The sequence below is a fragment of the Cnephaeus nilssonii genome, assembly GCF_951640355.1.
Source record: "Cnephaeus nilssonii genome assembly, chromosome: Y".
Classification (NCBI taxonomy): Eukaryota; Metazoa; Chordata; class Mammalia; order Chiroptera; family Vespertilionidae; genus Cnephaeus; species Cnephaeus nilssonii.
In genome coordinates this window covers 1784466-2068686 of record NC_137096.1, presented here as the reverse complement: position 1 = coordinate 2068686, position 284221 = coordinate 1784466, and the positions used below count along the sequence as shown (strand labels likewise).

At 53.1% G+C, this 284221-nt stretch overlaps 4 protein-coding genes across 20 annotated transcripts; 2 read left to right on the top strand and 2 right to left on the bottom strand.

The window, feature by feature from the left end:
• Positions 1-3252: 3252 nt before the first annotated feature.
• On the bottom strand, positions 3253-24056 carry LOC307096439 (uncharacterized protein). Of its 12 annotated transcripts, XR_013813265.1 has the most exons (10): positions 23870-24056; positions 13239-13337; positions 12698-12734; positions 12525-12559; positions 10314-10431; positions 8202-8301; positions 5953-6051; positions 4939-5152; positions 3534-3638; positions 3253-3425 (listed from the first exon to the last, which is right to left on the bottom strand). XR_013813265.1 is itself a non-coding variant. In XM_079766051.1 (9 exons), exons 2-8 carry the CDS (start codon positions 13297-13299, stop codon positions 3561-3563), a joined length of 528 nt encoding a protein of 175 aa, XP_079622177.1. In that variant the 5' UTR covers positions 13300-13337; positions 23870-24056; the 3' UTR covers positions 3253-3425; positions 3534-3560. The 12 variants fall into 12 exon arrangements, 4 of the variants coding, with proteins under 4 accessions (XP_079622177.1, XP_079622175.1, XP_079622176.1 ...); XR_013813264.1 differs by having other exon boundaries at positions 3534-5152; XR_013813266.1 differs by having other exon boundaries at positions 3534-5122.
• A 39427-nt stretch (positions 24057-63483) lies between these two features.
• On the top strand, positions 63484-84294 carry LOC307096442 (uncharacterized protein). Of its 5 annotated transcripts, XR_013813271.1 has the most exons (10): positions 63484-63670; positions 74203-74301; positions 74806-74842; positions 74981-75015; positions 77106-77223; positions 79246-79345; positions 81496-81594; positions 82425-82608; positions 83909-84013; positions 84122-84294. XR_013813271.1 is itself a non-coding variant. In XM_079766054.1 (9 exons), the coding sequence occupies exons 2-8, from the start codon at positions 74241-74243 to the stop codon at positions 83984-83986; spliced, it is 528 nt and encodes a 175-aa protein (XP_079622180.1). In that variant the 5' UTR covers positions 63484-63670; positions 74203-74240; the 3' UTR covers positions 83987-84013; positions 84122-84294. The 5 variants fall into 5 exon arrangements, 1 of the variants encoding a protein (XP_079622180.1); XR_013813272.1 differs by having other exon boundaries at positions 82425-84013; XM_079766054.1 differs by lacking the exon at positions 82425-82608.
• Positions 84295-126188: 41894 nt separating this feature from the next.
• On the top strand, positions 126189-142038 carry GPR143 (G protein-coupled receptor 143). Its single transcript, XM_079766152.1, is given in 10 exon segments — positions 126189-126356; positions 126360-126474; positions 128155-128261; positions 130594-130688; positions 135139-135231; positions 136325-136434; positions 137558-137666; positions 139422-139539; positions 140903-141146; positions 141803-142038. Coding segments are annotated over 10 exon segments (1236 nt in total). The 5' UTR covers positions 126189-126206; the 3' UTR covers positions 141898-142038.
• Positions 142039-145101: 3063 nt separating this feature from the next.
• TBL1X (transducin beta like 1 X-linked) lies at positions 145102-263798 on the bottom strand. 2 transcript variants are annotated; one of them, XM_079766084.1, is made up of 17 exons: positions 263677-263798; positions 231447-231526; positions 180436-180512; positions 176285-176391; positions 171519-171664; positions 168627-168903; positions 168117-168249; positions 167650-167791; positions 167115-167178; positions 166897-166994; positions 163200-163260; positions 161998-162119; positions 158872-158946; positions 158435-158562; positions 156559-156724; positions 154859-154960; positions 145102-154254 (listed from the first exon to the last, which is right to left on the bottom strand). In XM_079766084.1, the coding sequence occupies exons 4-17, from the start codon at positions 176340-176342 to the stop codon at positions 154228-154230; spliced, it is 1599 nt and encodes a 532-aa protein (XP_079622210.1). In that variant the 5' UTR covers positions 176343-176391; positions 180436-180512; positions 231447-231526; positions 263677-263798; the 3' UTR covers positions 145102-154227. The 2 variants fall into 2 exon arrangements, with proteins under 2 accessions (XP_079622210.1, XP_079622211.1); XM_079766085.1 differs by having other exon boundaries at positions 180436-180508.
• Positions 263799-284221: the final 20423 nt, after the last annotated feature.

The following is a 284221-nucleotide window of genomic DNA, read 5'->3' as shown; positions in this document are numbered from 1 at the left end:
GTTGGCTCGTTTTCGTGCCGCGTATGGTCTCCGTCCGGCTCCATTGAAATGAATGGAGTGCGGCCTGGTGCTCGCCGCATAAGGCGGGGATTCGGCCGCGGCCGTTTTTTGAGCTCCCCGCCACCATATGCAGCGACCTTATGAAAGCAGCAAGGGCTGCGCTGTACAAGCACGGTAGAAGAAAATCCACTCACCAGGATTCGTGAAAAGAAGTGACTTAACGCGGTCCTGATGACAAGGTGAGGGGGCGCCTCACCGGGAAGGTGTAAGTGAAGGGCGGAGCAAGCTGCAGGCGTCCGGGACACCCAGGGTATGGACAAAAAGAGATAGAGCTGTGCCCAGAAAAACACGCCTCTTTCACCCGTCTGGCCCGCCCTTGTATCCTATTACCATACCTCCTTCTCTGCCTCTCACATCTCGCTCCTGAGGACTGCAGTGAAGCGGCGTTGCTAAGTCCCAGGGACCTGCCCGGCACTTGCTCTCTCTCTATTGTTTGTTATCTTCCTCCTATCATCATCGGTTCCAGTTTGGTTGACAGCTTAGAAAACAAACAGCTTGGCAGCTCCCACGGGTTTATTGTCTTATCCTTCCTTTCAGCTTTAGAGTGAATTAGGAAAAGTTTAATCCACTTGCACTGTTTTATGTTTACATGTTTGATGACAAACAGCCTTATGTTTATAAGTGACAGTTTTCCTGCTAAGTACCTGCATGTCATAAGCATTTGAGTTAAAATTACCGTATTGAAATCAAAGCTGATGTGTCTTTAATTTTTATTTGGTGTGCGTTGGAAGAGGGGTAGTCTCATACGGCGAGTATATCCCAAACTCTATATTTGAACTGGAAAATTTGGGGTCGTCTTATCCGCCCAGTCGTCTTATACGCCGGAAAATATGGTAAGCTTTTAGATGCGTGGACAATGAAATGGCCACATGCACACTGAAAATCAAACTTAAAAAACAAAATTTTCCAGTTAATTTTCCTATAAAGGTAGGTGTGAAATATCTGAACGAAAATAAAGTAAATGTGGCAGAACAGGTTTGGCTCAGTGGATAGATTGTCCGTGTGCGGACTGAGGGGTCCCAGGTTAGATTCCGGTCAAGGGCATGTACATTGGTTGCTGACACATCCCCGGTAGGGGGTGTGCAGGAGGCAGCTGGTCGATGTTTCTCTCTCATCGGTGATTCTAGCTTTCTATCCTTCTCCCTTCCTCTCTATAAAAAATCAATAAAATATATTTTTAAAAAAGAAAGTAAATGTATGTACATGGTAATGAAACATTTTTAATACAATGCTAAGGAGAGGTGTCAGAGAAACCAAGTTGGCAGCATAAGGTAAACACCTATACTGCTGCTTCGCACAACGATTTTAAAACTGCCACTGGAAGACAGAGCAGACATCGTCCGGAACCACCGGAAAGCTGGCTGAGTGGAAATTCTACAACAAGTAGGAAAGAGGAAAGGACTCTGGGACTCAGGAGCTGTGGAGGTGCGGAGACCCGTGTGCGTGGAAAGGGTGGGCGGCTGAACACGCGGCTGGCTTATTCGCAGCATGCGGAGAGGGCGGGCAGCAAACGCGCGGCTAGCTTTCTCGTTCGGGAGGAAAACAAAAGCTCCCGACTGCACTGAACTCCAGGTCCGGGTGAGACTTTGAGTACCAAACTCATTCGGGGAGAAAGTGGACTGCCTGGCAGCGGGCGAAACTCGAGAGCAGCCTTTTCACAGAGGTGCGCGCAGCCATTGCCAAGGGACACTGAGAACAGGGCCCTCTTAGGGCGGGGCGGGGCTGGCGGGAAACCAAGGCTGTCTGCTCCACCCGGAGCCTCCGCCCCATCCACGCTGAGCACAGCAGCCCTCCCAGCGGAGACACTGCTGATCCTCACAGCCAATTGGCCTGGAGGTCAACTCCCCCCAGTGATACCAACAACAATCAAGGCTTAACTACAACAAGACTGCACACACAGCCCACAAAGGGCTGCACCAAGAGTGTCCACCTCAGGTAACTGGGGAGGCTGAGCCACTGGGCCCTGCTAGGACACCTAGCACACAAAGCCACTCCATCAGCTCAGGGAAGCAGCTACAATGGGGAGACAAAGAGGCAGGCCACAAAAGAAGGAAATGGAGGAGAGCAAAAGACTGGATATCGAGTTCAAAACCACGGTTATAAGGTTTTTCAAGAATTTCCTAGAAAAGGCCGATAAATTTAACGAGATCCTCGAGGATATGAAAAAGGATCAACTAGAAATTAAGCATACACTGACTGAAATAAAAAAAAACCACATTATAGTAGACCTAAAAGCAGACTAGAGCATTATAAGAATCAAGTCAAAGATTTGGAATACCAAGAAGCAAAAAACACTCCTCTGGAAAAGCAAAAGAAAAAAAGAATCCAAAAAGTTAAAAGACAGTATAAGAAGCCTCTGGCACAACTTCAAGCGTACCAACATCAGAATTATGGGGGTTCCAGAAGAAGAGAGAGAGAGCAAGATACTAAAAACCTTTTTGAAGGATTTGTGACAGAAAACTTGCCCCACCTGGTGAAAGAAATAGACTTACAAGTCCAGGAAGCACACAGAACCCCAAACAAAAGGAATTCAAAGAGGACCACACCGAGACACATCATCATTAAAATGCCAATAGCAAAAGACAAAGAGAGAATATTAAAAGCAGCAAGAGAAAAACAGTTACCTACAAGGGAGCACCCATATGACTGTCAGCTGATTCCTCAACACAAACTATGCAGGCCAGACGGGAATGGCAAGAAATATTCAAAGTGATCAACAGCAAGAAACTACAACCAAGATTAATCTACCCAGCAAAGCTATCATTCAGAACTGAAGGGCAGATAAAGAACTTCACAGATAAGAAAAAGCTAAAGGAGTTCATCACCGCCAAACCAGAATTATATGAAATGCTTAAAGGTATTCTTTAAGAAGAGGAAGAAGAAGAAAAAGAGAAAGATAAAAAATTATGAACAACAAATACATATCTATCAACAAGTGAATCTAAAAACAAAGGGAATAAAAAATCTGATGAACAGTATTAACTGGTGAATATAATAGAATCAGGGGCATAGAAAGGGAGTGGACTGACAGTTCTCGGGGAAAATGGGGAGTAGGGGGTGCGGGAAGAGACTGAACAAAAAGCGTACACCTATGGATGAGGACAGTGGGGTGGGGGGTAAGGGCAGAGGGTGGGGTAGGAACCTGGTGGAGGGGAGCTATGCGGGGGGGAAAAAGAGGAACAATTGTAAAAATCTCAACAATAAATATTTATTAAATTTAAAAAACAAACAAAGCTAAGGAGAGGTGTCACTTAATTGTGAAACAACGGTCTTTAAATGACATTTGGAACTTCAGTGCCAGTTTGTTCTTTGGAGTCCTCAACTAGTCAGTTAACAAAGGCCAGATTTGTTCGCTCTTGCTGTTTCTGGAAAGGAAATACGATTTGGGCGATTATTATATACATTTTGACAAGCAAAATACCCCAATGCTGACTTCCCTCCTTAGTTCTTAATATTAAGTGTACACTACTTACCAACTCTTTCACAAGCGTTTTGTGTAATTAGGTCAATTCCTCTTTAAATTCTTTTATTTCTGTGGCAACATGCTCTTCCTCTAGTGTCGTTAAGGATGCCACATTCTGAAACAAGGCGCAGAGCTGAGGTATAAACCACTAAGTTTCATCCCACGTTCTCAACATGTGCAATTACATTTCAAAAGTAGCAACTGTTAATATTCACAGGCTGCTCATTATTTATCCCAAATAAAAAGATGATAATGAATGCATGAAAGTCACCTAAGAATTCTTATTTTTAATGTTATAGTTGAGTCAAATGTTATTATTGTAGAAGTGTAACAGGAAAACGATTTACTGGACACAATGGGTTACTGAACAGTTACAGTCAGGCTGGAGCAAAAAAGGAAAAGCAAAGAAAGAAGAAAAAGCTGGACTGGCCCATATCACGAAATACCACAATTTAAAAACTATAGTGAGCTTTCCAGACACCAGCTAACAATGTTCTTAAGTGACTGACCGCCAGTGTAACAGGGAATAACATGATCTGTCACAGGACCTCTGAAAGCTATGGAAAACAAACGTATGCTCTAAACCAGGGGTCCTCAACCTTTTTAAACAGGGGGCCAGTTCACTGTCCCCCACACCGTTGGAGGGCCGGACTATAACAAATTCCTATGCACACTGCACACATCTTATTTTGAAGTAAAAAAACAAAATGGCAAAAACACCTGATGTGGCCCGCGGGCCGTAGTTTGAGGACGCCTGCTCTAAACCTTTCCGCTTCATTCAACAGTCGCCTAGTGCATCCTGTCAGAAGCACTCTGTTAAGTGCTGTGGAGGGACCTAGGAAGGAATACACTCTCCCCCCCACCCCGTCCCCTATAGGAGTGAGCAAAAGAGACCTGTCAATAAAAATACCAGCACAACTCAAAATGGTCTTATAGAACAATTAAGGAAACACATATGGCCATTACTGTGTAGTGATAAAGAAGATTATTATTTAGTTGAGAAAAGGAGTAAGATTTCACCTGGTAAAGAAGGAATGGAAAGTATTCGAGAGGAGAAATATAAGCACAGGAAGTAATGGTGCATTCCTTCAGAGAAAGCCACTCATCTGGAGAGCGGGAGGGAAGAAAGAAAGGAAGCATGAGACACAAAGGGAGGCTAGCCATGGGGCAGATGCTGAATACCCCGCAATGTAAAATGCAAAGCTAAGGACAGGCTCTCAGGAGGAAGGAATAGGATCGGACCATGATACTGCAGAGCTGCCGAGGATGGACTGGAGAAGAGAGAAATCAGGTAAGCGCTCACTACTAGCACAGCTAGGAATGATGGGTCCTGCACGCGGGCAGCAGCAGTGGGAATGCAAAGAAAGAAATTAAAGTCCAAGTGCAGAGGTAGCAATGGCAGGGCCTGGTGATACCTGGATGGGAAGGATGAGGGACTCTGCAGGAGTCGCAGATAACACTCCAGTTCCTACCACAGAGCTGACACTTAGTAATAAACTTCAGATGAAATCTTCCTTAGCACTTTATCAAATCTTCACACCAATTAGTGACGGGTTCCCAGAGAGCATTAGGGTAAACACGTTGTCGACAGGGAAACAACTGTAAAACAGCTACTGCATACGTATGCTTCTGAAGTTTTTAAAGAATGATTATTTTACAAACTCTTACTATTTTACTTAACCTATTTCGGTTAGTTCTGAACAGCGCCAGAGCAACGTGTATTTGAACAAGATTAATAAGAAGAACATCCCATCCACAGAAGAGGAGGCATATCCAGGATTCGATCACCTCCTACATAAGTATGGGTCTGTGTGGAGCAGAGGCCAATGTCACGAGGACCATCTGCTGGTGTGAGAGTGGAACAGCACATAAGCTTTTGGCCTTGCTGTGGCTTTTCCTAACTGTCATGCATCCGGGGCCACTTTGAGTCGCTGTAATAATTCTAACAGCAAATGGGCCATCAGACACTCATAGAATGTATTGGAAAATAACACAGCTATTCAATAATTACAATCGCTATTTCCTATTTTGCATAAACCAGTGAAACAGAAGTGAAAGACAACTGGAACCTCAACATAGGCTTTTTATGATCCATAAGATAGTCGTTGCTCATCTCCTGAAAACTGATTGTTGAAAATGAAATTAGGATTAATGAATCAATTTCAATCACAATGTGTCTATTCCTAGGTAATAGTCCCCCTTTACCATTTCTTGTTTTAATATTGTAACACTCTTAAGAAATCCTAAAAATAAAAATAAATTTAGCATTTATGATAAACCAAGGTCATTAAACCCAAATGGAAAATAGCTAAGAACTTAAAATGTACAACCAAAATGTTGTTCCCATATATCGTGAAACAATTTAGCTTCTACTTCAAAACATACATGATGCTTTATAAGAACGCACTGGGTTACCAAATACAACACACCTGTTTGTGCTCCTTATGTGCAGCTTTCACTTCCTGATGGATCTGATGCAGCCTTTTTATCACTTTTTGAAAACACCTTTGGTGCTCTAAAAAAGCCTTCTACAGGTATAAAAGAAAATAAAACATGGTTAACTTAATATTTAGCAAAACGTAATTCTGCATTAAGTTAAAAGGATTCCTTTCAGTCAGTACGTTTAACAGTTTCTGTGTTCCCTTATATAACACACTAGAGGCCCGGTGCAGAACATTCGTGTACTGGAGGGGGGAGGGGGGAGATTCCCTCAGCCTGGCCTGGGCCATTTTGCATTCCAGGAGTCCTTGGGGGATGTCTGACTGACAGCCTAAGCTGCAGTTGGACACCCATAGTACTGCCACCCATAGTGCTGCCGCTACGCTCACCAGCCATCAGCCCAGCTTGGGGGTGAGTGGCCCTACCTCTGGGAGCGCACTGACCACGAGGGGGCAGCTCCTGCATTGAGCGTCTGCCCCCTGGTGGTCAGTGTACAGCATAGTGACTGGTCGTTCTGTCGTTCAGTCGATTTGCACGGTACGCTTTTATTATACAGGATTCCAGACATTTGTACTCACCAGTAAAATACAAAAACCACAATATTGGTATACATCAGTCTTTGAGGACAACAGTTCCTTTCTTACCCATATTCAAAACATAGGTGAGTAAGTAGGAAACATCCTTTCCGAACAATATTTAGACACGTCGTAACGATTGGCCATTCAGCTTCCACGCAGACGCACTTCCCAATAATGGAGGCCTTTGTGTTCTTTCACCTAACCTCCAGAAACAATGTTGCCCTCTCCCCTACTTTAGCCATTTCCTGTCAGGGTTGTACCCTGCATTCTCTCGCTCCCAACAATTGTAACATCTATACAACACGAAGGAGAGCAGCCTTGTACTAGTATAGGAACGATATGCCAGGTTTTGTCCAGAAAGGTTTCCAATGACCTTATTTTACATAGGGCACCCTGTATCCTCAAAACTAACCTATGACCAAGGTGCTCTTCTTATGTCCCCTTCGTAGGTGCGGACCCTGACACTCAGCGATACACAATCTGCCCACGGCCCCATGGCTACTCATTAGTCCATCAGAACCGGATCCCAAACATTATGGTTCCAGAGCCCAGGGTCGTGAACACGCTGTACTGTGGGCTGTTTCTCCATGTTCCCCAACATTCCCCCCTCTACCTCTCTCTGTCTGTAGCTCACTCCTGTCACATGATGGCTAATACTCCGTCAAGACTTAACACCCATTGCATCACACACATCCCAGTGGCCCTATTGCCAACCCGGGTCTTCACTTTCCTCCCTCCGGCGTGAATTCACGGTCCCTCATAAATCCTACACCCTTGCATTGTGTTACCTTGTCCCCTACTCACTCTGTCCGTGTACGTGCCCAAAGCCCACCCTGAAACACCCAGCCCTCCGGCTGCTCTGCCTTACTTAGCATTGCATCCTAGTCTCCGGATGGATTCATAAGTCACTGAGACACTAGCCTAAGTCAGGCCCGTAGTGAGGCTTGGCAATGAGCCTTCCCAAGTCCCTTCACGGGCCCCCCTCTCAGGAGACGTTTCCACACACTGCCCTCTGCCCTGAGACAGCAGCACCTCCTCCACTGTCCTCCCTCCCCAGGGTGATCAGGTCAGTCCATCAAGCGCGGACCACGCCCTGACCACAGTGACTGGCCCAGCAATGAACCAAGCATCCAGGCTGGATGAGTCCTCCTCCTTCAGAGGCTTTTCTGCTTCAGGTGCCCGACAAAGATGGCTTCCCGGGAAGGTTTGTCTCCGTCCACTGGGGTCCCAACCCGGTGGGGAATCTAGGATGGGAAGCCTAGATTCTGACCCCATGGAGAGAGCCTGAAAGGAGAGGGAGGCAGAGCCCAGAAGACACCAGCTGAGCAACCGGAGCCCAGGCACAGGCAGCTGCACCTGGAGCTAACCGCCCGCCCCTCTGGTCTTCCTCGGATAAACCAAGACACCCCTCTTTTGCAAGTTGGCAAATTTCTGTTCTTGGAAACTGCAAGAATCACAAGCACGAGAGCAAATAGAGACGAAGGGCTTTCCCGAGTCTGGTGGATGCCTGTACTTCTCTGCTTTTCTGTGATCGGGGCCCATCCACATAGCCAGCCATGGGAACGGGACCCCGGCTCTCCTTATGGGTCCAAGACATGAACAGGCTCGCCATCCTGCTCGAGACTTGCCTACAATAAACTAATCGAGAACCTGATACCAACCTTAAAGTTTTGCTCGGCTAACGTGAGGTTCTTCTGAGCTCTCTCCACGTCTTCAAACAAAGTCTCTAATTGATTATTATATTCCTTGGCAAGCTCCTCCCTGGAAAACATAGAGACGGGCACTGTCACACTGCATGTCGATAAGGTGAAAGTCAGCACATTCAAAACAAACTTCACTTGACACAATTATACCATAAAGGGAAGAAGAGGAGAAGGGAGAAGAGGAACTGAAGTCTCTGGGTGGGAAACAGGAAAATGAAGTGCCTTCCTGTCATTCAAGATTGTGTGTCCCTAACTGGCTAAGTGGGAGGCTCTCTCACATGGCTTGGCTGTTGAAAACGAAGGGAAATTTACTGGTAATATAATTTTTTCTGAAAACGGCATTGCATCTACAAAGTGTTTTGATCATTTTTTCTTGCAAAATAACCTACAGTTTGAGCTATAGACAAACAGAATCATTGGACATAGCATACCCATTTATCATATAACATTTCCAAACGGGAACAGTTTACCTTTTACTCGCTTTGGCACAACAGATATTCTTCATTGTGCACATGAAGAATAAACCCAGTTCAGGAAATTTAGAAGATATTTACAATACTAGAGGCCCGTTGCAGGAAGATTCCTGCAATAATGGGGCTTCCTGGGGCATGAGCTCCCGCTGCCGCCACCACCCCGCACTTTCCATCCCACAGCTGCCACCGCCGCCCTGTGCTTTCCCTCCTGCCACCGCCCCACTTTCCCTCCCTCCTCCTGTGCGCTGTCTTCGGTCTTCACTCCACGCCTGCGTATTCAAATTAACCGCCATCTTTTTTTGGGGGTTAATTTGCATGCTCGCTCTGATTGGCTGGTGGGCGTAGAGGAATGATGGCCAATTTGCATGCTTCTCTTTTATTAGTGTAGGGAAGTGAATATAGCTAAACAGTACACTACACTTATCTTTACATAAGCGGATATAGCTAAATAGTACACTACACTTATCTTTCGTTCAGTTAGCATGTTATCTATACCTATAAAAGCCTAAAAGACCGATTGACCGGTCGCTATGACATGCAGTGACCATCAGGGGGCAGATGCTCAACACAGGAGCTGCCCCCTGGTGGTCAGTGTGCTCCCACAGCCAACCTCTCGCGGTCCCCCTTATCCCCTTCGCCGGCCAACCTCCCGTGGTCCCTCCCCCCAGCCAGCTGGCCCCAATCGGGCCTGGGAGAGATGGCCCCGATCGCTGGCCAGGCCAAGTACCACCAGTGCACAAATTTTTGCACTGGGCCTCTAGTGATTCTATAATAATAAAAGCATAGCATGCTAATTAGACCGGGCATCCTTCCAGGCGACCTTCTGGATGAAGCCTGGGCTGCGAGGGAAGCCCAGGTCCAGGGTTCCAGAGGGAGGAAGGTGCCAGCAGCCTGGGGAAGGAAGACCTAATCCTGCACGAATTCCGTGCATTGCGACTCAAGTATCTACACTAATAAAAGAGAAACATGCAAATTGACCATCACTCTGCTACGCCCACCAGCCAATCAGAGTGAGCATTCAAATTAACACAAAAACGATGGTGGTTAATTTGCATACTCTAGCGTGGAGCAAAGACCGAAGACAGTATACAAGGAAGAGGGAGGGAAAGCGGATAGCGAGGCGGGGCGGCGGCGGCGGCAGGAGGCAGGAGGCAGGAGGCGGGAGGCAGGAGGCGGGATGCGGAGGTAGCGGAGGGAGGGAAGCCCTCTGCCCGCCTCAGAGGGCTTCCCTCCCTTCTCTGTTTCGCTCAGGCCACAGCAAGCCCTACTCTTGCAGGAATCTTCCTGCAACGGGCCTCTAGTATATACATATATGTCATATACATATGTTTTCCTTTAGGAGCCCTAAAACTCCATTGTCATTTGAAAGGCAGAAAGGGTCATCTTTATTGACCTCTAGACAATGCCTCTCCATTCAGTTAAGGTGTGTGACTTTATAGAAATAATGGAGTTTTTTGCTTTGAAAAAAATCGAGCCAAATACAGTTTTCAATAGGGATGTCACCGCATAGGAAATGACAGTGATGCTCTTCAGTGACTTTTCCCCACGGACACTAAGAAGTGATGCACAGTCCTGCCCCTGACGCCCGGCAGCCAACCTTTGCTCCTGCCTCTTCCTGTAGTTGTCTCGCAGCTTGTCGGAAATTGTATCCACATAAGAGTTTGCTTTCATGAATAGTTCTTTTTCCTTCCTCAGAAAAGTCCTTTTCAGAGAATCTACATAAAACATACATATTAACATGTAATGGTGAAATTCGTTTTTCCTGCTTGTTGAAGACAGTATGAGCAATGTTCATTCAGCAGTTCTAGAAAGACAGTATTATTTTTTAATAGGCATCAGTTGAACGACCAAGATTCATGGTTCCTTTCTTGTGCTGTGTAAATGTCTAGTTACCCACACCACCACCATTAATTGTATAACTGTGTGTAGAGAGCACCTGGGAAGGCACATGAGCATTTCTTACATTACTGTCAGCTGAGTCCAGTGGCATTGGCAGCACCATGTCCTAGAAACATGCCATGCCAGAGGCAGGTATGTTGTCAGCCTGGTCCTTTAGCTCGAGTGACAGGGGATGGATTTCATTATTTAAGTTCAGCCGGGCTCAAAGAACGGACGCCATTATCCGGGCTTAGCCAGGAGTGACGATTACAAAGAAGCCACAAGAATGAAACATTTACAGCTTGATCTTTAACCAGGATTCCACATAATTTCCTTTGTTTTAAATTCTTGTAAAACTTCCTGGAATCATACTTTATAAAATAAACACGCTGCTTCACCGGCTCTGTGTCACTGTGTTTCCATCAGAGGGCCAGGTGTCCCAAGCGGCCACAGCCTTTCCCCTCTGTCTCTGTGTCTGTCTGTCTGTCTGTCTGTCTCTTTTTCCATTTTCTCAATCCCCAGTCACCCCTACTCAGGATTTGTGTTCCGCTCTCTAGCCGGGCTGGACGCTGTATAAGAGACAAATACTTATATTCTACAGCAGTGGTTCTCAACCTTCCTAATGCCACGACCTTTTAATACAGTTCCTCATGTTATGATGACCCCAAACCAAAAAATTAATTTCGTTGCTACTTCATAACTGTAATTTTGCTATTGTTATGAATCATAATGTAAATATCTGATATGCAGGATGTCTTAGGCGACCCCTGTGAAAGGGTCGTTCCACCCCCAAAGGGGTCGCGACCCACAGGTTGAGAACCGATGTTCTACAGGCTTCAATGTAAGCTGCTGCACCAAAGAAAAGAACCAGGAAAGTCAAAGACAATAGCTACAATGAGAAAACTTAACACTGATATAAAAACCGGATATGTCATTCACTCGGCCACACCAAGTGGAATAGAGGTTATTTCATGCAAACTCTTGTAATATCGCACAGCCGTCCAGTGTACCCGTGTATAAGATAAAAGCATCACTCTTATATCAGCATTGGTAGCACCGTTCTCTCCACACACACAAGAACAAGAGAAACTAAGGAATCTATGAAACCAAATCACACAAATACTTACTGTATCTGAGAACAAGGCTTTATTGTTTTTAATTACCCGCATACATTGCATGTAGTAAAGGATAAGCACCGTTTTACCAAGACGTTGTTTGTTACATACATGGTATGCATACATACACCTGTTATTATGTAAAAGTATTCCGTACAGTGGTTTGCTTCTAAAACGTGGGAACCGCTGAATTAACACAAACCAGAGCTCCCAACAGTGCCTGGCACAGAGTAAGCGTAAGCACTGAGTGCTATTATGGTCCTTGTCGCTGTTATGCACCTGCCTATGTAAAGGACATAATTCTGTAGGATTACGCAAGGGGTCATGTGACAGCACTGTGCGAAGTCTGCTCATGTGATGGTAATGTGAGTTAGTGAGAGGAGGCAAAAGGCCCTTCTCTCCATGTCTAACACCCACACAAGTAGAATCCTGCTTAGGCACATAGGTGCTGCTCGGCCCACAAGTTGTTTATGACACACAACTGAGGGCCCACAGACTATAATTTATTGAACACTCTGTCACATTCTGTCAATATTTGCAGAGAAATGGAGGCTCGGCGCTAGGGTAGAATTCCTTCTTTTTACCTGGTTGGGGTGGGGAAGGGCGAAGTCAGACCCCTCGGGAGCTAAAGGAAGCAAACGAGTCCCATAGAGGAACTGCTTGCTCCGGAGAGCGAGGGAGATTCAAAGTTGCCACAGAAAAGCGTCCCAAGGCTTTAAAAGGCAGTCATGCACGCCCCTGGTGAGCATTCCCCATTGTCAATGGGACACGGTCTGAAACAGTTTATTTTCATGACACTACCTCCTAAATCATACCTGCGTTTTGGTCAAGGATTTCCTCCAATTCCTCACTGTAAAGGAAGTGCATTCAGTGTTAGTGAAGGGCACCTGAAGAAATGCCACGCCAAGTGTTTTACATGCGATACATGTTACCTGAGGAGACCTCTACTTTCCTATCCAGCAAGCAAAAATGACGGTGAACACATTACCTCGATTTCCTCTCCTGAAGGTCAGAAGAACTGTCTTCTGCATCGGAATAAAAATGGAAAAGGTATTAAATGAGTTTAGTAACTTATTTGGGGAATCGTCCAGGGCGAGAGCTCCTCACTGGGGAGGGTTAAGCTTTCCGCCGCCACAAGTGTTGCAGGCAGACCTATGAGAGGAGCCGTGGAGGTGCAGGGCAGATGGAAACAGGTAAGGGACCAGGGCCGCGCTGTGAAGACGCTGCTGCAGGCCTTCCAGGGGCAGGGTGAGAGCCGAGCCTGGGACACACGGCAGAGGGTGTGGCCAGGCTGCCAGCGTCCAAGGAGCTGCTGGGCCAGCACCTGTCATTCCTCTGGGGGTCTGAGGCTCAAGTGGGCCGCCTCCAGGACATAGCCTGCGTCCCAGCTCCTGGAGTTTACTGTTTTAACATCAAGGACGCAGCCCAGCCCCATGCACTGGATCTGCTAAGGGTCACGCAGAAGGTACCGGAGGGAAGTTCCTCGGCCTCAGGTGTTTCTTTGCCCCCAAAGTCATCGTTTCTCTTACCCTGCTCCTCCAACAGGGGCTCCAAGTCTCTGCTCATGTCCTTCTTACGACGCAGTGGCATCCTGTCGTTGTCCCGGGGTGGTCACGGGTCTCCTGAGCCTGTGCGCGCCAATGCAAGGTTACAGGGCAGGCTCAAGATCAGTGGTGGATGCGGGGCCGGCGACCTCCGGGCTGACCCCCAGACAGTGTCTGTGACGCCGGCCTCCTGCCCCCTCCCCCAATCCCCGGAAACAGAGCAGTTTGGAACAGCTGAGCCTCCCACCCAGGGCGGCAATGGAGGGCGGCACCTGCGCAGCGACATCTGCGTGTCAGCCCCTCTGCTGGGACGGAGGCCGTGCCTGCCCCTCAGTCCCAAAGGGGTCTAGCCCCCTCCCCCCACCCTCGCTCCCGGGCCTGATAAAGTAAGGGCCCGCCCGGGAAAGTGGGAAGAAGCCTTTCTGTGCAGGTCCGGGCAGTCAGGTCTCAGGGAGTCCCAACGCCCTGCCTGAACCCCATGACCCCTCACAGGGCTGAGCTGCCCTGCCAGGCCGCTGGGTCAGAGGGACAGACTGGGACCCCACCCTCCCCTCGCTCCCCTCCCACACATGTTGGATCCCTCCCAGGACTGGCAGGTCCTTCACACCCGCTTCCCTGTGGGTTGCTGCCCACCCACAACTCCCCGTCCCCGCCGCAGCGGCCGTGGGAAGGATGGAGATGGGAGGGAGAACCTCGGGCACTCAGAGCTGACAGAGCTGAGGGCACCATCTGCTTCCCTTAGCCTTTCTTTCGCGCCTCCTCTCTCAAACCCCAAGGGTCTGGGGGGGGGATGGTTGGGCCCCTAGGTAGCGATGCAGGGGTGAGTGGCGGTGGATAGGGGGCCTGCTTCTGTGCTTGGAGCCTCTGAGGTGAGCCTCTGCCCAGGCGATGGCCACCCCTGCCCCTCCCCCCGCCCTTCACACAGGGTTCCGCTCCTGTCTGAGGAGGAGCCCAGGCCTAGACCGCGATGGCCACCCCTGCCTCCCCACACGCCCCCCCTCCCTGAGAGCCGACCAAGATGCCCCCCAACCCATCCAACCCATCCCCGGGTCTCATGAGGAGGCTATGGCGGGAGCTGACCAAGGTCAGCCATATCTGGGCCCGGCTCTCCGGTCAGACAAGGCCACCTTGGTGGTGACAGTGGCTGCAGTTCAACCAGCAGACCAGCTCGGCGTCCAGCCTAGGTTGGCCGCGCTGCAGAGCAGGGGTGGCGTAGTTGGCAGGATTCCAAAACACATTTCTCCGCAGCGCAGGCGGATAAGGATTTAAAATTGGCAAAACCACTCAGGTTCCGGTGGGAGTATGAAGGAAACGACCACCGAGTGTAAAGGGCATTAATCTGGCACCGACCGAAAGCGAACTAGTCTCTGAGGACACAGGTCAGTGGTCGTCCACCGTGAGGGCATACCCAGGAGAGGCTGACTCCCGAAGGCCAATGCCGGGGGTCCTAGCAGTCTCTCTGTGCAAGAGGAGCCCAGATGGCGGATTACACCAACCGACCTATTCCCGATCCGGAGACTCGACCCCGGAGCACCACTGGGTCGTCTAGGTTCGGTGCAAAATCGAAACTCCCCTTCAAATTCAAGGAATTCAACTAAGGGAAACGGAAAGTAAAGGAAAATGAAACCTTTTGAAGAATAAATTTACAGCAGAGCCGAATTTATGAACAAAATTTTGAAGAAACTAGCTAAAACTCTCTCTAATTTTCGAAAAAAAGTAACAACTCTCCATCTAGAAACCACATACTGCAATAGGAACACCCCGCATACACAAGGATTCTGTCCGTTGGGTAGGTACGGACCAAGGCTCCGTCTCATTCAACACCATGCAGAAAGTTAAAACTTCTTTAACAAGCTTTTCAAAAGAAATGACCCTACCGAGCCTAACGTACTACCAGAAAGCAAATGGAGGCCGGTAGAGGACGCCCTGAGGGCCAAATATAAAATGCACACAGCCCCAGGCCTCAACCAAAACATGGTAGATCCTAACATTCTGATTCCAACAATAGAAAGGGCGCCACCACAGCAGGAAGTAGGAATAGTACTGCAGACCATCCATCACCTGCAGGAGGACACCGACCAGGGAAGATCACCGGCACAGAAGGCAGTTGCAAAATGCTCCAGCAAGCCAGGAGTAGTAAAGAAGAAGGTAATAAAATCTGAAAATGAAGGGACTGAGGAATCGGTAGAATTCACCTCATTTTCAAGGCAGGAACTAGCAGAACTCAGAAAATTATTAATTAAAGGGGAATTAACGAACGTAGAGTGGCTTGTAAAAATATACGAACTTGGAGGCCACACGTCTATGTTAAGTGCAGATGAACTCACAGCAGTGATAGATGCAACAGAAGTAGCCAAGTTAAAAACAGCAGTAAAGGAAACTGCAGAACAACTCTCAAATACAGGAAGATCATTCTGGAGCTGGATAGGAGATGCATGGAGAAGAGCGTTTCCATCAGTGGACCTGTCTTCGGGACAGTTTTCAGCACACTGGGAGTCTCCTACACAATTACAGGCCCAATTACGGAAACTGGTGATCCTAACTGGCCTCTATAAGCCAGATGTGAGCTCACCATGGGAAAACTGAGATGTAGAAGGGATAGTCAAGGTACTAATAAGAAACGCTCCAGATGGCTACAAAATGCAGCTTCAAAACCTTATCGCAAGGTCCGACACCGCAGAGCATATTAAAAGGAAAATCCAACTGCACCAAGACCTATCACCAGAAAAGAAATTCGCCTTCGCGGTAGAGGAATCAAAGAAATACTCCTTTCCCATGCAAAGGTATAGAGGACCTCTACAGCCCTTAAAAACACCCCAAACCAATCAAAACAGGCAGAATGACCAATACAGACAAGGACATGCTTATTATTGGAGAAGGAACAATCCGTTCTTCAAGGACAATAATAAATTCAGAAATAATAATAATAATAACAACCCATTTAAAATAACCCATGTAGAGGTAATAACCACCCATTCAACAGAAACCCAGCAATCCAACCACAAAATCAAAACAAAAACAAAAAACAACCCTTCAGGACAGAGACTCAAGACAACAGTCCATTTCAAAATAGTCAAAACCCCTTCAGACAGAATCAGGGAAACTGGAGAGGCCCCCGGCGAGCAGCAAGTTCGGCAAGAGGGGGGCCATACCGGACACCAATGCCAGAACATGACTTCTACACTCCAGACCCTGAGGAAACCCCACCCAAGGTGCCTATATTCAGTAACCCCCCATTGGTTACAGACTCACCATTCCACACCATCCATGACCACAGACCATACATATCCCTCCAAATCTCCCTGGGGAGCGGGCCATTACAATGTAAAATCTTGTAATAGACACCGGCTGGCAGGTCTCCCTGCTGAAAGAAACCACCGCTTACAGAAACATTTCAATGCAGAACCAAAGAAAGTGAAAGGATGCACTCTCAGGGCTGGCGTTCCGGAGGCTGTTCTGGGAGGCAGAGATAGTTAAGATTAAGTGGGCATAGTTCAGTTCCCAGAAAAGAGCGTGCTGAACTCCCCTTTAGTGCTTATCAGTAAATGTCCTGGTCTTTGTTGAAACAAATTAAAGACATCCTGGCTTCTAGTTTCTGTTAAAGCAAACTCCTGTTTTTACGAGCTTTCTGTTAAAGATAAAGCATTCCGTTCCCACGAGAACGGGCCATCTCCCCCACCTTTCCACCCCCACCTGCGTGTGGTTTTTGCCCATAAAAGCTTGTAATCAACCCTGGCTCAGGGCTCCGGTCAGCAGTCTCTTGTCAGAGTTGCTGCCTGTGAGTCCCTGCGCTGCGCTTGAATAAAAGAAACCTCTTGCTTTTGCATCAAGACTCGAGTTCGGCGTTTGATTTGGGGTCGTCGCTCTGCCACAGGGTCGTCACGGCCTTACATTTGGAGGTTCCACCGAGATTGATCGACCACCCCTCAAACGTCAGAACCGACCTTGGAGGTAAAGGGGCCCCCTTGTTTTGTTGTCTGTTGTCCGGTTCGTCTGATAATTGTTTCAGTATTTCTGGTTATTTCTGGTTCTGGTGACAGGTTGTTCTCTCCGTAAGGAGAGGGCTCCTCTGACCGGTTAGAGTCCGGTCAGAAAAACTGTCAAACTGGGGGACGCCCCAGATTCAGGAGACGACCGAGTAAAATTGGTCATCGTCGGGTGTCCGGCGACGGGCGGATTGAAGTCCGGCCGGACAATCTGGAGGACGGGAGTCCGTCCGTCTGGTTATATTAGGTCATTGTTTCAGTCTCGTTGGGCCCGTTGTCTGAGTGTTTTGTTCATTGTTGTCTGTCTTTGTCCTGTGTTTCAGTTGGTCTGGTTCTGTGTGCACACTTCTGGTTTTGCAGCCGTTCGGCGACTCGTAAGAGTGACCGAGCAGTAGTCGGTAGACGTGCCTGGAGGACCACAGGTTGCAGCCCTGGGGGACGCCCCAAGGGTGGAGGAGAGCCAGGGACGCCTGGTAGTCTCCGTCTGGGGGGGTGTAAAAACCCCCGTCTGGGGAGGTGTAAAAACCCCAGTCTGGAGGGGAGTGGCTTTCCCTCAAAACTCTGGGACGAAGCGGGTCGCTCCCGCTGGTTGGCACATCGTCCAGCTGTTCCCAGGTGTCTTTGTCTGTTTGGTTTCTGTGTCTTTCTGTGGACTTCTGTGGACTTACTGGACGGACGTTATGAGATAGACTCAGTCCACTCCAAGTGAGTGGAAAGGGGAGCTTAACCCCCCCCACCCGGAGGCCATAGAGCTTCCTCAGGCAAATTAATCAGGTGACTGTTTAAACTCTGGTAAATATCTAATAGGAGTCAAAACCTCAGATTGTTTGGTATATAAATATATAAATATAAAAGTATTTGTTGTCTCTTTCTGCTTTTAATTTATTTAAAGATGGGGCGGACCTGCTGTGGCGGAATACAAAGGTCTTTAGCAGCTGCTGAGACACCTTTTTCTCAGAGTCCTTTGTTCTCCGTCAGAGAGGGAATCAGCCCACTTAGATAATAAAAATTCCTCTGTTTGTATAAATGAAGGTTTCAGTTTGCTCTGATTTGTGAATTTACTGTATTAAATTGAATTTTAAAGTCCTAAGGTTGATTTAAAAATATCCATTTATAACATTTCAAAGAACAAAAGAACTTTTATTTACAGCTTCCTTATCTCTTTTGGTGCTGGGAGACTCCCAGCTAACAGCTTCGCTGGGAGGAGAGATTTTCAAGGCCCTGTCCCTGCCTGTGACATCATAGTCCAACGTGAAACTAAGGCTGAAGTTACTATTAACTCTTTATAGACCCCGTTAACCGTTTGTTTAACTTACTGTTTTCAGTTATTAGGATCCTCATAGAGGACATAACCTGATCTTTCCCTTCCTCTCTCATTCTGATTCTAATAGCATCTGTAACTGGATTAAAAATCTTTTCTTTCAGGAAGCCATCCAGGCTTTCAGCTCACAAGAAATCTCCTCCTGCGAGAGGAGAAAGGGACCCCCCAGAAGGGGCTGGAGGCTCTCCCTCTCAACAGGTGTTTGTTTTGTGTTTTGTCATATCGGTATCAGGACTGTTTGTTTTGTCTTTTTGTCTTATATTTTCTGTCATAATTGGGCCCTATATGTATATATTATTTATTGAATTTTCATTTGTCAAGGTTTTGTCAGTTTATTATCAGTTTGTTAAAATCCTCTCAGAGGAGAGGACATTGAGTGGTTCTTCCCTTCCTGTGTAACCTTTGACTGTGTAATTGGATTACTGAGCTTTTATCAAGGTTCTGCCTCTCCTGATATAACGCTCTATGTGTAACCTGTCCCTCCCCGAGCCGGACTGCAGGATGACTTTTCCTTCAACACACTGGTCCCGCCAACTGGCCTATGGCAGAAGCCAGAAAAAGCGACGGTAGGAAAAGGAGGCCCCCATCAGGGGACTTAGAGGCAGTATTCCTGTTATCTGCTTAGATCCCAAGAATGTAAGAATACTTGTTTACTGAAATGATATAAGGACAGATGTTTATTTGATATTTTGTTATCTGCCTGGTTATAATTATTTGTTCATATATAGAAATCTATAAAAAGAAATAAGAAACATTTAATTTGTTTAAGGCTGGGTGCTCTGACACATAGCAAATCGCCCTGAGTGGCCACTGGGATTTCTTTTTTCCCAGGGGTGTTTGCTCTCTGTCAGAGGGGGAATCGGCCCGCCTAGCAAAAGTTCTGTCTAAGTTTATTAATTTGAAGGTATAACGTTGTAACAATTGTGGTCCAAGAGGTTAAAATCAGGGACCAAGTTTTAAAGTTAACTATTTATAAGAAGGAAGCTTGAGCTGGCAAAGTCACCAAGTCTGCCCAGCAAGCTCAAAAACTGAATGAATCTTATTTCTGACACCTGCTGCCACCCAGTCTGAATCAGTGGTGGAGAAACGGTCTCAGAAGTGTTTGTCTCAATTGGCCATTTAACTTTGATGTGATTAATGATTACAGCACATTGTAAAATCTTTAGGAAGGAAAGAAAAATATTTTGTGGGCCACTTGGTCCTTGTGTGTATGTGTCAACTCTTAAATTATAGTTTTAAAATCAGTAATTTTAATAGAAACACACTCAAGCAGAGGGGCTTTTCAGAAAGGTCAGGGAGTCTGATTGCAGTGTAAGGGTCACTGGTTCCCCCCCACCCCCCATGCCACCTTCATTGGCAGGAGACAAGCGCTTTTCCCAGTGGGAACAGAGAGTGGACTGCCAGATGAAAACGCCTCGGTGGGAGCCTTCCTTCGCCACCTGGGACCCGCGCCGCGCTCCCTGCCTCTGCCCACCCAGCGTCCATCCCCTCCAGGGGTTGTTTTGAGTAGCTGCTGGAGGCAGCGATGAAAAGGGAAATTCCCTTGTGACCCCCTGCGCCCCAATGAGACCCAAGAACCCCTGACGTCTCCTTGGACACTTTTCACCGTGTTCTGTTAGGGGACTTAAAGCCATGTTCTGTTAGGGGGCTTAAAGAAGGCACAGCTAGTAATTCCCCTTTTCAGGCTTATCAGAATCTGAGATCATTATCTGTAGGAAGAATGTGGCCATTTGGGACTCAAGCGGCTAGAGGCCTGGCTAGCCTGGGAACTGGCTGCAGAGCCTGCTCCCTCCCCCGCTGCCTTTTCTAGCATACAATACTGAAACATTGATTGCTAGACATGTTTAGAAATACTTAATAGAAGGTCTGAGGCATGGTTATGCATTTTTGAAGGACATAGAAGAAAGGTTTGAAGGCTAATTTGAAATTGTGAAGATTTTTGTAAAGGTTTGTGCATGTGATAAGATAGAACAGAGAAAAGTAAAAAGAAAGAAAAGGCCAGCAGCAAATAGGAAGCGGGGGCACTGCAAGAGAAAATATCCTGGCAGGTTACCTAGAGAAGCAAAAGGGGAGACTCAGACTCCAAAGGTCTTTAACTTAGAGGAAGAGAACTGACAGGACTGGGGCTCCTTTCCATTGAGCCCCCAGAAGCGCAGGGTAACCTTACAAGTGGGGGGCAAACCTGTTAGTTTCCTGGTGGACACTGGGGCAGCCTATTCAGTCTTGACAGAGCCGATGGGACCCGTAACCTCTAAGAAGACATCAGTCCAGGGAGCCACCGGACAAATTGCCTGTTTTCCTTAGACATCAAAAAGGACTGTAGACCTCGAAAGGACACGGTGACGCATTCATTTCTGATCATGCGAGAATGTCCGTACCCCCTATGTAGACATGACCTCCTGCAGAAACTATTTGGATGTGCCACCATATCCTTTGAGGGGGACGGAGCGGGAATTCCTACGGGCAGTTGGATACTGCCACCTGTGGATATCGGGGCTCGCGGAGATTGCTAAACCTCTGTACTCAAGTACTAGGGGAATGCATCCACTGAACTGGACCGAAGTGGAACAACAGGCCTTTGAGAAGCTAAAGAGGGCTCTCGTCTCAGCACCTGCCCTAGCCTTGCCAGACGTCACGAAGCCCTTCCACCTCTACGTGAGTGAGGTAAGGGGCATTGCCAAAGGGGTTCTCATTCAGACTCTAGGTCCCTGGAAGAGACCTGTTGCTAAGAGGCTAGACCCCGTGGCAGCAGGGTGGCCAGCGTGCCTCTGGGCAGTGGCCACCACAGCATTGCTGGTAAAGGAGGCAGATAAGTAGACTCTGGGCTAGGAACTAGCCCTGACAACACCCCATGGTGTGGAGGCCCTCCTTTGAGGTACTCTGAAGAGATGAATATCAAACACCAGGATCACCCAGTGCCAAGCTCTTCTCCTAGACCAGCCCTGTGTCCGGTTCCATAAGACACTGGCCACCAACCCTGCCAGCCTGCTTCCAGATGATAGTCCAGAGGAACCTATGCAGGGCTGCACAGAGGTAACAGACGCAGTATGAACAGCTCGCCCAGACCTGACAGCACGGTTGGGAGCAGTTATGTTCAGTTTTAGTAACCCTGCCGTACCTGGACCTACGCAGACCCCCTCTTACACCAAACAAGAGGAGAAACTGGCAGAACAGAAGCAAGCCATCAAAGGACCAGATGGTTGGTGGATCCTACCAGATGACAGACTGTTGGTCCCAGAGGCTCTAGGTCGGACGTGAGTTGCCCAGTTACACCAGGCTACCCACTTAGCATCACCAAGACTTCTGAACTTCTGCAAGGCAGGTACTCTTAGATAAAATAATTAAAAGCATAGTCACTAGAAATACAGTTTGTGCACAGGTAAATACTAAGCAAGGTAAGAGGGTCGCCCTGAGAATTCGGGCCCCACAGAAATTACTCCAGGAGATTATATCTAGCTTCGGGCTGCCAGTAGTCATAGGATCAGATAACAGCCCCGCCTTTATAGCCAAGGTATTTCTGGGTATAGCTCAAGCCTTAGGCCCAGAATCTGGACAGGCATGAGCAGGACTCTAAAAGTACTTTAACTAAATTTGTCCTAGAAAACGGTGAAAACTGGACCAACCTCCTGCCCTTCACCCTCTTATGGGCCAGGTGTACCCCCTACCGGTAGGGGTTTCCCCCTTTTAGAGATCATATATGATAGACATCCCCCCACCGCTTCCTTTCCAGGGACAGGAAGAAACTGAAAGCTGGAATTCATAACCATTCCCTTCCTTAAGTCCTTACAGGCTCTATACCCAGAGAGCCACCCATAAGCTTGTTCGAGATGCACTGCCAGTGCCCACCGCGGACCCTGTACATCCCTTCCAGCCCGGGGACTCGGTATGGGTAAAGAAATTCACTGCCCAAGGACTCACCCCAACCTGAAAGGGATACTACACTGTTATCCTGGGCATGCCCACGGTTATTAAAATGAACAGCACCCAGATCTGGCTACACCACTCCCAGCTCCTGCACCAGGAAACGGCCTAGATCCTGGCAACCAGCAGCCTCACCCGTGAGATCCCTAGCCTGGGCTCCACGCAGGCCAAGAGGAGACTCGACACCTGCAGGAGGGGAACTGGACTTCAGTGAGGACAGTACTGATGGGGACCATGGTACTGAAGTATAATAGCAACCATACTTAGATAAAAACTGCTGTTTGAATTTTAACCCTGCTATTCTGGCTTTTGTACACACTTGCTTGCTTGGACAATAGAATAGTTTGAAAAATTGATACAGCCGATCCCCTTGGTTCACCACCCTCATATCCACCCTGATGGGTCCCCTTATTATACTACAAAAGTTCCATGATTGGAACTCCCCAAAAAGAAAAGGGGGGAATGAAAGGATGCACTCTCAGGGCTGGCGCTCCGGAGGCTGTTCTGGGAGGCAGAGATAGTTAAGATTAAGTGGGCATAGTTCAGTTCCCAGAAAAGAGCGTGCTGAACTCCCCTTTAGTGCTTATCAGTAAATGTCCTGGTCTTTGTTGAAACAAATTAAAGACATCCTGGCTTCTAGTTTCTGTTAAAGCAAACTCCTGTTTTTACGAGCTTTCTGTTAAAGATAAAGCATTCCGTTCCCACGAGAATGGGCCATCTCCCCCACCTTTCCACCCCCACCTGCGTGTGGTTTTTGCCCATAAAAGCTTGTAATCAACCCTGGCTCAGGGCTCCGGTCAGCAGTCTCTTGTCAGAGTTGCTGCCTGTGAGTCCCTGCGCTGCGCTTGAATAAAAGAAACCTCTTGCTTTTGCATCAAGACTCGAGTTCGGCGTTTGATTTGGGGTCGTCGCTCTGCCACAGGGTCGTCACGGCCTTACAAAAGGACCTACAGGACATATTGCAGGAGTCACAGGAAATGTGACCCCAGCCTACCCCACACGAGGAAAAATACTACACAAAGGCAAACAAGCCCTAGTCTCACCTCAGGCTCAAAGCATATTGGATACAGACATCCCACCAACAGTATTTTGTCACATTTCCCACACACCCAGGCTCCATGAAATCAAAACTTTCCTCACTGCACTACACACACCTCCATTACCATTACCAGAAGCAAACACAAATTCATTCGCACCCCAAGACCCTCTACAAGGACACAAGAATGTAACCGAAACACTTAAAACACTTTTAGAAATTACAAAATACAACAAACATTTCCCACAATGATTATTTCCCACGTTAAAGGGTCACGTTATTACAACCAGGGGACACGGAGCGACTCCCATCCCAGCGCAGCAGAAAGAAACGCCGCCGAGAGGACACTTACCTCCTGAGCGTTCCTCGGGCGGGGGCTCCGCCCGGAGAGTAGATGGGCTTTGGGGGTGTCTTCTTCGTGTCACGGCCTCCGAGTGTCCGTCAGCCAAGGGCTCACGGAGCCGCTAAAGGACAGAGTGCGGGCAAGGCTGGGGCTCAGGCAGCAGGGCGGCTCCTCTTCAAATATGAGGGACCTGGCACGCCCCCTGACGCCACGTCAACGGCCAGGCCGCTGCGTGGACTCCCACAAGGCATTGCGCGACCCAGTGACTGGAGGGCCCCACCCCCTGCAGGTCCCGCCCCGCCCCTGCTTCCACCCAGTCCTTGCTTCCGCCCCGCCCCTGCTTCCGCCCCGCCCCTGCTTCCGCCCCGCCCCTGCTTCCGCCCCTCCTTTCGCCCCGCCCCTGCTTCCGCCCCGCCCCTGCTTCCGCCCTCCTGCTCCCTCCCGACTCAGCAGGTACATTGCTCTCAAGTTGCAGTGCAAGTTCTCTGGTGGCCAGCGGCTGGGCGGGCATCCGCAGCCTCCCAGCCTCGGCCAGCCGGCACTCCAGGGGTGCATGGGCGCGGGCCCTGGGTCTCAGGGGCCTGGCTGCCTGCGCGCCCTGTGCCATGGAGGGCGCCGAGCCCCGCGCGTGGCCCGATCGCCCGGCTGAGGCCGAGGCCGAGGCCGAGGGGAGCACGGTGGAAGGTGGACGCCTGGTGGAGGTGCAGCTGAACGGCGGCGCCCCGTGTGGCTTCACCCTGAAGGGCGGCCGCGAGCACGGCGAGCCGCTGGTCATCACCAAGGTAGGGCGACCTCGGGCCCCTCGCGGTGACAGCCCGCGGGCCCCGCGCGGTGACAGCCCGCGGGCTCCGCGCGGTGACAGCCCGCGGGTGGGCGGGGGGCTCGGAGGGGTTTGGGCACCTGAGGGAGCCGAGCGTTCGCGCCCAGGGCTCCAGGACGCGCCCAGTCCTGCCTGATCACCTTGGGGAGGTGGCCTGCGGGCCACGGATAGGTGTGTGGGTCCGGGCGCCCCCCACCCCCACCCCGCCGCTCCTCGGGGCTCCCAGCCCTGCTGGCTCCGGGCGCCGCCAGAGTGTACATGGCTTCTGTTCCGGGTCCCCTCCCCTCCCCCTCTGGGAAGGAGCCTGACGGGGTCCCTGGCCACTCGCGGTCTGGCGGGCAGCAGCCTGCACCTGTGGGGGCTGCCCGGAGGCCGGGGAGAGACGCTCCCACGTGCCCAGGGGTGGACGGAGCCGCCCCAGCCGCGTGCGCCTCTGTGGACCCTGGGTTCTGCACTCCTCGGACCCGCGCCCTGATCACTGGGCAACACAGCCCAGCAGCTGCTGCCAGCCCAGCTTCTGGATTGCCATCAGCCCATCAATATTTACCGCCTTTCGGCTTCCAGTTGCCCGGCGCTCTGGAGACCCGCAGAAGCTAAGGGAACTTCTCAGCGCCTTTCTGGACGTGGAGTTCCAGCACCAGCAATGCTTCCTAGTGTGTCTCAGGGGGAGTGGGTTTCCCCTGTATGAGATGGGGAGAGGGGCTGCTTTAGAACTGAATTCTCTTGTCTCAAAAACAAAGCCCACCTCGAAGTGGACCCGCGGAACCTATGAAAACACGCAAACAACAACCCAGTCTTCCTGTTTTCTTCTGGCTCCAGGGGTGGGATGGCGCGTGGAGTTGGGAAGGGTTGGGCAGGTCGTTCCCAGGGATAAAGTGCCATTTACAGTGTGAAAGTGCGTGGCTGCTGGGAGCGAGTGAAGGTGACCTGTCGGTCCTCTGGGCCCTCCTGCTTGCCCGGTGCAGGGAGAAGCCTGGTGATGGCTAACCCGCCCTCGGCCATGAATTTGGGAAGTGGCTTTGTTGTTCAGATAGCCAGGGAGCCATCCAGCTTCTCCGTTCCTTGCTTTCGCTCAGGTTTATCTTTGCAGAACTGCAGACTTGAGGGCGGCCTGGTGAGAGGGCGCTGACTTGGTGTTGAACTGTGTGCTCCTGGGAAAGATGGGGGGCAGGCATTGTGACCTGGCCCAGCAAGGGCTCGCTCCCCGCATGTTTGAGTATGAAAGTGCATTTTGTCTGTATCTATTTAAAAATATATATCCTTGTGTATCAACTTTTTTTTCAATTAATTTCTTTTAGAGAGAGAGGAAGGGGGAGAGAGAAACATTGATCGGTTGTCTCCCATATGCGCCCAGACTTGGGATCGAACCTGCAGCCTAGCTAGGTGCCCTGACCAGGAATCGAGCCCACAACCTTTTGGTGTATGGGAGGATGCCCCAACCCACTGAGCCACCCAGTCAGGGCTTGCCTGTCCCTTTTGAAGGTTTTACAAGGCATTTCTGATGGTAAAATTAAAGATATTGGGTAAATGACTCAGACCGTTCGTATCTCATGTAACCTTTTTTTTTTATTGAGGTATTATATGTGTACATATCTTACCATTCCCCCCCCACCCCACACCCATATATGCCCTCACCCCCCAGAGTTTTGCGTCCATTGTTTATGCTTATATGCATGCATACAAGTCCTTCGTTTGATTTCTTATCTCCCCCACCTCTCCCTAACCTTCCCCATGTAATTTGAAAGTCTGTTGCTTTACTGTCTCTGTATCTATCTTTTTGTTCATCAGTTTATAATGTTCTTTATTATCCATAAATGAGTGAGATCATGTGGTATTTTTCTTTCATTGACTGGCTTATTTCACTTAACATAATGTTCTCCAATTCCATCCAGGTTGCTGCAAATGATGAGAATTCCTTCTTTTTTATGGCAGCATAGTATTCCATTGTGTAGATGTACCACAGTTTTCTGATCCAGTCATCTGCTGACGGGCACCTAGGCTGTTTCCAAATCTTAGCTATGGTGAATTGTGCTGCTATGAACATAGGGGTGCATATATCCTTTCTGATTGGTGTTTCTAGTTTCTTCAGATATATTCCCAGGAGTGGGATTACTGGGTCAAATGGGAGTTCAATTTCAAATTTTTGAGGAAACTCCATACTGTCCTCCACAGTGGCTGCACCAGTCTGCATTCCCACCAGCAGTGCACGAGGGTTCCTTTTCCTCCGCATCCTCGCCAATACTTGTCGTTTGTTGATTTGTTGATGATAGCCATTCTGACAGGTGTGAGATGGTACCGCATTGTTGTTTTGATGTGCATCTCTCGGATAATTAGTGACGTTGAGCATGTTTTCATGTGTCTCTTGGCCTTCCTTCTGTCTTCTTTTGAAAAGATTCTATTTAGGTCTGTTGCCCATTTTTTTTTATTGGATCATTTATCTTCCTTTTATTAAGTTGTATAAGCTGCCTGTAGATGTTGGAGATTAAACTTTATCAGTGATGCCATTTGCAAATATGTTCTCCCACGCAGTGGGCCTTCTTGTTGTTTTGTTGATGGTTTCTTTTGCTGTGAAAAAGCTTTTTATTTTTATGTAGTCCCATTTGTTAATTTTCTCTTTAGCTTCCATTGCCCTAGGGGCAGTGTCAGTGAAGAGTTTCTTTTGGCATATGTCTGAGATTTTGCTGCCTGTGGATTGCTCTCGTATTTTTATGGTTTCCCGTATTATGTTTAAGTCCTGTATCCATTTTGAGTTTATTTTTGTGTATGGCGTAAGTTGGTGATCAAGCTTCATTTTTTTTGCATGTATCTGTCCAATTTTCCCAACACCATTTATTGAAGAGACTGTCTTTATTCCATTGTATGTTCATGCCTCCTTTGTCAAATATTAATTGAGCATAGTGGTTTGGGTCGATATCTGGATTCTCTATTCTGTTCCATTGATCTATATGTCTGTTCTGTGCCAGTACCAGGCTGTTTTGAGAACAGTGGCTTTGTAATACTGCTTGAAATCGGGTATTGAGATCCCTCCTACTTTATTCTTCTTTCTCAGGATTGCTGTGGCTATTCGGGGTCTTTTTTAATTCCAGATGAATTTTTGGAGAGTTCTTTCAAGGTCTGTGAAATATGCCGTTGGTATTTTGATGGGGAGTGCATTGAATCTGTAGATTCCTTTGGGTAGTATGGACATTTTAATGATGTTGATTCTACCAATCCATGAACATGGTATGTTCTTCCATCTGTTTACGTCTTCCTCTATCTCTTTTTTCAGTGTCCTGTAGTTTTCCGTGTATAGGTCTTTTACCTCCTTAGTTAAGTTTATTCCTAGGTATCTTAATTTTTTTTGGTGCGATGGTAAATGGGATTGCCTTTTTAGTCTCTCTGTCTGTAAGTTCACTATTGGTGTATAGAAAGGCCATAGATTTCTTGGCGTTAATTTTGTATCCTGCTACATTGCCGAATTCATTTATTAAGTCTATTAGTTTTTTGACGGAGTCTTTCGGATTTTTTATGTACAATATCATGTCGTCTGCAAATAGAGACAGCTTTACTTGTTCTTTTCCAATTTGGATGCCTTTTATTTCTTCTTCTTGTCTAATTGCAATGGCTAATAGTTCCAGTACTATGTCAGACAGGAGTGGTGAGAGTGGGCATCCCTGTCTTGTTCCTGTTCTTAGGGGAAATGTTTTTAGTTTTTGTCCATTGAGTATGATGTTTGCTGTGGGTTTATCATATATAGCTTATATTGTGTTGAGGTATGAGCCTTCTATTCCCACCTTGTTGAGAGTTTTTATCAAGAAGGGGTGTTGGATTTTGTCAAATGCTTTTTCTGCATCAATTGATATGACTATGTGATTTTTATCTTTCAATTTGTTTATGTGATGTATCACGTTTATTGATTTGCGGATATTGTACCATCCTTGCATTCCTGGGATAAATCCTACTTGGTCATGGTGTATGATCTTTCTGATGTACTGCTGGAGTCGATTTGCTAGAATTTTGTTGAGGATTTTGGCATCTATGTTCATGAGGGATATTGGTCTGTAATTCTCTTTCATTGTGTTGTCTTTATCTGGTTTTGGTATTAGGGTGATGCTGGCTTCATAGAAGGAGCTTGGAAGTGTTCCTTCCACTTGAATTTTTTGGAATAGTCTGAGGAGGATAGGTTTTAGTTCTTCCTTGAATGTTTGGTAAAACTCTCCTGTGAAGCCATAAGGTCCCGGGCTTTTGTTTGCCGGAAGCTTTTTGATGACTGCTTCAATTTCGTCCATAGTTATTGGCCTGTTGAGCTGTTTAGATTCTTCTTGATTGATTTTTGGAAGGTTATATTTTTCTAGGAATATGTCCATTTCCTCCAGGTTGTCCAGTTTGTTGGAATAGAGTTGTTCGTAGTATTTTGTAACAATCCTTTGATTCTCAGCAGGGTCTGTTGTTATTTCACCTCTTTCATTTCTGATTTTGTTTATTTGGGTCCTCTCTCTTTGCTTCTTGGTGAGCCTGGCTAGAGGTCCATCAATCTTTTTTTTTTTTTTTTTTTTAGATTAAATGGATTTTTATTTTTTTTTTATTTTTTTCCCCAATTTTTTTTATTAAGGTATTATATGTGTACATATCTTGCCATTGTTTTTTTATGTATTTGGGTGCTCCTATATTGGGAGCGTATATGTTTACCAGAATTATTTCTTCTTGTTGGATTTCTCCCTTTAATATTATGAAGTGGCCTTCCTTATCTCTTGTTATGGCATTTAGTTTGAGGTCTATTTTGTCAGATATAAGTATTGCTACCCCAGCTTTTTTTTCATTTCCATTTGCCTGAAAGATATTTTTCCATCCCTTCACTTTCAATCTGTGTGAGTCTCTTGTTCTGAGGTGGGTCTCTTGTAGACAGCATATATATCGGTCGTGTGTTTTTATCCATTCAGCTACTTGATGTCTTTTCATTGGAGCATTTCGTCCGTTTACATTTAAAGATATTACTGAAAGGTATTTCTTTGTAGTCATATCTATTTTTGTGTCTGTATTCCTTCTTACCTGTTTATTTCTTCTTTTTACAGTATTCCCTTTAGCAATTCTTGCATTGCTGGTTTGGTGGTGATAAACTCCCTGAGGCTTTTTTTGTCTGCAAAGCCCCTGATTTCCCCTTCAATTTTGATTGATAGTCTTGCTGGATATAGTATTCTTGGATTCAGTCCTTTGCTTTGCAACACTTTGTATACCTCCTTCCATTCACTTCTAGCTTGTTGTGTTTCTGTTGAGTAATCATTTGACAATCTTATGGGTGTTCCTTTGTAGGTAACTCTCTGTCTCTCTCTTGCAGCCTTTAGGATTCTCTCTTTATCATTTATATTTGCCATTGAAATTATGACATGTCTTGGTGTGGGTCTTTTGGGGTTGATCCTGCTTGGGACTCTCTGTACTTGCGTAACTTTTATCTTTCCCATATCCGGGAAGTTTTCTGTCATTATTTCTTCGAATAGATTTTCTAATCCCTGCTGCTCTTCTTGTCCTTCTGGCAGCCCTATTATACGCATGTTACTTCGTTTCATGCTGTCCCGAAGCTCCCTTAGGCTTTCCTCCTGCTTTTTAATTTTTTTCTCCAATTGCTGTTCAGATTGAGCTTGTTTCTGTACCTGATCTTCTAACTCACTAATTCGGTCCTCTGCTTCTTGTAGTCTACTGTTGAAACTTTCCATGGTGTTTTTGGTTGTAGCTATATCACTTTTCATTTCTTCCTGATTCTTGCATAAGTTGTTGATTTTCTCATCCATCCGATGTATAAATTCCATGACCATTACTCTGAACTCCTTTTCGGACATGTTGCAAGCTTCAGTTTCACTAATTTCCTTTCTTGGCGACTCCACATTTTCTTTCCTCTGAGTTATTTCGTTTCCCCATTCTGGCTATTACCAGAAAGCTCAAGCTTCCGTTTGCATGGACCTGGGCCGTGTGCTGTGGGGACTTCACTCCACCCGAGTTTCACTGAAGTGCTCTGACACTAGGACGTGTGGCTGCCTTTGGTTGGCGGGAACCAGACTTGCCCAGGGTCAGTGTCCCCAGTGTTCCGTGTGGTCTCGTGTGCACACTTAGAATCAGGGGCCCTGTCTGCACCACACTGTTGGTATGTGCCGAAAATGAGATCCTTAGCATGTGCCAGGAGTCAGAGTTTCCCTGTGTCTGCACCAAGACTCGAGTGTCAAAGTCTCTGTTGCCTTGTGCGGTTTCTCGTTGAGAATCAGGGTCCCTGTGTGTGCATGCACCAACAATTGGGGTCGCTGGCTCTTAGTGTGAATGCGCTGTGAGTCAGGGATCCCAGGCAGCTGTGTCCGGCGTGCCAAATTCCCTGAAGTGGAGCTGCGTCCTGTGTGTGCTCTCTCTACTGAGCCAAACCGGCTAGAGCGCACATTCTTAAAATCCTGAAGGTGAGCTGGCTCCGTGCACTCTCCCAGAGTCCCGGAAGGGGGGCGGAGTCCGTCCTGCGCGCCAAATTCCCCAAAGGGAAGCCCCTCTGTGCACGCTCTAAGATTCCCCGAAGGGGGAGCTGTGACCCGCAAGCCAAATTCCCCCAAATTCCCTGAAGGGGAGCCCTCTGTGCGCACTGACAGATTTCCCCGACGGGGAGCTGCTTCTGTCCCGTGTGTGCCAAATTCCCTACGGGGGAGCGCGTCCCTGCGCAAAGCTCGGCAGCTTGGGCGAGGGGCGGGTCTATCAGTTACTATGGCGCTATCCACGCGCCTGCGGGGAGGGGGATAGGCTCTTTGACTCACGGAAATCTGCGGGGAAGTCTGGATTCTTGTTGTTTGTTGGTCTGAAGCTGTGATAGCAGTTCTCTGTCCCCAGTGGCTGCAGGGTCCTGGTTTGTGTCAGAAGCCAGGATCCGAGTCTCAGGCAGCTCTGTTTCTCAAGATGGCGTGGTCTCCGCGTCCGCACCAGCGGCCGAGAAGTGTCCGCTTTGTGAGCGGGGCTCTGCCGTCTAGGACTGCCCGGTTAGGGAGTCCCTTGGAAGACCTGCAGAATCTAACTGATCCTAGCTCATACACACACACACACCACACACGTCTACACTCTCCTCTATGGGTTCCTCACTCACACTCTCTCTCTCCCTACCTTCCTGCCGGTTGCCATCTTTTCCCCTAGAAACAGTTCTTATTCCAAGCTGTTCACACACACACACAAAGAAAGCTTTAGAATCAAATTATTCTTCTTTGGTCCAAAAACAGATGGCAACTCACACATTAGAGTTTTGGAGTTGAGGATTATCTTTCATATATGTTGTTCAACTCATTAAGTGCAATTAACATCATCTATGTTCTATAAATGCCCAAAATAGTGGGAAATGGGACTTGGGTTAATAATTCTCCTGGTTATGCAACACAGCAAAATTAATTAGTTCATGGCTAGAAACTAAATTAAAATGAGAAAACCGACCTTCCAGTCTGTCATTACTGACCTCCCCATCATTAGTACGCAAATGGAATCACTATGGATAAACAGCGCTGGTCAAAAGTTGACGGACTGCTAAATATTTGGGTGAAATGCAAATCACTTTGACAAACACAATATATTCTTTTGTTTGCTTGTTAATCCTCACCTGAGAATATTTTCCCCTATTGATTAGTTTGTTTGTTTTTTGGTACTTTAACCAAGATTATAGTCTATATTGTCCCATTTACATATTTCTTTTATTTTTTAGTTTTTAAAATCTTTATTGTTGAAAGTATGACATAGGCCCAATGAGAACAGTTGTAGAAACTGGGAACTTGAAATCTGAAGACGACAGAACTTCAATGAAGGGAACGCAAGTGTGCCAACCACATAAAAATAAACGCTCCTTTTAACACCTAGGGAGCACGCGTCAGACACGGGAACGTTAAGGCGAGATCACGCGGACACGGGGAACGTTAAGGCGAGGGCTTGCGGACACGGGAAACGTTAGGGCGAGAGCACTCGGACACGGGGAACGTTAAGGCGAGAGCACGCGGACAGGGGGAACGTTAAGGTGAGAGCACGCGGTCACGGGGAACGTTAAGGTGAGAGCACGCTGGCACGGGAAACGTTAAGGCGAGAGCACGCGGACAGGGGGAACGTTAAGGTGAGAGCACGCGGACACGGGGAACGTTAAGGTGAGGGCACGCGGACACAGGGAACCTAAGGGGAGAGCACGTAGACACGGGGAACCTAAAGCGAGATCACGTAGACACGGGGAAAATTAAGGCAAGAGCACGAGGACACGGGCACGCAGCCATGGGGAACCTAAAGCGAGAGCACACGGATGGGGGAGGGAGGGGAACTTGGCGAAGCCACCCAGCACCAGGCTGTGGGCGACCCCTTGGAGGGAGCACAGGTGACAGGCCTGTCCCTGCAGTATCCCTTCCTACCCGGCGCCCCACAGAGCTGGAAGATGGGTTTCCCCACAAGAAGGTGTGTTTCCCCCAGAGGAAGAAGGGTTACACCACATGAAAGTGCGTGTCCCCCACAGGAAGAATGTATACACCACAGGAAGAAGGGTTGCCGCATAGGAAGGTGTGTTTCCCCCACAGGAACGTGTGTTTCCTCCACAGGAAGATGGGTTTCCCCAATGGAAGGTGCATTTCCCCACAGGAAGATGATTTTCCCCACAGGAAGTTATATTTCCCCCACAGGAAGAAGGGTTCCCACACAGGAATATGGGTTTCCCCCACAGGAAAGTGTGATTCCCCCGAAGAAAGGTATGTTTCCCCCACAGGAAGAAGGGTTCCGCCACAGGAAGGTACATTTCCCCCACAGAAAATTGTATTTCTCCACAGGAAGAAGTGTTCCCCCACAGGAAATTGTATTTCCCCCACAGGAAGAAGAATTCCCCCCATAGGAAGGTGTGTTTCCTCCACAGGAAGATGGGTTTCCCCTCAGAAAGGTGCATTTCCCCCACAGGAAGATGGTTTTCCCCACAGGAAGTTGTATTTCCGCCACAGAAAAAAGCGATCCCCCACAGGAAGTTGTATTTCCCCCACAGGAAATAGTGTTCCCCTACAGGAAGCTGCGTTTCACCCACAGGACGTAGGCTTCCCCCACAGGAAGAAGGATTCCCCACAGAAAGGGGTGTTTACCCTACACAAAGAAAGGTTCCCCCAAGTGAAGTTGCATTTACCCCACAGGAAGAAGGGTTCTCCCACAGGACATTGTGTTTCCCCAACAGGAAGAATGTTTACACCACAGGAACGTGCGTGTCCCCAACAGGAAGGTGCATTTCCCCTGCAGAAAGTTGTATTTCCCCCAAAGGAAGAAGCGTTCCCCCACAGGAAAGTGTGTTTCCCCAACAGGAAGAAGGGTTCCCCCACAGGAAGTTGCATTTCCCCCACAGGAAGGTGAATTTTCCCCAAAGGAAATTGTATTTCCCTCACAGGAAGAAGTGTTCCCCAGCAGGAAGGTGTGTTTCCCCCACAGCAAGAAGGGTTAACCCACAGGAAGGTGCATGTCCCACACAGGAAGTTGTATTTCCCCACACAGGAAGAAGAATTCCCCCACAAGAAGATGTGTGTCCCCCACAGGAAGATGTGTGTCCCCCACAGGAAGGTGTATTTCACCCACAGAGAGGAAGTATTTCAACCACAGGAAGAAGGGTTCCCCCACAGGAAGGTGCATTTCCCCCAAAGGAAGTTGTGTTTCCCCCACAGAAAGAAAGGTTCCCCCACAGGAAGGTGTGTTTCCCCCAAAGGAAGAATGTTTATACCACAGGAAAGTGCGTGTCCCCCAAGGAAGAAGCGTTCACCCACAGGAAAGTGTGTTTCCCCCACAGGAAGGTGTGTTTCCCCAACAGGAAGAAGGGTTCCCCCACAGGAAGTTGTATTTCCCGCACAGGAAGTTGTATTTCCCCCACAGGAAGGTGTCTCCTCCACAGAGTGTGTGACCCCCACGGGAAGGTGCATTTCCCCCACAGAAAGTTTTATTTCCCCCACAGGAAGAAGTGTTCCCCCACAGGAAGCTGTGTGTCCCCCACAGGAAGGTGAATGTCCCCCACAGAAAAGTGCATTTCCCCACAGGAAGAAGCGTTCCCCCACAGGAAGGTGTGTTTCCCCCACAGGACGTAGGGTTCCCCCACAGGAAGAAGGGTTCCCCACAGAAAAAGGTGTTTACCCTACATGAGAAGGGTTCCCTCAAAGGAAGTTGCATTTCCACACAGGAAGAAGAGTTCTCCACAGGAAGAAGGATTCCTCCACATGATGTTGTGTTTCCCCCACAGGAAGAATGTTTACACCACAGGAATGTGCGTGTCCACAACAGGAAGGAGCGTTTCCCCCAAAGAAGTTGTATTTCCCACAAAAGGAAAAAGCGTTCCCCCAGAGGAAGGTGTGTTTCCCCAACGGGAAGAAGCATTCCCCCACAGGAAGGTGTGTGCCCCCCACAGGAAGGTGCACTTCCCCCACAGAAAGTTGTATTACCCCCAAAGGAAGACGTGTTCCCCAAAAGGAAGCAGTGTGTCCCCCACAGGAAGGTGTGTGTCCCCCATAGGAAGAAGTGTTGCTGCACAGGAAGCTGTGTGTCCCCTAAAGGAAGGTGTGTCCCCCCACAGGAAGGTGCATTTCCCCCAAAGGAAGTTGTATTTCCCTGATAGGAAGTGGTATTTCCCATACAGGAAGGTTTGTGTCCCCCAAGGGAAGGTGCATTCCCCCCACAGGAAGTTGTATTTCCCCACAGGAAGAAGCATTCCCCCACAGGAAGGTGTGTGTCCCCCACAGGAAGGTGTGTGTCTCCAACAGGAAGGTGCATTTCCACCACAGGAAGTGGTATTTACCCCACAGGAAGAAGCATTCCCCCACAGGAAGGTGTGTGTCCCCCACAGGAAGGTGCATTTCCACCACAGAAAGTGGTATTTCCCCCACGGGAAGTGGTATTTCCCCACAGGAAGTGGTATTTCCCCCTCAGGAAGAAGCGTTTCCCCACAGGAAGGTGTGTGTCCCCCACAGGAAGGTTCATTTCCCCCATAGGAAGTTGACTTTCCGCCACAGGAAGAAGCGTTCCCCCACAGGAAGGTGAGTTTCCCCCACAGGAACTTCTATTGCCCCCAAAGGAAGAAGTGTTCCCCACAGGAAGGTGTGATTCCCCACAGCAAGAGGGGTTCCCCCACAGGAAGGTGAGTTTCCCCCACAGGAACTTCTATTGCCCCTACAGGAAGAAGTGTTCCCCACAGGAAGGTGTGATTCCCCCACAGCAAGAAGCGTGCCCCCACAGGAAGTTGTATTTTCCCAAAGGAAGAAGCGTTCCACAGAGGAAGGCGTGGTGTTTCCCTAACAGGAAGAAGCGTTCACCCACAGGAAGATGTGTGTCCAACACAGGAAGGTGCATATCCCCACAGGAAATGTATTTCCCCCAGAGGAAGAAGCGTTCCCGCACAGGACAGTGTGTGTCCCCCACATAAATGTGTGTGTCCCCGACAGGAAGGTGCATGTCCGCCACAGGAAGGTGCATTCCCCCACAGGAAGATGTATTTCCCCCACAGGAAAAAGCGTTCCCCCACAAGAAGCTGTGTGTCCCCCCACAGGAAGTTACATGTACTCCACAGGAAGGTGCATTTCCCTGACAGGAAGGTGCATTTCCCCGATAGGAAGTGGTATTTTCCCCACAGGAAGTGGCATTTCCCCCACAGGAACAAGCGTTCCCCCACAGGTAGGTGTGTGTCCCTCACAGGAAGGTTCATTTCCCCCATAGGAAGTTGTATTTCCACAAAAGGATGGTGTATTTCCACACCAGGAAGATGTATTTTCCCCAAGAAAGAAGGTGTTAGTCCCCGACAAGAAGCAGTGTGTCCCCCACAGGAAGTGGTATTTCCCCTACAGGAAGAAGCATTCCCCCACAGGAAGCGGTGTGTCCCCACAGGAAGCTGTGTTTCCCTCACAGGAAGGTGCATTTTTCCCACAGGAAGTTGTATTTCCCCCACACGAAGCAGAGTTCCCACAAAAAAGCTGTGTGTCCCCACGGGAAGGCGTATTTTTACTACAGAAATTGTTTTTCCTCCACAGGAAGGTGCATATACCCCACAGGAACCTGTGTGTCCCCGACAGGATGGTGCATTTCTCCCACAGGAAGTGATATTTCCCCCACAGGACGGTGTGTATCCCACACAGAAAGGTGCATTTCCCCACAGGAAATGGTATTTCCCCTACAGGAAGGTGTGTGTACCCCACAGGAAGTGGTATTTCCCCCACAGGAAGCTGTGTGTGCCCCACAGGAAGGTGTGAGTCCCCCACAGGAAGTAGTGAGCCCCGCACAGGAAGTGGTATTTCCCCCACACTAAGGTGTGTTTCCACCACAGGAAAATGTATTTCCCCTACAGGAAGAGGCGTTTCACCACAGGAATGTGTGTATCCCCCACAGTAAGGTGCATGTCCTCGACAGGAAGGTGCAATTCCCCCACAGGAAGTGGTATTTCCCCTACAGGAAAAAGCATTCCCCCACAGGAAGCGGTGTGTCCCACACAAAAAGCTGTGTGTCCCCCATAGGAAGGTGCATTTCCCCACAGGAAGTGGTATTTGCCACGCAGGAAGGTGTGTGTCCCCCACAGAAAGGTGCATTTCCCCACAGGAAGTGGTATTTCCCTACAGGAAGAAGCATTCCCCACAGGAAGCGGTGTGTCCCCACAGGAAGGTGCATTTCTCCCACAGGATGTTGTGTGTCCCCCACAAGAGGTGCATTTCCCCACAGGAAGTGGTATTTCCCCCACAAAAAAGCATTCCCCCAGAGGAAGCTGTGTGTCCCCCACAGGAAGTAGTATTTCCCCCACAGGAAGAAGCATACACCCACAGGAAGCTATGTGTCCCCCACAGGATGGTGCATTTCCCCCACAGAAAGCTGTATTTCCCCCACAGGATGCTGTGTGTCCCCCACAGAACGGTGTGAGTCCCCCACAGGAAGGTGCATTTCCCCCACAGGAAGTGTATTTCCCCTACAGGAAGAAGCATTCCCCCAAAGGAAGCAGTGTGTCCCCCACATGAAGCTGTGTGTCCCCCGCAGGAAGGTGCATTTCCCCCACAGGAAGTGGTATTTCCCCTACAGGAAGAAGCATTCCCCCACAGGAAGCGTTGTATCCCCAAGAGGAAGCTGTGCGTCGCCCACAGGAAGATGCATTTCCCCCATAGGAAGTGGTATTTCCCCCACAGATAGCTGTGTGTCCCTCACAGGAAAGTGCATTTCTCCCAAAGGAAGAGGTATTTCCCCTATAGGAAGAAGCATTCCCCCACAGGAAGCGGTGTGTCCCCCATAGTAAGTGGTGTGTTCCCCACAGGAAGCTGTGTTTCCCCCACAGGAAGGTGCATTTCCCCCACAGGAAGTGGTATTTCCCCTACAGGAAGAAGCATTCCCCACAGGAAGTGGTGTGTCCCCACAGGAATGTGCATTTCTCCCACAGGATGTTGTGTGTCCCCCACAAGAAGGTGCATTTCCCCACAGGAAGTGGTATTTCCCCACAAAAAAGCATTCCCCCACAGGAAGCTGTGTGTCCCCCACAGGAAGTGGTATTTCCCCACAGGAAGAAGCATACACCCACAGGAAGCTGTGTGTCCCCCACAGGACGGTGCATTTCCCCCACAGAAAGCAGTATTTCCCCCACAGGATGCTGTGTGTCCTCCACAGAAAGTGTGAGTCCCCCACAGGAAGGTGCATTTCCCACACAGGAAGTGGTATTTCCCCTACAGGTAGAAGCATTCCCCCACAGGAAGCGGTGTGTCCCCCACAGGAAGTGGTGTGTTCCCCACAGGAAGCTGTGTTTCTCCCACAGGATGGTGCATTTCCCCCACAGGAATTGGTATTTTCCCCACAGGAAGAAGCATTTCCCCACACAAAGCTGTGTGTCCCCCACAGGAAGTGGTATTTCCCCACAGGAAGAAGCATACACCCACAGGAAGCTGTGTGTCCCCCCAGGATGGTGCATTTCCCCCACAGAAAGCAGTATTTCCCCCACAGGATGCTGTGTGTCCTCCACAGAAAGTGTGAGTCCCCCACAGGAAGGTGCATTTCCGCCACAGGAAGTGGTATTTCCCCTACAGGTAGAAGCATTCCCCCACAGGAAGCGGTGTGTCCCCCATAGTAAGTGGTGTGTTCCCCACAGGAAGCTGTGTTTCCCCCACAGGAAGGTGCATTTCCCCCACAGGAAGTGGTATTTCCCCTACAGGAAGAAGCATTCCCCACAGGAAGTGGTGTGTTCCCACAGGAAGGTGCATTTCTCCCACAGGATGTTGTGTGTCCCCCACAAGAAGGTGCATTTCCCCACAGGAAGTGGTATTTCCCCACAAAAAAGCATTCCCCCACAGGAAGCTGTGTGTCCCCCACAGGAAGTGGTATTTCCCCACAGGAAGAAGCATACACCCACAGGAAGCTGTGTGTCCCCCACAGGACGGTGCATTTCCCCCACAGAAAGCAGTATTTCCCCCACAGGATGCTGTGTGTCCTCCACAGAAAGTGTGAGTCCCCCACAGGAAGGTGCATTTCCCCCACAGGAAGTGGTATTTCCCCTACAGGTAGAAGCATTCCCCCACAGGAAGCGGTGTGTCCCCCACAGGAAGTGGTGTGTTCCCCACAGGAAGCTGTGTTTCTCCCACAGGATGGTGCATTTCCCCCACAGGAATTGGTATTTTCCCCACAGGAAGAAGCATTTCCCCACAGGAAGCTGTGTGTCCCCCACAGGAAGTGGTATTTCCCCACAGGAAGAAGCATACACCCACAGGAAGCTGTGTGTCCCCCCAGGATGGTGCATTTCCCCCACAGAAAGCAGTATTTCCCCCACAGGATGCTGTGTGTCCTCCACAGAAAGTGTGAGTCCCCCACAGGAAGGTGCATTTCCGCCACAGGAAGTGGTATTTCCCCTACAGGTAGAAGCATTCCCCCACAGGAAGCGGTGTGTCCCCCACAGTAAGTGGTGTGTTCCCCACAGGAAGCTGTGTTTCTCCCACAGGATGGTGCATTTCCCCCCAGGAATTGGTATTTTCCCCACAGGAAGAAGCATTTCCCCACAGGAAGCTTTGTGTCCCCCACCGCATGGTGCATTTCCCCCACAAGAAGTTGTATTTCCAAAAAAGGATGGTGTGTGTCCCTCAGAGGAAGTTTTAGTTACCCCACAGGAAGAAGGGTTCCCCAACTGGAAGGTGAATTTCCCCCACAGGAAGTTGTATTTACTCCACAGGAAGAAGTGTTCCCCGCAGGTAGGTGTGATTCCCCCACAGCAAGAAGAGTTCCCCCACAGGAAGGTAAGTTTTCCCCACTGGAACTTCTATTGTCCGCACAGGAAGAAGTGTTCCCCACAGAAAGGTGTGATTCCCCCACTGCTAGAAGGGTTGCCCCACAGGAAGGTGACTTTCCCCCACAGGAACTTCTATTTCCCCCACAGGAAGGTGAGATTCCCCCACAGCAAGAAGCATTCACCCACAGGAAGTTGTATTTCCCCCAAGGAAGAAGTGTTCCCCTACAAGAAGCTGTATTTCCCCCACAGGACGTTGTGTTTCCCCCACAGGAAGAAGCGTTATCCCACAGGAAGGTATGTGTCCCTCACAGGAAAGTGCATTTCCCCAAAAAGATGCGTTCCCCCACAGGAAGTTGTATTTTCCCCAAAGAAAGAAGCGTTCCCGCAGAGGAAGGTGTGTTTTCCTAACTGAAGAAGGGTTCCCCCACACGAAGGTGTGTACTCACACAGGAAGGTGCATATCCCCCACAGGGAGGTGCATTTCCGCCATGGGTAGGTGTGTGATTCCCGCACAGCAAGAAGGGTTCCCCCACAGGAAGGTGATTTTTCCCTACTGGAATTTCTATTGCCCCCACAGGAAGCAGTTTTCCCCACAGGAAGCTGTGGTTACCCCACAGCAAGAAGGGTGACCCCACAGGAAGTTGTGAGTCCCCCACAGGAAGGTGTATTTCCATCCCAGGAAGATGTATTTAGACCACAGGAAGAAGCATTCCCCGACAGGATGCTGTGTGTCCCCCACAAAAAGTGTGAGGCCCCCACAGGAAGGTGCATTTCCCCCACAGGAAGTGGTATTTCCCCTACAGGAAGAAGCAATCCCCCACAGGAAGCGGTGTGTCCTTCACAGGAAGCTGTGTGTCCCCCGCAGGATGGTGCATTTCCCCCACAGGAAGTGATATTTCCCCTACAGGAAGAAGCATTCCCCCACAGGAAGCGGTGTGTCCCCAACAGGAAGCTGTGCGTCCCCAAAGGAAGGTGCATTTCCCCCACAGGAAGTAGTATTTCCCCAACAGATAGGTGTGTGTCCCCCACAGGAAAGTGCATTTCTCCCACAGGAAGTGGTATTTCCCCTATGGGAAGAAGCATTCCCCCACAGGAAGCTGTGTTTCCCCCACAGGAAGGTGCATTTCCTCCACAGGAAGTGGTATATTCCCCACAGGAAGAAGCATTTCCCCACAGGAAGCTTTGTTTCCCCCACAGCATGGTGCATTTCCCCCACAAGAAGTTGTATTTCCAAAAAAGGATGGTGTGTGTCCCTCAGAGGAAGTTTTAGTTACCCCACAGGAAGAAGGGTTCCCCAACTGCAAGGTGAATTTCCCCCACAGGAAGTTGTATTTACCCCACAGGAAGAAGTGTTCCCCCGCAGGAAGGTGTGATTCCCCCTCAGCAAGAAGGGTTCCCCCACAGGAAGGTGAGTTTCCCGCACAGGAACTTCTATTGTCCGCACAGGAAGAAGTGTTCCCCAAAGGAAGGTGTGATTCCCCCATAGGTAGAAGGGTTCCCCCACAGGAAGGTGAGTTTCCCCCACAGGAACTTCTATTGCCCCCACAGGAAGACGTGGTTCCCACAGGAAGGTGTGATCCCCCCACAGCAAAATGAGTTTTTGCCCAGGAAGGTGAGTTTCCCCCACAGGAACTTCTATTTCCCCCACAGGAAGGTGAGATTCCCCCACAGCAAGAAGCATTAACCCACAGGAAGTTGTATTTCCCCCAAGGAAGAAGTGTTCCCCTACAAGAAGCTGTATTTCCCCCACAGGACGTTTTGTTTCCCCCACAGGAAGAAGCGTTATCCCACAGGAAGGTATGTGTCCCTCACAGGAAGGTGCATTTCCCCAAACAGAAGAAGCGTTCCCCCACTGGAAGTTGTATTTTCCCCAAAGAAAGAAGCGTTCCCGCAGAGGAAGGTGTGTTTCCCTAACTGAAGAAGGGTTCCCCCACACGATGGTGTGTACCCACACAGGAAGGTGCATATCCCCCACAGGGAGGTGCATTTCCGCCACAGGTAGGTGTGTGATTCCCGCACAGCAAAAAGGGTTCCCGCACAGGAAGGTGATTTTTCTCTACTGGAATTTCTATTGCCCCCACAGAATGTAGTGTTCCCCACAGGAAGCTGTGATTTCCCCACAGCAAGAAGGGTGACCCCACAGGAAGTTGTGAGTCCCCCACAGGAAGGTGTATTTCCATTCCAGGAAGATGTATTTCGACCACAGGAAGAAGCATTCCCCGACAGGATGCTGTGTGTCCCCCATAGGAAGGTGTGTGTCCCCAGAGGAAGGTGGATGTCCAACACAGGAAGGTGCATTTCCCCCACAGGAAGATGTATTTCCCACACAGGAAGAAGCGTTCCGCAGAGGAAGGTGTGTTTCCCTGCCAGGAAGAAGGGTTCCCTCACAGGAATGTGTGTACACCCATAGGAAGGTGCATATCCCCCACAGGCAGGTGCATTTCCCCCAAAGGAAGTTGTATTTCCACAAAAGGAAGTTGTGTGGCCCCCAGAGGAAGTTGTAGTTACCCCACAGGAAGAGGGGTTCCCCAACTGAAAGGTGAATTTCCCCCAAAAGAAGTTGTATTTCCCCCACAGGAAGAAGTTCCCACACAGAAAGCTGTGTGTCCCGACAGGAAGGCGCATTTTTACCACAGGAAGTTTTTCCTCCACAGGAAGGTGCATATACCCCACAGGAAGCTGTGTGTCCCCCACAGGATGTTGCATTTCCCCCACAAGAAGTGGTATTTCCCCCACAGGAAGGTGTGTGTCCCTCACAGGAAGGTGCATTTCCCCCACAGGAAGTGGTATTTCACCTATAGGAAGAATCATTCCCCCACAGGAAGCGGTGTGTACCCCAAAGGAAGGAGTGTGAACCACAAAGAAAGTGGTATTTCCCACACCGGAAGCTGTGTGTCCCCCACAGGAAGGTGTGAGTCTCCCACAGGAAGGTGTATTTCCACCACAGGAAGATGTATTTCTCCCACAGGAAGAAGCGTTTTCCCACAGGAATGTGTGTGTCCCCCACAGGAAGTTGCATGTCCTCCACAGGAAGGTGCATTTCCCCAACAGAACGTGGTATTTACCCTACAGGAAAAATCATTCCCCCACAGGAAGCGGTGTGTCCCCCACAGTAAGTGGTGTGTCCCCCACAGGAAACTGTGTTTCCCTCACATGAAGGTGCATTTCCCCCACAGGATGTTGAATTTCCCCCACACGAAGAAGAGTTCCCACACAGAAAGCTGTGTGTACCCAACTGGAAGGCGCATTTTTACCACAGGAATTGTTTTTCCTCCACAGGAAGGTGCATATCCCCCACAGGAAGCTGTGTGTCCCCGACAGGATGGTGCATTTCCACCCACAGGAAGTGGTATTTGCCCCACAGGAAGGTGCATTTCCCCCATAGGAAGAGGTATTTCCCCTAGAGGAAGAAGCATTCCCCCACAGGAAGCGGTGTGTCCCCCAAAGGAAGCAGTTTGTCCCCCACATGATGGTGCATTTCCCCCATAGTAAGGTGCTTTTCTCCCACAGGGAGGTGCATTTCACCGGAGGAAGCTTTCCCGCAGTGGAAGGTGTGTTTCCCTGCCAGGAAGTAGGGTTCCCTCACAGGATCGTGTGTACATCCACAGGAAGGTGCATATCCCCCACAGGGAGGTGCATTTCACCCACAGGAAGTTGTAATTCCACAAAAGGATGGTGTGTGTCTTCCAGAGGAAGTTGTAGTTACTCCACAGGAAGAAGGGTTCCCCATCTGGAAGGTGAATTTCCCCCAAAGGAAGTTGTATTTACCCCACAGGAAGAAGTTTTCCCCACAGGAAGGTGTGATTCCCACAAAGCAAGAAGGGTTTCCCCATAGGAAAGTGAGGTTCCCCCACAGGAACTTCTATTGCCCCCACAGGAAGAAGAGTTCCCCACAGGAAGGTGTGATTTCCCCACAGCAAGAAGAGTTCCCCCACAGGAAGGTGAGTTTCCTCCACAGGAACTTTTATTTCCCCCAGATGAAGGTGTGATTCCCCCACAGCAAGAAGAGTTCCCCCACAGGAAGGTGAGTTTCCTCCACAGGAACTTTTATTTCCCCCACAGGAAGGTGATTCCCCCACAGCAAGAAGCGTTCACCCACAGGAAGTTATATTTCCCTCAAGGAAGAAGTGTTCCCCTACAGGAACCTGCATTTCCCCCACAGGACGTTGTGTTTCGCCCACAGGAAGAAGCGTTCTCACACAGGAAGGTGTGTGTCCCCCACAGGAAGGTGCATTTCCGCAAAAAGAAGAAGCATTCCCCCACAGGAAGTTGTATTTTCCCCAAAGGAAGAAGCGTTCCTGCAGAGGAAGGTGTGTTTCCATAACTGGGAGAAGGGTTCCCCCACAGGAAGATGTGTACCTCCATAGTAAGGTGCATATCCTCCACATGGAGGTGCATTTCTGCCACAGGTTGGTGTGTGATTCCCGCAGAGCAAGAAGGGTTCCCCCACAGGAAGGTGAGTTTTCCCTACAGGAACTTCTATTGCCCCCACAGGAAGAAGTGTTCCCCACATGAAGCTGTGAGTCCCCCACAGGAAGGTGTATTTCCATCCAAGGAAGATGTATTTCCCCCAAAGGAAGAAGCGTTCCCACAGAGGAAGGTGTGTTTCCCGAACAGAAAGAAGGGTTCCCCCACAGGAACGTGTATACGCCCACAGAAAGGTGCATATCCCCCACAGGGAGGTGCATTTCCTCCACAGGAAGTTGTAATTCCACAAAAGGAAGGTGTGTTTCCCCCAGAATAAGTTGTAGTTACCCCACAGGAAGAAGGGTTACCCAACTGGAAGGTGAATTTCCCAAAATTAAGTTATATTTCCCCCACAGCAAGAAGCGTTCCCCCACAGGAAGTTGTATTTTCCCCAAGAAAGAAGCGTTCCCGCACAGGAAGGTGTGTTTCCCCACAGGAAGGTGCATTGCTCTCATAGGAAGTTGTATTTCCCCACACGAAGAAGAGTTCCCACACAGAAAGCTGTGTGTCCCCCACAGGAAGGTGCACTTTTACCACAGAAATTGTTTTTCCTCCACAGGAAGGTGCATATACCCCACAGGAAACTGTGTGTCCCCCACAGGATGGTGCATTCCCCTCACAGGAAGTGTTATTTTCCCCACAGGAAGGTGTGTGTCCCCCACAGGAAGATGCATTTCCCCAATGGAAGTGGTATTTCCCCCACAGATAGGTGTGTGTCCCCCATAGGAAGGTGCATTTCCCCCACAGGAAGTGGTATTTCCCCTAAAGGAAGAAGCATTTCCCCACAGGAAGGTGTGTGTCCCCCACAGTAAGTGGTGTGTCCCCCACAGGAAGCCGTGTTTCCCCCACAGGAAGGTGCATTTCCCCCACAGGAAGTGGTATTTGCCCCACAGAAAACTTTGTGTCCCCCACAGGATGGTGCATTTCCCCCACAAGAAGTTGTATTTCCAAAAAAGGATGGAGTGTGTACCTCAGAAAAAGTTGTAGTTACCCAGAAGAAGAAGGTTTCCCCTAATGGAAGGTGAATTTCCCCAAAAGGAAGTTGTATTTCCCCCAGAGGAAGAAGTGTTCCCCCACAGGAAGGTGTGATTCCCCCACAGCAAGAAGCGTTCCCCCACAGGAAGGTGAGTTTCCCCCACAGGAACTTCTATTGCCCCCACAGGAAGAAGTGTTTCCTAAAGGAAGGTGTGATTCCCCCACAGCAAGACGGGTTCCCACACAGGAAGGTGAGTTTCCCCCACAGGAACTTCTATTGCCCCCACAGGAAGAAGTGTTCCCACAGGTAGGTGTGATTCCCCCACAGCAATAAGTGATCCCCCCAGGAAGGTGAGTTTTCCCCACAGAAAATTCTATTGCCCGTACAGGAATAAGTGTTCCCCACAGGAAGTTGTGATTCACCCACATCAAGAAGCGTTCCCCAACAGTAAGTTGTATTTTCCCCAAGGAAGCAGTGTTACCCTACAGGAAGCTGCATTTCCCCACAGGAAGTGGTATTTCCCCTACAGGAAGAAGCATTCCCCCACAGGAAGCGGTGTGTCCCCCACAGGAAGCAGTGTGTCCACCACAGGAAGTGGTATTTCCCCCACCAGAAGCTGTGTGTCCCCCACAGGAAGGTGTGAGTCCCACACAGGAAGGTGTATTTCCACAACAGGAAGATGTATTTCTCCCACAGGAAGAAGTGTTTCCCCACAGGAATGTGTGTGTCCCCACAGGAAGGTGCATATCCGCAACAGGAAGGTGCATTTCCCCCACAGGAAGGTGCATTTCCCCCACAGGAAGTGGTATTTCCCCCACAGGAAGAAGCATTCCCCCACAGGAAGCTGTGTGTCCCCCACAGGAAGTGGTATTTCCCCCACAGGAAGAAGCATACCCCTACAGGAAGCTGCGTGACTCCCACAGGATGGTGCATTTCCCCCACAGGAAGTGGTATTTCCCCCACAGGATGCTGTGCGTCTCCCACAGGAAGGTGTGAGTCCCCCACAGGAAGAAGCGTTCCACAGAGGAAGGTGTGTTTCCCTGCCAGGAAGAAGGGTTCCCTCACAGGAACGTGTGTACGACCACAGGAAGGTGCATATCCTCCACAGGGAAGTGCATTTCCCCTACAGGAAGTTGTATTTCCACAAAAGGATGGCGTGTGCCCCCCAGAGGAAGTTTTAGTTACCCCACAGGAAGAAGTGTTCCCACACAGGAAGGTGTGATTCCCCCACAACTAGAAGTGTTCCCCCACAGGAAGGTGAGTTTCCCCCACAGGAACTTCTATTGCCCCTACAGGAAGAAGTGTTCCCCACAGGAATGTGTGCTTCTCCCACAGCAAGAAGCGTTCCCCCACAGGAAGTTGTATTTTCCCCAAGGAAGAAGTGTTCCCCTACTGGAAGCTGCATTTCCCCCACAGGAAGGTGTGTGTCCCCCACAGGAAGGTGCATTCCTCTCACAGGAAGTTGTATTTCCCCACACGAAGAAGAGTTCCCACACAGAAAGCTGTGTGTCCCCTACAGTATGGTGCAATACCCCCACAGTAAGTGATATTTTCCCCACAGGATGGTGTGTCTCCCCACAGGAAGGTGCATTTCCCCTACATGAAGTGGTATTTACCCTACAGGAAGAAGCATTCCCCCACAGGAAGCACTGTGTCCCCCACAGGAAGCAGTGTGTCCCACACAGGAAGTGGTATTTCCCCCACCAGAAGCTGTGTTTCCCCCACAGGAAGGTGAGAGTCCCCCACAGATAGCTTCTTCCTTTGGGAAAATACAACTTCCTGTGGGGGCACGCTTCTTGCTGTGGGGGACACACACCTTCATGTGGGGGAAATACCTCTTCCTGTGAGGAAAATGCACCATCCTTTTGCAGACACACAGTTTCCTGTGGGGTATATGCAGCTTCCTGTGGAGGAAAAACAATTCCTGTGGTAAAAATGCGCCTTCCTGTGGTGGACACACAGCTTTCTGTGTGGGAACTCTGCTTCGTGTGGGGAAATACAACTTCCTGTGGTGGAAATGCACCTTCCTGTGAGGGAAACATAGCTTCCTGTGGGGGACTCACCACTTACTGTGGGGGACACACTGCTTCCAGTGGGGGAATGCTTCTTCCTGTAGGGGAAATACCACTTGCAGTGGGAGAATGCACCTTCCTGTTTGGGACACACACCTTCCTGTGGTGGAAATACCACTTCCTGTGGTTGAAATGCACCATCCTGTGGGGGACAAACTGCTTCCTGTGGGGAACACACCGTTTCCTGTTGGGGAATGCTTCTTCCTGTGGGGGAATACCACTTCCTATTGGGAAAATGCACCTTCCTGTGGCGGACATGCACCTTCCTGTGAGGGACAAGCACATTCCTGTTGGGAAACACTTCTTCCTGTGGGAGAAATACATCTTCCTGTGGTGGAAATACACCTTCCTGTGGGAGACTCACACCTTCCTGTGGGGGACACACAGCTTCCTGTGGGGGAAATACCACTTCCTGTGGGGGACACACTGCTTCCTCTGGGGGACTCACACCTTCCTGTGGGTGACACACAGCTTGCGGTGGGGGAAATACCACTTCCTGTGTGGGGACACACTGCTTCCTGTTGGGGACACACCGCTTCCTGTGAGGAAATGCTTCTTCCTGTAGGGGAAATAACACTTCCTGTGGGAGAAATGCACTTTTCTGTTGGGGACAAACACCTTCCTATGGGGGCAATACCACTTCCTGTGGGTGAACTGCACCATCCTGTGGGGTATACACAGCTTACTGTGGGAAATATGCACATTCCTGTGGAGGAAAAACTTCCTATGGTAAAAATGCGACTTCCTGTGGCAGACACACAGCTTTCTGTGTGGGAATTCTGCTTCGTGTGGGAAATACAACTTCCTGTGGTGGAAATGCACCTTCCTGTGAGGGAAACATAGCTTCCTGTGGGGGACTCACCACTTACTGTGGGGGACACACCGCTTCCTGTGGGGGAATGCTTCTTCCTGTAGGGGAAATACCACTTCCTGTGGGGGAAATGAACCTTCCTGTGGCGGACATGCACCTTCCTCTGGGGGACACGCACATCCCTGTGGGGAAACGCTTCTTCCTGTGGGAGAAATACATCTTCCTGTGGTGGAAATACACCTTCCTGTGGGAGACTCACACCTTCCTGTGGGGGACACACAGATTCCTGTGGGGGAAATACCACTTCCTGTGGGGGACACACTGCTTCCTCTGGGGGACTCACACCTTCCTGTGGGTGACACACCGCTTCCTGTGGGGAAATGCTTCTTCCCATAGGGGAAATAACACTTCCTGTGGGGGAAATGCACTTTTCTGTGGGGGACAAACACCTTCCTATGGGGTCAATACCACTTCCTGTGGGTGTACTGCACCATCCTGTGGGGACACACAGCTTACTGTGAGAAATATGCACGTTCCTGTGGAGGAAAAACTTCCTGTGGTAAAAATGCGACTTCCTGTGGCAGACACACAGCTTTCTGTGTGGGAACTCTTCTTCGTGTGGGGGAAATGCAACTTCTTGTGGGAGGAATGCACCTTCCTGTGGGGATACACTCCGTCCTGTGGGGAAACGTTTCTTCCTGTGGGAGAAACACAACGTCCTGTGGGGGAAATGCAGCTTCCTGTAGGGGAACACATCTTCCTTGGGGAAAATACAACTTCCTGTGGGGGAACGCTTCTTGCTGTGGGGGAATCACACCTTCCTGTGGGGGACACTTTTTCCTGTAGGGGCAATAGAAGTTCCTGTGGTGGAAACTAAACTTCCTGTGGTGGAACTCTTATTGCTGTGGGGGAATCACACCTTCCTTGGGGAACACTTCCTCCTGTGCGGGTAATAGAAGTTCCTGTGGGGGAAACTCACCTTCCTGTGGGGGAACTCTTCTTTCTGTGTGGGAATCACACACCTACCTGTGGTGTAAATGCACCTCCCTGTGGGGGATATGCACCTTCCTGTGTGGGTACACACCTTTCTGTGGGGAACCCTTCTTCCAGTTAGGGAAATACACCTTCCTCAGCGGAACGCTTCTTTTTTGGGAAAATACAACTTCCTGTGGGGGAACTCTTCTACCTGTGGGGGAATCACACCTTACTGTGGGGAATACTTCTTCCTGTGGGGGCAATAGAAGTTTCAATGGGGGAAACTCACCTTCCTGTGGGGGAATCCTTCTTGCTGTGGGGCAATCACACCTTCCTATGGGGGAACACTTCTCCCTGTGGGGTAACTACAACTTCCTCTTGGGGACACACACCATCCTTTTGTGGAAATACAATTTCTTGTGGGGGAAATGCACCTACCTGTGGGGGATATGAACCTTCCTGTGGGCGTACAACGTGCCTGTGAGGGGACCCTTCTTCCTGGCAGGGAAACACACCTTCCTCGCGGAACACTTCTTCCTATGCCGGAAATACATCTTCCTGTGGGGGACACACACCTTCCTGTGGGGAAACGCTTTTTCCTGTGAGGGCAATACATCTTCCTGGGGTGGAAATACACCATGCTGTGGGGGAAATGCACCTTCCTTTGGGGGACTCACACCTTCCTGTTGGGGACACACAGCATCCTGTGGGCGAAATACAACTTCCTGTGGGGGAAATGCACCATCATGTGGGGGACACACACCTTCCTGTGGGGGAATGCTTCTTCCTGTATCGGAAATACCACTTCCTGTGGGGGAAATGCACCTTCCTGTGGGGGAAACAGAGCTTCCTGTGCGGGACACACCACTTACTGTGTTGGACACACCTCTCCCTTTGGGGGAATGCTTCTTCCTATAGGGGAAATACCACTTCCAGTGGGGAAATGAACCTTCCTGTGGGGGACACACAGCTTCCTTTGGCGGACACACCGCTTCCTGTTGGGGAATGCTTCTTCCTGTAGGGGAAATACCACTTTCTGTGGGGGAAATGCACCTTTTTGTGGGGGACACACCACTTACTGTGGGGGACACACCGCTTCCTGTGGGGGAATGCTTCTTCCTACAGGGGAATTACCTCTTCCTTTGGGAGAAATGCACTTTCCTGTGAGGTACACACAGCTATCTGTGGGGGAAATACCACTTCCTATGGGGGAAATGCACCTTCCTGTGAGGGAAACACAGCTTCCTGTGGGGACACACCGCTTCCTGTGGGGGAATGCTTCTTCCTGTAGGGGAAATACCACTTCCTGTGGGGGACACACTGCTTCTTGTCGGGGACTAACACCTTCTTTCTGTGGGGAAAATACATCTTCCTGGTGTGGAAATACACCATCCTTTTGTGGAAATACAATTTCCTATGGGGGAAATGAACCTTCCTATGAGGGACACACACCTACCTGTGGGGGAACGCTTGTTCCTGTAGGGGAAATGCCACTTCCTGTGGGGAAAATACCACTTCCTATCGGGGAAATGCACCTTCCTGTCAGGGAAATGCACCTTCCTGTGGAGTACACGTAACTTCCTGTGGGTGGACACACAGCTTCTTGTGGGGGAACCCTTTTTCCTGTGGGGGAAATACATCTTCCTGTGGGGGAATGCACCTTCCTGTGGCGGACATGCACCTTCCTGTCGGGGACACACACATTTATGTGGGGGACACACACTGTCCTGTGCGGGAACGCTTCTTCCTCTGGGGGAAATACATTTCCTGTGGAGATATGCACCTTCCTGTGTTGGACACACATCTTGCTGTGGGTGAACGCTTCTTCCTGTTAGGGAAACACCACGCCTTCCTCTGTGGAACGCTTCTTCCTTTGGGAAAATACAACTTCCTGTGGGGGCACGCTTCTTGCTGTGGGGGAATCACACCTTCCTGTGGGGAACACTTCTTCCTGTAGGGGCAATAGAAGTTCCTGTGGGGGAAACTCACCTTCCTGTGGGGGAACCCCTCTTGCTGTGGGGAATCACACCTTCCTGTGGGGAACACTTCTTCCTTTGGGGGCAATAGAAGTTCCTGTGGGGGAAACTCACCTTCCTGTGGGGGAACGCTTCTTCCTGAGAGGGAAATACCACTTCCTGTGGGGAAATACCACTTCCTGTGGGGAAAATACCACTTTCTGTGGTGGAAATGCACCTTCCTGTGGGGGACACACGCCTTCCTGTGGGGGAATGCTTCTTCCTGTGGGGTAAATACCACTTCCTGTGGTGGAAATGCACCTTCCTGTTGGAGACACACACCTTCCTGTGGGGGACACACACCTTCCTGTGGGGGAATGCTTCTTCCTGTGGGGAAATACAACTTCCTGTGGGGGGAATGCACCTTCCCTTGGGGGACACAAACCTTCCTGTATGGGAAATACCACTTCCTATCAGGGAAATACAACTTCCTTTGGGGGAAATGCACCTTCCTGTGTTGGGACACACAGCTTCCTGTGCAGAAACACTTCTTCCTGTGGGGGACACACACCTTCCTGTGGGGGCACACTGCTTCCTTTGGGGGAACACTTCATCCTTTGGGGGTAATACAACTTTCTGTGGGGGAAGTGCACCTTCCTGTGGGGGACACACACCTTCCTGTGGGGGAACGCTTCTTCCTGTTGGGGAAACACACCTTCCTCTGGGGGAACGCTTTTTCCTTTTGTGGGAAATGTAACTTTCTTGGGGGAAACGCTCCTTCCTGTTGTGGACAAAAACATTCCTGTGGTGTAAACATTCTTCCTGTGGGGGAAACACAACATCATGTGGAGGAATCCTTCTTCCTGTGGAGAACTCTTCTTCCTGTGTGGAAATGCAACTTCCTTTGAGGGAACCCTTCTCATGTAGGGTAAACACCTTTTCCTCTGGGGAACCCTTCTTCCTGTGTGAGAACCCTACGTCCTGTGGGGGAAACACACCTTCCTGTGGGGGAACGCTTCTTCCTGTGGGGAAATGCACTTTTCTGTGGGGGACATTCACCTTCCTGTGGGGGACACACAGCTTCCTGTGGGGGAACACTTCTTCCTGTGGGGAAAATAAAACTTCCTGTGGGGGAAATGCACCTTCCCGTGGGGGTCACACACTCTGTGGAGGACAGACACCTTCCTGTGGGGGAAATACAACTTCCTGTGCGGGAAATACAACTTCCTGTGGGGGAACCCTTCTTCCTGTTGGGGAAACACACCTTCCTGTGGGGGAAACACACTTTCCTGTGGGGCAACGCTTCTTCCTTGGGGGACACGCACTTTCCTGTGGTATAAACATTCTTCCTTTGGGGGAAACACACCTTCCTGTGGGGGAACCCTTCTTTCTGTGGGGGAAACACAACTTCCTTTGAGGGAGCACTTCTGCCTGGGGGGGGGAATACAACTTCCTTTGGGGGAAATGCACCTTCCTGTGGGGGAACCCTTCTTCCTGTGGTTGAAATACTTCCTCTCTGTGGGTGAAATACACCTTCCTGTGGGGGACACACATCTTCCTGTGTGGGACACACATCTTCCTGTGGGGGAACACTTCTTCCTGTGTGGGGAAATACAACTTCCTGTGTGGGACATGCACCTTCCTGTGGGTTAACCCTTCTTGCTGTGGGGGAAACACACCTTCCTGCTGGGGAACACTTCTTCCTGTGAGGGAAATACAATTTTCTTTGGGGAAAATTCACCTTCCTGTGGGGGAAATGCAACTTCCTGTGGGGGAACCCATCTTCCTGTTGGGGAAACACACTTTCCTGTGGGGGAACGCTTCTTCCATTGGGGGAAATACAACTTTCTGCAGGGGAAATGCACCTTCCTGTTGGGGACACGCACGTTCCTGTGGTGTAAACATTCTTCCTGTTGGAGAAACACAATGTCCTGTGGGAGAACCCTTCTTCCTGTGGGGTAAATGCAACTTCACTTGGGGGAACCTTTCTTTGTGTAGGGTAAACACCCCTTTCTGTGGGGAATCCTTCTTCCTGTGGGGGAAGCCTACGTCCTGTGGGTGAAACGCAGCTTCCTGTAGGGGAACACTTTTTCCTGTGGGGGAAATACAACTTCCTGTGGGGGATCGCTTCTTTCTGTGGCGGAAATACAACTTCCTGTGGGGAAAACCATCTTCCTGTGGGGGAAATGTACCTTTCTGAGGGGAAACCCATCTTCCTGTGGAGGAAACACGCCTTCCTATGGGGGGAATCCTTCTTCCTGTGGGGGAAATACAATTTCCTGTGGGGGAACACTTCTTCCTGTGGAGAAATACAATTTTCTGTGGGGGAAATGTACCTTCCTGTGGCGGAACCCTTCTTCCTGTGGGGGAAACATACCTTTCTTTGGGGGAAACACACATTCCTGTGGGGGAAACCCATATTCCTGTGTGGAAACCCTTTTTCCTGTGGGGGAAATATAACTTCCTGTGGGGAAAACCATCTTCCTGTGGGGAAATGCACCTTCCATTGGGGAAACCCATCTTCCTGTGGAGGAAACACACGTTCCTGTGGGGGAAACACACCTTCCGATGCGGCAACCCTTCTTCCTGTGGTGTATACATTCTTCCTGTGGGGGACATGCACTTTCATGTGGTGTAACCCTTCTTCCTCTGGGGGAAACACACCTTCCTGTGGGAAAACCCATCTTCCAGCTCTGTGGGGCGCAGGGTAGGAAGGGATACTGCAGGAACAGGCCTGTCACCTGTGCTCCCTCCAAGGGGTCACCCACAGCCTGGTGCTGGGTGGCTTCGGCAAGTTCCCCTCCCTCCCCCATCCGTGTGCTCTCGCTTTAGGTTCCCCATGGCTGCGTGCCCGTGTCCTCGTGCTCTTGCCTTAATTTTCCCCGTGTCTACGTGATCTCGCTTTAGGTTCCCCGTGTCTACGTGCTCTCCCCTTAGGTTCCCTGTGTCCGCGTGCCCTCACCTTAACGTTCCCCGTGTCCGCGTGCTCTCACCTTAACGTTCCCCCTGTCCGCGTGCTCTCGCCTTAACGTTTCCCGTGCCAGCGTGCTCTTACCTTAACGTTTCCCGTGTCCAAGTGCTCTCACCTTAACGTTCCCCGTGTCCAAGTGCTCTCACCTTAACGTTCCCCGTGTCCGAGTGCTCTCGCCCTAACGTTTCCTGTGTCAGCGTGCCCTCGCCTTAATGTTCCCCGTGTCCGCAAGCCCTCGCCTTAACGTTCCCCGTGTCCGCGTGATCTCGATTTAACGTTCCCGTGTCTGACACGTGCTCCCTAGGTGTTAAAAGGAGCGTTTATTTTTATGTGGTTGGCACACTTGCATTCCCTTCATTGAAGTTCTGTCGTCTTCAGATTTCAAGTTCCCAGTTTCGACAACTGTTCTCATTGGGCCTATGTCATACTTTCAACAATAAAGATTTTAAAAACTAAAAAATAAAAGAAATATGTAAATGGGACAATATAGACTATAATCTTGGTTAAAGTACGAAAAGCAAACAAACTAATCAATAGGGGAAAATATTCTCAGGTGAGGATTAACAAGCAAACAAAAGAATATATTGTGTTTGTCAAAGTGATTTGCATTTCACCCAAATATTTAGCAGTCCGTCAACTTTTGACCAGCGCTGTTTATCCATAGTGATTCCATTTGCGTACTAATGATGGGGAGGTCAGTAATGACAGATTGGAAGGTCGGTTTTCTCATTTTAATTTAGTTTCTAGCCATGAACTAATTAATTTTGCTGTGTTGCATAACCAGGAGAATTATTAACCCAAGTCCCATTTCCCACTATTTTGGGCATTTATAGAACATAGATGATGTTAATTGCACTTAATGAGTTGAACAACATATATGAAAGATAATCCTCAACTCCAAAACTCTAATGTGTGAGTTGCCATCTGTTTTTGGACCAAAGAAGAATAATTTGATTCTAAAGCTTTCTTTGTGTGTGTGTGTGAACAGCTTGGAATAAGAACTGTTTCTAGGGAAAAAGATGGCGACCGGCAGGAAGGTAGGGAGAGAGAGAGTGTGAGTGAGGAACCCATAGAGGAGAGTGTAGACGTGTGTGGTGTGTGTGTGTGTGTATGAGCTAGGGTGAGTTAGATTCTGCAGGTCTTCCAAGGGACTCCCTAACCGGGCAGTCCTAGACGGCAGAGCCCCGTGCACAAAGCGGACACTTCTCGGCGGCTGGTGCGGACGCGGAGACCACGCCATTTTGAGAAACAGAGCTGCCTGAGACTCGGATCCTGGCTTCTGACACAAACCAGGACCCTGCAGCCACTGGGGACAGAGAACTGCTATCACAGCTTCAGACCAACAAACAACAAGAATCCAGACTTCCCCGCAGATTTCCGTGAGTCAAAGAGCCTATCCCCCTCCCGGCAGGCACATGAATAGCGCCATAGTAACTGATAGACCCACCCCTCACCCAAGCTGCCGAGCTTTGCGCAGGGACGCGCTCCCCCGTAGGGAATTTGGCACGCACGGGACAGAAGCAGCTCCCCGTCGGGGAAATCTGTCAGTGCGCACAGAGGGCTCCCCTTCAGGGAATTTGGGGGAATTTGGCTTGCGGGTCACAGCTCCCCCTTCAGGGAATCTTAGAGCGTGCACAGAGGGGCTTCCCTTTGGGGAATTTGGCGCACAGGACGGACTCCGCCCTCCTTCCGGGACTCTGGGAGAGTGCACGGAGCCAGCTCACCTTCAGGATTTTAAGAATGTGCGCTCTAGCCGGTTTGGCTCAGTAGAGAGAGCACACACAGGACGCAGCTCCACTTCAGGGATTTGGCACGCCGGACACAGCTGCCTGGGATCCCTGACTCACAGCGCATTCACACTAAGAGCCAGCGACCCCAATTGTTGGTGCATGCACACACAGGGACCCTGATTCTCAACGAGAAACCGCACAAGGCAACAGAGACTTTGACACTCGAGTCTTGGTGCAGACACAGGGAAACTCTGACTCCTGGCACATGCTAAGGATCTCATTTTCGGCACATACCAACAGTGTGGTGCAGACAGGGCCCCTGATTCTAAGTGTGCACACGAGACCACACGGAACACTGGGGACACTGACCCTGGGCAAGTCTGGTTCCCGCCAACCAAAGGCAGCCACACGTCCTAGTGTCAGAGCACTTCAGTGAAACTCAGGTGGAGCGAAGTCCCCACAGCACACGGCCCAGGTCCACGCAAACGGAAGCTTGAGCTTTCTGGTAATAGCCAGAATGGGGAAACAAAATAACTCAGAGGAAAGAAAATGTGGAGTCGCCAAGAAAGGAAATTAGTGAAACTGAAGCTTGCAACATGTCCGAAAAGGAGTTCAGAGTAATGGTCATGGAATTTATACATCGGATGGATGAGAAAATCAACAACTTATGCAAGAATCAGGAAGAAATGAAAAGTGATATAGCTACAACCAAAAACACCATGGAAAGTTTCAACAGTAGACTACAAGAAGCAGAGGACCGAATTAGTGAGTTAGAAGATCAGGTACAAAAACAAGCTCAATCTGAACAACAATTGGAGAAAAAAATTAAAAAGCAGGAGGAAAGCCTAAGGGAGCTTCGGGACAACATGAAACGAAGTAACATGCGTATAATAGGGCTGCCAGAAGGACAAGAAGAGCAGCAGGGATTAGAAAATCTATTTGAAGAAATAATGACAGAAAACGTCCCGGATATGGGAAAGATAAAAGTTACGCAAGTACAGAGAGTCCCAAGCAGGATCAACCCCAAAAGACCCACACCAAGACATGTCATAATTTCAATGGCAAATATAAATGATAAAGAGAGAATTCTAAAGGCGGCAAGAGAGAGACAGAGAGTTACCTACAAAGGAACACCCATCAGATTGTCAAATGATTACTCAACAGAAACACAACAAGCTAGAAGTGAATGGAAGGAGGTATACAAAGTGTTGCAAAGCAAAGGACTGAATCCAAGAATACTATATCCAGCAAGACTATCAATCAAAATTGAAGGGGAAATCAGGGGCTTTGCAGACAAAAAAAGCCTCAGGGAGTTTATCACCACCAAACCAGCAATGCAAGAATTGCTAAAGGGAATACTGTAAAAAGAAGAAATAAACAGGTAAGAAGGAATACAGACACAAAAATAGATATGACTACAAAGAAATACCTTTCAGTAATATCTTTAAATGAAAACGGACGAAATGCTCCAATCAAAAGACATCAAGTAGCTGAATGGATAAAAACACACGACCGATATATATGCTGTCTACAAGAGACCCACCTCAGAACAAGAGACTCACACAGATTGAAAGTGAAGGGATGGAAAAATATCTTTCAGGCAAATGGAAATGAAAAAAAAGCTGGGGTAGCAATACTTATATCTGACAAAATAGACCTCAAACTAAATGCCATAACAAGAGATAAGGAAGGCCACTTCATAATATTAAAGGGAGAAATCCAACAAGAAGAAATAATTCTGGTAAACATATACGCTCCCAATATAGGAGCACCCAAATACATAAAAAAACTCCTGGAGGATATCAAGGGAGAGATTAATAGCAATACAATCATAGTAGGAGACTTTAATACCCCACTATCACCACTGGACAAATCCTCTAAACAAAAAATCAGCAAAGAAACAGCAATCCTAAATGACTCACTAGACCAGATGGAATTAATTGACATCTTCAGAACATTTCACCCCAAAGCCACAGAATATACATTCTTCTCAAGTGCACATGGGTCATTTTCAAAGATAGACCATATGCTGGGTCACAGGCAAAGTCTCTTCAAATTCAAGAAGATAGAAATTATATCAAGCATCTTCTCAGATCACAGTGGCATGAAACTGGAAATCAACTACAATAAATACAATCCAAAGAAATCAAACACATGGAGACTAAACAGCATGCTATTAAACAAGGACTGGGTCACCAGAGAGATCAAGGAAGAAATAAAAAACATCATGGCAACAAATGACAATGAAAACACAACAATCCAAAATCTATGGGACACAGCGAAAGCAGTCTTGAGAGGGAAGTTCATAGCTCTACAAGCCTATTGCAAAAAACAAGAAACAATGGTAATAAATTACTTAACCCTGCAACTCAAAGAGCTAGAAAAAGAGCAGCAAGAAAAGCCCAGTGTAACCAGAAGGAAGGAAATAACAAAGATCAGAGCGGAGATAAATGACATAGAGACCAAAGAAACAATACATAAGATCAACAAAACCAAGAGCTGGTTCTTTGAAAGGATAAACAAGATTGATGGACCTCTAGCCAGGCTCACCAAGAAGCAAAGAGAGAGGACCCAAATAAACAAAATCAGAAATGAAAGAGGTGAAATAACAACAGACCCCGCTGAGAATCAAAGGATTGTTACAAAATACTACGAACAACTCTATTCCAACAAACTGGACAACCTGGAGGAAATGGACATATTCCTAGAAAAATATAACCTTCCAAAAATCAATCAAGAAGAATCTAAACAGCTCAACAGGCCAATAACTATGGACGAAATTGAAGCAGTCATCAAAAAGCTTCCGGCAAACAAAAGCCCGGGACCTGATGGCTTCACAGGAGAGTTTTACCAAACATTCAAGGAAGAACTAAAACCTATCCTCCTCAGACTATTCCAAAAAATTCAAGTGGAAGGAACACTTCCAAGCTCCTTCTATGAAGCCAGCATCACCCTAATACCAAAACCAGATAAAGACAACACAATGAAAGAGAATTACAGTCCAATATCCCTCATGAACATAGATGCCAAAATCCTCAACAAAATTCTAGCAAATCGACTCCAGCAGTACATCAGAAAGATCATACACCATGACCAAGTAGGATTTATCCCAGGAATGCAAGGATGGTACAATATCCGCAAATCAATAAACGTGATACATCACATAAACAAATTGAAAGATAAAAATCACATAGTCATATCAATTGATGCAGAAAAAGCATTTGACAAAATCCAACACCCCTTCTTGATAAAAACTCTCAACAAGGTGGGAATAGAAGGCTCATACCTCAACACAATATAAGCTATATATGATAAACCCACAGCAAACATCATACTCAATGGACAAAAACTAAAAACATTTCCCCTAAGAACAGGAACAAGACAGGGATGCCCACTCTCACCACTCCTGTCTGACATAGTACTGGAACTATTAGCCATTGCAATTAGACAAGAAGAAATAAAAGGCATCCAAATTGGAAAAGAACAAGTAAAGCTGTCTCTATTTGCAGACGACATGATATTGTACATAAAAAATCCGAAAGACTCCGTCAAAAAACTAATAGACTTAATAAATGAATTCGGCAATGTAGCAGGATACAAAATTAACGCCAAGAAATCTATGGCCTTTCTATACACCAATAGTGAACTTACAGACAGAGAGACTAAAAAGGCAATCCCATTTACCATCGCACCAAAAAAATTAAGATACCTAGGAATAAGCTTAACTAAGGAGGTAAAAGACCTATACACGGAAAACTACAGGACACTGAAAAAAGAGATAGAGGAAGACGTAAACAGATGGAAGAACATACCATGTTCATGGATTGGTAGAATCAACATCATTAAAATGTCCATACTACCCAAAGCAATCTACAGATTCAATGCACTCCCCATCAAAATACCAACGGCATATTTCACAGACCTTGAAAGAACTCTCCAAAAATTCATCTGGAATAAAAAAAAGACCCCGAATAGCCACAGCAATCCTGAGAAAGAAGAATAAAGTAGGAGGGATCTCAATACCAGATTTCAAGCAGTATTACAAAGCCACTGTTCTCAAAACAGCCTGGTACTGGCACAAGAACAGACATATAGATCAATGGAACAGAATAGAGAATCCAGATATCGACCCAAACCACTATGCTCAATTAATATTTGACAAAGGAGGCATGAACATACAATGGAATAAAGACAGTCTCTTCAATAAATGGTGTTGGGAAAATTGGACAGATACATGCAAAAAAAATGAAGCTTGATCACCAACTTACGCCATACACAAAAATAAACTCAAAATGGATACAGGACTTAAACATAAGACGGGAAACCATAAAAATACGAGAGCAATCCACAGGCAGCAAAATCTCAGACATATGCCAAAAGAAATTCTTCACTGACACTGCCCCTAGGGCAATGGAAGCTAAAGAGAAAATTAACAAATGGGACTACATAAAAATAAAAAGCTTTTTCACAGCAAAAGAAACCATCAACAAAACAACAAGAAGGCCCACTGCATGGGAGAACATATTTGCAAATGGCATCACTGATAAAGTTTAATCTCCAACATCTACAGGCAGCTTATACAACTTAATAAAAGGAAGATAAATGATCCAATAAAAAAAAAATGGGCAACAGACCTAAATAGAATCTTTTCAAAAGAAGACAGAAGGAAGGCCAAGAGACACATGAAAACATGCTCAACGTCACTAATTATCCGAGAGATGCACATCAAAACAACAATGCGGTACCATCTCACACCTGTCAGAATGGCTATCATCAACAAATCAACAAACGACAAGTATTGGCGAGGATGCGGAGGAAAAGGAACCCTCGTGCACTGCTGGTGGGAATGCAGACTGGTGCAGCCACTGTGGAGGACAGTATGGAGTTTCCTCAAAAAACTGAAAATGGAACTCCCATTTGACCCAGTAATCCCACTCCTGGGAATATATCTGAAGAAACTAGAAACACCAATCAGAAAGGATATATGCACCCCTATGTTCATAGCAGCACAATTCACCATAGCTAAGATTTGGAAACAGCCTAGGTGCCCGTCAGCAGATGACTGGATCAGAAAACTGTGGTACATCTACACAATGGAATACTATGCTGCCATAAAAAAGAAGGAATTCTCATCATTTGCAGCAACCTGGATGGAATTGGAGAACATTATGTTAAGTGAAATAAGCCAGTCAATGAAAGAAAAATACCACATGATCTCACTCATTTATGGATAATAAAGAACATTATAAACTGATGAACAAAAAGATAGATACAGAGACAGTAAAGCAACAGACTTTCAAATTACATGGGGAAGGTTAGGGAGAGGTGGGGGAGATAAGAAATCAAACGAAGGACTTGTATGCATGCATATAAGCATAAACAATGGACGCAAAACTCTGGGGGGTGAGGGCATATATGGGTGTGGGGTGGGGGGGGAATGGTAAGATATGTACACATATAGTACCTCAATAAAAAAAAAAAGGTTACATGAGATACGAACGGTCTGAGTCATTTACCCAATATCTTTAATTTTACCATCAGAAATGCCTTGTAAAACCTTCAAAAGGGACAGGCAAGCCCTGACTGGGTGGCTCAGTGGGTTGGGGCATCCTCCCATACACCAAAAGGTTGTGGGCTCGATTCCTGGTCAGGGCACCTAGCTAGGCTGCAGGTTCGATCCCAAGTCTGGGCGCATATGGGAGACAACCGATCAATGTTTCTCTCTCCCCCTTCCTCTCTCTCTAAAAGAAATTAATTGAAAAAAAAGTTGATACACAAGGATATATATTTTTAAATAGATACAGACAAAATGCACTTTCATACTCAAACATGCGGGGAGCGAGCCCTTGCTGGGCCAGGTCACAATGCCTGCCCCCCATCTTTCCCAGGAGCACACAGTTCAACACCAAGTCAGCGCCCTCTCACCAGGCCGCCCTCAAGTCTGCAGTTCTGCAAAGATAAACCTGAGCGAAAGCAAGGAACGGAGAAGCTGGATGGCTCCCTGGCTATCTGAACAACAAAGCCACTTCCCAAATTCATGGCCGAGGGCGGGTTAGCCATCACCAGGCTTCTCCCTGCACCGGGCAAGCAGGAGGGCCCAGAGGACCGACAGGTCACCTTCCCTCGCTCCCAGCAGCCACGCACTTTCACACTGTAAATGGCACTTTATCCCTGGGAACGACCTGCCCAACCCTTCCCAACTCCACGCGCCATCCCACCCCTGGAGCCAGAAGAAAACAGGAAGACTGGGTTGTTGTTTGCGTGTTTTCATAGGTTCCGCGGGTCCACTTCGAGGTGGGCTTTGTTTTTGAGACAAGAGAATTCAGTTCTAAAGCAGCCCCTCTCCCCATCTCATACAGGGGAAACCCATTCCCCCTGAGACACACTAGGAAGCATTGCTGGTGCTGGAACTCCACGTCCAGAAAGGCGCTGAGAAGTTCCCTTAGCTTCTGCGGGTCTCCAGAGCGCCGGGCAACTGGAAGCCGAAAGGCGGTAAATATTGATGGGCTGATGGCAATCCAGAAGCTGGGCTGGCGGCAGCTGCTGGGCTGTGTTGCCCAGTGATCAGGGCGCGGGTCCGAGGAGTGCAGAACCCAGGGTCCACAGAGGCGCACGCGGCTGGGGCGGCTCCGTCCACCCCTGGGCACGGGGGAGCGTCTCTCCCCGACCTCCGGGCAGCCCCCACAGGTGCAGGCTGCTGCCCGCCAGACCGCGAGTGGCCAGGGACCCCGTCAGGCTCCTTCCCAGAGGGGGAGGGGAGGGGACCCGGAACAGAAGCCAGGTACACTCTGGCGGCGCCCGGAGCCAGCAGGGCTGGGAACCCCGAGGAGCGGCGGGGTGGGGGTGGGGGGCGCCCGGACCCACACACCTATCCGTGGCCCGCAGGCCACCTCCCCAAGGTGATCAGGCAGGACTGGGCGCGTCCTGGAGCCCTGGGCGCGAACGCTCGGCTCCCTCAGGTGCCCAAACCCCTCCGAGCCCCCCGCCCACCCGCGGGCTGTCACCGCGCGGGGCCCGCGGGCTGTCACCGCGCGGGGCCCGAGGTCGCCCTACCTTGGTGATGACCAGCGGCTCGCCGTGCTCGCGGCCGCCCTTCAGGGTGAAGCCACACGGGGCGCCGCCGTTCAGCTGCACCTCCACCAGGCGTCCACCTTCCACCGTGCTCCCCTCGGCCTCGGCCTCGGCCTCAGCCGGGCGATCGGGACGCGCGCGGGGCTCGGCGCCCTCCATGGCACAGGGCGCGCAGGCAGCCAGGCCCCTGAGACCCAGGGCCCGCGCCCATGCACCCCTAGAGTGCCGGCTGGCCGAGGCTGGGAGGCTGCGGATGCCCGCCCAGCAGCTGGCCACCAGAGAACTTGCACTGCAACTTGAGAGCAATGTACCTGCTGAGTCGGGAGGGAGCAGGAGGGCGGAAGCAGGGGCGGGGCGGAAGCAGGGGCGGGGCGGAAGCAGGGGCGGGGCGAAAGCAAGGGCGGGGCGGAAGTAGGGGCGGGGCGGAAGCAGGGGCGGGGCGGAAGCAGGGGCGGGGCGGAAGCAAGGGCGGGGCGGGACCTGCAGGGGGTGGGGCCCTCCAGTCACTGGGTCGCGCAATGCCTTGTGGGAGTCCACGCAGAGGCCTGGCCGTTGACGTGGCGTCAGGGGGCGTGCCAGGTCCCTCATATTTGAAGAGGAGCCGCCCTGCTGCCTGAGCCCCAGCCTTGCCCGCACTCTGTCCTTTAGCGGCTCCGTGAGCCCTTGGCTGACGGACACTCGGAGGCCGTGACACGAAGAAGACACCCCCAAAGCCCATCTACTCTCCGGGCGGAGCCCCCGCCCGAGGAACGCTCAGGAGGTAAGTGTCCCGGCGGCGGCGTTTCTTTCTGCTGCGCTGGGATGGGAGTCGCTCCGTGTCCCCTGGTTGTAATAACGTGACCCTTTAACGTGGGAAATAATCATTGTGGGAAATGTTTGTTGTATTTTGTAATTTCTAAAAGTGTTTTAAGTGTTTCGGTTACATTCTTGTGTCCTTGTAGAGGGTCTTGGGGTGCGAATGAATTTGTGTTTGCTTCTGGTAATGGTAATGGAGGTGTGTGTAGTGCAGTGAGGAAAGTTTTGATTTCATGGAGCCTGGGTGTGTGGGAAATGTGACAAAATACTGTTGGTGGGATGTCTGTATCCAATATGCTTTGAGCCTGAGGTGAGACTAGGGCTTGTTTGCCTTTGTGTAGTATTTTTCCTCGTGTGGGGTAGGCTGGGGTCACATTTCCTGTGACTCCTGCAATATGTCCTGTAGGTCCTTTTGTAAGGCCGTGACGACCCTGTGGCAGAGCGACGACCCCAAATCAAACGCCGAACTCGAGTCTTGATGCAAAAGCAAGAGGTTTCTTTTATTCAAGCGCAGCGCAGGGACTCACAGGCAGCAACTCTGACAAGAGACTGCTGACCGGAGCCCTGAGCCAGGGTTGATTACAAGCTTTTATGGGCAAAAACCACACGCAGGTGGGGGTGGAAAAGTGGGGGAGATGGCCCGTTCTCGTGGGAACGGAATGCTTTATCTTTAACAGAAAGCTCGTAAAAACAGGAGTTTGCTTTAACAGAAACTAGAAGCCAGGATGTCTTTAATTTGTTTCAACAAAGACCAGGACATTTACTGATAAGCACTAAAGGGGAGTTCAGCACGCTCTTTTCTGGGAACTGAACTATGCCCACTTAATCTTAACTATCTCTGCCTCCCAGAACAGCCTCCGGAGCGCCAGCCCTGAGAGTGCATCCTTTCATTCCCCCCTTTTCTTTTTGGGGAGTTCCAATCATGGAACTTTTGTAGTATAATAAGGGGACCCATCAGGGTGGATATGAGGGTGGTGAACCAAGGGGATCGGCTGTATCAATTTTTCAAACTATTCTATTGTCCAAGCAAGCAAGTGTGTACAAAAGCCAGAATAGCAGGGTTAAAATTCAAACAGCAGTTTTTATCTAAGTATGGTTGCTATTATACTTCAGTACCATGGTCCCCATCAGTACTGTCCTCACTGAAGTCCAGTTCCCCTCCTGCAGGTGTCGAGTCTCCTCTTGGCCTGCGTGGAGCCCAGGCTAGGGATCTCACGGGTGAGGCTGCTGGTTGCCAGGATCTAGGCCGTTTCCTGGTGCAGGAGCTGGGAGTGGTGTAGCCAGATCTGGGTGCTGTTCATTTTAATAACCGTGGGCATGCCCAGGATAACAGTGTAGTATCCCTTTCAGGTTGGGGTGAGTCCTTGGGCAGTGAATTTCTTTACCCATACCGAGTCCCCGGGCTGGAAGGGATGTACAGGGTCCGCGGTGGGCACTGGCAGTGCATCTCGAACAAGCTTATGGGTGGCTCTCTGGGTATAGAGCCTGTAAGGACTTAAGGAAGGGAATGGTTATGAATTCCAGCTTTCAGTTTCTTCCTGTCCCTGGAAAGGAAGCGGTGGGGGGATGTCTATCATATATGATCTCTAAAAGGGGGAAACCCCTACCGGTAGGGGGTACACCTGGCCCATAAGAGGGTGAAGGGCAGGAGGTTGGTCCAGTTTTCACCGTTTTCTAGGACAAATTTAGTTAAAGTACTTTTAGAGTCCTGCTCATGCCTGTCCAGATTCTGGGCCTAAGGCTTGAGCTATACCCAGAAATACCTTGGCTATAAAGGCGGGGCTGTTATCTGATCCTATGACTACTGGCAGCCCGAAGCTAGATATAATCTCCTGGAGTAATTTCTGTGGGGCCCGAATTCTCAGGGCGACCCTCTTACCTTGCTTAGTATTTACCTGTGCACAAACTGTATTTCTAGTGACTATGCTTTTAATTATTTTATCTAAGAGTACCTGCCTTGCAGAAGTTCAGAAGTCTTGGTGATGCTAAGTGGGTAGCCTGGTGTAACTGGGCAACTCACGTCCGACCTAGAGCCTCTGGGACCAACAGTCTGTCATCTGGTAGGATCCACCAACCATCTGGTCCTTTGATGGCTTGCTTCTGTTCTGCCAGTTTCTCCTCTTGTTTGGTGTAAGAGGGGGTCTGCGTAGGTCCAGGTACGGCAGGGTTACTAAAACTGAACATAACTGCTCCCAACCGTGCTGTCAGGTCTGGGCGAGCTGTTCATACTGCGTCTGTTACCTCTGTGCAGCCCTGCATAGGTTCCTCTGGACTATCATCTGGAAGCAGGCTGGCAGGGTTGGTGGCCAGTGTCTTATGGAACCGGACACAGGGCTGGTCTAGGAGAAGAGCTTGGCACTGGGTGATCCTGGTGTTTGATATTCATCTCTTCAGAGTACCTCAAAGGAGGGCCTCCACACCATGGGGTGTTGTCAGGGCTAGTTCCTAGCCCAGAGTCTACTTATCTGCCTCCTTTACCAGCAATGCTGTGGTGGCCACTGCCCAGAGGCACGCTGGCCACCCTGCTGCCACGGGGTCTAGCCTCTTAGCAACAGGTCTCTTCCAGGGACCTAGAGTCTGAATGAGAACCCCTTTGGCAATGCCCCTTACCTCACTCACGTAGAGGTGGAAGGGCTTCGTGACGTCTGGCAAGGCTAGGGCAGGTGCTGAGACGAGAGCCCTCTTTAGCTTCTCAAAGGCCTGTTGTTCCACTTCGGTCCAGTTCAGTGGATGCATTCCCCTAGTACTTGAGTACAGAGGTTTAGCAATCTCCGCGAGCCCCGATATCCACAGGTGGCAGTATCCAACTGCCCGTAGGAATTCCCGCTCCGTCCCCCTCAAAGGATATGGTGGCACATCCAAATAGTTTCTGCAGGAGGTCATGTCTACATAGGGGGTACGGACATTCTCGCATGATCAGAAATGAATGCGTCACCGTGTCCTTTCGAGGTCTACAGTCCTTTTTGATGTCTAAGGAAAACAGGCAATTTGTCCGGTGGCTCCCTGGACTGATGTCTTCTTAGAGGTTACGGGTCCCATCGGCTCTGTCAAGACTGAATAGGCTGCCCCAGTGTCCACCAGGAAACTAACAGGTTTGCCCCCCACTTGTAAGGTTACCCTGCGCTTCTGGGGGCTCAATGGAAAGGAGCCCCAGTCCTGTCAGTTCTCTTCCTCTAAGTTAAAGACCTTTGGAGTCTGAGTCTCCCCTTTTGCTTCTCTAGGTAACCTGCCAGGATATTTTCTCTTGCAGTGCCCCCGCTTCCTATTTGCTGCTGGCCTTTTCTTTCTTTTTACTTTTCTCTGTTCTATCTTATCACATGCACAAACCTTTACAAAAATCTTCACAATTTCAAATTAGCCTTCAAACCTTTCTTCTATGTCCTTCAAAAATGCATAACCATGCCTCAGACCTTCTATTAAGTATTTCTAAACATGTCTAGCAATCAATGTTTCAGTATTGTATGCTAGAAAAGGCAGCGGGGGAGGGAGCAGGCTCTGCAGCCGGTTCCCAGGCTAGCCAGGCCTCTAGCCGCTTGAGTCCCAAATGGCCACATTCTTCCTACAGATAATGATCTCAGATTCTGATAAGCCTGAAAAGGGGAATTACTAGCTGTGCCTTCTTTAAGCCCCCTAACAGAACATGGCTTTAAGTCCCCTAACAGAACACGGTGAAAAGTGTCCAAGGAGACGTCAGGGGTTCTTGGGTCTCATTGGGGCGCAGGGGGTCACAAGGGAATTTCCCTTTTCATCGCTGCCTCCAGCAGCTACTCAAAACAACCCCTGGAGGGGATGGACGCTGGGTGGGCAGAGGCAGGGAGCGCGGCGCGGGTCCCAGGTGGCGAAGGAAGGCTCCCACCGAGGCGTTTTCATCTGGCAGTCCACTCTCTGTTCCCACTGGGAAAAGCGCTTGTCTCCTGCCAATGAAGGTGGCATGGGGGGTGGGGGGGAACCAGTGACCCTTACACTGCAATCAGACTCCCTGACCTTTCTGAAAAGCCCCTCTGCTTGAGTGTGTTTCTATTAAAATTACTGATTTTAAAACTATAATTTAAGAGTTGACACATACACACAAGGACCAAGTGGCCCACAAAATATTTTTCTTTCCTTCCTAAAGATTTTACAATGTGCTGTAATCATTAATCACATCAAAGTTAAATGGCCAATTGAGACAAACACTTCTGAGACCGTTTCTCCACCACTGATTCAGACTGGGTGGCAGCAGGTGTCAGAAATAAGATTCATTCAGTTTTTGAGCTTGCTGGGCAGACTTGGTGACTTTGCCAGCTCAAGCTTCCTTCTTATAAATAGTTAACTTTAAAACTTGGTCCCTGATTTTAACCTCTTGGACCACAATTGTTACAACGTTATACCTTCAAATTAATAAACTTAGACAGAACTTTTGCTAGGCGGGCCGATTCCCCCTCTGACAGAGAGCAAACACCCCTGGGAAAAAAGAAATCCCAGTGGCCACTCAGGGCGATTTGCTATGTGTCAGAGCACCCAGCCTTAAACAAATTAAATGTTTCTTATTTCTTTTTATAGATTTCTATATATGAACAAATAATTATAACCAGGCAGATAACAAAATATCAAATAAACATCTGTCCTTATATCATTTCAGTAAACAAGTATTCTTACATTCTTGGGATCTAAGCAGATAACAGGAATACTGCCTCTAAGTCCCCTGATGGGGGCCTCCTTTTCCTACCGTCGCTTTTTCTGGCTTCTGCCATAGGCCAGTTGGCGGGACCAGTGTGTTGAAGGAAAAGTCATCCTGCAGTCCGGCTCGGGGAGGGACAGGTTACACATAGAGCGTTATATCAGGAGAGGCAGAACCTTGATAAAAGCTCAGTAATCCAATTACACAGTCAAAGGTTACACAGGAAGGGAAGAACCACTCAATGTCCTCTCCTCTGAGAGGATTTTAACAAACTGATAATAAACTGACAAAACCTTGACAAATGAAAATTCAATAAATAATATATACATATAGGGCCCAATTATGACAGAAAATATAAGACAAAAAGACAAAACAAACAGTCCTGATACCGATATGACAAAACACAAAACAAACACCTGTTGAGAGGGAGAGCCTCCAGCCCCTTCTGGGGGGTCCCTTTCTCCTCTCGCAGGAGGAGATTTCTTGTGAGCTGAAAGCCTGGATGGCTTCCTGAAAGAAAAGATTTTTAATCCAGTTACAGATGCTATTAGAATCAGAATGAGAGAGGAAGGGAAAGATCAGGTTATGTCCTCTATGAGGATCCTAATAACTGAAAACAGTAAGTTAAACAAACGGTTAACGGGGTCTATAAAGAGTTAATAGTAACTTCAGCCTTAGTTTCACGTTGGACTATGATGTCACAGGCAGGGACAGGGCCTTGAAAATCTCTCCTCCCAGCGAAGCTGTTAGCTGGGAGTCTCCCAGCACCAAAAGAGATAAGGAAGCTGTAAATAAAAGTTCTTTTGTTCTTTGAAATGTTATAAATGGATATTTTTAAATCAACCTTAGGACTTTAAAATTCAATTTAATACAGTAAATTCACAAATCAGAGCAAACTGAAACCTTCATTTATACAAACAGAGGAATTTTTATTATCTAAGTGGGCTGATTCCCTCTCTGACGGAGAACAAAGGACTCTGAGAAAAAGGTGTCTCAGCAGCTGCTAAAGACCTTTGTATTCCGCCACAGCAGGTCCGCCCCATCTTTAAATAAATTAAAAGCAGAAAGAGACAACAAATACTTTTATATTTATATATTTATATACCAAACAATCTGAGGTTTTGACTCCTATTAGATATTTACCAGAGTTTAAACAGTCACCTGATTAATTTGCCTGAGGAAGCTCTATGGCCTCCGGGTGGGGGGGGTTAAGCTCCCCTTTCCACTCACTTGGAGTGGACTGAGTCTATCTCATAACATCCGTCCAGTAAGTCCACAGAAGTCCACAGAAAGACACAGAAACCAAACAGACAAAGACACCTGGGAACAGCTGGACGATGTGCCAACCAGCGGGAGCGACCCGCTTCGTCCCAGAGTTTTGAGGGAAAGCCACTCCCCTCCAGACTGGGGTTTTTACACCTCCCCAGACGGGGGTTTTTACACCCCCCCAGACGGAGACTACCAGGCGTCCCTGGCTCTCCTCCACCCTTGGGGCGTCCCCCAGGGCTGCAACCTGTGGTCCTCCAGGCACGTCTACCGACTACTGCTCGGTCACTCTTACGAGTCGCCGAACGGCTGCAAAACCAGAAGTGTGCACACAGAACCAGACCAACTGAAACACAGGACAAAGACAGACAACAATGAACAAAACACTCAGACAACGGGCCCAACGAGACTGAAACAATGACCTAATATAACCAGACGGACGGACTCCCGTCCTCCAGATTGTCCGGCCGGACTTCAATCCGCCCGTCGCCGGACACCCGACGACGACCAATTTTACTCGGTCGTCTCCTGAATCTGGGGCGTCCCCCAGTTTGACAGTTTTTCTGACCGGACTCTAACCGGTCAGAGGAGCCCTCTCCTTACGGAGAGAACAACCTGTCACCAGAACCAGAAATAACCAGAAATACTGAAACAATTATCAGACGAACCGGACAACAGACAACAAAACAAGGGGGCCCCTTTACCTCCAAGGTCGGTTCTGACGTTTGAGGGGTGGTCGATCAATCTCGGTGGAACCTCCAAATGTAAGGCCGTGACGACCCTGTGGCAGAGCGACGACCCCAAATCAAACGCCGAACTCGAGTCTTGATGCAAAAGCAAGAGGTTTCTTTTATTCAAGCGCAGCGCAGGGACTCACAGGCAGCAACTCTGACAAGAGACTGCTGACCGGAGCCCTGAGCCAGGGTTGATTACAAGCTTTTATGGGCAAAAACCACACGCAGGTGGGGGTGGAAAGGTGGGGGAGATGGCCCGTTCTCGTGGGAACGGAATGCTTTATCTTTAACAGAAAGCTCGTAAAAACAGGAGTTTGCTTTAACAGAAACTAGAAGCCAGGATGTCTTTAATTTGTTTCAACAAAGACCAGGACATTTACTGATAAGCACTAAAGGGGAGTTCAGCACGCTCTTTTCTGGGAACTGAACTATGCCCACTTAATCTTAACTATCTCTGCCTCCCAGAACAGCCTCCGGAACGCCAGCCCTGAGAGTGCATCCTTTCACTTTCTTTGGTTCTGCATTGAAATGTTTCTGTAAGCGGTGGTTTCTTTCAGCAGGGAGACCTGCCAGCCGGTGTCTATTACAAGATTTTACATTGTAATGGCCCGCTCCCCAGGGAGATTTGGAGGGATATGTATGGTCTGTGGTCATGGATGGTGTGGAATGGTGAGTCTGTAACCAATGGGGGGTTACTGAATATAGGCACCTTGGGTGGGGTTTCCTCAGGGTCTGGAGTGTAGAAGTCATGTTCTGGCATTGGTGTCCGGTATGGCCCCCCTCTTGCCGAACTTGCTGCTCGCCGGGGGCCTCTCCAGTTTCCCTGATTCTGTCTGAAGGGGTTTTGACTATTTTGAAATGGACTGTTGTCTTGAGTCTCTGTCCTGAAGGGTTGTTTTTTGTTTTTGTTTTGATTTTGTGGTTGGATTGCTGGGTTTCTGTTGAATGGGTGGTTATTACCTCTACATGGGTTATTTTAAATGGGTTGTTATTATTATTATTATTTCTGAATTTATTATTGTCCTTGAAGAACGGATTGTTCCTTCTCCAATAATAAGCATGTCCTTGTCTGTATTGGTCATTCTGCCTGTTTTGATTGGTTTGGGGTGTTTTTAAGGGCTGTAGAGGTCCTCTATACCTTTGCATGGGAAAGGAGTATTTCTTTGATTCCTCTACCGCGAAGGCGAATTTCTTTTCTGGTGATAGGTCTTGGTGCAGTTGGATTTTCCTTTTAATATGCTCTGCGGTGTCGGACCTTGCGATAAGGTTTTGAAGCTGCATTTTGTAGCCATCTGGAGCGTTTCTTATTAGTACCTTGACTATCCCTTCTACATCTCAGTTTTCCCATGGTGAGCTCACATCTGGCTTATAGAGGCCAGTTAGGATCACCAGTTTCCGTAATTGGGCCTGTAATTGTGTAGGAGACTCCCAGTGTGCTGAAAACTGTCCCGAAGACAGGTCCACTGATGGAAACGCTCTTCTCCATGCATCTCCTATCCAGCTCCAGAATGATCTTCCTGTATTTGAGAGTTGTTCTGCAGTTTCCTTTACTGCTGTTTTTAACTTGGCTACTTCTGTTGCATCTATCACTGCTGTGAGTTCATCTGCACTTAACATAGACGTGTGGCCTCCAAGTTCGTATATTTTTACAAGCCACTCTACGTTCGTTAATTCCCCTTTAATTAATAATTTTCTGAGTTCCGCTAGTTCCTGCCTTGAAAATGAGGTGAATTCTACCGATTCCTCAGTCCCTTCATTTTCAGATTTTATTACCTTCTTCTTTACTACTCCTGGCTTGCTGGAGCATTTTGCAACTGCCTTCTGTGCCGGTGATCTTCCCTGGTCGGTGTCCTCCTGCAGGTGATGGATGGTCTGCAGTACTATTCCTACTTCCTGCTGTGGTGGCGCCCTTTCTATTGTTGGAATCAGAATGTTAGGATCTACCATGTTTTGGTTGAGGCCTGGGGCTGTGTGCATTTTATATTTGGCCCTCAGGGCGTCCTCTACCGGCCTCCATTTGCTTTCTGGTAGTACGTTAGGCTCGGTAGGGTCATTTCTTTTGAAAAGCTTGTTAAAGAAGTTTTAACTTTCTGCATGGTGTTGAATGAGACGGAGCCTTGGTCCGTACCTACCCAACGGACAGAATCCTTGTGTATGCGGGGTGTTCCTATTGCAGTATGTGGTTTCTAGATGGAGAGTTGTTACTTTTTTTCGAAAATTAGAGAGAGTTTTAGCTAGTTTCTTCAAAATTTTGTTCATAAATTCGGCTCTGCTGTAAATTTATTCTTCAAAAGGTTTCATTTTCCTTTACTTTCCGTTTCCCTTAGTTGAATTCCTTGAATTTGAAGGGGAGTTTCGATTTTGCACCGAACCTAGACGACCCGGTGGTGCTCCGGGGTCGAGTCTCCGGATCGGGAATAGGTCGGTTGGTGTAATCCGCCATCTGGGCTCCTCTTGCACAGAGAGACTGCTAGGACCCCCGGCATTGGCCTTCGGGAGTCAGCCTCTCCTGGGTATGCCCTCACGGTGGACGACCACTGACCTGTGTCCTCAGAGACTAGTTCGCTTTCGGTCGGTGCCAGATTAATGCCCTTTACACTCGGTGGTCGTTTCCTTCATACTCCCACCGGAACCTGAGTGGTTTTGCCAATTTTAAATCCTTATCCGCCTGCGCTGCGGAGAAATGTGTTTTGGAATCCTGCCAACTACGCCACCCCTGCTCTGCAGCGCGGCCAACCTAGGCTGGACGCCGAGCTGGTCTGCTGGTTGAACTGCAGCCACTGTCACCACCAAGGTGGCCTTGTCTGACCGGAGAGCCGGGCCCAGATATGGCTGACCTTGGTCAGCTCCCGCCATAGCCTCCTCATGAGACCCGGGGATGGGTTGGATGGGTTGGGGGGCATCTTGGTCGGCTCTCAGGGAGGGGGGGCGTGTGGGGAGGCAGGGGTGGCCATCGCGGTCTAGGCCTGGGCTCCTCCTCAGACAGGAGCGGAACCCTGTGTGAAGGGCGGGGGGAGGGGCAGGGGTGGCCATCGCCTGGGCAGAGGCTCACCTCAGAGGCTCCAAGCACAGAAGCAGGCCCCCTATCCACCGCCACTCACCCCTGCATCGCTACCTAGGGGCCCAACCATCCCCCCCCCAGACCCTTGGGGTTTGAGAGAGGAGGCGCGAAAGAAAGGCTAAGGGAAGCAGATGGTGCCCTCAGCTCTGTCAGCTCTGAGTGCCCGAGGTTCTCCCTCCCATCTCCATCCTTCCCACGGCCGCTGCGGCGGGGACGGGGAGTTGTGGGTGGGCAGCAACCCACAGGGAAGCGGGTGTGAAGGACCTGCCAGTCCTGGGAGGGATCCAACATGTGTGGGAGGGGAGCGAGGGGAGGGTGGGGTCCCAGTCTGTCCCTCTGACCCAGCGGCCTGGCAGGGCAGCTCAGCCCTGTGAGGGGTCATGGGGTTCAGGCAGGGCGTTGGGACTCCCTGAGACCTGACTGCCCGGACCTGCACAGAAAGGCTTCTTCCCACTTTCCCGGGCGGGCCCTTACTTTATCAGGCCCGGGAGCGAGGGTGGGGGGAGGGGGCTAGACCCCTTTGGGACTGAGGGGCAGGCACGGCCTCCGTCCCAGCAGAGGGGCTGACACGCAGATGTCGCTGCGCAGGTGCCGCCCTCCATTGCCGCCCTGGGTGGGAGGCTCCGCTGTTCCAAACTGCTCTGTTTCCGGGGAATGGGGGGGGGGGCAGGAGGCCGGCGACACAGACACTGTCTGGGGGTCAGCCCGGAGGTCGCCGGCCCCGCATCCACCACTGATCTTGAGCCTGCCCTGTAACCTTGCATTGGCGCGCACAGGCTCAGGAGACCCGTGACCACCCCGGGACAACGACAGGATGCCACTGCGTCGTAAGAAGGACATGAACAGAGACTTGGAGCCCCTGTTGGAGGAGCAGGGTAAGAGAAACGATGACTTTGGGGGCAAAGAAACACCTGAGGCCGAGGAACTTCCCTCCGGTACCTTCTGCGTGACCCTTAGCAGATCCAGTGCATGGGGCTGGGCTGTGTCCTTGATGTTAAAACAGTAAACTCCAGGAGCTGGGACACAGGCTATGTCCTGGAGGCGGCTCACTTGAGCCTCAGACCCCCAGAGGGATGACAGGTGCTGGCCCAGCAGCTCCTTGGACGCTGGCAGCCTGGCCACACCCTCTGCCGTGTGTCCCAGGCTCGGCTCTCACCCTGCCCCTGGAAGGCCTGCAGCAGCGTCTTCACAGCGCGGCCCTGGTCCCTTACCTGTTTCCATCTGCCCTGCACCTCCACGGCTCCTCTCATAGGTCTGCCTGCAACACTTGTGGCGGCGGAAAGCTTAACCCTCCCCAGTGAGGAGCTCTCGCCCTGGACGATTCCCCAAATAAGTTACTAAACTCATTTAATACCTTTTCCATTTTTATTCCGATGCAGAAGACAGTTCTTCTGACCTTCAGGAGAGGAAATCGAGGTAATGTGTTCACCGTCATTTTTGCTTGCTGGATAGGAAAGTAGAGGTCTCCTCAGGTAACATGTATCGCATGTAAAACACTTGGCGTGGCATTTCTTCAGGTGCCCTTCACTAACACTGAATGCACTTCCTTTACAGTGAGGAATTGGAGGAAATCCTTGACCAAAACGCAGGTATGATTTAGGAGGTAGTGTCATGAAAATAAACTGTTTCAGACCGTGTCCCATTGACAATGGGGAATGCTCACCAGGGGCGTGCATGACTGCCTTTTAAAGCCTTGGGACGCTTTTCTGTGGCAACTTTGAATCTCCCTCGCTCTCCGGAGCAAGCAGTTCCTCTATGGGACTCGTTTGCTTCCTTTAGCTCCCGAGGGGTCTGACTTCGCCCTTCCCCACCCCAACCAGGTAAAAAGAAGGAATTCTACCCTAGCGCCGAGCCTCCATTTCTCTGCAAATATTGACAGAATGTGACAGAGTGTTCAATAAATTATAGTCTGTGGGCCCTCAGTTGTGTGTCATAAACAACTTGTGGGCCGAGCAGCACCTATGTGCCTACGCAGGATTCGACTTGTGTGGGTGTTAGACATGGAGAGAAGGGCCTTTTGCCTCCTCTCACTAACTCACATTACCATCACATGAGCAGACTTCGCACAGTGCTGTCACATGACCCCTTGCGTAATCCTACAGAATTATGTCCTTTACATAGGCAGGTGCATAACAGCGACAAGGACCATAATAGCACTCAGTGCTTACGCTTACTCTGTGCCAGGCACTGTTGGGAGCTCTGGTTTGTGTTAATTCAGCGGTTCCCACGTTTTAGAAGCAAACCACTGTACGGAATACTTTTACATAATAACAGGTGTATGTATGCATACCATGTATGTAACAAACAACGTCTTGGTAAAACGGTGCTTATCCTTTACTACATGCAATGTATGCGGGTAATTAAAAACAATAAAGCCTTGTTCTCAGATACAGTAAGTATTTGTGTGATTTGGTTTCATAGATTTCCTTAGTTTCTCTTGTTCTTGTGTGTGTGGAGAGAACGGTGCTACCAATGCTGATATAAGAGTGATGCTTTTATCTTATACACGGGTACACTGGACGGCTGTGCGATATTACAAGAGTTTGCATGAAATAACCTCTATTCCACTTGGTGTGGCCGAGTGAATGACATATCCGGTTTTTATATCAGTGTTAAGTTTTCTCATTGTAGCTATTGTCTTTGACTTTCCTGGTTCTTTTCTTTGGTGCAGCAGCTTACATTGAAGCCTGTAGAACATCGGTTCTCAACCTGTGGGTCGCGACCCCTTTGGGGGTGGAACGACCCTTTCACAGGGGTCGCCTAAGACATCCTGCATATCAGATATTTACATTATGATTCATAACAATAGCAAAATTACAGTTATGAAGTAGCAACGAAATTAATTTTTTGGTTCGGGGTCATCATAACATGAGGAACTGTATTAAAAGGTCGTGGCATTAGGAAGGTTGAGAACCACTGCTGTAGAATATAAGTATTTGTCTCTTATACCGCGTCCAGCCCGGCTAGAGAGCGGAACACAAATCCTGAGTAGGGGTGACTGGGGATTGAGAAAATGGAAAAAGAGACAGACAGACAGACAGACACAGAGACAGAGGGGAAAGGCTGTGGCCGCTTGGGACACCTGGCCCTCTGATGGAAACACAGTGACACAGAGCCGGTGAAGCAGCGTGTTTATTTTATAAAGTATGATTCCAGGAAGTTTTACAAGAATTTAAAACAAAGGAAATTATGTGGAATCCTGGTTAAAGATCAAGCTGTAAATGTTTCATTCTTGTGGCTTCTTTGTAATCGTCACTCCTGGCTAAGCCCGGATAATGGCGTCCGTTCTTTGAGCCCGGCTGAACTTAAATAATGAAATCCATCCCCTGTCACTCGAGCTAAAGGACCAGGCTGACAACATACCTGCCTCTGGCATGGCATGTTTCTAGGACATGGTGCTGCCAATGCCACTGGACTCAGCTGACAGTAATGTAAGAAATGCTCATGTGCCTTCCCAGGTGCTCTCTACACACAGTTATACAATTAATGGTGGTGGTGTGGGTAACTAGACATTTACACAGCACAAGAAAGGAACCATGAATCTTGGTCGTTCAACTGATGCCTATTAAAAAATAATACTGTCTTTCTAGAACTGCTGAATGAACATTGCTCATACTGTCTTCAACAAGCAGGAAAAACGAATTTCACCATTACATGTTAATATGTATGTTTTATGTAGATTCTCTGAAAAGGACTTTTCTGAGGAAGGAAAAAGAACTATTCATGAAAGCAAACTCTTATGTGGATACAATTTCCGACAAGCTGCGAGACAACTACAGGAAGAGGCAGGAGCAAAGGTTGGCTGCCGGGCGTCAGGGGCAGGACTGTGCATCACTTCTTAGTGTCCGTGGGGACAAGTCACTGAAGAGCATCACTGTCATTTCCTATGCGGTGACGTCCCTATTGAAAACTGTATTTGGCTCGATTTTTTTCAAAGCAAAAAACTCCATTATTTCTATAAAGTCACACACCTTAACTGAATGGAGAGGCATTGTCTAGAGGTCAATAAAGATGACCCTTTCTGCCTTTCAAATGACAATGGAGTTTTAGGGCTCCTAAAGGAAAACATATGTATATGACATATATGTATATACTAGAGGCCCGTTGCAGGAAGATTCCTGCAAGAGTAGGGCTTGCTGTGGCCTGAGCGAAACAGAGAAGGGAGGGAAGCCCTCTGAGGCGGGCAGAGGGCTTCCCTCCCTCCGCTACCTCCGCATCCCGCCTCCCGCCTCCCGCCTCCCGCCTCCCGCCTCCCGCCTCCTGCCTCCTGCCGCCGCCGCCGCCCCGCCTCGCTATCCGCTTTCCCTCCCTCTTCCTTGTATACTGTCTTCGGTCTTTGCTCCACGCTAGAGTATGCAAATTAACCACCATCGTTTTTGTGTTAATTTGAATGCTCACTCTGATTGGCTGGTGGGCGTAGCAGAGTGATGGTCAATTTGCATGTTTCTCTTTTATTAGTGTAGATACTTGAGTCGCAATGCACGGAATTCGTGCAGGATTAGGTCTTCCTTCCCCAGGCTGCTGGCACCTTCCTCCCTCTGGAACCCTGGACCTGGGCTTCCCTCGCAGCCCAGGCTTCATCCAGAAGGTCGCCTGGAAGGATGCCCGGTCTAATTAGCATGCTATGCTTTTATTATTATAGAATCACTAGAGGCCCAGTGCACAAATTTGTGCACTGGTGGTACTTGGCCTGGCCAGCGATCGGGGCCATCTCTCCCAGGCCCGATTGGGGCCAGCTGGCTGGGGGGAGGGACCACGGGAGGTTGGCCGGCGAAGGGGATAAGGGGGACCGCGAGAGGTTGGCTGTGGGAGCACACTGACCACCAGGGGGCAGCTCCTGTGTTGAGCATCTGCCCCCTGATGGTCACTGCATGTCATAGCGACCGGTCAATCGGTCTTTTAGGCTTTTATAGGTATAGATAACATGCTAACTGAACGAAAGATAAGTGTAGTGTACTATTTAGCTATATCCGCTTATGTAAAGATAAGTGTAGTGTACTGTTTAGCTATATTCACTTCCCTACACTAATAAAAGAGAAGCATGCAAATTGGCCATCATTCCTCTACGCCCACCAGCCAATCAGAGCGAGCATGCAAATTAACCCCCAAAAAAAGATGGCGGTTAATTTGAATACGCAGGCGTGGAGTGAAGACCGAAGACAGCGCACAGGAGGAGGGAGGGAAAGTGGGGCGGTGGCAGGAGGGAAAGCACAGGGCGGCGGTGGCAGCTGTGGGATGGAAAGTGCGGGGTGGTGGCGGCAGCGGGAGCTCATGCCCCAGGAAGCCCCATTATTGCAGGAATCTTCCTGCAACGGGCCTCTAGTATTGTAAATATCTTCTAAATTTCCTGAACTGGGTTTATTCTTCATGTGCACAAGATATCTGTTGTGCCAAAGCGAGTAAAAGGTAAACTGTTCCCGTTTGGAAATGTTATATGATAAATGGGTATGCTATGTCCAATGATTCTGTTTGTCTATAGCTCAAACTGTAGGTTATTTTGCAAGAAAAAAATGATCAAAACACTTTGTAGATGCAATGCCGTTTTCAGAAAAATTTATATTACCAGTAAATTTCCCTTCGTTTTCAACAGCCAAGCCATGTGAGAGAGCCTCCCACTTAGCCAGTTAGGGACACACAATCTTGAATGACAGGAAGGCACTTCATTTTCCTGTTTCCCACCCAGAGACTTCAGTTCCTCTTCTCCCTTCTCCTCTTCTTCCCTTTATGGTATAATTGTGTCAAGTGAAGTTTGTTTTGAATGTGCTGACTTTCACCTTAGCGACATGCAGTGTGACAGTGCCCGTCTCTATGTTTCCCAGGGAGGAGCTTGCCAAGGAATATAATAATCAATTAGAGACTTTGTTTGAAGACTTGGAAAGAGCTGAGAAGAACCTCACGTTAGCCGAGCAAAACTTTAAGGTTGGTATCAGGTTCTCGATTAGTTTATTGTAGGCAAGTCTCGAGCAGGATGGCGAGCCTGTTCATGTCTTGGACCCATAAGGAGAGCCGGGGTCCCGTTCCCATGGCTGGCTATGTGGTTGGGCCCCGATCACAGAAAAGCAGAGAAGTACAGGCATCCACCAGACTCGGGAAAGCCCTTCGTCTCTATTTGCTCTCGTGCTTGTGATTCTTGCAGTTTCCAAGAACAGAAATTTGCCAACTTGCAAAAGAGGGGTGTCTTGGTTTATCCGAGGAAGACCAGAGGGGCGGGCGGTTAGCTCCAGGTGCAGCTGCCTGTGCCTGGGCTCCGGTTGCTCAGCTGGTGTCTTCTGGGCTCTGCCTCCCTCTCCTATCAGGCTCTCTCCATGGGGTCAGAATCTAGGCTTCCCATCCTAGATTCCCCACCGGGTTGGGACCCCAGTGGACGGAGACAAACCTTCCCGGGAAGCCATCTTTGTCGGGCACCTGAAGCAGAAAAGCCTCTGAAGGAGGAGGACTCATCCAGCCTGGATGCTTGGTTCATTGCTGGGCCAGTCACTGTGGTCAGGGCGTGGTCCGCGCTTGATGGACTGACCTGATCACCCTGGGGAGGGAGGACAGTGGAGGAGGTGCTGCTGTCTCAGGGCAGAGGGCAGTGTGTGGAAACGTCTCCTGAGAGGGGGGCCCGTGAAGGGACTTGGGAAGGCTCATTGCCAAGCCTCACTACGGGCCTGACTTAGGCTAGTGTCTCAGTGACTTATGAATCCATCCGGAGACTAGGATGCAATGCTAAGTAAGGCAGAGCAGCCGGAGGGCTGGGTGTTTCAGGGTGGGCTTTGGGCACGTACACGGACAGAGTGAGTAGGGGACAAGGTAACACAATGCAAGGGTGTAGGATTTATGATGGACCGTGAATTCACGCCGGAGGGAGGAAAGTGAAGACCCGGGTTGGCAATAGGGCCACTGGGATGTGTGTGATGCAATGGGTGTTAAGTCTTGACGGAGTATTAGCCATCATGTGACAGGAGTGAGCTACAGACAGAGAGAGGTAGAGGGGGGAATGTTGGGGAACATGGAGAAACAGCCCACAGTACAGCGTGTTCACGACCCTGGGCTCTGGAACCATAATGTTTGGGATCCGGTTCTGATGGACTAATGAGTAGCCATGGGGCCGTGGGCAGATTGTGTATCGCTGAGTGTCAGGGTCCGCACCTACGAAGGGGACATAAGAAGAGCACCTTGGTCATAGGTTTGTTTTGAGGATACAGGGTGCCCTATGTAAAATAAGGCCATTGGAAACCTTTCTGGACAAAACCTGGCATATCGTTCCTATACTAGTACAAGGCTGCTCTCCTTCGTGTTGTATAGATGTTACAATTGTTGGGAGCGAGAGAATGCAGGGTACAACCCTGACAGGAAATGGCTAAAGTAGGGGAGAAGGCAACATTGTTTCTGGAGGTTAGGTGAAAGAACACAAAGGCCTCCATTATTGGGAAGTGCGTCTGCGTGGAAGCTGAATGGCCAATCGTTACGACGTGTCTAAATATTGTTCGGAAAGGATGTTTCCTACTTACTCACCTATGTTTTGAATATGGGTAAGAAAGGAACTGTTGTCCTCAAAGACTGATGTATACCAATATTGTGGTTTTTGTATTTTACTGGTGAGTACAAATGTCTGGAATCCTGTATAATAAAAGCGTACCGTGCAAATCGACTGAACGACAGAACGACCAGTCACTATGCTGTACACTGACCACCAGGGGGCAGACGCTCAATGCAGGAGCTGCCCCCTCGTGGTCAGTGCGCTCCCAGAGGTAGGGCCACTCACCCCCAAGCTGGGCTGATGGCTGGTGAGCGTAGCGGCAGCACTATGGGTGGCAGTACTATGGGTGTCCAACTGCAGCTTAGGCTGTCAGTCAGACATCCCCCAAGGACTCCTGGAATGCAAAATGGCCCAGGCCAGGCTGAGGGAATCTCCCCCCTCCCCCCTCCAGTACACGAATGTTCTGCACCGGGCCTCTAGTGTGTTATATAAGGGAACACAGAAACTGTTAAACGTACTGACTGAAAGGAATCCTTTTAACTTAATGCAGAATTACGTTTTGCTAAATATTAAGTTAACCATGTTTTATTTTCTTTTATACCTGTAGAAGGCTTTTTTAGAGCACCAAAGGTGTTTTCAAAAAGTGATAAAAAGGCTGCATCAGATCCATCAGGAAGTGAAAGCTGCACATAAGGAGCACAAACAGGTGTGTTGTATTTGGTAACCCAGTGCGTTCTTATAAAGCATCATGTATGTTTTGAAGTAGAAGCTAAATTGTTTCACGATATATGGGAACAACATTTTGGTTGTACATTTTAAGTTCTTAGCTATTTTCCATTTGGGTTTAATGACCTTGGTTTATCATAAATGCTAAATTTATTTTTATTTTTAGGATTTCTTAAGAGTGTTACAATATTAAAACAAGAAATGGTAAAGGGGGACTATTACCTAGGAATAGACACATTGTGATTGAAATTGATTCATTAATCCTAATTTCATTTTCAACAATCAGTTTTCAGGAGATGAGCAACGACTATCTTATGGATCATAAAAAGCCTATGTTGAGGTTCCAGTTGTCTTTCACTTCTGTTTCACTGGTTTATGCAAAATAGGAAATAGCGATTGTAATTATTGAATAGCTGTGTTATTTTCCAATACATTCTATGAGTGTCTGATGGCCCATTTGCTGTTAGAATTATTACAGCGACTCAAAGTGGCCCCGGATGCATGACAGTTAGGAAAAGCCACAGCAAGGCCAAAAGCTTATGTGCTGTTCCACTCTCACACCAGCAGATGGTCCTCGTGACATTGGCCTCTGCTCCACACAGACCCATACTTATGTAGGAGGTGATCGAATCCTGGATATGCCTCCTCTTCTGTGGATGGGATGTTCTTCTTATTAATCTTGTTCAAATACACGTTGCTCTGGCGCTGTTCAGAACTAACCGAAATAGGTTAAGTAAAATAGTAAGAGTTTGTAAAATAATCATTCTTTAAAAACTTCAGAAGCATACGTATGCAGTAGCTGTTTTACAGTTGTTTCCCTGTCGACAACGTGTTTACCCTAATGCTCTCTGGGAACCCGTCACTAATTGGTGTGAAGATTTGATAAAGTGCTAAGGAAGATTTCATCTGAAGTTTATTACTAAGTGTCAGCTCTGTGGTAGGAACTGGAGTGTTATCTGCGACTCCTGCAGAGTCCCTCATCCTTCCCATCCAGGTATCACCAGGCCCTGCCATTGCTACCTCTGCACTTGGACTTTAATTTCTTTCTTTGCATTCCCACTGCTGCTGCCCGCGTGCAGGACCCATCATTCCTAGCTGTGCTAGTAGTGAGCGCTTACCTGATTTCTCTCTTCTCCAGTCCATCCTCGGCAGCTCTGCAGTATCATGGTCCGATCCTATTCCTTCCTCCTGAGAGCCTGTCCTTAGCTTTGCATTTTACATTGCGGGGTATTCAGCATCTGCCCCATGGCTAGCCTCCCTTTGTGTCTCATGCTTCCTTTCTTTCTTCCCTCCCGCTCTCCAGATGAGTGGCTTTCTCTGAAGGAATGCACCATTACTTCCTGTGCTTATATTTCTCCTCTCGAATACTTTCCATTCCTTCTTTACCAGGTGAAATCTTACTCCTTTTCTCAACTAAATAATAATCTTCTTTATCACTACACAGTAATGGCCATATGTGTTTCCTTAATTGTTCTATAAGACCATTTTGAGTTGTGCTGGTATTTTTATTGACAGGTCTCTTTTGCTCACTCCTATAGGGGACGGGGTGGGGGGGAGAGTGTATTCCTTCCTAGGTCCCTCCACAGCACTTAACAGAGTGCTTCTGACAGGATGCACTAGGCGACTGTTGAATGAAGCGGAAAGGTTTAGAGCAGGCGTCCTCAAACTACGGCCCGCGGGCCACATCAGGTGTTTTTGCCATTTTGTTTTTTTACTTCAAAATAAGATGTGTGCAGTGTGCATAGGAATTTGTTATAGTCCGGCCCTCCAACGGTGTGGGGGACAGTGAACTGGCCCCCTGTTTAAAAAGGTTGAGGACCCCTGGTTTAGAGCATACGTTTGTTTTCCATAGCTTTCAGAGGTCCTGTGACAGATCATGTTATTCCCTGTTACACTGGCGGTCAGTCACTTAAGAACATTGTTAGCTGGTGTCTGGAAAGCTCACTATAGTTTTTAAATTGTGGTATTTCGTGATATGGGCCAGTCCAGCTTTTTCTTCTTTCTTTGCTTTTCCTTTTTTGCTCCAGCCTGACTGTAACTGTTCAGTAACCCATTGTGTCCAGTAAATCGTTTTCCTGTTACACTTCTACAATAATAACATTTGACTCAACTATAACATTAAAAATAAGAATTCTTAGGTGACTTTCATGCATTCATTATCATCTTTTTATTTGGGATAAATAATGAGCAGCCTGTGAATATTAACAGTTGCTACTTTTGAAATGTAATTGCACATGTTGAGAACGTGGGATGAAACTTAGTGGTTTATACCTCAGCTCTGCGCCTTGTTTCAGAATGTGGCATCCTTAACGACACTAGAGGAAGAGCATGTTGCCACAGAAATAAAAGAATTTAAAGAGGAATTGACCTAATTACACAAAACGCTTGTGAAAGAGTTGGTAAGTAGTGTACACTTAATATTAAGAACTAAGGAGGGAAGTCAGCATTGGGGTATTTTGCTTGTCAAAATGTATATAATAATCGCCCAAATCGTATTTCCTTTCCAGAAACAGCAAGAGCGAACAAATCTGGCCTTTGTTAACTGACTAGTTGAGGACTCCAAAGAACAAACTGGCACTGAAGTTCCAAATGTCATTTAAAGACCGTTGTTTCACAATTAAGTGACACCTCTCCTTAGCTTTGTTTGTTTTTTAAATTTAATAAATATTTATTGTTGAGATTTTTACAATTGTTCCTCTTTTTCCCCCCCGCATAGCTCCCCTCCACCAGGTTCCTACCCCACCCTCTGCCCTTACCCCCCACCCCACTGTCCTCATCCATAGGTGTACGCTTTTTGTTCAGTCTCTTCCCGCACCCCCTACTCCCCATTTTCCCCGAGAACTGTCAGTCCACTCCCTTTCTATGCCCCTGATTCTATTATATTCACCAGTTAATACTGTTCATCAGATTTTTTATTCCCTTTGTTTTTAGATTCACTTGTTGATAGATATGTATTTGTTGTTCATAATTTTTTATCTTTCTCTTTTTCTTCTTCTTCCTCTTCTTAAAGAATACCTTTAAGCATTTCATATAATTCTGGTTTGGCGGTGATGAACTCCTTTAGCTTTTTCTTATCTGTGAAGTTCTTTATCTGCCCTTCAGTTCTGAATGATAGCTTTGCTGGGTAGATTAATCTTGGTTGTAGTTTCTTGCTGTTGATCACTTTGAATATTTCTTGCCATTCCCGTCTGGCCTGCATAGTTTGTGTTGAGGAATCAGCTGACAGTCATATGGGTGCTCCCTTGTAGGTAACTGTTTTTCTCTTGCTGCTTTTAATATTCTCTCTTTGTCTTTTGCTATTGGCATTTTAATGATGATGTGTCTCGGTGTGGTCCTCTTTGAATTCCTTTTGTTTGGGGTTCTGTGTGCTTCCTGGACTTGTAAGTCTATTTCTTTCACCAGGTGGGGCAAGTTTTCTGTCACAAATCCTTCAAAAAGGTTTTTAGTATCTTGCTCTCTCTCTCTTCTTCTGGAACCCCCATAATTCTGATGTTGGTACGCTTGAAGTTGTGCCAGAGGCTTCTTATACTGTCTTTTAACTTTTTGGATTCTTTTTTTCTTTTGCTTTTCCAGAGGAGTGTTTTTTGCTTCTTGGTATTCCAAATCTTTGACTTGATTCTTATAATGCTCTAGTCTGCTTTTAGGTCTACTATAATGTGGTTTTTTTTTTATTTCAGTCAGTGTATGCTTAATTTCTAGTTGATCCTTTTTCATATCCTCGAGGATCTCGTTAAATTTATCGGCCTTTTCTAGGAAATTCTTGAAAAACCTTATAACCGTGGTTTTGAACTCGATATCCAGTCTTTTGCTCTCCTCCATTTCCTTCTTTTGTGGCCTGCCTCTTTGTCTCCCCATTGTAGCTGCTTCCCTGAGCTGATGGAGTGGCTTTGTGTGCTAGGTGTCCTAGCAGGGCCCAGTGGCTCAGCCTCCCCAGTTACCTGAGGTGGACACTCTTGGTGCAGCCCTTTGTGGGCTGTGTGTGCAGTCTTGTTGTAGTTAAGCCTTGATTGTTGTTGGTATCACTGGGGGGAGTTGACCTCCAGGCCAATTGGCTGTGAGGATCAGCAGTGTCTCTGCTGGGAGGGCTGCTGTGCTCAGCGTGGATGGGGCGGAGGCTCCGGGTGGAGCAGACAGCCTTGGTTTCCCGCCAGCCCCGCCCCGCCCTAAGAGGGCCCTGTTCTCAGTGTCCCTTGGCAATGGCTGCGCGCACCTCTGTGAAAAGGCTGCTCTCGAGTTTCGCCCGCTGCCAGGCAGTCCACTTTCTCCCCGAATGAGTTTGGTACTCAAAGTCTCACCCGGACCTGGAGTTCAGTGCAGTCGGGAGCTTTTGTTTTCCTCCCGAACGAGAAAGCTAGCCGCGCGTTTGCTGCCCGCCCTCTCCGCATGCTGCGAATAAGCCAGCCGCGTGTTCAGCCGCCCACCCTTTCCACGCACACGGGTCTCCGCACCTCCACAGCTCCTGAGTCCCAGAGTCCTTTCCTCTTTCCTACTTGTTGTAGAATTTCCACTCAGCCAGCTTTCCGGTGGTTCCGGACGATGTCTGCTCTGTCTTCCAGTGGCAGTTTTAAAATCGTTGTGCGAAGCAGCAGTATAGGTGTTTACCTTATGCCGCCAACTTGGTTTCTCTGACACCTCTCCTTAGCATTGTATTAAAAATGTTTCATTACCATGTACATACATTTACTTTCTTTTTTAAAAATATATTTTATTGATTTTTTATAGAGAGGAAGGGAGAAGGATAGAAAGCTAGAATCACCGATGAGAGAGAAACATCGACCAGCTGCCTCCTGCACACCCCCTACCGGGGATGTGTCAGCAACCAATGTACATGCCCTTGACCGGAATCTAACCTGGGACCCCTCAGTCCGCACACGGACAATCTATCCACTGAGCCAAACCTGTTCTGCCACATTTACTTTATTTTCGTTCAGATATTTCACACCTACCTTTATAGGAAAATTAACTGGAAAATTTTGTTTTTTAAGTTTGATTTTCAGTGTGCATGTGGCCATTTCATTGTCCACGCATCTAAAAGCTTACCATATTTTCCGGCGTATAAGACGACTGGGCGGATAAGACGACCCCAAATTTTCCAGTTCAAATATAGAGTTTGGGATATACTCGCCGTATGAGACTACCCCTCTTCCAACGCACACCAAATAAAAATTAAAGACACATCAGCTTTGATTTCAATACGGTAATTTTAACTCAAATGCTTATGACATGCAGGTACTTAGCAGGAAAACTGTCACTTATAAACATAAGGCTGTTTGTCATCAAACATGTAAACATAAAACAGTGCAAGTGGATTAAACTTTTCCTAATTCACTCTAAAGCTGAAAGGAAGGATAAGACAATAAACCCGTGGGAGCTGCCAAGCTGTTTGTTTTCTAAGCTGTCAACCAAACTGGAACCGATGATGATAGGAGGAAGATAACAAACAATAGAGAGAGAGCAAGTGCCGGGCAGGTCCCTGGGACTTAGCAACGCCGCTTCACTGCAGTCCTCAGGAGCGAGATGTGAGAGGCAGAGAAGGAGGTATGGTAATAGGATACAAGGGCGGGCCAGACGGGTGAAAGAGGCGTGTTTTTCTGGGCACAGCTCTATCTCTTTTTGTCCATACCCTGGGTGTCCCGGACGCCTGCAGCTTGCTCCGCCCTTCACTTACACCTTCCCGGTGAGGCGCCCCCTCACCTTGTCATCAGGACCGCGTTAAGTCACTTCTTTTCACGAATCCTGGTGAGTGGATTTTCTTCTACCGTGCTTGTACAGCGCAGCCCTTGCTGCTTTCATAAGGTCGCTGCATATGGTGGCGGGGAGCTCAAAAAACGGCCGCGGCCGAATCCCCGCCTTATGCGGCGAGCACCAGGCCGCACTCCATTCATTTCAATGGAGCCGGACGGAGACCATACGCGGCACGAAAACGAGCCAACTGGAGACACTTGCGGTCTCCGTCGGGCTCCATTGAAATGAATGGAGTGCGGCCGTGTTTGAGCTCCCCCCACGGTATGCGGCGACCGCAGATTCTCCAGTCCGGCTCAGAAGTTTCAGCACCCGCCCTATAAGACGACACCCGGCGTATAAAACCACCCCTGACTTGAGAAGATTTTCCTGGGTTAAAAAGTCGACTTATACCCGGAAAATACCGTAATTAATCTTATACTTTTGTGTAGTGGGCACTTTATGTAAGGCAACATTCAAAATCACTTGGAAACGTGAGGTAATGAGTATGAAATTGTCTGAGAATATATTTGGAATAATTTAGCGAACTTTGTTCTCATTCTCTTTCGAAATTTCAATGTTTTATTTGAACTACTTAGAGACCAAGCCATACACCAGCATTGTATATGCCTAGTGATGATTCAAATAAAATCACCACGTTTGAAAATGTGTGTGTGTGTGTGTGTGTGTGTGTGTGTGTGTGTGGTTTTTTTAACATGGGATGGGAAGAGGGAGAAATTGGAAGAAGCAGATGTGTGAGCATGGATGGAGGTAGAGGGTCCTGTAAGATTGGGGTTCAGACCAGTAGGTGCACCGTTAGCCCAACATCGGGGAAAAGGATGGTGCCAGGACTGAGGACTAAAGACAAAAGAGTAAAAATGGAAAGTCAGGTGAAACCCATTTAGTGGAGAAAAGTTACTTTTACAACTGAAGAGAGAGAGCGCATTTCAGACTCCCATATATAAGAGACATGGAAGTCAGTCCTTTTTACAATGTATTTACGTCCTGTATTTTTAAATGTCCTTTCACTGTCAGCTTTATTCACATCAGAATTCAAGAAAGACATCCAGGCTGAGTTCCTTCGGTACGTTTTCCATCTTTGAAGAAATCTGTATCGGTTCTCCCTTCCCCTGTTCCTCTCACTTGTGGAAGAGATCAGGTTCATTGTGTCGCGGAGTTTCAGAAATCCCGGGTCTGGCAGATCGCACCCCTGCTGTTTCTTTGCGCATTCTTCTCGCTGATGCTCACTGACCCGGTGGAGCTGGAGGCTTCATCAATTCAGCATTGACTCTGGCAATAACGTGGCCTAGACGGTGCTTTGTGCTTCCCCTCGCGTCCGCAGTCCGTCAGGAGATCCTTCGTGTCCGTGTCGTTCTTCATTGTGCTGTTCAGGTGGAGCCCGTTGTTTCAGGTGTTCATGGCTCCCACGCTCATTACAAGGTTTCCTCTCACGAGGCTGATCATGTATCATTCAAACGAAGGCGGTTCTGAGCAGGGGCTGCAAGGAGGTGCCGTGTTGGTCACGCTGACCACGCAGCCACTGTAAACCAGGCCTTGTCCCAGGAAAAGCACGGTGTGTGTGCTCCGGCCACAGCAACCTCCACCTGATCCAACCTGCATCTTGGGTTGCACATGGGGTGCAAACACTTCGTTCCCCACGGAGGGTGCAGAGGAGACAGCTTTCACCAGGAATCCCGCCTGTGGTCCCAGGTCCGCCTGCATGCTTTTCCTGCACCGAAGGAGGGCGCACAAGATGCAGGTTGGATCAGGAATTAATGGATTGAGCAGCCAGCCAGGGTTGCTGCCAGATTCAGGAATTCGTTTGATGTTGCAAATGATAATTTTTCTACAGTGATTGCTCAGAAGTGGAAATAGAGAATAACTGTGGCCCGGCTGGCGTGGCTCAGTGGTTGAGCGTTGACTGGGTTGTAGATTACCCGGGAGAAAAATCCCCTTATGACGCCATTGCTAAATACCCTAAAGTGTCCACATGTGAGCAGATGTCACCACAGGAAGCCCCGAACTGCTTGAAAAAGAAACCTTTGGAATCCATAATAATTCCATAAGTGATGAATATATAAACAGTTCTTATTCCAAGCGGTTCTGAAAAAGAAAAACACAAAAAACACTTTAGAATCAACTTATGCTTTGGTCCAAAAACAGATGGCAACTCACAAATTACAGTCTCAGAATTGAAGATTATCTTTCACATATGTTGTTCAACTCATTAAGTGTAGTTAACATAATCTATGTGTTCTATAAACACCAAGAAAAAAACAACAGCCCTGACTGGTTTGGCTCAGGGGATAGAGCGTCGGCCTGCGGACTAAAGGGTCCCAGGTTCGATTCCGGTCAATGGCATGTACCTGGGTTTCGGGCACATCCCCAGTAGGGGGTGTGCAGGAGGCAGCTGATGGATGTTTCTCTCTCATCGATGTTTCTAACTCTCTATCCCTCTCCCTTCCTCTCTGTAAAAAATCAATAACATATATTAAAAAAAGAAACAAACAAACAAACAAAAAAAAACCCTGTGGAAAATGGGACTTGGGTAATAACATGCTTCTGGTTATGCGACATGTGAAAAGTAATTAGTGTATGGCTAGAAACAATAAGTTAAAATGACAAGTCTGACCTTCCAATTAGTCATTACTGACTTTCCCGTTATTAGTACTCTCAAATAAACAGCACTGGCCAAAAGTTTATGTGCTGCAAAGTATTTGTGTGAAATGCAAATGCAATGTACTCTTTTGTTTGTTAATCTTCACCTGAGGGTATTTTTACATTGACTTTTAGAGAGAGTGCAGGGGAGGGAAGGGAAGGGGAGAGAGCAACATCAATGCAAGAGATGTACCTTGATTGATTGCCTCCTGCAGTGCCCAATGAAGCAGCAACCCAGGTAAATGCCCTGTTGTGGGCATTCTGAGAACAGCACCCTAGCAAGGATATAGGTGCATCCTTTTGCAAGCAGTTTGGGGCTGACTGTGGTGACATCTGCTCACAGGAGGCCCTGTTGTGGGCATTCTGAGAACAGCAGCCTACTAAGGAATTCTGGGAGTCTGAAAATAAAACCTGTCCCACAGCTTCCTTAAGTTGTCCTCCTGTTTTTATTTTATTTTTTATTATTTTTTAAAGTATATTTGATTGATTTTTTACAGAGAGGAAGGGAGAGAGATAGAGCGTTAGAAAAATCGATGAGAGAGAAACATGGATCAGCTGCCTCCCGCACACCTCCCACTGGGGACATGCCCACAACCAAGGCACATGCCCTTGACTTGGCCGAAATCGAACCTGGGACACATCTGTCAGCAGGCCGATGCTCTATCCACTGATCCACAGCAGTTAGGGCTGTCCTCCTGTTTCTAAATTGTGGGTGTTTTTCGTTTTTTGTTTTTTTTTTTCTTTTTGGTTCTCTGTTCAGTGATGTGTTTCTCTACCTGTCTCCTAATTCATTGATCCGATCATCAGTTCTCCCCAACCTGCTTGTGTGCCTTCCAATGTGTTCTTTATGAGGAAAGGGTTTTTCATGGGGCTGCACGTCCTCTGTGCCGCCCAGAGGGCGCAGAGGAGACGGCACCCATCAGCAATGGAAACTGTGGCCCCCACAAGGGGTGCAAACACTTCGTTCCCCACGGAGGGTGCAGAGGAGACAGCTTTCACCAGGAATCCCGCCTGTGGTCCCAGGTCCGCCTGCATGCTTTTCCTGCACCAAAGGAGGGCGCACAAGATGCAGGTTGGATCAGGAATTAAGCATTTGGTCCCCTTTTGTGCTGCTTGTTCTCCGTGCGCCACAAGAGGGCGCCAGAGAGACAGATCTGTCAGGAATTCAGCCTTTGGTCCAAAGGTGGTGCTGTGTGTCCTCTGTGCGGCACAAGGGGCTGGAGAAGCCGCAGCGCCCATCAGGAATTCAGCCTTTGGTCCACACTTAGGGCTGAATGGCCTTCGTTCCTCACAGGGGGGTGGAGTGCTGCCATTAGGAATTCAGCCTTTGCCCCCACCTGGGGATGCATGTCCTTCGTTCAACACAAGTGGGCGCAGAAGAGGCACCTCCAATCAGCCATCAGGCATTCAGCGTTTTGTGCCATTACTGGGTTGCATGTTCTCTATGCACTGCAGGAGGGCGCAGGACAGGCAGCTTGGGTCGGGAATCAGCCTTTGGTGTCCACGCTGTCCTGAGCAGTTCAGTCTCCGGCACCTGTAGAGCCTGGTTTGTGCTCCCCTGTTTCCTAGATCTCCGTCTCCCAGCCCTGGGAACATAGATTGACCTGGGCAGGAATAGGGTCACATGCATGGCAGTTGTAAGTCAGCCTGGTGTCCCTAGCAAAGGGAGGACATGTTTTGGGGGGGGGGGCACTGAACACACCTCTGCCACGTGACACCTTTTAAACACAGTTAGGACTTCCTCCCTCTGTGGAGAAGCTCTGAAGAGGGCCTGTGGATGTGCTTCCGGAGGGGCACGGCCGCAGACACATGCGGGGCCCTGTGGCCTGGGCAGCCAGGCCATGTCCATTATTCATCTGCCCCAGCCCCTTGAGCCTCTTCTATTGGAAGATCCCTTTACCCGAGGGGGCACAGCCTCACCCCCAAGCTAGAAGCAAACACACTTGCTGCTCGCCTTCCCAGCCTCCCTTGCAACTGGAAGAAGGCACAGGGCTCTGCAGAGCCAATCGGACGTGCCCAAGAGCTAGAGGCTGTGCCTACCCATTGCCACTGCAGACACTGAGCTCTGCCCAGGCCCCGGAGCCACGCACATGGACATTGTGGTCACGGTGCGTCAAGCCACGCAGGTGAATAAGAGACAGTCATTGAGCCAACACACCCATAAAGGAGAAGACTTGGTGCTCAGCCCTTTCCTGGGGAGACCCTCTGCAGGGGATATTTGGTTGTTGCTCAGGTGGCAGGTACTAGAGCCCGCGGGGATGATAAGGCCCTGGGAGCGATGAGGGGAGGAGGGGTGCCCGCAGAGGGAAGCTCTTGAAGAGCTGCAGGAATGGGACTCACACAGGAGTTTGAGTTGACAGGGGTGTAGCCGCGGTGTCGTTTGGGTAGAACAGTGCTCCTAGCGGGCAGCTTCAGGGTCCCTGTAACTTCCTGGTCTGTTTGTCATAACGTAAGAGGCTTAGGAGTTTCTAGAACTTTGGGGTCCTCTTAGACACGGAGAACAGGAGGCCACTGGGATTTTTTGCCCTCGGGGTACCTATTGCCAGATAGGTACTCGATTTATCAGGGTGATCACTTCGCAACTTATATAAATGTCTAATCACTAGGTTGCGTACCGGGAACTAATATAATATTACACGTCAAGTGTAAATGAAAAACAAAAAAAGTTAATCAAAAAGAAGGGGGGAGAACTTGGGGTACCTGTAGAAAGGAGGAGGTGCTTTGGGTCCCCCTTAATCAGCTTCTGGTCAAACAAATAAGTTGTAAAGGGTCTTCCAGCTTCAGGGTCCCTGTAACTTCCTGGTCAGTTTGTCATAACGTCAGAGGCATAGGAGTTTCTAGAACTTTGGGGTCCTTTTAGACATGGAGAACAGGAGGCCACTAAGATTTTTTGCCCTGTGGGGGACACACACCTTCCTGTGGGAGATACACAGCATCCTGTGGGGTAAATACCAACTCCTGTGGGGGAAATGCACCTTCCTGTGGGGGAAACACAGCTTCCTGTGCGGGACACACCACTTACTGTGGGGGACACACCGCTCCCTGTGGGGGAATGCTTCTTCCTATAGGGGAAATACCACTTGCTGTGGGGAAATGCACCTTCCTGTGTGGGACACACAGCTTCCTGTGGAGAACACACAGCATCCTGTGGGGGAAATACCACTTCCTGTGGGAGAAATGCACCTTCCTGTGGGGGACACACCACTTACTATGGGAGACACACCGCTTCCTGTGGGGGCATGCTTCTTCCTGTAGGGGAAATACCATTTCTGTGGAAAAAATGCACCTTCCTGTGACGGACATGCACCTTCCTGAGGGGGACACACACAATCCTGTGGGGAAATGCTTCTTCCTGTGGGAGAAATACATCTTCCTGTGGTGGAAATACACCTTCCCGAGGGAGACTCACACCTTTCTGTGGGGGACACACCGCTTCCTGTGGGGGAAATACCACTTCCGGTGGAGGACACACTGGTTCCTGTGGGGGACTCACACATTCCTGTGGGGGACACACAGCTTCCAGTGGGGGAAATACCACTTTCTATGGGGACACACTGCTTCCTGTGGGGGACACACCACTTCCTGTGGGGGAATGCTTCTTCCTGTAGGGGAAATACCACTTCCTGTGGGTGAAATGCACCTTCCTGTGGGTGACACATACATTCCCGTGACTAAAGACTTCTTCCTGTGGGGGAAATGCAACTTCCTGTGTGGAGACACACCATCCTGTGGGGGGAAATATCACTTCCTGTGGGGGTATTGCACCATAATGTAGGGGACACACAGCTTTCTGTGTGGGAACTCTTCTTCGTGAGGGGAAATACAACTTCCTGAGAGAGGAATACACCTTCCTGTGGGGGACACACACCTTCCTGTGGGAAAACGCTTCTTCCTGTGGGGGAAACACAATGTCCTGTGGGGGAAATGCAGCTTCCAGTAGGGGAACACTTCTTCCTTGGGGAAAATACAACTTCCTGTGGGGGAACGCTTCTTGCTGTGGGAGACTCACACCTTCCTGTGGGGGACACACATCTTCCTGTGGGGGAAATACCACTTCCTGTGGAGGACACACTGCTTCCTGTGGGGGAGTCACACCATCCTGTAGGGACACACAGCTTCTGGTGCGGGAAACACCACCTCCTGTGCGGCAAATGCACCTTCCTGTGGGGTACACACAGCTTCCTGTAGGTGACACACCGCTTCCTGTGGGGAATGCTTCTTCCTGTAAGGGAAATACCACTTCCTGTGGGGGAAATGCACCTTCCTGTGGCGGACATGCATCTTCCTGTGGGGGACACACACATTCCTGTGGCTAAAGGCTTCTTCCTGTGGGGGAAATACATCTTCCTGCGCTGGAAATACACCTTCATGTGGGGGAAATACCACTTCCTATGGGGGACACACTGTTTCTTGTGCGGGACTCACACCTTCTATTGGGGGACACACAGATTCCTGTGCGGGAAACACCACTTACTGTGGGGGACACACCACTTCCTGTGGGGGAATGCTTCTTCCCACGGGGGAAATACCACTTCTTTTGGGGGAAATGCACCTTCCTGTGGGGGAAACACAACTTCCTGTGGGGGATATGCACCTTCCTGTGGGGTCACACCGCTTCCTGTGTCAGAATGCTTCTTCCTGTAGGGGAAATACCACTTCCTGTGGGGGAAATGCACCTTCCTGTGGGGGACACACACATTCCTGTGGGGGAAATACCACTTCCTGTGGGGGAAATGAACCATCCTGTAGGGGACACACAGCTTCCTGTAGGGGACACACCGCTTCCTCTGGGGGAATGCTTCTTCCTGTAGGGGAAATACCACTTCCTGTGGGGTAAATGCACCTTACTGTGGCGGATATGCATCTTACAGTGGGGGACACACACATACCTGTGGCTAAAGGCTTCTTCCTGTGGGGGAAATACATCTTCCTGCGCTGGAAATACACCTTCATGTGGGGGAAATACCACTTCCTATGGGGGAAACACTGCTTCTTGTGTGGGACTCACACCTTCTTGTGGGGGACACACAGCTTCCTGTGGGGGACACAGCACTTATGGTGGGGGGGACACCACTTCCTGTGGGGGAATGCTTCTTCCTGTAGGGGAAATACCACTTCCTGTGGGGGAAATGCACCTTCCTGTGGCGGACATGCACCTTCCTGTGGGGGCACACACATTCCTGTGGGGAAAAGCTTCTTCCTGTGGGAGAAATACATCTTCCAATTGTGGAAATACATCTTCCTGTGGGGCACTCACACCTTCCTGGGGGGGAAACACAGTTTCCTGTGGGGGAAATATCACTTTCGGTGGGGGACACACTGCTTCCTTCGGGGGACTCACACCTTCCTGTGGGAAACACACAGCTTCCGGTGGGAGAAATACCACTTCCTGTGGGGGACACACTGCTTCCTGTGGGGGACACACACTTTCATGTGGGGTAAATACCACTTCCTGTGGGGGAAATGCACCATCCTGTGGGGACACACAGCTTCCTGTGGGGGATATGCACCTTCCTCGGGAGGAAAAACAATTCCTGTGGTAAAAATGCGCTTTCCTGTGGGGGACACACAGCTTTCTGTGTGGGAACTCTTCTTCTTGTGGGGAAATACAACTTCCTGTGAGAGCAATGCACCTTCCTGTGGGGGACACACACCCTCCTGTGGGAGAATGATTCTTCCTATGGGGGAAACACAACGTCCTGTGGGGCAAGTGCAGCTTCCTGTAGGGAAACACTTCTTACTTGGGGAAAATACAACTTCCTGTGGGGGAACACTTCTTGATGTGGGGGAATCACACCTTCCTGTGGGGAACACTTCTTCCTGTAGGGGCAATAGAATTTCCTGTGGGGAAACTCACCTTCCTGGGGGGAACCAGTATTGCTGAGGGGGAATCACACCTTCCTGTGGCGAACACTTCTTCCTGTGGGGGCAATAGTAGTTCCTGTGTGGGAAACTCACCTTCCTGACGGGGAACCCTTCTTGCTGTGGGGGAATCACACCTTCCTGTGGGGAACACTTCTTCCTGTGGGGGCAATAGAAGTCCTCTGGGGGAAACTCACCTTCCTGTGGGGGAACCCTTCTAGCTGTTTGGAAATCACACCTTCCTGTGGGGAACACTTCTTCCTGTGGGAGCAATAGAATTTCCTGTGGTGGAAACTCACCTTCCTGTGGGGGAACTCTTCTTGCTGTTGGGGGAATACTTCTTCCTGTGGGGTAAATACAACTTCCTTTGGGGGAAATTCACCTTCCAGGTGGGGAACCCTTCTTCCTGTGGGGTAACTACAACTTCCTCTGGGAGAAACACACCATCCTTTTGTGGAAATACAACTTCGTGTGGGGAAAATGCACCTTCCTGTTGGGGATATGCACCTTCCTGTGGTCATACACACGTTCCTGTGAGGGAACCCTTCTTCCTGGCAGTGAAACACACTTTCCTTTGCGGAACGCTTCTTCCTGTGGGGACTCACACCTTCCTGTGGGGACTCACACCTTCCTGTGGGGGACACACAGCATCCTGTGGGGGAAATACCACTTTCTTTGAGTGATATGCACCATCCAGTAGGGACTCGCAGCTTCCTGTGGGGGTATGCTTCTTCCTGTGGGTAAAATACGACTTCCTGTGGGGGAAATGCACCATCCTGTGGGGAACACACAGCTTCCTGTGGGAAATGCTTCTTCCTGTGCGGGAAATTCATCTTCCTGGGACGGATATACACCTTCCTGTGGTGGACTCACACCTTCCTGTGGGGTCACCCTTCTTGCTGTGGGGGAATCACAGCTTCCTATGGAGAAAACTACTTCCTGTGGGGGCAATAGAAGTTCCTGTAGGGAAAACTCACCTTCCTGTGGGTGAACCCTTCTTTCTGTGCGGGAATCACACACCTACCTGTGGCGGAAATGCACCTCCCTGTGGCAGATATGCACCTTCCTGTGGGGGACACACACATTCCTGTGGGGAAACCCTTCTTCCTGTGGGAGAAATACATCTTCCTGTGGTGGAAATACACCTTCCTTTGGGAGACTCACACCTTCCTGTGGGCGACACACATCTTCCTGTGGGGGAAATACCACTTCCTGTGGAGGACACACTGCTTCCTGTGGGGGAGTCACACCATCCTGTAGGGGACACATCTTCTGGTGCGGGAAACACCACTTCCTGTGCGGCAAATGCACCTTCCTGTGGGGGACACACAGCTTCCTGTGGGGGAAATACCACTTCCTGTGGGGGAAGTGCACCATCCTGTGGGGTACACACAGCTTCCTGTAGGTGACACACCGCTTCCTGTGGGGAATGCTTCTTCCTGTAAGGGAAATACCACTTCCTGTGGGGCAAATGCACCTTCCTGTGGCAGACATGCATCTTCCTGTGGGGGACACACACATTCCTGTGGCTAAAGGCTTCTTCCTGGGGGGGGGGGGGGAAATACATTTTCCTGCGCTGGAAATACACCTTCATGTGGGGGAAATACCACTTCCTATGGGGGACACACTCTTTCTTATGCGGGACTCACACCTTCTTGTGGGGGACACACAGATTCCTGTGGGGGAAACACAACTTCCTGTGGGGGATATGCACCTTCCTGTGGGGTCACACCGCTTCCTGTGTCAGAATGCTTCTTCCTGTAGGGGAAATACCACTTCCTGTGGGGGAAATGCACCTTCCTGTGGGGGACACACACATTCCTGTGGGGGAAATACCACTTCCTGTGGGGGAAATGAACCATCCTGTAGGGGACACACAGCTTCCTGTAGGGGACACACCGCTTCCTCTGGGGGAATGCTTCTTCCTGTAGGGGAAATACCACTTCCTGTGGGGTAAATGCACCTTACTGTGGCGGATATGCATCTTACAGTGGGGGACACACACATACCTGTGGCTAAAGGCTTCTTCCTGTGGGGGAAATACATCTTCCTGCGCTGGAAATACACCTTCATGTGGGGGAAATACCACTTCCTATGGGGGAAACACTGCTTCTTGTGTGGGACTCACACCTTCTTGTGGGGGACACACAGCTTCCTGTGGGGGACACAGCACTTATGGTGGGGGGGACACCACTTCCTGTGGGGGAATGCTTCTTCCTGTAGGGGAAATACCACTTCCTGTGGGGGAAATGCACCTTCCTGTGGCGGACATGCACCTTCCTGTGGGGGCACACACATTCCTGTGGGGAAAAGCTTCTTCCTGTGGGAGAAATACATCTTCCAATTGTGGAAATACATCTTCCTGTGGGGCACTCACACCTTCCTGGGGGGGAAACACAGTTTCCTGTGGGGGAAATATCACTTTCGGTGGGGGACACACTGCTTCCTTCGGGGGACTCACACCTTCCTGTGGGAAACACACAGCTTCCGGTGGGAGAAATACCACTTCCTGTGGGGGACACACTGCTTCCTGTGGGGGACACACACTTTCATGTGGGGTAAATACCACTTCCTGTGGGGGAAATGCACCATCCTGTGGGGACACACAGCTTCCTGTGGGGGATATGCACCTTCCTCGGGAGGAAAAACAATTCCTGTGGTAAAAATGCGCTTTCCTGTGGGGGACACACAGCTTTCTGTGTGGGAACTCTTCTTCTTGTGGGGAAATACAACTTCCTGTGAGAGCAATGCACCTTCCTGTGGGGGACACACACCCTCCTGTGGGAGAATGATTCTTCCTATGGGGGAAACACAACGTCCTGTGGGGCAAGTGCAGCTTCCTGTAGGGAAACACTTCTTACTTGGGGAAAATACAACTTCCTGTGGGGGAACACTTCTTGATGTGGGGGAATCACACCTTCCTGTGGGGAACACTTCTTCCTGTAGGGGCAATAGAATTTCCTGTGGGGAAACTCACCTTCCTGGGGGGAACCAGTATTGCTGAGGGGGAATCACACCTTCCTGTGGCGAACACTTCTTCCTGTGGGGGCAATAGTAGTTCCTGTGTGGGAAACTCACCTTCCTGACGGGGAACCCTTCTTGCTGTGGGGGAATCACACCTTCCTGTGGGGAACACTTCTTCCTGTGGGGGCAATAGAAGTCCTCTGGGGGAAACTCACCTTCCTGTGGGGGAACCCTTCTAGCTGTTTGGAAATCACACCTTCCTGTGGGGAACACTTCTTCCTGTGGGAGCAATAGAATTTCCTGTGGTGGAAACTCACCTTCCTGTGGGGGAACTCTTCTTGCTGTGGGGGAATACTTCTTCCTGTGGGGTAAATACAATTTCCTTTGGGGGAAATTCACCTTCCAGGTGGGGAACCCTTCTTCCTGTGGGGTAACTACAACTTCCTCTGGGAGAAACACACCATCCTTTTGTGGAAATACAACTTCGTGTGGGGAAAATGCACCTTCCTGTTGGGGATATGCACCTTCCTGTGGTCATACACACGTTCCTGTGAGGGAACCCTTCTTCCTGGCAGTGAAACACACTTTCCTTTGCGGAACGCTTCTTCCTGTGGGGACTCACACCTTCCTGTGGGGACTCACACCTTCCTGTGGGGGACACACAGCATCCTGTGGGGGAAATACCACTTTCTTTGAGTGATATGCACCATCCAGTAGGGACTCGCAGCTTCCTGTGGGGGTATGCTTCTTCCTGTGGGTAAAATACGACTTCCTGTGGGGGAAATGCACCATCCTGTGGGGAACACACAGCTTCCTGTGGGAAATGCTTCTTCCTGTGCGGGAAATTCATCTTCCTGGGACGGATATACACCTTCCTGTGGTGGACTCACACCTTCCTGTGGGGTCACCCTTCTTGCTGTGGGGGAATCACAGCTTCCTATGGAGAAAACTACTTCCTGTGGGGGCAATAGAAGTTCCTGTAGGGAAAACTCACCTTCCTGTGGGTGAACCCTTCTTTCTGTGCGGGAATCACACACCTACCTGTGGCGGAAATGCACCTCCCTGTGGCAGATATGCACCTTCCTGTGGGGGACACACACATTCCTGTGGGGAAACCCTTCTTCCTGTGGGAGAAATACATCTTCCTGTGGTGGAAATACACCTTCCTTTGGGAGACTCACACCTTCCTGTGGGCGACACACATCTTCCTGTGGGGGAAATACCACTTCCTGTGGAGGACACACTGCTTCCTGTGGGGGAGTCACACCATCCTGTAGGGGACACATCTTCTGGTGCGGGAAACACCACTTCCTGTGCGGCAAATGCACCTTCCTGTGGGGGACACACAGCTTCCTGTGGGGGAAATACCACTTCCTGTGGGGGAAGTGCACCATCCTGTGGGGTACACACAGCTTCCTGTAGGTGACACACCGCTTCCTGTGGGGAATGCTTCTTCCTGTAAGGGAAATACCACTTCCTGTGGGGCAAATGCACCTTCCTGTGGCAGACATGCATCTTCCTGTGGGGGACACACACATTCCTGTGGCTAAAGGCTTCTTCCTGGGGGGGGGGGGGAAATACATTTTCCTGCGCTGGAAATACACCTTCATGTGGGGGAAATACCACTTCCTATGGGGGACACACTCTTTCTTATGCGGGACTCACACCTTCTTGTGGGGGACACACAGATTCCTGTGGGGGAAACACAACTTCCTGTGGGGGATATGCACCTTCCTGTGGGGTCACACCGCTTCCTGTGTCAGAATGCTTCTTCCTGTAGGGGAAATACCACTTCCTGTGGGGGAAATGCACCTTCCTGTGGGGGACACACACATTCCTGTGGGGGAAATACCACTTCCTGTGGGGGAAATGAACCATCCTGTAGGGGACACACAGCTTCCTGTAGGGGACACACCGCTTCCTCTGGGGGAATGCTTCTTCCTGTAGGGGAAATACCACTTCCTGTGGGGTAAATGCACCTTACTGTGGCGGATATGCATCTTACAGTGGGGGACACACACATACCTGTGGCTAAAGGCTTCTTCCTGTGGGGGAAATACATCTTCCTGCGCTGGAAATACACCTTCATGTGGGGGAAATACCACTTCCTATGGGGGAAACACTGCTTCTTGTGTGGGACTCACACCTTCTTGTGGGGGACACACAGCTTCCTGTGGGGGACACAGCACTTATGGTGGGGGGGACACCACTTCCTGTGGGGGAATGCTTCTTCCTGTAGGGGAAATACCACTTCCTGTGGGGGAAATGCACCTTCCTGTGGCGGACATGCACCTTCCTGTGGGGGCACACACATTCCTGTGGGGAAAAGCTTCTTCCTGTGGGAGAAATACATCTTCCAATTGTGGAAATACATCTTCCTGTGGGGCACTCACACCTTCCTGGGGGGGAAACACAGTTTCCTGTGGGGGAAATATCACTTTCGGTGGGGGACACACTGCTTCCTTCGGGGGACTCACACCTTCCTGTGGGAAACACACAGCTTCCGGTGGGAGAAATACCACTTCCTGTGGGGGACACACTGCTTCCTGTGGGGGACACACACTTTCATGTGGGGTAAATACCACTTCCTGTGGGGGAAATGCACCATCCTGTGGGGACACACAGCTTCCTGTGGGGGATATGCACCTTCCTCGGGAGGAAAAACAATTCCTGTGGTAAAAATGCGCTTTCCTGTGGGGGACACACAGCTTTCTGTGTGGGAACTCTTCTTCTTGTGGGGAAATACAACTTCCTGTGAGAGCAATGCACCTTCCTGTGGGGGACACACACCCTCCTGTGGGAGAATGATTCTTCCTATGGGGGAAACACAACGTCCTGTGGGGCAAGTGCAGCTTCCTGTAGGGAAACACTTCTTACTTGGGGAAAATACAACTTCCTGTGGGGGAACACTTCTTGATGTGGGGGAATCACACCTTCCTGTGGGGAACACTTCTTCCTGTAGGGGCAATAGAATTTCCTGTGGGGAAACTCACCTTCCTGGGGGGAACCAGTATTGCTGAGGGGGAATCACACCTTCCTGTGGCGAACACTTCTTCCTGTGGGGGCAATAGTAGTTCCTGTGTGGGAAACTCACCTTCCTGACGGGGAACCCTTCTTGCTGTGGGGGAATCACACCTTCCTGTGGGGAACACTTCTTCCTGTGGGGGCAATAGAAGTCCTCTGGGGGAAACTCACCTTCCTGTGGGGGAACCCTTCTAGCTGTTTGGAAATCACACCTTCCTGTGGGGAACACTTCTTCCTGTGGGAGCAATAGAATTTCCTGTGGTGGAAACTCACCTTCCTGTGGGGGAACTCTTCTTGCTGTGGGGGAATACTTCTTCCTGTGGGGTAAATACAATTTCCTTTGGGGGAAATTCACCTTCCAGGTGGGGAACCCTTCTTCCTGTGGGGTAACTACAACTTCCTCTGGGAGAAACACACCATCCTTTTGTGGAAATACAACTTCGTGTGGGGAAAATGCACCTTCCTGTTGGGGATATGCACCTTCCTGTGGTCATACACACGTTCCTGTGAGGGAACCCTTCTTCCTGGCAGTGAAACACACTTTCCTTTGCGGAACGCTTCTTCCTGTGGGGACTCACACCTTCCTGTGGGGACTCACACCTTCCTGTGGGGGACACACAGCATCCTGTGGGGGAAATACCACTTTCTTTGAGTGATATGCACCATCCAGTAGGGACTCGCAGCTTCCTGTGGGGGTATGCTTCTTCCTGTGGGTAAAATACGACTTCCTGTGGGGGAAATGCACCATCCTGTGGGGAACACACAGCTTCCTGTGGGAAATGCTTCTTCCTGTGCGGGAAATTCATCTTCCTGGGACGGATATACACCTTCCTGTGGTGGACTCACACCTTCCTGTGGGGTCACCCTTCTTGCTGTGGGGGAATCACAGCTTCCTATGGAGAAAACTACTTCCTGTGGGGGCAATAGAAGTTCCTGTAGGGAAAACTCACCTTCCTGTGGGTGAACCCTTCTTTCTGTGCGGGAATCACACACCTACCTGTGGCGGAAATGCACCTCCCTGTGGCAGATATGCACCTTCCTGTGGGGGACACACACATTCCTGTGGGGAAACCCTTCTTCCTGTGGGAGAAATACATCTTCCTGTGGTGGAAATACACCTTCCTTTGGGAGACTCACACCTTCCTGTGGGCGACACACATCTTCCTGTGGGGGAAATACCACTTCCTGTGGAGGACACACTGCTTCCTGTGGGGGAGTCACACCATCCTGTAGGGGACACATCTTCTGGTGCGGGAAACACCACTTCCTGTGCGGCAAATGCACCTTCCTGTGGGGGACACACAGCTTCCTGTGGGGGAAATACCACTTCCTGTGGGGGAAGTGCACCATCCTGTGGGGTACACACAGCTTCCTGTAGGTGACACACCGCTTCCTGTGGGGAATGCTTCTTCCTGTAAGGGAAATACCACTTCCTGTGGGGCAAATGCACCTTCCTGTGGCAGACATGCATCTTCCTGTGGGGGACACACACATTCCTGTGGCTAAAGGCTTCTTCCTGGGGGGGGGGGGGAAATACATTTTCCTGCGCTGGAAATACACCTTCATGTGGGGGAAATACCACTTCCTATGGGGGACACACTCTTTCTTATGCGGGACTCACACCTTCTTGTGGGGGACACACAGATTCCTGTGGGGGAAACACAACTTCCTGTGGGGGATATGCACCTTCCTGTGGGGTCACACCGCTTCCTGTGTCAGAATGCTTCTTCCTGTAGGGGAAATACCACTTCCTGTGGGGGAAATGCACCTTCCTGTGGGGGACACACACATTCCTGTGGGGGAAATACCACTTCCTGTGGGGGAAATGAACCATCCTGTAGGGGACACACAGCTTCCTGTAGGGGACACACCGCTTCCTCTGGGGGAATGCTTCTTCCTGTAGGGGAAATACCACTTCCTGTGGGGTAAATGCACCTTACTGTGGCGGATATGCATCTTACAGTGGGGGACACACACATACCTGTGGCTAAAGGCTTCTTCCTGTGGGGGAAATACATCTTCCTGCGCTGGAAATACACCTTCATGTGGGGGAAATACCACTTCCTATGGGGGAAACACTGCTTCTTGTGTGGGACTCACACCTTCTTGTGGGGGACACACAGCTTCCTGTGGGGGACACAGCACTTATGGTGGGGGGGACACCACTTCCTGTGGGGGAATGCTTCTTCCTGTAGGGGAAATACCACTTCCTGTGGGGGAAATGCACCTTCCTGTGGCGGACATGCACCTTCCTGTGGGGGCACACACATTCCTGTGGGGAAAAGCTTCTTCCTGTGGGAGAAATACATCTTCCAATTGTGGAAATACATCTTCCTGTGGGGCACTCACACCTTCCTGGGGGGGAAACACAGTTTCCTGTGGGGGAAATATCACTTTCGGTGGGGGACACACTGCTTCCTTCGGGGGACTCACACCTTCCTGTGGGAAACACACAGCTTCCGGTGGGAGAAATACCACTTCCTGTGGGGGACACACTGCTTCCTGTGGGGGACACACACTTTCATGTGGGGTAAATACCACTTCCTGTGGGGGAAATGCACCATCCTGTGGGGACACACAGCTTCCTGTGGGGGATATGCACCTTCCTCGGGAGGAAAAACAATTCCTGTGGTAAAAATGCGCTTTCCTGTGGGGGACACACAGCTTTCTGTGTGGGAACTCTTCTTCTTGTGGGGAAATACAACTTCCTGTGAGAGCAATGCACCTTCCTGTGGGGGACACACACCCTCCTGTGGGAGAATGATTCTTCCTATGGGGGAAACACAACGTCCTGTGGGGCAAGTGCAGCTTCCTGTAGGGAAACACTTCTTACTTGGGGAAAATACAACTTCCTGTGGGGGAACACTTCTTGATGTGGGGGAATCACACCTTCCTGTGGGGAACACTTCTTCCTGTAGGGGCAATAGAATTTCCTGTGGGGAAACTCACCTTCCTGGGGGGAACCAGTATTGCTGAGGGGGAATCACACCTTCCTGTGGCGAACACTTCTTCCTGTGGGGGCAATAGTAGTTCCTGTGTGGGAAACTCACCTTCCTGACGGGGAACCCTTCTTGCTGTGGGGGAATCACACCTTCCTGTGGGGAACACTTCTTCCTGTGGGGGCAATAGAAGTCCTCTGGGGGAAACTCACCTTCCTGTGGGGGAACCCTTCTAGCTGTTTGGAAATCACACCTTCCTGTGGGGAACACTTCTTCCTGTGGGAGCAATAGAATTTCCTGTGGTGGAAACTCACCTTCCTGTGGGGGAACTCTTCTTGCTGTGGGGGAATACTTCTTCCTGTGGGGTAAATACAATTTCCTTTGGGGGAAATTCACCTTCCAGGTGGGGAACCCTTCTTCCTGTGGGGTAACTACAACTTCCTCTGGGAGAAACACACCATCCTTTTGTGGAAATACAACTTCGTGTGGGGAAAATGCACCTTCCTGTTGGGGATATGCACCTTCCTGTGGTCATACACACGTTCCTGTGAGGGAACCCTTCTTCCTGGCAGTGAAACACACTTTCCTTTGCGGAACGCTTCTTCCTGTGGGGACTCACACCTTCCTGTGGGGACTCACACCTTCCTGTGGGGGACACACAGCATCCTGTGGGGGAAATACCACTTTCTGTGAGGGATATGCACCATCCAGTGGGAACTCGCAGCTTCCTGTGGGGGTATGCTTCTTCCTGTGGGTGAAATACCACTTCCTGTGGGGGAAATGCACCATCCTGTGGGGAACACACAGCTTCCTGTGGGGAAATGCTTCTTCCTGTGCGGGAAATTCATCTTCCTGGGACGGAAATACACCTTCCTGTGGTGGACTCACACCTTCCTGTGGGGTCACCCTTCTTGCTGTGGGGGAATCACAGCTTCCTATGGAGAACACTACTTCCTGTGGGGGCAATAGAAGTTCCTGTAGGGAAAACTCACCTTCCTGTGGGTGAACCCTTCTTTCTGTGCGGGAATCACACACCTACCTGTGGCGGAAATGCACCTCCCTGTGGCAGATATGCACCTTACTGTGGGGGTACACACCTTCCTGTGTGGGAACCCTTCTCCCAGTTAGGGAAAGACACCTTCTTCTGCAGGGACGCTTCTTCCTTTGGGGAAAATACAACATCCTGTGGGGGAACGCTTCTTGCTGTGGGGGAATCCCACCTTCCTGTGGGGGAAATCGAAGTTCCTGTGGAGGAAACTCACCTTCCTGTGGGGGAAGTCTTCTTACTGTGGGGGAATCACACCTTCCTGTGGGGAACTCTTCTTCCTGTGGAAGCAATAGAAGTTTCTGTGGGGAAAACTCACCTTCCTGTGGGGAACCCTTCTTGCTGTGGGGGAATCACACCTTCCTGTGGAGAACACTTCTTCCTGTGGGGGCAATAGAAATTCCCGTGGGGGAAATTCACCTTTCTGTTAGGGAACTCTTTTTCCTATGGGGGAATCACACCTTGTGGTGAACACTTCTTCCTGTGGGGGTAATAGAAGTTCCTGTGGGGGAAGGTCACCTTCCTGTGGGGGAACCCTTCTAGCTGTGGGGGAATCACACCTTCCTGGGGGGAACACTTATTCCTGTAGGGGAAATACAACTTCTTTTGAGGGAAATTCACCTTGCACTTCGGGAACCCTTCTTCCTGTGGGGTAACTACAACTTCCTCTGGGGGACACACACCATCCTTTTGTGGAAATACAACTTCCTCTGAGGGAAATGCACCTCTCTGTGGCGGATATGCACCTTCCTGTGGGCGTACACGTTTCTGTGAGGGAACCCCTCTTCCTGGCAGGGAAACACACCTTCCTCTGTGGAACGCTTCTTCCTGTGGGGGAAATACATCTTCCTGTGGGGGAAATGCACCTTCCTGTGGTGGACATGCACCTTCCTGTGGGGGACACACACCTTCCTGTGGGGGACACACAGCATCCTGTGGGGAAAATACCACTTCCTGTGGGGGAAATGCACCATCCTGTGGGGTACTCACACCTTCCTGTGGGATCACTCTTCTTGCTGTGGGGGAATCTCAGCGTCCTGTGGGAACACTACTTCCTGTGGGGGCAATAGAAGTTCCTGTACGGAAAACTCACTTTCCTTTGGGGGAACCCTTCTTTCTCTGCGGGAATCACACTCCTACTGTGGCGGAAATGCACCTCCCTTTGGGGGATATGCACCTTACTATGCGGGTACACACCTTCCTGTGGGGAACCCTTCTCCCAGTTATGGAAACACACCTTCCTCTGCAGGAACGCACCTTCCTGTGGGGGACACACAGCTTCCTGTGGGAGAACCCTTCTCCCAGTTATGGAAACACACCTTCCTCTGCAGGAACGCTTCTTTGGGGAAAATACAACTTCCTGTGGGGAATGCTTCTTCTTTTTGGGGAAATGCACCTTCCTGTGGGGGACACATACCTTCCTGTGGGATAACGCTTCTTCCTTTGGGGGATCACAACGTCCTGTGGGGGAAATACAGCTTCTTGTAGGGGAACACTTCTTCCTTGGTGGAAATACAACTTGCTGTGGGTGAATGCTTCTTGCTGTGGGGGAATCACACCTTGCTGTGGGGGAAATAGAAGTTCCTGTGGAGGAAACTCAACTTCCTGTTGGGGAACCCTGATTGCTGTGGGGAAAGTCACCTTCCTGTGGGGAACCCTTCTAGCTGTGGGGAAATCACACCTTCCTGTGGGGGAAATACCACTTCCTATGGGAGACACACTGCTTCTTGTGAGGGCCTCACACCTTTTTGTGAGAGACACACAGCTTCCTGTGGGGGACACACCACTTACTGTGGGGGACACATCGCTTCCTGTGAGGGAATGCTTCTTCCTGTAGGGGAAATACCACTTGCTGTGGGGGACACACACATTCCTGTGGGTAAACACTTCTTCCTGTGGGAGAAATACATCTTCCTGTTGTGGAAATACACCTTCCTGTGGGGGACTCACACCTTTCTGTGGGGGACACACAGCTTCCTGTGGGGAAAATACCACTTCCTGTGGGGGACACACTGCTTTCTGTGGGGGACACACCGCTTCCAGTGGGGGAATGCTTCTTCCTGTAGGGGAAATACCACTTCCTGCGGAGGAAATGCAGCTTCCGGTAGGGGAACACTTCTTCCTTGGGGAAAATACAACTTACTGTGGGGGAACGCTTCTTGTTGTGGGGGAATCACACCTTCCTGTGGGGAAACTTCTTCCTATAGGGGCAATAGAATTTCCTGTGGGGGAAACTCACCTTCCTGGGGGGATCACTTATTGCTGTGGGGGAATCATACCTTCCTGTGGGGAACACTTCTTCCTGTGGGGGCAATAGAAGTTCCTGTGGGGGAAACTCACCTTCCTGTGGGGGAACCCTTCTTGCTGTGGGGGAATCACACCTTTCTGTGGGGAACACTTCTTCCTGTGGGAGCAATAGAAGTTCCTGTGGGGGAAACTCACCTTCCTGTGGGGGAACCCTTCTTGCTGTGGGGGAATCACACCTTCCTGTGGGGGAACACTTCTTCCTGTGGGGGAAATACAACTTCCTTTTGGGGAAATTCACCTTCTATTTGGGGAAACCTTCTTCCTTTGGGGTAACTACAACTTCCTCTGAGGGACACACCATCCTTTTTTGTAAATACAACTTCTTATGGGGGAAATGCACCCATCCTGTGGGGGACACAAAGTTTCCTGTGGGGGAAAGCTTCTTCCTGTGGGGAAAATACCACTTCCTGTGGGGGAAATGCACCTTCCTGTGTGGGAAACACAGTTTCCTGTGGGGGACACACCACTTACTGTGGGGGACACACCGCTTCAAGTGAGGGAATGCTTCTTCCTTTAGGGGAAATACCACTTCCTGTGGGGGAAGCACAGCTTCCAGTCTGGGACACACCGCTTCCTGTGGTGGAATCCTTCTCTCTGTAGGGGAAATACCACTTCCTGTGGGGAAATGCACCTTCCTGTGGGGCACACACCTTCCTGTGTGAGAACGCTTCTTCCTGTGGGGGAAACACAATGTCCTCTGGGGAAAATGCAGCTTCCTGTAGGGGAACACTTCTTCCTTGGGGGAAATATAACTTCCTGTGGGTGAACGCTTCTTGCTGTGGGGCAATCACACCTTCCTGTGGGGGAAATCGAAGTTCCTGTGGAGGAAACTCACCTTCCTGTGGGGGACCTCTTCTTACTGTGGGGGAATCACACCTTCCTGTGGGCAACACTTCTTGCTATAGAAGCAATAAAAGTTCCTGTGGAGGAAACTCACCTTCCTGTGGGGGAACCCTTCTTGCTGTGGGGGAATCACACCTTCCTGTGGGGGAACACTTCTTCCTGTGGGGGAAATACAACTTCCTTTTGGGGAAATTCACCTTCTATTTGGGGAAACCTTCTTCCTTTGGGGTAACTACAACTTCCTCTGAGGGACACACCATCCTTTTTTGTAAATACAACTTCTTATGGGGGAAATGCACCCATCCTGTGGGGGACACAAAGTTTCCTGTGGGGGAAAGCTTCTTCCTGTGGGGAAAATACCACTTCCTGTGGGGGAAATGCACCTTCCTGTGTGGGAAACACAGTTTCCTGTGGGGGACACACCACTTACTGTGGGGGACACACCGCTTCATGTGAGGGAATGCTTCTTCCTTTAGGGGAAATACCACTTCCTGTGGGGGAAGCACAGCTTCCAGTCTGGGACACACCGCTTCCTGTGGTGGAATCCTTCTCTCTGTAGGGAAATACCACTTCCTGTGGGGAAATGCACCTTCCTGTGGGGCACACACCTTCCTGTGTGAGAACGCTTCTTCCTGTGGGGGAAACACAACGTCCTCTGGGGAAAATGCAGCTTCCTGTAGGGGAACACTTCTTCCTTGGGGGAAATATAACTTCCTGTGGGTGAACGCTTCTTGCTGTGGGGCAATCACACCTTCCTGTGGGGGAAATCGAAGTTCCTGTGGAGGAAACTCACCTTCCTGTGGGGGACCTCTTCTTACTGTGGGGGAATCACACCTTCCTGTGGGCAACACTTCTTGCTATAGAAGCAATAAAAGTTCCTGTGGAGGAAACTCACCTTCCTGTGGGGGAACCCTTCTAGCTGTGGGGAAATCACACCTTCCTGTGGGGAACACTTCTTCCTGTGGGGGCAATAGAAGTTCCTGTGGGGGAAACTCACTTTCCTGTATGAAACCCTTCTTGCTGTTTAGGAATCACACCTTCCGGTGGGGGAAAACTTCTTCCTGTGGGGTAAATACAACTTCCTTTGGGGGAAATTCACCTTCCTGATGTGGAACCCTTCTTCCTGTGGAGTAACTACAACTTCCTCTGGGGGACACACACCATCCTTTTGTGGAATTACAACTTCCTGTGGGGGAAATGCACCTCCCTGTGGGGGATATGCACCTTCCTGTGGATGTACACACGATTCTGTGATGGAACCCTTCTTCCTGGCAGGGAAACACACCTTCCACTGCGGGAAAGCTTCCTCCTGTGTGGGAAAAGCACCTTCCTATGGGGAAAATGCACTATCATGTGGGGGACAGACTGCTTCCTCTTGAAGACACACTGCTTCCTGTGGGGGAATGCTTCTTCCTGCAGGGGAAATACCACTTCCTGTGGGGGAAATGCACAATCCTCTCGGGGACACACAGCTTCCTGTGGGGTATATGCACCTTCCTGTGGAGGAAAAATAATTCCTGTGGTAAAAATGCACCTTCCTGTGGGGGACACACAGCTTTCTCTGTAGGAACTCTGCTTCATGTGGGTGAAATACAACTTCCTGTGGGGGAAACACAGCTTCCTGTGGGGGAATGTTTCTTCCTGTAGGGGAAATACCACTTTATGTGGAAGAAATGCACCTTCCTGTGGAGGACATGCACATTCCTGTAGGGACACACACATTCCTGTGGGGAAACGCTTCTTCCTGTGGGAGAAATACATCTTCCTATGGTGGAAATACACCTTCCTGTGGGAGACTAACACCTTCCTGTGGAGGACACACAGCTTCCGGTGCGGGAAATACCACTTTCTCTGTGGTTCACACTGCTTCATGGGGGTACACACCGCTTCCTGTGGGGGAATGCTTCTTCCTGTAGGGGAAATACAACTTCCTGTGGGGGAAATGCACCTTCCTGTGGGGAACACTTCTTCGTGTAGGGGCAATAGAGTTCCTGTGGGGGAAACTTACTTTCCTGTGGGGAACACTTTTTGCTGTGGGGAAATCACACCTTCCTGTGGGGAACACTTCTTCCTGTGGGGGCAATAGAAGTTCCTGTGGGGGAAACTCACTTTCCTATGGGGGAACCCTTCTTGCTGTGGGGGAATCACACCTTCCTGTGGGGGAACACTTCTTCCTGTGGGGAAAATACAACTTCGTTTGGGGGAAATTCACCTTCCAGTTGGGGAACCCTTCTTCCTGTGGGGTAACTACAACTTCCTCTGGGGGACACACACCATCCTTTTGTGGAAATACAACTTCCTGTGGGGGAAATGCACCTCCTTGTGGAGGATATGCACCTTTCTGTGGTCATACACACGTTCCTGTGAGGGAACCCTTATTCCTGGCAGGGAAACACACCTTCCTCTGTGGAACGCTTCTTCCTGTGGGGGACTCACACCTTCCTGTGGAGGACACACAGCATCCTGTGGGGTAATACCACTTCCTGTGGGAGAAATGCACCTTCCTGTGGGGAACACTTCTTCCTGTAGGGAAAATAGAGTTCCTGTGGGGGAAACTTATTTTCCTGTGGGGAACCCCTCTTGCTGTGGGGGAATCACACCTTCCTTTAGGGAACACTTCTTCCTGTGGGGGCAATAGAAGTTCCTGTGGGGGAAACTCACCTTCCTGTGGGGGAACCCTTCTTCCTGTGGGGGAATCACACCTTCCTGTGGGGGAACACTTCTTCCTGGGGGGAAATACAACTTCCTTTTGGGGAAATTCACCTTCCATTTGGGGAAACATTCTTCCTCTGGGGTAACTACAACTTTTTCTGAGGGACACACACCATCCTTTTTTGGAAATACAACTTCTTGTGGGGGAAATGCACCATCCTGTGGGTGACACACAGTTTCCTGTGGGGGAATGCTTCTTCCTGTGGGGAAAATACCACTTCCTGTGGGGGAAATGCACCTTCCTGTGGTGGAAACACAGCTTCCTGTGGGGGACACACCACTTACTGTGGGGGACACACCTTCCTGTGGGGAAATGCTTCTTCCAATAGGGGAAATACCACTTCCTGTGGGGGAAATGCACCTTCCTGTGGGGGACACACATCTTTCTGTGGGGGAAATACCACTTCCTGTGGGGGAATGCTTCTTCCTTTAGGGGAAATACCACTTCCTGTGGGGGAAGCACAGCTTCCTGTGGGGGACACACCGCTTCCTGTGGGGTAATGCTTCTTCCTGTAGGGGAAATACCACTTCCTGTGGGGAAATGCATCTTCCTGTGGGGGACACACACCTTCCTGTGGGGAAAATAACACTTCCTGTGAGGGAAATGCACCATCCTGTGGGGGACACACAGTTTCCTGTGGGGTATATGCACCTTCCTGTGGAAGAAAAACAATTCCTGTGGTAAAAGTTCACCCTCCTGTGGGGGACACACAGCTTTCTGTGTGGGAACTCTTCTTCGTGTGGGGAAATACAACTTCCTATGAGAGCAATGCACCTTCCTGTGGGGAAACACACCTTCCTGTGCGGGAACGCTTCTTTCTTGGGGAAAATAGAACTTCCTGTGGGGGAACGCTTCTTGCTGTGGGGGAAATATAACTTACTTTTAGGAAATTCACCTTCCAGTTGGGGAACCCTTCTTCCTGTGGGGTAACTACAAATTCTTCTGGGGGAAACACACCTTCCTTTTGTGGAATTACAACTTCCTGTGGAGGAAATGCACCTCTTTATGGGGGATATGCACCTTCCTGTGGGCGTATACACGTTCCTGTGGGGAAACCCTTCTTCCTGTTCGGGAAACACACCTTCCTCTGCGGGAACGCTTCTTCCTTTGGGGGAAATACATCTTCCTGGGATGGAAATACACCTTCCTGTGGGGGACTCACAGCTTCATGTGGGGAACACTTCTTCCTGTGGGGGCAATAGAAGTTCCTGTAGGGAAAACTCACCTTCCTGTGGGGGAACCCTTCCTGCTGTGCGGGAATCACACACCTACCTGTGGCAGAAATGCACCTCCCTGTGGAGGATATGCACCTTACTATGGAGGTACACACCTTCCTGTGGGGGAACCCTTCTCCCAGTTATGGAAACACAACTTCCTCTGCAGGAACGCTTCTTCCTTTGGGGAAAATACAACTTCGTGTGGGGGAATGCTTCTTCTTTTTGCGAAAATGCACCTTCCTGTGGGGGACACACACCTTCCTGTGTGAGAACGCTTCTTCCTGTGGGCAAAACACAACGTCCTGTGGGGGAAATGCAGCTTCCTGTAGGGGAACACTTCTTCCTTGAGGGAAATATAACTTCCTGTGGGTGAACGCTTCTTGCTGTGGGGGAATCACCTTCCTGTGGGGGAAATAAAAGGTCCTGTGGAGGAAACTCACCTTCCTGTGGGGGAACTCTTCTTGCTGTGGGGAAATCACACCTTCCTGTGGGGAACACTTCTTCCTGTGGGGGCAATAGAAGTTCCTGTGGGGGAACCTCACTTTCCTATGGGGAAACCCTTCTTGCTTTGTGGGAATCACACCTTCCTGTGGGGAAAAACTTCTTCCTGTGTGGTAAATACAACTTCCTTTCGGGGAAATTCACCTTCCAGATGAGGAACCCTTCTTCCTGTGGAGTAACTACAACTTCCTCTGGAAGACACACACCATCGTTTTGTGGAATTACAACTTTCTGTGGGGGAAATACACCTCCCTGTGGGGGATATGCACCTTCCTGTGGACATACACACGATCCTCTGAGAGAACCCTACTTCCTGGCAGGGAAACACACCTTCCACTGCGGGAAAGCTTCCTCCTGTGGGGGAAAAGCACCTTCCTATGGGGGAAATGCACCATTTTGTGGGGGACACACTGCTTCCTCTTGGGGACACACCGCTTCCTGTGGGAGAATGCTTCTTCCTGTGGGGGAAATACCACTTCCTGTGGGGGAAATGCACAATCCTCTCGGGGACACACAGCTTTCTGTGTGGGAACACTTCTTCCTGTGGGGGAAATACAACTTCTTTTGGGGGAAATTCACCTTTCAGTTGGGGAACCCTTCTTCCTGTGGGGTAACTACAACTTCCTCTGGGGGACACACACCATCCTTTTGTGGAAATACAACTTCCTTTGAGGGAAATGCATCTGCCTGTGGGGGATGTGCACCTTCCTATGGGCGTACACACATTCCTGTGAGGGAACCCTTCTTTCTGGCAGGGAAACACACCTTCCTCTGCAGAACGCTTCTTCCTGTATGGGAAATACATCTTCCTGTGGGGGGAAATGCACCTTCTTGTGGGGGACACACACCTTCCTGTGGGGGACACACAGCATCCTGTCGGGGAATGCTTCTTCCTGTGGTAGAAATACATCTTCCTGGAATGGAAATACACCTTCCTGTGGGGGACTCACAACTTCCTGTGGGGTCACCCTTCTTGCTATGGGGAAATCACAGCTTCCTGTGGGGAACACTACTTTCTGTGGGGGCAATAGAAATTCCAGTAGAGAAAAATCACCTTCTTGTGGGGGAACCCTTCTTGCTGTGCGGGAATCACACTCCTACCTGTGGCGGAAATGCACCTCCCTGTGGGGGATATACACCTTCCTGTGTGGGTACACACCATCGTGTGGGGGAACCCTTCTTCAGTTAGGGAAACATACCTTCCTCTGCAGGAACACTTCTTTCTTTGGGGAAAATACAACTTCCAGTGGGGGAACGCTTCTTCTTTTTGGGGAAATGCACTTTCCTTTGAGGGACACATACCTTCCTGTGGGATAACGCTTCTTTCTGTGGGGGAAACACAACGTCCTGTGGGGGAAATACAGCTTCTTGTAGGGGAACACATCTTTTTGGGGGGAAATACAACTTCCTGTGGGTGAATGCTTCTTGCTGTGGGGGAATCTCACCTTCCTGTGGGGAAAATAGAGGTTCCTGTGGGGAAAACTCACCTTCCTGTGCAAAATCTCATTTTGCTGTGGGGGGATCACACCTTCCTGTGGGGAACACTTCTTCCTGTGGGGGCAATAGAAGTTCCTGTGGGGGAAGGTCACCTTCCTGTGGGGGAACCCTTCTAGCTGTGGGGGAATCATACCTTCCTTTGGGGAACATTTCTTCCTGTGCGGACAATAGAAGTTCCAGTGGGGGAAACTCACCTTCCTGTGGGGAACACTTCTAGCTGTGGGGGAATCACACCTTCCTGTGTGGGAACACTTCTTCCTGTGGGGTAAATACAACTTCCTGTGGGGGAAATTCACCTTCCAGTTGAGGAACCCTTCTTCCTGTGGGGTAACTAAAACTTCCTCTGAGGGACACACACCATCCTTTTTTGGAAATACAACTTCTTGTGGGGGAAATGCACCATGCTGTGGGGGACACAAAGCTTCCTGTGGGGAAATGCTTCTTCCTGTGGGGAATATACCACTTCCTGTGAGGGAAATGCACCTTCCTGTGGGGGAAACACAGCTTCCTGTGGGGAATGCTTCTTCCCATAGGGGAAATACCACTTCCTGTGGGAGAAATGCACTTTCCTGTGGGGGACACACACCTATCTGTTGGGGAAATAGCACTTCCTGTGGAGGAAATGCACCTTCCTGTGGGGGACGCATAGCTTCCTGTTGGGGACACACCGCTTCCTGTGGGGGAATGCTTCTTCCTGTAGGGGAAATAGCACTTCCTGTGTGGGAAATGCACCTTCCTGCAGGTGACACACAGCTTCCTGTGAAGGACACACCGCTTCCTGTGGGGGAATGCTTCTTCCTGTAGGGGAAATACCACGTCCTGTGGGGGAAATGCACCTTCCTGTGGGGGCCTCACACCTTTCTGTGAGGGACACACAGCATCCTGTCGGGGAATGCTTCTTCCTGTGGTCGAAATACATCTTCCTGGGATGGAAATACACCTTCCTGTGGAGGACTCACAACTTCCTGTGGGGTCACCCTTCTTCCTGTGGGGAAACCACAGCTTCCTGTGGGGAAAACTACTTCCTGTGGGGGCAATAGAAATTCCAGTAGGGAAAAATCACCTTCCTGTGGGGGAACCCTTCTTGCTGTGCGGGAATCACACACCTACCCATGACGGAAATGCACCTCACTGTGGGGGATATGCACCTTCCTGTGTGAGTACACACCTTCGTGTGGGGGAACCCTTCTTCAGTTAGGAAAACACACCTTTCTCTGCGGGAACGCTTCTTTCTTTGGGGAAAATACAACTTCCTGTGGGGAAACGATTCTTCTTTTTTGGGAAATGAACTTTCCTGTGAGGGACACATACCTTCCTGTGGGATAACGCTTCTTCCTGTGGGGGATACACAACGTCCTGTGGGGGAAATACAGCTTCTTGTAGGGGAACACTTCTCCCTTGGGGGAAATATAACTTCCTGTGGGTGAATGTTTCTTGCTGTGGGGAATCTCACCTTCCTGTGGGGGAAATAGAAGTTCCTGTGGGGGAAACTCACCTTCCTGTGGGGCAACCCTTCTGGCTGTGGGGGAATCACACCTTTCTGTGGGGAACACTTCTTCCTCTGCGGACAATAGAAGTTCCAGTGTGGGAAACTCACCTTCCTGCGGGGGAACCCTTCTTGCTGTGGGGAAATCACACCTACCTGCGGGGGAACACTTCTTCCTGTGGAGTAAATACAACTTCCTTTGGGGGAAATTCACCTTCCAGTTGGGGAACCCTTCTTCCTGTGGGGTAACTAAAACTTCCTCTGAGGGACACACACCATCCTTTTTTAGAAATACAACTTCTTGTGGGGGAAATGCACCATGCTGTGGGGACACAAAGCTTCCTGTGGGGAAATGCTTCTTCCTGTGGGGAAAATACCACTTCCTGTGAGGGAAATGCACCTTCCTGTGAGGGACACACACCTATCTGTGGGGGAAATACCACTTCCTATGGGTGAAATGCACCTTCCTGTGGGGGACGCACAGCTTCCTGTTGGGGACACAACGCTTCCTGTGGGGGAATGCTTCTTCCTGTAGGGGAAATACCACTTCCTGTGGGGGAAATGCACCTTCCTGTGGGGGACTCACACCTTTCTGTGGGGGACACACAGCATCCTGTGGTGGAAATACTGCTTTCTGTGGGGGAAATACACCATCCTGTAAGGGACACACAGCTTCCTGTGGGTGTATGCTTCTTCCTGTGGGGAAATACCACTTCCTGTGGGGGACACACAGCTTCCTGTGGGGGAATGCTTTTTTGTGGGGAAAATACCACTTCCTGTGGGGAAATGCACCTTCTTGTGGGGGACACACAACATCCTGTGGGAGAAATGCACCTTCCTGTGGGGACACACCGCTTCCTGTGGGGAATGCTTCTTCCTGTAGGGGAAATACCACTTCCTGTGGGGGAAATGCACCTTCCTGTGGGGGAAACACAGCTTCCGGTGGGGAACACACCACTTACTGTGGGGGACACACCGCTTCCTGTGGGGGAATGCTTCTTCCAATAGGGGAAATACCACTTCCTTTGGGATAAATGCACTTTCCTGTGAGGGACACACACCTATCTGTGGGGGAAATACCACTTCCTATGGGGGAAATGCACCTTCCTGTGGGGGACGCACAGCTTCCTGTTGGGGACACACCTCTTCCTGTGGGGGAATGCTTCTTCCTGTGGGGGACTCACACCTTTCTTTAGGGGACACACAGCATCCTGTGGGGGAAATACTGCTTTCTGTGGGGGAAATGCACCATCCTGTGGGGGACACACAGCTTCCTTTGGGTGTATGCTTCTTCCTGTGGGGAAATACCACTTCCTGTGGGGGACACACAACTTCCTGTGGGGGAATGCTTTTTTGTGGGGGAAATACCACTTCCTGTGGAAAAATGCACCTTCTTGTGGGGGACACACAACATCCTGTGGGAGAAATGCACCTTCCTGTGGGGACACACCGCTTCCTGTGGGGAATGCTTCTTCCTGTAGGGGAAATACAACTTCCTGTGGGGGAAATGCACCTTCCTGTGGGGGAAACACAGCTTCCTGTGGGGAACACACCACTTACTCTGGAGGACCCACCGCTTCCTGTGGGGGAACGATTCTTCCTATAGGGGAAATACCTCTTCCTTTGGGAGAAATGCACTTTCCTGTGAGGGACACACAACTATCTGTGGGGGAAATACCACTTCCTATGGGGGAAATGCACCTTCCTGTGGGGGACGCACAGCTTCCTGTTGGGGATACACCGCTTCCTGTGGGTGAATGCTTCTTCCTGTAGGGGAAATACCACTTCCTGTGGGGGACACACAGCATCCTGTGGGGGGAATTCCGCTTTCTGTGGGGGAAATGCACCATCCTGTGGGGGACACATAGCTTCCTGTGGGTGTATGCTTCTTCCTGTGGGGAAATGCCCCTCTTGTGGGGGACACACAACATCCTGTGGGAGAAATGCACCTTCCTGTGGGGACACACCGCTTCCTGTGGGTAATGCTTCTTCCTGTAGGGGAAATACCACTTCCTGTGGGGAAATGCTCCTTCCTGTGGGGGACACACACCTTCCGGTGGGGGAAATACCACTTCCTGTGGGGGAAATGCACCTTCCTATGGGGGACACAAAGCTTTTTGTGGGGGACACACCGCTTTCTGTGGGGGAATGCTTCTTCCTGTAGGGGAAATACCACTTCCTGTGGGGGAATTGCATCTTCCTGTCGCGGACATGCACCTTCCTGTGGGGGATACACACATTCCTGTGGTGAAACGCTTCTTCCTGTGGGGGAAATACATCTTCCTGTGGAGGAAACACACCTTCGTGTGGGGGAAATACCACTTCCTGAGCGGGGCTCACTGCTTCCTGTGGGGGACTCACAACTTCCTGTGGGGGACACACAGCTTCCTGTGGGGGAAATACCACTTCCTGTGGGGTACACACACCTTCCTGTGAGGGAAATACTACTTCCTGTGGGCAATGGACCTTTCTGTGTGGGATACACACCGTCCTGTGGGGGAAATATCACTTCCTGTGGGGGAAATGCACCATCCTGTTGGGAACACATAGGTTTCTGTGGGGTATATGCACCTTCCTGTGGAGGAAAAACAATTCCTGTAGTAAAAATACGCCTTCCCGTGGGGACACACAGCTTTTTGTGTGGGAACTCTGCTTCGTGTGGGGGAAATAAAACTTCCTGTGGGAAAAATGCACCTTCCTGTGAGGGAAACACAGCTTCCTGTGGGGACACACCGCTTCCTGTGGGGAAATGCTTCTTCCTGTAGGGGAAATACCACTTCCTGTGAGGGACACACTGCTTCTTGTCGGGGACTAACACCTTTCTGTGGGGAAAATACATCTTCCTGGTGTGGAAATACACCATCCTTTTGTGGAAATACAACTTCCTATGGGGGAAATGAACCTTCCTGTGAGGGACACACACCTACCTGTGGGGGAACGCTTGTTCCTGTGGGGGAAATGCCACTTCCTGTGGGGAAAATACCACTTCCTATTGGGGAAATGCACCTTCCTGTCAGGGAAATGCACCTTCCTGTCGAGTATACGTAACTTCCTGTGGGGGGACACACAACTTCTTGTGGGGGAACGCTTTTTCCTGTGGGGGAAATACATCTTCCTGTGGGGGAATGCACCTTCCTGTGGCGGACATGCACCTTCCTGTCGGGGACACACACATTTATGTGGGGGACACACACTGTCCTGTGCGGGAACGCTTCTTCCTCTGGGGGAAATACATTTCCTGTGGGGATATGCACCTTCCTGTGTTGGACACACATCTTCCTGTGGGTGAACGCTTCTTCCTGTTAGGGAAACACCACGCCTTCCTCTGTGGAACGCTTCTTCCTTTGGGAAAATACAACTTCCTGTGGGGGCACGCTTCTTGCTGTGGGGGAATCACACCTTCCTGTGGGGAACACTTCTTCCTGTAGGGGCAATAGAAGTTCCTGTGGGGGAAACTCACCTTCCTATGGGGGAACCCCTCTTGCTGTGGGGAATCACACCTTCCTGTGGGGAACACTTCTTCCTTTGGGGGCAATAGAAGTTCCTGTGGGGGAAACTCACCTTCCTGTGGGGGAACGCTTCTTCCTGTGGCGGAAAGTCAACTTCCTATGGGGGAAATGAACCTTCCTGTGGGGGACACACACCTTCCTGTGGGGGAACGCTTCTTCCTGAGGGGGAAATACAACTTCCTGTGGAAAAATACTACTTCCTGTGGGGGAAATACCACTTTCTGTGGTGGAAATGCACCTTCCTGTGGGGGACACACACCTTCCTGTGGGGGAATGCTTCTTCCTGTGGGGTAAATACCACTTCCTGTGGTGGAAATGCACCTTCCTGTTGGAGACACACACCTTCCTGTGGGGGACACACACCTTCCTGTGGGGAAATACAACTTCCTGTGGGGGGAATGCACCTTCCCTTGGGGGACACAAACCTTCCTGTATGGGAAATACCACTTCCTATCAGGGAAATACAACTTCCTTTGGGGGAAATGCACCTTCCTGTGGGGGGACACACCTTCCTTTGGGGGACACACAGCTTCCTGTGCAGCAACACTTCTTCCTATGGGGGACACACACCTTCCTGTGGGGGACACACTGCTTCCTTTTGGGGAACACGTCTTCCTTTGGGGGTAATACAAATTTCTGTGGGGGAAGTGCACCTTCCTGTGGGGGACACACACCTTCCTGTGAGGGAATGCTTCTTCCCGTTGGGGAAACACACCTTCCTCTGGGGGAACGCTTTTTCCTTTTGTGGGAAATACAACTTCCTTGGGGGAAACGCTCCTTCCTGTTGTGGACACGCACATTCCTGTGGTGTAAACATTCTTCCTGTGGGGGAAACACAACATCATGTGGAGGAATCCTTCTTCCTGTGGAGAACTCTTCTTCCTGTGTGGAAATGCAACTTCCTTTGAGGGAACCCTTCGCATGTAGGGTAAACACCTTTTTCTGTGGGGAACCCTTCTTCCTGTGGGGGAACCCTATGTCCTGTGGGGGAAACACACCTTCCTGTGGGGGAACGCTTCTTCCTGTGGGGAAATGCACTTTTCTGTGGGGGACATTCACCTTCCTGTGGGGGACACACAGCTTCCTGTGGGGGAACACTTCTTCCTGTAGGGAAAATAAAACTTCCTGTGGGGGAAATGCACCTTCCCGTGGGGGTCACACACTCTGTGGAGGACAGACACCTTCCTGTGGGGGAAATACAACTTCCTGTGCGGGAAATACAACTTTCTGTGGGGTAACCCTTCTTCCTGTTGGGGAAACACACCTTCCTGTGGGGGAAACACACTTTCCTGTGGGGGAACGCTTCTTCCTTGGGGGACACGCACTTTCCTGTGGTATAAACATTCTTCCTTTGAGGGAAACACACCTTCCTTTGGGGGAGCACTTCTGCCTGGGGGGGCGGGAATACAACTTCCTTTGGGGGAAATGCACCTTCCTGTGGGGGAACCCTTCTTCCTGTGGTTGAAATACTTCCTCTCTGTGGGTGAAATACACCTTCCTGTGGGGGACACACATCTTCCTGTGGGGAACACACATCTTCCTGTGGGGGAACACTTCTTCCTGTGTGGGGAAATACAACTTCCTGTGTGGGACATGCACCTTCCTGTGGGTTAACCCTTCTTGCTGTGGGGGAAACACACCTTCCTGCTGGGGAACACTTCTTCCTGTGAGGGAAATACAATTTCCTTTGGGGAAAATTCACCTTCCTGTGGGGGAAATGCAACTTCCTGTGGGGGAACCCTTCTTCCTGTTGGGGAAACACACTTTCCTGTGGGGGAACGCTTCTTCCTTTGGGGGAAATACAACTTTCTGCAGGGGAAATGCACCTTCCTGTTGGGGACACGCACGTTCCTGTGGTGTAAACATTCTTCCTGTTGGAGAAACACAATGTCCTGTGGGAGAACCCTTCTTCCTGTGGGGTAAATGCAACTTCACTTGGGGGAACCTTTCTTTGTGTAGGGTAAACACCCCTTCTGTGGGGAATCCTTCTTCCTGTGGGGGAACCCTACGTCCTGTGGGTGAAACGCAGCTTCCTGTAGGGGAACACTTTTTCCTGTGGGGGAAATACAACTTCCTGTGGGGGATCGCTTCTTTCTGTGGCGGAAATACAACTTCCTGTGGGGAAAACCATCTTCCTGTGGGGGAAATGCACCTTTCTGAGGGGAAACCCATCTTCCTGTGGAGGAAACACGCCTTCCTATGGGGGGAATTCTTCTTCCTGTGGGGGAAATACAATTTCCTGTGGGGGAACACTTCTTCCTGTGGAGAAATACAATTTTCTGTGGGGGAAATGTACCTTCCTGTGGTGGAACCCTTCTTCCTGTGGGGGAAACATACCTTTCTTCGGGGGAATCACACTTTCCTGTGGGGGAAACCCATATTCCTGTGTGGGAACCCTTCTTCCTGTGGGGGAAATATAACTTCCTGTGGGGAAAACCATCTTCCTGTGGGGAAATGCACCTTCCATTGGGGAAACCCATCTTCCTGTGGAGGAAACACACGTTCCTGTGGGGGAAACACACCTTCCTATGCGGCAACCCTTCTTCCTGTGGTGTATACATTCTTCCTGTGGGGGACACGCACTTTCATGTGGTGTAACCCTTCTTCCTCTGGGGGAAACACACCTTCCTGTGGGGAAACCCATCTTCCAGCTCTGTGGGGCGCCGGGTAGGAAGGGATACTGCAGGGACAGGCCTGTCACCTGTGTTCCCTCCAAGGGGTCGCCCACAGCCTGGTGCTGGGTGGCTTTGGCAAGTTCCCCTCCCTCCCCCGTCCGTGTGCTCTCGCTTTAGGTTCCCCATGGCTGCGTGCCCGTGTCCTCGTGCTCTTGCCTTAATTTTCCCCGTGTCTACGTGCTCTCCCCTTAGGTTCCCTGTGTCCGCGTGCCCTCACCTTAACGTTCCCCGTGTCCGCGTGCTCTCACCTTAACGTACCCCCTGTCCGCGTGCTCTCGCCTTAACGTTTCCCGTGCCAGCGTGCTCTTACCTTAACGTTTCCCGTGTCAGCGTGCTCTCACCTTAACGTTCCCCGTGTCCAAGTGCTCTCACCTTAACGTTCCCCCTGTCCGCGTGCTCTCGCCTTAACGTTCCCCGTGTCCGAGTGCTCTCACCCTAACGTTTCCCGTGTCAGCGTGCCCTCACCTTAACGTTCCCCGTGTCCGCGTGATCTCGCCTTAACATTCCCGTGTCTGACGCGTGCTCCCTCGGTGTTAAAAGGAGCGTTTATTTTTATGTGGTTGGCACACTTGCATTCCCTTCATTGAAGTTCTGTCGTCTTCAGATTTCAAGTTCCCAGTTTCTACAACCGTTCTCATTGGGCCTATGTCATACTTTCAACAATAAAGATTTTAAAAACTAAAAAATAAAAGAAATATGTAAATGGGACAATATAGACTATAATCTTGGTTAAAGTACCAAAAAACAAACAAACTAATCAATAGGGGAAAATATTCTCAGGTGAGGATTAACAAGCAAACAAAAGAATATATTGTGTTTGTCAAAGTGATTTGCATTTCACCCAAATATTTAGCAGTCCGTCAACTTTTGACCAGCGCTGTTTATCCATAGTGATTCCATTTGCGTACTAATGATGGGGAGGTCAGTAATGACAGATTGGAAGGTCGGTTTTCTCATTTTAATTTAGTTTCTAGCCATGAACTAATTAATTTTGCTGTGTTGCATAACCAGGAGAATTATTAACCCAAGTCCCATTTCCCACTATTTTGGGCATTTATAGAACATAGATGATGTTAATTGCACTTAATGAGTTGAACAACATATATGAAAGATAATCCTCAACTCCAAGACTCTATTGTGTGAGTTGCCATCTGTTTTTGGACCAAAGAAGAATAATTTGATTCTAAAGCTTTCTTTGTGTGTGTGTGTGAACAGCTTGGAATAAGAACTGTTTCTAGGGAAAAAGATGGCGACCGGCAGGAAGGTAGGGAGAGAGAGAGTGTGAGTGAGGAACCCATAGAGGAGAGTGTAGACGTGTGTGGTGTGTGTGTGTGTGTATGAGCTAGGGTGAGTTAGATTCTGCAGGTCTTCCAAGGGACTCCCTAACCGGGCAGTCCTAGACGGCAGAGCCCCGCGCACAAAGCGGACACTTCTCGGCGGCTGGTGCAGACGCGGAGACCACGCCATCTTGAGAAACAGAGCTGCCTGAGACTCGCATCCTGGCTTCTGACACAAACCAGGACCCTGCAGCCACTGGGGACAGAGAACTGCTATCACAGCTTCAGACCAACAAACAACAAGAATCCAGACTTCCCCGCAGATTTCCGTGAGTCAAAGAGCCTATCCCCCTCCCCGCAGGCGCGTGGATAGTGCCATAGTAACTGATAGACCCGCCCCTCGCCCAAGCTGCCGAGCTTTGCGCAGGGACGCGCTCCCCCGTAGGGAATTTGGCACGCACGGGACAGAAGCAGCTCCCCGTCGGGGAAATCTGTCAGTGCGCACAGAGGGCTCCCCTTCAGGGAATTTGGGGGAATTTGGCTTGCGGGTCACAGCTCCCCCTTCGGGGAATCTTAGAGCGTGCACAGAGGGGCTTCCCTTTGGGGAATTTGGCGCGCAGGACGGACTCCGCCCCCATTCCGGGACTCTTGGAGAGTGCACGGAGCCAGCTCACCTTCAGGATTTTAAGAATGTGCGCTCTAGCCGGTTTGGCTCAGTAGAGAGAGCACACACAGGACGCAGCTCCACTTCAGGGAATTTGGCACGCCAGACACAGCTGCCTGGGATTCCTGACTCACAGCGCATTCACACTAAGAGCCAGCGACCCCAATTGTTGGTGCATGCACACACAGGGACCCTGATTCTCAACGAGAAACCGCACAAGGCAACAGAGACTTTGACACTCGAGTCTTGGTGCAGACACAGGGAAACTCTGACTCCTGGCACATGCTAAGGATCTCCTTTTCGGCACATACCAACAGTGTGGTGCAGACAGGGGCCCTGATTCTAAGTGTGCACACGAGACCACATGGAACACTGGGGACACTGACCCTGGGCAAGTCTGGTTCCCGCCAACCAAAGGCAGCCACACGTCCTAGTGTCAGAGCACTTCAGTGAAACTCGGGTGGAGCGAAGTCCCCACAGCACACGGCCCAGGTCCACGCAAACGGAAGCTTGAGCTTTCTGGTAATAGCCAGAATGGGGAAACGAAATAACTCAGAGGAAAGAAAATGTGGAGTCGCCAAGAAAGGAAATTAGTGAAACTGAAGCTTGCAACATGTCCGAAAAGGAGTTCAGAGTAATGGTCATGGAATTTATACATCGGATGGATGAGAAAATCAACAACTTATGCAAGAATCAGGAAGAAATGAAAAGTGATATAGCTGCAACCAAAAACACCATGGAAAGTTTCAACAGTAGACTACAAGAAGCAGAGGACCGAATTAGTGAGTTAGAAGATCAGGTACAGAAACAAGCTCAATCTGAACAGCAATTGGAGAAAAAAATTAAAAAGCAGGAGGAAAGCCTAAGGGAGCTTCGGGACAACATGAAACGAAGTAACATGAGTATAATAGGGCTGCCAGAAGGACAAGAAGAGCAGCAGGGATTAGAAAATCTATTTGAAGAAATAATGACAGAAAACTTCCCGGATATGGGAAAGATAAAAGTTACGCAAGTACAGAGAGTCCCAAGCAGGATCAACCCCAAAAGACCCACACCAAGACATGTCATAATTTCAATGGCAAATATAAATGATAAAGAGAGAATCCTAAAGGCGGCAAGAGAGAGACAGAGAGTTACCTACAAAGGAACACCCATCAGATTGTCAAATGATTACTCAACAGAAACACAACAAGCTAGAAGTGAATGGAAGGAGGTATACAAAGTGTTGCAAAGCAAAGGACTGAATCCAAGAATACTATATCCAGCAAGACTATCAATCAAAATTGAAGGGGAAATCAGGAGCTTTGCAGACAAAAAAAGCCTCAGGGAGTTTATCACCACCAAACCAGCAATGCAAGAATTGCTAAAGGGAATACTGTAAAAAGAAGAAATAAACAGGTAAGAAGGAATACAGACACAAAAATAGATATGACTACAAAGAAATACCTTTCAGTAATAACTTTAAATGTAAACGGATTAAATGCTCCAATCAAAAGACATCAAGTAGCTGAATGGATAAAAAAACACGACCCATATATATGCTGTCTACAAGAGACCCACCTCAGAACAAGAGACTCACACAGATTGAAAGTGAAGGGATGGAAAAATATCTTTCAGGCAAATGGAAATGAAAAAAAAAGCTGGGGTAGCAATACTTATATCAGACCTGGGCCTCGGCTTCAGCACCGACATGGCCTCCCCGCGCCTCGGGACCTTCTGCTGCCCCACGCGGGACGCCGCCACGCAGCTCGTGCTGGGCTTCCAGCCACGGGCCTTCAACGCGCTGTGCCTGGGCAGCGGCGCGCTCTGCCTGGCGCTCGGCCTCCTGCAGCTGCTGCCCTGATGCCGGCCCGCAGCCCCCGCGGGGTCCCCCCCATCCCCGCCGGCTCCGGCTCGCGCCCCCGCCTCCACCCGGATCCTGCGCGTCTCTGTCGCCTGCGACATGCTTGGCTGCCTGGGTGAGGGCCTGCGGCCCCAGGGTGGCCCTGGTTGGGGCACAGTTAGGGTGCTCAGCCCGCGGGGAGATCTGGTTGGTCACTGGGTGAGGGCGCGGGGGTGGAATCTGGTTGGTAACTGGGTGAGGGCGCGCGGGTGGGATCTGGTTGGTAACTGGGTGAGGGCGCGCGGGTGGAATCTGGTTGGTAACTGGGTGAGGGCGCGCGGGTGGGATCTGGTTGGTAACTGGGTGAGGGCGCGCGGGTGGGATCTGGTTGGTAACTGGGTGAGGGAGCACGGCCCGCGGGTGGGATCTGGGTATCTGGTTGATGCAGGGAGGCGGGGGGCCGGGCATCTGCGTGCACAGAGAAGGGAGAACTCGTTCCCTGGGCATGGACAGGAGGACTAGAGGATCCGCAAAACGAGACAGTCCCTAAGTTACAGCCAACGGCCTTAGCCAGTGTGGCTCAGTGGATAGAGTGTCGCCCGAGGATTGAAGGGTCCCGGGTTTGATTTCCGTCAAGGACACATACCTTGGTTGCGGCGGGAACATACAGGAGGCAACCAATCGATATGTCTCGCTCACATCGATGTTTCTCTCTCTCTCTCTCTCTCTCTCTCTCTCTCTCTCTCTCTCTCTCTCTCTCTCTCTCCCCCTTCCACTCTCTCTAAAAATCAATAGGAAAATATCCTTGGGTCAGGAGTAACAACAACAAAAGTTTGTTGCTAAAAAATACAACCGTGTCTTTGCCGGTTGTGCAGTGTTACCAGCCAGGGTGGCGCTCAGCCAGCGGAGCCCGGCCAGGGCCCAGGGGGGGCGAGGAAAAAGCGCGCTGCCTAACCAAGAACCTCGACCTACGCTTGAAGTTTGTGTAGTGTTTGAGGAGGATTCCATATCCGGGTCTAATGGGAATCAAAACTCACAAGGAATAAGTGTCGGAAGGAAGTGGTCAACAGCGAATTTGTGAAATTCTTCAGTGTGGTTGTAAGAGGATGCAACAAGTTTCTTCCTAAACTTCAATAGTGTGCTCTTCCTAACATTCCTTTCTGTATGAATACGAGTTAACATGGACATTAAAATTATAGCAAGCCCGAGAGGGTGTGGCTCAGTGGATAGAGCAGCTTGCGGACTGAAGGGTCCCGGTTCAATTCCGGTCAAGGGCACATGCCCGGTTGCAGGCTCCATCCCCAGTAGGGATCGTGCAGGAGGCAGCTGATCCATGCTTCTCTCTCATCATGGAAGTTTCTCTCTCCCTTTCCCTTCCTCTCTGAAATCAATGAAAATATATTTTAAAATATACATAGTATATAGCCGAGAAGTTACTGATTTGCTATTTCCATAGTCACTTAACTCCACGTAAACATGAAATACAGGAACGCGCTTATGGCTGGTGGTGGTTTGTTAGTCAGTCGATGGCTTTGCCCCATCGCAGTTACTCTCTGTGTGCAGCCAACATGTGCGTTACTTCCCCCTCTTTCTCCCGCTTCTTTCTCTCTCCCTTTCTGTCCATCTGCAAATCATCTGTCCATCCATCCGTCCGTCCATCCATCCATCCGTCCATCCACCCGTCCGTCCATCCATCTGTCCATCCGTGCATCCGTGCATCCGTCCATCCGTCCCTCACAGAGCAACAACCCAGCCTTAGATCCACATCAGGCCCGGGTAACAGATGGGCTCATTCTCGCCTCCAATTCCCGCCTAGGTGTCGTGGTCCGGGCGGCCGTGTGGCTAGGCTTCCCTGGCTTCGTTCAGAACCTGCCTGCGGGGAACGGGATGGACATCTGGCCTGCCGCCTTCTGCGTGGGGAGTGTGGGGAGTGCACCCCCTCTGTTCGCCCCTCCTCCCTCGCAGAGCTTCTGATGTGCCCTGGTCCTCAAAGAGCCTCTCCCTCCCCTACTCCCTACCTCTCCTCCCCCCCCTCAGACCCAGCTCCCTCCCCGGAACTGATGACCAGGGGCCCTGGGGTTCGGGCCTCCGTGATTTTAGGTGTGGCTTCTCCCTCCCTCACCCTCAGCACATGCGCATACAGTCCTGCAAGCCTTACCTTAGGCTGCAGTCAGAACCAGCTGGCTGAAAGAGGGGGGGAAGGGAGAGGGAGGAAGAGAGAGATAGAGGGGAAAGAAAAGAAAGCTACTGACTTATTGGCTGCATTTTGCCTAATGAAATATATTTAAATACACATGGTCCCCCAAGTTAACGCCCAGTGAGCACTCTCGGCCCAAGGAGGCTGCCTGGACCCGCTATCTGTAGAGAACTGTCAGCCCGCCCCCTCAGGCCGCCCACTGCATCCCTGGAGGATCCCCAGAGCATCCCCACTGCATCCCTGGAGCATCCCCACTGCATCCCGGGAGCATCCCCACTGCATCCCCGGAGCATCCCCAGAACATCCCCAGAGCATCCCCAGAGCATCCCCACTGCATCCCCGGAGCATCCCCACTGCATCCCCGGAGCATCCCCACTGCATCCCCGGAGCATCCCCACTGCATCCCCAGAACATCACCAGAGCATCCCCAGAGCATCCCCACTGCATCCCGGGAGCATCCCCACTGCATCCCCGGAGCATCCCCAGAACATCCCCAGAGCATCCCCAGAGCATCCCCACTGCATCCCCGGAGCATCCCCACTGCATCCCCAGAGCATCCCCACTGCATCCCTGGAGCATCCCCACTGCATCCCCAGAACATCACCAGAGCATCCCCACTGCATCCCCAGACATCCCCACTGCATCCCCAGAACATCCCTAGAGCATCCCCACTGCATCCCCAGAGCATCCCCACTGCATCCCCAGAGCATCCCCAATGCATCCCCAGAACATCCCTAGAGCATCCCCACTGCATCCCCAGAGCATCCCCACTGCATCCCTAGAGCATCCCAACTGCATCCCCAGAGCATCCCCAATGCATCCCCGGAGCATCCCCAGAGCATCCCCACTGCATCCCCGGAGCATCTCCACTGCATCCCCAGAACATCCCCAGAGCATCCCCGGAGCATCCCCACTGCATCCCCAGAACATCACCAGAGCATCCCCACTGCATCCCCAGAGCATCCCCACTGCATCCCAAGAACATCCCCAGAGCAACCCCACTGCATACCCAGAGCATCCCCACTGCATCCCCAAGCATCCCCACTGCATCCCCAGAACATCCCCAGAGCAACCCCACTGCATCCCCAGAGCATCCCCACTGCATCCCTGGAGCATCCCCACTGCATCCCCAGAGCATCCCCAATGCATCCCCGGAGCATCCCCAGAGCATCCCCACTGCATCCCCGGAGCATCTACACTGCATCCCCAGAACATCCCCAGAGCATCCCCAGAGCAACCCCACTGCATCCCCAGAACATCCCCAGAGCATCCCCACTGCATCCCCAGAACATCCCCAGAGCATCCCCACTGCATACCCGGAGCATCCCCAGAGCAATCCCACTGCATCCCCGGAGCATCCCCACTGCATCCCCAGAGCATCCCCACTGCATCCCTGGAGCATCCCCATTGCATCCCTGTAGCATTCCCGGAGCATCCCCACTGCATCCCCAGAGCATCCCCAGAGCATCCCCACTGCATCCCCACTGCATCCTCGGAGCATCACCAGAGCAATCCCACTGCATCCCCGGAGCATCCCCACTGCATACCCGGAGCATCCCCACTGCATCCCCACTGCATCCCCGGAGCATCCCCACTGCATCCCCACTGCATCCTCACCTCATCCCTGGAGCATCCCCACTGCATCCCCGGAGCATCCCCACTGCATCCCCGGAGAATCCCCACTGCATCCCCAGAGCATCGCTTCAGCTTCTCACACAGGAGCCTCCCTTCCCCTCCTATGAGAAGGCCCCTCTCCTTTCCTGCCCACACCCCTTCGTTCTCAGTAAAAGCCCTTCTGGCCCCGAGACCCTGTGAGCCCTCGGGCGGTGCACGCCCCACCGCTGAGCCCTTGCTGGGCTTGCGGGGCAGGCGCTGAGCAGACCCGGACAGAGGCGCACACCTGTCCCCGCGACACCCGCCCTGGTTGCCAGGCCTGCCCTGTGTGTCCCAGGCTGCCCTGGGCGCCTCCTGACGTCAGAGGGCGGCGAGGCTCAGCTCCTGTTTGGGGCAGCCTGGTGCCCGGGCCCTGGGGCCCTGATGGCCGCCTCCCGCCCACAGGTGTGGATCCAGCTGCTCTACAGCACCTGCTTCTGGTGGCTGTTCTGCTACGCGGTGGACGCCTACCTGGTGATCCGGAGGTCATCGGGACTGAGGTAGGCGGAGGAGGGGGCCGCTCTGGTGGCCTGGTCCCGGGAGAGGTGTGCGGCCATCTAGCCAGGTCTCATGGCCAGACAGACACCTGCAGCCTCACAGGGACAGCCCCTCCCCTTTGAGCCTGATCCCCGGTCCAGTGGGGGAGGAGTGGTGCGTGCAACCCGTGGCTGTGCCTCTCTCACATCTGTGTTTCTCTCTCTGTGTCTCTCCCCCTCCCTTCCACTCTCTCTGAAAATCGGTGGGAAAATATCCTCGGGTGAGGATTAACAACAAAGATCCATTGTCTTGTAGCGAATTCCCGGAATTGTGCCTCCATCACCATCTCTAGTTTATGACACTTTAACCCTCCCCCCCCCCGCCCCCAATGTCTGTGCTGGTTAGTAGTCACTGTCCATTCTCCCCTCTCCTCGGCCCCCCACAGCTGCTAATCTACTCTCTGTGTCTAGATCTGCCTGCTCTGGACGTTTCCCACAAACGGAATCATAGCTACACAACCTTTTGTGTCGGCTTCCTAAACTTCGCATAACATTTCCAAGGGGTGTCCACATTGCAGCAGCTATCAGCGCTTCACGCCTGTTCGTTGCTGAGTAATGTCTTGTAGGGTGTTCTCTCTTTTCCGAGTCCAGCACGGAAAAGGAACGGGTCCGGTTCCTGAGTGGAGGAGCTGGGGATTAAGAAATAAAAGAAAGCCGAAACCGGTTTGGCTCAGTGGATAGAGCGTCGGCCTGCGGACTCAAGGATCCCAGGTTCGATTCCGGTCAAGGGCATGTACCTTGGTTGCGGGCACATCCCCAGTAGGGGGTGTGCAAGAGGCAGCTGATCGATGTTTCTCTCTCATCGATGTTTCTAACTCTGTATCCCTCTCTCTTCCTCTCTGTAAAAAAATCAATAAAATATATATTTAAAAAAAAAAAAAGAAATAAAAGAAAGAAAGCAAGACGCAGAAATAGAAACAAAGCTGGGAGCCAGGTGGGACGCTGCCACTCTGATAGAGAGACAGGGACCCCGAGCCCACGCAGCGCATTTATTTATATACCCCCAAATACCAGGAAGTATCACCAAAACTTAGGATCAAAGGAGCTTATTTGCATTCTTGAGTAGGCCCGAGCATTCCTGGTGCTTGACTGGATTTACATATCAAAGTCACGACACCTGGGCAGAAATGAAGGCCAAGCTGATAACGTGTCCAGCCTTTTTGGGGAAGCATGTTCCCAGGGCGTGGCTCTGCCTGTTGCCCTGAGTTCAGCTGACAATAATTAAAGAAATGCCATGTGCCTTCCCAGGCGCTGTCTACAATGTCCCACTGCAGGGCCCTGGGCATCGTATCCGTTTATCACTGATGGGCACGGAGGGGGCTGCCCATGCTCGGCGATCAGGAATAGAGCTGCAATGACATGTGGACGCAAGTGGACACACGCTTTCCGCATATCCCCGGGTGGGAGCTCCGGGCGCAAGTCTCGGGCCCTCACGGCCCTGAGTATAACCGCGTGAGGAGCTGCTGAGCTGCTCTCCACAGGTGCGCCGTGTGCTTTCTCAGCAGCTGGGCGCGATGGCTCTGCTTTCCCCACATCCGTGCCAAGGACACGTGTTACTTTCTGTGTATGTGTTTGGTTTTGAGTGTTAGCCATCCTGGTGTGTGCAGTGGGATCTCACTGTGGGTTGGTTTGTGTGTTTTGTTTTGTGTTTTAATCCTCACCCTGGCTCAGACAACTGGATATCGACATAAAAAGGAACAAAGGTGCGCCTTTTCCTCACCTACACAAAAATCATCTCTTCCACTCTCTCTAAAAAGTGGAAAACAGGAGGCAAAGACAGAAAGAACAACGATGTGAGAGAAACACACCGATTGGTTGCCTCCTGCAGGCACCCTGACCAGGGCGAGGGCTGGGAAGGCGCCTGCAACCAAGGTATGTGCCCTTGACCGGAACCAAACCCGGGACCCTTCTGTCCACAGGCCGATGCTCTATCCACTGAGCCAGACTGGCCAAGGCTCACTGTGGTTTTGATTTCCCCGATGACTAATGAGGGTGAGCATCTTCTCCTGCCCTTACTGGCCATTGGCAAACCTTCTTTGGGGAACTTTCTATTCCATTCCTTTGGCCATTTTTTTAAAAAATATATTTTTTATTGAATTTTTGCAGAGAGGAAGGAAGAGGGATAGAGAGTTAGAAACATCGATGAGAGAGAAACATCGATGAGAAAGAAACATCGATCAGCTGCCTCCTGCACACCCCCTACTGGGGATATGCGCACAACCAAGGTACATGCCCTTGACCGGAATCGAACCTGGGACCCAACGCTCTATCCACTGAGCCAAACCGGTTAGGGCCTTTGGCCATTTTTAATCGGTCTATTGGTCTCTTTATTATTGAGTTGTGGGGGTTCTTTATATATTCCAGATACAAGTACCTTCTTATTCCTATAGTTGACAAATACCTGCTGCTAATCAGTGGCTTGTCTTTCCATGTGATGACATGTTTCGAAGCACAAAGGTTGTTAATTTTGATGAAGTCCAATTATTTGTTTGTTTGTTGTGGTTTCGCTGTCACCTAAGAAACCCTTGCCTCACGCAGGGTCACAAAGATCTATACCTGTGTCTTCTTCTGAGAGTTTTATGGTTTGTGCGCTTTGAATGCGGTCTCTGGTCCATTTTGAATGGATTTTTGTGTGCAGGCGAGGGAAAGGCCCCTTTATTCTTCTTTATGTAGCTATCCAGTTGTCTGGGCACAGGTTGTTGAATGAATTCCCTTTTCAAACCAATACAGTAACCAAAGAAGGGTACAGTCACACTGTAGAACACATTGGGCAATCTTAGATCCCTGCTCTAAAATCGTTGCTATTCTCTATGTACATGACATCATTAAATAATATGACATCATCTATATATATAAAAGCCTCAGCGACCATTGCAACCCAATGGACGACCGAACAGGCTGCGTGGGGTGACCAGGCCGGCAGGGGGGTCAGTGAGGGGTGACTAAACAACCGAATAGCAGGCTGTGTGGGGCAACCAGGCCTGTAGGGGGAGCAGTTGGGGGTGACCAGGCCGGCATGGGGGGGCAGTGAGGGGTGACCAGGCCGGCAGAGGTGGGCAGTGAGGGGTGAACAGGCCAGTATGGGGGGCAGTTGGGGGCGACTAGGCCAGCAGGGGGGGCAGTTGGGGGTGACCAGGCCTGCAAGGGGGGGGGGGCAGTTAGGGGCGATAAGGCAGGCAGGCAGGTGAGCAGTTAGCAGTCAGTGGTCCCAGATTGTGAGAGGGATGTCCGACTGGGGCTCCCAGATTGGAGAGGGCTCAGGCTGGGCTGAGGGGACCCCTCCCCGCCCCATGCACGGGGCCTCTAGTTAAGTCATAAAATAATGATATAAACAATATGGGAATCTCTGTATCATGCTTAAAGAGGCCTGAGGTAGGCAACCCAGGCCTCATGATGGACATCAGGGACCCCAGCTCCTTTCTTCCTGCTCCACAATCCCATTGTGTGACTTGTATCCTCAGTGTCTCATGGCCCAATAGAGCTGCTGAAGCTCCAGCCATCACACCTGCATTCCAGGCGGCAGGAAGGGGGAAGGGAGCAATGCAAAAGGCTCCTCCCTCGAACCAGCCTCCTTGGGAGTGTCACACAACAATCCCACTTCCATAGTATTAGCTTCATGGCCACACTTAGCTGTAAGAAGCAGTCAGAAATATGGCTGGTCAGCCAATCACACTGCTGCAGGAGGAGGTAAGAAATATAGCTGGGTAGCCAAGCACGCGGCTGCTCTGCACGCCATCCAGGCTGTGTTACCAAGAGGAAAAAGCTGTGGGTGGGCAGGTAGCTGCGTGAGAAGGCCTTGTCCCCAAAGCCAGTGCCAGCGCGCGTCCTTGGCTGATGGGTCCCTCAGTTTTGGGGGGATCAGAGCTGTGACACAAGTACAGACCCATCGGCCGCCAGTTATCTGGACAAGAGGAGCCTTTGAACACCGAAAGGAAGTGGAAGGAGTGTGTGCCTCATGCTGGGGGCTGGGGCCTGAGCGCTGTCTGGATCTGGGGGGCAGGTAGAGCCCTGAGGAGCCAAGACCGGAAGTCAGGGAGCCCTCTTCACACCCAGGAGTGTCTAGAACCCACCTGGGAGCTCAGTGCACCGATGAGCAGCGCGCTGGGCCTGTCAGGGAGTGGCTTCCAGGGCTCGCTCCTCACCAGGAGGCAGACCCAGGGATGCAGGGCAAGGGCAGCGTGGGGCAAGCGCAGGCGCAATGAAGAGACCAGCTGGCGGGGAGGGCCCGGGACTCCCCGCGGGGCCAGGCTCAGCGGGCTCGGCTGGAGTGCTCGCCACATGCTCGGTTGGTTTTGTTGTATGAACTCCACCCCAGTGAAAAGAACAGCTGAGAGGCAAACGAAGGCAGCGGGTGGGGATGCGGGCTGGGGGCCGCCGGGCCGCCCTGGCTGCGGCTGAGGCGGCTCTCTCCTAGCATCATCCTGCTCTACCACCTCATGGCCTGGGGCCTGGCCGCGCTGCTCTGCGCCGAGGGGCTGCTCATGCTCTACTACCCGTCCCTGTCCAGGTAAGGCGGCCCACCTCCCCACCCGGCGCTTCATCTCCTGCCGCGGTCCCGTCCCCCCCCTCACCCCCCCCCCCCCCCCCCGCTCCACCAACACAAGGGCCTTTGCCTTTTGACACTTCTCCTGCCATGGCCACCAGCTCTTCCCCTGCCCCCTGCCCTCCCCCTGCCCCTCCCCCTCCTACCTGCCCCTCCCACTTACCCCTCCCTCTCCCACCTGCTCCTCCCCTTCCCCCTGCCCCTCCCCCTCCCCCTGCCCTCCCCTTCCTACCTGCCCCTCCCCCTCCCACTTACCCCTCCCTCTCCCACCTGCTCCTCCCCCTCCCACCTGCCCCCCTCCCACCTGCTCCTCCCCCTCCCACCTGCTCCTCCCCCTCCCACCTGCCCTTCCCCTTCCCACCCTGCTTCTCCCCCTCCCACCTGCTCCTCCCCCTCCCACCTGCTCCTCCCCCTCCCACCTGCTCCTCCCCCTCCCACCTGCCCTTCCCCTTCCCACCCTGCTTCTCCACCTCCCACCTGCTCCTCCCCCTCCCACCTGCCCTTCCCCTTCCCACCCTGCTTCTCCACCTCCCACCTTCTCCTTCCCTTCCCACCTGCTCCTCCCGCTCCTTCTTGGGCCTGAGCAGCCCTCTCCCCTTTGCCTTCCCTTCTCCCTGCCTCTGCCACTCCCCCTCTGCCTTCTGCATCTCTCACCTGGTGAGCGCCTACCGTGGGAACACACCTGGGTGGCACCCGCACGCCACAGGTGCCCCCGAGCCAACAGGAACCCCGTCCGTCCCTCTCCTTGGGAAGGGCCACACAATGACGGCTCCCCTTAACCGTGAGAACCGGGGGCCACTGGCCGGCTCCCCGAGCGGCCTTGTCCCGTGGGCTGCGTGATGTTCGCGTGAGCAGAGACTGGGGGGCGGGGAGGGGTCCAGCACCCCGGGTCCTTTCCCTTCTCCCGTTTCCCGGGGGGCTGCGGAGACTCCCCTCCTCTTCCCACGCGGCGGCCGGATCCACCTCCCTCCCGGCGGCGGCTCTGCGGTCCCCGGGCCTCCCCGCCCCGCCCGCGCCCAGCGGAGCGCGTTTCCCGGCTGAGCGGCCCCTCCGGCAGGTGCGAGCGGGGCCTGGAGCGCGCCGTCCCGCACTACGTGAGCGCCTACCTGCCGCTGCTGCTGGTGCTGCTGGCCAACCCCGTGCTGTTCGGGAAGACGCTCACGGCAGGTAAGGCTCCGATCGGGACACGTGCGTTCCTTCTGGAATGATCCGGGGCCGCTACCCTCACCATCGTCCTCTGGGGCAGAAGCAGGACGCGGGGGGGGGGGGGGGGGCGGGCAGCTGAGCACACCGGGGGCACGTCCCTGGCCGGCGGCCCCCCGCCTCCGGGGCTCCCTGGCCGCCCGCTGGGAAGCTGGACGAGGCGGAGCGGGCGGAGGGGCGGGGAGGGCACAGGGAAGTGGGGGGACCGGGGGCCTGCGGGCTCCTAGAACGCACGCACGTGGCCCGGCTGGTCAGCCGCGCAGGAGGCGGGAGGCAGAGCGCAGGTGAGCCTGCGGCTGAGGGCCCGGTGAGCGGGGCGCACTGCGAAGGGTCTGGACTGGGGCGTCACCCGCCTCCCAGGGAACCCCTCCCTCCCGCAGAGTGAGAACCGGGGCGGCGCTGAGCGTCAGTCGTGATGGAGAACTTGAAACGGGTTTCTTCCATCCTCACCCGAGGATGTTTCCCATTGATCTCCCTCCGGACAGAGGGGAAGGGAGAGAGAGCGGGAGAAACATGGATGTGGAGAGAAACATGGATGTGGAGAGACCTGTTGACTGGCTGCCTCCCAACCGCGCCCTGACCAGGGCCTGGGATGGAACTTGCAAGCCGGGTACGTGCCCTTGGCCAGGAATTGAACCTGTGACCCGCGGGCCAAGGCTCTATCCACGGAGCACGCCGGCCAGCTAGGGCTCATTGTTGCCACAGAGAATGTACATCTTTAAAACGTAGCTCCTGCCCTACTAAAGCCCAAATAAAATCCGGTTTCTTCAGCCCTAACCGGTTTGGCTCAGTGGATGGAGCATCGGCCTGCGGACTGAAGGGTCCCGGGTTCGATTCCCGTCAAGGGCATGTACCTTGGTTGCGGGCACATCCCCAGTGGGAGGTGTGCAGGAGGCAGCTGGTCGATGTTTCTAACTCTCTCTCCCTCTCCCTCCTCTCTGTAAAAAATCAATAAAATATATTTTTTAAAAATCCGGTTTCCTCGGCGCTCACAGAGGTCGCCAGGTCGTGTAAGATGTTAGCATCGGGGCCGCTCCGGGGCTCACCCGCCTCGTCCTGAGCATCGCGCCTGCCCCTCTCTCCACAGTGGCCTCGTTACTCAAAGGGAGACAAGCCGTGTACACGGAGAAGGAGAGGCGGATGGGAGCCATGATCAAGACCCGGTTCTTCAAAATCATGCTGGTTGTCGTCGTCTGGTAACCTGCCTTCTGCTCCTTGTTCTTGTCACTGGGAGGGAGGGCACATGCAAGCCCCTGGCCCATTTGCTTGTCCACGAGGGACCCGAGAGTTCCAGAGGGATGAGTGTGTGAGTGTGTGTGTGTGTGTATTTTTTTTTATTGATTTCAGAGAGGAAGGGAGAGGGAGAGAGAGAGAAACATCAATGATGAGAATCATTGATTAGCTGCCTCCTGCGCGCCCCCTCCTGGGGAGGAGCCCGCAACCCGGGCATGTGCCCTTGACCAGAACAAATCCTGGACCCTTTAGTGCGCAGGCCGCCCCTCTAGCCACTGAGCCACACCGGCCAGGGCCCAAGGGAGGAGTCTCTGGCGAGGACACCTTTGCTCCGGGCTAGGGGCCCTGGGAGGAAATGCAGGCAGGACAGCAGGCGAGCCCGCAGCCCCTCCGCCTCCGGGAAGAGCCAGATCCACGGAGATGCGCCGGGAAGCCCTCAGAACACACCCCGGCTTCACAATCCCAGCCCCAGCATCCGGGTCCCCCTGCCTGGTTACCATGGAAACACAGCATTGGCCCCGCCTTCTCAGTCCACCACTCCTGTCAGTCTTGGCACCAGATGCCTGTGTCTAAGAAGCTCCAAGGACAAGGACACAGCTTTGGGGGGACGCGTCAGAGCTCAGGCCCGAAGGGTAGAGAGCAATTTCTCTCTCCTCGGTTTCCCCACCGCAGGCCTTCTGCCCAACGTGGATGCTTTGAAATTGACCTGTGTTGCCCTGGCCAGTGTGGCTCAATGGATAGAGCGTCAGCCTGTGGACTGAAGAGTCATGGGTTCCATTCCGGTCAAGGGCACAGGCCCGGGTTGCAGGCTCAATCCCTTGTAGCGGGCGTGCAGGAGGCAGCCGGTCCATGATTCTCTCTCATCATGGATATTTTTCTCCCTCTCCCTCTCCCTTCCTCTCTGAAATCAATAAAAATGTATTTTTTGAAAGAGAGAAGGAACTAGACTGTGCCCCATGCACGGCCGCAGGTTACAATCAGAAAACCCTCAGCTGCCGGAAAGCAGTGTGTCCCTTGGCGGCCTGCCTTGTGGGCGTGGCCACTCATGTGATGCCAGGAGGCCCGGGCACTGCGAGGGGAGGCGTCATTATTTCTCTCAAAACCCTGCGAGCTGGCCTTGCCAGTCTCAGTGCCTCCCGACAATCACATCAAAACCTTCGGACATCAGCCCTGGCCGCTGCGGCCCAGTGGACAGAGCGTCGGCCTGCGGCCCAAAGGCTCCCAGGTCCGATTCCGGTCAAGGGCATGTACCTGGGTCGCAGGCTCCTCCCCGGCCCAGGCCCTGGTCGGGGCTCATGCAGGAGGCAACCCATCGATGTGTTTCTCTCACGTCGATGTTTGTCCCCGTCTGTCCCTCTCTCTTCCACTCTCCCTAAAAATCAATGGAAAAGTATCCTCGCGTGAGGATTCAAACAAACAAACAAATAAAACATCCGGACATCAAATGTCAGATGAGGTTTGCTTTGGTCTCGTTCCAAACCATAGGCCATGCTTCAAAGGAAGACCGCCTTCGGGGTTGATGGAGGGTCTGTCTGTGTCTGCCTGGGACGGGGAAGCAGCTGTGGGTCTTCCGTCAAATTCTGATGGCGGGGCAGTGCTTGAGGCCACCCCTGGAGGACCGTGAGCTCTGGGGAGACACGCCCCCTGCCCCCAGCGCAGAACCCCGCCCTCTGCGGCTGGTGTCCTCACCGGTGGGCGGGCCATTGTCTTGCTCACAGTTGGCTGTCGAACATCATCAACGAAAGCCTTCTCTTCTACCTGGAGATGCAACCCGACATCAAAGTCGGCGCTTTGAAATATGTCCGAAATGCGGCCAAGACCACGTGGTTTATTATGGTAGGTCAATCCTGATTTTAAATTTTCCTCTTGCAAAATAAAAACCAGCCCCGGCCGGTGAGACTCAGTGGGTTGAGCGTCATCCCTGCACCGAAAGATGCGGATTCCATTCCCGCTCAGGGCACATGCCCAGGAGGGGGCGTGCAGGAGGCAGCCCGTCCCTGTTTCTCTCTCATTGATGTTTCTTTCTCTGTCTACCTCTCTCTGAATGAATGTGAAAATACGTTTTGAAAGGTTATAAATGTAGCCCTGCCGGTTTGGCTCAGTGTCTCTCTCTCACGTCGATGTTTCTTTCCTTCCGCTCTCTCTGGAAATCAATGGAAAAATTATCCTCTGGTAAGGATTGTTAAAAAAATTATAAACGTCAAATGTTATACTAAATACAGCTACATAATAACACACGTCAAAACGTATTGGCTAGAAATACACGCGACGGTCAGGTGGAAGCACGTGGGTGGACCCCCTCTCCCCAGTGCTTCCATTAGATGACGTTTATAATAAAGATACACACACCAGCTCAGGGGGTGAGCGTCCACCTAGGAACCAGGAGGTCACGGTTCGATTCCCAGTCAGGGCACAGGCCCGGGTTGCGGGCTCGATCTCCAGTAGGAGGCGTGCAGGAGGCAGCTGATCCATGATTCTCTCTCACCATTGATGTTTCTCTCTCTCTCCCTTTTCCTTCCTCTCTGAAATCAATAAAAATACATTTTTAAAAAACCACACAAAACATCAGACCCACGTCCACCACAGTCCTGGGCCGGAAGCAGAACTCCTACACGAGGGCTGTAACGCCGCGGGCACACTGGCTCCGTCCCCAGTAGGGGGCGTGCAGGAGGCAGCCGGTCCATGATGCTCTCATCATAGATGTTTCTGTCTCTCTCTCCCTTCCTCTCTGACATCCATGAAAATAAAAAATGAAATGCAAACGGGAGCTCTCAGCGGAAAAACACACAGTGTCCTCCACAGGATTGATTTTGACGGTGCTTCAGAATTGGAGGCAATCTGATTCGCAAGGACTTGAAAGCAAGACCAGTGCTCCTGCCTCCCCCGGGCTGTGCCTGGCAGTGGCTTGGTGCCGTGGCTCAGCTCTGGTGTGGGTACCGCACAGGAGGACCGGTTCCCTGCCCGCGGTGGCCTCAGGAGCCTGTGACAGCAACCCGCTGGGCCACTCCAGGACAGGCCAGCAGGGGGCGCGCCTGTGACATCAACCCGCTGGGCCACTCCAGGAGAGGCCAGCAGGGGGCGCGCCTGTGACAGCAACCCGCTGGACCACTCCAGGAGAGGCCAGCAGGGGGCGCCTGCAATGCCCAGGGTCTGGCCTCCAGCTGCCCGCGCTCACCGGCGCTCTCCCTGTCCCCTCCAGGGCATCCTGAATCCCGCCCAAGGGTTCCTCTTGTCGCTGGCCTTCTACGGCTGGACCGGATGCCGCCTGGACGTCCAGTCTCCCAGGAAGGAGATCCAGTGGGAGCCCATGACCAGCTCGGCCGCCGAGCGGGCCTGCCCTGCCCACCAGGGCCCCTGCGTGCCCGGTGGCAGCCCCGCTTCCAGGAAGGTGGCGCGTGTGGGCGGGCACACGTCGGACGAGGCCCTGAGCATGCTGTCGGGAGGTGAGGCCCTGGCTTGGGGGCAGGCGAGCTGCGGGGTCCAGGGCTCCCCCAAAGGCCGTCAGCTACCAAGGTGACGTGGGGTGGAGGTGGTGCCTGTGACCTCCCTCACGCCCGTCGGGTGTACATGGAACGTCGCAGCGCCCCACACTGATGCCAGTCCTGTAGTTCATCATCTGCCCCTCCTTTCAGCATTTAAAAATATGTATTTCTGATTTCAGAGAGGGAGGAGAGAGAGAGAAACACCAATGATGACAGAAACATGGATGCGCTGCCTCCTGCACGACCCCTTCTGGGGATCGAGCCCACAACCTGGGCATGTGCCCTTGACCGGAATCCAACCTGGGACCCTTCAGTCCACAGGCCGATGCTCTATCCACTGAGCCACACCAGCTAGGGCAGGACGTTTGCTCTCATTCTACTGATAACCCACTGCTCTCCCCCCAAACCACGCGGCATCACCCATGAAAGGACCCCTCGGAGGGATCTGAGTTTGGCGGAAGGGGGTCTCCCTCTCGTTGGGCATCTCCTGGAGCGGAGCGCAGTGGCCAGGCAGCCACAACACGCACTGTGACCTCGTTCATGGGCACGTTGCTGCAGCTCATGCCACGCCTCCCAGGACACCGCACCATCGCAGCCTTCTCTCTCTTCCCCTCCAGGGTCCGATGCCAGCACAATCGAAATCCACATTGCAAGCGGGTCCCGCCAGGCCAATGAGGTGGAAGCTGTTCCCAAAATCCAGGGAGACCTGTGACAGGGAAGGGGCCCGCCCCCCATCCTCCGGCTCTACAGCCCTCGTTCCTCAGAAGTGTGTTCTCACCTTCCCAGCTCCTCTGTCAAGGTGTCCCGTCCCCCAGGCTCACTCTCCTCACCATGTCAGAGCATCTCCCCGAGGGCCCTCTTTGTGAAAAGAGAAGCGAGTGTGTGTCCTTGGGAGTGGAAGATTGCCTTCTAGGCCCGTGGCTTCCACCCTCTGCGCCACGGGAATATGCACAGCACGCAATTCCCGACTGCTTGGTCAGGGGCACCGGCCTCTTGCCCTTTAGTTTGTCAAATTAAAAAAAAAAAGACAACAGCGAACACAATAGCCTTCGGGTGTCATTGAGTCAAAAGTATGGCTATTTTCTCTGTCAGACGGGCAAAAGATGTGTTTGGGGGTTGCTGCCGAGTTTTATGTGCCACAAGATGAAAAGGTTAGATATCTCTGTTCCAGACCAAATGCTCAGCAGCTTCTGTACACGCTGTAATGCAGGGGTCCTCAAACTTTTTAAACAGGGGGCCAGTTCACTGTCCCTCAGACCGTTGGAGGGCCGGACTGTAGTTAAAAAAAAACTATGAACAAATTCCTATGCACACGGCACATATCTTATTTTGAAGTAAAAAAAACAAAACGGCAAAAACACCCACATGTGGCCCGCGGGCTGTAGTTTGAGGACGCCTGCTGTAATGTAATGCCATGTCCAAATCCCTGGGAAAGTTAATACAGTCATTGAAACTAGGCTCCCAGTCTGGCTTGGGTTCCTCCCGAACAGCACTTCTAGCAAATGCTCTCGGGTCAAGTTATTGATGATGCCAAAAGGGCAGCCAAGTGCAGAAGCAGCTGAGGTACGGGGCGTGCTGTTGGGCTGCGCTGCATGTTCTTCATGCACCACAAGAGGGCGCAGAAGAGACGGCTCCCATCAGGAATTCCGCCTTTGGTCCACACATGGGGCTGCATGTCCTTCGTTCACCACAGGAGGGTGCCAAAGAGACGGCTCCTCTCAGGAATTCAGCCTTCGGTCCCGGTGTTGGGCTGCATGTTCTCTGTGCATTACAAGAGAGCTCAGAAGAGGCAGGTTTGATCAGGAATCCAGTGTTTGGTTCCTGCTGTTGAAGTCCTTTCCCATTATTATTCTGAACTCTATATCAGATAAATTTCTTTTTTAAAAATATAATTTATTGATTTTTTACAGAGAGGAAAGGAAAGGGATAGTTAGAAACATCGATGAGAGAGAAACATGGATCAGCTGCCTCCTGCACACCTCCTACTGGGTATGTGGCCACAACCGAGGTACATGCCCTGGACCGGAATTGAACCTGGGACCCTCCGGTCGGCAGGCCGATGCTCTATCCACTGAGCCAAACCGGCCAGGGTCAGATAAATGTCTTATCTCCATTTCACTTCTCTCTTCGGGAGAATTCTCTTGTTCTTTCATTGGGGGTTGAATTGTCTTCCCGTTTTGGCTGCCTGTTTGCATTTCTGACTATGCATGAGACTCTCTAGTGCAGGACAGTGTCAAACTCTGCTTCTAATTAGATCAGGAAAAGATGCAAAGTCTCCAGAGACCGCCTCTGCTTGCAGACGGGTCGCATTTGGTCTTGAATAGCCCTTAGGTAGGCCAGCGGTTCTCAGCCTGTGGGTCGCGACCCCTTTGGGGGTGGAACGACCCTTTCACAGGGGTCACATAAGACATCCTGCATGTCAGATATTTACATGACGATTCATAACAGTAGCAAAATGACAGTTATGAAGTAGCAACGAAAATAATGTTATGGTTGGGGGTCACCACAACATGAGGAGCTGTATTAGAGGGTCGGGGCATTAGGAAGGTTGAGAACCACTGCCTCATGCAATCGTCCACAGGTGTGGCCCAGAGGTTTTCCAACAGGGCGGGGCAATTGCTTCTGCCTGGAGGCTAATTGTTCTTGTCGGTCTGTTACTGGGCCTCAGAAACGCCACCCCAGGGGCAAGGTATTTTCCAATAGGGTGGGTCAACTCTTCACCCCAGGCAAAACTGGCCTGGAGAGCAAAGGTCTGCCTGAGAAAGATGACATGACCTCCCAGCAAGAGGGAGGGACTCAGCACAGGAAACCAGGGTGTCTGCCTTCTGAGCTCTAACCCCAGAGCCCCCAACTCTGGCTTCTGCTCACACAGCTCCAGTCCACTTTGCCCTCCCTCTGCCAGAGCACAGGGTGAGTGGCTGCACACAAAGGTGTGTGCATTGGCCCTTTAAGAGGGTGTCTGCATCTCCAGCCGTCTCCCCTGGCATACAGCAACCCTGCTGCCTTTCACAGCCAGATGTTATCCGGGGACCTTTCTCAGTTCTGGTGCTCTCTGCTGGTGAAGCACAGTAACCTCCATCTTCTGTAAAAAACTGCTGCTTCAAATCGTAGCCCTGCTACTCTGGCTTCTGTAAACCTTGCTTGCTTAAATAAGGAAAAATAAGACGACTCCCATTCCAGAGTGGCCATAAACTATGCCCCAGGCAGAGTTGTCGGTGCTGGCACCAGGCCAGGCCTTGATACAGTCTCAAGGCCCTGTCCCAGCACACAGGACTTCTTTCTCAGAAGGTCTGGAAGTCTCCTTCCAAATTTGGAAGACAGAGCTGAAAAAGTATAAATAGGGAAGACTTCCACCATGTTGGGGCCCAGAATTTGACAGAGACATTCTACTCTGAGCCCACTAGTGCTAGCATAATAATAAAAGACTCCAAATTAATTTGGCTTATTGATTAAGGCGTCTTCTGCTTTACAGTATAACACTGGGAGCCTACCTTCGGGATTAGAACCCAGAGTTCTCACTGGCAACCCCCCTCAGTCTCACTCACTGCAGTGTCCCTGCAACAAGACCTGTCAGCCCATCGCACAACACAGGAGTGCCTGCGTCACCTCAGCCCCCACCACAGAGCAACCAACATCCCAAAACGCATGTACACACGCACGCACACTTGCGTGCACATGCCTGCGCACTGTTGGGGCGACAGAGACACAGATGCCTGATATTGATGCATGTAATCCATGCTCTTTGCCTCCACACATGCATATGCAAATGGTTCTGCTTGTAGTTCTGGATGCTGTTTTCAGCTCCTTTTTAGTTCCTTATTTTATTTTTTAAAATATATTTTTATTGATTTTTTACAGAGAGGAAGGGAGAGGGATAGAGAGTTAGAAACATCGATCAGCTGCCCCCTGCACACCCCTCACCGGGGATGTGCCCGCAACCAAGGTACATGCCCTTGACCGGGATTGAACCTGGGACCCTTCAGTCCGCAGGCCGACACTCTATCCACTGAGCCAAACCAGTTAGGGCTTTAGTTCCTTATTTTAAAAACACACGTGGAAATTCTAAAATGTTCATTTTTCATTGTTGACACTGTTATAGATTCCCCCCATGAAAAATACTAAGTATCTGGGGATATAGGGGAGAGATCAACCAAAGGACTTGTGTGTATGCATATGAGCCTAACCAGTGGTTAAGGACAACAGGGGGGTGGGGGCATGCGTGGGGAGGGGTTTGGGATGGGAATGGGGGGGATGAGGACAAATATGTGATACCTTAATCAATAAAGAAATTTTAAAAAAGAAGAAAAATACTAAGTATCAGTAACCAAATACCTAGGAATGCTTAATGCAAAAATATACTGCACAGACTTTGGAACTTTTATTCTGTTTTATACACATATTCCTAGGGTCTCGTTAAATTTATCGGCCTTTTCTAGGAAATTCTTGAAAAACCTTATAACCGTGGTTTTGAACTCGATATCCAGTCTTTTGCTTTCCTCCATTTCCTTCATTTGTGGCCTGCCTCTTTGTCTCCCCATTGTAGCTCCTTCCCTGAGTTGATGGAGTGGCTTTGTGTGCTAGGTGACCTAGCAGGGCCCAGTGGCTCAGCCTCCCCAGTTACCTGAGGTGGACACTCTTGGTGTGCCCCTTTGTGGGCTGTGTGTGCAGTCTTGTTGTAGTTAAGCCTTGATTGTTGTTGGTATCACTGGGGGGAGTTGACCTCCAGGCCAGTTGGCTGTGAGGATCAGCAGTGTCTCTGCTGGGAGGGCTTCTGTGCTCAGCGTGGATGGGGCGGAGGCTCAGGGTGGAGCAGACAGCCTTGGTTTCCCGTCAGCCCCCCCCCCCCCCCACGAGGGCCCTGTTCTCAGTGTCCCTTGGCAATGGCTGCGCAAACCTCTGAGAAAAGGCTTCTCTCGAGTTTCGCCCGCTGCCACAGTCCACTTTCTCCCCGAATGAGTCTGGTACTCACAGTCTCACCCGGAACTGGAGTTCAGTGCAGGCGGGAGCTTTTGTTTTCCTCCGGAAGGAGAAAGCCAGCCGCGCGCTTGCTGCCCGCCCTCTCCGAGTGCCGCGAGTAGGCCAGCCGCGTGTTCAGCCGCCCGCCCTTTCCGCACATGCGGGTCTCCGCACCCCCACAGCTCCTGAGTCCCAGAGTCCTTTCCTCTTTCCTTCTAGCTGTAGAATTTCCACTCAGCCAGCTTTCCGGTGGTTCCGGACGATGTCCGCTCTGTCTTTCGGTGGCAGTTTTAAAATGGTTGTGCAAGGCAGCAGTATAGGTGTTTGCCTATGCCGCCATCTTGGTTTCTCCGACACCTCTCCTTAGCATGTATTAAAAATGTTTCATTACCATGTACATACATTTACTTTCTTTTTTAAAAATATACTTTATTGATTTCTAACAGAGAGGAAGGGAGAAGGATAGAGAGTTAGAAACATCGACCAGCTGCCTCCTGCACACCCCCTACCAGGGATGTGCCCGCAACCAAGGTACATGCCCTTGACCGGAATCGAACCTGGGACCCCTGAGTCCGTAGACTGACGCTCTATCCACTGAGCCAAATCGGTTTGGCACATTTACTTCATTTTCGTTCAGATATTTCACACCTATCTTTAGAGGTAAATTAACTGGAAAATTTTGGTTTTTAAGTTTGATTTTCAGTGGGCATGTGGCCATTTCATTGTCCACGCATCTAAAGGCTTAATTAATCTTATACTTTTGTGTAGTGGGCACTTTATGTAAGGCAACATTCAAAATCACTTGGAAACGTGAGGTAATGAATATGAAATTGTCTGAGAATATAGTTGGAATAACTTAGTGAACTTTATTCTCATTCTGTTGCCAAATTTCAATGTTTTATTTTAACTAGAGACCAAGCCATGCACCAGCATTGTATATGCCTAGTGATGATTAAAATAAAATCACCATGTTTGAAAAAGTGTGTGTGTGTGTGTGTGTGTGTGTGTGTGTGTGTGGTTTTTTAACACGGGATGCGAAGAGGGAGAAATTGGAAGAAGCAGATGTGTGAGCATGGATGGAGGTAGAGGGTCCTGTAAGATTGGGGTTCAGACCAGTAGGTGCACCGTTAGCCCAACATCAGGGAGAAGGATGGTGCCAGGACTGAGGACTAAAGACAAGAGTAAAAGTGGAAAGTCAGGTGAAACCCATTTAGTGGAGAAAAGTTACTTTTACAACTGAAGAGAGAGCGCGCATTTCAGCCTCCCATATATTAGAGACATGGAAGTCAGTCCTTTTTACAATGTATTTACGTCCTGTATTTTTAAATGTCCTTTCACTATCAGCTTTATTCACATCGGAATTCAAGAAAGACGTCCAGGCTGAGTTCCTTCGGTACGTTTTCCATCTTTGAAGAAATCTGTATCGGTTCTCCCTTCCCCTGTTCCTCTCACTTGTGGCAGAGACCAGGTTCATTGTGTCGCGGAGTTTCAGAAATCCCGGGTCTGGCAGATCGCACCCCTGCTGTTTCTTTGCGCATTCTTCTCGCTGATGCTCACTGACCCGGTGGAGCTGGAGGCTTCATCAATTCAGCATTGACTCTGGCAATAACGTGGCCTAGACGGTGCTTTGTGCTTCCCCTCGCGTCCGCAGTCCGTCAGGAGATCCTTCGTGTCCGTGTCGTTCTTCATTGTGCTGTTCAGGTGGAGCCCGTTGTTTCAGGTGCTCATGGCCCCCACGCTCATTACAAGGTTTCCTCTCACGAGGCTGATCATGTATCATTCACACGAAGGCGGTTCTGAGCAGGGGCTGCAAGAAGGTGCCGTGTTGGTCGCGCTGACCACGCAGCCACTGTAAACCAGGCCTTGTCCCAGGAAAAGCACGGTGTGCGTGCTCCGGCCACAGCAGCCTCCACCAATGGATTGAGCAGCCAGCCAGGGTTGCTGCCAGATTCAGGAATTCGTTTGCTGTTGCAAATGATAATTTTTCTACATTGATTTCTCATTAGTCTTCCATAGAGAATAACTATGGCCCGGCTGGCGTGGCTCAGTGGTTGAGCGTTGACTGGGTTGTAGATTACCCGGGAGAAAAATCCCCTTATGACGCCATTGCTAAATACCCTCAAGTGTCCACATGTGAGCAGATGTCACCACAGGAAGCCCCAAACTGCTTGAAAAAGAAACCTTTGGAATCCATAATAATTCAATAAGTGATGAATATATAAACAGTTCTTATTCCAAGCTGTTCTGAAAAAGAAAAACACTTTAGAATCAAATTATTCTTTGGTCCAAAAACAGATGGCAACTCACAAATTACAGTCTCAGAATTGAAGATTATCTTTCACATATGTTGTTCAACTCATTAAGTGCAGTTAACATAATCTATGTGTTATATAAACACCAAGAAAACAACAACAACAGCCCTGACTGGTTTGGCTCAGTGGACAGAGCGGCGGCCTGCAGACTAAAGGGTCCCAGGTTCGATTCCGGTCAAGGGCATGTACCTCGGTTGCGGGCACATCCCCAGTAGGGGGTGTGCAGGAGGCAGCTGATCGATGTTTCTCTCTCATCGATGTTTCTAACTCTCTATCCCTCTCCCTTCCTCTCTGTAAAAAATCAATAAAACATATTAAAAAAAGAAACAACAACAAAAACCCTGTGGAAAATGGGACTTGGGTAATAACGTGCTTCTGGTCATGCAACATGTGAAAAGTAATTAGTGTATGGCTAGAAACAATAAGTTAAAATGACAAGTCTGACCTTCCAATTAGTCATTACTGACTTTCCCGTTATTAGTACTCTCAAATAAACAGCACTGGCCAAAAGTTTCTGTGCTGCAAAGTATTTGTGTGAAATGCAAATGCAATGTATTCTTTTGTTTGTTAATCTTCACCTGAGGGCATTTTTACATTGACTTAGAGAGAGTGCAGGGGAGGGAAGGGAAGGGGAGAGAGCAACATCAATGCAAAAGATGTGCCTTGATTGATTGCCTCCTGCGGTGCCCAATGAAGCGGCAACCCAGGTAAATGCCCTCTTGTGGGCAGTCTGAGAACAGCACCCTAGCAAGGATTTAGGTGCATCCTTTTGCAAGCAGTTTGGGGCTTACTGTGGTGACATCTGCTCACATGATGCCCTCTTGTGGGCATTCTGAGAACAGCAGATTACTAAGGAATTCTGGGAGTCTGAAAATAAAACCTGTCCACAGCTTCCTGAATTTGTCCTCCTGTTTTTACTTTATTTTTTAAAATATATTTGATTGATTTTTTACAGAGAGGAAGGGGAGGAATAGAGAGTTAACAAAATCGATGAGAGAGAAACATGGATCAGCTGCCTCCTGCACATCCCACTGGGGATGTGCCCGCAACCAAGGTACGTGCCCTTGACCGGAATCGAACCTGGGACCCTTCAGTCAGCAGGCCGATGCTCTATCCACTGAGCCACACCGGTTTTGGCTGTCAGTGGCTCTTTGGTGAGAACAATGATTGCTACTCAGTGCCCCCTTTTCCAGAGCATGTTTCCATGCATGCAGTTCTGTGAAGAACCCCCTCCTGCCCCCCTCCCGCTGGCAAGTGAAGGCGGTGCTTCAGATAAAAAGGAGCCAGAAGGTGTGTGTGGGGGGGAATGAGGTGACCATTTGGCCACATTCTGAGCCTTCGGGAGAGGCACACCCCCGCTCCCCCTCCTGCCCCTCACGCAGCCCACAAAGTGATGCCCAGGCTCCCGCACACAGTAACCGACAGGCAGCCCCAAAGGTGTAACCGTGCCCTGAGCAGGAAGGCGGTCCCAGATCCCCTGCAGGGGGCGCACCAGTACGTGGGCCAGGACAAAACCCTTCTGTCCAGGGAGCGCTCCTCCTGCCCACACGGCCACTGCAGCCGAGCTCATGGGCAAAGGGGTGCATGTTGCAGTCACGGCGGAGAAGGGTCCCCTTGCCCGAGGACACTGGGTCCCCTCCCCCTCCCTGCATGGTCCAGGTCCCCAGGAAGCCGTCCCTGATCCAGGGTCATCGCTGAGGCCGGAAGCCCTGCTGCTCGCCTCCTCCCCGGGCACCTCCCCTGCTGGGCTCACTGCCTTTCGCTCCCAGGACCTGCTGGCATTTGCGCAGGGCGGAGGCGCCCAGGAACCGCTGCCCACACCACCCAGGGGAGAGGCTTGGTCAGTGGGGGGGTGGGGTGGGGGTGGGGCTAAAGACAAAAAGAAAGTACCCCCGACAACCCCGGAAGCATAAAGAGCAGGACCGGGCCCTGACTGGTTTGGCTCAGTGGTTAGAGTCAGCCTGTGGACTGAAGGGTCATGGGTTCGATTCCCTGTCAAGGGCACAAACCTCGATTGCACGTTTGATCCCCAGGCCCGGGGGAGGAAGCAGGTAGGTAGATGCCTCTCACATTAATCTCTCTCTCTCTCTCTCTCTCTCTCTCTCTCTCTCTCTCTCTCAAAAGATCAATGAAGAAAATACTCTCTGGGAGGATTAAAAAGAAAGGCAGCCAGGGCCCAGCGCCTGAGGCCCCCGCGCAGGATGGAGCTGCAGGTGCAGGAACATGACACCGTGACCCGCTTTGAGACTCAGAGCAAAATGCAGCCTGTGTCCCCAGGCAACTGCCTCCTCGGCCCAGGGCGGGACACCCCCGAAGGAAGGAAAGGAAGCCACGTGCACTAGGGGTGGGCGTGGCCCTGGGACTCCCATTCTGCAAAGTCCTCCGAGTTCATCGCGGACCGGAGTTCCCAGCCAACAGCCAGGGACAGGAGGAAAGTCGCCGACTTGGACTCTCCCAAATGGCCGGCCGGAAATCACCCTAACCCCACCCCCCACTCCCCCTGTGTGCAAGCCAGTGACCACCACAAACGGAGGAACCCAAATGGACCCAGAGACATAGAAGAACAGACGGTGAAACCTCAGAGGGAAGGCAGCGTGGTGGGTGGGAAGAGACCAGCCACGAACTTGTAGGCGCACGTGCCTCACCCAGGGACACGGACAATGGGGGGGGGGGGGGGGAGGCCTGTGTGTGTGGGGGAAGAGGTCTGTGTCTGCTCATCGGGGAGTCGTGGGCCCCAGGGGCCGAGCGGGACGAAGGAAGCGCACCTACCACGGTCTCTCGTATCAAAATAGAGCGATTTATTCCAGACGCTGAACAGGGCCTGCTGATCCTCTCGGAACAGACGGGCTACCGCGCGCAGGGGGATCGCTGTTGTCGGAGCGCGGAGTGGGGGGCGGACGCGGACGCGGACGGGGCGGGCGGGGCGCTGGCACGTCTGACACAGACGACAAACCCCGCAGGGGCCAGAGTTCACAGCCCCGAGGAGGAGCGAGGGGACGTTTGTGCATTTGACCCGAACACGGTTTGTGAAGGAGAACAGGTGGACCGGGTGTAAACGGACGGAAGGAAGCGGAAGGAAGCAGACCTGACGTGGGACAGAAGGAAAACTCCCGTCCCCGCCGGGCTGGTGTGGCTCAGTGGTCCAGCAGCGACCTCTGACCCAGGAGGCCTGGGCTCATTTCCTGGTCGGGGCGCAGGCCCGGCTGCGGGCTCGCTCGGTCTCCACTAGGGGGCGTGCAGGGGGCGGCCCATCAGTGAGTCTCTCTCATCAAGGCTCTCTCCCTCTCTCCCTCCTCCTTCCTTCCTCTCTGAAATCACTAAAAACAAAAACATATTTAAAAAAGAAAACTCCAGTCCCCGGGGTGATGCCGGTCCCTGCCGGTTCCCGCCAGCCCCGGTCCCTGCAAACCCCGCGGAGACTCCGGAGGCCGGGCGTGGGAGGTCCGCTCAGAATCAAGGTCACGTTTGCTCGCTGACTGTCAGCCTTGGGGTGTAAGCTGTCAATGCGGGCGAACGGGCGCAGGACGCCGGCCCGACTTCCTGGGGCTCAGCGCCCCGCTGTCACGGCGCCCGGACACGCGCGGGTGTGGGCAGGCGGGTGCGCACACGGGGCCCCTCCCTGTGGCTGCGGCAGCTCTTCCCCCAAGGTCAGGGCCAGGAAGCCAGGGCGCGGAGTCGGCCTGCATCCCCATGGGACGGAGCCGCGGGCCCAGGGTCCCCCAGCCCTCGGCTCCCACCTCACTGCGCCCAGCGGGTCGCCTTTTCCCGGGACCATGCCCGGCGACACCCGGCACCGGCCTCGTGTGAGGACTGCGTGCGGAAGCTCCGAGCCCGCGCCCCCAAGTGTCCTGGCCCCCGGCCCCCCGTGGGGCGCGATGCCCTGCTGCAGAGACGCGCCCGTTCCTGGGGGTGGGCGTGGGGGGTCAGATGGCGCTCGTCTGCACCTCCACACACTGCGCCCCAAACGTCCTCCCTTCTCCGGGCAGAAATGACGCCCGGGGCTGGGCTGTCGGCTGCCTGCAGAGACCAGAGCGGTGAGGCCAGACCCCGGGCTTCGCCGAGTGCCAGGCCGCGGCCCAAATAAAGCACCCAACTCGGAACCAGCACTCTGGGGCCTTCTGCGGCCGGGACTGGAGGGCCTCGGGGATCCCCGGGGAGCCCCGTGATGACGGCACGAGGAGGTCCCGCGGGCCCGGCCGGCCAGGTCTCTGGGACTCGCACCCACCGCCCCACCGGCGTCGTGTCTCCGGGGTGGACCCCGGGAGGCGCCCCGTCCCCGCTGGGCCCTCATCCACGTGATGGCCCGCCCACTGCTCCCCGCCAACCAGCGGGCCCAGGGCCGAGGCTCCCGCAGCCAGGACAGCCACCTCCGGGGGGCACAAAGCCAGCTTCAATTTGGAAAATCGGTAAAATGACTCCTGATGAGGGAAAGACACGCTGCTCATCTGGCGGAGACAGACGGGATGGAGACGGGGAGGCGACGGGGACGTTCCGCCTGCGCTTCACCTTCGGGGTCCCTCCCGGTCACCGGTCCCCTCTGACCAGCGCAGACCCAGCGCCCTGGGGTCAGCCGTGCCAGCCCCCCCTCCCTGCGCCCCCGGCCCAATGGCCGTCCCGGGAGCCAGGCGCCACCTGCAGGCGACTCGGGGCAGAGCCCTGTGCGCCCGTGGCTTCCGTGCCCTTTGGCTGGGGACTCGCTCCTGAGGTCGCCGCGCACCCGCCTTCATTCCCCTCCGGCGGCCACACCCCAGACGCCGGGGGTCCCGGGCAGCGCCCTCGGCTCTGGCCCCCACTCGTGCCCTCCCACCCGCCACGCGGCCCGAGGCCACGGATCCGCTCCCCGGAACAGTTTAAAATAGGAAACCGCACAAAGCTCTCTGTCTGATGGCCATTGTAGGATTTTAAAATCGTTTTAACATAAAAATATTTTCTTTTTTTTCCAAAAATACTCCGGGCTCTCTCTCTTATAAGTCTTTTTTTCTCTCCTGTAAAAAGCCCCCTGCCCTGCCTTCCTACATAAAGCACTTATTTTGCGGGGAAAGTGCCCTGGGACCTGGGATGCATAGGAAACCGCTCTGACAAGGGGACGGCGGGGAGGGGAGGGGGAGGGAGGGGGCGGGGGAGGAGCGAGAAAGCTGTCAGCAAAGACAAGTGTCCCCAAGGCCGCATCTACAGCAAACCCAGACACGGAAGGGAGGACAAAGGTGGGGGGTCGGGCAAGGACAGGGAAGGGAAGAAGGCCCCGCCACGCCGCCGGACAGCGAAGGTTGTGGGACACGGACGAGTCAGGGTCCCCAAGGCGCGCATTCCCGCCGCACAGGCTGGCCCTGGAATCGCCCTGCAAGCCCATCGCGGCGTCCCAATCTTAGGGAACCACGCGGACCGCGGGGGGAGGGGGGTTGAGCGGGGGGGGGGGGGGGGGGGGGGAGTTTCCTACCCCCTTTCGGGTGATCACAGCAGTTTTCTTTCTCCCCTTTTTTGGCACAGCTTTCCCCCCACCATGGCAGCCATCGGAGCCGTCTGCCCGCACCCCCCCGGCTGGTGGCATCAGGCTGCCCCCCTCGGATACAACTGTGTGTGTGTGTGTGTGACACGCTCGGTGAGGACTACGGAATACAGGCTCCGGGGCGCGGCCGGGGAGGGGCTGGCTCCGAAGTCATGCCCACGTGCCACGCCCGCGCAGTCTCGCAGCTGCAGGATCCAGTCTCAGGGGTGCCAAGGCCCCGTGCCCACCGCTGGTCCATGACGTCTCTTCTCTTTCCCGGACACCGCGGTCACTTCCGCAGATCTAACACACACACCTGTGGGGAAACAGAGGGCCCGTGACCGTGGCTGGAACCGTTATGGTATCAAAGGGAACACAAAAGCGACTGTGAAAAGTTCCGGCAAGTGGCATGGCCAGGCAATGTTACTTGTATGGAAGGGAGCAGAGCCGGGTGGGCACATTATACGGTAGAGCCCACGGATCAAATCAGGCCCGCCCAACTGTTTTATAAATAAAGTTTTATTGGCACACAGTTCTGAACATTCAGAGAAACTGTAACCAACAGGCTAGTGACTGAGCCTCTGACCATCCTGGGAACTAACACAGAGGCGGTGGCCATGGGCAGGGCTACGGCCCAGACACTGAGGGGCAGGGCCGATGACCAGCCAAGCCTGAGCTCTTGGCCTTGGGGAACACGAGCGTGGTACCCCGGCCCTCCGCAGCCCTCCCGCCGCCCCTGGCTCCGGGGATCACCATGGGGCCCAGGACCCGGGAGATCCGTGGAACGCAGGCCGTGCTTTTGTCAGCAGAGGGTCCAGGCTGGGGCACCATGCAGGGCCCTGGGTATCGGCTGCCGGGCGTTTCCCCTTTCCGCCCCGCACCCCCACCCCCACCCCCAGCACACCGGGGGTGCTGCTTACGGAGCCGTCGGACGCACTGGCGCCCACTTTGTCCCCGCGGGCGTTCCAGCAGACCTCGAAGATGCCGCCAGTGCCTCGGTAGCTGTGGACCAGGCTCCCACTCTGCAAAGCAAAGCAGCCGTCAGGCGCTCGGGGGGCGGGGCTGGGAGGGAGCAAGGCCCCCCGCGCATCCCCGTGGTTGTATCTAGAGGGCAACCTCTCACCGAGGATCCCAGAGGTTTGAGATCTAGACAAAAGGAGTGACAATGTGATGAGGTTTCAACCTTGGGCGGTCCCTAATGTCCTTTTTCTTTTTAACTTTTTGCACTCAGATGTCGAGTGTGACTCGACATGGTTAGCATTAGAATAAAGGAATAGAGAAAAAAGCAAGCGAGTGCAAAGAGTTAAAATATACTTTCATTGATTTCAGAGAGGAAGGGAGGAGGGATAGAAACATCCATGATGAGAGAGAATCATTGATCAGCTGCCTCCTGCACGCCGCCTACTGGGGATCAAGCCCGAAACCCAGGTCCAACCGTGACCTCCTGGATCATAGGTTGATACCCAACCACTGAGCCATGCTGACCAGGCCCTAATGTCCCTTTTCTATGCTGTCACTGTACAAATCCACCCATCACTGTTTCTGTGAAGAGGCACTGTATTCCTGGAACGTGTGTTTTCTGCGTGGCCTGTCTGGGCTGGCTCCGCGGAGGGTCCCCCCCTCCCCTCTCCCTCTCCGAGAGCATGGAGCTCGGGTGAGGCAGACACTGGGAAGCTTGAGGTCTCAGTGGACGCCCTGCCCACGGCAGTTTGCCTCATGTACTACCATCCCTTGCCACAAGGGGGCATGAGCTCAATGCAAATGTACCGCAATGTCAAACCAGCCACAGGGAACCCCAAGGCAGGCTGGATTACAACGGGCGAAGGGAGACCATGCAATCCACCCCGAGGTCACACGAACTGGATCGCTGGCTGTTTGCAACGGCTTGGACCGTTTCTCCTCCATCGGCAGGAGAACCGAGGGCTGACTGCGCAACATAACAGTCCCTGCTCTACCACTCTTTTTAAAAATTTATTGTTATTGATTTCGGAGAGGAAGGGAGAGGGAGAGATAGAAACATCAATGATGAGAGAGAATCATGGACGGGCTGCCTACTGCACGCCCCCTACTGGGGATCCAGCCCACAACCCAGGCATGTGCCCTTGACCGGAATCGAACCCAGGACCCTTGAGAACCTTCAGTCCGCTGAGCGCCGCCCTCTTCCACTCTATATTCAGAACCTCTTACCCAGGGATACCCACGCTGCCGCCCTTTACTCAAATGCTGTCTCCTTTGAGTTCTGCCTACAGCACAACCCAATATGCCATAGCCTTTCCTACCGAAACATAGCCTATTTTCATTAGGAACTCAAAATGGCACCACAAAGCAAACAGATATTCCTTCGCACCCTAAGATTTGCTACACGATGTCAGGGCTGGCCCCGCCCCTTGGCTGACCCCCTGGAAAGCTCGAATGTAATGACACCTGTTGCCCCAACCTTAGCAGCTCGGAAGCAGCATCTCTGGAGACTAGAGGTCTGGGTTACGGTCTTCCCGCCGTTTTCCATGAAAGGATGAGGCGGGTGACTCACTCCCCAGCACAAACTCCCCAGCGGCTGCCTCGAGCCTGAGTCACCAAACCTTGGCCTTGGGTGGGCCGCTGAGAAAGGTCCCCGGATTACCTGAGTGTTCCAGATGTGCACGCACTTGTCGAAGGAGCCGCTGGCCAGGTACTTGCCGTCGGGGCTGAACGCGACGCTGTAGACAGGTTCCTGGTGTTTGGTGAGTGTGTGGATGCACACGCCGCGCTCCACGTCCCACAGCCGGACCGTGGAGTCGAACGAAGCGCTAGGAGGAAGGGAGGAAACGTCACCACAGACACTCGGGACTATCCCCCACCTCCCCAAGGCGTGCATGCATCACACTTTCCTTGTGTCGCTTTTATGTTTTTAGAGACAATAACAGGGATGCTTCGTCGTGGCGAAAATGTGACTCCGATGCATGGACAGCAAAGCCATTGTTATAGAACAACTAGTGGCCCGGTGTACGAAATTCGTGCACATTAAAAGGGGATTAATTAGAGGAAATATTTTAACATTGCTATTTGCCCTCTCTCTATAATAGAAGTGTCAGCGATGAAAGAAAATTACTAAAATGTATATGAAAACCTTCCTCCTGTCAGAGTCTGGGGTGCGCCCACCACCCCCATGTGCTTCAAAAATGCAGGAGACCCATACCGGCCGGCCCCACCCCTCTGGGTGAGGGGCGCAGCCTCAGGTCCCCCGTCAAGCCCCGCCGGGCGGGGGGTGCAGTCTCAGTCCCCCATTAAGCCCTGCTGGGCAGCAGGCATGACCTGAGGTCTCCTGGCCCAGAGTCGGGGCGGGGGGTGTGGCCTGAGGTCCCCCATCAAGCCCCACTGGGTGGGGGGCGTGGCCTGAGGTCCCTCGCCCTGGCCAGGCGTCATGCAGCCTCAGGTCCCTGCTGTCTGGTCGTGATGTTTCGGCATCCTGGCTAATTTGCATATTCCTCTATTATATAAGAAGATAGATTCCTGTCCTTTGCTTTTGCTTTTTTGCATGCTGTTATTGGGGAAACAGGTTTTCACATTCATTGGTTCCTGCATTTTGCTGTGAGCACCATGGATCCCAGACCCCAAAGCATCCCAGCATCTCCAGCCTCAGAATCTCTCCAGCTTGTTTTTCTAGACCAGGCGTCCTCAAACTATGGCCCGGGGGCCACATGCGGGTGTTTTTGCTGTTTTGTTTTTTTACTTCAAAATAAGATATGTGCAGTGTGCACAGGAATTTGTTCAAAGTTTTTTTAAACTATAGTCTGGCCCTCCAACGGTCTGAGGGACAGTGAACTGGCCCCCCGTTTAAAAAGTTTGCGGACCCCTGTTCTAGACGTTCTTACTAAACACGGGGCCGAATGGCGTCCCGCGAGCACTGGGCCGAGGCAGTTCTGTGCACCGCAGCCTAAAGTGGCGTGGGTCTGGGCTGCCCGCCGCGGCCACGTACCCCTCTCCCCAGTTCTGGGGACCATGCTGCTGGCCTGGGGTTCACTACAGAAATGGCGTTGTCAGCCCTGCTAGGGCGGGGCAGCCCTTTGCTGCCACTCAGAACCCTCGCCACCTGCAGCCCGGGTGGACTAAGTAACGCGGGCCTCGGGCACGCTGAGCTCAGCTCTGCTTGCTTTCTCTGCCCTGATGAAAACCTTCACAAAGCCACGTGCCGGACGCCTGGACCCAGAACCCACCAGCCCGGCGGGCACAGGGATCCGCAGCCTTACTCGGGCGTCCCTTCACGGCTCTGTCTCGCGGGCCCTGTCCTATCCGGGGAGCTGCTCGTGTGCAGTTTGGAAGGGCGCGAACTCATTCACAGCACACTTCGCAAGATTTCTGTTCCCTTTGACACAAGCAGCATTTCCCGGCCACGTTCCTGGCCATCTCTTTCACAGACCAACGTTTCTGTTCCCTTTGAAACCGTAACTGTTCCAGCCACAGGGAGCAAGGCGGCGCTGGGAGCCGCGTGGCCCGGGCTGTAGACCGTCCCCTCTCACCTTGCGAGCATGATGCTGGCGTTCGGGTTGCTGGTGGCGGGCCCGGTGGGACTCCACTTTATGGTGTAGATCTCTTTGCTGTGAGCTTGCAGGTCATGGACACACGTGTCCTGTTTCATGCTCCAGATCTAGAGGGCATGTTGGGAAGCGTGTGAGCAGGCAGGAGTTCTTTCTCTGGCCACGAATGGCTCCACACCGTCACGCTGTGAGCGCTTCTCAGGTTTGGGGCCCCGGGGCAGCTCGCCCGCCGGCGGGTCGCTGCCCAGGCAGAGGGGTGGGCAAAAATCATGCCAGCGGCATCGAGTAGCCAAGGGGCAAACTTACAGCAGCGGGAAGAGTGTTCGTTACAAAATCATCACCCAGAGCAGCCGTGAGGGTGAGCCCCGCACCACGCACGGGGGGCTGCCTGGGATCCAGCAGCCCTCCTTCCACGTTACCTTTAACGTCATGTCGTCGGAGCAGGACGCCAGCAACATTCCAGAAGGATCCCACTTGATGGCATTGACCTCATTCTGAAAGAGAGCAAAGGATTTTACAAAGAAACGAAGGCCCGTGAGTAGGTACCACAACCGTCCAGCAGGGGGCAGGGGCGCCCCATCATCTCTGCAGACTCTCCACAGTCTCCACCCCAGGACTCAGATTTTCCTGCTGCTCACTCTGCCTTTCTCATTTAGGTAAATGCACAGCCACGCGCCACGCAAAACCAGTCACCCGCATCCACATTTCTCTAAGAAAAAACTCACACCTCAGGAGCCCATGCATTTACATTTAATAAGCACAGCACAGAAAACCGGTATGACCACTGACCACCGTTGTTTTGAAACTGACATTGGAAATCATTTTCACCCTGGCCGGTGTGGCTCAGTGGCTACAGTGTTGGCCTGTGCACCGAAGGGTGGCGGGTTCAATTCCCAGTCAAGGGCATGTACCTGGTTTGCAGGTTTGACCCTGGTCCCAGTCGGGGTGCATGCAGGAGGTAACCAATAGATGGGTCTCTCTCACATCAATGTTTCTCTCTCTCTCTCCCACTCCCTCCCTCTCTTCCACTCTCTAAAAACCAATGTCGGCATTTTCCATCAAATTCAGGATACTGGCTATTTCTATAATCTCTCTTCAGGTTCATTAGCCTTATTTCTGCAATATCATTCGGCTATTAAACCCATCCTTTAAGATTTTCATTTCAATAAGAAAAAAAAATTTTTTTTTCAGACATTAAACCTCTCAGCTGTCAGATTTCCATTTGACTGTTGTTTTTTAAAAAATATATATTTTATTGATTTTTTTACAGAGAGGAAGGGAGAGAGATAGTTAGAAACATCGATGAGGGAGAAACATCGATCAGCTGCCTCCTGCACACCCCCTACTGGGGATGTGCCTGCAACCAAGGTACGTGCCCTTGACCGGAATCGAACCTGGGACCTTTCAGTCCGCAGGCTGACGCTCTATCCACTGAGCCAAACTGGTTTTGGCTGTTGTTCTTGTTGTTGTTTTTTAATATAGTTTTCCGCCCTAACCGGTTTGGCTCAGTGGCTAGAGCGTCGGCCTGCGGACTAAAGGGTCCTAGGTTTGATTCCGGTCAAGGGCATGTACCTTGGTTGCGGACACATCCCCAATAGGGGGTGTGCAGAAGGCAGCTGATCGATGTTTCTCTCTCATCGATGTTTCTAACTCTCTCTCCCTCTCCCTTCCTCTCTGTAAAAAAATCAATAAAATATATTAAAAATAAATAAATAAAATAATTTTCCTTTCTCTGCTAACATTCCCCATCTGTTCACTCATGACGAGTATCCTTTCCTTTATGCCCTCACACATCTGTTTAATAGCTTCTTTAAGTCCTTTCTCCAAAACCCAACACCTGGCTCATCTCAGGGTCTATGTTTTCTCCACTGCCTGTCCATACCAGGGTCAACTCAACCACCTGAGATACTACAACAGCCCAAGCAGCAAAGGGCTGCAAAAGACCTGGTCTGCAGTAACAGCACCTTTCTTTTCTCTTTTATTAATCACCCCACCCCCAGGAACAGTTAGATGAGAGCCATAATGGTATCACAGATTTGAGTAGGAGAGAGGAGGAGGGAAAAAAAAAAAGGCCTGGCTGGTTTAGCTTAGTGGGTAGTATCGGCCTATGGACTGAAGGGTCCCAGGTTTGATTCCAGTTAAGGGCACACACCTCGGTTGCAGGCTCAATCCCTGGCTTGGTCGGGGTGCGATGCAGGAGGCAACCGGTCAATGTGTCTCTCTCACACAGACGTCTCTCTCTCTCTCTCTCCCTCTCCTTTCCACTCTCTCTAAAAAAATCAATAAGAAAGTATCCTCAGGTGAGGATTAACAAAAGAATAAAAAATAATTAAAAAATTAAATGTGTTAATAGAAACATTCAAAAAGCAGGTCACAAATCTGCTTAAAGGAACATCAGTAGCATTTTAATAGGATATAGGAAATTATGCTGCAAAAAATATTCCTATCATTTAAAAATCCAAGGGATGAGCCGAAACCGGTTTGGCTCAGTGGATAGAGCGTCGGCCTGCGGACTGAAAGGTCCCAGGTTCGATTCCGGTCAAGGGCATGTACATTGGTTGCGGGCACATCCCCGGTAGGGGGTGTGCAGGAGGCAGCTGGTCGATGTTTCTCTCTCATCGATGTTTCTAGCTCTCTATCCCTCTCCCTTCCTCTCTGTAAAAAATCAATAAAATATTAAAAATCCAAGGGATAACTAGGCCGTCACAGCATCTTTTTTTTTTTTTTTTAATAGATTTTATTTATTTCAGAGAGGAAGGGAGAGGGAAAAGAGAGAGAGAAACATCAATGATGAGAGCGAATCATTGATCGGCTGCCCTGTACTGGGGATGGAGCCCGCAACGTAGGCATGTGCCCTGACCTGCCGGAAGCCAATTCCAGCATGTCATAATTGCAAGAGTTTCATCGCATGGTTGATGGAACTTGGGGACTCAACAAGGGCTGAGTCACATATGTTATCGCCTGATGGAATGGCTAAAGGCATTTCCCCAAACCTGAAAAGGATACACTAAACTGATTGTTTGCTGCCAGACAGCTCAGGGCATCTTAATCTACATGTTATTGCCTCCTACTGGCCAAACACCTGAACAGCCGTAAGCTATTCCCCATTCTGACAATGGACTCTGTAGAGGAAACCCTACCCTTTGAAGTGTATATCTTCACCTTACCTTAGGACAATTTGTGTTAATAAAAAGCAAGGGGTCCTGAGACAAGGAGAACTTAGTTTCTTTAGCCAGGCTCCTCTGATCCCCAATGCCTTTCAAAATTATCTTTCGTCTCTGGACTCGTATTCAATCTATGCATAGCCCTTCTCCAGATTCCAGAACCCCTCTAGATGCTGGATCAAGACCACCAGCGTTTAATGTCGCCCAACGTCCGACACTGACCAGAATCGTCCGACACTGACCAGAATCGAACCTGGGACCCTTTAGTCCGAATCTTTATCCACTGAGCCAAACCGGCTAGGGCTGTCACAGCATCTTTTAATCCGAGGCTCTCCCGTCCTGGCACATGCCCATGAACTTGAGCCCCGTCCTCCCACTTACCGTGTGTCCCTGAAAGGTTTTGACGGGGCGGTCGCAGCTGAGTCTGCAGACATGAATGCACATGTCAGTGCTACAGGAGGCGAAGGTCGTGTTGTTCTGCCAGTCCACATCGAGGGCGGGGGCTGTGGGCGGGATAGGGGGTGGAACACTGGAGTCTCTAGAGCCTGGGCTGCCCCACGTGGCCTGCTGTGGCCACAACACACAGAGGGACGTGGCTAGGCCCACAGCAGCGGCTGCACACCCCTGTGGGAAAGACGCCCCACCTCAGGGAGACCCTGCTGTCTTGGCCCACGTCTGGGGATCTGGATTTCCGAAGGTTCCCACCATTCCCTAACTGATAAGAGCAGCTTCTGTACTTAAACTGCAAACTAGTAGTTTACGCCAGTTCCTTCCAGGAGTCTGGAACCTGGGTCCGAGCCCGGGAGAGGCTGCCTGCAGTACCAGCCTCCATGAAGATCCTGGACATGAGTCTCCACTGAGCTCCACGTGGCCTGTCACACTCGTCTCCGGGGAAATCGGCCTGTCCTTGGCGACTCCCGGAGAGAAGACCATTGCCAATGCTGGATTTCACCATGACCTTTCCCCTCTCGGCTGACTGTGCTCTATGTCCTTCCGCTGTGACGAACCTAAGCTGGGACTCCCCATGTGGGCACGGTCTCAGGGATCCCCAACACGGCTCCCCTGGGCTGGCAGGAGAAAGGAGGCCACACTGGTCCTGGGATTGGTACCCCGGGGTGTTTTTCACGCTTTGATTTTGGGGAATCTGTACCGTGGATGCCTCAGAGCACTGCGATTGCAGCTGGATTCCATGGACACACTCCTTGGCGTAGTCAGGAATACCTCACAAGACGTTTCATGGGAACTCTGCGCTATTATTTCCAAACTAGAGGCCTGGTGCATGACATCCGTACACTAGGGGGTCCCTCAGCCCGGCCTGCACCCTCTCCCAGTCCAGGAGCCCTTAGGGGATGTCTGACTGATGGCTTAGGCCTGCTCGTCAGCCGTGAGCCCAGCTCAGGGTTTCTGGCTGAGCAGCACTCCCCCTATGGGAGCACACTGACTATGAGGGGGCAGCTCCTGCACTGAGCGACTGCCCCCTGGTGGTCAGTGCGCGTCATAGAGTCTGGTCGTTCCGCCGTTTGGTCAATTTGCATGTTAGCCTTTTATTATATAGGATTACAAAACCCAACCAAAAGACTCACCAGAGTGAAATGGAAACTGCTGTTTGGCTTCTCCCGTGTGGGCATCCCAAATGATTGTTGTCTGTGCTCCGCAAATGAAAAGGAAAGGTTAGTGAGTGTTCTTCTCGCCGTTTTCTCTCGGAAAAGTTATCACACAAGACGAGGCAGTGGCCCCTCCTCCCTCCCCTCCAGCGCTGCCCAATAAACACAGGTCGGAGCCACGCGGGGAGCTTTGTTTCCTAGGAAGCACTCCATGAAAAAAAGAAAAAGAGAAACCGTGAAAACTGCCTTTTCTTTTCGTTTTTTGATGCTGTGACTCGGATATGAACCGAGGCTGCTGTGGCCATAAAACTACTTTTTCACTACACATTTTATTTGACTCCGGTCTGGCCAAAATAGGGTTTCAACCTATGTTCATGAGCTCCTGGGCAGTCCTTTTGCCCACGTCTGTGGAATCCGGTGTTTTACAGAAGAACTGGCTGTAAGTTGTGCTGACTGCAGGCGTTTTCAGAGGAAATGTAAACCATCTCAAGAGCCAGGTGGGCTGGAGGCGACTCCACAAGACACAGCAGCTGTAACCGATCACTGGAAAAGTACCAATACGGTGGGGGTTTCCCCTCTCCCATTACAAGTTGCAAAAACTCACACGAAAGCTTATCGACGTATCTCTCTGGCACTTTCCCAAATGAGGAGCTGAGGAAGAAACGGGCATTTCTGAAAACTGCCCTGTGCGTCGGCCACGCCCTGAATTGGGGATAAAGAGCAGAGCAACGAGCCGCACTGGCACGAGGCCCCGTGCAGCGGTCTCTAAAGAAGGGAGAGAGACGGTTTCCCTGGAAAACAAGCAGGAATTCTTAGGAATCTACTTGATGTTGGGAAGACAGCGAAGCCCCCGGAGGCAGCTCAGGGAAACCACTGGGATTTCGTCTTCATCACCTCACTTAACCGGAACCTCCCAGTCGCTGACAATAGAGCCGTTGGGTGAAGAAGAACTGGCTGTAAGTTGTGCTGACTGCAGGCGTTTTCAGAGGAAATACTCGGGGCAGTGAGTACCTTTGAAACCGGATTCTCGGCGTTTTGGGTCAGCTCTAGACCAATGAACATCTCTTGTTCATTTGTTTGGTGGGGCTAACACTTTTCTGACTCCCCAAAACCGGGTGCTGCCGAGTATACATAAACTCACAATTCTGATGCAATTTCACACACTACATCAGTAATCAAGTCATTTTGTTGATGTCTACATTCAATATATCCCAGACAAAAGAGAACATTCATTACGCAAGAGCTGTTAAGAATCTGAACTAGCTCGGCCGGCATGGCTCAGGGGTTGAGCACTGACCTATGAACCAGGAGGTTGCGGTTCTACTCCTGGTCAGGGCACATGCCCGGGTTGCACGGTTGCGGGCTCGATCCCCAGTGTGGGGCGTGCAGGAGGCAGCCGATCAATGATTCTTTCTCATCATAGATGTGTCTATCTCTCCCTCTCCCTTCCTCTCTGAAATAAATTCAAATGTATTAATTAAAAAAGAGAATCTGAAATATACTTTAGCCCCCTGGGGTTAAGCTTCCACTGAAGGTCAGCGCCAGATTCCCCATAAATTACACTTCCTCCCGGGTATTACCCTCTGAACGCTATTATTATCTCTGCCGTGGCTGGCTGATGAAGGCAGACAGTGCGTTGCCAAAGACTGACAGAATTTTAAACGTGCACTTCCAGGGACCAAACAGCTCAGCTCCTGGTAGTGACCACTGACCATCGGGTGGAAAATCAGACGTGATTATGAAAAAATTAGCTCCTGAGGCAGTCAGGAGGCGAGGACACAAAGCACTGGCTACAATTCTGTGAAAGGGCAGTAGCTGCGGGCCGGACCCAGGGCCTGCCTTCCAACCCACGTCCTCTCCACACCAGTGTGTCCGTGGGCCAGTGTGTCCCGGGGCAAGTCCGCAAGGCTCTCTGTGGCCCGAGGTCCATGTTCTGTATGCCCACCTCCCATCCGAGAGCATCCAATAGGCCAACAGAGGCGGGCAAGCGCTCCTTAAGGTTCCTGATCACTCCCACAAGTTATTTTAGTAACCGCATCAGCCACGTACAAGGTGCAGTGGTGTGTGGGAAGCACCTGACTCAGAGCCCCTCGTGGAAAATTCGGCGGCCACTCCACGAGAGCCTCTGTCTAGTGGGCCAACCGCAACTCCTCAGCTTTTCCTATTGGGAATGAGGCTGTCGCCCGGCTGGCATGGCTCAGTGGTTGAAAGTTGACCTATGAACCAGGAGATAACGGTTCGATTCCCGGTCAAGGGCACGTGCCTGGGTTGTAGGCTCGGTCCCCAGTGTGGGGAGTGCAGGAGGGAGCTGATTGATGACTCTCTCATCATTGATGCTTTTATCTCTCTGTTCCTCTCTCTTGGTCTCTGTAATCAATAAAAATAGAGGGAAAAAAGAAAAGAGCCCTAGCCGGTTTGGCTCAGTGGATAGAGCGGCCTGCGGACTGAAGGGTCCCAGTTCAATTCCAGTCAAGGGCACATTCTTGGGTTGCAGGCTCGATCCCCAATAGGGGTGTGCAGAAGGCAGCTGATCCATGATTTTCTCTCGTTGATGTTTCTATCTCTCTCTCCTTCTCCCTTCCTCTCTGAAATCAATAAAAATGTTTGTTTCTAAATGAAAGGTACAAAGAAATGAGACTGCGAAGTTTGAACAAAGCGTTTACTGGCTTAAAAGAGAGAGATAAAGAACACACAATTCAATGACCTAGAGGGTCACACTGGAGTGTGGAGTTCAGCAAAGCTATTTTTTGCCGAGGGCCTGAGGGTCAGTACTTTTGGCTCCGAGGCTGTCACTGAGCTGTGCACCTCAAGTGACCAGGGGAGGTCTGCACCAAGGTCTGTGGAGTGTGCGACATATTAAGACATGACGGGCGCCTGACTGGCGTGGCTCAGGGGTTGAGCATTGACCTATGAACCAGGAGGTCACGGTTCGATTTACCTTCAGGGCACAGGCCCGGGTTGTGGGATGTGGGATGGATCCCCAGTAGGGGGCGTGCAGGAGGCAGTGGATCAGTGATTCTCTCTCATCATTGATGTTTCTGTCTCTCCTTCTCCCTTTCTCTCTGAATTCAATAAAAACATATATACACCGAGTGGCCAGATTATTATGATCTCTGAACGCATAATAATCTGGCCGCTCAACATATATATATACACACATACACACACACATATATGTATATATGTGTGTGTGTATATATGTGTGTATATATATAATATATATATGTACATTAGAGGCCCGGTGCATGAAGTTGTGCATGGGTGGGGTCCGGCCAGCCTGGCCAGGGGGAGGGGACATGGGCGGTTGGCCGGCCTGCCTGCTGGTCGAACTCCTGGTCGAGGGGACAATTTTCATATTAGCCTTTTATTCTATAGGATAGACACTGAGTGGCCAGATTATTATGCGTTCAGAGATCATAATAATCTGGCCACTCAGTGTATACTGTGTGTGTATATATATACATACATACATACATATATATATATATATATATATATATAAAAAGTGATGGGCTAGAAATGGCCAGCAAGGTCACCGCCAGGAACACCAACAAGCACTACCCATTTCTTAAGAGGAAGCAGAAAGCCTCAGATTTCAAAGAAACCACGATGTTATCCAGAGATTCAACACCAATAAGTGTCTACAGATCAAAGACGTATTTTAGCAAATACTCACTTTGTCCACACCAGCACTCAAAATGTAATTCCCCTTTTTGTTCCATTTCAAGGCAAAGATGGGGCCTTTGTGTTGGCCTAAGGTGCTGGCCAGGTTACCTGTTGAGTCAGTAAACAAACAACAAACAGGCTGACTTCAAGGCCACGGGCCCATTCACGCGGCACTTCCACACCAAAGCCACTCTTCTCGAACCCCGACCCGAGGGTGGCAGCACTCACCGTCTTCCGTCCAGATTCTCGCAAAGCCATCGTAGGAGCCCGTGGCCAGCAGCGTCCCATCGCTCTGCGGGCCGGAAAGAAACAGGCCAACAGAAACAGCTTAGCAGGGGCAGTTCTGACAAAGGGAAGAGAACCTCTCACCCCAGGGCTAGAACATTCTCACATGGATAACCGGTCCCCAGCCCGGCCGGTGTGGCTCAGGGGTTGAGCGTCAACCTGTGAACCAGGAGGCCCTGGTTCGATTCCCGGTCAGGGAACGTGCCGGGGTTGCGGGCTTGATCCCAGAGTGGGGCGTGCAGGAGGCAGCTGGTTGATGACTCTCTCTCATCATCAATGTTTCTATCTCTTCCCCTCTCTTCCTCTCTGAGATCAATAAAAACATTAAAAAAAAAAAGAAACATGAAGGTGGAAGTCACGTTTCCCTGGCTGCTCGGAGACGCGGGCTAACGCTGGGAAGGGAGCCCCACGACCCCAGCCCCCCTGCACCCCACGTGGCACCAGGGGGTCCAGCATGTGGGAGGCGGCCGGGGCTTACGTTCCAGTCCAGCGAGGTCACGTCCTTGTTGCTGGGCACGTCGTGGCCGCCCTCGCGGATGCAGTGCCGCAGCACGAGCTGGGTGGACGCCCCGTTGCTGCTCTCGTTCAGGTTCCAGATCCGCGCCGTCGAGTCTCCGGACCTGCAGAAAGAAGCGTCCCGCAGTCAGCTACCAGCGTGCCCCGGATTTCTCCCTTTCCCCACCATGCAGCCCGCGTCAGGGCCCGCAGCTGACGGGCAGGGGCAGGCCACAGCTCCAGGCCGAGCGGCTCGGGCCGGGCACCGGGAGAGACCCAAGGGCACGGCCTGCCCCAGTCCAACCCATGGCAGGGGCGCCCCAGGCCTCGGTCTGCACCCCTGGGCAGGTGCCCAGGTAGGTGAGAGGGGACGCGCTCCGGAGGCGGGACTGTACTGCACGTGGAGCAGCTGGGCTCCCCGCCCAGAGCACCCCAGGCTGACGCCCTTACCCCGAGGCCAGGAGGTCGCTGACGGGGTTCCAGGCGCAGATGAAGACCTCGGACTCGTGGCCCCGAAGCACCGTGGCTTTGTTGGGTGGGATCTCAACATCGCCGTCTATGTCCATGGGCTTCGAGTGGTTATCTGTGGGAGGGAACGGAAGTCGCGTGGCTGAGCAACCTAGGACGGAGGTGAAGAATTCGGTGGCCTGCACCTGCTCACGGTAACCTGCCACGGGGCTGCGCTGTGGCCGGGAGGCTGGATGTGAGGAGGCCACGGGCTGAGGTGTGAACGCCATGGTCATCTCGCCCCTCAGGGCCGGGCGGCTGCACGGCTGATCCGAGGGAAGCAAATTTCACCCAGGGGAGAACCCTCACGTCTGCCTAAGACATGCACAGGTGCACGCACATACATCCACACGCGCACACACACACACACACACACACACACAACCCAACAGAGGCACATGCGTGCACAGATACACACGCACACACATCGGCATACTACATGCCCACACTTACTTATGGCATGTGCTCCGTTCTCCTCCCCGTTCACTGTGGCTTCCCCGTTCTTTGGGGCGTTGGGCTGGGAAACAGCTGCTGGGGTCACCGTGGCTGTCGTGGCCGCTGTGGCCGTCGTGGCTGCTGCTGCCGCCGCCGCCGCCGCCGCCGCCGCACTGGCCTGCTGCTGCGCGAGCTTCTCCCGGAAGGCCTGCTGCCGCGTCTGCACCACATCGGGCATCACGGCGTCGATGAGGGACAGGGACTCTATGGGGCGGCCATCGAACACCGTGCCGTCCTGGGGGAAGCCAGGGCCGGCCGTCAGCCCCGAAGCTCCTGGCACTGGGCTATTGGCACCGCAGGCTGACAGGTGCGGGCAGAGGTGAGGAGGGGCAGGCGCTGCCCAGGGCATAGCGGTGGGCCAGGCGGTGGGCAGAGTGTGTGGGGGGCTAAGCCTGGGTGTAGGACAGGGTGTAATGCGGTCTTCAATGGGGGACCCAATGTTTGGTAAATACCACACTGAACTGGGGCACTGCCGTATTTCATGTAAAAGATGCTCTACTGTAGCTGAGGCACTGCCATATTTCATGTAAAAGATGCTATACTGTTATCTGGGGCACTGCCGTATTTCATGTAAAAGGTGCTTTACTGTAGCTGAGGCACTACCGTATTTCACGTAAAAGATGCTCTACTGTATCTGAGGCACTGCCGTATTTCATGTAAAAGGTGCTCTACTGTTATCTGGGGCACTGCCATATTTCATGTAAAAATGCTCTACTACCATAACTGGTTTGGCTCAGTGGATAGAGCATCGGCCTGCAGACTGAAGGGTCCCAGGTTCGATTCTGTTCAAGGGCATGTACCTCGGTTGCAGGCACAACCCCAGTGGGGTTGTGCAGGAGGCAGCTGATCAATGTTTCTCTCTCATCGATGTTTCTAGCTCTCTATCCCTCTCCCTTCCTCTCTGTTAAAAAATCAATAAAATATATATTTTTAAAAAAGATGCTCTACTGTTATCTGGGGCACTGCCGTATTTCATGTAAAAGGTGCTCTACTGTATCTGAGGCACTACCACATTTCATGTAAAAGATGCTCTACTACTATATCTGGGGCACTGCCGTATCTCATATAAAAGATGCTCTCCCAGACCCTATGATTCTCAATAATGGAGGGGTGCCCGCTCAAGGGACTTGTGCTACGCCTGGACACCTTTTTTGTTGTCAAAGTGGGACAGAAAATGCTGCCGACATGTGGCGGTGGAGACCCGGGAGCTGCTCAACGCCCTGCCGTGCACAGGACGCCCCATCCCAGGAATGTCCAGCGCCCCCAGGCTGAGAAGGCTGCGAGGACAGGTGTGGGAAGTCCCTGCGAGGAACGACCTGCCATGTGGAGAGCGTGTCTGCAGAAAGCTCGGCCCAAATCAGGGCCTCCTGCTCCGGGAGGACCCCACTCCGAGAACATCCGCCTAGTGACTGGGTGCACTGCCCATCGGCGGCCCTGGGAAAGGCCTGCATGCCCAGTCGGTGGCTCAGTAGGCTGGAGCATCCTCCCGTACCCCAAAAGGTCGTGGGTTTGATCCCCGGTTGGGACACGTGCGGGAGGCAACCGATGGATGTTTCTCTCACATTGCTGTTTCTCTCTCTCTCCCTTCCTCTCTAACATCAATAAACACATCCTCAGGTGAGGATAAAAAAAACAAAAGTCACCCCAGCTGGTTTGGGCCAGTGGACAGAGCGTCGGCCTGTGGACTGAAGGGTCCCGGGTTCGATTCCCGGTCAAGGGCATGTGCCCGGGTTGCAGGCTCCATCCCTAGTGTGGTGGCATGCAGGAGGCAGCCGATCGATGATTCTCTCTCATCATTAATTTTTTAAAAATATTTTGTTGATTTTAGAGAGGAAGGGAGAGGGAGAGAGAGAGAGAGATAGAAACATCAATGATGAGAATCATTGATTGGCTGCCTCCTGCACACCCCCTACTGGGGATCGAGCCTGCAACCCAGGCATGTGCCCTTGGCCAGGAATCGAACCTGGGACCTTTCAGTCCGCAGGCTGATGCACTATCCACTGAGCCAAACCAGCTAGGGCTCATCATGGATGTTTTTATCTCTCTCCCTCTCCCTCTCTCTCTGAAAAAAATAAATAAAATAAAATAAAATAAAACTGCCGCTGCATGTAAAATTGGCCCAACTACACAGTGAGCCCCGCCTGAAAAGAGGAGGGGACACGCGCAAATTGACACCATTTTACTTTGTCACTGTGGTCACCTTCTCCCACCAGCTCCCTGGTGAGCACTGTCGCCCGTCCGGCACCTGAAAGGCTCTGGAGTAGGACAGTCACCCCGTCCTTCCCCGATTCTCTGACTGCACAGGTCAGGGTCACTGGAAGGACCGATTCTACAGGACAAGGCTTGAGGTCCCCGGGGAACCGGCGGGCTCAGAGAGCGCGGGGAGGGACGCCCCTTCTGTGCTCGGCACGGTGCACGCCTGCCCTCAGGTGGGACGTGGAGCAAGGTCAGCTGTGTTTTCAGAGGGGGGAGCGCACGTGATACCGCGGTGCTGGTCAGCAGCCAGCCAGCTGCATGTGCATGTGGAAACCATGACGCTCAGTAGCCGGCCATCCGTGTGTGCGTGTGGAGACCATGATGCATGACACTCAGCAGCCGGCCATCCGTGTGTGCGTGTGGAGACCATGATGCATGACGCTCAGTAGCCGGCCATCCGTGTGTGCATGTGGAAAACCCTTGGGTGCACGGGGCCTGGACAGCTCACTCCGTGTGTATGCCCAGGCCCGCCGTCCCTGCAGCCTGCAGTGAAGCCACCCACTCTCCCACCCCGTCGAGGACCTCCGGGCCGCGTGCAGGATGGGGCCTGCTCCCGCCCTCCCAGGACCCGGGAGAGGGGCGGGGCGCACGAACCTCGTTGATGCTGATCTCGGCCTCCACGTACTGCAGCCCCTTCTGCAGGATGGAGATGAGGGCGGCGGGCGGCACCAGCGTCCCGTTGATGTTCGACTGGCTGATGTGGCTCTCGATGCCGAAGGTGAACGCCGAGTGGGAGAAGCCTGCAGCCAGACAGACAGGGAAGGCGGGTGTGAGCCTGGAGCAGGCGGAGGCCCGGCCACGGGCACTAAGGGGCACGGGGCCTCACCCACCTAATCAATGCAGGACCCCCGGCTTCTGGTTTGGGGGGAAGCGGGCGGGGGCAAGGGGAGACACAGGCCCCGGAAGACCCACATTTGCCCAGGATGGAAAACAGATTGGGGGTACAGCCATCTCAGCTTTATTTTTATTTTTTTAATTGATTTCAGAGAGGAAGGGGGAGAGAGAGAAACGTCAATGATGAGAGAGAACCATAGATCGGCTGCCCGCTGCACACCCCCACTGAGCCCCAAACCTGATGAGGACATTGAGAAAGGAATATCCCAGCCTGGCTGGTGAGATTCGCTGGTTGAGCGCTGACCTATGGAACCAGGAGGTCACGGTTCGATTCCCGGTCAGGGCACATGCCCAGGTTGTAGGCTCGATCCCCAGTGGGAGGCGTGGGGGAGGCAGCTGATTCATGATTCCCTCCATCATTGGTCCCTCTCCCTCTCCCTCTCCCTTCCTCTCTCTGAAATCAATACAATATATTTTAAAAAAGGAGCCATCCCAGTCCAGCTGGCCTCGGTGAGATGCACGTTAATTCCCCAGACCCAGCACGAAGGCTGAATTTAGCAACACAGAAAAGGACACGATGTCCGAGCCAAGTAGGGTGAACTCCAGGAACTCAGGGCTTCCTGTCAGAAAACAAGCCAGCGGAGTTCACCACATTGGAAAGAGGAAGGTTCTGGAACCAGATGGCCGATCTGAATCCTAGCTTTCTGCCTGGCTGGTGGTGTGACTTGGGGAACTCAGCAACCTGTCCACACCCTGGGTTTCTCCTTGTACAAGAGGGAGCAGCTCAGCCTCTTCCTGGGGGTTAATCGTTTCATCTGAGACGTCATTGGAATCACGCCTGGCACACAGTAGGTGCTCAATAAATGTGAGCTGCACACCCATGTACCAGGAGGTCGCCCCCGGGAGGAAGAGTGATCCCGCCCAGATGTCCACAGTACGAGGCTGAGAAACCCTGACCTTCATGAACCCTCCCTTCCTCTCTGTACAAAAATCAATAAAATATATTTTAAAAAATTTAAAAAAAAGAAAAAACAATAAAAATGACAAAGTAAAAACCAACGGACACACCCACAAGCAATTCTGTGACCTGGGTAAGGCGGCCCTGTAGGGGGCAGCCTGATGCTGTGTAATGGGGAAAGCAATGTTCAGCGATGGGCGCGGGCTCGTGTGAGGAATCCCGCTCTCATGTGGACAAAGCTGGGCCAGGGGCCGGTGGTTTCCCCATAGGAAGGTACGTTTACCCCACAGGAAGGTGTGTTCCCCACAGGAAGGTGCATTTCCTCCACAGGAAGGTGTGTTCCCCACAGGAAGGTGCATTTCCCCCACAGGAAGGTGTGTTCCCCACAGGAAGGTGCATTTCCCCCACAGGAAGGTGTGTTCCCCACAGGAAGGTGCATTTCCCCCACAGGAAGGTGTGTTCCCCACAGGAAGGTGCATTTCCCCCACAGGAAGGTGTGTTCCCCTGAAACAAGGTGCATTTCCCCCACAGGAAGGTGTGTTCCCCACAGGAAGGTGTGTTCCCCTGAAACAAGGTGCATTTCCCCCACAGGAAAAAGGCTGTCTGCACAGGAAGGTGCGTTTCCCCCCACAGGAAGAAGGGTTCCCACAAAAGGAAGGTGCCCTTTCCTCAGAGGAGGGTGCATTTCTCCCACAGAAACGTGTTTCCCCACAAGAAGGTGCGTATCCCCCACAGGAAGAAGGGTTTCCCCACAGGAAAATGCACTCCCACCACAAGAAGGGTTCCCCTACAAGGAGAAGGGTTCCCTCACAGGAAGGTGGGTTCACCCCACAGGAAAGTGCGATTCCCCCACAGGAAGGTGCGTTTCCCCTACAGCAGTGATGGCGAACCTATGACACGCGTGTCAGCACTGACACGCGTAGCCATTTCTGATGACACGCGGCCGCATGCCGAGGATGAAACATTTGCTGCTCCTGAGGATGAAACATTTGCGAAATAATGTTTTTTCCTCCAACTGACACACTACCCGAGTTATGCTGTTTTTTGGCGATGTTTGACACACCAAGCTCAAAAGGTTGCCCATCACTGCCCCACAGGAAGGTGCATTTCCCCACAGGAAGATGTATTCCCCCAACAGGAAGGTGCCTTTCCCCCACAGGAAGTTGCGTTCCACCACAGGAAGGTGCGTTTACTCCACAGGAAGAAGGGTTCCCGCATCGGAAGGTGCATTTCCCCCAAAGAAAGATGCATTTCCCCAAAAGAAGATGGGTTCCCCCCAAAGGTGCGTTTCCCGCAAAGGAAGATGTGTTTTCCCAGAGAAAGGTGCGTTTCCCCCACAGGAAGAATGGTTTACCCAAAGGAAGGTGCATTTCCCCCACAGGAAGAAGAGTTCCCCCACAGGAAGGTGTGTTTCCCCCAATGGGAGAATGGTTTCCCCACAGGAAGATGTGTTCCCCCACAGAATGATGGGTTCCCTCACAGGAAGCTGCATTACTCCCCTTCAGAAAGATGCGCTCCCCCACAGGAAGAAGAGTTCACCCCACAGGAAGGTGCGTTTGCCCCACAGGAAGGTGTTCTCCCCACCGGAAGGTATATTTCCACCACAAGAAGAAGGGTTCCCCTACAAGAAGGTGCGCTCCTTTACCAGAAGGTGTGTTTCCCCCACAGGAAGATGTGTTCCCTCACAGGAAGGTGCGTTCCCCATTAAAGGAAGGTGTGTTCCCCCCAGAGGAAGAATAGATTCCCCCACAGGATGATAGGTTCCCACACAGGAAGGTGCATTTCCCCCAAAGGAAGAAGTGTTTCCCCCAATGGGAGGATGGTTTCCCCACAGGAAGATGTGTTCGCCTACAGGAAGATGTGTTGCACCACAGAATGATGGGTTCCCTCACAGAAACGTGTGTTCCCCCGTCCCCCACCCCCCCCAGGAAGATGTGCTCCCCTACAGAAAGGTACATGTGTTCCCTTATTGGAAGGTGCGTGCCTCCACAGGAAGGTGCGTTTCCCCCACAGGAAGATAGTTCCCCCACAGGAAGATAGGTTCCCCCACAGGAAGATAGGTTCCCCCACAGGAAGATAGGTTCCCCCAGGGGAAGATGTGTTCCTCTACAGGAAGCCGTTTTCCCTGACAGGAAGGTACGTTCCTCCCACAGAAAGGTGCATTTCCCCAAAAGGTTCATGTGTTCCCTCACAAAAAGGTGCCTTTCCCCCACAGGAAAGTGAATTCCCCAGCAGGAAGATGTGTTGCCTCACAGGAAGGTGCATTGCCCCCACTGGCATGTGTGTTCCCCCCACAGGAAGATGCATTTCCCCCACAGGAAGACGTGTTCCCTCACAGGAAGGTGTGGTCACCCCACAGCTAGATTAGGTTCCCCCATAGGAAAATAGGTTCCCACACAGGAAGGTGCGATTTCCTAAAGGAAGATGTGCTCGCCCACAGGAAGGTGTATTTCCCCCTCAAGAAAAAGGGTTCCCGTATAGGAAGGTGCATTTCCCCATAGTAAAATGCGTTCCCCCGGGAAGGTGTGTTTCCCCCACAGGAAGATGTTTTTCCTCATAGGAAGGTGCATTTCCCCCAGGGGAGGGTGTGTTTCCCCCACAGACAGGTGTGTTTCCTCCATAGAAAAGTGTGTTTCCCCCACAGGAAGAAGATTTTCCCCACAGGAAGGTGCGTTCCCCCCACAGGAAGGTGCGTTCCCCCCACAGGAAGGTGCGTTTCCCCCACAGGAAGGTGCGTTCCCCCCACAGGAAGGTGCGTTCCCCCCACAGGAAGGTGCGTTCCCCCCACAGGAAGGTGCGTTTCCCCCACAGGAAGGTGCGTTCCCCCCACAGGAAGGTGCGTTCCCCCCACAGGAAGGTGCGTTCCCCCCACAGGAAGGTGCGTTCCCCCCACAGGAAGGTGCGTTCCCCCCACAGGAAGGTGCGTTCCCCCCACAGGAAGGTGTGTTCCCCCCATAGGAAGATTAGCTTTCCCCATAGGAAGTTAGGTTCCCACATAGGAAGATGTGTTCCCCAACAGGAAGGTGCGTTTCCCCCACAGGAAAGTGCGTTCCCCCACAGGAAAATGCGTTCCCCCAAAGATGCCTTGCCCCACAGGAAGGTGCCTTCCTCTACAGGAAGGTGTGTTCCCCCCACAGGAAGGTGCATTTCCCCCCTGCAGGAAGGTGCGTTCCCCCCACAGGAAGGTGCATTTCCCCCCTACAGGAAGGTGCGTTCCCCCCACAGGAAGGTGCGTTTTCCCCCACAGGAAGGTGCGTTTTCCCCCACAGGAAGGTGCGTTCCCCCCACAGGAAGAAGGGTGCCTGCACAGAAAGACACATTTCCCCCACAGGAAGTTAGGTTCCCACATAGGAAGATGTGTTCCCCAACAGGAAGGTGTGTTTCCCCCACAGGAAAGTGCATTTCCCCCACAGGAAAATGCGTTCCCCCAAAGATGCCTTGCCCCACAGGAAGTTGCGTTTCCCCCACAGGAAGATGTGTCCCCTTACAGAAAGGTGCGTTCCCCCAGGGGAATATGTGCTCCCCCCCAGAAAGGTGGGTTTCCCCCCCAGAAGGGCAGTGACCTTACCTGACTCCTGGAGGTAGCGATACACCAGGAAGTTCACCTCGTCGCTGGTTATGCTCATCTTAGCCTCACCTCGCAGCCACGAGGTCTGTGGAAGCGAGAGCCACCCTCTGTGAGAGAGGTGAGAGGAGAAAATGGCGAGTTTTCAAACACGTCTGTATTTCTTTTCTCTTCTGCACTTAAAAAATTTATTTTTATTGTTTTTAGAGATGAAGGGAGAGGGGGAGAGAGAGAAACATCGATGATGAGCGAGAGTCATGGATCGGCTGCCTCCTGCATGCCCCCTACTGGGGGTTGAGCCCATAACCCCAGGCATGTGTCCTGACCAGAAGGGAGTCGATCCGTGACCTCCTGGTTCATAGGTAGATGCTCAACCACCGAGCCACGCAGGCTTTTTTCTGTACTTTTTGAGACGAGTGGAAGAAAACAACTCCCATGACGTTAGATCCATGAAGCTAACTCATGTCTGGTTCGTGTTATATTGCATGATCATGTGTTACATACAAATTTCATATCTATTTATATAAAAAGCACATATCCCCCCCCCCCCTTCCCCCTGGCCGGTGCTACTCAATGGTAGAGCACTGGCCGGGGCACGCAATGGTCATGGGTTCGATTCCTGGTCCAGAGCACGTACCAGGTGGCAGGTTTGATCCCCGGCCCTGGTCGGAGTGAATGCAGGAGGCAACCAATCGCTGTGTCTCTCACATTGGTGTTTCTTTCCTTCTCTCTCTCTTTCTCTCCCTCCCCGCCTCCCCCCGTTTTTCTCTCTCTCCCCTTCCCTCTAAAAATCAATGGAAAAATATCCTCAGGTGAGGGTTAAGAAAAAATAAAGAAAAAGCATACATCCCGGTGAAACATATCCAGTAACAAGAAACACTGCTGTATTTTATAAGGCTGGGATGGGGTCAGGTACAAACCACACCTTTGGCCGGCCGAGCCAGCCGTGCGGACAAGCCATACACACACTCACTTTCACACACACACACACACACACACACACACACACACACACACGGCTAGAGTGAGAGTGGTTCTGGTCTCCAGCAATGTGCCAAACACTCCATGGACCCGGGGCGGCTCCGCCGTCTGCACTGAGGCTTGAAGGGCACACGGGCACCGTCGGTTGTGTGTGTGGGGAAGGTGGCCTGCGTCTTCTCTGTAAGAACGGTCTCAGCCCTAGCCGGTGTGGTCCGCCTACGGACCAAAGGGTCCCGGGTTCAATTCCGGTCAAGGGCACATACCTCGGTTGCAGGCTCTTCCCCAGCCCAGGCCCTGGTCGGGACTCATGCAGGAGGCAACCAATCAATGCGTCTCTCTCACATCGATGTTCCTCTCTGTCTCTCCCTCTCTCTTCCACTCTCCCTAAAAATCAATGGGAAAATATCCTCGGGTGAGGATTAAAAAAAACAATAATAATAGAAAAAAATAAAAACAACAACAACAAAGCACGGTCTCAGTGGACGCATGGCGTGGCGCCGACCTGCCCGTGCTGCTGCAGAGCTGGGGCAGGAGGTGGAGGACCCGGGGCCACCGGCTCAGAGCCGACAGGCGGTCCTCTCACCACGTCTCCACCTCCTTCTAGCTCTCGATCGCAGGGCAAGCTCCGTGACTCAGATCTGCCATCTCCAAAGGAAGGGCAGTAGCCGCCCTCTGGGGGGGGGCAGTCGGAGGGCTAAATGCTCCGGATCCCCAGGCCGGCCCCCCCGCACAGCAGGTCCCAGAAGGGACGGTTAGGGCTTCATTCAGCCAACTGTTCACCACCGCCAGCGAGCAACCTGCAGGCCTCCTAGGCCAGCGGTCGGCAAACTCAGTAGCCAACAGAGCCAAATACTAATAGGACAACGATTGAAATTTCTTTGGAGAGCCAAATTTTTTAAACTTAAACTATAGAGGTAGGTACATTGTTATTAACTTAATGAGGGTCCTCCTAAGCTGGCCTTTGCTAAAAACGCAAGGGGCCAAAGAGCCGCATGTGGCTCGCGAGCCGCAGTTTGCCGACCACTGTCCTAGGGGATCAGCGGACACCCCCTCCCCACCCCCCTAAAATGCACCAGAGCTGGCGGCCTCAGCATCGTCATCCGTGACTGGGCCACGCAAGCGGCCCTTACAAAGCCCATCCAAAAAGCCCGGCCGGCGTGGCTCAGTGACTGAGCATCATCTCGTGCACCGAGAGGTCAGGGTTCGATTCCCGGTCAGGGCACAGGCCCGGGTTGTGGGCTCGATCCCCAGTAGGGGGCGTGCAGGAGGCAGCCCATCAATGTTTCTCTCAATGTTTCTATCTCTCCCGCTCCCTTCTTCTTCCTCTAAAATCAATAAAAATATTTTTTCCTAAAAAAGAAGAAGAAAAGAAGGAAAGCACTCCCCCAGAGGCCGTGTGTGGGTAAGCATTTTCTCCTGGGGACCCCTGGGCCCCACTCTTGGCCCACCCCCTGGCTGGGCTCTGGTCAGGGGATGCTGTCCGGCCTCTTTTCTTTCTGAAGCAAGAGAGAGCTTTCGCAGCAGCGGCAGGTCCCCCGGGGCCTTGAACGGAAGTGAAAAACAAAACAGACTGGAAACCACAGGCCCAATTAGCGGCTGGCGTTTGTTTTCTCGCCTGACCCAGTTTTGACTGGAGAACCGCCCATTAGGTTGATGGGAGGACTCCGCAGCCGGGATGGAGCGAGGAGGTACGGCCCCCTTCCACGGGGACCCAAAGCCACGGCGTCCCCATCGTGCTGCTTAGAAAGGAACTTAAACGTTCATGCCAGCTGGTGGCTTCGCTGGGGCTGCCCCTCTAAGCACAAGTATTCCAACATAAATAATAATTCGGGCTTAAGGCCCATCAAGAAACTGAAGAGAGCCCTAGCCGGTGTGGCTCAATGGGTAGAGTGTCGGACTGAAGGGTCCCAGGTTCGATTCCGGTCAAGGGCACAGGCCTGGGTTGTATGCTCAATCCCCAGTAGGGGGCGTGCAGGAGGCAGCCGATCATTGATTCCCTCTCATAATTCATATTTTTATCTCTCTCTCTCTCCCTCTTCCTTTTTAATATATATATATATGTTTAAAATATTGGTTTACAAAATGGACCGTGCATAGTGCTAAATTTCGTTTTGTACACACACACACACACACACACACACACACAACACACACACACACACACACACACACACACACACACACACACACACACGATACTCCGCAAAGCAAGCCTCTCTTTGGAGTGGGTCATATCCACGTATGTGAGCATGTGCTCTTCCGTGTTTTGCAGATTTCCTCCTGTGAACGTGGACCGCTTTCCCATTCATGAAAACCTAATTAAAACCTGGCACTGTCTTTGGAAATGAGCGGCATGTGCGCGGGGCAGCACCCCACGCAGGAAATGAGGCGCGGGGGCAGCAGACAGGAGCGGGTCCAGTGGTGAAAACATCGCTGCTCTCCCAGGAAGGACAGACAGCCCTGGGGGCGACATTCAGAGGGACCTTCCTGCTGTCCTTCCGGATTCATTCATGGCTGGCCCGGCCTTCACCGGGAATCCAGGCCCGCATCCACGGAGGGTGCGGACCGGAGAGAAGACACGGCCAGTCCTGGAGTTACATCCCGAACCACGGGCGCCTCCACGTGGCCGCTGGGTGCTACCCAAACTGTACCCACACCCTATCCACACGTCCTCACTGCCTGCCCAGGCGAGAAAGACAGCAACTTCGATCAGGTGCCTCCTGCACGCCCCCTACTGGGGGATGGTGCCCGGATCGAACCGTGACCTCCTGGTCCATGGGTCGATGTTCAATCCACTGAGCTACACCAGCCGGGCTCAGCTTCATTTTAATGTGCACAGCGTTGAGAAGTTGATTTTAGAAGCTGCCGTCCTTTCCTGGGAAGACTCAGAAAAGTTGGGAAGAGCCCATCCAGTATCCAAACCTCTTGCCAGGCAGCGACACTCCAGTTCAGCACACAGAATGGCGATCCAGCCCCTGATGACTTAATCATGCTCTATACACCACCTCCAAGTTCAGCGAGGAGAAGGACCTGCATCTTTCCCCCACCACACACCCCACCCCCACCCCCAAATCACTGCAAACAGAAGGCATTCCGTTTTTACAAAATGCACTTCCGTTTCGCAAGCAGATTTCGGGTAAAAAGACAGATCCAGAGGCAGGCGGGGCGCTTACCTTCACGGTGACTTCATGTGCATCCCTTCGCACCGGTGGGCCCCCCAGCATTTGAGCGTAGAAACTGCAACCTCTGCCTGGGGAGACACGGAGAGATTTGTAAACACAAAACACCTTACAAATCCGTGGGCCGTGTTCGCCTCTGACCTCGCTCCCCATTGCTCCGTTTTCTCCTTCAAATCGATGCCGGTGGTTTTCTTTTTCATCCCAACCCAAACGTAACCCAGTCTGTCGCTTCATCATCTCCGTGTTAAACGTGAGCACAGACTAGGGAGTTGTATTTGCCAAGTGAAAAAGGAGAAAGGAAAATGGCCAGTCAGCCCGGGTGGTGTGGCTCAGTGCTTGAGCGTCAGCCTAGGAACCAGGAGGTCATGGTTTGATTCCCAGTCGGGGCACATGCCCGGGTTGGGGGCTGGATCCCCAGTGGGGGGCGTGCAGGAGGCAGCCGATCCATGATTCTCTCTCATCATTGATGTTTCTCTCTCTCTCTCCCCCACCCCCTCTCTGGAACCAATAAAAACACATATTTTAAATGGCCTGTCAAATTATGCTACTTATAGAAAGTCTGAACGCTAAAATTCTCAGAGTAGGTCCAATTACTTTTAGCTCAGACAAGGCTATCATTTAATGATAAATGAATGCCGCTCTGAAATACCTCTAAGCACTGAGCCACATGCCACGGTCATGCGAACCACACACCCTCCAAGGGAGAAAGCACGCTTTAGAGAAACGTTAGACTCAGCTCGGGCGGCGATAACAGCAGTGCTGACAGGCACGCCTGTGTGTACATATCCACCTCACACACTACATGCTTGGAAAAACACAGAAACCGCATCCCAATCTTTTTTTAAAAAAAACATGTTTTTATTGATTTCACAGAGAGGGAGGGAGAGGCAAAGACAGATAAAAACATCAATGATGAGAGAGAATCATGGATCGGCTGCCTCCTGCACGCCCCCTACTGGGGATCAGGCCTGCAACCCAGGCATGTGTTGGGGCTCAAACCATGACCTCCTGGTTCATAAGTCAATGCTCAACCACTGAGCCACACTGGTTAGGCCCACATTTGAATCTTTGCTCCCCGCTAAGGCTCCCCTAAAACATAGCAAACGAAAGGCACCAGCACTCCCCAACTTTCCATTCCTGCGCCACACATTTCCGGTCCCCAGGGCTTCCGTTCGTTCGCACCGATTTCTGAAGAAGCCAGGCTTACGTCTCATAACCCTTCCTTCCTGTCACACGTGCTTTTACTTTTCGGTCACTGTGCCCACTGAGCAGCCACCCAGCGTGTCTTCAGCGCTCTTTGCCTTCCTCCTTCTAAAACGTCTTTGGTTGTCCCCTAGCCGGGTTGGCTCAGGGGATAGAGTGTCGGCCTGTGGACTGAAGGGTCCCAGGTTCGATTCCAGTCAAGGGCACATGCCCAGGTTGTGGCTCAACCCCCTGTAGGGGGCATGCAGGAGGCAGCTGATCAATGTTTCTCTCTCACGGATATTTCTCTCTCTCCCTCTCTAAAAATCAACTTTTAAAAATCTTAAAAAACATCCTCTAAAAAAAAAAAAAGAGGATATATTAGATAAAAGAAACAACCAGGGTGATTTTTTAAAAAAGCTACCACTGAAAAAAACACCAATGATATTTAAACATTTGTCTACAACTTTCAGACCAGAAAAGCAGGCACAAGGGACCACGGACTTTGCTTATAAAACTTAAATCATTTCATTAAGAGAAAAACTCTGCAGCAGAGACGGAACGGGACAATACTCCTTACAGAAACCTGCATCGGAAAGCAAATGACTGTGTTCAGGGCTCGACTGTACATTTACCAGGGGCGAAACAGCCTTATGGTGAAATTGCTAACTGCCCGAAAGTGTCCAAATATGAGCAGATGTCACACAATAAACCCCCAACTGCTTGAAAAGGGAGGCATTAAAACCCCCAATAATTCAGTAAGTGATAAATATAGAAACAGTTCTTATTCCAAGCTGTTCACACACACACAAAGAAAGCTTTAGAATCAAATTATTCTACTTTGGTCCAAAAACAGATGGCAACTCACACATTAGAGTCTTGGAGTTGAGGATTATCTTTCATATATGTTGTTCAACTCATTAAGTGCAATTAACATCATCTATGTTCTATAAACGCCCAAAATAGTGGGAAATGGGACTTGGGTTAATAATTCTCCTGGTTATGCAACACAGCAAAATTAATTAGTTCATGGCTAGAAACAATAAATTAAAATGAGAAAACCGACCTTCCAATCTGTCATTACTGACCTCCCCATCATTAGCACACAAATGGAAACACTAAAACATGCGTGTCCCTGACAGGAAGGTGCATTTCCCCTGCAGAAAGTTGTATTTCCCCCAAAGGAAGAAGCGTTCCCCCACAGGAAAGTGTGTTTCCCCAACAGGAAGAAGGGTTCCCAAATGGGAAGTTATATTTCCCCCACAGGAAGGTGAATTTTCCCCGAAGGAAGTTGTATTTCCCCCACAGGAAGAAGTGTTCCCCAGCAGGAAGGTGTGTTTCCTCCACAGCAAGAAGGGTTAACCCACAGGAAGGTGCATGTCCCCCACAGGAAGTTGTATTACCCCACACAGGAAGAAGCATTCCCAAACAGGAAGGTGCGTTTCCCCCACAGGACGTAGGGTTCCCCCACAGGAAGAAGGGTTCCCCACAGAAAGGGGTGTTTACCCTACATGAGAAGGGTTCCCCCAAAGGAAGTTGTATTTCCACACAGGAAGAAGAGTTCTCCACAGGAAGAAGGATTCCCCCACATGATGTTGTGTTTACCCACAGGAAGAATGTTTACACCACAGGAATGTGCGTGTCCACAAAAGGAAAGAGCGTTTCCCCCAAGGAAGTTGTATTTCCCCCAAAAGGAAAAAGCATTCCCCCAGAGGAAGGTGTGTTTCCCCAACAGGAAGAAGCGTTCCCCTACAGGAAGGTGTGTGTCCCCCACAGGAAGGTGCATTTCACCCACAGGAAGTGGTATTTCCCCTCAGGAAGATGCATTCCTCCACAGGAAGCGGTGTGTCCCCCCCAGGAAGCAGTGTGTCCCCCATAGGAAGCTGTGTGTCAACCACAGGAAGGTGCATTTCCCCCACAGGAAGTGGTATTTTCCCCACAGGAAGGTTTGTGTCCCCCACAGGAAGGTGCATTTCCCCCACAGGAAGTGGTATTTCCCCCACAGGAAGGTGCATTTCCCCCACAGGAAGTGGTATTTCCCCTACAGGAAGAAGCATTCCCCCACAGGAAGCGGTGTATCCCCCACAGGAAGCTAGCTGTGTGTCCCCCACAGGAAGGTGCATTTCCCCAACAGGAAGTTGTATTTCCCCCACAGGAAGGTGTGTGTCCCCCCACAGGAAGTGGTATTTCCCCTCAGGAAGAAGCATTCCCCCACAGGAAGCGGTGTGTCCCCCACAGGAAGTGGTATTTCCCCCACAGGAAGAAGCATTACCCCACAGGAAGCTGTGTGTCCCAGACAGGAAGTGGTATTTCCCCCACAGAAAGAAGCATTCCCCCACAGGAAGCTGTGTGTCCCCCACAGGATGGTGGATTTCCCCCACAGGAAGTGGTATTTCCCCCACAGGAAGCAGTGTGTCCCCCACAGGAGGCTGTCCCCCACAGGAAGGTGCATTTTCCCCACAGGAAGTGGTATTTCCCCCACAGGAAGAAGCATTCCCCACAGGAAGCTGTGTGTCCCCCACAGGATGGTGCATTTCCATCACAGGAAGTGGTATTTCCCCCACAGGAAGCTGTGTGTCCCAGACAGGAAGTGGTATTGCCCCCACAGGAAGAAGCATTTCCCCCATTTGAAGTGGTATTTCCCTACAGGAAGAAGAATTCCCCCACAGGAAGCGGTGTGTCCACCACAGGATGTGGTATTTCCCCCACAGAAAGAAGCATTTATCTACAGGAAGCTGTGTGTCCCCAACAGGATGGTACATTTCCCCCACAGGAAGTGGTATTTCCCCCACAGGAAGGTGCATTTCCCCCACAGGAAGTGGTATTTCCTTTCAGGAAGAAGCATTCCCCCACAGGAAGCAGTGTGTCCCCCACAGGAAGCAGTGTGTCCCCCACAGGGAGCTGTATGTCCCCCACAGGAAGGTGCATTTTCCCCACAGGAAGTGGTATTTCCCCCACAGGAAGAAGCATTCCCCACAGGAAGCTGTGTGTCCCCCACAGGATGGTGCATTTCCCCCACAGGAAGTGGTATTTCCCCCACAGGAAGAAGAATTCCCCCACAGGAAACAGTGTGTCCACCACAGGACGTGGTATTTCCCCCACAGGAAGAAGCATTCCCCCACAAGAAGCTGTGTGTCCCCCACAGGATGGTGCATTTCCCCCACAGGAAGTGGTATTTCCCCCACAGGAAGAAGCATTTCCCCCATTTGAAGTAGTATTTCCCTACAGGAAGAAGAATTCCCCCACAGGAAGCGGTGTGTCCCCCACAGAAAGGTGCATTTCCCCCACAGGAAGTGGTATTTCCCCCACAGGAAGGTGCATTTCCCCCACAGGAAGTGGTATTTCCCCTACAGGAAGAAGCATTCCCCCACAGGAAGCGGTGTATCCCCCACAGGAAGCTAGCTGTGGGTCCCCGACAGGAAGGTGCATTTCCCCAACAGGAAGTTGTATTTCCCCCACAGGAAGGTGTGTGTCCCCCCAACAGGAAGTGGTATTTCCCCTCAGGAAGAAGCATTCCCCCACAGGAAGCGGTGTGTCCCCCACAGGAAGTGGTATTTCCCCCACAGGAAGAAGCATTACCCCACAGGAAGCTGTGTGTCCCAGACAGGAAGTGGTATTTCCCCCACAGAAAGAAGCATTCCCCCACAGGAAGCTGTGTGTCCCCCACAGGATGGTGCATTTCCCCCACAGGAAGTGGTATTTCCCCCACAGGAAGCAGTGTGTCCTCCACAGGAAGCATTCCCCCACAGGAAGGTGCATTTTCCCCACAGGAAGTGGTATTTCCCCCACAGGAAGAAGCATTCCCCACAGGAAGCTGTGTGTCCCCCACAGGATGGTGCATTTCCATCACAGGAAGTGGTATTTCCCCCACAGGAAGCTGTGTGTCCCAGACAGGAAGTGGTATTGCCCCCACAGGAGGAAGCATTTCCCGCATTTGAAGTGGTATTTCCCTACAGGAAGAATAATTCCCCCACAGGAAGCGGTGTGTCCACCACAGGACGTGGTATTTCCCCCACAGGAAGAAGCATTCCCCCACAAGAAGCTGTGTGTCCCCCACAGGAAGGTGCATTTCCCCCATAGGAAGGTAGATTATTGGCACAGGAAGTTGTATTTCCCCCACAGGAAGAAGCATTTATCTACAGGAAGCTGTGTATCCCCCACAGGATGGTACATTTCCCCCACAGGAAGTGGTATTTCCCCCACAGTAAGATGTGTGTCCCCAACAGGAAGGTGCATTTCCCCCACAGGAAGTGGTATTTCCCCTACAGGAAGAAGCATTCCCCCACAGGAAGCAGTGTGTCCCCCACAGGGAGCTGTATGTCCCCCACAGGAAGGTGCATTTTTCCCACAGGAAGTGGTATTTCCCCCACAGGAAGAAGCATTCCCCACAGGATGGTGCATTTCCCCCACAGGAAGTGGTATTTCCCCCACAGGAAGAAGAATTCCCCCACAGGAAACAGTGTGTCCACCACAGGACGTGGTATTTCCCCCACAGGAAGAAGCATTCCCCCACAAGAAGCTGTGTGTCCCCCACAGGATGGTGCATTTCCCCCACAGGAAGTGGTATTTCCCCCACAGGAAGAAGCATTTCCCCCATTTGAAGTGGTATTTCCCTACAGGAAGAAGAATTCCCCCACAGGAAGCGGTGTGTCCACCACAGGACGTGGTATTTCCCCCACAGGAAGAAGCATTCCCCCACAAGAAGCTGTGTGTCCCCCACAGGAAGGTGCATTTCCCCCATAGGAAGGTAGATTATTGGCACAGGAAGTTGTATTTCCCCCACAGGAAGAAGCATTTATCTACAGGAAGCTGTGTATCCCCCACAGGATGGTACATTTCCCCCACAGGAAGTGGTATTTCCCCCACAGGAAGATGTGTGTCCCCAACAGGAAGGTGCATTTCCCCCACAGGAAGTGGTATTTCCTTTCAGGAAGAAGCATTCCCCCACAGGAAGCAGTGTGTCCCCCACAGGAAGCAGTGTGTCCCCCACAGGGAGCTGTATGTCCCCCACAGGAAGGTGCATTTTTCCCACAGGAAGTGGTATTTCCCCCACAGGAAGAAGCATTCCCCACAGGATGGTGCATTTCCCCCACAGGAAGTGGTATTTCCCCCACAGGAAGAAGAATTCCCCCACAGGAAACAGTGTGTCCACCACAGGACGTGGTATTTCCCCCACAGGAAGAAGCATTCCCCCACAAGAAGCTGTGTGTCCCCCACAGGATGGTGCATTTCCCCCACAGGAAGTGGTATTTCCCCTCAGGAAGATGCATTCCTCCACAGGAAGCGGTGTGTCCCGCCCAGGAAGCAGTGTATCCCCCACAGGAAGCTGTGTGTCACCCACAGGAAGGTGCATTTCCCCCACAGGAAGTGGTATTTCCCCCACAGGAAGGTTTGTGTCCCACACAGGAAGGTGCATTTCCCCCACAGGAAGTGGTATTTCCCCCACAGGAAGGTGTGTGTCCCCCACAGGAAGTGGTATTTCCCCTCAGGAAGAAGCATTCCCCCACAGGAAGCGGTGTGTGCCCCACAGGAAGTGGTATTTCCCCCACAGGAAGAAGCATTACCCCACAGGATGCTATGTGTCCCAGACAGGAAGTGGTATTTCCCCCACAGAAAGAAGCATTCCCCCACAGGAAGCTGTGTGTCCCCCACAGGATGGTGCATTTCCCCCACAGGAAGTGGTATTTCCCCCACAGGAAGTTGCATTTCCCCCATAAGAATTGGTATTTCCCCTACAGGAAGAAGCATTACCCCACAGGAAGCGGTGTGTCCCCCACAGGAAGTGGTATTTCCCGTACAGGAAGCTGTGTGTTCCCCACAGATACGTGTGAGTCCCCCACAGGAAGGTGGATTTCCCCCACAGGAAGATGTATTTCCCTCAAAGGAAGAAGGGTTCCCCCACAGGAAGTTGTACTACCACAAAAGGATGATGTGTTACCCCCAGAGGAAGTTGTAGTTACCCCACAGGAAGAAGGGTTCACCAACTGGAAGGTGAATTTCCCCCAAAGGAAGTTGTATTTCCCCCACAGGAAGGCGCATTTTACCATAGGAAGAAGCATTCCCCCACAAGAAGCTGTGTGTCCCCCACAGGAAGGTGCATGTCCCCCACAGGAAGGTGCATTTCCCCCACAGGAAGTGGTATTTCCCCCACAGGAAGAAGCAATCCCCACAGGAAGCTGTGTGTCCCCCACAGGAAGTGGTATTTCCCCCACAGGAAGCTCTGTGTCCCCCACAGGATGGTGCATTTCCCCCACAGGAAGTGGTATTTCCCCCACAGAAAGCTGTGTGTCCCTCACAGGAACGTGTGAGTCCCCCACAGGAAGGTGCATGTCCGCCACTGGAAGGTGCATTTCCCCCACAGGAAGTGGTATTTCCCCCACCAGAAGTTGTGTGTCCCAGACAGGAAGTGGTATTGCCCCCACAGGAAGAAGTATTCCCCCACAGGAAGCTGTGTGTCTCCCACAGGATGGTGCATTTCCCCCACAGGAAGTGGTATTTCCCCCACAGGAAGCGCTGTGTCCCCCACAGGAAGTTGCATTTCCCCCATTTGAAGTGGTATTTCCCCTACAGTAAGAAGCATTCCCCCACAGGAAGCGGTGTGTCCCCCACAGGATGTGGTATTTCCCCCACAGGAAGAAGCATTCCCCCACCAGAAGCTGTGTGTCCCCCACAGGAAGTGGTATTTCCCCCTCAGGAAGAAGCGTTCTTGCAGAGGAAGGTGTGTTTCCCTCAAAGGAAGAAGGGTTCCCCCTACAGGAAGTTGTATTTCCACAAAAGGATGGTGTGTTACCCCCAGAGGAAGTTGTAGTCACCCCACAGGAAGAAGGGTTCACCAACCTGAAGGTGAATTTCCCCCAAAGGAAGTTGTATTTCCCCCACAGAAAGCTCATTTTACCACAGGAAGTAGCATTCCCCCACAGGAAGGTGCGTGTCCCCCACAGGAAGGTGCATTTCCCCAACAGGAAGTTGTATTTCCCCCACAGGAAGAAGCAATCCCCCACAAAAAGGTGTGTGTCCCCCACAGGAAGGTGCATTTCCCACACAGGAAATTGACTATCCCCCACAGGAAGAAGCGTTGCTACACAGGAAGCTGTGTGTCCCCCACAGGAAGGTAGATTATTGGCACAGGAAGTTGTATTTTCCCCACAGGAAGAAGCATTCATCTACAGGAAGCTTTATATCCCCCACAGAAAGGTGCATGTCCCCCACAGGAAGTGGTATTTCCACACAGGAAGATGTGTGTCCCCAACAGGAAGGTGCATTTCCCCCAAGGAAGCGGTGTCTCCCCCACAGGAAGCTGTATGTCCCCCACAGGAAGGTGCTTTTTCCCAACAGGAAGTGGTATTTCCCCCACAGGAAGAAGCACTCCCCACAGGAAGCTGTGTGTCCCCCACAGGATGGTGCATTTCCCCCACAGGAAGTGGTATTTCCCCCACAGGAAGCTGTGTGTCCCCTACAGGTAGTTGCATTTCCCCCATTTGAAGTGGTATTTCCCCTACAGGAAGAAGCATTCCCCCACAGGAAGCGGTGTGTCCCCCACAGGATGTGGTATTTCCCCCACAGGAAGAAGCATTCCCCCACAAGAAGCTGTGTGTCCCCCACAGGAACGTGTGAGTCCCCCACAGGAAGGTGCATGTCCGCCACCGGAAGGTGCATTTCCCCCACAGGAAGATGTATTTCCCCCACAGGAAGAAGCGTTCTTGCAGAGGAAGGTGTGTTTCCCTCAAAGGAAGAAGGGTTCCCCTACAGGAAGTTGTATTACCACAAAGGGATGGTGTGTTACCCCCAGAGGAAGTTGTAGTTACCCTACAGGAAGAAGGGTTCACCAACTGGAAGGTGAATTTCCCCCAAAGGAAGTTGTATTTCCCCCACAGGAAGGCACATTTTACCACAGGAAGTAGCATTCCCCCACAGGAAGGTGTGTGTCCCCCACAGGAAGGTGCATTTCCTCCACAGGAAGCTGTGTGCCCCCAACAGGATGGTGCATTTCCGCCACAGGAAGCTGTGTGTCCCCCACAGGAAGGTGCACTTCCCCCACAAGAAGGTGTATTTCCACCACAGGAAGATCTATTTCCCCCACAGGAAGGTGTGAGTGACCCACAGGAAGGTGTATTTCCACCCCAGGAAGATGTATTTTTCCCACAGGCAAATGTATTTCCCACACAGGAAGAAGTTTCCCGCAGAGGAAGGTGTGTTTCCCGGACAGGAAGAAGGGTTCCCCCACACGAACGTGTGTACGCCCAAAGGAAGGTGCAGTACCCCCACAGGAAGTTGTATTTCCACAAAAGGATGGTGTATTTCCACACCAGGAAGATATATTTCCCCCACAGGAAGAAGCGATTCCCCACAGGAAGCTGTGTGTCCCGCACAGGAAGGTGTGTCCCCCCACAGGAAGGTGCATTTCCCCCACAGGAAGCTGTGTGTCCACACAGGATGGTGCATTTCCCCCACAGGAAGTGGTATTTGCCGCACAGGAAGGTATGTGTCCCCCACAGGAAGGTGCATTTCCCCAACCGGAAGTGGTATTTCCCCCACAGGAAGAAGCAACCCCCCACAAAAAGGTGTGTGTCCCCCACAGGAAGGTGCATTACCCCCACAGGAAGTGGTATTTCCCCCACAGAAAGAAACATTCCCACACAGGAAGCTGTGTGTCCCCAACAGGATGGTGCATTTCCCCCACAGGAAGCTGTGTGTCCCCCACAGGAAGGTGCATTTCACCCACAGGAAGGTGTATTTCTACCACAGGAAGATGTATTTCCCCCACAGGAAGAATCGTTTCCCCACAGGAAGCTGTGTGTCCCCCACAAGAAGGTGCATGTCTGCCACAGGAAGGTGCATTTCCCCCACAGGAAGATCTATTTCCCCCAAAGGAAGGTGTGAGTCACCCACAGGAAGGTGTATTTCCACCCCAGGAAGATGTATTTTTCCCACAGGGAAATGTATTTCCCCCACAGGAAGAAGTTTCCCGCAGAGGAATGTGTGTTTCTGGGACAGGAAGAAGGGTTCCCCCACAGGAACGTGTGTACGCCCACAGGAAGGTGCATATCCCCCACAGGGAGGTGCAGTTCCCCCACAGGAAGTTGTATTTCCACAAAAGGATGGTGTATTTCCACCCCAGGAAGATGTATTTCCCTCACAGGAAGAAGCGATTCCCCACAGGAAGCTGAGTGTCCCCCACAGGAAGGTGTGTGTCCCCCACAGGAAGGTTCATTTCCCCCACAGGAAGCGGTGTGTCCACCACAGGAAGATGTATTTCCCCCACAGGAAGAATAGTTTTCCCACAGGAAGCTGTGTGTCCCCTACAGGAAGGTGCATTTCCCCCACAGGAAGAAGCGTTCCGCAGAGGAAGGTGTGTTTCCCTGACAGGAAGAAGGGTTCCCTCACAAGAACGTGTGTACGCCCACAGGAAGGTGCATATCCCCCACAGGGAGGTGCATTTCCCCCACAGGAAGTTGTATTTCCACAAAAGGATGGTGTATTTCCACCCCAGGAAGATGTATTTCCCCCACAGGAAGAAGCGATTCCCCACAGGAAGCTGAGTGTCCCCCACAGGAAGCTGTGTGTCCCCCACAGGAAGGTGCATTTCCCCCACAGGAAGATGTATTTCCCCCACAGGAAGAAGCGTTCCGCAGAGGAAGGTGTGTTTCCCTGACAGGAAGAAGGGTTCCCTCACAGGAACGTGTGTACGCCCACAGGAAGGTGCATATCCCCCATAGGGAGGTGCATTTCCCCCACAGGAAGTTGTATTTCCACAAAAGGATGGTGTGTTTCCCCCAGAGGAAGTTGTAGTTACCCCACAGGGAGAAGGGTTCACCAACTGGGAGGTGAATTTCCCTCAAAGGTAGTAGTATTTCCCCCATAGGAAGGTGTAATTCCCCCACAGGAAGAAGTGTTCCCCCACAGGAAGGTGTGATTCCACCACAGCAAAAAAAGTTCCCCCACAGGAAGGTGAGTTTCCCCCACAGGAACTTCTATTGCCCCCACAGGAAGAAGTGTTCCCCACAGGAAGGTATGATTCCCCCACAGCAAGAAGCGTGCCCCCACAGGAAGTTGTATTTTCCCCAAGGAAGAAGCGTTCCACAGAGGAAGGTGTGGTGTTTCCCTAACAGAAAGAAGCGTTCACCCACAGGAAGATGTGTGTCCACCACAGGAAGGTGCATATCCCCACAGGAAGGTGTATTTCCCCCACAGGAAGAAGCGTCCCTCACAGGACAGTGTGTGTCCCCCACATAAATGTGTGTGTCCCCGACAGGAAGGTGCATGTCCGCCACAGGAAGGTGCATTTCCCCCACAGGAAGATGTATTTCCCCACAGGAAAAAGCGTTCCCCCACAGGAAGCTGTGTGTCCGCCACAGGAAGTTACGTGTACCCCACAGGAAGGTGCATTCCCCGACAGGAAGTGGTATTTCCCCCACAGGAAGAAGCGTTCCTCCACAGGAAGGTGCGTGTCCCCCACAGGATGTGGTATTTCCCCCACGGGAAGGTGTGTGTCTCCCAAGGGAATGTGCGTGTCCCCCACAGGAAGGTGCATTTTCCCGACAGGAAGTGGTATTTCCCCCACAGGACAGTGTGTGTCCCCCACATAAATGTGTGTCCCTGACAGGAAGGTGCATGTCCGCCACAGGAAGGCGCGTTTTTTCCACAGGAAGTTGTATTTCCCCCACAGGAAGCTGTGTGTCCCCCACAGGAAGCTGTATGTCCCACAAAGAAAGGTGTGTGTCCCCCACAGGAAGGTGCATTTCCCCCACAGGAAGAAGTGTTCCTCCACGTGAATGTGTGTGTCCCCGACAGGAAGGGGCATGTCCGCCACTTGAAGGTGCATTTCCCCCACAGGAAGTTGTATTTCCCCCACAGGAAGTTTTGTGTCCCCCACAGGAAGGTGCATTTCCCCCACAGGAAGTGGTATTTTCCCCATAGAAAGCTGTATGTCCCCGACAGGACGGTGTGTACCCCACAGGAAGGTGTGTGTCCCCCACAGGAAGGTGCATTCCTCCCACAGGAAGTTGTATTTCCCCCACAGGAAGAAGCGTTCCCCCACAGGAAGGTGCATATCCCCACAGGAAGAAGCGTTCCCCCACAGAAAGGTGCATTTCCCCCATCGGAAGGTGCATGTCTCCCACAGGAAGTTGTATTTCCCCCACAGGAAGAAGCATTCCCGCACAGGAAGGTTTGTGTCCCCCACAGGAAGGTGCGTGTCCCCCAAAAGGAAGGTGCATTTCCGTACAGAAAGTTGTATTTCCCGCACAGGAAGAAGGATTCCCCCACAGGCCATTGTGTTTCCTCCACATGAAGAATGTTTATACCACAGGAACGTGCGTGTCCCTGACAGGAAGGTGCATTTTCCCCACAGGAAGTTGTATTTCCACGACAGGAAGTGGTATTTCCCCACAGGAAGAAGTGTTCCCCCACAGGAAGGTGCGTGTCCCCCACAGGAAGGTGCATTTCCCCCACAGGAAGGTACATATCCCCCACAGGAAGTTGTATTTCCCCACAGGAAGAAGCGTACCCCACAGGAAGGTGCATGTCCCCCACAGGAAGGTGCATTTCACCGACAGGAAGCGGTATTTCCCCCACAGGAAGAAGCGCTCCCCCACAGGAAGGTATGTGTCCCCCACAGGAAGGTGCATTTACCCCATAGGAAGTTGACTTTCCCCCACAGGAAGAAGCGTTCCCACACAGGAAGGTGCATTTACCCCACAGGAATTTGTATTTCCCCCATAGGAAGAAGTGTTTCCCCACAGGACGGTGTGTGTCCCCCACAGGAAGAATGTTTACACCACAGGAACATGCGTATCCCGACAGGAAGTTGTATTTCCCCCACAGCAGTATGTGTGTTTCCCACAGGAAGGTGCATTTCCCCCACAAAAAGAAGCGTTCCCCCACAGGAAGGTGCATTTCCCTACAGAAAGTTGTATTTCCCCCACAGGGAGAAGGGTTCCCCCCAAAGGAAGAAGCATTTCCCCACAGGAAGTTGTATTTTCCCCAAAGGAAGAAGCGTTCCCGTAGGAAGCGGTTATAGGGTTAAGCCTCGGACTGACCTGCTGGCAAAGCCGCAAACAAGTCCCAGCTTGGAGGGCACAGTCCACTAAGCATAATTAAGCTTGATCCTGTAACTGCTCCCTAGATCTTTCCTGGGTAGCTAGTGGGCTGTGGGAGGGGCAGCAAGTGCTGCCAAAACAAGTGAAACTTACAACATTGTAGATTACCTCGTTTGTCCCTGATTATAAATAGAGCCTCAGCTTTGCAGTCTGGATCTGTTCTGTGGCCTCAGCCAGGCACAGAAAGATCCACCTAGACCCAGCTTTTCCTCGTTGTCTATCATTTCTCCATCCTTCACCACCTCCATCAGGCTCGCCGAACCCTTGGCTGTGCTGGCGCGGCACATGTGGTGTCCAACGCGGTGCTAAGTCCGGCCCAAGTGGCGCCCAACGCGGTGCTGAGTTCGGCCCCAGTGGCACTCAATGCGGACCTGAGTGTGAGGGAACTGCCGATTGTCAGGTGAATGGATGCTCCAGTGAAGCCCGTGCAAAAAGGAAGGTAAGGGGCGCAATTTAGTGATAGCTAGGTGTAAAAACATGGGAGATTCAGGATCGCAGGGAAAGGATGTATGCGTATCCATGCTTAAGGCTATGCTCCAAGCAAGGGGCTGTTCTGTGAGGTATGAACAGCTTTTCGATTTTTTGGAAAACCTGCCCATGGTTTTAAATATAGAGGCACGGGAGAAGGTTGGAAAACAGCTTCACGATCGTTATATAGCTGAAGGTCCCGAGGAAATGCCTGCCTCTGCTTTCAGTCTGTGGTCTCTGATTCAGGACTGCCTAGAGCCCACTCCAGAAGGGGAGTGGAGGAATGTGGCAGGGAAGTGCAAACCTTGGCCAAATTGGGTGATTAGTTATTACTTTGGAAAGCAAAAAAGAAAGAAAAAAAATTAGTATCTGTTGCTGAAACTTCCCCCAAAGTAAGCAGGATGTGGGGGAAGGGAAACAGGGGGCGATCCAATATGGAAGCCCACTCTCTCAGTAGGCTAATTTAAAATTTCCTTTCTCGCCATAAAAAAGTCTTAAAAATTTAGAAATGTGTCTGGAATTTCTGTGCTCATGGGGAGAGAACCTAACTGTGCACATGGTCTGATTTCGGACATTTAGATTGTCTTCAGCTGGAATCTCTCTGCAAAAGCTATAGAAAATGAAAAACCCAGAACTGTTCTTTTTTTTTTTCTTTCCTAAGAAAAACAGCAAAAAAGTCTTCTCCAAAGAAATTCAAGCTAATTCCAGCAACAGTATTCGCATTTCCATATTAAAAAGTCATTTTCAAAATGCTAATGAACCTTGTTAAAAAGTTAACTTTTAAGGCCTTCAGGAAAACCAGTAAATTCTCTGTTTTAGAATTTATCCAAAGTAAATGCCTTAAAATAATTGGAATTGGATTTGATTCTCCAAACCTGGTTTTCCAGGGCCACTGGCAAATAAAAAGTAAAGTTTAAATTTGCCTCATAAAAAACCTAGAGGATAGAATTGAATCTGTCTTGTATTTTTCTTAAAAAAATAAAGTGTTATTCATCTAGGAAATGCTAAATATATTTGTCCTGCCAGCTTTAAAAGTTCCAAGTGCAAATTAAATTGGGAGAAATTATATAGTTGTCGTAATTAAATGTCAAAAGTATAAGAATTTATTTTTGAGAAATTAAAATGTTGTGTTTTCTCTAATAATTAGGAATTCAAAATAAGTTGCTTATTATTGGTCTAATTAAAAAAGTGGATTAATTCTGTGATCCCAACCAAAATTTTTCTATGCAAAAACTAGTTTAAAATCTAATTGATATATTAAGATAATTATAAAAAAATTATAACCTTTAAATCATACATGGATATATATATATATATATATATATATATATATATATATATATACACACACATATATATATATATTTTTTTTTTTTTTGATGTTTTTTTTCCATGTTAAAATTTCAAGGCTTTAACAGAGATGATTCTTGGAAAGCTCCAAGGGCGCCCGGAGTAATACAACAAATTTATTCTCTTCTCTTAAAGGAAATCTTTTTAAATTTAACAGATCTAATATACTTGAAATTGCATGGAAAGCCTTATCAAATAAAAATTAATAAATATATTTTAAATGTTATGAAGGTTTTTCCCCTAAGAAGGGAAAAATGAAGTAACTAAATATCTCTTATAATGCAGGATTCTCTGCATTGTGCTGGATTACGCATAGCACCTGAAAAAGTTCAAAGGAAATTTCCTTTTTCTTATCTTGGCAGCATTATTGAGGGAAAAACAATAAAACCTCAGAAAATTCAAATTCAGATTTACACTTTACTTACATTAAATGACTTCCAAAAATTATTAGGAGATATTAACTGGGTTCGACCTGCTTTAAAATTAACCACTGCTGACTTAAGCCCTTTATTTCATATACTAAGGGGATATTCATCTCCGTCATCCCCATGCTGCTTGACAGAGGAAGCCAAGACAGCCTTACATAGAGTTGAGGATGCCTTAAGTTCAGCAGAACTTACTAGAATTGATTACTCCCTTCCCTTACAGGTTTTAATTTTCCCTACGACACATACACCCACTGGGGTCATTTGGCCAGCTCCTGGAGTTGTTGAATGGCTATATTTGGCTCATTCTCCAACTAAGGTATTACTAGGACAGAAAGGGGGAGACAGATATTATGTGTCACCTCAAAACAAACTCAGTCATGTTTTTTATACTTTAAATTTTTTGAATTGCTATGCAGAGGATCATACATCAGCCGAAAGGCATCGGGCCTCCTGTACAATAGCATCCGCGGGGTTAGCCCGATGGAAGGATGCACAAACTGGACAATGGTTTGGACCAGATCCAGTAATAATGTGGGAAAGAGGTTGTGTTTGCATCTTTCCAGGAGGAGCAGCACAGCCAATTTGGGTGCCAGAGGGATACGTGCGTCACCACCATGGACCCAGAGAAGCTCCTTGTCCCATCGTTCAAAAGACTGAATGTTGCCACAATGACAGCAAAGATGAAAAGGAAGATGACAAAGGCTATGCAAGAGACTGAGGTGCCAACATGGGGTCAGCTGAAGAAGTTAACAACTGAGGCCCAGCAGATGGCAGAAAAGCAGGAAGTAGAAGCTACTCCCTCAACCATGTTTCTGGCCATGCTAGCATTGGTTAGCTGCCAGTCTTCTGCAAACTCTTGAACAGCCAAGTCCGAGGACTCTTGAGTAAATCAGCAAAAGAAACTTTCATTTAGTAGGAAAATGTTACTGTAGTTTGATTTCATTATTGTTGTGTTGCATTGGCATTATTGTTGTGTTGCATTGGCATTGTTTTATTAATAGCCATGTCTAGATTTTGCATTGGCATTGTTTTGTTATTGGGTTTTGCATTGGCATTGTTTTGTTGATGTTTTAATAGTCAGAAATTTGTTCCTGATGTTTACATTTTACTTCCATTATTAGTAGCTTAAATTTAAAAGAAGGGGCGAGATGTAGGAAGCGGTTATAGGGTTAAGCCTCGGACTGACCTGCTGGCAAAGCCGCAAACAAGTCCCAGCTTGGAGGGCACAGTCCTCTAAGCATAATTAAGCTTGATCTTGTAACTGCTCCCTAGATCTTTCCTGGGTAGCTAGTGGGCTGTGGGAGGGGCAGCAAGTGCTGCCAAAACAAGTGAAACTTACAACAACATTGTAGATTACCTCGTTTGTCCCTGATCATAAATAGAGCCTCAGCTTTGCAGTCTGGATCTGTTCTGTGGCCTTAGCCAGGACAGAAAGATCCACCTAGACCCAGCTTTTCCTCGTTGTCTATCATTTCTCCATCCTTCACCACCTCCCTCAGGCAAGCCAAACCCTCAGCTGTGCTGGCGCGGCACATGTTCCCCCAGAGGAAGGTGTGTTTCCCTGGCAGGAAGGTGTGTTTCCCCAACAGGAAGAAGGGAACCCCACAGGAAGGTGTGTGTCCCCCACAGAAAGGTGCATTTCCTCCACAGGAAGTTGTATTTCCACCACAGGAAGGTGTGTTTCCCCCACAGGAAGTTGTATTTCCCCCACAGGAAGAAGTGTTCCCCTACAGGAAGCTGCGTTTCCCCCACAGGACGTAGGGTTCCCTCAGAGGACGTAGGGTTCCCCACAGAAAGGGATGTTTACCGTACAAGAGAAGAGTTCCCCGAAAGGTAGTTGCATTTCCACCACAGGAAGAAGGGTTCCCCCACAGGAAGGTGTGTGTCCCTCACAGGAAGGTGGATTTCCCCCACAGGTAGGTGCGTGTCCCCCACAGGAAGGTGCATTTCCGTACAGAAAGTTGTATTTCCCACATAGGAAGAAAGGTTCCCCCACAGGAATAAGGATTCCCCCACAGGCCATTGTGTTGTCCCCACAGGAAGAATGTTTATACCACAGGAACGTGCGTGTCCCTGACAGAAAGGTGCATTTTCCCCACAGGAAGTTGTATTTCCCCAACAGGAAGTGGTATTTCCCCCACAGGAAGAAGCGTTCCCCCAAAGGAAGCTGTGTGTCCCCACAGGAAGTTGCGTGTACCCCACAGGAAGGTGCATTTCCCCGACAGGAAGCAGTATTTCCCCACAGGAAGAAGCGTTCCCCGACAGGAAGGTGTGTGACCCCACAGGAAGGTGCATTTCCACCACAGGAAGTTGTATTTCACCAACAGGAAACAGTATTTCCCCCACAGGAAGAAGCGTTCCCCCCACAGAAAGTTGTATTTCCCAACAGGAAGCGGTATTTCCCCCACATGAAGAAGCGTTCCCCCACAGGAAGGTGCGTGTCCCTGACAGGAAGGTGCATTTCCCCCAGAGGAAGGTACATTTACCCCACAGGAAGTTATATTTTCCAGACAGGAAGTTGCATTTCCCCACAGGAAGAAGCGTTCCCCCACAGGAAGGTGTGTGTCCCCCACAGGAAGGTGCATTTCTCCCACAGGAAGTTGTATTTCCCTCACAGAAAGAAGCGTTCCCCCACAGGAAGGTGTGTGTCCCTCACAGGAAAGTGCATTTCTCCCATAGGAAGTTGACTTTCCCCCAAAGGAAGAAGCGTTCCCACACAGGAAGGTGTGTGTCCCCCACAGGAAGGTGCATTTCCACCACAGGAAGTTGTATTTCCCCCACAGGAAGGTGCATTTCCCCAACAGAAAGTTGTATTTCCCTGAAAGGAAGTGGTATTTCACCAACAAAAAGAAGTATTCCCCCACAGGAAGGTGCATTTCCCCACAGGAAGGTGTGTGTCCCCCACAGAAAGAAGCATTCCACAAAGGAAGCTGTGTGTTCCCCATAGGAAGTTGCGTGTACCCCACAGGAAGTGGTATTTCCCCGACAGGAAGTTGTGTATCCCCCACAGGAAGTGGTATTTCTCCCACAGGAAGAAGCATTCCCCCACAGGAAGCTGTGTGTCCCCCACAGGACGGTGCATTTCCCCCACAGGAAGTGGTATTTCCTACACAGGAAGCTGTGTGTCCCCCACAGGAAGTTGGATTTCCCCCATAGGAACTGCTATTTCCCCTACAGGAAGAAGCATTCCCCCACAGGAAGTGGTGTGTCCCTCACAGGAAGTGGTATTTCCCCCACAGGAAGAAGCATTCCCCCACAGGAAGCTGTGTGTCCCCCACAGGATGGTGCATTTCCCCCACAGGAAGGGGTATTTCCCCCACAGGAAGCTGTGTGTCCCCCACAGGAACGAGTGAGTCCCCCACAGGAAGGTGCATGTCTGCCACAGGAAGGTGCATTTCCCCCACAGGAAGATGTATTTCCCCCACAGGAAGAAGCGTTCTTGCAGAGGAAGGTGTGTTTCCCTCAAAGGAAGAAGGGTTCCCCCACAGGAAGTTGTATTTCCAAAAAATGATGGTGTGTTACCCCCAGAGGAAGTTGTAGTTACCCCACAGAAGAAGGGTTCACCAACTGGAAGGTGAATTTCCCCCAAAAGAAGTTGTATTTCCCCCAGAGGAAGAAGCAATCCCCAACAAAAAGGTGTGTGTCCCCCACAGGAAGGGGCATTTCCCCCACAGGAAGTTGACTATCCCCCACAGGAAGAAGCTTTGCTCCACAGGAAGCTGTGTGTCCTCCACAGGAAGGTGCATTTCCCCCACAGGAATGTGCATTATTGGCACAGGAGTGGTATTTCCCTCACAGGAAGAAGCATTCATCAACAGGAAGCTTTATGTCCCCCACAGGAAGGTGCATTTCTCCTCAGCAAGTGGTATTTCCCCCACAGGCAGTTGTGTGTCCCCCACAGAAAGGTGCATTTCCCCCCAAGGAAGTGGTATTTCCCCTCAGGAAGAAGCGTTCCACAACAGGAAGCGGTGTGTCCCCCACAGGAAGCAGTGTGTCCCCCACAGGAAGCTGTGTGTCCCCCACAGGAAGGTGCATTTCCCCCACAGCTACAAGGGTTCCCCCACAGGAAGGTGAGTTTCCCCCACAGGAACTTCTATTGCCCCCACAGGAAGAAGTGTTCCCCACAGGAAGGTGTGATTCCCCCACAGCTAGAAGAGTTTCCCCACAGGAAGGGAGTTTCCCCCACAGGAACTTCTATCGGCCCCACAGGAAGAAGTGTTCCCCACAGGAAGGTGTGATTCCCCGACAGCAAGAAGGGTTCCCCACAGGAAGGTGAGTTTCCCCCACAGGAACTTCTATTGCCCCTACAGAAAGAAGTGTTTCCCCCAGGAAGATGTGATTCCCCCACAGCAAGAAGCGTTCCCCCACAGGAAGATGTATTTATTCCAAGGAAGAAGTGTTCCCCTACAGGAAGCTGCATTTCCCCACAGGACGTTGTTTCCCCCACAGGAAGAAGCGTTCCAGCACAGGAAGGTGTGTGTCCCCCACAGGAAGGTGCACATCCCCCACACGAAACTGTGTGTCCTCCACAGGAAAGTGCATTTCCCCCACAGGAAGTGGTATTTCCCCTACAGGAGGAAGCATTCCCCCACAGGAAGCGGCGTGTCCCCCACAGGAAGCAGTGTGTTCCCCACAGGAAGTGGTATTTCCCCAACAGGAAGCTGTATGTCCCCCACAGGAAGGTGTGAGTCCCCACAGGAAGTGGTATTTTCCCTACAGGAAGAAGCATTCCCCACAGGAAGCGGTGTGTCCACCAAGGGAAGCTGTGTGTCCCCCCACAGAAAGTGGTATTTCCCCTATAGGAAGAAGCATTCCCCCACAGGAAGCGGTGTGTCCCCCACAGGAAGCAATGTGTCCCCACAGGAAGTGGTATTTCCCCCACAGGAAGCTGTGTGTCCTCTACAGGAAGGTGTGAGTCCCCCACAGGAAGGTATATTTCCACCACAGGAAGATGTATTTCCCCCACAGGAAGTGGTATTTCCCCCACAGGAAGGTGCATTTCCCCCACAGGAAGTGGTATTTCACCTACAGGAAGAAGCATTCCCCCACAGAAAGCGGTGTGTCCCCCACAGGAAGCTGTGTGTCCCCCACAGGAAGGTGCATTTCCCCCACAGGAAGTGGTATTTCCCCCACAGGAAGAAGCATTCCCCACAGGAAGCGGTGAGTCCCCCACAGTAAGTGGTGTGTCCCCCACAGGAAGCGGTGTGTCTCCCCAGGAGGGTGCATTTCCCCCACAGGAAGTGGTATTTCTCCCACAGGAAGGAGCATTCCCACAGTAAGCTGTGTGTCCCCCACAGGAAGTCGTATTTTCCACACAGGAAGACGCATACCCCCACAGGATAGTGTATTTCCACCCCAGGAAGATGTATTTCCCCCACAGGAAGAAGCTTTCCCACAGAGTAAGGTGTGTTTCCCTCACAGGAAGAAGGGTTCCCCCACAAGAACGTGTGTATGCCCACAGAAAGGTGCATATCCCCCACAGGGAGGTGCATTTCCCCCACAGGAAGAAGTGTTCCCCACAGGAAGGTGTGATTCCCCCACAGCAAGAAGGGTTCCCCTACAGGAAGGTGAGTTTACCCCAAAGGAACTTCTATTGCCCCCACAGGAAGAAGTGTTCCCCACAGGAAGGTGTGATTCCCCCACAGCAAGAAGCGTTCCCCCACAGGAAGTTGTATTTCCCCCACAGGAAGGTATGTGTCCCCCACAGGAAGGTGCATTCCTCCCACAGAAAGTTGTATTTCCCCCACACGAACAAGAGTTCCCACACAGAAAGCTGTGTGTCCCCCACAGGAAGGCGATTTATTACCACAGGAATTGTTTTCCCCAACAGGAAGGTGCATATACCCCACAGTAAGCTGTGTGGCCCCACAGGATGGTGCATTTCCCCCACAGGAAGTGGTATTTCCCCCACAGAAAGGTGTGTGTCCCCAACAGGAAGGTGCATTTCCCCCACAGGAAGTGGTATTTCCACTACAGAAAGAAGCATTCCCCCACAGGAAGCGGTGTGTCCCCCACAGGAAGGTGTGTGTCCCCCACAGGAAGGTGCATTTCCCCCATAGGAAGTGGTATTTCCCCTACAGAAAGAAGCATTCCCCCACAGGAAGCGGTGTGTCCCCCACAGGAAGGTGCATTTCCCCCACAGGAAGGTGTGTGTCCCCCACAGGAACGTGCATTTCCCCCACAGGAAGTGGTATTTCCCCTACAGGAAGAAGCATTCCCCCACAGGAAGCAGTGTGTCCCCCACAGGAAGCAGTGTGTCCCCCACAGGAAGGTGTGAGTCCCCCACACGAAGCAATGTGTCCCCACAGGAAGAGGTATTTCCCCCACAGAAAGCTGTGTGTCCCCTACAGGAAGGTGTGAGTCCCCAACAGAAAGGTGTATTTCCACCACAGGAAGATGTATTTCACCCACAGGAAGTGGTATTTCCCCACAGGAAGGTGTGTGTCCAACACAGGAAGGTGCATTTCCCCCATAGGAAGTGGTATTTCCCCTACAGGAAGAAGCATTCCCCCACAGGAAGGTGCATTACCTCCACAGGAAGCTGTGTGTCCCCCACAGGAAGGTGCATTTCCCCCACAGGAAGAAGTATTTCCCCTACAGGAAGAAGCATTCCCCCACAGGAAGCGGTGTATCCCCCACAGGAAGTGGTATTTTCCCTACAGGAAGAAGCATTCCCCACAGGAAGTGGTGTGTCCCCCACAGGAAGGTGCATTTCCCCTACAGGAAATGGTATTTCCCCCACAGGCAGTTGTGTGTCCCCAACAGGAAGGTGCATTTCCCCCACAGGAAGGGTATTTCCCCTACAGGAAAAAGCATTCCCCCACAGGAAGCGGTGTGTCACCACAGGAAGCTGTGTGTCCCCCAGAGGAAGGTGAATTTCCCCCACAGGAAGTGGTATTTCCCCTACAGGAAGCGGTGTGTCCACCACAGGAAGCTTTGTGTCCCCCACAGGAAGGTGCATTTCCCCCACAGGAAGTGGTATTTCACCCACAGGAAGAAGCATTCCCCCACAGGAAGCGGTGAGTCCCCCACAGGAAGGTGCATTTCCACCACAGGAAGGTGTGTGTCCCCCACAGGAAGGTGCATTTCCCCCATAGGAAGTGGTATTTCCCCTACAGAAAGAAGCATTCCCCCACAGGAAGTGGTGTGTCCCCCACAGGAAGGTGCATTTCCCCCACAGGAAGGTGTGTGTCCCCCACAGGAATGTGCATTTCCCCCACAGGAAGTGGTATTTCTCCTACAGGAAGAAGCATTCCCCCACAGGAAGCAGTGTGTCCCCCACAGGAAGGTGTGAGTCCCCCACACGAAGCAATGTGTCCCCACAGGAAGAGGTATTTCCCCCACAGAAAGCTGTGTGTCCCCTACAGGAAGGTGTGAGTCCCCAACAGAAAGGTGTATTTCCACCACAGGAAGATGTATTTCACCCACAGGAAGTGGTATTTCCCCCACAGGAAGGTGTGTGTCCAACACAGGAAGGTGCATTTCCCCCATAGGAAGTGGTATTTCCCCTACAGGAAGAAGCATTCCCCCACAGGAAGGTGCATTACCTCCACAGGAAGCTGTGTGTCCCCCACAGGAAGGTGCATTTCCCCCACAGGAAGAAGTATTTCCCCTACAGGAAGAAGCATTCCCCCACAGGAAGCGGTGTATCCCCCACAGGAAGTGGTATTTTCCCTACAGGAAGAAGCATTCCCCACAGGAAGTGGTGTGTCCCCCACAGGAAGGTGCATTTCCCCTACAGGAAATGGTATTTCCCCCACAGGCAGTTGTGTGTCCCCGACAGGAAGGTGCATTTCCCCCACAGGAAGGGTATTTCCCCTACAGGAAAAAGCATTCCCCCACAGGAAGCGGTGTGTCCCCACAGGAAGCTGTGTGTCCCCCAGAGGAAGGTGAATTTCCCCCACAGGAAGTGGTATTTCCCCTACAGGAAGCGGTGTGTCCACCACAGGAAGCTTTGTGTCCCCCACAGGAAGGTGCATTTCCCCCACAGGAAGTGGTATTTCACCCACAGGAAGAAGCATTCCCCCACAGGAAGCGGTGAGTCCCCCACAGGAAGGTGCATTTCCACCACAGGAAGGTGTGTGTCCCCCACAGGAAGGTGCATTTCCCCCACAGGAAGTGGTATTTCCCCTACAGGAAGAAGCATTCCCCCACAGGAAGCGGTGTGTCCCCCACAGGAAGCGGTGTGTCCCCCACTGGAAGCGGTGTGTCCCCCACAGGAAGCTGTGTGTGCCCCACACGAAGGTGCATTTCCCCCACAGGAAGTGGTATTTCCCCCACAGGAAGAAGCATTCCACCACAGGAAGCGGTGTGTCTCCCACAGGAAGGTGCATTTCCCCCACAGGAAGCGGTGTGTCCCCACAGGAAGTGGTATTTCCCCCACAGTAAGCTGTGTGTCCCCCTCAGGAAAGTGTATTTCTACCACAGGAAGATGTATTTCCCCCACAGGAATGTGAGTGTCCCCCACAGGAAGGTGCATGTCCGCCACAGGAAGGTGCATTTCCCCCACAGGAAGTGGTATTTCCCCCACAGGAAGAAGCATTCCACCACAGGAAGCGGTGTGTCCCCCACAGGAAGGTGCATTTCCCCCACAGGAAGCGGTGTGTCCCCACAGGAAGTGGTATTTCCCACACAGTAAGCTGTGTGTTCCCCACAGGATGGCAAATTTTTACCACAGGAATTTTTTCCCCAACAGGAAGGTGCATATTCCCCACAGGAAGCTGTGTGTCCCCCACAGGATGGTGCATTTCCCCCACAGGAAGGTGTGTGTCCCCCACAGGAAGGTGCATTTACCCACAGGAAGTGGTATTTCCCCTACAGGAAGAAGCATTCCCCTACAGGAAGCGGTGTGTCCCCCACAGGAAGCAATGTGTCCCCACAGAAAGTGGTATTTCCCCCACAGGAAGCTGTGTGTCCCCTACAGGAAGGTGTGAGTCCCCCACAGTAAGGTGTATTTCCACCACAGGAAGATGTATTTCCCCCACAGGAAGGTGCATTTCCCCCACAGGAAGGTGTGTGTCCCCCACAGGAAGGTGCATTTCCCCCACAGGAAGTGGTATTTCCCCTACAGGAAGAAGCATTCCCCAACAGAAAGCGGTGTGTCCCCCACAGGAAGCTGTGTGTCCCCCACAGGAAGGTGCATTTCCCCCACAGGAAGTGGTATTTCCCCTACAGGAAGAAGCTTTTCCCACAGGAAGTGGTGTGTCCCCCACAGGAAGCTGTGTGTCCCCCACAGGGAGTTGCATTTCCCCCACAGGAAGTGGTATTTCCCCCACAGGAAGGTGTGAGTCCCCCACAGGAAGCAATGTGTCCCCAGAGGAAGTGGTATTTCCCCTACAGGAAGAAGCATTCCCCCAGAGAAAGCGGTGCGTCCCCCACAGTAAGTATTGTCTACTCCACAGGAAGTTGTGTGTCTCCCACAGGAAGGTGCATTTCCCCCACAGGAAGAAGCATTCCCCCACAGGAAGCTGTGTGTCCCCCACAGGAAGTAGTATTTTCCCCACAGGAAGAAGCATACCCCCACAGGATGGTGTATTTCCACCCCAGGAAGATGTATTTCCCCCACAGGAAGAAGCATTTCCCCACAGGAATGTGTGTGTCCCCCACAGGATGGTGCATGTCCGCCACAGGAAGGTGCATTTCACCCACAGGAAGATGTATTTCCCCCACAGGAAGAAGCTTTCCCACAGAGTAAGGTGTGTTTCCCTCACAGGAAGAAGGGTTCCCCCACATGAACGTGTGTACGCCCACAGGAAGGTGCATTTCCCCCACAGGAAGTTGTATTTCCACAAAAGGATGGTGTTTTTCCCCCAGAGGAAGTTGTAGTTACCCCACAGGAAGAAGGGTTCCCCCACAGAAACTTCTGTTGCCCCCACAGGAGAAGTGTTCCCCACAGGAAGGTGCGATTCCCCGACAGCAAGAAGGGTTCCCCCACAGGAAGAAGTGTTCCCCACAGGAAGGTGTGATTCCCCCACAGCTAGAAGGGTTCCCCCACAGGAAGGTGAGTTTCCCCCACAGGAACTTCTATTGCCCCTACAGGAAGAAGTGTTCCCCACAGGAAGGTGTGATTCCCCCACAGCAAGAAGCGTTCCCCCACAGGAAGTTGTATTTTCCCCAAGGAAGAAGTGTTCCCCTACAGGAAGCTGCATTTCCCCCACAGGACGTTGTGTTTCCCCCACAGGAAGAAGCGTTCCCGCACAGGAAGGTGTGTGTCCCCCACCGGAAGGTGCATTCCTTCCACAGGAAGTTGTATTTTCCCCAAGGAAGAAGTGTTCCCCTACAGGAAGCTGCATTTTCCCCGCTGGACGTTGTGTTTCCCCCACAGGAAGAAGCGTTCCCGCACAGGAAGGTGTGTGTCACCACCGAAAGGTGTATTCCTCCCACAGGAAGTTGTATTTCCCCCACACGAAGAAGAGTTCCCACACAGAAAGCTGTGTGTCCCCCACAGGAAGGCGAATTTTTACCACAGGAATTGTTTTCCCCCACAGGAAGGTGCATATCCCCAACAGGAATCTGTGTGTCCCCCACAGGAAGGTGCATTTCCCCCACAGGAAGTGGTATTTCCGCTACAGGAAGAATGGTTCCACCACAGGAACGTGTGTACACCCACAGGGAGGTGCATTTCCCCCACAGGAAGTTGTATTTCCACAAAGGGATGGTGTGTTTCCCCCAGAGGAAGTTGTATTTCCCCCACAGGAAGAAGGGTTCCCCAACTGGAAGGTGAATTTCCCTCAAAAAAAGTTGTATTTCCTGCACAGGAAGAAGTGTTCCCCCACAGGAAGGTGTGATTCCCCACAGCAAGAAGGGTTCCCCCACAGGAAGGTGAGTTTCCCCCACAGGAACTTCTATTGCCCCCACAGGAAGAAGAGTTCCCCACAGGAAGGTGTGATTCCCCCACAGCTAGAAGAGTTCCCCCACAGGAAGCTGTGTGTCCCCCACAGGAAGGTGTAAGTCCCCCACAGGAAGGTGCATTTCCCCCACAGGATGGTGTATTTCCACCCCAGGAAGATGTATTGCCCCCACAGGAAGAAGCGTTTCCTCACAGGAAGGTGTGTCCCCCACAGGAAGGTGCATGTCCACCACAGGAAGGTGCATTTCTCCCACAGAATGGTGTATTTCCACCCCAGGAAGATGTACTGCCCCAACAGGAAGAAGCGTTTCCCCACAGGAAGGTGTGTGTCCACCCACAGGAAGGTGCATTTCCCCCACAGGAAGATGTATTTTCCCCACAGGAAGAAGCGTTCCGCAGCGGAAGGTGTGTTTCCCTCCCAGGAAGAAGGGTTCCCTCACAGGAACATGTGTACGCCCATAGGAAGGTGCATATCCCCCACAGGGAGGTGCATTTTCCCCACAGGAAGTTGTATTTCCACAAAAGGATGGTGTGTGTCCCCCAGAGGAAGTTGTAGTTACCCAACAGGAAAAAGGGTTCCCCAACTGAAAGGTGAATTTCCCCCAAAGGAAGTTGTATTTCCCCCACAGGAAGAAGTGTTCCCCCACAGGAGGGTGTGATTCCTCCACAGCAAAAAGGGTTCCCCCACAGGAAGGTGAGTTTCCTCACAGGAACTTCTATTGCCCCTACAGGAAGAAGTGTTCCCCACAGGAAGGGGTGATTTCCGCAAGCAAGAAGAGTTCCCCCACAGGAAGGTGAGTTTCATCCACAGTAACTTCTATTTCCCCCACAGGAAGGTGTGATTCCCCCACAGCAAGAAGCGTTCACCCACAGGAAGTTGTATTTCCCCCAAGGAAGAAGTGTTCCCCTACAGGAAGCTGCATTTCCCACACAGGACGTTGTGTTTCCCCCACAGGAAGAAGCGTTCCCCCACAGGAAGGTGTGTGTCCCACACAGGAAGGTGCATTTCCCCAAAAAGAAGAAGCATTCCCACACAGGAAGTTGTATTTTCCCCAATGAAAGAAGTGTTCCCGCAGAGGAAGGTGTGTTTCCCTAACTGGAAGAAGGGTTCCCCCACAGGAAGGTGTGTACCCCCACAGGAAGGTGTATTTCCATCCCAGGAAGATGTATTTCCCCCAAAGGAAGAATCGTTCCCACAGAGGAAGGTGTGTTTCCCGGACAGGAAGAAGGGTTCCCCCACAGGAACGTGTGTACGCCCACAGGAAGGTGCATATCCCCCACAGGGAGGTGCATTTCCCCCACAGGAAGTTGTATTTCCATAAAAGGATGGTGTGTTTCCCCCAGAGGAAGTTGTAGTTACCCAACAGGAAAAAGGGTTCCCCAACTGGAAGGTGAATTTCCCCCAAAGGAAGTTGTATTTCCCCGACAGGAAGAAGTGTTCCCCCACAGGAAGTTGTATTTCCACAGGAACTTCTATTGCCCCCACAGGAAGATGTGTTCCCCACAGGAAGGTGTGATTCCCCCACAGGAAGAAGTGTTCCCCACAGGAAGGTGTGTTTCCTCCAAAGGAAGAAGCGTTCCTCCACAGGAAGTTGTATTTCCCCCAGGAAGAAGTGTTCCCCTACAGGGAGCTGCATTTCCCCCACAGTACGTTGTGTTTCCCCACAGGAGGAAGCGTTCCCCCACAGGAAGGTGTGTGTCCCCCACAGGAAGGTGCATATACCCCAAGGAAGCTGTGTCTCCCCCACAGGAAGTGTTATTTTCCCCACAGGAAGCATACCCCCACTAGAAGCTGTGTGTCCCCCACTGGATGGTACATTTCCCCCACAGTAAGTGGTATTTCCCCCACAGGTTGCTGTGTGTTCCCCACAGGAAGGTGTGAGACCCCACAGGAAGGTGCATTTCCCCCACAGGAAGTTGTATTTCCCCTACAGGAAGGTGTGTGTCCAACACAGGAAGGTACATTTCCCCCATGGGAAGTGGTATTTCCCCTACAGGAAGAAGCATTCCCCCACAGGAAGCGGTGTACCCCCACAGGAAGTGGTATTTTCCCTACAGGAAGAAGCATTCCCCACAGGAAGCGGTGTGTCCCTCAGAGGAAGGTGCATTTCCCCTACAGGAACTGGTCTTTCCCCCACAGGCAGTTGTGTGTCCCCCACAGGAAGGGTATTTCCCCTACAGGAAGAAGCATTCCTCCACAGGAAGGTGCATATCCCCCACAGGAACCTGTGTGTCCCCCACAGGAAGGTGCATTTCCCCCATAGGAGGTGGTATTTCCCCCACAGGAAGGTGCATTTCCCACACAGGAAGTGGTATTTCCGCTACAGGAAAAAGCATTCCCCCACAGGAAGCGGTATGTCCCCCACAGGAAGCAGTGTGTCCCCCACAGGAAGTGGTATTTCCCCCACCGGAAGCTGTGTCCCAAACAGGAAGGTGTGAGTCCCCCACAGGAAGGTGTATTTCCACCACAGGAAGATGTGTTTCTCCCACAAGAAGGTGCATATCCGCCACAGGAAGGTGCATTTCCCTCACAGGAAGTGGTATTTCCCCTACAGGAAGAAGCATTCCCCCACAGGAAGCTGTGTTTCCCACACTGGAAGGTGCATTTCTCCCACAGGGAGTGATATTTCCCCTACAGGAAGAAGTATTCCCCCACAGAAAGCGGTGTGTCCCCCACAGGAAGGTGCATTTCCCCCACAGGAAGTGGTATTTCCCCTACAGGAAGAAGCATTCCCCACAGAAAGCGGTGTGTGCCCCACAGGAAGCAGTGTGTCCCCCACAGGAAGCGGTGTGTCCCCCACAGGCAGTTGTGTGTCCCCCACAGGAAGGTGCATTTCCCCCACAGGTAGGGGTATTTCCCCTACAGGAAGAAGTATTCCCCCACAGAAAGCGGTGTGTCCCCCACAGGAAGGTGCATTTCCCCCACAGGAAGTGGTATTTCCCCTACAGGAAGAAGCATTCCCCACAGAAAGCGGTGTGCCCCACAGGAAGCGGTGTGTCCCCCACAGGCAGTTGTGTGTCCCCCACAGGAAGGTGCATTTCCCCCACAGGTAGGGGTATTTCCCCCACAGGAAGAAGCATTCCACCACAGGAAGCGGTGTGTCCCCCACGGGAAGGTGCATTTCCCCCACAGGAAGGTGTGTGTCCCCCACAGAAAGGTGCATTTCCCCCACAGGAAGTGGTATTTCCCCTACAGGAGGAAGCATTCTCCCACAGGAAGCGGTGTGTCCTCCACAGGAAGCAATGTGTCCCCACAGGAAGTGGTATTTCCCCCACAGTAAGCTGTGTGTCCCCACAAGAAGGTGTGAGTCCCCCACAGGAAAGTGTATTTCCACCACAGGAAGATGTATTTCCCCCACAGGAAGTTGTGTGTCCCCAACAGGAAGGTGCATTTCCCTCACAGGAAGTGGTATTTCCCCTACAGAAAGAAGCATTCCCCCACAGGAAGCGGTGTGTCTCCCACAGGAAGCAGTGTGTCCCCCACAGGAAGGTGTCAGTCCCCCACAGGAAGCAATGTGTCCCCACAGGAAGTGGTATTTCCCCCACAGGAAGGTGCATTTCCCCCACAGGAAGGTGTGTGTCCCCCACAGGAAGGTGCATTTCCCCCACAGGAAGTGGTATTTCCCCCACAGGAAGGTGCATATACCCCAAGGAAGCTGTGTCTCCCCCACAGGAAGTGTTATTTTCCCCACAGGAAGCATACCCCCACTAGAAGCTGTGTGTCCCCCACTGGATGGTACATTTCCCCCACAGTAAGTGGTATTTCCCCCACAGGTTGCTGTGTGTTCCCCACAGGAAGGTGTGAGACCCCACAGGAAGGTGCATTTCCCCCACAGGAAGGTGCATTTCCCCAACAGGAAGTTGTATTTCCCCTACAGGAAGGTGTGTGTCCAACACAGGAAGGTACATTTCCCCCATGGGAAGTGGTATTTCCCCTACAGGAAGAAGCATTCCCCCACAGGAAGCGGTGTATCCCCCACAGGAAGTGGTATTTTCCCTACAGGAAGAAGCATTCCCCACAGGAAGCGGTGTGTCCCTCAGAGGAAGGTGCATTTCCCCTACAGGAACTGGTCTTTCCCCACAGGCAGTTGTGTGTCCCCCACAGGAAGGGTATTTCCCCTACAGGAAGAAGCATTCCCCCACAGGAAGCGGTGTGTCCCCCACAGGAAGGTGCATTTCCCCCACAGGAAGTGGTATTTCCCCTACAGGAAGAAGCATTCCCCACAGGAAGCGGTGTGTGCCCCACAGGAAGCAGTGTGTCCCCCACAGGAAGCGGTGTGTCCCCCACAGGCAGTTGTGTGTCCCCCACAGGAAGGTGCACTTCCCCCACAGGTAGGGGTATTTCCCCCACAGGAAGAAGCATTCCACCACAGGAAGCGGTGTGTCCCCCACGGGAAGGTGCATTTCCCCCACAGGAAGGTGTGTGTCCCCCACAGAAAGGTGCATTTCCCCCACAGGAAGTGGTATTTCCCCTACAGGAGGAAGCATTCTCCCACAGGAAGCGGTGTGTCCTCCACAGGAAGCAATGTGTCCCCACAGGAAGTGGTATTTCCCCCACAGTAAGCTGTGTGTCCCCACAAGAAGGTGTGAGTCCCCCACAGGAAAGTGTATTTCCACCACAGGAAGATGTATTTCCCCCACAGGAAGTTGTGTGTCCCCAACAGGAAGGTGCATTTCCCTCACAGGAAGTGGTATTTCCCCTACAGAAAGAAGCATTCCCCCACAGGAAGCGGTGTGTCCCCCACAGGAAGCAGTGTGTCCCCCACAGGAAGGTGTCAGTCCCCCACAGGAAGCAATGTGTCCCCACAGGAAGTGGTATTTCCCCCACAGGAAGGTGCATTTCCCCCACAGGAAGGTGTGTGTCCCCCACAGGAACGTGCATTTCCCCCACAGGAAGTGGTATTTCCCCTACAGGAAGAAGCATTCCCCACAGGAAGCGGTGTGTCCCCCACAGAAAGCAGTGTGTCCCCCACAGGAAGGTGTATTTCCCCCACAGAAAGCTGTGTGTCCCCTACAGGAAGGTGTGAGTCCCCCACAGGAAGGTGTATTTCCACCACAGGAAGATGTATTTCACCCACAGGAAGGTGTGAGTCCCCCACAGGAAGGTGTATTTCCACCACAGGAAGATGTATTTCACCCACAGGAAGTGGTATTTCCCCCACAGGAAGGTGTGTGTCCAACACAGGAAGGTACATTTCCCCCATGGGAAGTGATATTTTCCCTACAGGAAGAAGCATTCCCCACAGGAAGGTGCATTTCCCCCACAGGAAGTGGTATTTCCCCTACAGGAAGAAGCATTCCCCACAGGAAGTGGTGAGTCCCCCACAGGAAGGTGCATTTCCCCCATAGGAAGTGGTATTTCACCCACAGGAAGAAGCATTCCCCCACAGGAAGCGGTGAGTCCCCCACAGGAAGGTGCATTTCCCCCACAGGAAGGTGTGTGTCCCCCACAGGAAGGTGCATTTCCCCCACAGGAAGTGGTATTTCCCCTACAGGAAGAAGCATTCCCTCACAGGAAGCAGTGTGTCCCCCACAGGAAGCAGTGTGTCCCCCACAGGAAGCGGTGTGTCCCCCACAGGCAGTTGTGTGTCCCCCACAGGAAGGTGCTTTTCCCCCACAGGAAGTGGTATTTCCCCCACAGGTAGAAGCATTCCACCACAGGAAGCGGTGTGTCCCCACAGGAAGGTGCATTTCCCCCACAGGAAGGTGTGTGTCCCACACAGGAAGGTGTATTTCCCCCACAGGAGGTGGTATTTCCCCTACAGGAAGAAGCATTCCCCCACAGGAAGCGGTGTGTCCTCCACAGGAAGCAATGTGTCCCCACAGGAAGTGGTATTTCTCCCACAGTAACCTGTGTGTCCCCTACAGGAAGGTGTGAGTCCCCCACAGGAAAGTGTATTTCCACCACAGGAAGATGTATTTCCCCCACAGGAAATGGTATTTCCCCCACAGGAATATGAGTGTCCCCCACAGGAAGGTGCATGTCCGCCACAGGAAGGTGCATTTCCCTCACAGGAAGTGGTATTTACCCTACAGGAAGAAGCATTCCCCCACAGGAAGCGGTGTGTCCCCCACAGGAAGGTGCATTTCCCCCACAGAAAGCTGTGTTTCCCACACAGGAAGAATAGTTCCCACACAGAAAGCTGTGTGTCCCCCACAGGATGGTGCATTTCCCCCACAGGAAGGTGTGTGTCCCTCACAGGAAGGTGCATTTCCCCACAGGAAGTGGTATTTCCCCTACAGGAAGAAGCATTCCCCCACAGGAAGCAGTGTGTCCCCCACAGGAAGCAGTGTGTCCCCCACAGGAAGGTGTGTGTCCCCCACAGGAAGGTGCATTTCCGCAAAAAGAAGAAGCATTCCCACACAGGAAGTTGTATTTTCCCCAAAGAAAGAAGTGTTCCCGCAGAGGAAGTTGTGTTTCCCTAACTGGAAAAAGGGTTCCACCACAGGAACGTGTGTACCCCCACAGGAAGGTGTATTTCCATCCCAGGAAGATGTATTTCCCCAAAATGAAGAAGCGTTCCCGCAGAGGAAGGCGTGTTTCCTGGACAGGAAGAAGGGTTCCCCCACAGGAACGTGTGTACGCCCACAGGAAGGTGCATACCCCCCACAGGGAGGTGCATTTCCCCCACAGGAAGTTGTATTTCCACAAAAGGATGGTGTGTTTCCCCCAGAGGAAGTTGTATTTCCCCCACAGAAAGAAGTGTTTCCTCACAGGAAGTTGTGATACCCCCACAGCAAGAAGGGTTCCCCCACAGGAAGGTGAGTTTCCCCCACAGGAACTTGTATTGCCCCCACAGGAAGAAGTGTTCCCCACAGGGAGGTGTGATTCCCCACTGCAAGAAGCGTTCCTCCACAGGAAGTTGTATTTTCCCCAAGGAAGAAGTGTTCCCCTACAGGAAGCTGCATTTCCCCCACAGGACGTTGTGTTTCCCCACAGGAGGAAGCGTTCCCCCAGAGGAAGGTGTGTGTCCCCCACAGGAAGGTGCATTCCTCCCACAGGAAGTTGTATTTTCCCCACAGAAAGCTGTGTGTCCCCAACAGGAAGGCGCATTTTTACCACAGGAATTGTTTTTCCTCCACAGGAAGGTGCATATCCCCCACAGCAAGGTGCATTTCCCCCACAGGAAGTGGTATTTCCCCCACAGGAACGTGTGTACCCCCACAGGAAGGTGTATTTCCATCCCAGGAAGATGTATTTCCCCCACAGGAAGAAGCGTTCCCGCAGAGGAAAGTGTGTTTCCCGGACAGGAAGAAGGGTTCCCCCACAGGAACGTGTGTACACCCACAGGAACGTGTGTACGTCCAAGGGAACGTTTGTTCGCCCACAGGAAGGTACATATCCCCCACAAGGAGGTGCATTTCCCCCACAGGAAGTTGTATTTCCACAAAAGTATGGTGTGTTTCCCCCAGAGGAAGGTGTAGTTACCACACAGGAAGAAGAGTTCCCCAACTGGAAGGTGAATTTCCCTTAAAGGAAGTTGTATTTCCCCCACAGGAAGAAGTGTTCCCCCACAGGAAGGTGTGATTCCCCCACAGCAAGAAGAGTTCCCCCACAGGAAGGTGTGATTCCCCCACAGCAAGAAGTGTTCACCCACAGGAAGTTGTATTTCCCCCAAGGAAGAAGTGTTCCCCTACAGGAAGCTGTATTTCCCCCACAGGACGTTGTGTTTCCCCCACAGGAAGAAGCGTTCCCCCACAGGAAGGTGCATTTCCCCAAAAAGAAGCATTCCCACACAGGAAGTTGTATTTTCCCCAAAGAAAGAAGCATTCCAGCAGAGGAAGGTGTGTTTCCCTAACTGGAAGAGGGGTTCCCCCACAGGAAGGTGTGTACCCCCACAAGAAGGTGCATATCCCCCACAGGTAGGTGCATTTTCGCCACAGGTAGGTGTGTGATTCCCGCACAACAAGAAGGGTTCCCCCACAGGAAGGAGAGTTTTCCCTACAGGAACTTCTATTGCCCCCACAGGAAGTAGTGTTCCCCACAGGAAGGTGTGATTCCCCCACAGCAAGAAGGTTTCCCCGACAGGAAGGTGTGATTCCCCCACAGGAAGGTGTATTCCCATCCCAGGAAGATGTATTTGCCCCAAAGGAAGAAGTGTTCCCGCAGAGGAAGGTGTGTTTCCCGGACAGGAAGAAGGGTTCCCCCACATAAACGTGTGTACGCCCACAGGAAGGTGCATATCCCCCACAGGGAGGTGCATTTCCCCCACAGGAAGTTGTATTTCCACAAAAGGATGGTGTGTTTCCCCCAGAGGAAGTTGTAGTTACCATACAGGAAGAAGGGTTCCCCAACTGGAAGGTGAATTTCCCCCAAAGGAAGTTGTATTTCCCCCTAGGAAGAAATGTTCCCCCACAGGAAGGTGTGATTCCCCCACAGCAAGAAGGGTTCCCCCACAGGAAGGTGAGTTTCCCCCACAGGAACTTCTATTGCCCCACAGGAAGAAGTGTTCCTCACAGGAAGGTGTGATTCCCCCACAACAAGAAGGGTTCCCCCACAGGAAGAAGTGTTCCCCACAGGAAGGTGAATTCCTCCTACAGGAAGTTGTATTTCCCCCACAGAAAGCTGTGTGTCCCCCACAGGAAGGCGCATTTTTACCACAGGAATTGTTTTTCCTCCATAGGAAGGTGCATATACCCCACAGGAAGCGGTGTGTCCCCCACAGGAAGCAGAGCGTCCCACACAGGAAGTAGTGTGTCCCCCACAGGATGTGGTATTTCCCCCACAGTAAGGTGTATTTCCACCACAGGAAGATGTATTTCCCCCACAGGAAGAAGCGTTTCCCCACAGGAATGTGTGTGTCCCCTACAGGAAGTTGCATTTCCCCCACAGGAAGTGGTATTTCCCTACAAGAAGAAGCATTCCCCCATAGGAACTGGTGTGTCCCCCACAGGAAACTAGCTGTGTGTCCCCCACAAAAAGGTGCATTTCCCCCACAGGAAGTGGTATTTCCCCCACAGGAAGGTGTGTGTCCCCCACAGGAAGGTGCATTTCCCCAACAGGAAGTGGTATTTCCCCTACAGGAGAAGCATTCCCCCACAGGAAGCAGTGGGTCCTCCACAGGAAGCAGTTTGTCCCCCACAGGAAGTGGTATTTCCCCCACAGGAAGCTGTGTGTCACCCACAGGAAGGTGTGAGTCCCCCACAGGAAGGTGTATTTTCACCACAGGAAGATGTATTTCTCCCACAGGAAGAAGCGTTTCCCCACAGGAATGTGTGTTTCCCCCCAGGAAGGTGCATGTCCGCCACAGGAAGGTGCATTTCCCCAACAGGAAGTGGCATTTCCCCCACAGGAAGGTGCATTTCCCCCACAGGGAGTGGTATTTCCCCTACAGGAAGAAGCATTCCCCCACATGAAGCTAGCTGTGTGTCCCCCACAGGAAGGTGCATTTCCCCCACAGGATGGTGTGTGTCCCCCACAGGAAGGTGCATTTCCCCCACAGGAAGTGGTATTTCCCCTACAGGAGAAGCATCACCCCACAGGAAGCAGTGTGTCCCCCACAGGAAGCAGTTTGTCCCTCACAGGAAGTGGTATTTCCCCCACAGGAAGCTGTGTGTACCCCACAGGAAGGTGTGATTCCCCCACAGGAAGCAGTGTGTCCCCTATAGGAAGTGGTATTTCCCCCACAGGAAGGTGTATTTCCACCACAGGAAGATGTATATCTCCCACAGGAAGAAGCGTTTCCCCACAGGAATGTGTGTGTCCCCCCCGCCCCAGGAAGGTGCATGTCCGCCACAGGAAGGTGTGAGTCCCCCACAGGAATCTAGCTGTGTGTCCCCCACAGGAAGGTGCATTTACCCCACAGGAAGTGGTATTTCCCCCACAGGAAGCTGTGTGTCCCTTACAGGAAGGTGTGAGTCCCCCAAAGGAAGGTGTATTTCCACCACAGGAAGATGTATTTCCCCCACAGGAAGAAGCATCCCCCCACAGGAAGTGGTATTTTCCGTACAGGAAGAAGCATTCCCCCACAGGAAGCGGTGTGTCCCCCACAGGAAGGTGCATTTCCCCCACAGGAAGTGGTATTTCCCCTACAGGAAGAAGCATTCCCCCACAGGAAGCCGTGTGTCCCCCACAGGAAGCCGTGTGTCCCCCACAGGAAGGTGCATTTCCCCCACAAGAAGTGGTATTTCCCCTACAGGAAGAAGCATTAACCCACAGGAAGCGGTGTGTCCTCAACAGGAAGCTGTGTGTCCCCCACATGAAGATGCATTTCCCCCAGAGGAAGTGGTATTTCCCCCACAGGAAGGTATGTGCCCCCCACAGGAAGGTGCATTCCTCCCACATGAAGTTGTATTTCCCCCACACGAAGAAGAGTTCCCACACAGAAAGCTGTGCTTCCCCGATAGGTAGGCGAATTTTTACCACAGGAATTGTTTTCCCCCACGGGAAGCTGTGTGTCCCTCACAGTAAGTGGTGTGTCCCCCACAGGAAGTGGTATTTCCCCCAAAGGAAGGTGTGTGTCCCCCAAAGGAAGGTGCATTTCCCCCATAGGAAGTGGTATTTCCCCTACAGGAAGAAGCATTCCCCCACAGGAAGCAGTGTGTCCCCCACAGGAAGTGGTATTTCCCCCACAGGAAGCTGTGTGTCCCCAACAGGAAGGTGTGAGTCCCCCACAGGAAGCAATGTGTCCCCACAGGAAGTGGTATTTCCCCCACAGGAAGCTGTGTGTCCCCTACAGGAAGGTGTGAGTCCCCCACAGGAAGGTGTATTTCCACCACAGGAAGATGTTTTTCCCCCACAGGAAATGGTATTTCCCCTAAGGAAGAAGCATTCCCCCACAGGAAGGTGTGTGTCCCACACAGGAAAGTGCATTTCCCCCACAGGAAGTGGTATTTCCCCTACAGGAAGAAGCATTCCCCCACAGGAAGCGGTGTGTCCCCCACAGGAAGCTGTGTGTCCCCCACAGGAAGGTGCATTTCCCCCACAGGAAGTGGTATTTCCCCCACAGGAAGGTGTGTGTCCCCTACAGGAAGGTGTGAGTCCCCCACAGGAAGGTGTATTTCCACCACAGGAAGATATATTTTCCCCACAGGAAGTGGTATTTCCCCCACAGGAAGGTGTGTGTCCCCCACAGGAAGGTGCATTTCGACCACTGGAAGTGGTATTTCCCCTAAAAGAAGAAGCATTCCCCCACAGGAAGCGGTGTGTCCCCCACAGGAGGCAGTGTGTCCCCCACAGGAAGGTGCATTTCCCCCACAGGAAGTCGTATTTCCACTACAGAAAGAAGCATTCCCCCACAGGAAGCGGTGTGTCCCCCACAGGAAGGTGAGTTTCCCCCACAGGAACTTCTATTGCCCCCACAGGAAGAAGTGTTCCCAACAGGAAGGTGTGATTCCCCCACAGAAAGGTGAGTTTCCCCCACAGGAACTTCTAAAGCCCCCACAGGAAAAAGTGTTCCCCACAGGAAAGTGTGATTCCCCCACAGCAAGAAGCGTTCCTCCACAGGAAGTTGTATTTTCCCCAAGGAAGAAGTGTTCCCCTACAGGAAGCTGCATTTCCCCACAGGACGTTGTCTTTCCCCACAGGAGGAAGCGTTCCAGCACAGGAAGGTGTGTGTCCCCCACAGGAAGTGCATTCCTCCCACTGGAAGTTGTATTTTCCCCACAGAAAGCTGTGTGTCCCCCACAGGAAGGCGCATTTTTACCACAGGAATTGTTTTTCCTCCACAGGAAGGTGCATATCCCCCACAGGAACCTGTGTGTCCCCCACAGGATGGTGCATTTCCCCCACAGGAAGTGGTATTTACCCCACAGGAAGCTGTGTGCCCCCACAGGAAGGTGCATTTCCCCCACAGGAAGTGGTATTTCCCCTACAGGAAGAAGCATTCCCCACATGAAGTGGTGTGTCCCCCACAGGAAGGTGCATTTCCCCCAAAGGAAGTGGTATTTCCCCCACAGGAATGTGTGAGTCCCCCACAGGAAGGTGCATTTCCCCCACAGGAAGAAGCATTCCCCACAGGAAGCAGTGCGTCCCCCACAGGAAGTGGTGTGTCCCCCTCAGGAAGCTGTGTGTCCCCCACAGGAAGTGGTATTTTCCACACAGGAAGAAGCATACCCCCACCGGAAGAAGCATTTCCCCACAGGAATGTGAGTGTCCCCACAGGATGGTGCATGTCCGCCACAGGAAGGTGCATTTCACCCACAGGAAGATGTATTTCCCCCACAAGAAGAAGCTTTCCCACAGAGTAAGGTGTGTTTCCCGGACAGGAAGAAGGGTTCCCCCACATGAATGTGTGTACGACCACAGGAAGGTGCATATCCCCCACAGGGAGGTGCATTTCCCCTACAGGAAGTTGTATTTCCACAAAAGGATGGTGTGTTTCCCCCAGAGGAAGTTGTAGTTACCCCACAGTAAGAAGGGTTCCCCCACAGGAACTTCTGTTGCCCCCACAGGAAGAAGTGTTCCCAACAGGAAGGTGTGATTCCCCCACAGTTAGAAGGGTTCCCCCACAGGAAGGTGAGTTTCCCGCACAGGAACTTCTGTTGCCCCCACAGGAAGAAGTGTTCCCCACAGCAAGAAGCGTTCCCACAGGAAGTTGCATTTTCCCCAAGGAAGAAGTGTTCCCCTACAGGAAGCTGCATTTCCCCCACAGGACCTTGTGTTTCCCCCACAGGAAGAAGCGTTCCCCCACAGGAAAAGGTATTTTCCCCACAGGTAGAAGCATACCCCCTCTGGAAGCTGTGTGTCCCCCACAGGATGGTGCATTTCCCTCACAGGAAGTGGTATTTCCCCCACAGGATGCTGTGTGTTCCCACAGGAAGTTGCATTACCCCACAGGAAGTGGTATTTCCCCTACAGTATGAAGCATTCCCCCACAGGAAGCGGTGTGTCCCCCACAGGAAGCTGTGTGTCCCCCACAGGAAGGTGCATTTCCCCCACAGGATGGTGTATTTCAACCCCAGGAAGATGTATTGCCCCCACAGAAAGAAGTGTTTCCCCACAGGAAGCTGTGTGTCCCCACAGGATGGTGCATTTCCCCCACAGGAAGTGGGATTTCCCCCACTAGTTGCTGTGTGTCCCCACAGGATGGTGTATTTCCACCCCAGGAAGATGTATTGCCCCCACAGGAAGAAGCGTTACCCCACAGGAATGTGTGAGTCCCCCACAGGAAGGTGCATTTCCCCCACAGGATGGTGTATTTCCACCCCAGAAAGATGTATTGCCCCCACAGGAAGAAGCGTTTCCTCACAGGAAGGTGTGTGTGTCCCCAAAGGAAGGTGCATGTCCACCACAGGAAGGTGCATTTCCCCCATAGGAAGAAGGGTTCCCTCACAGGAACGTGTGTACGCCCACAGGAAGGTGCATATCCCCCACAAGAAGGGGTGATTTCCGCAAACAAGAAGAGTTCCCCCACAGGAAGGTGAGTTTCCTCCACAGGAACTTCTATTTCCCCCACAGGAAGGTGTGATTCCCCCACAGCAAGAAGCGTTCACCCACAGGAAGTTGTATTTCCCCCAAGGAAGAAGTGTTCCCCTACATGAAGCTATATTTCCCCCAAAGGACGTTGTGTTTCCCCCACAAGAAGAAGCGTTCCCCCACAGGAAGAAGCATTTCCCCACAGGAAGCGGTGTGTCCCCACAGTAAGTGGTGTGTCCCCCACAGGAAGTTGTATTTCCCCCACACAAAGCAGAGTTCCCAAACAGAAAGCTGTGTGTCCCCCACAGGAAGGCGCCTTTTTACCACAGGAATTGTTTTTCCTCCACAGGAAGGTGCATTTCTCCCACAGGAAGCTGTATTTCCCCCATAGCAAGGTGCATTTCCCCCACAGGAAGTGGTATTTACCCGACAGGAAGAAGCATTCCCCCACAGGAAGCGGTGTGTCCCCCACAGGAAGGTGCATTTCCCCCACAGGAAGTGGTATTTACCCCACAGGAAGAAGCATTCCCCCACAGGAAGCTGTGTGTCCCACATAGGATTGTGCATTTCCCCTACAGGAAGTGGTATTTCCCCCACAGGATGCTGTGTGTCCCCCACAGGAAGGTGTGAGTCCCCAACAGGAAGGTGCATTTCCCTACAGGATGGTGTATTTCCACCCCAGGAAGATGTATTGCCCCCACAGGAAGAAGCGTTTCCCCACAGGAAGGTGCATTTCCCCCACAGGAAGTTGTATTTCCACAAAAGGATGGTGTGTGTCCCCTAGAGGAAGTTGTAGTTACCCCACAGGAAGAAGGGTTCCCCAAATGGAAGGTGAATTTCCCCCAAAGGAAGTTGTATTTCCCCCACAGGAAGAAGTGTTCCCCCACAGGAAGGTGAGTTTCCCCCACAGTAACTTCTATTGGCCCCACAGGAAGAAGTGTTCCCCACAGGAAGGTGTGATTCCACCACAACAAGAAGGGTTCTCACACAGGAAGGTGAGTTTTCCCCACAGGAACTTCTATTGCCCCCACAGGAAGGTATGATTCCCCCACAGAAAGAAGCGTTCACCCACTGGAAGTTGTATTTCCCCAAGGAAGAAGTGTTCCCCTACAGGAAGCTGCATTTTCCCCCACAGGACATTGTGTTTCCCCACAGGAAGAAGCGTTCCCCCACAGGAAGATGTGTGTCCCCCACAGGAAGGTGCATTTCCCCAAAAAGAAGAAGCATTCACACACAGGAAGTTGTATTTTCCCCAAAGAAAGAAGCGTTCCAGCAGAGGAAGGTGTGTTTCCCTAACTGGAAGAAGGGTTCCCCCACAGGAAGGTGTGTATCCCCACAGGAAGGTGCATATCCCCACAGGGAGGTGCATTTTCGCCACAGGTAGGTGTGTGATTCCCGCACAGCAATAAGGGTTCCCCCACAGGAAGGTATGATTCCCCCACAGGAAGGTGTATTTCCATCCCAGGAAGATGTATTTCCCCCAAAGGAAGAAGCTTTCCCGCAGAGAAAGGTGTGTTTCCCGGACAGGAAGAAGGGTTCCCCCACAGGAATGTGTGTACGCACACAGGAAGGTGCATATCCCCCACAGGGAGGTGCATTTCCCCCACAGGAAGTTGTATTTCCACAAAAGGATGGTGTGTTTCCCCCAGAGGAAGTTGTAGTTACCACACAGGAAGAAGGGTTCCCCAACTGGAAGGTGAATTTCCCCCAAAGGAAGTTGTATTTCCCCCACAGGAAGAAGTGTTCCCCCACAGGAAGGTGTGATTCCCCCACAGCAAAAAGAGTTCCCCCACAGGAAGGTGAGTTTTCCCCACAGGAACTTCTATTGCCCCCACAGGAAGAAGTGTTCCCCACAGGAAGGTGTGATTCCCCCACAACAAGAAGGGTTCCCACACAGCAAGGTGAGTTTCCCCCACAGGAACTTCTATTGCCCCCACAGGAAGAAGCGTTCCCCAGAGAAAGTTGTATTTTCCCCAAGGAAGATATGTTCCCCTACAGGAAGCTGCATTTCCCCACAGCACGTTGTGTTTCCCCCACAAGAAGAAGCGTTCCGCCACAGGAAGGTGTGTGTCCCCCACAGGAAGTTGCATTCCTCACACAGGAAGTTGTATTTCCCCCACAGAAAGCTGTGTGTCCCCCACAGGAAGGCGCATTTTTACCACAGGAATTGTTTTTCCTTCATAGGAAGGTGCATATCCCCCAGAGGAAGCTGTGTGTCCCCCACAGGATGGTGCATTTCCCCAACAGGAAGTGGTATTTCCCCCACAGGAAGGTGTGTGTCCCCCACAGGAAGCAGCGTGTCCCCCACAGGAAGTGGTATTTCCCCCACAGTAAGGTGTATTTCCACCACAGGAAGATGTATTTCCCCTACAGGAAGAAGCATTTCCCCAGAGGAATGTGTGTGTCCCCCACAGGAAGGTGCATGTCCGCCACAGGAAGATGCATTTCCCCCACAGGAAGTGCTATTTCCCCTACAGGAAGAAGCATTCCCCCACAGGAACTGGTATTTCCCCCACAGGAAGTAGTATTTCCCCTAGAGGAAGAAGCATTCCCCCACAGGAAGGTGCATTTCCCCCACAGGAAGTGGTATTTCCCCTACAGGAAGAAGCATTCCCCCACAGGAAGCGGTGTGTCCCCTACAGGAAGGTGTGTGTCCCCCGAAGGAAGTGGTATTTCCCCCACAGGATGCTGTGTGTCCCCCACAGGAAGGTGTGAGTCCCCCACAGGAAGGTGCATTTCCCCCACAGGAAGCGGTGTGTCCCCTACAGGAAGGTGTGTGTCCCCCACAGGAAGGTGCATTTCCCCCACAGGAAGTGCTATTTCCCCTACAGGAAGAAGCATTCCCCCACAGGAAGTGGTATTTCCCCCACAGGAAGTGGTATTTCCCCTAGAGGAAGAAGCATTCCCCCACAGGAAGCGGTGTGTCCCCCACAGGAAGGTGCATTTCCCCCACAGGAAGTGGTATTTCCCCTACAGGAAGAAGCATTCCCCCACATGAAGCGGTGTGTCCCCTACAGGAAGGTGTGTGTCCCCCGAAGGAAGTGGTATTTCCCCCACAGGATGCTGTGTGTCCCCCACAGGAAGGTGTGAGTCCCCCACAGGAAGCGGTGTGTCCCCTGCAGGAAGGTGTGTGTCCCCCACAGGAAGGTGCATTTCCCCCACAGGAAGTGGTATTTCCCCCACAAGAAGGTGTGTGTCCCCCACAGGAAGGTGCGTTTCCCCTACAGGAATGTGTATGTCCCCTACAAGAAGGTGCCTTTCCCCCACAGGAAGCTGTATGTCCCCCACAGGAAGGTGTATTTCCACCACAGGAAGATGTATTTCTCCCACAGGAAGAAGCGTTTCCACACAGGAATGTGTGTCCCCCCCGCAGGAAGGTGCATGTCCGCCACAGGAAGGTGCATTTCCCCACAGGAAGTGGTATTTCCCCTACAGGAAGAAGCATTCCCCAACAGGAAGTGGTGTGTCCCCCACAGGAAGGTGCTTTTCCCCCACAGGAAGTTGTGTATCCCCCACAGGAAGGTGCATTACCTCCACAGGAAGCTGTGTTTCCCCCACAGGAAGGTGCATTTCCCTCACAAGAAGTGGTATTTCCCCCACAAGAAGAAGCATTTCCCACAGGAAGCTCTGTGTCCCCCACAGGATGGTGCTTTTCCCCCACAGGAAGCGGTGTGTCCCCCACAGGAAGCTAGCTGTGTGTCCCCCACAGGAAGGTGCATTTCCCCCACAGGAAGTGGTATTTCCCCCACAGGAAGGTGTGTGTTCCCCACTGGAAGGTGCATTTCCCCCACAGGAAGTGGTATTTCCCCTACTGGAGAAGCATCACCCCAAAGGAAGCAGTGTGTCCCCCACAGGAAGTAGTTTGTCCCCCAAAGGAAGTGGTATTTCCCCCACAGGAAGCTGTGTGTCCCCCACAGGAAGGTGTGAGTCCCCCACAGGAATCAGTGTGTCCCCTACAGGAAGTGGTATTTCCCCAACAGGAAGGTGTATTTCCACCACAGGAAGATGTATTTCTCCCACAGGAAGAAGCGTTTCCACACAGGAATGTGTGTGTCTCCCACAGGAAGGTGCATGTCCGCCACATGAAGGTGCATTTCCCCTACAGGAAGTGGTATTTCCCCCACAGGAAGGTGTGTATCCCCCACAGGAAGGTGCATTTCCCCCACAGGAAGTGGTATTTCCCCCACAGGAAGAAGCATTCCCCCACAGGAAGCTCTGTGTCCCCCACAGGATGGTGCTTTTCCCCCACAGGAAGCGGTGTGTCCCCCACAGGAAGCTAGCTGTGTGTCCCCCACAGGAAGGTGCATTTCCCCCACAGGAAGTGGTATTTCCCCCACAGGAAGGTGTGTGTTCCCCACCGGAAGGTGCATTTCCCCCACAGGAAGTGGTATTTCCCCTACTGGAGAAGCATCACCCCAAAGGAAGCAGTGTGTCCCCCCACAGGAAGTAGTTTGTCCCCCAAAGGAAGTGGTATTTCCCCCACAGGAAGCTGTGTTTCGCCCACAGGAAGGTGTGAGTCCCCCACAGGAATCAGTGTGTCCCCTACAGGAAGTGGTATTTCCCCAACAGGAAGGTGTATTTCCACCACAGGAAGATGTATTTCTCCCACAGGAAGAAGCGTTTCCACACAGGAATGTGTGTGTCCCCCACAGGAAGGTGCATGTCCGCCACATGAAGGTGCATTTCCCCTACAGGAAGTGGTATTTCCCCCACAGGAAGGTGTGTATCCCCCACAGGAAGGTGCATTTCCCCCACAGGAAGTGGTATTTCCCCTACAGGAAGAAGCATTCCCCAACAGGAAGCGGTGTGTCCCCCACAGGAAGGTGCTTTTCCCACACAGGAAGCTGTGTATCCCCCACAGGAAGGTGCATTACCTCCACAGGAAGCTGTGTTTCCCCCACAGGAAGGTGCATTTCCCCCACAGGAAGTGGTATTTCCCCCACAGGAAGTGGTATTTCCCCTACAGGAGAAGCATCACCCCACAGGAAGCAATGTGTCCCCCACAGGAAGCAGTTTGTCCCCACAGGAAGTGGTATTTCCCCCACAGGAAGCTGTGTCCCCCACAGGAATGTGTGAGTCCCCCACAGGAAGCAGTGTGTCCCCTATAGGAAGTGGTATTTCCCCAACAGGAAGATGTATTTCCACCACTGGAAGATGTATTTCTCCCACAGGAAGAAGCGTTTCCCCACAGGAATGTGTGTGTCCCCCCAGGAAGGTGCATGTCCGCCACAGGAAGGTGCATTTCCCCCACAGGAAGTGGTATTTCCCCCACAGGAAGGTGCGTTTCCCCCACAGGAATGTGTGTCCCCCACAGGAAGGTGCATTTCCCCCACAGGAAGTGGAATTTCCCCCACAGGAAGAAGCATTCCCCCACAGGAAGCTCTGTGTCCCCCACAGTATGGTGCTTTTCGCCCACAGGAAGTGGTATTTTCCCCACAGGAAGGTGCATTTCCCCCACAGGAAGGTGTGTTTACCCCACAGGAAGGTGTGTGTCCCCCACAGGAAGGTGCGTTTCCCCCACAGGAAGATGTATGTCCCCCACAGGAAGGTGCGTTTCCCCCACAGGAAGGTGCGTTTCCCCCACAGGAATGTGTGTTCCCCACAGGAAGATGCTCCACTCAGGAGCCACAGCAGCCGGGCAAAAACACTGTCTGTGGATAGCAAAGTAGCAAATGGGCGAGGCAGCAGGTGCACACACCCTCCTGCCATCACGCACAGCAAGTCTCCCTCTCAAGGGGCCACAACTCTCCACCCCCAGGGCCCCGTTGAGCAGAGGCGGGAAGCGGGGAGCACGGGCGCCCCTCAGTGTAACCTTAGCCCTCCCTCACTGGGCCCTCTGGCCTCCCCGTCTCTGCCCGCCCCCCCCCCCCCTTCTTGTTTCATGTGCAGCCCGAACCTGCAGACGCAGAGGGAGGCCGGTGGCAGGACCTGCAGACGCAGAGGGAGGCCGGCGGCAGGAGAACGAGGTGCCAGCCAGAGACGCCGGGTTAGGGAAACTCCGACATCGCAGGCCTTTCCTGTTGGTTTTGCTAACCCTCACCCGAGGATATTTTTCGACGGATTTCCAGAGAGAGAGGAAGAGTGAGTGAGAGAGAGAGAAACACCGATGGGAGAAATGTCCTCCGGTGAGGACTGACACACCGAACCTGCAGGCAGCCTGACCAGGGCCAGGGACCTCGCCTGCAACCGAGGTCCGTGCCGTGACCGGAATCAGACCCTGCAGCCAGCAGCTGACGCTCTCCCCACGGAGCAGCCGGCCAGGGCCAACGTCACCGTCCTTAAAACACCCGCCACGTGAGTGGACCCCACGAAGTGCCGCGTTCCGATTAGACCCCAGCCCCGGGACATGCCCTTGGAGCTCGGGTTATGCCCAATTCACAGAAACAGAAATGTGAATGAAACATTCCACGGGAAAAAGGGATGCCCCCCCCACCCCGCCCCACCGCCCCGCGTCTCAGCTCAGCGGACCGCAGCCAGGGGGGCTGTGTGAGGGGACTGGCCCCCAACCCCGGCAATACGGGACAATTCGCACAACCTTTCGGGAAAGCAATTGGTCATCAGCCTTGACGTCCGGCAATCCAGCCTAAGGCACAAACAGGAAGCTGTCTAAATCCGTGGTTCAGTGGCTGACATTGACCTATAAACCAGGAGGCCCCGGGTTCGATTCCCGGCCAAGGGCACAGGCCCCGGTTGCAGCCTCCATCCCCAGTGGGGGGCGTGCAGGAGGCCGCCGATCCATGATTCTCTCTCCTCATGGATGTTTCTCTCTCTCTCTTTCCCTAAAAAAAAATCAATGGAAAAATATCCTCAGTTGAGGATGAACCATAACAAGAAGTTAAAAAACAAAACACAACGAGGATGACGTTTAGAACTCCCAGATTATTCTCACCTGCCTCAGCCAGGACCAAGTATCAGGAAACGTGAGACTAAAACCCATTCAGACTTCCCTGACGTTTAAAAACCGGGGGGAAGACCCCGTCCACGGTGACACATCGCATACACGGAGTGGCCAGATGAGGATGATCTCTGAACGCATAATCATCTGGCCACTCCGTGTCCGTCCTATAGAATAAAAGGCGAATATGCAAATGGTCCCCTCGACCGGGAGTTCGACCAGCAGGCAGGCCGGCCAACCGCCCACGTCCCCTCCCCCTGGCCAGGCTGGCCGGACCCCACCCATGCACGGATTCATGCACCGGGCCTCTGATATATATATATATACACACACACACACACACACACACTGAGTGGCCAGGTTATTATGCCTTCAGAGATCACCATAATCGGGCCCCTCAATGTATATCCGAGGACTGGAACGCAACGAGGTTGTGTATGAGAAATGCCGAGACAGAGGCACTTCAGTCAGCTCTCCCCGACCCCTGGTACCCCCGTGTGGGCAGAAAACCACTGCCCGACTCCATCTAGCCAGCCAGCGAGCACCCACCCACACCCTGACGGGCGGACGCCCCCCGTCAAAGCCGCACTGGGAGCAGGTGGGCTCCGCCTCCCGGCCCGGTCCCCGCCGTTGCCTCGATGTCCTGGCCCAGCTTCCGGACCCCGAGTTCTACGAGTCGAGAGCAAGGCCTTGCCAGGACACCGGGCGTGGCTGCCAACGCGTCAGGAAACCAGGAAGCGAGGCAGCCGGGCATCGAACACGTGACCCACACAGACACGCAGGCAACCGAGACCGAGCCCGATGATCTTATTTTGAAGTAAAAAAACAAAACGGCAAAATACACCCGCCTGTGGCCCGCGGGCCGCAGTGTGAGGACGCCTGCCAGACGGTGCCAGACCTGAGAAAACCCTTCGCAGCCCGCAGCCCTTGCTGGGAAGAACGAGGAAAAGAAGGAAAACAAACTGTGTCTTTGAAGTATTTGCTTTTTAAAATATATTTTTGAATTGATGTCAGAGAGGAAGGGACAGGGAGAGAGAGAGAGAAACATCCATGAGGAGAGAGAATCATGGATCGGCTGCCTCCTGCACGCCCCCCGCTGGGGATGGAGCCCACAACCCGGGCCTGCGCCCTTGACCGGGAATCGAACCCGGACCTCCTGGTTCCTAGGCTGACCCTGAACCACGGAGCCACGCCGGCCGGGCAGTGACCACGTTAGAAAAAAAGAAGAAGGGATGAACGTGTGATCAGACCCGGACGTGGTGGTGTAATTCCCCGGTGGTGCCCTTTGACCTGCGACAGCAATCACGTCCGACTCGCGGCCGGCACGCCTCGTGGGACACGCCTGTGCTACAGGAGTGACGACCGGAGGTCCCGTGAGAATCACAACTGCCCCGGGGGTGGGGGGGGGGATCCCACGTGTGACACGCACAGCTCCACACGCGACGCTGCTTCTCTAAAATGCCATCGGTGCCCCGGCCGGTGTGGCTCAGTGGATAGCGCGTCGGCCTGCGGACTGGAGGGTCCCGGGTTCGAATCCGGTCAAGGGCACACGCCTGGGTTGCGGGCACATCCCCAGTGTGGGGCGTGCAGGAGGCAGCCGATCCATGATTCTCTCTCATCATGGATGTTTCTAACTCCCTCTTCCTCTCCCTTCCTCTCTGAAATCAATGAAAATTTACTTAAAAAATAAATTGTAAAAAAAGAAAGAAAACGCACGTGTGGGAGAACGCAGCTGTGGGTCATTGGCATCTTGCCCAACGGCGCCCTGTCTTCCCCGTGGCCGCAACGCTGTCTCCCCGGGGAAGGGAGGAAACGGAGAATCCGTCCCCAGGAGCGGGGCCTGGGCCCTCGCCGTCACGGGGCGGCCAGACCTCAGGAAGCAACGTGGGGCCCTGGCCGGTGCGGCTCAGTGGATAGAGCGCCAGCCCGCGGACTGAACTGTCCCGGGTTCGATCCTAGTCAAGGGCACGTGCCTGGGTTGCAGGCTCGATCCCCAATGCGGGGGGGTGGGGGTGCAGGAGGCAACGGGTCCATGATTCTCTCTCATCGTGGATGTTTCTCTCTCTCCCTCTCCCTTCCTCTCTGGGATCAACAAAAATATATTTAATAAAATGAAACAAAAACGAGTGGAAAAATACCACCACAACAAAAAATAAGGGGCCCTGTGCCTGCTACCCCAGGTTCCCCACCCCGCCCCGCCCCCCAAAACTAGGCGGGACGAGACGCCGCAAATGCCCGGACCTGTTGGGGCCTCTTGCATCCTGTTGCCGTGGCGATGGATGCTGGTGCAACAGGATGCTTCCACTCCCTGCTGACAAGGGCTGCATCAGACACACACACACACACACACACACACACACACACACACCCCGCTCCTCTGTGGTTTCACAGGGAACCCACACATTCCCAAGTGGTCAGGGGAAATAAACCCCAAACCGCCTGAGCCTGTGACTCAATGCCTGCTCGATCCCCAATGAGGGACGTGCAGGAGGCAGCCGATCATGAGTCTCTCTCCTCACGGATGTTTCTCTCTCTCTCCCTCCCCCTTCCTCTCTGACATCAATAAAATGTCTAAGAAAGAATCCCATCCGTCCAGGCCCGTGGTCGGCAAACCGCGGCTCGCGAGCCACAGGCGGCTCTCGGGCCCCTGGAGGGTGGCTCTTCCACAAAACACCACGGCCCGGGCGCGTCTGTGTTGAAGACGTGGCGTTCGAAGACGTTTACGTTTAAAAACCGTGGCTCTCCAAGGAAATGTCCGTCGTGGTGCTGTGGATGTTTGGCTCTGCGGGCGAATGAGTTTGCCGACCGCTGGGCTAAGCAGCACCAAGTCTGGTCTGGCCTCATGTGGGCAGGCCCCACCACGCACACGCACACGCACGCACACACACACACACTCTGTCCTGGGCTGGCCCACGCGCCGCCGTCCAACAAGGGACCCCCACGCACCGATTCTGCCGCCGCTTTGCACGGCGCTGCCCGGCCCGGTGCACACGAGACCCCCCTCCCTCCTCCCTCTGTGCCGGGCCTCCTGCCCCACCTGCTGCCTCAGGCCCGGGGCGCAGCCCCCACAGACCCAGGACACCCCAGATCTGGCCGTGGGCACACACGCTCGGAGCGCACACGGGCGGGCGGACGCCCTCCCACCCCCACAGGCCCCGTGAAGGTGGCACGTGCACCTCACCGGGGCGTTTGGGCGGCAGATGGAGCCTGTCGACCCAACACTGTGGGGGGGCTGAGAAAAACGTCTCTGCGGGCGACGTGAGAAGTGGGAGAGGCGGGCCGGTAACACGCGGCCCTGAAGACGGGAACCGTGATTCAAAAGCACCAGCCACGGCTCTGCAGGCGGGTGGCTCCGTGGTTGAGCGTCGCCCTGGGAACCAGGAGATCACACTCCAATTTTCCCGGTCAGGGCACAGGCCCGGGGCGAGGCCAGGGAGGGGCGCAGGAGGTTGGCCAGCCGGGGAGGGACCGCGGGAGGGCTCCAGGGCGTGTGCGTCCCATCGGCCGGACCTCAGCAGCAAGCTCACCTACCGGTCGGAGCGTCTGCCCCCTGGTGGTCAGTGCACGTCATAGCGACTGGTCGACCGGTCGACTGTCTGCCCCCTGGTGGTCAGTGCGCGTCATAGCGAGCGGTCGACCGGTCGACTGTCTGCCCCTGGTGGTCAGTGCGCGTCATAGCGACCGGTCGACCGGTCGACTGTCTGCCCCCTGGTGGTCAGTGCATGTAATAGCGACTGGTCGACCGGTCGACTGTCTGCCCCTGGTGGTCAGTGCACGTCATAGCGACCGGTCGACCGGTCGACTGTCTGCCCCTGGTGGTCAGTGCATGTAATAGCGACTGGTCGACCGGTCGACTGTCTGCCCCCTGGTGGTCAGTGCACGTCATAGCGAGCGGTTGAGCGGCCTTAGCATATCATTAGCATATTACGCTCTGATTGGTTGAATGGTCGACCGGCCGACTGGACACTTAGCATATTAGGCTTTTGTTATATAGGATGTTTTTACTGATTTCACGGAGAGGAAGGGAGAGAGAGAAACATCAATGAGAGAGAATCATGGATCAACTGCCTCCTGCACGCCCCCGACTGGAGATGGAGCCCGCAACCTGGACACGTGCCCTGACCGGGAGTCCAACCGCGACTTCCCGGTTCGCAGGTCAATGCTCAGCCCCTGAGCCAGGCCGGCCGGGCCGCGTCTCCGTTCTCTCCTGAAGCTCCGGACGCCCAGATGCCAGCGATCGCCTCCCTCCACCACCCGAGCCACGCCGTCCATGCGCCCCGCCAGCGCCGCACCGTCCAACTCCCACCCGGGAAACGCGAAGGGGCGGACGGCACCGCGTGACGGACCGGACGAGCCATCCCTTCGCAGCGTCACTCACCAGAACCCCGGCGGGCGGGCGGGCGGCCCCAGCCCCGTCCCGGTGCGCCTGCAGCCTGCTCGCCCGGCGTCCTCAGTCACCTGCCAACAAGAAACACGCAGAGTGAGGCCGCGTCGTCCACGCCGACAGGCGGCAGACAGACAGCAGGGTCCGGCCGGCTCCCGCAGCGGGCACACGCCCGGGTCGGGGTACCAACATCGTCTGGGCGTGTCAGGCTCAGGTCTGCGTCCAGAACACGGCGATCACACGCAGCCTTCGACACGCTGACGAACTCGGGTCCGATCGCGGCACTTCCTTCATTCCACTTTATTCCTTCCTGTCCGTTGGTTGGTGAGCCCTCCCCCGACAGTACGTTCCCGCTGATTTTCGGGGGAAGTGGAAGAGAGGTGGGGGGACGGCGAGTCCCGGCGCCCCCCCCCCAGGGCCCCAGAGACCGCGGTCTCATCGGATCACCAGGAACCACTTCCTTTCCTGCTCGGAGCCCAGGGCACAGCAGGCCCCTGGCAGGTGGGCGTTTAAAACGAACCAGCAGCCCTGGCCGGTGTGGCTCAGTGGACAGAGCATCGGCCTGCGGACTAAAGGGTCCCGGGTTCGATTCTGCCCCCTAGTAGGGGTCGTGCAGGAGGCAGCCAATCAATGAATGATTCTCGCTCATCATGGATGTTTCTCTCTCTCTCTCTAGCTCTCTCCCTTCCTCTCCAAAATCAGTAAAAATATCTTTAAAAAAATAAATAAATAATGAAATAAAATGAATCAGCAGCAAGAGCCAAACCAGGAGAAAGCCACTATTTTTTTTTTTTTGTCTACTCCGAAGAAAAATAAACATGCTCGCACAGTAGGTACACAGAAAAGGACGTGTGTTGAAAACAGCTTGATTTTTAACGGCTCGATTTTTATTTTTTATTTTTTTAAAATATGTTTTATTGATTTTTTTACAGAGAGGAAGGGAGAGGGATAGAGAGTTAGAAACATGGATGAGAGAGAAACATTGATTCAGCTGCCTCCTGCACGCCCCCCACTGGGGATGTGCCCGCAACCAAGGCACATGCCCTTGGCCGGAATCGAACCCGGGACCCTTGAGTCTGCAGGCCGACGCTCTATCCACTGAGCCAAACCGGTTTCGGCACGGCTCGATTTTTAACGGAGGATCGATGGGAAGACACGTTTCTCCGTCCACTCGGAGATGCGTCCTTCCGTAGCCGTGCGTTCCTGCAGAAGGCGCCGCTTTATCACGCCCGTGGGTTTTTGTAATTCAGGGCAAACGCCCGAGCGACTTAAATACGGGGGGGGGGGGGGGGGAGTGCCCACCGACCAGGCAGCCACACGCACCCGATCCCCCCTTTAACGTGTTCCGGGGCCGAGGAACACGTATCCCACGCTCACGCGGGTGACAGAGCGTGGATGAGAATGAGTGCGCGGCGCGGACCCGTGTGGGCCATTCACCCACACCCCACGCCAGCAGAGCCAGCTGCCACACGGGACAAACACGATTCACTCCCCGATGCACCCCAAGGAACGCCCAACACGTTCCACGCAAAAGGACCGAGACGTGATGTGTCACGTGGAAATCTGGCACGAGATGAGGGGATCGCGGGAGCCAACGGGGCGTAGAATGATACGATCCAGCCAGCGCTGAAGTGAACGGGGGGGAGCCAAACCCACAGGAAATTCTAACAAGTTGGCAGTCGCACAGTATTCCCTTCCTTTTTTTTCTTTAATCCTCACCCGACCATATTTTCCCATTGATTTGCAGAGAGAGCGGAAGGGAGGGGGAGAGACGGAGAGGAACATCGATGGGAGAGAGACACGTGGCTCGGCTGCCTCCCGCAGGCCCCACACTGGATAAACGTTGAGAGCATTTATACCAAACTAGAGGCCCGGTGCACAAAATTTGTGCGCAGGGGTGGAGGGTCCTTCAGCCCGGCCTCTACCCTCTCCAACCCGGGACCCCTCGGGGTATGTCCGACTGCCTCTCACAATCCAGGACCGCTGGCTCCTAACCGTTCGCCTGCCTGCCTGCCTGATCGCCCCTAACCCCTCTGCCTGCCTGATCGCCCCTAACCACCTCTGCCTGCCTGCCTGATCGCCCCTAACCACTCTGCCTGCCTGCCTGATCGCCCCTAACCACTCTGCCTGCCTGATCGCCCCTAACCACCTCTGCCTGCCTGCCTGCCTGATCGCCCCTAACCACTCTGCCTGCCTGCCTGATCGCCCCTAACCACTTCTGCCTGCCTGATCGCCCCTAACCACTTCTGCCTGCCTGCCTGATCACCCCTAACCACTCTGCCTGCCTGCCTGATCACCCCTAACCACTTCTGCCTGCCTGCCTGATCGCCCCTAACACCTCTGCCTGCCTGCCTGATCGCCCCTAATTCTCCCCTGCCGGCTTGATTGCCCCTAACTGCTCCCCTGCTGGCCTGATCGCCCCTAATCGCCTCCGCCTCGCCCTGCACCCGGGACCCAGGATTCCCTCCTCCGGCTGGTCACAGGCACCAGGGACCTGGGCTTCCCTCCCTCTGGCCGGCTGCAGGCAATGGTGCCCGGGACCACGGGGGTAGGGGTGGGGGGGGGGCGGCTTGTCCCTCTCCCAGGCCACAGCCTGGCTGGTCCCCATTCCTCTCTCGCGAGCTCATTTGTGCCTGGCTGGTCCCCCATCCCTCTCTCCCCAGTGTTGAGTGTCTGAGCCATTCAGCGTTGCGGCGTGAGGGCGTGACGACCATTTGCATATTAGCCCTTCACTATACAGGACGAAAGAGGTCAACACACAGAAGACGCCCTGTCTGTCTCCATTTGTTTGGAACATTCGCCGTGGCAAGTCCAGAACTGCCGACGGGCAGAGATTTATCTCCGGGGCGACAAGGGTCCTAAAGTGCATGGCGGCCGTGTCTCCACAACTTGAGATGGACTTAACAAACCACGGAACCGTGCATGTAAACACGTGAGCTTTGTGGCGTGTGAACGGTGCCTCAATACGGCTGTCTTTCCAAAACGCCCCCAGGCCCTCGAAGCAAAGGTCACCTGCCAGGTCGGTGTGTGCGTGCGAATGTTAAACAAAGCACGCGGTTACGCTGTTATGGCATCATCCAACGCCTAGAGAACATCCCATGTTTAAAGAATGAGCTTCCCTATTCGGTCTAAGGCACAAGGGATTTATTTTCATTACTAGCGACCCGGTGCACGAAATTCGTGCTGTGGGGGGAGAGTGTCCCTCAGCTGGGCCTGCACCCTCTCCAATCCGGGACCCCTCAGGGGATGTCCGACTACTGGCAGTTGGACATCCCTCTCGCAATCCGGGTCCGCTGGCTCCTAACCACTCACCTGCCTGCCTGCCTGGTCGCCCCTAACTGGCCCTCCCCCACCGGCCTGATTGCCCCCAACTGCCCCCCCTGCCAGCCTGCTTGCTCCCAACTGCCCCCCCCCCCGCCAGCCTGCTCGCCCCAAACTGCCCCTCCTGCCAGCCTGCTCGCCCCCAACTGGCCCCCCCGCCAGCCTGATGACCCCCAACTGCCCTCCCCTCCTGGCCTGCTCGCCCCCAACCGCCTCTGCCTCGGCCCTGCCACCATGGCTTTGTCTGGAAGGACGTCTGGAAGGTCTCCCAGTCTAATTAGCATATTACCGTTTCATTAGTATAGGTTACTTTTTAAAATAGATTTTTATTGGTTTCAGAGAGGAAGGGAGAGGGAGAGAGAGAGAGAGAGAAACATCCATGATGAGAGAGAATCATGGACCGGCCGCCTCCTGCACGCCCCTCACTGGGGATCGACCCCACAACCCGGGCGTGTGCCCCGAAAGGGAATCAAACCTGGGACTCTTCAGTCTGCGGCCCGACGCTCTACCCACTGAGCCACACCGGCCAGGGTAAGGCACAGGGGATTTTAAATGAACACACTCCCTCTGCACGTCCAAAGCGTCACTGCACCGCGGGAGCCGGGGCGCGGCCTCCAGAATGGCCTTCCTGACGCAAACCCACCCGAACCATCGACGTTCCTGAGTCGGGTCGTATCTGCCCATCATATGACGTTTCGCCCGTTTGCGAGGGGAAGTGAACTACGTAAGACGTTTCCCGCGAAGCCCCCGCGGGACCCGGAAGACGGGGCTCCCTCGGGAGGAAGCCAGACCACCACCCGCCGCAGGCCGGGGCCAACCAGGTCCCCAGCCCCGTGGGGGCGAACCAGGAAATCCGGTCCGCCCGCTGTCGTCACACGCGACCAAGGCCGCGAGGGTGACAGGGGCAGGTGGCTCTGAACAGGCAGCTGCTGATGACCCCGCTGTACAGCTGTGTCCGAGGAGCACGAGAAAGGAGACGAAATTCCTGCCCTTGGATTTCAGCTCCTCTGAGCGACAGGCGCTTTTTAAAAATCCTATAAGATAAAAGCCTAATATGCAAATCGACTGGTCGCTATGGCACGCACTGACCACCAGGGGGCAGACGCTCAACACAGGAACGGCCCCCAGCCTGCAGGCCCCAGGCCAGCCACAGCCAGCGGGGTGCCCCCCAATCATCCCACCGGTCACCCCACAGATCGGCCCTGATCACCCGCCAGGCCTAGGGACCCTACCCATGCACAAATTTCGTGCACTGGGCTCCGAGTATATATATATATATATATTTTTTTTTTTTAAATTGATTTCAGGAAGGGAGAGGGAGAGAGAGAGAAACATCCATGAGGAGAGAGAATCGTGCACCAGCTGCCTCCTGCACGCCCCCTACTGGCGATCGAGCCCACAACCGGGGCCTGTGCCCTTGGCCGGAATCGGAATTGAACCTGGGGCCCTTCAGCCCGCAGGTCGATGCTCTATCCACGGAGCCAGATCGGCCAGGGCGTGAGTGAACTCTTGTACTTCGGACGGAGCCATCGCTATAAAACCACAATTCTGTACGGCTCCGGTTTTCCCCGTTTCTCCCAAAGAGCAGGGCGCCGCTGGCCCCTGGGGGGGTGAGCGTCGAGGACGGCAACGAACACCCCGCCTTTCTCACTGAAGAGGAGGAGGCTGCAGAAGGAGGCAGAGGGACTGGGCCCTGACCTCCCTGACCTCCTGCCCCGGGGGGCCACCCCCTCGTCCCAGGCTGTGGGGTTTGCAGCCAGAACCCCAAGGCTGGCCTCCCCGCGGGATGGGCTGCGTGCTGCCGCGGTAACGAGCCGCCACGAAGTCAGTGGCACGGAGCCACGCACGGTTCCTGTCTTCCCGTCCTGGAGGCCCCGGCCGGTGTGGCTCAGTGGGTAGAGCGCCGGCCTGCGGACTGAAGGGTCCCGGGTGCGATTCCGGTCAAGGGGCAGTTGCAGGTTCGATCCCTGGCCCTGCGCGGGCTTGTTCAGGAGGCGGCCAGTCGATGTGTCTCTCTCTCTCATCGATGTTTCTCTCTCTCTCTCCCTCCCTTCCACTCTCTCTAAAAATCAACGGGAAAATATCCTCGGGTGAAGATTCACATACACACACACACACACACACACACACACACACACACACAGAGAAACACCCCAACTCATTGCATTAAGTAACGCAGACTTACACGGAGTGGCCAGATGATGATGATCTCTGAACGCACAATAATCTGGCCGCTCAGTGTATATCCTATAGAATAAAAGGCTCATATGCAAATGGTCCCCTCGACCGGGAGTTCGACCAGCAGGCAGGCCGGCCAACCGCCCACGTCCCCTCCCCCTGGCCAGGCTGGCCGGACCCCACCCATGCACGAATTCATGCACCGGGCCTCTAATATGTATATACACACACACACACACACACACACACACACACACACACACACACTGAGTGGCCAGGTTATTATGCGTTCAGAGATCATCATCATCTGGCCACTCCGTGTATTCTCTTACGTTCCCGAGGCCACATGTGCACAGTGGGCCACAGGGCTGGGCCGCCCTGGGGTGCAGGGGACACCCCGATTCCTCGCCTTGTCCAGCGGCTCGGCCCCCGGGCCCACAGCTCCGACCCTTGCCTCGGGGACTCCTCTCCTCTCTGAGTCTGCCCCCCGCCTCTCCTCCCACTCTGAGGCCCTCTGTGGGGACCGTGGGCCCACCCATCGCCGGCCCCATCGCAAGACCCCAAAGCCACAGCCATCAAGTCCCTCTTGTTGCCGGCCAGCGTGGCTCCGGGGCTGAGCGTCGACCTAGGAACCAGGAGGTCACCATTCAATTCCGTTCCAGGGCACATGCCCGGGCTGTGGCCTCGATCCCCCGTGGGGGGGCGTGTGGGAGGCTTCCCGACTACCTCCACCCTGAGCCCGCTGCACCTGGGCATCCGTCCAGCCCAGGCACCTGCCTGGCGCCGAGAGACAGGGCCCAGCTGCCAGCCTGAGCCCTGGCCGCCGACGCCCGCTGTGTGTGTGTGTGTGTGTGTGTGTGTGTGTGTGTGTGTGGGTGGGTGGGGTCACGGATCCCCGCTGCGGAACGGACACTCTGCCCGAACTTCCAATGAGGAGGGAGAAGCAGGGGTGGACCTGGGAGAACGTCCACGCCCCCGTCGGGGGGTCTCGCCGACAGGAAAGGCAGGCTTATACGTTTTACACGGCAGTGAGAGCGGGACGCACAGAGAGTGCCGGATGCCGGGCCGGTCGGCAGGAACGAGCCCCGGGACCCGTCACGAAATCGGAGATTTCCCCAAGGACATCATCGCTCAGCGTCGGGGAACACACAGCAAGTTCTCTCTGACTTTATGTACATATTTATATACATATATATATATATATATATATATATATATACACACATATACATATACATATACATATACATATATATACATATACATACATATACATATACATATATATATATATATATTCTGATTGCCCAGTAGGGGGCGTGCAGGGGGCAGCTGACCAGTGATTCTCATCATTGAGGTTTCTCTCTCTCTCCCTCTCCCTTCCTCTCTCAGAAGTCAATAAAAACATAAAGAAAATATTTAAAAAATATTTCATGATGAGATGAAACAACCATGGGTCAGCTGCCTCCTGATCGCCCCCAACTGCCTCCCCCGCCGGCCTGATTGCCCTCAACTGCCCCCATGCTGGCCTGATCGCCCCCAACTGCCCCCCCCCCGCTGGCCTGATCGCCCCCAACTGCCCCCCGCCGCTGGCCTGATCGCCTCCAACTGCCCACCCCCCGCCGGCCTGATCGCCCCCAACTGCCTCCCCGCTGGCCTGATCGCTCCCAACTGCCCACCCCCCGCTGGCCTGATCGCCCCCAACTGCCCACCCATCGCCGGCCTGATCGCTCCCAACTGCCCTCCCCCCGCCGGCCTGATTGCCCCCAACTGCCCCCCCCCCCGCCGGCCTGATGGCCCCCAACTGCCCCCCCCCACCGGCCTGATCGCCCCCAACTGCCCCCCCCCACCAGTTCTTAACCTAAAAAATAAAAAAACAAAAGCCACACAAGAACCACCTCCACCCAGGACACGGACACGTACGACAGAGCGGAGCCCCGTCGACCCCTCAGAACGAGAGAACCCGCGGGCATCAGCACGCTCGCCCACGAGGCCTGAACCCTGGAGGGAGGCGGCAGCCCACACGCATTCGCCAGGCGGATGACATCTCATCCGCCGCCGCCACAAACCACCGTGTCTCACTCCTTAACCGAGCCCCCGACCCGGGCACGCGCCCTTGACCGGACTCGAACCCGGGACCGCTCCGTCCCCGGGCCGACGCTCTACCCACTGGGCCACACCGGCCAGGGCGGGTCGCACACCCTTTAAACAGCAGCCCTCGCTCTTATCCCATCGGGGGCACGTTCTCCATCACGGCCCAGGGGACGTCTTCTCCCGAAGCCAGGCTGTGTGACGGCCGTCCCGGCGAGAACGCCTCCTCCTGGGCCAACGGCCGGCCGGCCACGGGGATGCCCCACGGCGCGGGTTCGAGACGAGGGAGCGGCTGGCCCAGAGGCACCCCACATACACCGTGTGCCGTTTCGGACGGGGCGGTGACATCCCCACTTTAGGACGGAGAAACGTGTCCCCACACCCCAGAAAGGCGGGTCCACGTCAATAAAAAAATACCAGCCGACGCCTGACTGGACGATTAGCAAGGATAACGTTCCAAACACGCAAAGCCACAGCTGGCGTCCGGCCTCACGCCTCACGGGGGTTTGTCCAGAGACGCACACGTTAGCCTCACGGCGTCAGAGAGGACGGGCAGTGACCAAGAGCGACGTGCAGTGCCGAGTTTATTTTTGTTTTCATTTTACTAACTAGAGGCCCGGTGCACGAAATTCATGCATCGGGGCGGGGGGGGGGGGTGTCCCTCAGCCCGGCCTGCACCCTCTCCCAATCCGGGACGTCCCTCTCCCAATCCGGGACCGCTGGCTCCTAACCACTCACCTGCCTGCCTGCCTGATCGCCCCTAACCACTCTGCCTGCCGACATGCTCACCCCCAAAGGACCGCCCCCCGCCAGCCTGCTCGCCCCCAACTGCCCCCCATGCCAGCCTGCTCGCCCCCAACTGCCCCCTCACCGGCCTGCTCGCCCCTAACTGCCCCCCCCTGCCAACCTGCTCGCCCTCAACTGCCACCCCGCTGGCCTGCTCGCCCCAACTCTCCCCCCCACACCAGCCTGATCGCCCCCAACTGCACCCCCATCCTGGCCTGATCACACCTAATTGCCTTTGCCCTGGCCCCGCCACCATGGCTTTGTCCGGAACGTCGTCCGGAAGGTCTCCCGGTCTAATTAGCATATTAACCTTTTATTAGTATAGATTATTAGTATAGATAAGCTCCTTTTAAATTGGTTTCAGAGAGAGGAAGGGGGAGAGAGAGAGAGAGAGAAACAACCATGATGAAAAAAAACCACAGACCGATCGGCTGCCTCCTGCACGCCCCGCACTGGGGATCGAGCCTGCCCCCCACCCCCGGGCATGGGCCCCGACCGGGAATCGAACCACAACCTCCCGGGTTACAGGAGCCGCCCCCCGGTTCTTGCCATAGAGCTGGGATCTGCCTCGGGGGGGGCGGGGGGGGCGGCCTGCAGGCACATGCCACTCTGCGGTCCCACGCGGGGCAAGGCGTGGGGCGAGAATCCTTAGAGAAGCAACATCGGACACCGGGGGGGGGGGGGGGGGGGGGGGGACGGATGCGGCAGGCCCGGGGAGCAGGACGGACAGGAACCGCCCACGTCCAGGCCAGCCCCCGCCTCCCGAAGGCCCCGGGAGACACGCCCCAGGCACAGCCGTCTCCTCAATGAGCTATTTTTAGGTCCTGTGGGGCGGCCAGCTGGCGGCCAGCGGGCTCCCCTCCACCAGCGGGCTCCCCTCCACCAGCGGGCTCCCCTCCATCGCGTGCTGGCAGCTCTGGAACTGGGTCAGCAGGGAAATGACCCGGCGGCCACGGTGCCGTCCAAAGCCGAGCTCGCCCTGCCCTGGCCGGTGTGGCTCAGAGGACAGAGCGTCGGCCTGCGGACCGAGGGGTCCCGGGTTCGATCCCGGTCCAGGGCACGTACCTCAGTGGCAGGCTCCTCCCCAGCCCTGGCCCTGGCCCTGGCCCTGGCCCTGGCCCTGGTCGGGGGCGTGCAGGAGGCTACCCATGGGTGTGTCTCTCTCACATCGATGTTTCTCTCTGCCTCTCCCTCTCTCTCCTACTCGCCCTGAAAATCAACAGGAAAAACAGCCTCGGGTGAGGATGAACAGAACAAAACAAAAGCAAGTCTAGGTCATTCCGACCCTCCCTCCACGCCCGCCCGTCTCCAACCAGGGGAGGGGGTGCCGCCGCGTATATTCCTGGCTTTTTTGTTGTTGTTGATCTTAATACTCACCTAAGGATATTTTCCCAATGATTTTTAAAAATATATATTTTATTGACTTTTTAACAGAGAGGAAGGGAGAGGGATAGAGTTAGAAACATCAATCAGCTGCCTCCTGCACGCCCCCTACTGGGGATGTGCCCGCCACCAAGGTACAGGCCCTTGACCGGAATCGAACCCGGGACCCTTCAGTCCGCAGGCCGGCGCTCTATCCACTGAGCCGCACCGGCCAGGGCTGTGTGCTTTTTCCTTCGCTCTGTCTACGGACGGGGAAACGGCTCGTAGCGCCTAATGTGACGGCTCCTGACCGCGGCCGAGCAGGCCTCACTTCCTGTGACCTCGGCTGCATGCTCACCGCTCGCGGGCGGGTGGGGAGGACAGACAGGACCCGGTGTCTGGGCCCGGTCACTCGGAGACGGCTCCCGCCCCACGGAAGTCACACGGTGTCCCCGCTCCGAGGGGGCGGTGACCCCACGAGGTACCGGGAGCGCAGCGTGAACCCACACAAGCGGCAAACCAACCCCGTTTTCCTTTCTTATCGGGGTGACGCTGGCCCAATGAACATGCAGGTTTCATACGTGGGTTTCCAGGGGACACGATCTGTATATGGCACCGTGGGTGCCCGCCACCCAGTCAAACCGCCTGTCACCTCGTATTAGAAACCCGTTCTCCCCACCCCGAACCCCTTCCTTTTTTTTATTAAATATATTTTATTGATTTTTTTTTTTACAGAGCGGAAGGGAGAGGGAGAGAGAGCTAGAAACATCGATGAGAGAGAAACATCGATCAGCCGCCTCCTGCACGCCCCCCACTGGGGATGTGCCCGCAACCAAGGTCCATGCCCTTGACCGGAATCGAACCCGGGACCCTTCAGTCCGCAGGCCAACGCTCTATCCACTGAGCCACACCGGTCAGGGCCCGAACCCCTTCTAAAACAGCTTTATTAAGATACTAGAGGCCCAGTGCACGAAATCCATGCACAGGTCGAGTCCCTAGGCCTGGCCAGCAATCAGGGACGCCCCACCCCCTGGTGGTCAGTGCATGTCATAGCGAGCGGTCAAACTCCTGGTCGGTCAAACTCCCAAGGGGACAATTTGCATACTAGCCTTTATTATATAGGATTATTATATAGAATAAGCCACACACCATGCAATTCACCCTCTGGAATGTTCCCTATGTCTTTTTTAAGTTATTATTTAACTTTTTAAAATAGTTTTATTGGTTTCAGAGAGGAAGGGAGAGAGAGAGAGAGAAACATCCACGATCAGAGAGAATCATGGACCTGCTGCCTCCTGCACGCCCCGCACCGGGGATGGAGCCCACAACCCGGGCATGTGCCCTGACCGGGAATCGAACCCTGACCTCCTGGTTCATAGGTCGACGCTCAGCCACGGAGCCACGCCTGCTGGGCGCCTGCCACTGCTTTCAGAATATTCGGTCGTGCCCCCGTCATCGGTAACATCAGCCTTGGAATAACACCCTCACGCCCCACAGGAGGGCCTGTACCCCACCAGTCCCTGCCCCGCCCCATCCCCAAACGGCCGTCTAGGCACCCGCGAACCTCCGTCTGTCTGAGCAGCCCTATAGCCCTAGCAAACCCTCTTCTCTTTTTTAATTAATCCTCACCTGAAGGTATTTTTTCCATTGAGTTGGAGAGAGAGAGAGAGAGAGGGAGGGAGGGAGAGAGACATCGATTGGTTGCCTCCTGCACGCGCCCCGACCAGAGCCGGGGAAGGAGCCTGCAACCGAGGTCCGTGCCCTGGACCAGAACTGGACCCGGGGCCCTGTAGTCGGCAGGCCGACGCTCTACCTACCCACTGAGCCACGCCGACCACGGCCAAACCGTCTTCACTTCACCCGCCGGCCTCTGTGGGTGACTGACAGGTGCCTGGCACTGGGAACACCGAGACGGACCTTCCGGTCCTATCGCATCTCCCCGTGCAAGCCGGGAGCCGTGCCTGGCTCGGCGTCCGCCAAGGCGTCTCAATGTCACCACGGCTTCGCTCCAGGGGCTGTGCAAGCCGCAGGCCAACAGCCACCGGACCGCGTGTCCACCCCTGGACACGGACGCGGGCACGTGTCCCGGTACAGGGCTCAGCCCGCCAGCCCTCCCCACGCTGAGCCACAGACACGCTGCTGGCCACCATCGCTCACCGTGCCGGGCAGACAGCGGGCTCAGCAACGCCACCTGCCACTCTCCGTGGGACGGGCGGCTCGTGTCCGCCACAGGGTGAGCTCACAGCTCCACCAGTTCCACGGGAGGTCTGAGGGGGTGACCACCCCACCAGGGCCTGGGGTCCTGGCCCCAAACGGGGAGGGCGCTGTTCCGTCCACTTACAAAAGGAGGAACAGGCGCCCGGCCGGCGTGGCTCAGCGGCCTGAGCAGCGAGCGACCCAGAACCGGGAGGTCACCGTGCCATTCCCGGTCAAGGGCACAAGCCCGGGTCGTGGGCTTCACCCCCGTGGGGGGCGTGCGGGAGGCAGCCGATCAAGGGTTCTCTCTCATCATTGATGTGTGTGTCTCTCTCCCTCTCCCTTCCTCTCTGAAATCAACAAAAACATATTTAAAAAATAAAAGTAAGCAAAAAGGGGAATAGGTGACCCGTGCAATAACGCACCCACGGTCTGAGATTCCAGCTTGTGGGTCCCCCCCACCCCCCAATATTCTCTCATCAGCCTGCAGGGAGCTCAGAGGAAAACGTTTGTCTATTTCAGCATCGGAAACAAAAGGAGCGACTCCATACCCCGCAGGGCAGCTGTGCATCCAGCTGATACCCTCCCCCCCAGCAAGTCCTGCTCCCGGGCCGGCACCTGCCACACCCACTGCAGCCAGGACCAGGTCAAGGTCAAGGTCAAGGTGACCCTGCGGGTGCCTGTGGGGAGCCCTCTCATCCCACCCTCTGCTCAAGTCACCGCCCGTGCGCACGTGAAAGGGGAGGTCTGACTCCCGCTCACCTTTCAAATCAACCACGAACGCGTGCACGTGAGCGCGGGTGGACGTGAGGCGAGAGCACGAGGACACGGGGAACGTTAAGGCGAGGGCACGCAGCAGACACGGGGAACCTGAAGTGAGTGGACGCGGACATGGGGAAGTTAATGCGAGGGCACGCGGACACGGGGAAAGTTAAGGCGAGAGCACACAGGCACGGGGAACCTAAGGCAAGAGCACGCAGACACGGGGCACGTTAATGCGAGCACACGCAGACACGGGCACGTTAGGTGAGAACACACAGACACGGGGAACGTTAATGCGAGAGCACGCGGACACGGGGGAACATTAAGGCGAGATCACGCTGACACGGGGAAAGTTGAGAGAGCACACGGACACGGGGAACGTTAAGGTGAGAGCACGCGGACACGGGGAACGTTAAGGCGAGAGCACGCGGACACGGGGAACGTTAAGGCGAGAGAGCACGAAGCAGACACGGGGAACCTAAAGTGAGTGCCCGCAGACGTGGGGAACCTAAGGCAAGAGCACTCGGACACGGGGAACGTTAAGGCGAGAACACGCAGACACGGGGAACCTAAAGCGAGGGCACGCGGACACAGGGAACGTTAAGGCGTACACTCCCAGACACAGAACGTAAGGCGAAAGCACACAGGCACGGGGAACCTAAGGCGAGAGCACGCAGACACGGGGAACCTAAAGCGAGGGCACGCGGACACAGGGAACGTTAAGGCGTACACTCCCAGACACAGAACGTAAGGCGAAAGCACACAGGCACGGGGAACCTAAGGCAAGAGAACGCGGACACGGGGAACGTTAATGCGAGAGCACTCGGACACGGGGAACCTAAAGCGAGTGCACGCAAACACAGGGAACGTTAATGCAAGCACATGCAGACACGGGCACGCAGACACGGGGAACGTTAAGGCGAGAGCACGCGGACACGGGGGACGTAAAGCGCAAGCACGCAGACACGGTGGACGTAAGGCCTGCGGCCAGGTTCCGGGGCAGGTCCACTTCCGGCCGCTGCCCGGGGTTACAGAAGACGCCACCGTTGCGGGCCGCCGCGTGGTGGCGCACAGCACCTCTCGGCCTGTTTGCGGCCGGGCCTGTGATGAACTCCTTCCCTCGGGAACGTTGCATTAATGGAAATGGTCGGCACCTGCACCGTCTCCGTCCCCGGGGCACCTCCTGGTGCTTGGAGGACCGAGGCCAGCGACCCCGAGGGGCGTGGGGACCCCCGTCAAGAGCAACGGCGACAAACACGGGCCATGAACCGGGAAAACCACCTCCCGTCACGGGCAAGACAAAGAGGCTCCCCGAGCAACAGGACCAGAGAGAAGCCGGCCTGGCATCAGCATGGAGTCAAGGCTCAAGCCCTGGCCGGTGTGGCTCAGTGGTTAGAGCGCCGGCCTGCAGCCCGAAGGGTCCCGGGTTCGATTCCCGGTCAGGGACCATGTCGGGTGGCGGGCTCCATCCCCAGCGTGGGGCGTGCAGGAGGCAGCCCAGCCCGCAGCCGATCATGGATTCTCATCATTGATGTTTCTCTCTCCCTCTCTGAAATCAATAAAAATATACCCCCCCCCCCAAAAAAAAAAGGTGCTCAAGCCCTGGCTGGTGTGGCTCAGTGGATAGAGCGTCGGCCTGTGGACTGAAGGGTCCCAGGTTCGATTCCGGTCAAGGGCACAGGCCCGGGTTTTGGGCTCCATCCCCAGTGGGGGGCGTGCAGGAGGCAGCTGATCAGTGGTTCTCTCTCATCATGGATGTTCCTCTCTCTCCCTTCCTCTCTGAAATCAATAAATATATATATATTTTTTTTTAAAAATGAAGGTGCTGAGGCGCCGTGATGCGTCACCCCTGAAGCGCGGCGTTTGCTAGGAGGTTCCTGAGGGCACTGGCAGGTGCATCCCACCGAGAATCCCCCGTGAGGCGAGGAGGAGGCCCCAGACGGCCTGCACCCCGGGCGTGGCCACGCGCAGTCGACCACCAGGATTGCGACTGCCCTGGTGCCAGCGCGGGGTGTGGGCAGCCTGGGAACCCACCGGCGGCGGCGTGCCTGCCGGGACGGCTCGGAGCGTCTGGCCCAGGGCCCCGTCTCGCGGGCGGTGAGGGACGCCATCGGGACGAAAACCCAGCAACGCTGCTCCTGTGCATCGCCTCTTTCCAGGAAAGCATCGGTCGTCTGCGTCCTGGACCCCTCCCCAAACGGCAGCCTACAGCCACGTGGTCAATTTATTTAAAATACGCTTTTATTGACCTTGAGAGAGAGAGGAAGGGCGAGGGAGAGAGAGACAGAAACATCGACGAGAGAGGAAGTCAGAGATTGCCTGCCTCCTGCACAGCCCCCACCAGCGATCGAGCCCGCAACCCGGGCACGTGCCCCGACCGACCGGGAATCGAACCGGTGACCTCCTGGTTCCTGGGTCGAGGTCAACCGCTGAGCCACACCGGCCGGGCGACATGGCCTATTCTTATTTGATCCAGGGGATCACGAATGAGGTGAGGCACTGACTTACAACCCTGGCTCCCGTAACCCCAAGCAGCACACGGGAGAATCCGTGTGTCTCCCAAAGCCTTCATTTCCCGTTAAACACGTCGCCCTGCAAGAGGTTAGAGCAACCAGCCAGGGTGGCTCAGTGGTTGAGCATCGACCCAGGAACCAGGAGGTCAGGGTTCGATTCCCGGTCAAGGGCACATGCCCGGGTTGCGGGCTCGATCCCCAGTAGGGGGCGTGCAGGAGGCAGCTGATGCATGATTCTCTCATCATGGGTGTTTCTATCTCTCTCTCTCTCTCTCCCTCCCTTCCTCTCTGACATCAAGAAAAAGATATTTTAAATAAACACACAACCGCCTTCTCCCCGCCAGATGCGATGGTGACAGGAGGTCTGAGGGGCGGGAGTCCCCACGCAGGGCCCTGGGACACGGCGGCGAGCAGGCCGAGAAGCACCGTCTCTCCCCGAGGGGCCTCCGGCTGAATCCGTGGTGGCCTGCCTCCCCCAGACGGACCCTGGCTTTCTCACTGCTCAATGCCTACGTTTGTTAAAAAACATTTTTTTACTGATTTCAGAGAGGGAGGGAGAGGGAGAGAGAGAAACATGCATGAGGAGAGAGAATCCTGCATCAGCTGCCTCCTGCACGCCCCCCACTGGGGATCCAGCCCACAACCCAGGCCTGTGCCCTTGACCAGAATCGAACCCGGGACCTCCTGGTTCCTAGGCCAATGCTCAACCACGGAGGCACGCCGGCCGGGCTGATCCGGTCCTGACCAACTCCAGGGGCTCCGGACGAGGCCTCCACACTCTCTCTGCCTCCTCTTTTCTCCACTCAAAGTCCTTCTTGTTGAAAGAATTACTCCTGTCTCCTTTCCCCTCCTGACCTCCCTCGGGCACCCCCACCCCCACCCCACCCCCAGCGCACGTCCCTAATCCCACTTCCAGGAAAACATCCCAAACATCAGAAACGCACTCTCTTTGTAAAGCGAAGTCTGCCCGCAGCAGCTGCTGCTCGGTGGTTAGGAACATCGACCCGAGCATCAAAGGGTCCCAGGTTTGAGTCTGGTCACGTCCCTGGATGGCAGGCTCCATCCGCGGGCCCGGGTGTGCAGGGGGCAACCAATCGATGTGTCTCTCTCACATCCACGTTTCCCTCTCTCTCTCTCTGTCTCCCCTTCCCTTCCTCTCTCTAGAAATCAATGGGGGAAACAGTGGAATACTACGCAGCACTGAAAAAGGGGGGGCCTCAGAGGGGAGGCAGGGGAGGGTGGATGGGAGGGTGGGAGGGAATCAACCAAGGACCTTGTATGCGTATACGCATCACCCGTGGACACAGACAACAGGGTGGTGGAGGCCTGGGGGGAAGGGGGTTAAAAGGGGACTTAAAACAGGTGGGCACAGAGTCTGAGTTCACGGCGTTGTCCCTGGTTGCCCTGCCGGCAAGCAACCCGCCTGGTGTTTCTTCCCGAAGCCCCGACATCCCCATCGGCCCTGGAGAGAGACGCCCAGCCCACCGCCGGGTACGAAGGCCGGTCCGTGGAGGCCTGGTCCATGGCCCTTGGTGGAGAGCGGCTACAGCGTGCGGACAGGTGCAGGCCTCGGACTGACGTGTGGCAAAGCCACACACACACGCCCCGGCTTTGCAGGCAAAGCCCTCCCAGCACAATTACAGCCGAAAGGCGAGGGTTGTAAGCTTGACCTTATCGTCCGGCCCTGCGGTCCTCGCAGCGGAGGGATGCGAGCTGCGGGGGGTGCAGCAAGTGCTGCCAAAACAAGGCGTGACAGTCCTTGCTTTGTGGGACCCGCCTGTAAAATGGAGCTTCGCTTACAGGCTGGGTCACTGTGTCCTCATCCAGGCACAGGGACCCACCTGGCCCCAACCGTATTCTCTCGTCTGTCTTCTTTAATCCTTCACCGCCCCCTCCCGCCCCCCGCCCCGCAGGTTCACCCCGGCCCTGCTGGGCGTGGCTCAGCCCTTTACCACGGAGAGGGAGGCGCAGGGCGGCAAACACCCTTAGCAGCCCACCACGATTCGCCACGCACACACCCGTGCACAGCAGCAGGGAAACGCACGCGTGGTCCTGGCCTGAAGACCTTGTGACCTTGCGAGGGAGGAAAAAGAATAAAGCACGCTGGCCGGAAAGCACCTGCAGGAAACAACACTCGGATCCCCGTGCACACCCAACGGAAAACAGGTCCCCAACGCCAGTAACGCTCCATCATTAGACTCCGCGCCAGGAGAGAAGGAATGAGACTTTGGGAAATGAATGCAAAGCCAAGCAGATGATAACACACACACACACACACACACACACACACACACACGCACACGCATCCTAGAAACCGCCCGGCCGGCTGGCTCCGTGACTGAGCATCAACCTGTGAACCAGGAGGTCACGGTTCGATTCCCGGTCAAGGGCACAGGCCCGGGTTGCAGGTTCGATCCCCAGTGTGGGGCGTGCAGGAGGCAGCCGGTCCGTGATTCTCTCTCCTCATGGATGTTTCTCCCTCCCTCTCCCTTCCTCTCTGAAATCAGTAAAAACAAAATAATAATTTTTTTTAAAGGAAAACTACAGACAGACAGGACCCCTCGGGCCAGGGTGGAAAGCCGAACCGAAATCGACGATGCACGCCACGCTCCACGGGGGAACCATTTTCCATTTTAAATGTCGCCTGAGGGGGGCGGCCGGGTCTGGCGTCCCAGCCCAGAACATTCTCCCTCCTCCATCCCGCAACCCCTGACCCCAAACCTGCCCGGGTTACCCACCGTTCCCACAGAAGCGCAACGAGACGGGGGAGCACGCGCTACAACGTGGAAGAGCCCCCAAAATAATACGGGAGCCCTGGCTGGTGTGGCTCAGTGGGCAGAGCATCGGCCTGGGGGCTGAAGGGTCCCGGGTTCGATTCTGGTCAAGGGCACGTGCCTGGGTTGCAGGCTCCATCCCAGTAGGGGGCGTGCAGGAGGCAGCCGATCCATGATTCTCATCACTGATGTCTCTCTCTCCCCTCCTCTCTGAAATCAATAAGAATATATATAAAATAATAATAATAATAATAATACAAGAAAGCCAGACACACAGACCAGGCGCCCGTGGCCTGACCCCTTTTATAGGCCACGTCCAGGAAGGAGGAATTCAGAGAAAGCAGACGGGTGGGGGGTGGGGGTTTGGGGGGGCTGCCCGCGGCCGGGGCAGCGGGGGGGGCCGGGGGGTAGCCTCCGGGGTGCGGCGTTTCTCGGAGACGATGCCAATGTCCTCGAAGGAGAGAGCGCTGGGGGGGTGCCCAGGCCCCTCAGAACGCCAGGAGGTCCGGTTCGCGATGACACAGGGTACGGGGGCGAGCGGCACCGTCTATGCGTTATCTCCCCATAACCCCGTCGCCTCGGGAAAACTGGGGACGAAGCCATGACCACAGCCGATGACTCTGTCACGGCGGATTTTAAAAAACACAGGCACCCCGCCCGGCCGGCGGGGCTCGGTGGCTGAGCGTCGACCTAGGAACCAGGAGGTCAGGGTTCGATTCCCGGTCAGGGGCACAGGCCGGGGTTGCGGGCTCGATCCCCCGTAGGGGGCGTGCAGGAGGCAGCCGGTCCATGATTCCCTCTCATCATGGATGTCCCTCTCCCTTCCTCTCTGAAATCAATAAAAAACACATTTTTTTAAGAAAAAGGAAAGAAAATCAACTTGACCTTAAGCCAGACTTTCAGTTCTGTTGCCCTGAACGGCATCACAGCAAACACGCATGTCGAGCACCGAGGAACCCCAGGGGCCCCCCGCTCAGAGACGCCAGCCCCGTCTCCACCGTGCCCCCCTCAGCCCAGGCGCCCAGGCCGCCCAACCCAGCGGTGCGGAGGGAGGAAAATTCCACTCGGACGCACATCGGGGCCGCCGGGAACCCACGCAGAGAAATTCAATTTCTGCCGTCGGAAGATGGAAAAGCCGACCCGCCGGGAACGTGGAGACGGATGAGCATTTACTCAGACAGCGAGCCACGGGTCGCGCCCCCACGCCCCTTAGAGCAAACGCCACACGCAAACACGGGCCCCCAGCTCGCCCGTCCGTGATGCCAGGCGTGTGACAGTGTGTGTGTGAGAGAGAGAACACTTCATCACCACGTTGGTTTTCGCAACTAGAGGCCCGGTCGGTGCACGGAATTCGTGCAAGAGCAGGCCTTCCTTCCCCCGGCTGCCGGCACCGCCAGCTTCCCTCTGGCACCCGGGACCCGGGCTTCCCTCGCAGCCCCGGCTTCGTCCGGAAGGTCGTCCGGAAGGTCGTCTGGTCCAGCGGTCGGCAAACCCATGAGCCCACAGAGCCAAACATCAACATCACAACGACTGAAATTTCCTTTGAGAGCCACATTTTTTAAACCTAAACTTCTTCAAACGCCACGTCTTCAACATAGACTCGCCCAGGCCGTGGTGTTTTGTGGAAGAGCCACACTCCAGGGGCCCAAGAGCCGCCTGTGGCTCGCGAGCCGCGGTTTGCCGACCCCGGGTCTGGTCTAATGAGCATATTACGCTTTTATTATTATAGATAGATATATCTTTATTGATTCCAGAGAGGAAGGGAGAGGGAGAAACATCCATGATGAGGGAGAATGATGGATCGGCTGCCTCCTGCACGCCCCCTACTGGGCATCGAGCCCGCAACCCGGGCGTGTGCCCTGGACCGGAACCTCCTGGTTCATGGGTCAATGCTCAACCCCTGAGCCACACCAGCCGGGCCCACTTTCCATTTAAACACGAACCGGGGAATAATGAAAACATCCAGTCTCGTTTTCCGAAAACACGCCCAGGTCGGCCAAAAACATTACAGAGCGTAACGAGGAATGGCCTGACGGTTGGGCGGGTGCGAGCTGGGCAGACGGAGATAAAAAGGAAATATTCCCCTGAGCGAGTCTGCCTCTGTGTTTGGGGTGAGTCCACGAATGTGATTACCCCGGGCGGGAGCCGTCTGCCAGCTTCAGACTCCCCGTGATAAAGCTCCCCAAGCAATGGCTGATCGACAATTCGTCTTTTATTTCCGTGGGAAGAAACGGAGAGAGCTCATTTTAATAACCCAACCGTCCTAATGAGGGGCAGCCGCCTTCCCCGATATAAACGACGCAGATATCCCTGGCTGGTGTGGCTCCGTGGATAGGGCGTCCGACTGCGGACTGACGGGTCCCGGGTTCGATTCCCATCAAGGGCACACGCCCAGGTTTTGGGCTCAAACCCCAGTAGGAGGCATGCAGGAGGCAGCCGATCCATGAGATTCTCTATCATGGATGTTTCTGTCTCTCTCTTCCTCTCCCTTCCTCTCTGAAATCAATAAACATAGACCTAAACTATGTACTGAGTGGCCAGATTATGATGATCTCTGAACACATAATAACCTGGCCACTCAGTGTGTGTGTGTATATATATATATATATATATATATATATATATATATATATATATATATATTAAAGACCTGATGCATGAATCCGTGCATGGGTGGGGTCCGGCCAGCCTGGCCAGGGGGAGGGGACATGGGCGGTTGGCCGGCCTGCCTGCTGGTCGAACTCCCGGTCGAGGGGACCATTTGCATATTAGCCTTTTATTCTATAGGACAGACACGGAGTGGCCAGAGGATTATGTGTTCAGAGATCATCATCATCTGGCCACTCGGTGTAGCTGGTATTTCAACGATGGTATAAGCGTGCTGTTTTTCTTCTCTCTCTCTCTCTCTCTCTCTCTCTCTCTCTCTCTCGTTCAGTGTGCACACACACAGCTTTCACCAGGGTCCAGTTCCCCGACACGCCTGCTCCATCCACCTCCGCCCAAGTCCCAGGGGTCACACCTGCAAGCCTGCACTTACTGAGCGCCTGCTGTATGCAAGTGAGAAACAATTCCTGCGAGGGCTTCTGGGAACAGCCCTGGGTGGGGGCCGCTCTCTGACATGCCCCCGTGAAACATCCCACGGGCAATCTGGCCGGCAAACCACCTATATATATAAAAGCCTAAGTGACCGGACGACCGGTCGCTATGACGCGCACCGGCCACCGGGGGGCAGACGCTCAATGCAGGAGCTGCCCCCTGGTAGTCAGTGCGCTCCCACAGCCAACCCCCCGCGGTCCCTCCCCCCCACCCCCGGCCAGCCAGCCCCAATCGGGACTGGGCGAGACGGCCCCCATCGGCCCTGATCGCCAGCCAGGCCGAGGGACCCCACCCATGCACAAATTCGTGCACCGGGCCTCTAGTCCCGTGATAATGACCAGAGCCCTCCCCACACGCACTCCTGCCCCCCACCCAGCGCTAGAGCAATTCACTGGTGTCTGGCTGACCTGCCCTCGATGTCACTCACTCACAGGTGTGAGTTTATCTAACAGGGGCCGGGCAAGGACAAATAACAACACTCCCGCCGGGCCGGCATGGCTCACTGGTTGAGCGTCGACCTAGGACCCAGGAGGTCAGGGTTCGATTCCCAGTCAGGGCACATGCCCGGGTTGCGGGCTCCATCCCCAGTGGGGGGCGTGCAGGAGGCAGACAATTGACGAAGATTCACTCTCATCATTGATGTTTCTCTCTCTCTCTCTCTCTCTCTCTCTCTCCCTCTCCCTCTCCCTCTCCCTCTCCCTTCTCCTCTCCCTAAAAATCAATAAAGGACAAATAAATAATTTCAGGAAAGGACACTCGCAAAGACCCTCCGGATAACTCAGTGTGTTGTTGGAGCGCCCGTGTGTTCGTCTCCGGAGAAAGACAACAGGGCAGGATACGGTGATAAAAAGTCCCACTTCCTGCCCCACCTGGTCTGGCTCGGTGGACAGGGCACAGGCCTGTGGACCGAAGGGTGCCGGGTTCGATGCCGGCCAAGGGCACAGACCTCAGTTGCAGGCTCGCTCCCTGGCCCCGCGTGTAGGCGGCAGCCCACCGATGTGTCTCTCTCACATGGACGTTTCTCTCTCTCTGTCTCTCCCCCTCCCTCCCACTTTCTAAAAATCAATGGAAAAATATCCTTGGGTGACGATGAACAACAACAACAAAAATCCAACTTCCTGTTTCTGCTCTCTCTTCACAGGAGGTGCCTCCTGAATCTATACCAATAAAAGGGTAACATGCTGCTAATTAGACCGGGAGACCTTCCGGACGTCCTTCCAGACCCAGCCATGGTGGCAGACCCAAGGCAGAGGCGGTTAGGGACAATCAGGCCAGGAGGGGGGCGCAGTTGGGGGCAATCAGGCTGGCAGTGGGGGGCAGTTGGGGGTGATCAGGCCAGCAGTGGGGGGCAGTTGGGGGCGAGCAGGCCAGCGGGTGGGGACAGTTGAGGGCGATCAGACCAGCAGGCAGAGTGGTTAGGGGCGATCAGGCAGGCAGGCAGGCAGGTGAGCGGTTAGGAGCCAGTGGTCCTGGATTGTGAGAGGGATGTCTGTCAGTCGGACATCCCCTGAGGGGGTCCCTGATTGGAGAGGGAGCAGGCCTGGCTGAGGGACACCCCCCCCCTGCCCCGTGCACGAATTTCGTGCACCAGGCCTCTAGTAGTACCATCAAGGGGATACTTACGAGTGAGCGGGAGACAGATCCTTTAACCTTTCGCACTCGGATGTCGAGATTAAAATTACTCTTTGAATGTATCAATAATTTGACATATAAAAAAATCCAAATAAATAAGTTTGTATGAAAAGAAACTCCAGTTTTTCATGCTACTGCCGCGCTTTGTGAAATCTGGGGCGTTTGAAAAATTAAATCCTGAGTAGAATAAAGGAATCGAGAAAAAGGCAAGCGGGTGCAAAGGGTTAAAGGGCAGCGAACGCCGAGGCGACCCCGACCAGCCAGGTGAGACCCCAGGAGTCCTGGCCCCTTAGAAACGGCCAGCCGTCACCTCGCTGTTCCTCACGAGGCTCCCCCGCAGCCGCCCTGGCCAACCGCCACCTTCCCTGCAGGTACGAGGTGACCCTGCGAATCCCAGAGCCCCACGGGCAGAAATCCGGTGCGCACGCCAAAAAACGACACACGGAAACCGAGGCCAACAGGCACACCGTCTCCAGTTAGACAGACAGACCCAGAAGGCTGGCGCGGAGCCCTGGCCTGTGCGGCTCAGCGGTCAGAGCGCCGGTGTGCACACCGGAGGGTCGCAGGTTCGATTGCCCCCCGTCCAGGGCACACACCTGGGTTGGAGGTCGGATCCCCACCCAGCCCGGGCGTGTGTGGGCAGCAACCAATAGAAGCGTCTCTCGCATCCGTGTTTCTCTCTCACTCTCACTCTCACTCTCTCCCCCCACCTCTCCCTCGACCCTTCGCTCTCTCTGAAAACACTGGGAAACATCTCCTCACTCCTCCGATGAGGATTTAAAAATAAAAGAAAGAAAGGCGGGCGTGGAAACGCTGGAGCGGCCGCCGTTTACACTCCGTGTCCTGAAATCCACACCTCAGCCTCGGCCCCCGGGCCAGGCGCCCTGGCGCTTGGAGGTGAGCCTGGTTCTCACGCCCACAGCCCGCGGCGGCGCCGTCTGTCCGCATTGCCATCCTTCTGTTTATTTACCGGGGCACCAGGAAGACGGCGTCCACGCAAGCGGGTGTTCTATTTGCAAAGCCGCCGTGTGCAATGCAAAAAGGAAAAAGAAAAGAAAGAGTAACACCCGGGACGGATGCCATGTGTCTCTCGCAAGAAGGACGGACGGACGGACGACACCACACAGCCAGCGGGCAGGCCCCGGAGACACCTGTCACACCCGGTTCCCGCACGGGGTCCCACTTCACCAGGAGCCCGCGTCCGGGGGCCGAGGGTGTGCAAACCCGGACGCAGCGGGTCGGCCAACCGAATCAGCAGATTCCGAACGCACTGCGGTCCTGGGGAGCTCACACAGCACGGCATTCCCGGCCGGCGTGACCCCGTGGTGGAGCGAAGACCTAGGAACCAGGAGGTCAGGGTTCGATTCCCGGTCAAGGGCACAGGCCCGGGTTGCAGGCTCCATCCCCAGGCGGGGGCGTGCAGGGGGCAGCCGGTCCACGATGCTCTCTCCTCACGGATGCTTCTCTCTCTCCCTTCCTCTCTGAAGTCCATAAAAATAATATCTGGCAGGCGACGGGGAATAAATAAATACACGTGTCCCACGTACACCCGGGGACTTGAACATCGCCCCGCCTCCCTCCCGTGGGCACCTGATCCGTGATCTCCAATTCTCGGCATCCCCAATTCACGCCATCCGTTTATTAGCTCCACATGGCACTCAGCTAGTAGGACACGAACGTTCCACAGATCACAAACACAGCTCACAAGCATCAGATAAAAGCTAAGGGGGCGTTGTAACCGTCTCCTCCTGCACCCCGATAAACCCGCCACGCACCCGGCAGGACCGGAAACCTGCTCCGAGGCCCGTCTGGGAAGTAAAACCCGAGACCGGGCATTTCTGTCCTGCCCGCCCCTCCCCCCGGCCGTATGAGGCCCCCAAAAGCATGTGGTCAGGCATCAGGGGTGAGCTCATCAAATGTTTGCCCAAAATGCCCGGCCGGCGTGGCTCAGCGGTTGAGCGTCGACCTAGGAACCAGGAGGTCACGGTTTGATCCCGGTCAAGAGCACATGCCCGGGCTGCGGGCTCCATCCCCAGTGGGGGGACGTGCAGGAGGCAGTCGATCTGTGATTCTCTCTCATCATGGACAAGAGGCCCAGGGCACGAAATTCATGCTCAGGGGGAGAGGGGTGGTGTCCCCTCAGACCGACCTGCACCCTCTCATACTCCAGGACCACTGGCTCCTAACTGCTCGCCTGCCTGCCTGATCTCCCCTAATCATTCTGCCTGCCTGTCTGATCGCCCCTAACCACTCCCCTGCCTGCCTGATCGCCCCTAACTGCTCTCCCCTGCCTGCCTGATCTCCTCTAACCACTCTGCCTGCCTGCCTGATCACCCCTAACCACTCTGCCTGCCTGCCTGATCACCCCTAACCACACTGCCTGCCTGCCTGATCGCCCCTAACCACTCGCCTGCCTGCCCAATCATCCCTAACAGCCTCTGCCTGATCGCCCCTAACCACTCTACCTGCCTGTCTGATCGCACCTAACCACTCTGCCTGCCAGTCTGATCACCCCTAACCACTCTGCCTGCCTGTCTGATCACCCCTAACCACTCTGCCTGCCTGTCTGATCACCCCTAACCACTCTGCCTGCCTGCCTGATCGCCCCTAACCACTCCGCCTGCCTGCCTGATTGCCCCTAACCACTCGCCTGCCTGCCCAATCATCCCTAACAGCCTCTGCCTGATCGCCCCTAACCACTCTACCTGCCTGTCTGATCGCACCTAACCACTCTGCCTGCCTGCCTGATCGCCCCTAACCACCTCTGCCTGCCTGTCTGATCGCCCCTAACTACTCTGCCTGCCAGTCTGATCACCCCTAACCACTCCGCCTGCCTGTCTGATCACCCCTAACCAACTCTGCCTGCCTGCCTGATTGCCCCTAACTACCTCTGCCTGCCTGCCTGCCTGATCGCCCCTAACTGCCTCGGCCCCCACCGCCGCGGCTTCGTCAGGAAGGACATCCGGAATGACGTCCGGAAGGTCGTTCAGCGGTCCGGTCTAATGAGCATATTACGCTTTTATTATTATTATTATAGATGTTTCTCTCTCCCTCTCCCTTCCTCTCTGAAATCAACAAACATGTGTTTTAAGATAAACAAACACCCGTTTGACCACCCCGAGCAGGCTCCTGTTTAAGGTGGGGGTTCTGTGGGGCAGGACAGGGGTCCCCACCCTGGTCTGAGGCCGGGCCCCCAGAGGTCCCCCCCCACCCGGGACTTCCCAGGCAGCTCCCCTCCCCCAGCTCCGCCCTGGTTCTCACCGGGTCGCCAGGCCGTGCGCAGCGAGACCCCGACTTCTCCTTCTCGTCACCCTCTGGGCTGCGCGCACCTCGCTGCTTGGGCCCGGCTTTTTGGAGTTTACACCCCAGACGCCTGGACGCGGCGGAGACCGGCACAGGCTCTCCCACGGGTCTGAGCAAAGCCAGCCAGCACACGCCGACACCCCGAGAACTGCTCACGGGCACCAGCGGCCACGTGTCTCCGGGGACCGCCTCTGGCTGGCCGGCTCGTTTCTCAGTAAAATGAAGCGAGACGTTGCTTATTGCAATCACCGGGAACACGACAGTCAACTCACGGAACGTAAAAAGCTCACTTTACCTACCCTTTTATTTCTTTAATTTTTTAAAATATACTTTTATTGATTTCAGAGAGGAAGGAAGAGGGGGAGAGAGAGAGAGAGAGAAACATCCATGGGGAGAGCGAATCATCGACCAGCTGCCTCCTGCACTCCCCCTACTGGGGATCGAGCCCGCAACCCGGGCATGTGCCCTTGACCGGGAATCGAACCCGGGACCCTTCAACCCGCAAGCCGACGCTCTATCCACTGAGCCACGCCGGCCAGGGCTACCTATACTTTTAGTGAACACAAAACCACCATCATCGCCCTGGCCGGGGAGTCCGTGGTGAGAGAGTGGGTCCCCGCACACAGAGGGTCACGGGTTCGATGCCCCAGCAGGGACACGGACCCGGGTTGCCGGTTCGATACCCCACCCGGTCGGTCGGGGTGTGTGCGGGAAGCAACCAATCCATGTGTCTGTCTGTCTGTCTCTGTCTCTGTCTCTGTCTCTCTCTCTCTCGCTCTCGCTCTCGCTCTTTCCTCCTCCCTCCTTCCCTCCCGTCCACTCTCTGTAAAAAAATCAACGGGAAAATATCCTCAGGCGAGGATTTTTTTAAAAAACCCTCCATACTCTTTTAAAAAATGTTTTATTGATTTCAGAGAGGAAGGGAGAGAGAGAGGGAGAGAAACATCCACGATGAGAGAGCATCATGGATCGGCCGCCTCCCGCACGCCCCACACTGGGGATCGAGCCTGCAACCCGGGCCTGTGCCCTGACCAGGAATCGAACCCGGGACCTCCTGGTTCTTAGGTCGACGCTCAACCCCTGAGCCACGCCGGCCGGGCCCCACCAACCTCTTCAACCGACATGTAAGCAGCAGCCTTTTCCCCAACTAAACGCCGCGCCCGTGGGAGGTGGGAGAAGCCGCGGCCGGCGCCGGGCCCGGTCCCCACCGTTGAGGACACGCCCAGGTTCAAGATCACCCAGCAGCCTGTGACCGCCAAGCCGAGGACTCCTCCTTGCAGAAAACACGCCGTTCCTCGTCAGGTCGCAGAACGCGGAAATTACGGCCCCACGGGAAATGCAGGCCCGGACGGACGTGGGAATCCGCTTTCCGTCCGCAAACAGCGAATGCAAACACAACTCGATTTCCCAGCCTCCGTGCGGATCAAGTCTCCGCCCGGCCGCGGCGCGAACCTGCTGACCTAGTTTACACGTTAAACGTCTTCAAGGTTCCGGAACGTTCTCCGTCAGGGCACCAACACACACCCCCCTGGCCGCGAGACAGAGGCCCTGGCCGAGGAGACCGCAGACCTCTGGCAGCCCCGGCGAGACGGCCGATGGTTTCCCCTCCGGCTTCTTACGAATATTTGCAGGACCAGTGACCCGTTTAGCTGCTTCTCGCTTTCCGGGGCACCCACAGCGCACAATCGCGCCGGGGAGAGCTCCATGCGTGGCCCACGTGGGAAGGGGCTGTGTCACGGGGGGGGGGGGGGGGGGGGGGCTGGAGGCGTGGAGGACTCGCCACGGGGACTTTCTGCCTGCGTCCGAACAGGACCAGGGACAGGACAGCAGAGCCGAGGGGCAGGGTCCCGGGTCCCGGGTCCCGGGTCCCGGGTCAGGGTGACCATCCAGGAGCCACAGAGGGAGAGCATGCACGGGTCCGGGCTGTTACTGCATCTCCGATTACACCAATCTACGCGTGTGCTGAAATCCATAATGTGTTACACACTAATTCTGGAAAACAGAGAGAACGTGTGTGCGTGTGTGTGTGTGTGTGTGTGTGTGTGTGTGTGTGTATACACGGATGCCAATCTCGAAATTTTACTTCACGGAGGGGAAAAATAGAAAAGAAAGGAATGGCTGGAGACCCACCACCCTAAGGAACAGAGACACATTTCCACACCGAATCCCTGCCTGCAGGGCGGAGGGCGATCGTAAGCTAAGCGTGCTGGGCTGCAGGCACCAGAATAACCCCGTCTCCTTTCACCACGCGCCTGAGAAATCCACTTGCCTATGTCTCTCTTGCTCTCAGTGACAAAACCAATTTGCCCCAAGACTCAGTCAGCAGCCTGGCATGCTGGCTGCAAACCAGGCCATCACCGGCCCCTGCCCACCAGGAGCCAGGAGGCCCAGCCCAGGGCACACGGGCACTCCCCCGGGGGGGGGGGGGGCGCCAGGACATGGGGCCACAGGCTGGCCCTGGAGAGCCCTGCCTCGAAGCAGGACCAGCACCCTCCTCCCGCTGGTGCTTGGAAAGGGCACAGACAGGAGAACGCATGTCGGCGGGCGGCCGGCCGTCCCAAACGGGGGCCGAGTCACCCGGCGTAGGGAGGGACAGAGACTGGCACGGCGCTGAGTCCTGTAAACCACACTTCACTCAATCGCAGGCTCCCTCCCGAGCCTCTGAGCTGCAGCGGGGTGACCCCCAAATCCAGGTTAACCGCCCTGGCGCCGGGGACAAGGAGGCTCCCCGAAACAGGAGACCGCTTTTGCTGGGGGGCTCTGCTCCCTAATAAATACCGGAGATGCCAGGAACGGAGCAGAAGTAACACCAGCAAGCCAGAGGCGGCGGGCGAGAGACAGGCGTTCGCCGTCGTCACGTCTCGGACTCTGAGAAGCCGGTGTTGAGTCTCGGCACCGAGCGGCCCGCGTGGCCGGCGTCCTCATGGGTCTCCCAGGTCCATTCCTGTGCCCCCCCCTACTGGGAGCATCCCCAGCTCTGCCCGCACCCCAAAACACACCGCACCCCAAAACACACCGGGGCCTCAACAACGCCAGTCCTCGATTTGTTTTTCTCGGGACTCACCCCTCCCCCGACCCCCGACCTTGCCCAAAACGGGGCCGGGTGCGTCGACGGGACACCCAGGGGTGGCTCCCTCGGGCATTCCCAACGGCCCGGCCCCCAGTGGAGAACCCGTGGTGATCCGGAAAATTCCAGAGCTCAGCGTTGAAAACACGACCCCCACACACACCCAGCTCCTCCACCTTCCTCTTCTGCGAATGCCTCCCAGCTCCACCTCCGTCCCCATCCACCGGGAGCAAACCAACACCAAGGGAACAGGACCCAATGGGTCGGTCCCGTCTCAACCTCCCGACTGGCTCCCGCTCGGCGTTCCCACGGCTTCCGGCTCCCGGCCGCACTCTCCAATCAAGCAGGTTCCCCATAAATATTTGATGGCGGGGGCGAGCATGGACGGCGGGTCAGAGCTGCTCATCGGCTGCCAGAGCCCGGCCGGCCGGTGTGGCTCAGTGGTGAGCGTCGACCTAGGAACCAAGGAGGTCCCGGGTTCGATTCCCGGTCAAGGGCACACGCCCGGGTTGCGGGCTCGATCCCCAGTGGGGGGCGTGCAGGAGGCAGCCGGTCCATGATTCTCTCCCCTCATGGATGTTTCTCTGTCTCCCTCGTCCTTCCTCTCTGAAATCAATAAAAAAAAAATTATTAAAAAAAAAAAAAAAAGGAAGGTGCCGGAGAGTGGATTCCTTGGTCCCCGGCTTGGTCCCCCGGGGGATCTGAACCCCTTTCTCAGACCGGACCCTCCTGTCTCTTGTAACCGTGACGACTTCGTTGGTCCCTGCCCACAGCCAGCTTTCACTGAGGTCCTGGTGGGTCGGTCTCCCCGGGCCCGTGTGGCCGGTGCGGTCCCGTGTGGGCCAGCCCCACGGAGCGGGTGGCCAGGAGCCGACAGCCGAGGAGGGGAGGCCCCGAGGGGGCACTCACAGCCACCCTCCAGCGGCTTCCTTCCACTGAGGACCGTTACGGAAAAAAGTTTATCTTTCCAACTTAAAAAAAAAAAAAAAGAAATGTTTACAGAGTGACTGGAGTCTCGCTTCCTGGTTGGAACTATTTTTAAAATGTCTTTGGTGGTGAAATTTTAACTTATTGGATGTAGCCTACTTTAAATATATATATATATATATATATATATATATATATATATATATATATGTGTGTGTGTGTGTGTGTATATGTGTATATGTGTATATATATATATATTTATTATTGATATCAGAGAGGAAGGGAGAGAAACATCCATGAGGAGAGAGAATCATGGATGGGCTGCCTCCTGCAGGCCCCCCCACCCCCACCTGGGCATCGAACCATAACCTTCAGGCTCATAGGTTGATGCTCAACCACTGAGCCACACGGGCCGGGCTATTATTTCTTCTTTTATATATATATATATATATATATATATATATATATACATATATATATTTCTTTATTGATTTCAGAGAGGAAGGGAGAGGGAGAGAGATAGAAACATCCATGATGAGAGGGAATCATGGATCGGCTGCCTTCTGCGCGCCCCGCACTGGGGATCCAGCCTGCAACCTGGGCATGCGCCCTGACTGGGAATCGAACCCGAAATCGAACAGGTGACCTCCTGGTTCCTGGGCTGGGCTATTATTATTTCTTCTTGAAAAACCACCGACAGAGCGGAAATCACTGCGCCCACCTTACGAAGGCAAAATGCACCCCGCCCAGTAAAACACCCACCTGCACCCCTCCTCCCCAAGGGCGCGCGGACTGGACACCTGGAACCCACTCCCCCGAGGGGCCGTGTTCGTGAGAAGGTCCAGGACGAGCTCCAACGTTTATCCCCGAACGACCCCTCCCGCCGGGGTCCCCACCAAACGTGCCCAAACCCCACCGAACCGGCCGCCCAGCGCGCACGTGCGCGCCCTGAGAAGAACGCACCGTCTCCAGGACTTCACGGGTCCACACCAACATCCTCTCTCTCTTTTCCCCCCCAAATCGCGTCTTTTCCAGGAAAAAACTAACTGTAAACTTTTCACCCTCATCACCGCCGTCCGGACCCCGAAGCCCCGGGGCCGGGGTCCCTCAGCCCGGCGCGCCCTCCCCGTCCGGCCCACCCCGTGCGCCCCCCTCCCCGCCGGGACCGGGCGGCGCGTCGCGGGAGCCAACCAGCCCCAAGTCGGGTCGGGCCCCACGTGACCACGCCGAGCGGAGGCGCCGGGGGCTGCCTTTTTGTGTCTTTGGGGGTTCGCCCCTCCACGCCCACCGGGGGCGGGGGGGGAACGCACCCCGACTCCCGCTCGGCGGGATCCCCCGTGCACCCGGCGGGGAGGGCGCGCGGCCGTGCGGGGAGCGGGCCGGGCCGCGCCCGACTGACTGCGCACAGGCCGGCGACGCACGTGAAGCCCAGGCCCCATCCCGGCGCGGGCGGGCCTCCGGCACCCCGAGTTGTCACGTACCCCGCGGCCCGGACCGACCCCGAGGACGCACAGCCCCCGTCGGAGCTCAGCCCCCCCAGCCCCCCACCCGAGGAGACAGTCCCCCGGGGAGCAGGGCCCGGGTTCCGGATCTGGGGTCACCCCTCCCCCAGCCCGCGAGCAACAGGTCCGCAGCCTCGCAGGCCGCGCCGGAACAGGGGCGCCCCGCCCCCCCCATGTCACCCCTCGGCCCGGGCCCCTCGCTCGGCCGGGGGGCTCCCGACTTCCGTGACAGTTTCCCGGGCCGCGGGGCAGCGCGGGGCCTCGCCGGGCAGGGCACTCACTCCGCCGGCCACCGGGTCCCGGGCGGGCCGGCCCGCGCCCGCGGATGAATGGGGCGCCCCTCCCCCACGGGGGAGCCCGCGGCGCCGCAGACCCGCCCCCCAGCCCCGGGGGCGGCGGACAAAAGGCGCCGGGGGGTTGCGGGGGGCCGGTCCAGCGTCTCCCCGAACTTGCCGGCCGCCTCCCCCTCCCCGAACAAAGGCGCCCCCCGCGCCCCCGGCTCCGCGCGCGCACCACGCGCCGGCACTTTGGGGAGCGGCCCCGCCGGGCATTGTTCAGCCCGCGGGGAGCGCGCCGCACCCCGGCCCGAGCCCCGGGGACCGCGGGGGGCCGGCCCTCCCGGGCGCCCCGAGCCGCCGGCCAGACCCCCCGCGCGCCCCAGAAGTTGGCGCCCCCCGCCCCGCGCCCCCCCGCCGGCCGGGCCCGCGCACTCACCTCGCCGCGGGCTGGGCAACTCGGGGGCGCCGCCGCGCCCGGCCTCCCTCCGCGGGCCCCGCGCCGGGCCGAGCCGCGGCCGAGCAGGGCCGGCCCCGCAGCAGCCGCGCGCCCCCCGGGCCGCCCGCCCCGCCCGCCGCCGAGTCCGAGGGGCGCGGGCGCAGGAAAGTTTCGGCGGCGAACGGCGGCGCGGGCGCTGCGGCGGCGGCGGGCGGGGGCGCGGGCGGCTCCAGGCTCCGGAGCGCCGAGGGGCGGGGGCCGGGCGGGAGCGGCGGCGGCGGGCGGAGGGCGGAGGGCGGGGCCGCGGGCGGGACCGGCGCGGGCAGTGACCTCCGGGGGGAGCGGCCGCCGCCAGAGCGCCGACCCCGGCCGGGAGGACTGCCCGAGGGGCCGCCCCGCCCCGCCCCCAGGCCCCACGCCCGGGAGGGGCCCCCGCGCCCCGAGCAGCCCCTCCCCCGCGGGGGAGAGGGACCCCCGGCCGGCCCTTCCCCCTCGAGGACGGGACGCGGAGCCCGCGCCCGGCGCAGCCCCTCCCCAAGGCCTCTGGGGAGGACCCGCGCCCCCATGCAGCCCCCTCTCCACCGCAGGGACCCTGCGCCCCTGCACAGCCCACACCCCAAGGCCTCTGGGGAGGACCCGCGCCCCCATGCACCCCTCTCCACCGCAGGGACCTGCACCCCTGCACAGCCCTCACCCCAAGGCCTCTGGGGAGGACCCGCGCCCCCATGCACCCCTCTCCACCGCAGGGACCCTGCGCCCCTGCACAGCCCTCACCCCAAGGCCTCTGGGGAGGACCCGCGCCCCCATGCACCCCTCTCCACCGCAGGGACCCTGCGCCCCTGCACAGCCCTCACCCCGGGGCCTCTGGGGAGGACCCGCGCCCCCATGCACCCCTCTCCACCGCAGGGACCCTGCGCCCCTGCACAGCCCTCACCCCGGGCTCCCCCTGGTCCCCCACCTTCTAGGCGGGGTGAGGGGACCGGACATCCCCTACTCGCTCTGAACCCTGTCCCTCCCCGTGGCCTTCAGGGAGGTTGGAGTGGACACTGTCCTTCCCCAACCCCGTCCCAAAGGCAGCCTTTACCCCGCTGCCGGGGGGATGGGGGAGGCTGGGGGGGGAGAGGGGAGGCCCGGGCCAACCCCGCACCCCAAGGTGTCCACAGGAGAGGGGAACCCGGGCCAGACCTGGAGTGTTCCCCGCCCCCACCTCCAAGGAGAGGCCGCCCGGCTGCCCTCACAGAACCCCTGCAACCTGCCCCCAAGGGGCACCGCCCTCAAAACCGGCGGCTTGGAGGACACCCCAATACTCTCCCCTCCCCCAAAGTGGGGGTGGGGGCCTCGACCTTACAAACCACCTCCTGGGCAGAGCCAGCAGTGCTTGGGGGGAGAAAGAGGCCTGTCAGACACACCGGGGTGGAGGCCAGCAGCTGGGGTGTGGGGGCGCCGGGGATGGGGGAGGGAACCCCGTCTCCCTGCCCCCCACCCCACCCCCACCCCCAGGCTGCAGGCGGCGGGCATTCTTCCAGCGTGTTTCCTGTTGCCATGGTTCACGGGGCCCAGCCGTGGACACCCAAGCCCCGGGTGCCCCCGCCCCCCCCTCCAGTCCCTGACACCGACGCGGCCCCGCGCCCACCCCCTGCGCCCCCGGGGTCTGCTTTGCGGAATATTCTCTACAAGCTGCACCCCCACTTTGGTGTCTGAGGAGCCCCGCGCCCAGGGCACTCGGCGCTGCAGCCCGTCACCTCACTTGCTCTTTGCTGGGACACTGGGCCGTTTGTTGTCCTGCGGGCGGGGGAGGGGGAAGAGGGGGGGCCCCAGGCGTGTTTCCAAGGGGCTGGTCCTCCATCCGACAGGCGGGCCTGCGGGTGACCCTGCCAGGCCCGGCTGCACCCCGCCATCGGGGGTGCACAGCCGCCCTCACAGAGCTCACCCGCGAGAACCCCCACTTACACCGTCTCCGCACTTGTGAATCAGCAGAACCCCTGGGGCCTTATTATCTACCGGGGCCCCCCCAAAAAAGGACGTGGCGGGGTCTTCCCCGGGAGCCTGCCCTGCGGGTGCCGAGCGGCGACGGGCACCCCGAGAAACCTAGGGTGCAACGGCAGCCCCGAGAGAGCGGGCGAGCGAGCTCATGATGCAACCCGGCCCCGCTTTGCACGTGCTCCCCCGCCCCCACCGCCCGCGGGAGGCCGCGCGGCGTTTTTTCCGCCTGGCGGGTCACATCGCGGCTGCGGGCCGCGCCTCCCTTCGCCCTGCCGGGTCACCCAGGCCTGGAAAGTAAATAACGAGTTGACAGCGGTACCGCTTTAAGCGCAGGGCGGCAGGCCCGGCCCTCGGCTACCGCACACTCTCGAGTAGCCGCGCAGCAAAAAAAAAATAAACACACACACACACAAAATGAAACTGGCCCGCCATATCCGGTGTGGCCCAGCGGATAGAGCGTCAGCCTGCGGACTGAAGGGTCCTGGGTTCGACCCCCGTCAGGGCACATGCCTGGTTTCATGCTCAATCCCCAGTACGGGGTGTGCAGGAGGCAGCCGATCCATGATTCTCTCTCATCGTGAATGTTTCCAGCTCTCTCTCCCTCTCCCTCTCTGAAATCCATAAAAAATATGTTTAAAAAAAATAAAAACAGTAACAACAACAAAACCGGGCCCTCTTGGCTGGCCAGCCTGGCTTGCTTGGCATTAGCTGCTTGGAAATTCCAAACTGATCGCGGGTTAAAGGTCTCCTTGTGTGCTGTATGCTGTGATCACTTGGCAGATGCCAATCATTGAAAGTGTGGGAAAGTGGGCCCTGGCCGGTGTGGCTCAGTGGACAGAGCCTCGGCCTGCAGTCTGAAGGGTCCTGGGTTCGATTCTGGTCAAGGGCACAGGCCCGGGTTAGTGTGGGGCGTGCAGGAGGCAGCCGATCCATGGTTCTCTCCTTCTCTCTCTCTCTCTCTCTCTCTCTCTCTCTCTCTCTCTCTCCCTTCCTCGCTGAAATCAATAGAAAATATATTTTAAAAAATCAATAAATAGCCCTGGCCAGTTTGGCTTAATGGGTAGAGCGTCAGCCTTTGGACTGAAGGGTCCCCGGTTCGATTCCGGCCAAGGGCACATGCCCGGGTTGCGGGCTCCATCCCCAGTGTGGGGCGTGCAGGAGGCAGCCGATCCAAGATTCTCTCTCATCATGGATGTCTCTCTCTCTCTCTCTCACCCTCTCCCTTCCTCTCTGAAATCAATAGAAAATATATTATTAAAAAAATCAATCAATAAAGCCTGGGAAATCCTCACGCCAAGGTATACGGCTGCTCTTCCGTAATGTCCCCAATCATCCCGCTTGCCGACTAGGGGTGTTTGCAGCCCCTGAACCCCGGATGAACAGCTTGCTCAGACACAGGTGGACTGTGCGGAGAGGGCTAAGGGGCCCCCCGGCTTTAGATCGCCTGCTCCGTAGGCCTGCATTGGAATTTTTACCTCTCGATGCAATCAGCGGGGTGGTAATATTGGGGGGACACCTGTGCTTCCATTCCCCTCTAGGCAAGGGCACCCGGGGATTAGGGGTACGGATTCCAGTCAACCCCCGGGGGTCTGCCCTGCACAGGCTGGCTGGGGAAGCTCAAGGAACAATTAGGGGCGCCACCTTCAACACTCCCCTACATCGCCCCTAAGCCGCCGATCACCAGGGCAGGCGGGCGTCCACACACTTCCCTGTGTTCAGCGTGCCCTCCTTCAGACTTTCCAACCGCGTGTGTCTGCTCCCCAACAGGTGCTGTGTTTTTATCACAGACTCAGGGGAGCCTGGGCCCCCAGGGAACTCAGCCAGACCTGAGGCGGGGTAAGTACCGCCCCCCCCCACACACATGTGTATCAGAACATCCCGGCTATTCCTCTTCCTGAAAAGCGAGGTGGGGGGTGGTAGGTGGCAAAGGAGCCTGTTTCATTGTGTCTTTTCCAGCCTGCAGGCCCCTGAGGTGGGAGGAAAGAGGAAGAGGGGAAGGAGGAGGAGGAGGAGGGAGGGGCCCTGTGAGCAGACACAAGTGCAGGCTGATGCAAGCCCGTGACCAGCATTGATCGCCACCAGCACTCGCTACATTGTCCCTCTGTTTGCAACAATGACTCCGCTACATTGTTTCCCTGTTTGCAACAATGACTTCGCTACATTGTTTCCCTGTTTGCAACAATGACTTCGCTACATTGTTCCTCTGTTTGCAACAATGACTTCGCTACATTGTTTCCCTGTTTGCAACAATGACTTCACTACATTGTTTCCCTGTTTGCAACAGTTACTTCGCTACATTGTTCCTCTGTTTGCAACAATGACTTCGCCACATTGTCTCCCTGTTTGCAACAATGACCTCGCTACATTGTTTCCCTGTTTGCAACAATGACTTCGCTACATTGTTTCCCTGTTTACAACAATGACTTCGCCACATTGTTTCTCTGTTTGCAACAATGACTTCGCTACATTGTCTCCCTGTTTGCAACAATGACTTCGCTACATTGTTTCCCTGTTTGCAACAATCACTTCCCTACATTGTTTCCCTGTTTGCAACAATGACTTCGCTACATTGTTTCTCTGTTTTTGCAACAATGACTTCTGATGGCTGACGTTGCCGGACTATCAGAACCTGCTTGCAAGCAATGCCATCAGCATTACATTTTTTAAAAAAAAAAATCTAGCCACAGATCATACGTACACTTTGCACAGAAATTAACAAAATGGAATTAACAAAAGCAGCCCTGGCCAGGTAGCTCAGTGGGTTGGAGCGCGGTCCCCATAGACCAAGGTGGCAGGCACGTGCAAGACAGCAGCCAACAAATGCATGAAGACGTGGAACAGGAAATCACTGTTTTTCTCACTCCCTTCCCCCTCCCCTCCCTCCTCCCCCTTCCCCTCCCCCTCCTCCCCTTCCTCCTCCTTATCTCTCTTTCTCTCTCTCAAATCAGTAAATAAAAAAATGTTTTAATCTTTTTTTTAAAAAAAAATGTACCAAGCAAAAGTATAAAACTTCTAGAAGATAACCTAGGAGGAAACATAGATGACCTTGCGTTTAGCAATGACGTTATAAATGCAACACCAAAAGCATGACCCATGGGAAAAAAAATTTTTTTTGAGATGTTGAACTTCACTAAAATTAAAAACGTCTGCTCTGCAAAAGACACCGTTAAGAGAATGAAAAGACAAAACAAAAAAAGCCCTAACCGGTGTGGCTCAGTGGATAGAGCGTCGGCCTGCGGACTGAGGGGTCCCGGGTTCGATTCCGGTCAAGGGCATGTACCTTGGTTGCGGGCACATCCCCAGTGGGGGGCGTGCAGGAGGCAGCTGATCGATGTTTCTCTCTCACCGATGTTTCTGACTCTCTATCCCTCTCCCTTCCTCTCTGTGAAAAATCAATAAAATATATTTTTTTAAAAAGATGCCGAACCTCATATACCACTAGGAAAAACCCCTACACGGCTATTCACATGGCCAAACAGATCCTTTTTTTTTTTTTTTTTATGACAACGCCAGGTGCTGAGACGGGCTGGCCGCTTTGGAAAACATTTGGGCCTTGCCTTGCAAAACGGAACAGCGTCGTCGTACAAGCCGGCAGCCGTGTTTCCTGGGTCCGGACCCGAAAACGTACGTCCACGCGAAAGCCCGCACAGGAACGCTTCTCGCCGCGTTCCCCGCGGTGGCCAGCACTCCGAAGCCACCAGCGGGTCCCGCAGGAGGGCAGGGCACGAACTCGGTGCGGTCCATCCCGGCAGCCGACTGGTTCTCACGAAGAAGAAATGAGCGATGGGACCATGGACGGACCTGAGGACCCGCACACGCCTGCGTGAGAGAGGCCAGGCGGAGAAGGCTACCCCATAACGGTTTGCTTATTTTTTTATTGATTTGAGAGAGAGAGAGAGTGAGAGAGAAACATTGATGTGTTGTTCCACTTATTTATACACTCGCTAGAGGCCCGATGCACGAAGATTCCTGCAAGAATGGGCCTTCCTTCCCCTGGCGGGGGGCACCGCCTTCGCTCCGGCCCGCTTTCCGCCTTCCCACGCTGCCCAGAGGCCCAGAGCGGCTGGGGCGCTGTGGAACGCCCGTGTCGTCGCCATGGTGACAAGGCAAGCGTCCTGCCCACGCTGCTCAGCGCCTGTGTATGCAAATTAACCTGCCATCTTTGTTGGGTTGATTTGCATACTCACTCCTGATTGGCTGGTGGGCGCCGGGAAGGTACGGTCAATTTGCATCTTTCTCTTTTATTAGTGTGGATTGGTTGACTCCTGTAAATGCCCTGGGGATCGAACCCGCAACCTGGACACATGGGGTCTCCGTTTATTAACTGTAACAAATGTATCGCACTTAGCAAAGATGTTAACTGTTTTTTTGTAATGTATTTTTATTGATTTCAGAGAGGAAGGGAAAGGGAGAGAGATAGAAACATCAGTGATGAGAGAGAACCACGGATCGGCTGCCTCCTGCACGCCCCCACACTGGGGATCGAGCCCGCAACCTGGGTATGTGCCCTGACCGGGAATCGAACTGTGACCTCCTGGTTCATGGGTCAACCCTCAACCACTGAGTCGCTCTGGTCAGGCCAGAGATGCTAATCATGTGTGTGTGTCGGGAGGGGGGAAGGGAGGAGGGAACCTCTCTGTACTGTACACTGAGTGTCCAGATGATGATGATCTCTGAACGCATAATAATCTGGCCACTCTGTGTCCGTCCTATAGAATAAAAGGCTAATATGCAAATGGTCCCCTCGACCGGGAGTTCGACCAGCAGGCAGGCCGGCCAACCGCCCATGTCCCCTCCCCCTGGCCAGGCTGGCCGGACCCCACCCATGCACGAATTCACGCACCGGGCCTCTAATATATATATATATATATATATACACTCAGTGGCCAGATGATGATGATCTCTGAACGCATAATAATCTGGCCACTCCGTGTCTATCCTATAGAATAAAAGGCTAATATGCAAATGGTCCCCTCGACCAGGAGTTCGACCAGCAGGCAGGCCGGCCAACCGCCCATGTCCCCTCCCCCTGGCCAGGCTGGCCGGACCCCACCCATGCACGAATTCACGCACCGGGCCTCTAATACACACACACACACACACACACACACACACACACATACACACACACGGAGTGGCCAGGTTATTATGCGTTCAGAGACCATCATCATCTGGCCACTCCGTGTATACCAAATTGGCCTGTAAAACTCCACAGGAAGCGATTAGGACACGGACTGACCCAGAGGGACGCCGTGCGAGGACACGGGACGGAGAAGGCTGCGTGCCGGCGAAGGCTTGCCCAGGACTCGGGAGAAAACGGCCCGCCCACGCCGTGGGCTCCGACACGCAGCCTCCGGTGGTGAGCAAACACATCTGTGGTTTAACCGGCCGGTCTGCGTGCCGTGTCATGGCGGCCCGAGCAGACCCGGGCGCAGGCACGGGGGTCGCTGCCATGATTTTCCACTTGGAAGGTGACATGCCGTTCACATCATGTGAACACGGCCCGCTCCGTGCCTTCGGGGTGGGGGCTGTTTGTGCCCAGGATTGAACTGGATCCTCCCGGCCACACCGGAGGGCAAGGACTTTTATCTCCAAAATTCAGAGGAGGCCCGGCCGGCGTGGCTCAGGGGTTGAGCGTCGACCTAGGAACCAGGAGGTCAGGGTTCGATTCCCGGTCAGGGCACATGCCCGGGTTGCGGGCTCGAACCCCATTAGGGGGCGTGCAGGAGGCAGCCGGTCCATGATTCCCTCTCGTCATGGATGTTTCTATCTCACCCTCTCCCTCCCTCCCTAAAATCAATAAAAACATATTTAAAAAATGAAAAGGAAAGCCCTACTTATTAAAAAAAAAGGTTAAAAATTTGAGGGAAGAATTTTGTAGCCATTTCTTTGCCAATTCAGTGGAGATTGTTCTTCAGTGCATAAAATGATGCATAAAAATATCTGTAACAATAAAAGCGTAATATGCTAATTAGACCAGCCGGCCGAATAGCGGAACGACTGTCCGGATGACCTTCCGGACGAAGCCGGGGCTGTGAGGGCCAAGCCCCTGGCACGAATTTCATGCACCGGGCCTCTAGTATAAAATAATACAGAGGGTCACACCAGGCCCGGGCGATGTTAAATAGTCAAATGTTTCAAGAATTCTGAGCCCTGGCCGGTGTTGCTCAGTGGATAGAGTGTCGGCCTGCAGACTGAAGGGTCCCGGGTTCGATTCTGAGTAGCGGGCTTGAGCCCCAATAGTGGGCGTGCAAGAGGCAGCTGATCCATGATTCTCTCTCATCATTGATGTTTCTCTCTCTCTCCCTCCCTCTCCCTTCCTCTCTGAAAGCAATAAAAATACATTTAAAGCCCTAACCAGTTTGGCTCAGTGGATAGAGCATCGGCCTGTGGACTGAAGGGTCCCGAGTTCGATTCCCGGTCAAGGGCATGGACCTGGGTTGTGGGCACATCCCCAGTGGGGGGCGTGCAGGAGGCAGCTGATGGATGTGTCTCTCCCATCGATGTTTCTAACTCTCTATCCCTCTCCCTTCCTCTCTGTAAAAAATCAATAAAATATATTTTTTAAAAAAGATGCCGAACCTCATATACCACTAGGAAAAACCCCTACACGTCTATTCACATGGCCAAACAAGATCTTTTTTTTTTTTTTTTTATGACAACGCCAGGTGCTGAGACGGGCTGGCCGCTTTGGAAAACAGTTGGGCCTTGCCTTGCAAAACGGAACAGCGTCGTCGTACAAGCCGGCAGCCGTGTTTCCTGGGTCCGGACCCGAAAACGTACGTCCACGCGAAAGCCCGCACAGGAACGCTTCTCGCCGCGTTCCCCGCGGTGGCCCGCACTCCGAAGCCACCAGCGGGTCCCGCAGGAGGGCAGGGCACGAACTCGGTGCGGTCCATCCGGGCAGCCGACTGGTTCTCACGAAGAAGAAATGAGCGATGGGACCATGGACGGACCTGAGGACCCGCACACGCCTGCGTGAGAGAGGCCAGGCGGAGAAGGCTACCCCATAACGGTTTGCTTATTTTTTTTATTGATTTGAGAGAGAGAGAGAGAGAGTGAGAGAGAAACATTGATGTGTTGTTCCACTTATTTATACACTCGCTAGAGGCCCGATGCACGAAGATTCCTGCAGGAATGGGCCTTCCTTCCCCTGGCTGGGGGCACCGCCTTCGCTCCGGCCCGCTTTCCGCCTTCCCACGCTGCCCAGAGGCCCAGAGCGGCTGGGGCGCTGTGGAACGCCTGCGTCGTCGCCATGGTGACAAGGCAAACGTCCTGCCCACGCTGCTCAGCGCCTGTGTATGCAAATTAACCTGCCATCTTTGTTGGGTTGATTTGCATACTCACTCCTGATTGGCTGGTGGGCGTCGGGAAGGTACGGTCAATTTGCATCTTTCTCTTTTATTAGTGTAGATTGGTTGACTCCTGTAAATGCCCTGGGGATCGAACCCGCAACCTGGACACATGGGGTCTCCGTTTATTAACTGTAACAAATGTATCGCACTTAGCAAAGATGTTAACTGTTTTTTTTGTAATGTATTTTTATTGATTTCAGAAAGGAAGGGAAAGGGAGAGAGATAGAAACATCAATGATGAGAGAGAACCACGGATCGGCTGCCTCCTGCATGCCCCCTACTGGGGATTGAGCTCACAACCCATGTATGTGCTCTGACTGGGAATTGAACCGTGACCTCCTGGTTCATGGGTCAACCCTCAACCACTGAGTCGCTCTGGTCAGGCCAGAGATGCTAATCATGTGTGTGTGTCGGGAGGGTGGAAGGGAGGAGGGAACCTCTCTGTACTGTACACCGAGTGGCCAGATGACGATGATCTCTGAACGCACAATCATCTGGCCGCTCCGTGTCTGTCCTATAGAATAAAAGGCTAATATGTAAATTGTCCTCTTGACCAGGATTTCGACCAGCAGGCAGGCCGGCCCACCGCCCATGTCCCCTCCCCCTGGCCAGGCTGGCCGGACCCCACCCATGCACAAATTCATGCACCGGGCCTCTAATATATATATGTACACACTGAGTGGCCAGATGATGATGATCTCTGAACGCGTAATAATCTGGCCACTCCATGTCTATCCTGTAGAATAAAAGGCGAATATGCAAATGGTCCCCTCGACCAGGAGTTCGACCAGCAGGCAGGCTGGCCAACCGCCCACGTCCCCTCCCCCTGGCCAGGCTGGCCGGACCCCACCCATGCACGAATTCATGCACCGGGCCTCTAATACACACACACACATACACACACACACACACACACACACACACACACACACACACGGAGTGGCCAGGTTATTATGCGTTCAGAGACCATCATCATCTGGCCACTCCGTGTGTACCAAATTGGCCTGTAAAACTCCACAGGAAGCGATTAGGACACGGACTGACCCAGAGGGACGCCGTGCGAGGACACGGGACGGAGAAGGCTGCGTGCCGGCGAAGGCTTGCCCAGGACTCGGGAGAAAACGGCCCGCCCACGCCGTGGGCTCCGACACGCAGCCTCCGGTGGTGAGCAAACACATCTGTGGTTTAACCGGCCGGTCTGCGTGCCGTGTCATGGCGGCCCGAGCAGACCCGGGCGCAGGCACGGGGGTCGCTGCCATGTTTTTCCACTTGGAAGGTGACATGCCGTTCACATCATGTGAACACGGCCCGCACCTTGCCTTCGGGGTGGGGGCTGTTCGTGCCCAGGATTGAACTTGATCCTCCCAGCCACACCGGAGGGCAAGGACTTTTATCTCCAAACTTCAGAGGAGGCCCGGCCGGCGTGGCTCAGGGGTTGACCATCGACCTAGGAACCAGGAGGTCAGGGTTCGATTCCCGGTCAAGGGCACAGGCCCGGGTTGCAGGCTCCATCCCCAGTAGGGGGCGTGCAGGAGGCAGCCGGTCCATGATTCTCTCTCCTCAGGGATGTTTCTCTCTCTCCCTCTCCCTCCCTCCCTGAAATCAATAAAAACATATTTAAAAAATAAAAAGGAAAGCCCTGCTTATTAAAAGAAAAAAAGGTTAAAAATTTGAGGGACTAATTTTGTAGCCATTTCTTTGCCAATTTAGTGGAGATTGTTCTTCAGTGCATAAAGTGATGCATAACAATATCATCATTAATAATAAAAGCGTAATATGCTAATTAGACCAGCCGGCCGAATAGCGGAACGACTGTCCGGATGACCTTCTGGACGAAGCCGGGGCTGTGAGGGCCAAGCCCCTGGCACGAATTTCATGCACCGGGCCTCTAGTATAAAATAATACAGAGGGTCACACCAGGCCCGGGCGATGTTAAATAGTCAAATGTTTCAAGAATTCTGAGCCCTAGCCGGTGTGGCTCAGTGGATAGAGTGTCGGCCTGCAGACTGAAGGGTCCCGGGTTCGATTCCAAGTAGCTGACTTGATCCCCAGTAGGGGGCGTGCAAGAGGCACCCGATCCATGATTCTCTCTCATCATTGATGTTTCTCTCTCTCTCCCTCCCTCTCCCTTCCTCTCTGAAAGCAATAAAAATACATTTAAAGCCCTAACCGGTGTGGCTCAGTGGATAGAGCTTCGGGCTGCGGACTGAAGGGTCCCGGGTTCGATTCCGGTCAAGGGCATGTACCTTGGTTGCGGGCACATCCCCGTGGGGGGCGTGCAGGAGGCAGCCGGTCCATGATTCTCTCTCATCGATGTTTCTAGCTGTCTCTCCCTCTCCCTTCCTCTCTGTAAAAAATCAATAAAATATATTTCAAAATAAGAAATATTTAAAAAATAAAATAAAAGGGAGGCACAGGCAAACTCACATCCAGCTCCTCGGATCCCAAACTCTGCGGCAGGAGATAATTCTTCTCACTCAGGGAACAATTTCAGAGCCCGCCCACCCAGCAAGGTCCCCAAAGACGTGGGAAAAGCCACCCACCTTTCCTCAAAGTGCACGTGACCGGCAACGGTTACGATTTCCCCCAAACCATACAGGGATCCCTCCCACGTGCACGCCCGAGAGAAACTCACCCTGCCGGCCCCGCCCCCTTGTCAAAGCCCGGGTGACGTGCAGACAGGTGACGTCAACAGAAGCACGGATAAACGAGCCCCCGTCTGCCCCCCCCCCCCCGTCCACCTTCACGTGACGTCCGTGTGTGTGTGTGTGTGTGTGTGTGTGTCCAAATCTCCCTCTCCTTTCTCTCTCTCTCTTTTTTAAAATACATATTTCTTTATTGATTTCAGAGAGGAAGGGAGAGGAAGAGAGAGAGAAACATCCATGAGGAGAGAGCATCACCCATCAGCTGCCTCCTGCACGCCGCCCCCCCCCCCCCCGCAACTGGTGACCGAACCCACAACCCGGGCATGTGCCCTGGACCGGGATCAAACCCGGGACCCTTCGGTCCGCAGGCCGACGCTCTATCCACTGAGCCACACTGGCCAGGGCTCTCCCTTCTCTTATAAGGACACCCCGTCGCAGGACTTGGCCCCCCCCCCCATAATCCAGGGGGACGTCCTCTTAACGCCCTTCCATCTTCAAAGACCCTATTTCCAAACAAAGTCGCTTCCAGTCCTAGCTGGTTTGCCTCGGTGGAGAGAGCGTCCGAAGGGTCCCGGGTTCGATGATGGTCAGGGGCACGCGCTGAGGAGGTGTTCTGTAGACGATGTGATTGAGGTCCTTAATCAGTTGACCTTCAGCCAGGGAGGTCAGCCCGGGGGCCTGGTGGGCCCCGTGCCATCAGGTGAAAGGCCTTCAGAGCAGGGCTGAGGCGTCCCTGAAAACAAAGGAGTTTCCCAGGTTCCAGTCCGTTCCCGGGGGGACCCCCACCGGCCTTTCCTAAGTGCACACCCTACAAACCATAGGAGGCGTCCCGCCACTATGCACCTGCATATGCAAATGAACCCGCCATCTTGGTTGGGTTAATGTGCATACTCACTCTGATGGGCTGTGGGCGTCGCGGACGTACGGTCAGTTTACATGTTTGTCTATTATTAGGTAAGCTATTGATTTCAGAGAAAACGGGAGAGGGAGGGAGAGAGAGAGAGAGAGCAGCATCAACGAGAGAAATACATACATCGGCTGCCTCCTGCACGCCCTCTACTGGGGGTCGAGCTCACAACCTGGGCATGTGCCCTCCTGGGTCACAGGTCAACACTCAGCCACTGAGCCACACCGGCTGGGCACAAGCGATCGCTGAGCATGCGCCTTCTACTGGCTGTGCCCGGGTCCCCGCCTCTGACCCCGAGGACCGGGGGGAGAGGGCAAGCCAGGGTCCCCTTTGTGAGTAAGGACGGTACGGGGCCGTGCACACAGTAGGTGCTCAATACATCGCTGAGCTGCCCAGCGAGTGCTTAAAATATTGATTCTTCACTTAGAACTGCTTTTATTTTAAATATATTTTATTGATTTTTTACAGAGAGGAAGGGAGAGGGACAGAGAGTTAGAAACATTGATGAGAGAGAAACATCGATGAGCTGCCTCTTGCACACCCCCTACTGGGGATGTGCCCGCAACCAAGGTACATGCCCTTGACCGGAATCGAACCTGGGACCCTTCAGTCCGCAGGCCGGCGCTCTATCCACTGAGCCAAACCGGCTAGAACTGCTTTTATTTTAAGGCTAGAGGCCTGGTGGACTAAATCCGTGCAAGGGGCTTGGCCCCCCCCCCCCAGCCCGGCGGCCTCGAGGCCCCGCCCACTGGTTGTTCCGGAAAGCCATTCCCGAAGGTCGTTCCAGCAGGTCATTCCGCCATCCGGTCTAATTAGCATATTCGCTCTTTATTATATATAGGACGGGAGTGCCCGGGAGGGGTCCCCCGGCCTGGATGGCGATCGGGTCTGATCGGGGCCGACCGGCTGGGGAGAGGGCCCGCGGGAGGTTGGCCGGCCGCGGGAGGTCAGCTGTGGGAGCGCACTGACCACCAGGGGGCAGCTCCTGCGTTGAGCGTCTGCCCCCTGGTGGTCAGTGCGTGGAGACTGTTGGTACCGGTCGCTTAGGCTTTTATATATATACTAGAGGCCCGATGCATGTATTCATGCACCGATGGGGTCCCTCGGCCTGGCCTGCGGGAATCGGCTGAAACCAGCTCTCCGACATCCCCTGAGGGGTCCTGGATTGAGAGAGGGTGCAGGCCAGGCCGAGGGACCCCACCGGTGCATGAATCCATGCACCGGGCCTCTAGTCTGCATATAAGGTCTTCGGTTAATCTCTTCCTGCCCTCCCCCTCCCCTCTCCCCTCTGAGATTCATCAGTCTGTCCCACATTTCCATGCCTGTGCCTTGAGCGTCTGCCCCCTGGTGGTCAGTGTGTGTCATAGCTACTGGTTGAATGGTCGAATGGTGGAATGGTCACATGGTCCCAGGGTCAAATGGTCGCTTAGGTTTTTATATCCTATCTAATAAAAGAGTAATATGCAAATTGACCATCACTCCAACACACAAGATGGCCGCCCCCATGTGGTCAAAGATGGATGCCACAAGATGGCCTGCAGGGGAGGGCAGTTGTGGGCAATCAGGCCAGCAGGGGAGGGCAGTTGGGGGTGATCAGGCCTGCAGGGGAGAGCAGTTAGGGGCGACCAGGCTGGCAGGGGAGGGCAGTTAGGGGCGACTGGGCTGGCAGGGGAGGGCAGTTAGGGGTGACCAGGCCTGCAGGGGAGGACAGTTAAGAGCGACCAGGCTGGCAGGGGAGGGCAGTTAGGGGTGACCAGGCCTGCAGGGGAGGACAGTTAAGGGCGACCAGGCTGGCAGGGGAGGGCAGTTAGGGGTGACCAGGCCAGCAGGGGAGGGCAGTTAGGGGCGACCAGGCTGGCAGGGGAGGGCAGTTAGGGGCAAACAGGCTAGCAAGGGAGCAGTTAGGCATCGATCAGGCTGGCAGGGGAGTGGTTAGGGGGTGATCAGGCTGGCAGGCAGAAGCAGTTAGGAGCAATCAGGCAGGCAGGCAGGTGAGCAGTTGGGAGCCAGCAGTCCTGGAATGTGAGAGGGATGTCCCAGATTGGAGAGGGTGCAGGCTGGGCTGAGGGACACCCCGACCTGTGCACGAATTTCATGCACCGGGCCTCTAGTGTATAGATACATGGAATGAATTACAGACCCCTGCTACACTGTGGCTGGACCTTGGCGGGGGCGGGGGGGGGGGGAAAGCGCTGAGTGAAAGAAGCCAGAGACAGAAGATCACGGGTCCCATGACTCCATTCACAGGGAATGTCCAGAAGAGTAAATCGTTAGCGATGGAAAGCTGAGTGGCGGTTGCCTGGGGCTGGAGCGAGGCGGGGATGGGAGGAGGCCTGACTGTGTCCAGCGTCCTGATTCCCCTCAGGGATGATGGCGATGTTTCCCACCCAGACAGAGAGGAAGGCGGGGAAATGCTGTGAGCGTGCTCAATGCCGCTGAGTTGCACGTGTTAAAGTGGCTAATTTTATGGGATGTGAATTTCATCTTCACACACACACACACACACACACACACACACAAATAACGAGGGAGCCCTAGCTAGTGTGGCTCAGTGGATAGAGCGTCGGCCTGCGGACTGAAGGGTCCCGGGTTCGATTCCTGGCCAAGGGCACAGGCCCAGGTTGCGGGCTCCATCCCCAGTAGGGGGCGTGCAGGAGGCAGCCGGTCCATGATTCTCTCTCATCATAGATGTTTCTCTCTCTCCCCCTCTCCCTTCCTCTCTGAAATCAATAAAAATATATATATTTTTAAAAAGTACACAGCCCTAGCCGGTGTGGCTCAGTGGATAGAACGTCGGCCAGCAGACTGAAGGGTCCCGGGTTCGATTCCGGTCAAGGGCATGTACCTTGGTTGTGGGTTCATCCCCAGTAGCGGGTGTGCAGGAGGCAGCTGATGGATGTTTCTCTCTCATCATCGATGTTTCTAACTCTCTGTCCCTCTCCCTTCCTCTCTGTAAAAAAAAAAATTCAATAAAATATATATTTTTAAAAACAGGACACAGAGATTCCTATTCAGGCGAGCTTCCTCGTCGGGAATAACCCTCCACCAGCACGTGGGTCTTTCGTGTCCGGTTTTCCTCCTACAACGTGAGGGAGCGAGTTTCAGAAGCCACCCCTGCTCTTGCAAACCCACGGCCACCCCGGGGGTCGGTGGTGCCCTCGGTGAGTCCCTTTGGGCGCCCCCCCCCACCCCCATGCATGGCCCCGGCCCCTCTGTGGGGACCCAGGCCAGCAGGTGCCCCCTTGCTGTCCTGTGGCCTGTGCCCGGCTATGTAGGTCCCGGAGGAGGATGGGAGGAGGATGGGAGGCAGGCCTGGGACCACGCGTGTTAGAAATAAAACCTGTGCGTGCCGAGCTCACCGGGAATCCGCGGGGATCCCCACAGACACACCTGGGCATCAGGAGGCCTCACAGGAGCCTCTACCTCTCTGCTGTTTCCTTCTCCGAGGCGGCTCTTTCTCGCCCCGATGGCATCGCCCCCTCCTCCTCCTCCCCGCGACCAGCTCCAATTTCAGAGAAAGCGTCCCCACAGCTTGGATTTCACAACAGAGAGCGTTTGCCCTGTTTGCACAGCTGGGGGCGGGGGCGGGGGCTGCAGGGGGAGGGGGGGAAGTCTTCTGCAGAGATGTGAGCACTCGCAAAAAGCCAGATTCTTTCAGAGCCAGTTTTTAAATGACTAAAATGAAGATCTCCTATTTATAGCTCCTCTCTCTCTCTCTCTCTCTCTCTCTCTCCCTCCCTCTCTCTCTCCTCCCCCCACCCCCTTCTCTCTCCCTCTCCCTCCTTTGCAAGCTCACCTTGTCTTGCACAATTACATCCTACCCCGGGAGGCACTCGCCGAAGAAGGGATGGTGCCCAAGGAAATAAACGAAACGAATCGGAGAATCGGAGAATCGGAGCACGCTGGCTGACGCTCTATCCACTGAGCCACACCGGCCAGGGCTCATTGATCTTTTTATTTTTATTTTTAAAAATATATTTTATTGATTTTTTTTACAGAGAGGAAGGGAGAGAGAGTTAGAAACATCGATGAGAAATATCGATCAGCTGCCTCCTCCACGCCCCCCCACTGGGGATGTGCCCGCAACCCAGGTCCATGCCCTTGACCGGAATCGAACCCGGGACCCTTCCATCCGCAGGCCGGCGCTCTATCCACTGAGCCACACCGGTTAGGGCGACAAGCAGGTTTTTGAAGTCTCTTTGTAAGTCTAGTTGGTTTGTTTTTGTCGTTTATCTAGTACTAGAGGCCCAGCGCACCAAATTCCTGCACTGGTAGGGTCCCTAACGGCTGCTGGCCCGGGCCTCCCTCCCTTCCCCCGGCCGGCCCCGCCCCCTGGTCGAACTCCCGGTGGAGGGGACAATTTGCATACTACGTTTTTATTATACACCGAGTGGCCAGATGATGATGATCTCTGAACGCATAATCATCTGGCCACTCCGTGTCTGTCCTATAGAATAAAAGGCTCATATGCAAATGGTCCCCTCGACCAGGAGTTCGACCAGCAGGCAGGCCGGCCAACCGCCCACGTCCCCTCCCCCTGGCCAGGCTGGCCGGACCCCACCCATGCACGGATTCATGCACCGGGCCTCTAATCTACATATATACACACTGAGTGGCCAGATTATTATGCGTTCAGAGATCATCATCATCTGGCCACTCAGTGTATAGGATATGGAATACTGTCTTCCCCATCCATTATAATATACTATAAGCACATTACGTTTAAAGAAATTCACCTGAGACTGTGAGGGACCCTAAGAGACTCATTCCCACCTGTGCACCTACAGGAACTTCGGGTGCTCACAGCCAGTAACCCAGCCACTCCGATTTCGCTTGCACTCGGGTAACGACCTTTTCCAGCCGGGGGTTGGGTGAGGGGGAGGGAGCGAACACCATGATTCCTCCAGCGACAGTTACGGCAAAGGATCGCAGGGAGAGGGGGTTTCCAAAAAGCATTTATCCTCTGAAAGGCGGAAGTTGTCATGGATACGAGGGTCGACTGGGGACCAGGATGCGGACGCAGGGGTCAGGGGCTGAGAAGCCAGGTTCGCCTCTCCCCGCCCCCGCCCCGATCCACACTGAATCGTTTCTGCTGAGAACGCGGCCCAGTTAGTCACGCTGCTGAGACCGGGAGGCGCTCCCCACGCCGTTCTGTTCTCTGGGGCTATTTCCCCCTCAAGGATATTATTTCCTGGAGGGCCAGATTTCCGACTTGTAGAGCAATTGATTTGCCGTCCTCACGCGACATGTGTGAAGCAGATAGGGGGGAAAATAATGAGACTTTAATGAGATCAAATCGGGTTTCTCTGTGCTGGTCAAAGCCGCACCCTCCAGGCCAAGGGTGACAACTGTCTGTTTTTTGTTGGTTTTTTTGTATGGTTTTGTTTAATATATTTTTATTGATTTCAGAGAGGAAGGGAGAGGGAGTGAGAGACAGAAACACCCATGGTGAGAGAGAATCCAACCGTGACCCCCTGGTTCATAGGCCGATGCTCAATCACTGAGCCACACCGGCTGGGCCGCACGGCTGTGGTTTTAAAATATGAATGGCTGCGCCTACACCTGGGCTCCAACATACGCAGTCGCCTGCACTTAGGTTCCCTAGAGCGGAGCCTGAGAGAGGAACCGAGCTCAGGTGGCTGGTGGGTGGGAACCCCAGGGGACACCTGTGGGGGAGGGCGATGCGTTTGGGCAGGAAGGCAGCTGTGGTGCATGGGCAGTGGAGCCCACAGACCGTGCAAAGGTCCTGGGGCAGGTGCCCAACCACCCCCTCCCACCCCTGCTGCAGTCATCTGATGAGGGCTGCTCCCAGGGGCCTCAGCTCTCCAGCCCCACCCACCACCTGTCCCACAGGAGCCCTGAGAAAGAGGACTTCCTCTAGTCACGGTTTGACTTCCATCAGGACACCTGCCGGGGTTACAGGCTCGATCCCCAGTAGGGGGGGGGGGGGCATGCAGGAGGCAGCCAATGGATGATTCTCTCTCATCATGGATGTTTCTATCTCTCTCTCTCCCTCTCTGAAGTCAATCTACACCAATAAAAGAGAAAGATGCAAATTGACCGTACCTCCGCGACGCCCACCAGCCGGCCAGGAGTGAGTATGCAAATTAACCCAACAAAATGGCGGGTTTATTTGCATACGCAGGCACAGAGCGAAGACTGAAGACTGAAGACTGAAGGATCCGCTGTGGCCTGGGTCCCGGGAGCCGGAGGAAAACAGGTGCCAATAGGCCTTCCTTCCAGCCAGGGGAAGGAAGGCCTATTGCATCACTCTCCGTGCAACGGGCCTCTGGTACAAATATATTTAAAAATAAAACGAACAAACAAAAAAAACACTGAAAGTTTCCAACAAGGGTCCCAAACCTCCAAAGCAAGAAAACACCCCCCACCACTGCGCCCTTGTTCATGGCGGAAGGAGCCGGATTCGTTTCTTGCACCCCGGCTGGCGGTGAAACGGGTCCTGTGTGACTCCACCAGGGGGCGCACTATAATGTCTCTCAAGGGCTAATGGAGAGGAATGCTGTCCGGTAGGGGCCTGGCTCATGGTTCCTGGCATATAAAATTCCACCAGTGGGCGCCCTAGCCGGTGTGGCTCAGTGGATAGAGTGTCAGCCTGCGGACTGGAGGGTCCCGGGTTCGATTCCCGGTCAAGGGCATGGACCTTGGTTGCAGGCACATCCCCAGTGGTCAGCGGCGGAGCAAAGATCTCATCCACTCCACGGAGGCCTTCGAGGCTTCACTGGCGAGGCGGTCGAGGTGCGAGAGGGGCAGAACTAGGAGAGAGGGGACCAGCTAGAACTGGAAGACGCATGTTCACCTGCCTTGTTCACGGGATGGCGTTGTTCTGAGTCACGGAGGCACCTGCTCACCTGCCTGGGAGATGCCCCCGGGACCTGGGAGCTCACCTGGAAAGGCGGCCCAGCCTCCCCATCCGGGAGCTTCCTGTTAGGACGGAAAGATTGACAACCTTGTTGCAGAAGCCAGAGCCCCAGCCCTTGCAGACCCCCAGCCCTTTGCAGACTCCTAGCCCTTTGCAGGCCCCCCAGCCCTTTGCAGACCCCCAGCCTTTGCAGATCCCCAGCCCTTTGCAGACCCCCAGCTCTTTGCACGCCCCCAGCCCTTGCAGACCGCCAGCCCTTTGCAGACCCCCAGCCCTTTGCAGACCCCCAGCCCTTTGCAGACCCCCAGCCTTTGCAGACCCCAGCCCTTTGCAGACCCCCAGCCCCTTGCAGACCCCCAGCCCTTTGCAGACCCCCAGCCCTTGCAGACCCCAGCCTTTGCAGACCCCAGCCTTTGCAGACCCCAGCCTTTGCAGACCTGTGAACTGCCCACGTGGCACACCCTTTTGCCCACTTCCCCATGTCACCTGTGTCCTTCTACCCCAATATACGCAGCTGGCTGTGGGGGTGCAGGGCAGATTTCTGTGGGTGACCTGCTGCTCTCCCAGCTGCCGGCAGGCCTGGAAGTTTACCCCAATAATACTCAGCCCCGCCTCTGCTGAACTGGCTCCAGGAGTGATGGGAGGCCCCGCCCCATTAGGCTGTGGGGTTACAGTCTGGTTTATGGGGTTTATGGGCGCAGACGCTGCAGCGAGCAGACGCCTGGTCTTAGGGCGCACCTACTAGGCAGCGAGTGAGACATTCAGAGCCACCCTC

Bases quoted from the DNA above. Each gene is read 5' to 3' on its own strand.
- LOC307096439 (XM_079766049.1), bottom strand. From the start codon at position 13,299: ATGCCACTGCGTCGTAAGAAGGACATGAGCAGAGACTTGGAGCCCCTG. The intron at 12,735-13,238 runs GTAAGAGAAACG...ATTCCGATGCAG, and splicing joins GCCCCTGTTGGAGGAGCAGG to AAGACAGTTCTTCTGACCTT. The intron at 7,825-8,201 runs GTTGGTATCAGG...CTCTCCTTTCAG, and splicing joins TAGCCGAGCAAAACTTTAAG to GCTCTCTCCATGGGGTCAGA.
- LOC307096442 (XM_079766054.1), top strand. From the start codon at position 74,241: ATGCCACTGCGTCGTAAGAAGGACATGAACAGAGACTTGGAGCCCCTG. The intron at 79,346-81,495 runs GTTGGTATCAGG...TTATACCTGTAG, and splicing joins TAGCCGAGCAAAACTTTAAG to AAGGCTTTTTTAGAGCACCA. The intron at 81,595-83,908 runs GTGTGTTGTATT...GCCTTGTTTCAG, and splicing joins CACATAAGGAGCACAAACAG to AATGTGGCATCCTTAACGAC.
- TBL1X (XM_079766084.1), bottom strand. From the start codon at position 176,342: ATGAGCATAACCAGCGACGAGGTGAACTTCCTGGTGTATCGCTACCTC. The intron at 154,961-156,558 runs GTAATCCGGGGA...TTTGCTTTGCAG, and splicing joins TGCACATCTGGAACACTCAG to AGTGGGAGCCTGGTCCACAG. The intron at 154,255-154,858 runs GTAAGCAGCACC...GTTTCCCCACAG, and splicing joins CCAGTGCGTCCGACGGCTCC to GTGTGTGTGTTAGATCTGCG.